Source organism: Pelodiscus sinensis, chromosome 7 (genome assembly GCF_052426305.1).
Source record: "Pelodiscus sinensis isolate ZL-2025 chromosome 7, ASM5242630v1, whole genome shotgun sequence".
Classification (NCBI taxonomy): Eukaryota; Metazoa; Chordata; order Testudines; family Trionychidae; genus Pelodiscus; species Pelodiscus sinensis.
In genome coordinates, this window is record NC_143058.1 from 57873560 (window position 1) to 58137405 (window position 263846).

The window sequence follows — 263846 nt, forward strand, 5'->3', positions numbered from 1 at the left end:
AGATACGTTGCAGAATGCAGAAGTTAATCTCTTACCATGAAAGAATGTCCAACACAATAGGCATGTGTTCCATACAAGGCCAATGTTCTGCTTTTAAGAGCCTACTAGATAGCAGGTACAACACACAGGTCTTAAGGGAACAGCTGATCTCGGTTTGGTGGCAGGTATGGTAAGGAAAAGTTGGGCTCTATTGCTTCCCCTTTGAAAGCATGTGCAACACAATGGCTGCCAAGTGCAACTACTGCTGCTGGACAAGTATCTGCGTTAGCAAAGGGGGCCCTGGTCACGAGGAGCTGTGCTGGGGTATGGTGGCTGTGGCAGGGGCTCACATGGTCACTGTGCATTCTGCACACCCCACAGTGCAAATGTCCCTTCCCCAAGGTGCCTGCTGGGAGGAGAGGGGCCAGTGTGGTGGCAGGGCAGGGGCTCTCATGGTCAATAAGCCATGCTTTATTGTGGAGGAGCAAATGAAGGTGTATTGACATGGTATCAGTTACACAGCTTCCCCTGCTTTATCCAGGTTGCCATGTGTGATATCAGTCTTCTCTGAATCACAAAAATGATAGGGTTGCTGACTGAATGTGGCCAGAAACCTAAACCTCTTGCTGCAGTGATACCAGATTGCTTATTGCTGGTATGGCATGGCAAGGTGTCCTACCACAGAGGACAGAATGTGGCCTGGTGTACACTAGGAGTTTAGGACAAATTTAGCTGCATAAGGTCAATTTTCTAAACAATTAATCCATACCACCGTCGACTTTAAGGGCCACTGAAGTCAATTTCAATATTCCTGCTTTTCAGGAGGAGTAACACAAAATTCAACCTTGTATGTGCAGGAGATCTTGGACCTCATTGAGGTGTGGGAAGAGGAATCCATTCTCTGAGCTCCAAAACTGCAAAGAAACACTGATACCTATGTGAAGATAACAAAGTGAAGTGCGGAGAAAGGATACTCCAGAGTCTCCCAGCAGTGCTGTGTTAAAATAAAGGAGCTGAGCCAGTCCCATCACAAAACAAAGGAGGCAAATGGACAGTCTGGTGCATCTCCACAAACATATTGCTTCTACGACCAGCTGCATGTGGTTCTGGGAGCTGGGGGGACATGACCAGCTTTCCAAGCCAGACTGTGGAATTCTCCCAACGCACTCAGGGCAGCGAGGTGGTGGAAGGGGAGGGGAGAACCAATGAGATTGTCTCATTCTGGAGACAATCCCCTCCTCCCAGGATGTCTCACAGTCAGGCACTGATCCCAGGGAGGGCATTTCTGGTGAGTACACGATTTTTTTCTTGCCTCAAGCCTGTTATGGCAATTGGGTGTGATGTGCGGCTTGCTCTGTGCCTGCAAGTGTGGAGGGCCTGAAACAGCTTGTTAATGTGTCTAGAGATGGAACAGGAATCCTCTCCGCACGGTTCCATGAAGCTATCACACAGGAATGCTTCTCCCTGCATATCTCCATGAAGCACTCATCTAGGAATGCTTTGATCCTTTGATTCCGTCCTCCACAGTAGGACACCTTTCCACGCCAAGCCAGCAGTAAGTGGCCTGGCCTCATTGCAGGTTTCTGGCCACATTCATCAGCATCTGCTCCCTATCACTCTGTGTCATTCAAAGTAGACTGATAGCTCACAACCTGGATGAAGGGGGAGAGGAAACTATGAGCTGTTGCCTGTGCTACTAGCATGGCTTCAGCCTCTGGCACCTCCTCCCCTCCCTACGTGCAGGCTTCCACAGGATGGGAAAGTAGCACTCTCCCAGGAAGCAGGATGTGGTGCACACAGATGAGGGAAGCCACATGAGCCACCGCCTTGCCTCTGCTGTCCCACCTCCTGCCCACAGGATCGTGCCCCGGCAGGCCCCTTACCATTCCTACCTCCAAAATGTGCGAGTCCAGCTGTGCCCTTGAGAACTTGTGTACCTACTGGACAGTGGCTACTTTAAAGCATAACTTTGGCCTTACACAGAACACATCTCCATTGTCTTTAGAGAGACCTTCGCTGTATGTTAACCAATTTAGGCTTTAGGCTCCACAATCTAGCTCCTGTTGTATGCTCTTGTAACTTTTTGTTGCAGTGGGAATAGCAGGGAGGTTGCTGCATGCTCCAACAATTGTCCAGCGTGCACAAATCTGTAGGCGAATCGGACAAGGGGAGACATGTTTAAGAGCAAATGGAATGGAGGAATATGTTCCCGGAGCAGCATGAGAGGATAGCGGAGCGGCACAAGAGGAGAGCATGGAGGGAATTGCAAGCGAAGTAACTGGAGAATGTTTTTTTTTTTTTTTTTTATCCCTAATGGCTGTAATGGAGAGCCTGGCAGGGACCCTGGAGCGTAACCCCGCTCACACTCCATGCAAAATAATTTTCCCTCCTCACCCAGTTCCATAATCTCCACCCGCAGAGATCCCAGGACACTGAAGGGAAGAACTCAAGGGCAGCTTCACACTCGACCTCCAGGACCTTGGGAGGCAAAAGGCTGCCCTTCTAATTTTTCTCATCCCCGCCCTTTGGGTCCCACCATGAAGTTCTTTTCTGTCCCTGCTATCTTCCCTAAATACAAATACATGATCTCAGAACAAGAGTCTCTTTATTGCTTGTATTGCAGAGGTGAGTTGGGGGATTACAGGCAAACATACGGAATGCAGGGGCTCAAGAGCTACGTGAATGACTCTTAAAACTGGCCATTCATAAAACTTTCTTTCAAAACCTCTCTGATTTGCACTGTGCTCTGCTTATCACCCCATGTCCTTGTCACCAGTGTATGTGCTTTTTGGCAAGGTGGTCAGGTGCCAAGCTAGGACTGTGCATTCCATCTATTGCCACATCACAGTTAGGGAATGCTATTGTGGCAAAGCCCTCCAACTATGTCCTACACATTTCCTAGACCTAGCGTCACTATCCTTCGTAGCAGAAGGGTACTGATTGCCTTGGCTACTTGCATCACAAGCAGCTCCCCACTGTAGATTTATTCACTTCAAATTGATTCCCAACTGACTGGTAGCGCTCTGGCATTTCAAGCTTCCACAGGGCTATTGCCACTCGCCTCTGAACTGTCAGAGTGGGTCTCCATTCTGGTATTGCCGTGCTTCATGGTGGGGGAAAGCAATTCACAATGTTCCATGAAAATGACCTTACACAGGCCGAAGTTTTGCAGCCACTGCTGATCATCCCACAGGTGCATCACGATGAAGTCCCACCACTCTGTGTGTCCCCCCGACACCACCAGAACCTATGTTCCACTGTGTCAAGAGGATCAACTGCCGCCAGCATCTGCCATCTGCTCCATTAAAGTGTTTCATACATGTCTGTGTTCACAGACACCTCGTATTCTTCCTCGCTCTCATGGCTTCTAGCTAGGCTCTGGACATACCACAGAATAATGTGCGAGGTGTTTGCCCACAGCACTTTGCAGGTCCATGCTTCTCGGTGTCTGCACAGATAACCAGGGAAAAAGGGTGCAAAAAGATTGTTTTCCACTTGCTTTCAAGTAGCGGGGGTGGCTGATGACATCTACCCAGAACCACCTACTGCACCATTTTTGCAAAGGGGCAACAGGAACTGTGGGATAGCCACAGTGCGTCACTGTCAAAGTTGATGGTAGCTACCTTACTGGGGATCCACTACGTTGAATTCTTGTGCACAGCAGGCATATCCACTTTTGACTTCAAAACGTTGGGTGTTCAAATCAACCTTAATAAATTCAACTTAATCTCATAGGGTACGTCTACACTACAGTGCTAATTCGAACTAACTTAGTTCGAATTAGTTAATTCGAACTAAGCTAATTCGAACTAATGCATCTAGAACTAAAAACTAGTTCGAATTAGCGTTTTGCTAATTCGAACTAGCGCGTCCACACTGATTGGACGCAGGGGCGCATTTAAGGGCAGCTGAAACCGGTTCTGGCAGGGCATCAGGTCAGTAGTTGCGTTGTGTGGCTTCTGTCTGAGGCTATCTGAGGCTCGTGCTTAAAGGGACCCACCCGGACAGCCGGTTCTCAGCTTTTCCTGCTTGCTTGCTAACCTCGCTGAGGGACAGCAAAGCGTTGGTCTCTGTGCCCGTCTGTGTCGGTGCTTCCCTTCGGGGCCGCCGCCGCAGGTGGCAACATGGAGCCAGAGCTCGCCCTGCACCTTCTGGTGCACTTTCTGGACTTGCTGCTGCAAGCCTGCCAGCAATGGCTCGAGGCTGCCTGGCACCACCTGGTGCACGTCAGCCCCCTGCCTCTCCACCTGGCCGCCCTGGGGGCCGTGGAGGAGCCGTGGCGGCGCCCCGGCACCAGCGTGCCCCGCCACATCTGGCGTCTGGACACCAGCAGCAACTGGTGGGACCGCATCATCCTGGAGCGCTGGGAAGACCGACAGTGGACCCAGAACTTCAGGATGAGGAGGGACACCTTCCTGGAGCTCTGCGAGTGGTTCACCCCTGCCCTGCGCAGAAGGGACACTCGCATGAGGCCCGCCATCCCCCTCCAGAAGCAGGTGGCCATCGCCCTCTGGAAGCTCTCCACGCCGGACAGCTACCGATCAGCTACCAGTTCTGCGTGGGGAGATCCACCGTCGGAGCGGTGCTCATGCAGGTATGGCACTCGTCGGCCACTGCGCCGGGGGGGAAGGGGAGATGCGAGGAGGGGATGGGCCGCCCCAGGGACAAAGGGGGGGGCGGGAGGAGGCGAAAGCGCCCTGCACCGGAGGGGTCGGTCTGTCCAGGCCGTACTACACGCCGCCAGGGGGGTTGCGTCCGGGAGTGGGGCGCGGGGCACTGCCAGGGCACGAATGCTCCCAGCCACCCGGGCGCCCCACTGATTGGCGCTTTGCTGTGTCTCTCTCCGCAGGTCGTCAAGGCCATCAACTGGGTGCTGCTCTGCAGGGTGGTCCGCCTTGCCGACCCGGAAACCGTCATCCGGGGATTCGGCGCCCTTGGCTTCCCCAACTGCGGGGGGGGGGGGGCCATCGACGGGACGCACATCCCCATCCGTGCCCCGGAACACCAGGTGTCCCGGTACATCAACCGCAAGGGGTACTTCTCCGTGATCCTGCAGGCCGTGTGTGACCACCGGGGACAGTTCACGGACATTAATGTGGGCTGGTCCGGCAAAGCACACGACGCCCGGGTGTACCGCAACTCCTCCGTGTGCCAGCGGCTGCAGGCCGGGACCTTCTTCCCCGACCGCCACATCAGGGTCGGGGACGTGGACATGCCCATGTGCCTGGTGGGGGATGCCGCCTACCCACTGCAGCCATGGCTGATGAAGCCCTACACGGAGCACCTCAATCCCTCCCGCCAGGCCTTCAATGCCAGGCTGACCAGGGTCCACATCGTGGTGGAGGGGGCCTTCGGGCGACTGAAAGCCCGCTTTCGATGCCTCCTCACCCGTCTGGACCTGGCCGAGCACAACATCCCTCCCGTGGTGGCAGCATGTTGTGTGCTCCACAATTTATGTGAGCGAAAGGGGGAGGCTTTCCTGCCAGCCTGGATGGCTGAGGCTGACTGCATGGCTGAGGCTGACCAGCGGGGGGCCGTCCGGATCCGGGAAGCCCTGCAGGAGAGCTTCCTGGTGGAGGAGGAGGACTGACCTCTTCCTTGCATGCCCCACTGGGGCCTTCTTCCACCCAACCCCCCTTCCCCTTTCCCCTCCCTACCTACTGTCAAATAAAGACACCTGTTTTTCAAACAAAAACTTCTTTTTATTTAACATAACTGGGGGGGGGGGAGGAAAAAGGGTGGGAGAGGGGAGGGGAGGGGGAAACCTGGGACGAGGGAGCAGGAAGGGGAGGGAAGGGAGGAAGGGAAAGGAAAGCTCAGGGGTGGGGGTCCGGCTGCCTCTCCCGTCTCGCCACACTGCGGGTCTGGGGGCGTTGGTGGGGAATGGTTGTGGAGGGTGGGGCAGGAGGGACGGGGGGTGTGGAGGAAGCAGGAGCGGGAGCAGGAGGGGGAGCTGGGGGGGTCAGGGGGAGCAGCAGGAGGAGGAGGAGCAGGGGGAGCAGGAGGAATTGGGAAGCAGTCCAGCAGGCTCTGGAGGTGGTCTCGCAGGGCACGGCCCTGCTCCTCCAGGGCCTCCAAACTCCTCCGGCGCAGCCTCAGGTCCTCCTGGACCCAGTGCTCCTGGGCGCGGGCAGCTGCTGCAGGCAGGGTGGTGCACCCTGAAGTCCCAGGTGCTGCAGCTGTGGTGCAACAAGAACAGCGGTCAATTACCCCAGGGGCAATTGTGAAACCCAGCTCCCTTCTGCAAGGCCAGGGCCCCTGCAGGATCCCCAGCTGCTGCTCCGTGGTGGGCAAGGCCCAGGCGCACGGTCCCGGGGCTCCCTCTCGCCCCAGCCCCCCGTACACATAAGGGGAACACGATGGTACTCACAAGTGGACGCCTCCCCGGCCTCGGATGACACAGGCGAGCGGCTCTGTGGGGTGCCTCGGTGGTCCCGGGTCCTGGGCAGGCTGCCGGCAGGCTCCTGGCTCTCGGAGCCCTTCTCCTCCTCCTCCTCCTCGGTCTCTTGCAGCGGTCCCTCTGCCCCGGGGTCTATCACGTCCCGGGGGGCACGGACGGCATGAGCCCCCAGGAGGCGGTCCAGGGCGTGAAAGTGGGGGCACGCCTCCGGGTTAGCCCCTGGCAGGCAGTCCCGGGCGTAGGACTGCCGCAGGTCCTTGATTTTCCAGCGCACCTGCTCCCGGCTGCGCTGGTGGCCCCTGGCGGCCAGGCTGGCAGCCATGCGGCCATAGACTGCCGCGTTCCTGTGGCTAGTGTGGAGATCGTGGACATTGGAGGCTTCCCCCCAAACCTCGATGAGGTCCACGATCTCCGCACTAGACCACGCGGGCACCCGCCTCTTGCGGCCCCGGGCAGGCTCCTGGGAGCCGCCAGCCTGGTCCCGGGAAGAGGGGGAGGGCTGGGTGGCAGGCTCATGGGTGTCAGGTGCAGGGTGTGCTGGCATGGGTGTGTAGCCAGCCAGCTGTGTAGCCAGCCCGTGGCCCTTTAAGGGCTCCGGGGCCGGGAGGGGGGCAGACAAGTTTGCCTGGTGTTGGCCAGAGTAGCCACCAGGGCAAGCTGGGAAGGACTAGCCTCCCACTAGTTCGAATTAAGGGTCTACACAGCTCTTAATTCGAACTAGGCTTAATCCTCGTGGAGTGAGGATTACCTAGTACGAACTAAGCGCTCCGTTAGTTCGAATTAAGTTCGAACTAATGGAGCGCTAGTGTAGCGCCTATGAAAGTTAGTTTGAACTAACTTTGTAGTGTAGACATACCCATAGTGTAGACATGGTTTGAGTGACTTTATCATCAACATCTACCTGGGGAATAACTCAAGTCTGATTTTGATAATCAGGAACAACCAAAGAATAGAATATACCCCAGAAAATCCAGCTTTGATTTTATGCATTGTCCTCAGCAATGTCCACTGCCTGTCTGTGGTGTAAATATCAGGGAGATGTTCAGTGCTTATAAACCAGGCCTGCACAACTCGGAAAGTGGCGAAGGCCATATTACTCCAAAGAAAACAGCTGCAGGCTGCAAGTAAGGATGTTCTCCCAAAAAATACTGAACATGCGGGCTAAAAATTTTTGTCGAGAAAAAAACAAAACAAAAACAAACAAACCACCATGCATGTCTCCGCTTGGCCCTCTGGCATTTGTCTCTCCTGCACCCTGCCTCTTGGTGCCTTCCCCTTTCTCCTGACCTGCCCCCCTCCTCTCAGCACAAGCCCCTTCCTCTCCCCTACCTGGCTGCTGGAGCCTTCCAGGTTGTGGGGCTGCTGGAGCCTTTTTGAATCCGGCGGTCGCCGGCCGTGACATCATGACGCCACATCACACCAGTGTCCTGGCGTCTGCCAGCAGGGGCAGATGAGGATTTTGTGGGGCCCAGGGCAGCACAATTTTGCGGGCCCCCCCCCCCTTTGACAAGGCGCATGCGCAGTGGCACCACGTGCATGCGTGGGGCTTCTTGAAGCCCGGGGCCCGGGGCACCCGCCCCGCTCGCCCTGCCCTATATCCGCCCGTCTGCCGGCGTCCCACCCTCTGGCTTGCGCCCCGCCTCCTTGCGCTGGAGCTGCATGCAGGCAGCCCGGCAGCAAGAATTGCCACACTTCCCCTTCCCCAAAGGTGCTTAGCTCCTCCGGCCGGCAGGCGAATCGGATGGGGCCGCACCACCTGTAGCTGGCACAGGCCGCACAGTGAGCCCCTGCAGGCCACATGCGGCCGTCAGGCCGTATGTTGTTCAAGCCTGTTATAAACGTAAGGCGTGTCCCTACTTTTCCATAGGCAAAGAGCACAGCACAACAACTGTGCCCTTTCTCCTTCATGGAGAATCTGACTCCTGCTTTGATTTTAATTTTGACTGTGAAATAGGGATGTAATAGTGTAGTCGATTAACTGCTAAGCAAAAGCTTATAGGTTAATGCTATAGACTACATGCATTCCCTCCCCCCCAAAAGTACATTTTTTAGCAGACTGGCCTGTAGCTTGTCTCTATCCTGGCTCATGCCAGGTCCAGGACCTACCCCAGCTGCAGCTCTGCCTTTAAAGTGTATTAGAAGCCAAGCAGGCAGGCAGCTCACGCTGAGTCTGGAAGCTCAGCCTCCCCACGGACAGGGACTGCTGCCACCCTATGGTTTTGCCTCTGTATCAGCCAGTCTGTGATGGGAGCTGGCTTTTAAACTGGCTCCCCTCGCAGACCAGTTCCCATCTGGCACAGAGGCAGCAGTGCAGAATGGCAGGGGACTCCCTTGGGAGTGGGCTGGAGTGCACTGGCTGCAAGTCCTATGCATGAGGACTACAGAATAGTCAAGTAACCAATAAGAATTCACAAGGTTAATCAGCTATTCAATTAACTGATATTTAACATCCCTACTCTTTAGAATAAAAGTGCCTTTTTTAAAAATGTATTTTTATTTCAGGGTAGAAAAGAGAACAAAGTACAGAACTGTAGAGAAGCAAATATGAAATAAAAGTAAATAATTTGCATACATACAGACCAAAACAAAATTGGTAACAGTCCCTCCTTAACATGAGGAAAGCAAATCAGATTTTGTTGTTTCAACGTGTAGCTCAAAGTAATAAAAGCACGGAAACAAGATAACATAATTTGTTTTATGCTTCATGGCAGTGAGTCAGAAGTAGGTTTCCAGACTTCTCCCAGATCAGGAATGATTTTAGCAACCAGCTTGCCATTTTCTATGTTCCTTTTTTGAGAAGGATCCTGAGGCTTCAGAAAGAATTGTACATATTGTTGCACTTCCTCAGACCTGTTGAGGAACAAACCTGGACAAAGGGTAGGGCTTGAGCAGTATTACTTTTGGGGTTGTTTATTGGTACAGATTCTTAAGAGTGAACTGATAACTCACACACATACATCACATTCATGCTGGCAGTTTGGAGGCAGGCTGCAAGTGCGGTGTAAATTACTTTTCATTTTGCTGGTGGCTAGAGTGCTAGCCAGGCATCAGCTTCCTGGAGACTCAACCATGGTGTTCCTTGGGAGATCCCATCAGATCTGCAGGAGGCTTTACTTTCTCTGGGCCGGTCCCAGGTTTCTTCTGGGATGTTATATTTCGTCAGAGAGAGAGATTTTCTGGCCACTTCTCAGTTAATTTATTTGCTTGCTGGGTCTTTCTCTTAAAAGGTCACAGATCCCAAACTGCCTTTTCGTTGGGTATTTCTCATTCATATCTCACATTCACTCCACAGGTTACATACACATTTATAAGCAATATGGTTTCTAGGCAAAGTTGGGCCTCATGGCCTTGAGTAACAAGAAATTGCATTGTACTAAAGATAACATACCAAAGGCATGATAAAAAGCTTAACATAAATTATAACTAATAAAGCCAAGGTCAGGGAAGAAGGGAAAGTCAGAGGAGTATGTCTAGTGAGCTAGATGCCAGTGGGAGGAGGGAGGGGGTCATGTCCAACTGATTACACATGTGAATTAGAGGAATAGCAAAAGTTATACTTGGCAGCATTAATAAACTAAAGCAGAACTTCAGAAGGTGTTCAACCTTTAAACTTCAGGCACAAAGTGATTTCTTCTGGAAGTTGGGAGCAAATTTTTCCCCCTGGGTACAGGCTGTTTCGCAACTCCTCATTCCAGTAGGTCCTTCCTCTGAAGCAGCAGTTACAAGCCCCTATTGGACACGGGATATGGCACTAGATGAACTGCCCTACCTGGCAGCAGCTGTGAACTTCTCGAAGTAATGTGTTTGCAGTCCTTCCTTTGGGTTCTCATATTTGGGTTTTGGCAGATTAAGAGATTTATGCAACTCCCTGAGAGTGTGCATGGAATGGAATTCAATGTGTGCTGCTTAGAGAATTGTGTTTGGCTCCTATGCAGAAGTGTTGTGGTCTGAGAAGGGATTACAGCTGTGCTTTCTACTGTAACCTACTCCTGCAAAGGCAGCCACACCAATTTCTTTATATTGGAAATCATGACACTCTCTCTATTTTAGGTACATATATGACCTTCATTATAATCTATTTTAGCACCTCATAGTCTTTAATGTGTTTACTTACCAGGGATATTAAACTTGTTTTGCAAACGGGGGACTTAAGGACAAGTTATTTGTCCAAGGTCATACAGGAAATCTGTGGTAGAGCAGGGACTTGAGCCCAGGTGTCAGAAGTCCTATACTAGTGCCCTAATCACTGGACCATTCTTACCTCCCTCTAAAAAAATTTAGTTGCATCTGCTACAGTGAACCCTCGTTTATCGCGGTAGATAGGTTCCAAACCCGACCGCGATAGCTGAAAATCCGCGAAGTAGGGACACCATATTTACGTATTTATTTACAGTGAGCCCTCGCTACTTCGCGGTTCGACCATCGCGGATCCACGTATATAAATACGTAATGAAAAAAGTCCGCGAAGTCGTGAATCCGCGATGGTCGAACCGCGAAGTAGCGAGGGCTCACTGTATAGGATAAACTTCCAACTACAACTGATTTTGCTTTGATGGTAGAATTTGGAGCTCAAAGACTGGATTCGTGCTCTCAGTCCAACATAAGAGAGTGTAAAACTCAGGGACAAATCCAACTAATAAATGATGAACACCCCATTCATGGGTGATGGGAAAAGATTAAATCATGTGAATGTTTTGTTCATTTTTGTTTGGTTAGTGCCGTGGTCCCCAACACGGTGCCCGCGGGCGCCATGGCGCCCACGGGGGCATTTGCACGTGCCCGCCAGGTGCTGGCCTGGCCCCGGGCACATGGCGCACGGTGAGCGCTGGCCCTGGGTGCATGGCGCTTGCGAGGGGGGGAGGAGCGCTGGCCCCGGGCGCGCGGCGCTTGCGGGAGGAGGGAGGAGCGCTGGCCCTGGGCGCGCGGCGCTTGCGGGGGGGGGGGGGCTAGCGCCGGCCCTGGGTGCGCAGCGCTTGCGGGGGGAGCGCCGGCCCCGGGCGCGCAGCCCTTGGAGGGGGCACCGCCCCGGGCACGTGGCTATGGGGGGGTCCCGTCTCCGGGCATGTGGCTATGGGGAGGGCCGCCCCCTGGCGCCCGGCGGGCGAACGGCCACACCCCCCTGGCGCCCGATAACCTCAAAAGGTTGGGGACCACTGGGTTAGTGCTTATCAGGGGCAGACTGGCCAGGCGGGATATCGGGAAGTTCCCGGTGGGCCATCGTCCGAAGGGCCAACTGGTGGCTGCTGGAGGAGGAGGGGGATAAACCCGGCAAGTTGCTCCTGGGAGTGGCTGCCGGAGTCCTGGCAGAGACAGCGCAGAGCCCGGCTAGAGCGCTACATAGCGGGGAATGTTCGGGCTCTGCCGGCGCACCCTCTGCACGGCCCTTTCTTCCCCTTCGCGGCCCCTTCCCACTCCTCTGGGGGAGCGGCAGTGCACGGACCTGCTTACACAGCTGTGCTCTGCATGGTGGGTCTGCGGGAGTGGGGGCTCCTCCCATCCCCCGTTCCTGCCAATGGGAGCCAAAGCTGGTGCAGGGACTTCAGTAAAATTAGCACTGCACGGCCCAGCTCCAGGCCCGGCAAGTGGTCTGGAGCCCTGGAAGCAGCTGGGGCCAGGGCTGCAGGGACTTCTGGGGCCTGATCACAGACTCCAGCTCTGCAAGCTGGAAGGCAGAAGGTGAGGGAGGGAAAAGGGGAAAACTAGGGAGAAGGGAGTGGGAGAGGAAGGGGCATGTGCTGAGGGGAGAGGGCAGCACAGAAGAAGAAAGGGGAAGGCACCAAGGGACAGGATGGAGGAGAGAGAAATGCCAGGGGGCCAAGTGCAGACAACAAGGAAAAGGGCAGGAGGGGAGGTGTCAGTGGGAGGGAGGAGGGTGTTGCTGGGAGGGGAGAGGGTAAGGGCATTGGGGGCAAGAGGGGGGAAGGGAAGGTGCTGGGAGAAAACTTGAAAGGAGGAGTGGGCATGTGGAAGGCCAGGATGGAGCAAGTCATGTGTGAGGGCACAGAGGGGCATGAGGGGGTGGGCATCAGGGAAAAAGAGGGCAAGGGGGGGCAGGGGCAGTGAGGGAAGGGGGAGGCACCAGGAGGGTGCAGGGGTAAGGGAAGGTGCAGGTGCCAGGGGATTCTGGGGGTGAAGCAGAAGGGCAGACACCTGCAGGGGAGGGACCACCATCAGACTATGGAGGTCAGGCAGGTGTGTAAAGGGAGGTGTTGGAAGAGGGGATGAGGAGGGGTAGCTCACATGATCAGAGTGAGGCTACCGGAGGAGCGGGCACAGGGGGGAGATAAGGGCTAGTGCAGGGGATAGGTCTCAGGTGGGCTGAGGGCAGTGAGAAGGGCAGGAGTCAGGACAGAGGAGGGTGAGGGGTAAGGGGCAGCAGACACCAGGGGAGCTGATGGAGCAAGGGGAGGAGACATGGCAGCAGAGGGAAAAGGTAGAGGTTTATAAGATATTTATTAAAAAACGGACTAGAATACAGAAAAAGTTACCTGGGGAATTTGGTTCGAATGAAACGGTACAAAATGCAAAAGAAACTTATCAGAGTAGTCAGCAGTTTCAATATGAGGTATCTAAAACATCACAATCTTTATCCAGAATTTTCTGATTTGGATCCAAAGAATTTTGAAAATATTCTAAATAATCTCCCTGAAAATGCATTTGAAAAATTAAGTGAGTTGTTAAAAAAAAATTAGCAACACTATCTCAAAAGAAATATTGCATGCAGAGATGATGGATTTCGCAAGGAAAATGAGCAAATTCAGGTCAACTTACCGAAGATGTCTTAAATGACAGTATTGATAATAGTGACGATTGTGATGAAGCTGCTCTCGAAAAATGTAAATCCTGCAAAAACTGTATGGAATGTTGTTACCATGTTTTGGCCAAATTTAATTTGAACACGCTGGTGTATAGGCATGTCTTTCTAGCGTACAAATATATATTAACCTTGTCTGCAACCCAGGTATCCTGTGAGAGGTCTTTTTCAAAGCTGAAGTATTTTCTGAACAAATTGCTAAATTGTCTTACACAGTCACATCTTGAATCCTTCATGTTAATGTCATGTGAGAAGGACCTACTGTCCAAAATAAATAATGAGGACGTTATGAACGACTTAGCATCGAAGAGTAAATTTTAAAAAATTCTTTGATGTGAAAAAGTGGGCCATTCTCAACCCATTTCCTGGGCCTGTTTTGATTAACAGTCTGCCGCTGGTGCTTATACATGCAGCACTGCACATTTCCTCTGGGCAGGATATCAAGGCCAAAATGGCTACAAAGGTACAAAAGTACAATTTTGCCTAACTCCCCCTCCACTGTAGTGGCCTTACTCTTATACCTAAGAAGAGCTTATTCTGATCAGAGTTATTGGCACATTCAAACTCACTAAACTTTTTGTCATGAATATGATCTTTAATAAATGGAATAATGCACCATTTTACAGCAAGCCTTTTCTTTTAAACCTAAGGATTATCTTTAAGTGTTCTTATCCAATGTGTCTATATCAATACAATCTCTTTATTTAGGTTCATGTGTAACAAAGCATTTTCTTACAAGTATTCATAGAAAACTGTGTAGTGGCTTCACAATATCAGCTTTCATAGTGGCATCAACAGATGATAAAACAGGAAAAGTAACTTTTAAATTTCATACGCACACTGTTCCATAAAACACAACTTATACAGCATAGCGAGTATTGGTCAGTTTATACAAAAGGAAAATAACTGAAAGTACTATTTATAAGTTTATACATGATACTTTATCTGTAATTTGAGAGAAGAAAACCCAACAATATCGGTTAGCAAAAAGATTCGGATGAGACTCAAATTATTTTAGTCTTTTTTCCCCCCAGAGAAGGTAATGCTCTCTAGGTTATAGTTTTCCTTTCTTTCATAAGGAGAACAGCTGTTTCATATCTCCACATTTCAGCTTATGCAAAACACCAAATGGTGTAATCAGTGTTTGACCATTGTTCTTGCATATTGGGGGGAAAGGTAATTAACAAGAATTGAAAGGTATGATTCCAGCATATATAAATGTGAATACAGCATATCTCCTTTAGGGACCAGGACAAGAAAAATTCATACACAAATATTTTAAAATGTATTTCAATATTGTGAAAGAGTGATAAAAGCCACAAACCAGGAAAATCAAAGTGACAAATGAAGTCAGTATTAACTTGGCCATACCTGCTTTCATGAAAACCTTAATGTTACTTAATCTCATGAACTATTTCCTTTCCTTTCAGTGGTGAACAAAGCAGGTGTATAGTAGTCTGAGACATTTTACGATTAGGCTGAGACTGCATCATCATCAAGTTCTGAACACACAAGATTGAATCAAGCGCTCCAGAAAGAAATCTTGCAAATTATTACTCTGCCTGAAAAATGAATAAATCATTTGACCGTGAAAACTTTTAGACGCCTACTGGGCTACTAAACTATAAAGAAAGGAACTAGTTTCAATCTTTAACAAAATGGCAGATGGATGGAAAGGAGCTTATCTAAACCGAAGCCAATTACTGAATTTGTTGAAATATGGATTATGTATTGAAATTAACTAGCATGGCACCTTTGGAATTATTGAACTTGAGATAATTACAGGTCAAAGCAGTTCACAGGGTTCTATCTTATTTTGCAACGATGTAAATTAAGCCACTTAGAGCCCAGCGTACTATAAAAGAACCTTAGCGTTAATGAGAAACAGGCACTTTATCTTAAAATTTCCTGCCAGCACTACTATTGGTACAGCTCCACTGTCATGGTTGGACTATTGTAGACTTGCTGCTGCAGCTTTAGTTATATCATCTAACCCTCTCAAAATGCCAGCACCCAGAATAGGACTGTGTAGATTAGCATTCCCACTATTGGAAACACCACCAGTGGAAACAATGGTGAGAAATTATAGAAGGGGAAAAACCTAATGTAAAGAAACTAAAGGGTCTTGATCTTGCTTCCACTGAAATCAGTGGCAAGATTCTCATTGATTTTAATGAAAATTAGATGAAATCCTAACTGCTTTTTTTAGACAAAGTTATACCAAGTAGAATTCACATTTTGATTTCCAGGAGATCCAAAAGCTTGATCCTGCCAAAAGTCATTGTAAGTTTTATCATTGACTTCAGTGAGAGCAGAAGAAAGCCCAAAATGTTACATCTGTTTACTATTTTGCAATAAACTAAACTACACTTTAATACAACACAAAACCAAACAGATATATTATGACTTGAAGCTTTGTATAACCTTTCAGTCCAGAAGGGATTTTTTCTCCCAGTAGATCTAGGGCCCTGTGAAAAGTTGGGTTTATACTGGAATTGTACACATAACCTTAGCTAGAACATCACAAAGATTTTGTAAAAGAAAATGTCAAATATTCTTTAAATATCTTAGATTTATTTCAGACTTAACTTCAACTTAACTTTTAAGTTGAGTACAACTTAAAAAAACCCGAACAATTTTTAATTATTTACAGCTTCAAATGCATTTCATATTGACTGCATTCCCCATTTATTACTTCTCTTCAAAGTAAATCAATATAGCCCAGACACAGTCAATTGACCAGGTTCCATTCTGAGGGCTATTAAGAATTTAGGGGGAATTGTATGAGTTTCATAGTTGTAGTCCAATTTCTACTGCAACACAGAGAAGATATAACTAAAAAAAATGAAAACTATGTATTTAATTATATGTGCCTATTTAATACCAAACTCATAGTTTTTAAAAATGGAATTACTGTATAACCAGGGTCGACAATGACTTGGAGGGAGAGGAGAAGGGCAGCTGCCCTGGGCCCTTTAAATCACTGCTGGAACCCTGGGTGGCAGGAGTTGGGCAGTGCTAAAGGTCTAGCGGGGGAGCCTAACCTCCAGCCCCACCCCTTCCACCCAAGGCCCTGCCCTTCCAGGGGCCTGGAATGGGGATCCCCCCACGTTGCCCAGCAGCCCTGCAGTTCTGTTTTTGTACAGGAACACATATATATTTCCATACATATCCATTTTAAAGACAAGGATGTGTTATGACAGCGGTTCTCAAGCTTTTTGGGCTCCAGAGCCATTTACATGCGTAACAATTTATGCGGAGCCCCAGCGGAGTGTGTTAATTGCGTCAGTTCAAGGCGATTCTCAATTATGCTTCTGAAGGCTTTCCAGTTTGTCAACATCGCGGAACCGCTGGGGCTCCGCGGAGCACAGTTTGGGAAACGCTGTTATGATATTCCATTGCAATATGTATCGCTTTTGCAGTAAGAAAGGGTTAAAAGTAAGGAGTACAAAACGTGATGAGCAACTGAGAAATACAAATCTACCCCAATGATATGCTGGGCACTTGAGTGCAAATTCCACAATCTAAATTTACAGAAAGTGTTGAATGATCTACAGACCACTTTTCATATGCTAATCACTATTCCTGTATTGACTTATGTGTATGAATTTTACTCATCACAAATAGTAGGCAACCCTATTCATGTCACAACTTCTGTGTATATAGCTGGTCCATGATTTAACAACTTTTTATATATATGTAAACCTCTCTAGTCTGGCACCTTTGGGACATGACCGGTGCTGAACCAGAGAATTTCCCAAATCACAGGAGGTCAATATTGTCTAGCAGCATTACCAACACATCCACTGTTTACTGGGCTCTTAGAAGACCTTTAGAGATAAATTAGAGCTAAACAGCAGCACAGAACACTGAGAGCCCGGAATGGTGGCTGTAAACAGACTATAGGACCACAGGGAATTTGGCCACAGCCATGATAATTAAATGATAATTTGGCCACAGCCAGCTAACTAAAATCATTCCAGACCACGGATGTTGCCAGACCAGTGTGTGCCAGAGTAGAGAGGTTCAACCTGTATCAAAAAAGGTGGGAAGCAAATTTCATTATGGGCAGTGGGTCAAATCCTGAGAGGTGCTAAGCACCAGTAACTACAGACTTTATAGTTGAAAGTCAGGATCTGGAAGCTGTGAATGCACGTCTATATTAAAAAAAAATCAAAGCATGTAAAAGATTACATGTAAAATATGTTGTTCTGACATGTTTTGGCAATAAAACACACAGCATATATATTATTTCCACAAAGCCTATGATATATAGATAATGTTTAAAAGACAATGTAACTGTGATATTTTCATGTAACAATTACATTAGAAAATGACTACGAATATACTTCCATAAGTGTAACGCTAGTTGAATATGGGGGGGGGGGGGCGCGCAAGGGGAGGTGAGGGTTTCCTCTCTGAAAAAATCTTTAGTGTTCTCATTAGAAAACATGGAGGGGTTCAGGAAATGGTATGGGTTTGAAACTATGCAACATATATTACATACATCAGATGAATTTGCTGAGTAAGAATATATTGCTTATCGAATTTTGTTTGATAATCTCTTACATACATATCTATTTCCATGTCTTTTTAAAAATATTATGTATCTTTTCCTGTAGCATTCAGGATTAAAGAGCTTTTATGGAATAAATTGTTGGGTGGGAGGATGTTTACTTTCTAAACAACTCCATATCAAACATTTTTCAGTTTATCTATGAAACCTGCAGGAATCCCTCTCACTTTTGTTTTTGCCACATTAGTCTTTGAAAAAATAACTGTGTTGCTACTGAAACAAGGTAATTTTCTAGATATGAACAAATGGCAGAAAAGACTATGAATTGGACTATTATGTTAACAAAACATAATAAAGAAAAAAATTGTTTTTCTACAATGAAGTGTTTCTGGGTTTGGATGATAATATAATCATATCGCATCTTTTTTTAAAATTAAATATCTCTTTACTTTTAGATCTACAATTCAAATACACCTAGGACTAGCAAGATTGGGATTTATATTTTAATTATTTAGCTTGTGTGTATTTGAAGGGGCATTATCGGGAACATTTCACCTGAATTTGCTCATAATCTACTCATAAATCTCTATTTTGTTAAAAAGAAAATAATTTATCACCAAAAAGACACGTCTAAACATATGGCTAGAATTCCTATTCTTAAAACTAATTGTGTAATGTTGATAAATAACTGTATAGGAAACGTAGGAACAGACAACATATCTGCCTGGACAAATCTTTTACATTTAACATGTGATTCTCTAAAAGCAATAAGATTTCTGAATGGCCTATAAAAGATAGGCCACTTATGTTTGTTGTAACATTTTACTTGAATTCCGTATTAGAAGTGAACATATAAAATATTCTACCATAGCTTATTTGGCACAATCCATTACTATTTACATTATCACGTTTTGACATACTTATCTTGTCTATATTATGCATTTAGAAAAATTCTAATTTATCAACTGTTATCCTTACCCACTGATGTGTTTTTTTTTTTTAAGAACAAAGAAATGAACTGGACTTTCCAAAACTGAATTACTGTATATTAGTTAGCCAACAGGTTTGATTTGTAGAATTCTCTCTCTTGTATTTGACTCCCCAGGGTACTTTTATGAACTAAAATTCAATGTAATTTAATTACAAGGGTTGTGTTACTGTCAAAAAGATAAGATTACCTACTGTGAGCAAAACAAGGGCATTGCAAATTATACATCAGAATTAAGTCATATTTAGCCTCACCTCATCTAACTCTGCACAATTCAAACATTTTAAAACACACCTACCATTTGTCTGGGTTGATCTTACAAGTAATGCAGTTACTCCTTTTGAACTATAATTCATATTGGGATAAAGTGTATATATTTCTACTTTGTTACAAATTATATGTATTCATGATAAATTATACTACTTACTTTCTAACTATTATTATTTACCCCAAAGGTTTTCAAAAAAATGTTAGAGACAGGAGAAATGTGAGCAAATTAAACACTTGCTTTTAGGATACTTAGGGAAAACTGAAAAATGTCAAAAAGACTTTTTCCATCTGGTGCAGTAATTTTATTAAACCTTTTGATTGCATCAAGCATAAAAATGTTGGAATTCTTATAAAGCATTGGCTTAAAACATAGACTGGTTAATCAGCCTTGTCAGAAAGCAGCAGTATTTAGAGCAAATAATTTTTCCCTTCCTAGCTTGTTTCAAGTGAGGCCACATCTAGGTGTACAGTGCTGCAGTGGCATAGCTATATACCTATAGCTGCACTGCAGCAGTGTGTCTGGTGAAGACGCTCTATGTCAGCAGGAGAGAGCTGTCCCACAGGCATAATAAACCACCTGGCATAATAAACCATTTTGAGAATGGCAAAAGCCGTGTCAGCATTAAAAGCTCTCCCACTGACATACTGATGTGTGCACAAGTACTTACGTGGATGTAACTTACGTTTCTCACAGGGGTGGCATGTTTACATTCCTGAACAACGTACATTTTACCGGCATAAACTGTAGTGTAGATAAGAGTATTAGATAAGAGGGAAAGCATGTGGTACAGAGACTCCTTAGCAAAGAGCCCCTGTTCTTTGCAAACATCCCTCACCTCAGACTTGACAAATTCACTGCACCAAATACATCTTACAGGATATTTATCCATACAAAGTAACATGAAAGGTATTACAGAATAGCTCCTTCCCTGTGAGATGTATGTAAGGATATTTAAGAAATAATGTATTTATATGGACGTGGAGTAAAAATTCATCACTGTTTCAATGGTATCATTTAAGCAAGATGGAGCTGTCCTCCCTCCTCATCAGCCCCTGAAGCAATGCAAGGCTCTATCATCTAACCTGGCCATATTTCAGAACCATGAATGGAAAAACCATCAAAGACAATTGCCAATGACTGAAACCACTGACAGGAGATCACCAGAGCTATGAATAAAGACAAAAGTGTGAAAGGCTCTCTAGATCCATTCACTGAGGAAAATCACTTAAGGAGCATGGGGTTTTCATTAACATTTAGGATCCTGATTCTTGTGACACCAGCCACCTTTGCTGCTGGCTAAACCCTGGGGAGTGGGGGGGAAGACTATCTTATTATAGAGGATAGAAAACCATTGGTTAGCGTAGACCTAGGTTTGCATTGTCCCAGTTGTTTCTCACTTCTAGTTAAATCTTTATTCTTAAATAAACCTATTTTTGTTTTAGTATAAGTGCTCAGAAGTGCAGTGATTTAAGGTAAAACTGGTAAAAAGGATGTGTGTAGAATTTCTGAGTAGCTAGTGTCAGGGACTGGTATCAACAGGGAATAAATCCAAAGGGCTCGGAAATTGGGGGTGCACCTATTAATAACATGCAAGTTGCAATTAGAGATGGCATAGCTCAGAGAAAAGTACTCAAGTGGCAGAATGGCTCATGGTGTCACGGAGCTAACAGCGAGCTATTGCCAAGGAGGACTCTATCTCGTTGGAGGCGGGGGGTGAAGAGGGAGAGGGAATCAAGGTGACTCAAAATACTGGGTGCCCTGAGAACTGTCAGAGTGTTTTACACATTTTTAAAACCAACACTCTGAAATGATGATAAAGGTTATACTTAAGGCAAAGCAAAAATAACTGTGAGCCATCTTCATTATGCACGATACGATTGTTGCAAAAACCAAAATGTTGTACTCTAGAAAGTCGCACATAAATGAAAAGAAGTGTGAAGAATTTCAAGTTAAGGTAAACCATAAAAGAAACAAAAAGCCTAGGCAATATTATGACCATAGTGCCAATAATTCAGAACAGTGTGTAATGTAAGTCAGCTGAAAAGTGGCAAGTTTTCAATATCTAGGATTTGCAATAGCAGCAGATGGCAAGCAGGAGAAAGAACTGAAAATAAAATGGAGAAATAGCAACATAAAGAAAAGAGACTGCACATGTATACGTTAGGTTAACAAAGTTGTGCCTAAGGGTACGTCTAAACTACATGGCTCCATTGACGGAGCTATGTAGATTAGTGTACTCGAAAAAGGGAAATGAAGCGGCGATTATTTAAATTCATTTACATCAAAATGGCTGCCGCGCTGTGCTGATCAGCTGTTTGGCGGCACAGCACAGTAGTCTGGACACTCCTCATTCCACGAGGCATAATGGGGCGGTCAACAAGGGAAGCCCTTGTCGACCGCGGAGCGTCCAGACTACCGCGCTGTGCCGCCAAACAGCTGATCAGCATAGTGCGGTAGCCATTTTGATGTAAATGAAGCGGCAGTTATTTAAATTGCTGCTTCATTTCTCTATGTCTAGAAACCTAATTTACATGGCTCCGTCGATGGAGCCATGTAGTCTAGACATACCCTAAGAGAAGAGCAGGGGCCTTTATTTGGGTGGTACTTAAAAGGCAAAGTTGGGAGATCATGTTCTATCCCGATTTGTACTCCAGCAACTACTCTGCACCAGAGTCTGATCTCAATTACACCAGTATAATTGCAGAATAACTTCTCTGAAGTCAATGAAACAAGCAACTCTGGGTTTATACAAGAGAATCTGCCCTACAGCATTTAAGAAGCATGGTAAGATGCCACAGAGAGATAAGAATGCAAGCAAGGAAACTTGGGAAATAGAGTCAGATGTGGAAGGCCATATATATTAGAAAAAGTTATGGGAAAGATTGTACAAGAACAAGATCAAGGAAATGAATGGACAGAAAATCAGATTCAATCAGTTGAAAAAGGCAAGTTTGGTGGCAAATCTTGACTGTCAGCACCTTGCCATAGGAACATGGAATGCTGACTGAATACTTTTTTCCACAGTTTTTTTGGTGTTGGGACATAAGCAATTTTTAAATACAGCTACAAAACTTTGCTCAATTCCCCATCATGCTAGATACAGTTTTTTAGCTAATTAAATTTATTTAATCAGGATAAACAAAGACCTCATGTGGGGCAAAAGTAATTACTTCTTTTTATATAGGCAGTAAGTATTAATATCCTGGAAGAAGTTGTGGTCACTTACAAGGGATAATGGTCAAAAATACATATGTAATATTACATATATTCTGAATGTTTTCAGTATAAAAAATTGAAAATTCTCCCCTATGGCCATATATTTTAAAAGTGTGTGTTTAAAATTCTAATAGCAAGATGAATGAAGAAGGCTAGAAAAAACTCTGAAAACTAGTTTTCACTTCACTCAGCTGCAGCCAGTTAGGATAAACATACTTGCATATGTAACCTGATGGACATAGCTACAGACCTCAGTATTTACCACTACAGCGGTATTTTATTTAATAGACACTTAGCTGCTCATCATATGACTGTTTTGTGTTAATTATAAATCAGGTTTTTTCTCTTGTAAATAAAAAAGTCTTAGAACATCTTACTTATACTCAAGATCTTAGTAGGATAGTTCATTAGGATTTTCTGATAAATACACATTAATAGAGCAATCAATAACAAAATCTTCATAAATACAAACTGTGAAACTGCAGGAAAAATGGCGGACTTACTTTGTTTCCTAATATTTTGTTCAACACTATCTTGCTTAGAGCTTCTCCTTTCAATTTCATAACTCCTATAAAGGAAACTGGTTAAGATATGGAAGGCTGAAAAGAAAGGCAACTGAAATCATACTTTGCTTGTTTCTTTTAAAAGTCCATTCAAGGTGGGGAAAATTCATGCATTTTCCTTTATAATCGTAGAGCTCAGTGATATATATATATATATATATATATATATATATATATATATATATATATATATATATATATATATATATATAGTTAGGCAGCTGCTTCAAGCTGGCTATGGTGTGCAAAGTTCACTGTCATGAATGACCAACTGCCAAATTGTCAGGAAAAAAATTAACAAATACTCACAAAGAGGAGAATGTGTGGCAGTTTTATAAACACACTTTCCAATAAAGCGTACTGTGAACTATAGACTATTGCACATTTCAACATAACACAAGAAAAGTAGGGCATTCAAAAGATAATACACTCTGTAACATAGAAACATACCAAGTAATTTGTGCACAGAAATCAAAACATGGATACAAGACACCACTGCAGTCAAACCTGTCTTAGAGTCTGCTTATGTTTTAGTGACCTTTAGGAACTGGTCCAAACTGATTATCAGCAATACTTTTTTTTGTAATTTTTTTAAAAAAATATTTTGAGACCACATTTTTGATACACATATATATAATTCTGTGGTCAAAAACAGACAGACTTAACTTTAGCGATACTAAATAAAAGTGCAAAAACATTCAAAAAATGAAACAAAATTAAAAAATATGGAAGCATAAGCTAAAAAATTTCTGCATAGCTGAAATCTATTTAAAGCGAGTTCTTGACAGGGGATGCTGACAGGAGGTGAAAACAGTTTTTTTTTAAATGTCTTCTGCACGTTTGTTTCAAATAATGCAAAAGTGTCATTGTCGGCTTTTTAAAATATTTCACAGGCAGTTCACTCCTGCATCCTTAGACACCATTGTTGTGGCTGTTCCTCCTTCTGCAAGGTAAACAGCAGTGTTGGATTTAGCGTGGACTGCCCTGTCACTGCCATTGTTATTGACTTCGCAGTCAAGTGGTTCAGTGGAGATGACCCATGTTGAAGGTCGCCACCGCTTCAGTGAATATGGAGTTTTCACACGTTTCTTGATTTTTTCTCCGGAGCCTGGTTTGCCATCTTGTGATGAGTCACCTACTGAAAATAAAGGTAGAAAATAAAATGTTAGAAGAAGAGCATGCTTAAGGAGTTCAAGGTAGTTACATGTACATGAAAGATGAAAAACAAATCAAAACTAGCTACAGTGACAAAAGGGATGACTATGATTTATGTACAGTAGGTAACATTAAAACAAAGGGCCTGATACTGGTCTCCGTTACTAGTATGAATGTGTAACTCCAGTGTAGTCATTTCAGTTACTTTATGTATACAGTGGTGTCAGAGACTAGAATCTAGTCAGCATTTACATTAATGTGACTTTTGTAACCATGCTATTTTTCTGTACTTGGAATGGGAGACATAGCTGCACTGCAATATTACGGGACAGTAAGTGCTGAGTTTTTAAATGGTATCATTATATCATTTACCTTTTAAATTCCATTTTCCTGACAAATATGTTCTTACATATGTGACCCCAGACGAAACCTAGCCTTTCATTTTGAAGCCAAATGTTCTATTCTCTGATTTTCCTGAATCAGGACTGGAGTCTGGGATGGTGAAACCTACAAAACAGCTGTCTGACACCTTTTTTATGTTTAAATATCAACAATTAAGATTGGATTGTAAAAAAAAATCCCACAAAACAAAAATCCCCTATACCTTCTTTATTTAACCTGTAAAAGGATGAAGTGAGAGAAAAGTACTGCAATAAAAAATAAAAACCAAACTTAACTTAATTCATTTTACTAAATTAGAAGAAATGGAAGTGAGAAAAACATTCCAGGAGCGAATATTTAACTGTATTTCCTGGGTGCAGTTGCTGAGCTGCATACTTCTTTTACAAAAAGAATCAGTGTGTTTTAGATTGCTAACTTAAACGTGTTTCCCCAGTTTCTGCTGGGAAAGAATGTGGTTGCTTTCACTCCCCAAATCCAATCAGTTCTACATCTCTTCTTCTTTGCAGAGCTCCTCTGCTGCTGCTGTCCCTTGGGTATACTGAAGACCTAAAGCCTCCCATTTTCTCCTCTGGCATCTGGGCCCTCTGCTCCTCTTCCTTTCTCCTCTAAAAAAGCAGTGGCTTTGAGGCCACTGCCCCTTTCCTTCCTCAAAAAGAGCTAGTGTACTTTGGCCATTCTGCTCCTTTCCTGCTCATCCCCCCAGAGCAGCCTGCAGTTCTCCACCCAGGCAGTATTTCCACTGAGTCTGAGCAAGCAGTGGATAGGCTTTTCAAGCTAGGAATGCAGCATTGTCTGATATATCAGGGATGTTAAAATAAAGTATTACAATAACTAGTTACATATTCCATTATTTTTAAATGACTGGCTATATTATGTTAGCAGGTTCTCAGAATAAGAACATCTAATTTTACTGTGGCAAACAACAATTAGTTATATAAGTTACTGTTCTTAAAACTATTCTAATCCTGTGAGCTGATGTCTTGGTACCAATACTGGTATGCAGCTCTCACATATGATTAGCATTAGGGATGTAAAGGGTTCACTGGTTAACTGGTAAGCATCGGCCTTATCAGCAAGCTTACTGGGGTAACCTGTTAACCAGTGGCCCAGCCAGGCTGGAGCATGCCTGGCCCACGCAGGCCCGGCCTGCAGCATGGCAGGCTTGGTCTGACCTGGCTGGAGTAGCCCATGGCACAATGGACCCAGTTGGGCCCACCATGCCATGGGCAGGGGGATGGTCTAGCCTGGCCCTCTACTACGGGATCCCGGTTAACCATAATGTTTAATCAGTTAAATTTTTAAACGTGATTTTACATCCCTAATTAACATTAGGTACCAGGGCCGAGACCTGAAAGTGTCATTATGGGGTTCAGAGTAAACAGAAAAATTACAAAAAAAGCAGTCATATAGCACTTTAAAGACTAACAAGATAGTTTATTAGGTGATGAGCTTTCATGAGGCAGACTCACTTCTGCCCCACAAAAACTCATCACCTAATAAACTATCTTGTTAGTCTTTAAAGTGCTACATGACTGCTTTTTTTGTTTTACAAAGATCAGACTAACATGGCTACCTCTCATAAAAATTACCGACTTCTCCAAATGTTTTTTTGGAATCCCAGTATACTATGTATTTCATCCACATAATGTGTATGTATGAGAAATTAATCAAGAGTAGTATAAAGCAACATATATTTAGATATAAATAATTTTAAAAATTACAGAATAAGTATGAACCCTTTGGGCTTCCACAGCAAAGGACACAAGAAGCCACAATGAGCTTTTTGTCTTTTACCTGAAAGGCAAAAGCAATCACAAGGTTACAGGTAAACTTCTCCATTTGTTACAGCTTCTGCTGATTCCCTGTTCTGTTCCGTTTCAAAGGCTTTCTTATGGTGTTGGTTTTTTTTAAAGACATTTCCTGAATATCCCACCTTTCCGAAAAGAGGCAAGGTAACTGTGATTGGAAGCCTTTGAATGTGCTTAGGTAGCTAAGGAATATCATATAATAGCAAAGTTATTTGGAGTAGCAGCAGAGGAGCTCTGCAAAGAGGAAAAGGTATAGAACTGATTGGATCTGAGTAGTAAAAGCAGAATTGATTAGAAAGAGAACCAACTTATTCCAGGGTTGGGAATAAATACACATTTTTGGGCCAAGAAGCACAAAATTAATTTAATGAGAGGAATGAAATTATGCCAATAGAAGTTAAATATGCATGCAATTGGGGAAGGGGAAAAGAGGGAGATGGATATAGGTATTTTTCATCCTGACAGGTATGCTTAAGTTTCAGATAAGAACATGTTTGGGCATTTTTTTTTAGTCCTGCCAGCACTTACATTGCAAGCTACTGCTGTCCAAAGTATTGGTGGCTGACAGATCTAGTGAATTAGGCCTCTGTGCTCTTCTATTCTGGGTCTGCCCAGGATTTGTCGTCATTCTCTGGATGCCAAGTGTAGTAATGTCTTGCACTGGACATGGATTACTGTTGTTGTTATTGGTGTTTGTTCGGCCATTATCCAGTGGTCGCTCTCTCCTGTCCACTAGACGATCCAGAACACCTTCATCTTGGCCAACTTGCTGCTCCCGTCTCAGTAATGGTTCATGCTCATCGGGGCTTGAATTAATATTCAGTCGACTGTCTTCTCCACTGAACTGGTTCTGCAGCATTTCCTGGGCCCTGTGTGCCACTGAACTGGTTGTCTGGCCAGATGGCACTGAACCATTGGCATACTGAGTTGTTACACCATGTGAGTTTATGCTATGGCTTCTCCCAGCCACTCCATTCATGGTAACTGTTACCACATGAGGTTCTGCAGTATTGATAGTGTTCATCTTGGCAACTCCAGTTTCAACTTGCTTCAAGTTTGATTTGTGCTTGCCACCAAATTTCAGTCGTGGCTCCTTAGTTGAGTTTTTGGTGTTTAAAGGTAGACTAGTAGGCCTCTTGGGAAGGTTCTGCTGCTTGGGTAGAGGGTAGACCTGAGTAGATGGGACATCTGGAATCAAACATGCTTGACCATTCCCAGCTTGTGTGAAGTCCTGCTGTCCTGTCACCTCTGCTGCAAGTTTTATCAGTGGGTAAAGCAAGCTGGAGCCAGTGCTGCTCAGTGGATCTGGTCCACTGAACTGTTTAAGGGAATGCTCCATCAGATTCTCATCAGAGCTCTCCTTTAAGTTCTTGTCTACCTCTTTTGGATCCAGCTTGTTGGTTTCTAAGTCCTCCTCTGTTAGCTGCAGACAAACAGGAGTTGGTCCAATAGGCTGCATGACATTTGTAGCATGTAGGTTTGTTTCATCTGAGTAAGGCATTTCAGATATGGTAGTCATGCCAGTGCTAGGAGTGAGGCCAGTTGTGTTGGTAGTAGTTGTGTTGGTGGACAAGCTGGTGACACTAGTCTCAGGGCTAGGGATGCGAGCCTGTGCTTGCTGTCGTTCATAGTTAATAGAGTTTCTGTTCTTCTCCCCTGAAGTCAATGGTGTAGTGGACAATGAATGCTCAGAAGAAATGTTCTTTACAATGCTGTCGGTGTGGTGGATTGTGTCTTCAATATAGGAGGAAGAAGAGTAATCTGGATATGGCCTGATCTTTGGCACGCGCCTATGGTGCGATAAATTGCTTTAAAAAAAAGAAAAGGTCTGACATTAAGACTTAATAATAAACAAACCGTCTCTCACCAATGAAGAGCTCTATTTTCCCCTTCATGTGTAATCCAAAGACTAATTAATTACTTAAGGAGTTCTGATAACACACTTTAGCTAACATAAAAAATTCTGGCTGCCATGAAACTGTACTAGTTTAACAGATTTTATCATGGATGTTATTTATGTAACAAAGCCTCTTAACTGTTTTTAAAACCAAGAGTAAGGAATTATGTCAACCCATTTGATGATTGCCCAATTCACTGCGGAGGCTCTGCTCTAAGTGTGGTGAAGAGGGTCCTGCTGATGGAGGAAATGACACAGGAAAAATCATGGAGGTGCAAATTACAATAAATTTCCATGATCTTAACAGGATTATTATAAACAATATACATTTTTAAATACAAGCTTAACATGACAGGACACACAAACATCAAGAGTATCGCCAAACTGGATCTTTAGCATACACAAAGAATTAATGCCACTGACTCTCAGCTGACTCTCCTTCCCTTGGGATCATTTATGGTCAGAAAAGGGAAACACATAGTCAGTCTCTCTGCAGGTCAGAATATTGCCGACCTTGTGGTTCCTTAATTGAAAACTACAGGACTGAGACTTGGAATGATTTCCTGAACTCATGTCTCTCAGCTGGCAGTGAACACACAAACCTTTTAGTAGAAACATTTTAAACAGCAATTTCATGAATCATTTAGCAAGAGTTCTTAAAGACACTTCATAATCACTTTATCTTGACTGGGAAAGTATAAGTCTATTTTTTAGATTGCTATATAACTCAGTCAGAAAGTCTGACCTCTCTCCAAAATACATCATAGGTATATTGAATTTGTGGGTTTTGGGGAATTTGGGGATCCATATAGGAAGTCAGTGAACAACTTACACACAATTGTACAAAGTCCTTATAAAAGTTCATATAAATATGCCAGTTCCCAAGAATACTTAGCTACTATTAACTTTCTAACCTCACTCCCAGGATCACCTGTATACAAACTACTTTGCTTCTTACCGTTCATTCTGCATGGCAGTAGACATAGGGTTGACTGTTGGGCTGACTGATTTGTTCCTTTCCCAAATCATCATGAGTTCAGCCATTCTCTCCTCAGCACACTGGGCTGTCAGTCGAGCTTCAGCATCTTGGTCCCAACAGTCTTCGATTGTCTCTTTCAGTGACCTCACAGCCTGCAAGAGAAACTGTGTGTCAATGTATTCCGTTTTTATGTTGTGTGTCTAATCTACTTTCTTATAATTTATAGTAATTGGAATAAAGTGAAATACTAACTTTAGTCATAAGCTGGTGTATGTTTTAATGAGAGAATAAAGAGAAAAATGCACAAACCTGCTCATTTAAAGATAACTTACACAAGAGTGAGAATTTACACGAAGCTATAATCCTAATATATAATCCTTTATAATATATATTTCCTTAAAAACATATGGTCAAACATTCAAAAGCCAAGAAATGCCAACATTATGGTTTCATTCTGGCTCTGGTGGGTATGCATTATGCTAGCCTTTTATTACACAATCACATACTTATTTTTCAACTGGGGCCCTGCCTCCTTCAGTGTACAGAATGGATAATACTCAGGAATACTATAATTTTTATCCTCATTCATTCATTGGTGGTACCTGCCTTACTTTACTGGACATACACAATGCAAGATCACTTATCCCTCACTGTCTCTCTCAGACTGCTAATCACTGTAGGCTCTATGGAACTCACAAACATGAATGGATTTCTCCAGACTAAGGGTACGTCTAGACTACATGCCTCTGTTGCCAGAGACATGTAGATTAGGCTACCAGACATAGTAAAATGAAGTGGTGATTTAAATAATCGCCGCTTCATTTAAATTTACATGGCTGCCATGCTGAGCCGACAAACAGCTAATCAGCTGTTTGTCGGCTCAGCGCGATAGTCTGGACGCGCAGGTGTCAACATCAAAGGTGTTTGTTGACCACCCAGGTAATCCTCCTGGGATGAGGTTTACCTGGGTGGTCGACAAATACCTTTGATGTTGACACCCACGCGTCCAGACTATCGCGCTGAGCTGACAAACAGCTGATCAGCTGTTTGTCGGCTTAGCGCGGCAGCCATGTAAATTTAAATGAAGCGGCGATTATTTAAATCGCCGCTTCATTTTCCTATGTCTGGTAGCCTAATCTACATGCCTCTGGTGACAGAGGCATGTAGTCTAGATGTACCCTAAGAGAGCAGAGTGGTATTGTCCCTGTTTTACAGTTGGGGAATTACAGACACACTTGCCTGACCCAATCTCCTAAGTCAGTGGCAGAGGCACATGACATTCTGTGAACATTCTGCCATGCTCCACGCACAGAAGCATGGAGAATGTATAGCTGCACTTCTGAGTCGTCCACACTTCTACTTCCCCAGGTGTGTTAAGTGGGGCACAGAGAAAATGAGAACACAGTTAATTGGCTACCTGATAATATTTTGATAAATTTTCAGAAGAGGCTATGATTTTTAGGGGTCTAGGACCCGTTTTCAAAACCAGCCTCGATATTTCAGATCTTCTTTTGAAAATGAGATTTACATGTTTTTGAAAAATTTAATCTAAATGTCTTGGTCAGTGTCATACATAGACCTGAGGTCTCCTGTGACAGAGACCTGCTTTAACCACAAGAACTAGAGCCAGTACACATCTTCCAACTTCTAGAGTAAATGAAACAATCTACAAATCGTTGGAAAAAATAGTATGTGATCATATAATTAGAGATTGCATCATAATTCAAGTTCAGAAAAATAATTCCAGAAAATAGTAAATGTACCAAAAATACATTATATGTAACAGTAACTGTTACTCATCATTGGCAGGGTTTGAACCCTGAAACTTTTGCACAGAACATAAGGCTGTTATTCTCATGGGGTTGGGTGATAAAGATGGATCAAGTATGTCCCCAAGGAGTAGTCAAGAGAAGCCCATTTCTCTCGTCCCACTAATCCCAGGAAGTAGGAAGAACTCTTTCCCCAACTGGTGCCCCTAAAGTTGAAAATGGGCCACTAGGATCATTGTCTAGGGTCTGGAGGAGGTAGGGGGAATTACTAGAAAAAGCCTAGACCAGCTCTCTGCTCCAGCCCTCAGAGATGTTGTCTGTTCCTAGTGCTCCTACTGAAATATGTGTATGGCTACTGAATATTCTTTGTATGAAGCATAGGCCCAGCCTTAGATTAGAATGTCAATTTCAGTCAAAATTTTGGGGACAACACAAGAAAAATTATAGTCACCTAAATATAGGGGTCACTACCAGGCTACTTTATAATCATTCAAATAGTTTTATAGTTCAACATAATTTAGCATTGAAAATGAAAATCTGTAAAATAAACATTACACAACCTAAGTATCACAATACTGCTGTAGTGAGAACAATTGCAGCATGGTTTCCTTGAACAACATGGAAGAAACTAGTCTGTGAGGGGTAGCTGTGTTAGTCTGTAACTTTAAAAACAATGAGTAAACCTGAGGCACCTTAGACTAAAAAAATATTTCGAATCTTGAGCTTTTGTGGATAGTGCCAGAAATGCCCCTCTGCCATGTATACTGGCCAGATCAGACAAACTTTACATCAAAGGATAAATGGACACAAATCAGACATCAGAAATGGTTAACACACATAAGCCTGTAGGGGAACATTCATGGATTACAAAATTGCCATTCTTCTACAAAGGAATTTCACTAATCAATTAGGCTATGTCTAGACTGCAAGCCTCTTTCGAAAGATACTTTCGAAAGAGCCTCTTTCGAAAGAGAGCGTCTAGACTGCACGCGGAATTTCGAAAAAGCAAGCCGCTTTTTCGAAAGAAAGCACCCAGTGAGTCTGGATGCTCTCTTTCTAAAAAGCCTGTTTGCTTTCAAGAACGCCTTCTTTCGAAAGAGCACTTTCGAAAGAAGGCGTTCTTCCTCGTGGAATTAGGTTTACCACCGTCGAAAGAAAAGCCGCATTCTTTCGATTTCATTTCGAAAGAACGCGGCTGCAGTCTAGACGCAGGTGAAGTTTTTTCAAAAAAAGGCTACTTTTTTTGAAAAAACCCCTGAGTCTGGACACAGCCTTACAGAGGGAGAGACTGGAGAACTGGCATTCATCCACAGGTTTGACACAGTTACCCTGGGCTCTGAATAAAGATATTAACTGGTTGGCGCATTATAAAGCCAATTTCTCTTGTCTTTGACATTCACGTGTTCACATCAAAAGCTATGAATGGACAAATCCAGCCCACTTAATTAGCCTTATTAACACGGGTCCTACAATTGACAGGTACATCTTTTACTGTTTATATATGTAATATTTAAGTGGAAATAACAGAAACCAAGAAAACGTATATATTCTTGGTTTCTGTTATTTCCACTTCAACTCCTCTGATAAAGTGGGTATTACCATGAAAGCTCATGATTCTATACACTTTTGTTAGTCTCTAGTGTGTCACAGAACTCCTCATTGTTTTTACGGATGAAACTGTGCAACAGTTTCTAGGTAGTTTCACTTTTTAAAAAATGTCACAATGTCTTGCAATAACATGACTGATATAGACTGTGCCCATATGTGAAATGGTTTAAGACATGTTTTCACACACTAGAACAGATATGGCCTTACGTTCCCTATCGCCTGCAGGGCACAGATTGTTACACATTGACTACCAAAATTTGTGATGGTTCAAGAAGACAATTTCAGCCACTGAAACAATACAAATAGAAAATCAATTTTATTACAGGTCAATAATTTATTCCATTTTTTTTACCCACAATTTCTCTCTATTCTTTGACTATTTTTATATTGGTTGAGAAATAAACACAAAAATCAGCATACTTTCCATTTGCTAATTTACGTAAACAGCCTAAATATCACTCACTATTTACAGAGATTGTTTTAAGTCAATTAACCGTGGAATAGTGTGAAACAGAGACTATCAGTGATATACAGACTTAGTAGAAGAGACAGAAATTGGGGAATTTGTCTAATCTGCTAATTTGTCTTAACTGTATTTTTGAGAGTAAAAATTTTCAAATGGATAGCAAATTAATAATAAGCATGATATTTCTAAAATTTAATATTATTACATGCTCAGTGAAAGCTGTAGGGTCTTCAAATGCTGAGGAATACATATCTTGTTAAAAGAAGCTATAATTTAAGAAAGTACTCAGCTTTACAATCTTTAATGTTGCTTAGTTTCAATAGCAAATACAATGTAATTTTTGCTAGCTAATATTCTGGAGCATTCTTAGTTTATAACATTTCTAGATATGGAACGTCTTGATATTTCTGCCTTGTTTATGTTGAGGAAATTTGGGCACTTAGCATACTGTAAAATTAATATGAATACGTATTATGTGCTTTTACACCTATGCCACCTAAAAATCCAGTGATAATTATGACAGTTCCCTTTTTAAATCCCTAGTTTTAATCTAAATGGTTTGATAATAATTAATTATTTTAATCTGAATTCTGTATTTTAAAAAAATCTAGCCTAGAGCAGCTCTAGAATTTTAAATATTAAATGTCAAGTAGAAAAAAAAATGTATTTAACATTTGACTTTGACAAGTGAGAGCATGCCTTAAGTGAATGCTTCTTTTTAAATTTCTATCTCACCAGGCTGTTTTCTTTCCAAGCTTCTGGGAATTTTGGTCGTTGCTTCTCCCTAGATACGAGGACTTGCATATCTTCAAAAGTAGGATGGTTTCCAACTTCTGTCTGGAATGCCATCTGGTACTCTGGCACTGACTCCCCTGTTGGGAAAGGAAAACAAACACATACCCCATAATGAAATCACAGCTGTTTAAAAAAAAAAAAAAAAAAAAAAAAAAAAAAAAAGGAACAGTAAATCAAACGTGTTTATATGGGAGATTGTGGAATGGAGGTTGCTCACTATCCCCTAAAACAGAAAATTAAAGCTAAAATTAAAATTAACAAAATGTAGTTGAGTTTGTTCAGAACTGCCTTGGGAGGCACCCAAACTTTGCTCAATTGATGGGTGCATTGGCTAGCTACTTGTCAGGAACCTGTAGGACACATCTAATTTGTATGAAACAAAAACAGACTGTATTTAATATGGGAGGGCGGTCCAATAAACCATCCTGCAATGTATAGATTTTTGGCTACAGATGGAATACTGCATGCCAGCACCTGTAAACTCCATTGGCTGTACTACAATAATAAATGCAGCTAAGGGCTGCATTCCCATGGGTTACAATTTATCTGTCCATTTCCCCTGCCACCATATTACAGGCACTGAATGAGTTTTCAGGGGATACTGGTATTTAAAAAAAAAAAAGTTGCACACAAAATGCTATAAGAAGTAGCTGTGAAAATCTACATTGCATCCTGGCAACTTCTCATGCACGCATCCATTAGAAAAGGCTGTTTGAGAGAAACATGGGATGCTGAATGTACTGATTACACAGTCTTCCTAACCCAAAATGGTTCTAAAATTCATGGCAGTGTTCGACTCCATCCAGATTGCATTACCACCAGGCTTGTATGACGATTAGCAGGACAAATGAACCCTATGTACATGTGTTTCATCCACATCCATTGTATTACGAGTACATTGTACTAATATCAATAAAATTGTTAACACTAGATGGCACTGAGAAAATGGTGTAAAACATAAAAAATCTATTCTGTGATGTAAACGTAATGGACTGTATTTTTAAAATATGGAGAGAACACAAATTTGGTTTTTGATCCATTATTTGTTATTAAACTTAGTTATTTCAGTCAATCTTTAGTTACCTGGGAAGAGGTCTGTGCATCTCATGAAGATCTCCCAGTAGATAAGGCCTAGTGCATACATATCTACTTGTTTCAGAGCAGATTCACAGTCCCTCAAGTTCACTGCTCCTTCTAGCACTTCAGGGGCCATATAGCGGATTGTACCAACCTGCAGGACCAAACAGTTGCACTTGTAACTCACAAGGTAAAGCCTAGATTTGATTCAGTTTATTATAGGCCCTATTTATTATACTTGCCCTACTATGTATTTTCTATCATTCAGCAGAAAAAGCAATTACTTCCATATCCTTGGACTCACCACCAGGCTAATCATAATAAAACCTTCCCTGCACTATGTTGCTTCTACTGTTGTACTTATCAAATACAGGTCCAATGACAAGGGAGGCAAAGAGGGCAGTTGCCCAGGAGCCCATCAATTCAAGGGGCCCAGGGCTCCTGTCTGCCACCACTGCTACTATAGCAGTGGAGGGGGCCAGAGCCCCAGGCCCTTTAAATCGCCACCATGGCACCACCCCACGTGTTCCAGTGGATCTGAAGAATGAAGGGGGGATGCACTGCAGTCTGTGAAGCATTGAAGGCTGGCTGACTCCAGCCCCACCCCTCCCGTGAGTGCGGAGCTGGCTCCCCCATACATTTTGCCCAAGGACCTGCATAAACTCTTGGCTCCCCTGATCAAGAAACTGCAAAATAAATGATTATGTCCCTTGTATTGTGCTCTCATATTCAGCGGCATGTAGTGGAAAGCTTTTGATAGAGATGTGACGAGTTAGGTCACAGAGGTCCCCTTGAGACTGTCCTGATCATACCACTGAGCCCACCTACCTACCCCTCGAGGGTGCCCCATTACCTGGCCCTGCTGAGCCAAGAAGAGAGGGTTATTCATCTTGTGCAGTAACTGAGGTTCTTCAAGCTGACTGTCCCTGTCGGTTCTCCACATTGTGTTTCAGTGACCTGTGCTTATAGTTGAAGATTTTCAGCAGCAGTACTCTGGGTGGTGGCACATACGTGGAAGTGTCTCATACCAATGCAAGCAATTAGCTCCTGCCCACTGTCAACTGGCCCTCAGTTCCTTCTCTACCCTGGACAGATTGATCTGAAGCAGAGAGGGTCGTGGAGCACCCACAGAGAAAACCATCTTGAAGAATCTCAGTTACTGCACAAGGGGAGTAATCCTCTCTTCTTTTTTGAGAAGTGTCCATGTGGGTGTTCCACATTATGTGACTATGGAGCAGTGCCTTGTTGTGGAAAGTGGGACTTCATGATATGCTTGTGTGCTATGGTTAATATGGATTGTCCAAAATTTGTGTCTGCAGAGGAATGTTGTTCCATTGTGTAGCGCTTAGTGAATGTACGAACTGATGTCCATATTACTACTCTGCAGATGTGCTCGATGAGGATGCCTTTGAGGAAAAGCCCATGATGTGGAAATGAGTAGAGTGTGTGCAGATCATAAGAGAAGGAGGAATATTGTTTTTTTTGTAGCATAGTTATATGTATTGCAAATAGTCTTTGTTTGGATATTAGTTCTCCTTTGGAACGTTCAATGGTAGAGAGAAATATAGTCATGAGTATTTCATGAATGTCTTTGTTCTCTCTAGGTTAAAAGTGAGTGCTCATCGAATGGAGTATTGCCTGTCTGGTATCCCGTGTGCAGTTTGGGAAACATACAGATGAATTCAATAGACTGATTTAAGAGGAAGGATGATACAATCTTAGGGAGAAATTTGGGATGAGGTCTTAATATTACTTTATCTTTCTGAAATACTGCATGGGGTGAGGACTGCACTTTGAGAGCAGTCAGCTCCCCTACTCTTTTGGCTGTAATAATTGCAATGAGAAAAGATACCTTCACTGACAGATGCAATAGGGAGCATGAGGCTAGAGGCTTGAATGGTTTGCCTGTAAGCATGCGAAGTACCAAGTTAAAGTTCCACATTGGGGTAGGTTGTATTACTGGTGGGAATGTACTCTTCAGTCCTTTCATGAAATGCTATCTGGTTGGATGGGAAAATGCAGTGTATGCTTCAATTTTTTTATAACTTATGGCTGCTAAGTGTATCATTACTGAACTATTAGAAAGACCTTGTTGTTTTGAGGGTCAGTATATAGTCAAACAATCTAGTAATGGAGCTAAGCACAGTAACAGGGCCTTATTCGTACATCAGATGTAAAAACAGTGCCATCTGGTCATAAGTTATTCAAGTACTAGGTTTGCGACTATTGATTAAGATGGATTGTACTGCTTTCAAACACTGCAATTCAAATCTTGCTAACCCTATAGGAGCCATGCTCTGAGATGGAAAACTGTGACTTATGCATGAAGAAGTCTGTTTTTGTCCTGTGTGAGGAGATGAAAGTTGTGGCAGAAAAGGGGGGGGGAGGCGCTATTGACTGCTGGTCCAGATATGGGAACCAATTTCTCTGGGCCACATGGGTGCTATAAGAGGACTTGTGCACTGCCCTGTTAGATATTGTAGATCACCCAATGAATGAGAGGTATGGGGTGGGGGAATGCATAGAGAAGGAGAGTGTCCCATTTGATGGAAAAGGTGTCTCCCCACTGGCGTCTGTGCCCAGGCCTGCCCAGGAGCATTGTATTGAGCATTTGATGTTGTTGGCAGTTGCAAAGAAGTCTGGATGTGGGAATTCCCATTGTTGAAATAGGATATTCAATACATGCGAGTCCAGCTCCCACTAGTGGTTCTGGTGGAAGTGCCTGCTGTGACTTTGTGGTGGTATTCTGCTTCCCTGAAAGATATATTGCAGAGATATCTATTTGGTTTAGATATACACTATTTCTATAAATATGTAGCTTCTATGCATAGTGGGTATAAATGTGCTCCACCTTGTGGTGGTTTATATAGTACATGCATACCCCCTTCATAGGAATTGTGCAGCCTCTGCATTTACCGTATGACTTGAGGAACAAGTATTTCAAGATTGTTTCAAAAATTCATCTCTCTTGCCACTTACAAATGCCCAAAACTGTGTTTTCTTAATTCATGCTCACCTCACTAATGGCTGCATTGTCCTCTTCGCCTGGACGTACCAGTCGATTTCCAGTTAATCTCATGGATAATCCAAAATCACTAATTACACATGTTCCATCATTTTTCACCAGTACATTACGGCTGTTCAAGTCACGATGGGAAATTGCAGGTTTGTAATGGTCTATGTGAATAGAAGGAAGTGTTCTTTATTATTTGAGTAGCTCTACTGCTTGGTAAAGGGGGACCAAATTGTGTCATTTATTATAGCACTTTTTAAGATTGCTAACAATTTCCCCTGCTTACAATGATCACTACAACATGCTCTATAAACTACTGAAACACTGACAGGTGTTCATAATATTTTGCTATTTATATGCAACACATTGTTATATAATTGCTGTACACAGACCTTATAATAGTCAAAAGCTTTTTTTTATTCCAATGGACAGTTCAACATTTTTCAGTAGCTCTAGTGTATTCAAGTATGGATTAGAGATGTAAAATCCTGTGTAATTTGTTAATCAATTAAACAAAAAGTAATCTTCACATTTAATTGGTTAACCACCTGCTGTGGTCAGGCTGGAGCAGCCCAAACCTGGGCTCACTGAGGACAGGAGCTGCTCCAGACGCCTTGTGCAGCCCACCTGCAGGATGCCCTGTAAGGCTGGAATAGTCCCCTCCCACCAGGGAGCTGCTCCAGCCCCCAGTGGTTAATGTAAGGGGACTGTTACCCCTTACTAAAACTCTGTGGGAGTTTTTTGGTTTATCAGCTTCAGAAGGGGAAGGGTTCATGAGACTGACGACCCCAGAGACAATGGAAAGCAGTCAACACTCCAGCTCAGCCTGACAGGTTGTAAGTGGGGGTTGTTCTGGCTCTCTCTGAGCAAACAGGGAGCTGAAAGAGCAGAACAAGCTGTGTGCAGAAGAGGTCCTGCAAAAGACAGAGAGCTGAAAAGAGCAGTGCAAGCTGTATGAAGAAGTCCTGCAAAAGGAACAGAGAGCTGAGACACTGCTAAGAGGAGTGCAAGCTGTGCTGAGGGGCAGTTTTTGCAGCAGCAGAGCCAGGCATACACAACTCAAGGAGCACAGACCCTGTGTTGAGCAGCAGACTGGCTGGGCTCAGAGAGCAAAAAGGAACAGAGAAGCAACACAATGAGCTGGAACTGGCCAAGCAGCACAGCCTGCAGCTGGATGTGGTGAGCACCTGGGACCAGCAAAGTGTGGGGAAAGGCTCTGGACTGGGAGAGGGGTCTGGCCACTTCGAGCTTGAGACTATGTGGTCACTACCAGAGCTAGTGTGTCCAGCCTGTAGCCCCCCCTGCAGCATATCCAGGGCCTCTAAGAAAGAGACTGTGGACTGTCCTTATACTCTGCAGGCTGCTGTTTTGATGTCCCTGTGCTACAGAGCAGAGCTGTGTGTTCTCATTTAACCATTCTCATTTTTTTCTTATTCTTTTCTCTTTAATCCATTGTTGTTTAATAAATTGTATTTGCTTTGAACCTTATGAAGTGGTCACTGGGCCAAGAAGGCCTGCAGTGTAAAGAGAGCACCTCGGAGTGGGGACACCCTAACTCCTGCCCCTAGTGACTACAAGGTCAGGGATTAAGCCCCAGGAAACCTGGGCCCAGCCTTGTTGGGGTTTCAAGGGCTCTGCTACTCAGGAGAGTGGAGGGGGAGCCCTCAGGATCAGGGAGCCGTGGGGTAAAGGAACTGGGAGCGGGGACTCAGATCCTTTCGCTGGTTCATTTCACCGGGGTGTATAGAAGCCAGGAAAGTTCCCCACAATAGCGGGACCATTCCCCCGCTTACATTAACCAGAACCAGCAAGCATCACCCATTAAGGGTGATTATTACCAGTTAACTATTCACATCCTTAGTTTGGATCCACTGTTGCTGATCTAAGGATCAGTCCAAATGAAATCAAAGTATTCATAGAGTCCTCATTTAAAAGAAAGCATCAATTCACTATAATTAGTTTAGTGTCTATACAGAAATTGGACAGGCGAGGGTACTTATATCAGTATACATCTCACACTTATTCCAATGGTTGAATGCACTAGTCCTGCAGTGGATCTCAGTCACCCCACAGAAGAACCTCAGATTCCTCTTAGATTTATCACTCCATCTGGACAACTGAATACATATTGGGTAAGCATATACTGCAATTAGGCACCCACATTCGTCCTGTGCCAGCTGACTTGGGCTCATAGAGCTTAAGCTACTGAGCTATTTAATTGCAGTTAAAGGTTTGAGCTTGGTCTGTAATTCAAAACCCTCCCACTTTGCAGGTTCCTAGAGCCTGGGCTACTGCAAAAGCCTGTACTCTAGCAAAAGTCTGAACATCTACCTTACAATTAAACGGCCCCTTAGTCCCAGGCCCACGAGCCCAAATTAGCTGGCACGGGTCAGCTGGGGTTTTCAGTTGGAGTGCAGACACACTCACTGTTCCTAACTGCTTAGCCTCCGTCTTAAAAACAGATTTCTTAATGACCTGCATGAGTGAACTTGAACAGGTGATATTTGCTTAGTCACAGCTTGGCTCCAGAAATGAACTGTGGACCTACACAAGTAACTGGCTTTAAATTAGGTCTCAAAATATCAAAAAGGTGTATTAGAGTAGAACAGTGTTTCTCAACCTTTTTTTTTTAAATAAAGTACCCCTTTAAAAAAATTATAAGTACCCCCAGTACCTACAGTTTTCAGACACACAATTTTTTTTCTACCATTGCAACACATTTGTTAAAACATCTTAATGATAGCTGGGCAGGCAATGAAATTTTTGGGTGTAAAAAGTACAAAAATAATAAAGGCTGTAAAACTTAAAACAAAAATTCAGTTTTCTCCAAATTTCAGCTGTGTTGATGTACCCAGCAGACTTCTCTTGAGTACCCCTAAGGGTACTCATACCACTGGTTGAGAAACAGTGGAGTAGAACACTCAAATATTGTTGGCTGCTTTACCCATTTTTAGCAATTTTGTGTGGATTTGACTATAATTTGTGGAATATGGCTGAACAAATTAAATGTAAACCTTTCTGGAAAGGTTTATTGCAGAGGCTTGGCAATGTTCTTATCTTAAAATATTGTGAATATAAACTTAACAAGAATTCTGAAGTTACTCCTGCCAGACAGTAAAACAGTTTATATCCATTATTTGAATCGAGACTTTGTTTATTACAAAAGCCAAGACTTTTGAAGTGGTTTTGATATGATATTATGATGTTCCTAGAACCATTGGAGTTTCTTATATACTGTGAGCTCCCCATGGGCTTTTACAAATCAGTCTATAGCTCTAGCTCTATGGATATACCTGGATATACATTTCAAAATGATTAAATTATGGTGGTGGTCGCAGTTTCACTAGCATAACATGAATTCAAAGTATGCTAACACCAGCCTTAAGTTTCATACAGCTACTTTCATTGATTTTTCACTCTCTTGGCAAATATCAGTGCTTATTTTTATGTAATCTAGTTTTAATCTAAACTTTAGCACCCACACAAATTCTCTTAATTACTGGTGAACTAATCTTTCCACAGCTTTTTATCTTTTCCTTTGTAATCAAAAGGGTAATATCTCACTGACTGACAACACTCTGTAATATTTTACACCATATACCTCCAGTATATAAACACAACACTTTAGCTCCCAAAATGTTAAATGAAGAATGGAGAAGAAAAAAGCTTATATCAGTATGTTATCCCATCTAGTGCAGTAATAAAGCATTAAAATATGTAGGTAATTATATCTATATATCAAAAGATATGGTCTTTGTCCTGAAATTAAAAAAGAATGGGTGTTACGTGTATGGAAGAAAAAGAAATCTTCCATTCTATTGTTTTATTTTTCATGCCATTTCATTTTTTTAACCACGGACATTGCTTCAGTGAGCCACCTCAGAACTACACAACACATCAGAACACTATTTCCTTTCATTTAGATACTTGTACGTTAAATTCTTTAGGTCTGTAGTAACCTGATGCTATGATACAGCAGCATTGTACAACTCTGCTTCTTGCAAGCCTATTTACAGGATTCTGTAATCTCTCATTCCACATAAAAGTGCCTATCATTCTACATAATGGCTCTACACCATTTAGGAGATCAGAATGTATTACAGAAAGTTTGGTGCAGTCTGTATTTTGAGTCATGTGTTCACATTAGTTTCTCAAATCATACATTTTTTCTTCACTACTAACATTAAAAATAAAGCAACAGAACCCTTCAACTACTACTTGATACCATCCCCAATTACTGTGGTATAAACACGTCCTTCTCAACCATACCTCCTCGAGGTAATTCTGTGTGAAGGTATGCCAGGCCCCTGGTTACCGAATGTGCCAAACGACAGGAGCTCACCCAATCACTGTTGTGGAGACTCAAATACTTGCACAAAGAACCCTAGAGGAAGAATACAAACAGTGGATTGAAATTATATAAGTCGAATAATCAAGTCAAAACCTTTTCAAGGGTCCACATCATAGTCAGTGCTCCCTGAGAGCTTGTTCCCTGAGAACCCGATACTGAAATTGCTCATTAGTCTACCAAGTTTACCTTTATCAGTGTTTGTTACTGCTACTGGGTTTTGGATTTAATCAGAAAATGAAAGTAAACTGCATTTATTTTTGTGGGTGTTATAACATTCTGAAATTCCTGGTGAACAGTGGCAGAATAACAGTAACTGAAGAAATTGTGTGAAGTACAAAATGGTGGACTTTGAACAATATCAGGATTTTAGCCATAATAAAAAGGTTTACTAACCTACTTCCCTATAATTTTTTCAGTACCAGAACATTTAGGTTTGGTCTACACTATCAATTTATGTTAGCATAACTGTTTCTCGGGGCGTGCACTACTCACACCCCTGAACAATGCATTTATACCAACCAAACTTGCAGAGTGGAATACTATATAGCCAGGAAGGCTTCTCTTGTTGACATAGTTACCTGGGAGGTAGCCTTCTAGAAAAAGGGGAGAAGAGCAAGTATCACCCTGTCTATTTATACAGAACTTTGTTGTCATGTTGTCTGTTAGTACTGAGACACACTTTCCTAGTAGTTTGGGGAAAAAGAGTTGGTAAGTAAGGCAAACTGCCTTGAGCTATCTGACATTGATGTGCAGCAATAGTTCTGATTGTAATCAGAGTCTCTGAGTTCGGAAGTCAGCAGATTCACCCCTGTCTCTGATGTGGCCATACTTAGAGCAAGAGAGGGTTAGAGGTTGGCAAAGGGCACTTCTGCTCAAGACTTCCTGAGGTTAAAGCCACCAGCTGAAGGATTTGAGAACTGAGTTTGGGAGGGTGACTAGACTGTCAAGTGGGTCCCTATGGGTCTTGTACACCCTGGCATGCCAGGCCTGTAGGGGGGAAAAGATGCAGCCCGGCATTCTGAACAACAAACACGTGGGCCGTGATGAGCCTGAGAAGCCTTACGTAATTCCTTGCTGTGGTGAGGAACTTCTGGAAACTGACGAGGAGATCCAGGAGCATGTGAAAACAGGACTCAGGTAGGTAGGCTCTCGCTCATGTAGAGTCCTGGAGGGCCCTAATGAACTCTATCTTATGCATCCGGACAAGCGGGGATGTGGGTGCATTCAGAGTGAGCCCCAAGTTCAGTGAATGGGGCTTGTGTCAGTGCCACATGGCTGAAAACTTGTCCCACAATTGGCCGTTGACGAGCCAGTTGTCCAGGTACGGAAAAATTGTATCCAACATTTGAGCAGGAAGGCTGCCACCATTCCTATACACTTTGTGAATACTCATGGGGCCTTGGAGAGACCAAATGGGAGTATGGTGAATTGATAATGCCAACCATCAATGACAAATATCAGGAACCTCCTATATGCAAAGATGTATGGTAGTATGCATCCTTCAAATCCAGGGCAGCATAGCAGTCCTCCAGATCTAGGGAGGGGATGAGAGAGACCAGAGAGCACATACAAAACTTGAGACTTCTTATGAAAGCATTGAAGTTTCAAAGGTCTAGAATGGGCCTGAGTCTGCCTTTGGCCTTGCAGATAAGGCAGTATCGGGAGTAGAAAGCCCTGCCCCAGTATTCTTGAGGAACCTCCTCTATTGCCCCCAGTGGGAGAAGTGATTGCACCTCCTGAATGAGGAATTGCTTGTGAGAAGGGTCCCCAAGAGGGATGGGGAAGGTGGGATGGGAGAGGAGAGAACTGTATAGAATATCCCACTGCTACCATTCTCAGGACCCAGCGATCTGAGGTAACTTGGGCCTAGGCACGGTAGAAGCGAGATAGATGGGGGGTAAAGATCTGGGATTTGGGCTGGTGCTCTGTCCCTGGGTGTACCTTCAGAAGTTTGTCATCAGCACAGAGGGCTATTTCAAATGGCCCGGACATTGGCCAGAGGATAATTGCGAGGGTCACCTCCTAAGATTGTTTCCGCCTTGTCTGTGATTATAGTCCTGCCTAGGAGGAGCACGGCAAAAACATGCAAGGGGCTGTTTTTTGAAAGACTTTCTCTGAGGTGCTGGCATGTGAATGCCAAGTGACTTGAGAGTAGCCTAAGAATCCCTTAGACTGTGAAGACTGGAGTCTGATTGTGCAGGACTGTTTTTTGAAAAGCCAAACAGAATATCCTGGATTGTGTTCTGAACTTCTGTCGGGAACCCAGATAACTACAGCCAGGGGCTGCAATGCATTGTGATGTCTGTGGCCATAGTTCTCGCTGCCGGACAGGCCAAGTCTAGTGCTGCCTGGAGGGAGGTTCAAGCCACAATTTTCCCTCTTCCAAGACCATGGCAAACACCTGTCGAGAGTCAGCCAGGAGGTGCTCCTGGAATATGGATAGTGTATTCCAGGAGTTGTACACATTGGCTTCTTTGTCCAGCTTCTTCAGGTCTATCTTATTTTTCAGGACTATCCCTGGCTACCCCGTCTTTCCTTGTGGTTGACAGTGTTGACCATAAGGAATGCATGCTAAGGATGAGTAAACAAATGTGTGCCCCTGTTGTGAGAAGTAGACTCTCTCACCCGCCCCCCCCCCGCCCCTTAGCTGTTGTTAGTATGGAAGCTGGGGTTTGTTCTGGCAAACCTTGATGGTGGACAGAACCGTCTTGGTAAGTGGCAGACACACTCTGGATGGACCTTTGGGGGCCAGTATATGTCCACCTTGGGGTCCAATTTTTCCACCACCTCTTCTGTCGACACATTAAGACTGCAAGCAATATGTGTCAGGAGGTCCTGATGTGCCTTAGAGTTCAGGACTGGAAGGGACAACGAAGTGCCTGCTACTGCCTCATCCAGCAAGGAACAGGAGGCAGCTAAGGAAACAAGATCTTCTTGGCCCTCAGGCTCTCTGGTGTTCCCAGAGGTGCTGGGTGGAAGAGTTGCCTTAATGGGAAGCCCAAGATGTCTAGTAGGGCCATTGCACTGGATCCTGCCATTGTTGAGGTCAGGGCATATGTGGTGCTCCCCACTGTTGGAACTTCGACTGGTGCCAGGATCAGGAGCAGTACTAGGAACTACGAGATACCTGAGCTGTTATGAGATACCAGCTCTGAGGTGTTGCTGGAGCCCAACCAAGCTAGGGCAGTTTCTGATTGTGCTGATGATCGGTGCCTCAACATGGCAAGGTTTGCCGCGGTGCTGAATGGGGGCCTGTACCAGCTCCATCAGCGTTGGTGCTGCTAAAAAAAGGGCAGTCTGTCTGGAAGACCAGGATTGGGCAGCCGACAAGTGCATCATCATGGCGATTAAGTTCTGAGTTGCCTCGAATACAGGTTGGAGGAAAGATCCAGATCATCCTCCAACACCCCACAAATGGGACAAAGATAACAAGGGAAGGACCCCGCTCCCCAAACAACACTTATTATCTGAGCTAAGGACTAATTATAATCTAAATAAGTACAGCCAGTCCCCAACTTGCAGCCACCTCAACTTACGACCATTCGCACTTACGACCAAAGCGGTCGTAAATGCGGGCTCCAAGTTACGAAAGTGATCCGCGCTTACGAACAGCGAGGTCGCAATGTAACTCAGTGGGTTCCAAGTTATGACCATTCCAAGTTACGGCCAAGCGTTTGGTCTGTAATGCGTTTGTAACTCGGGGACTGGCTGTAATACAAAGATGAACTATATACAAGAACAGACAGGGATATCTTGCAAAGCAAGAGAATAAGCACTCCAACAACTATCACAGGTAGTAAGAATAAACAGAATGGATCTTGAATTGTAGAAAAATAAAATAGGTTAAACACAAAAATGTTTAGTCAAGATAATATTTTGATCTGCCTAAAAGAGTAGCATCATGAATTTATTTGGCAAAATATTTTAATTAGGCTTCAATAAAATTTCATAATTAAAATTATTTCAGACACTTAGACCATGAAATAACTGTATATATGTGTATGCCCTAGCTTCTAAAAAAGAACTGTGCCCCAACTAACAGCACAGCATTTCTCCCAAGATCTACAAATGCAGTTTAACGAAATGCAATTTAACGACTATACATAGTAAAATCACCTGGAAAAAAAATCTAATAATATAGCACACGGTATTATGGTTTATGAAAATACTGATTCCTATGGAGCATTTTTACATTAGGCTAGGTTTGGTAGCTTATTACTCAAGAAAAACTAATGAAAAACATTGGTAATATATTAAAATATATTCGCTCTATTTTACTATTCTTAGGTGTACAAAACAAACCAATTTATCTTCTATGAAGTACTTACATTGGGATAATATTCCATCACCAATAAATATTCCATACGTCCATCTGCAGTGACTCGCTCATCTCCCACAATGAAACGGGCAATATTGTCATGCTCCATCAGCGGGACTCTGTAAATGTTCCTCTCATTGATAAAGTTCTGGCGGTTCGTGAAGGAAAATACTTTTACGGCCACTGGACGCTCATCTAGAGAACCTTTATACACGGCTCCATATCGCCCTCGACCAATCAGCTGTAAAGAGTTTTAAGCAGACATTACATTAATTAAAATACTAATGATCAAAAAAGGTTATCATGCTGCAAGTAGCATGGATATATACAGATATATTTTAAATTTCATTATCAAATACTCAACATACATTACCAGAGAGTGTCAATATTCAAGAAATAAACTTTCATAAAATTGAAATTCAGATGTACAAAGAAAAGTTTCATATGCATGCTAAAATTGATAATGGCATGACATTATACTTCCACAAGGAATTACCCATTATGTACAATCAAAGAAATATACATGTGTATACAAAGTTTGTTTTTAAATCTATTGCCAACTTCACTCAATTTGGTTCTCAGAGAAGACAAATCCTACAGCTGCATTTATGTAACCCTAGATGTGTCCTAAACCTAGAAAGCAAGGGACTCCCTGGTATCTAACACTGAATTTCAGCTGGCTTGACTGGCCCAGCATCCCAACTTACTGTTGTCATAATCTGTACCTATAAGGTATTGTGTATTGCATTAGATGTAAACAGATGACACCCTGGTTGATTAATATCACTGTGAAATGTAAGCATTAACACTATATGTAAAATTACAGTACACTCTCATATTATGTTTTGGCAAAACATTTTTTTTTCTTCCCGAAGGAATGTAGTTCTGCCGGCTTAAGTGTGTCTCCCATGTTATTCAAGCTAGCTACGGACAAAACACAACGGGTATGGGAGACTCCAGGAAGATCATTTGTATTGTAACAAAATAATAATAATAATAATATAAATGTGGGAGAAGCCAGCATAGCACCTATACCAGACAGTTTGAGATTTACAACCAGGAACTTTATTAGGGAATACTCTTCAGAAAAATGCATTTCAAAGGTTGATTGGACTATAAAGAGGGAAGGAGCAAACCCCTAAATCATTCTTCACCTGAGGAGCAAAGGAAACCAGGTGCTTTGAGCACTGAATAAAGAACAGATTTGCCATGCTGAAAGAATGATGGTGGTGAAAAACACCATCTTCAAGTCTTCCTTGAGCAAAAGACTAATTTTAAGTTGTGTTTTAGTCTTAGAAACATCCTTTTACTTTTATTCATAACCATTGCTATCCTTATTCCCGTTACTTGGTATCACTTAAACATATGTCCTTTTGTAAATAAATTAGTATTACTTTTACCATAAACCAACTCAGTGCTCTGATGGAAGGGAAGGGTGTATTAACGCTCTAGTTAAGTTAGTAAGTTGCTATGCTCTGTGTCTTTAAAGGAACAATGAAATCGGTAAGAGTGCCTACAATCAGAAGCTGTGCACGCAGAAAAAGATGGTCTTGTGAACATGGCAACTAGAATTCACTGATTATAACTTGATAAACAAGACTAGATTGGGAAAGTCTCAAAGTGAATTTGCTGTCAAGTCAGACAATCTGGCATGTCAGGGAGCTAATACATAGGGTTTATGTATTGCTCTAGCACAGTGTCACGATTTACACCTCTGGATCTACTTTAAGTAGTTTTATTGTAAGAATGGCATTGTAGAATTCCATGTTTATTATGTGTCACTTATTTTCACAGACACCTTGCTAAGTTTCGAAATTAATAATAAAAAATACCAGCTGCAAAGTCAGCGTGAGTCAAGCTGGGTTCCCTCCTTTCCTCACATCATCACCAGTGATGATGTTCCAGCATAAATTATGCACGCAGTTATATCTAGGCATCACATTATCTTCAAATGATGCTAACCATGCAGTCTCATAAACTTACAATCAGGGTTGCACAGGTGTAATTGAGGGTATAATTAGCACTGCCATGTATTTATTAAGATGCATAAGAAGAAAAGCAGCAAGGCTGGGTCTGAAAGCCCAAAGAGAGTTTGCATTTAGCAGTTAAAACATCCATTTTTTTATTTCTAAATTGAACAATCTTGATATGAAACTAGACAATAATAGGGTACTACTAAAATAGAGATTCACCTTCTAGGGTAAAACAATATTTTAAAAATGCTGTGTAAAATTTTGTTTTAAAAACAAGCAATTGAAATCATTTCTATGTTTGAACTGTTTTTTTTTAAATGCCATGTAGGACTTTTAAAGCAGCCACTGGGAAGTAGACCTTCAAAAGGAATAAATAAAAAATAGTGGCTAGAAGACAGTCAGCTGGTATTTCATAATTTTTGTAGAGAAGGCCCAAAGGAGCTGCAGACTTGCACTGCAATGCATCATGAAAACGTCACTATTGCAACAAGGTCACTGAAATACCTTAGTATTAGTGAATATTTTGTTCTGTAAAACAATAATGGAATGTTTAAGTTTAATAATGGGGGATCCAGTAGATATAGTATACTTGGATTTTCAGAAAGCCTTTGACAAGGTCCCTCACCAAAGGCTCTTGTGTAAATTACATGGCCATGGGATAAGAGGGATGGTCCTTTCTTGGATTGAGAACTGGCTAAAAGACAGGAAACAAAGGGTAGGAATAAATGGTAAATTTTCAGATTGGAGAGGGGTAACTAGTGGTGTACCCCAAGGGTCAGTCCTGGGACCAATCCTTTTCAACTTATTCATAAATGATCTGGAGAAAGGGGTAAGCAGTGAGGTAGTAAAGTTTGCAGATGATACCAAACTGTTTAGGATAGTCAAGACAGAAGCAGACTGTGAGGGACTCCAAGAAGATCTCACCAAACTGAGTGATTGGGCAACAAAATGGCAAATGAAATTTAATGTGGATAAGTGTAAAGTAATGCACATCGGGAAAAATAACCCCAACTATACGTACAGTATGATGGGGGCTAATTTGGCTACGACAAATCAGGAAAGAGATCTTGGAGTTATCGTGGACAGTTCTCTGAAAACTTCCACACAGTGTGCAGCGGCGGTCAAAAAGGCAAATAGGATGCTAGGAATTATTAGGAAAGGGATAGAAAATAAGACCCAGAACATCTTACTGCCCCTGTATAAAACTATGGTACGCCCACATCTTGAATACTGTGTACAGATGTGGTCTCCTCACCTCAAAAAAGATATTTTGGCCTTGGAAAGGGTTCAGAAAAGGGCAACTAAAATGATTAGGGGTTTGGAACGGGTCCCATATGAGGAGAGGCTAAAGAGACTGGGACTTTTCAGTTTAGAAAAGAGGAGACTGAGGGGGGATATGATAGAGGTCTATAAAATCATGAGTGGTGTGGAGAAGGCTGATAAAGAAAAGTTATTTATTAGTTCCCATAACAGAAGAACTAGAGGACACCAAATGAAATTAATGGGTAGCAGGTTTAAAACTAATAAAAGGAAGTTCTTCTTCACACAGCGTGTTGTCAACCTGTGGAACTCCTTGCCAGAGGAGGCGGTGAAGGCTAGGACTATAATAGAGTTTAAAGAGAAGCTGGATAAATTCATGGAGGTTAGGTCCATAAAAGGCTATTAGCCAGGGGATAAAATGGTGTCCTTGGCCTCTGTTTGTCAGAGGCTGGAGAGGGATGGCAGGAGACAAATCGCTTGATCATTGTCTTCGGTCAACCCTCTCTGGGGTACCTGGTGCTGGCCACTGTCGGTAGGCAGGATACTGGGCTAGATGGACCTTTGGTCTGACCCAGTACGGCCGTTCTTATGTTCTCCAAAAGTCAATATGACATTCCAACAACCATAGGCAAACAGACCATATTCCACTTCTCTATGCTTCAAATGTATCAACTAAGGATCTGAACGGGATACGAATACAGATATTAACTGGTTACCCAGTTAACACCAGATGCTTACTGGGTAATGGTTAACTGTTACCTAGGAGCAGCTCGACACGGGCTTGCAATACTGTCCCAAGAAAGGACTTTTCCCACTGCAGATAAAAAATTGAGAAAACCGACAAACAGAATGAAAATCTAGCTTGATAGCCAAGATAACCACTGAGACCCAAGTAAAATTAGTAAAATAAATAAAAAAACCCAGCTTTGTCACACCTACTGAAACAAGGAAACAGATATGGCTCCTAGAAAAGAAGACTAGGAAACCTTATTGTAGAGTCATAAATAAGAACTTCAACAAGCAACCCTAGGAACTCCAGAGCCATTTCTGCAGCCTCATCTTTAAAAATTCCAATCATCATAAATCTTTGATTAAAAAATGGGTAACACCTCAAAACCAAGGCATCCAAGTTTCATTAAAAAAATCCCAGTGAAAGCCTAAATACTCTACTTGCTAAAGAAAAGCAAAAGACAATTGCTTCCAAGGAACACGCTCATCCAAACAACAGCTGCTGCAAAGAATGTAACTCAAAAGTACCAACTGCCTAAAAGATCAACGAGATCTTGACTCCCTTCAACAATGAACAGATACAAAATACTCTCATTCAGCCAATGATGGCGTCCCACAAAAAGTCTAAGAGAGTCTTCCAAAAAGAATGGAAGAGGATACAAAGCAATATATTTAGGCCACTTTGTAAAGAGAATTAAATGATTAATAATTAACACCCACCCTCAGAAGGTGTGTTAAGGCAAACACCACTTTCCACCTTAGCAACCTCCACTTTTCCATAACTCCTTTCAAGTTCTGATCCAAAATATCATCCAGTCCCTGAACAATTTCCAGTGCCTTAAACCAATCTGACTCCACGATAACCCTCTAGCAAAGTCAGGGGCAAGAGATTATCGAAGTCCCAGCAGGACTGCATCACTCTTCCCTAAATATATGAGAACTGATGATGCCTGATCAAAAGAGTGCTGACATTCAATCAGAACCTAAACATCACAATCATGAGTAATAAACAGAGGCACATCATCAAACATATGTGGACACTTTCACTGGGGTACAAGCTTAAACAGTGAGGGTATGTCTACACTACCCTCCTAATTCGAACTAGGAGGGTAATGTAGGCATACCGCACTTGCAAATGAAGCCCGGGATTTGAATTTCCCGGGCTTCATTTGCATAAGCCGGGCGTCGCCATTTAAAAATCCCGGCTAGTTTGAACCCCGTGCCGCGTGGCTATACGTGGCACGGAGTAGCTAGTTCGGATTAGGCTTCTAATTCGAACTAGCTGTACTCCTCGTGGAATGAGGTGTACAGCTAGTTCGGATTAGGAAGCCTAATCCGAACTAGCTACTCCGTGCCGCGTGTAGCCGCGCGGCACGGGGTTCGAACTAGCCGGGATTTAAAAATGGCAGCGCCCGGCTTATGCAAATGAAGCCCGGGAAATTCAAATCCCGGGCTTCATTTGCAAGTGCAGTATGCCTACATTACCCCGCTAGTTTGAACTAACGGGGTAGTGTAGACATACCCTAAGAGAAAGGCCGGAAAGGTGCTTTCACAACATACATAACAGAGACTTGATAGAAAGAGCATACAATAACTCAGACATGGAACTACCCTGTCTAATTCCCTTATAGACTGGAAAAAGGACACTCAAAACACTATTCACTTTAAGATGACTACATATATATGTCATTATATAGTAACTGAATACAGAAGACAAACTTTGGTTCAAAACCAAAAGTATAAAGTATGCAAAACAAATTCCTATGATCTACATAATCAAAAGCCTTCTGTTGCTCACGGGAATCAACCCAATAAGCAAATCAAAGATTTCTGAGGCTTAATTACATCCAACAATAGATTATCAAAAATGGACCACTAGGAATGCAATAGATCTGATCAGGGTACATAATATTCAGGACAAAGCAGGGACAAAGGTCTCCAATTCTTCGCCTCCCCTAGATCTCCCTTCCCAAGAAACAGGAAGAACCACTCAATGACAACTGAGTGGCTGTTCTTTTTGATGTCCCCCTAAAAAACCTAAAGCAAATCTGGCCCAAGGGTCCAAAATTCCTTATAAAACTTAATAGGCAAATCATCAATACCAGGTGTCTTCCTTGGAGCAATAATTAGAAGTCAATTCTGAGAGTGTCAGATCCTGTTCAAGCACCTGCATCCAACGCTGAGATTCCAGAAATATCCTGAAGGAGCCATGAAGTCTCAGATGGACACACAGGCTCTATGGTGTACAGATATGAGAAAAAATTCACAGCAAAGCTCCTAATTCCATCCTTCATCTTCTGCTGCTATGAAGTGTCTTGCTGATAGTATTGGTTTATTATTTTTTGAGGAAAGGAAAAGCTCCCTGGTACAAATAGTGAGTTCTATTGAGTAACTTTCCCAGATTATCTCAAGCACTCATTTTCTGAGATGATTCGTTCCCAGATGAAGGCACTTTTCATGACAGCTGAAGCCTTGCAGGTAAAACAACTTGTGAGAAGGGGGGGATCTTGTGTAGCCTTTTCAACCACCTTAGCTTTGATGGACACATAATGGCTCAGAATTTCTTCCCCAGGATTCCCACCAACCGTGCCTTCCCTGGAGATTCTGGAGGCTCAAGTGAAACCTTTCTGTTTGCTCTGCAAACTGTAGGAACAGGAGTCACATGACTAAGGGAGAAACTATAGGCACTTCATAACATGGCACTGATTCTGGCTTGGTCTTAGAGAAGGGAGGATCCATAAAGTCAGCTCAATTCTCTTGGCACAGATCTTGCACAAACTAAGGATTTTAAAAAGCAGTTAATTAGGTAGCCACTGTGAAAAATCTTAGTGGTTACAGTTACATGCTGGTTCCTGGCTGCTACCCCACTCCCAGGAAGCTGGCTGCTCTGAGGGCTCTGCTGCATAAGCTTTATGCTGCAGAGCCTGCAGTGTGGGGGAGCAGCTGGCTCCCCAGGAGCCGGTGAGAGTGGGTTTTAAGCCCACTTCTGGTGCACACCATCTCCCACCTGCTGCCTCATTCCCAGGAAGCCAGCTGCCACCCAGCGCTGCTGCCTCTATCCCAGGGAGTCGGTGCATGCTGGGAGCTGGCTTAAAAGCTGGCTCCTACTACATAACTGTTACAGTAACCGTTAAGCTGATGCTTACCAATTAACCATTTAATCGGTTACACTATTACATCCTAGGACAAACACCAAATTGGAGCTGGTTTCACTGTGGTTCATCCATCTGTCTTAGAAATGACTGTGCCTTCATGCCATCAGAAGCCAGACTTCCCTGCAGTCTCAACAGGGCCATGGAAGCTGAGTTCCTGTAGCCTGCTATCATTCTCTGCCATTTCTGGAGCATGGGGAAGAGGCACAGTGACGTTGTCCTTCAAACTTTGCTCAGTGCCACATGTTCAACAATGTGGAAGCAGACACAAACCACAGTAAATTCTATACTTACAGTAGTGTTACTACAGCGTTTCAGACTTCTACTGTAAGATATTGTACTTTTAAATATTTTTAACATGGTCATCTAATAGAAAAAAGCATTTTGTTGTGCTTGAAATACAACATGTACAAATCTCTCTCACTGTTCTTCAGTGGTTAATCACCTTCTAAAATAAAAAGCACATTCTGACTAATATGAGCGATTCTGTTGAGTAAAAAGAGAAAATAAAATACTGTCTTTGGTTTCTGGCATCGCCCGGGTAACCTCTACTTATTTTATGGTTTTCACAAGAGTTTACAGACAAATAGAACTAGGACAATATAAAAATGGGAAATAGAGGTGTTAAATTTAGATTAATTGGCTCATCAAATAGTCAATGCAATTTCAAATAGTCGATTAGGGTGCCTCCGCCTTTGAAGTGTCACAGCAGCCTCAAGGCTGTTGCTACATTTCAAAGATGAAAGTGCTGTGGGGAGCACAGGGCCAGTGGAGTACTCAAGCAGTCCCCCGCTGGCCCCAGGCTGCACGTGGCGTTTCAAAGCAGCTGCACCACGTGGAGCCCAGGATCTGGCCTTGGGCTCCATGCAGCACTGCCTCTTTGAAGCACCCCCTCCACTCCCCTCCCCCCCCGCTGCCTCTTTCTGATAGAGGCAACAAGGGGGGAGGGAAATGACTAATCAACTAGTATGTTGACTATCCGATAAGCATTTGCTTATCAAACAGTCGACTAGTCTTTCACATCCCTAGTGGGAAAATATAGCATATTTATTACACATATCTGTTCATTAAATATTACAATATCGGACAGGTGGTGCAAACAATGAAGAGTAAATAAAGATGCAGAAATTCCTAGTTGCATATTTACCTCTAACAATTTTAGATTATCCAAGTCTAGAGAAGGCTCTGATGCTGCTGCTTCCATCATGTTCATACTGTGTAGACCTTGTTTACGGTCACCTACAAATATAGGAATCAAAAGTTGCAATAGTTAAGGTTTTATGCAAAAAATGCACATGACAATGATTACAGAACTATCTTGGGACTTGGCAGCAACAGTGGCTGTTATGGTGAAGTACAGGCCAAGCCAGGAGTAATAATGCATACAGTTCTCCCACAAGCTAGTAAAACAAAGGTGGAAAGAGTAGGAGGTTGGGAAGGTACACAATTACTTGCTACACAACTATTATTTTGTGTGTGACTCAGAATCCCAATGGTATTGGCCTTAGAGAAGACTGATGGGTCCACTTAACGTATTTGTTAAGCACAGGATTCCTGAAAGAAAAATGGAACCCAGTCTGAAAACATGTGGGAGTCTTTAGAAATTTGTATAGGTTATTAAGAAATAGATGAAAAGGGAGGGAAGAGAGGAAGGTAGGGGAATTATAATTGTGAAAAACAGTCAAAATAATAATATGAAAAAAGAACATATCAAATTCTACCTGCAAACATCCTATATCCAAAGAATATAGCGGCAATCAAAACAGCTAATACAGAGACTGAGGCCAAGACAATAACAATAGTCTCATCTCGGTGAAAAGAATTGGATGAATCTAAAAGGAAGAAGAAAGAGTATATGTCACTTTTTTAAAGATACATTAAAATAATTCAGGATTATAAAACAAAGTAACAGAAATGAGAAACAAATCATGCAGCATGGATTACACTATGGCTACGTCTAGACTGGCATGATTTTCTGCAAATGCTTTTAACGGAGAAGTTTTTCCGTTAAAAGCATTTGCAGAAAAGAGCGTCTAGATTGGTACGGACGCTTTTCCGCAAAAGCACTTTTTGCGGAAAAGCGTCCGTGACAATCTAGATGCAGTTTTGCACAAGAAAGCCCCGATCGCCATTTTCACCATCGGGGCTTTTTTGCACAAAACAGTTTTCAGCTGTTTACACTGGCCCTTTTGAGCAAAAACATTTCTGGGAAAGGGCTTTTGCCCGAATGGGAGCAGCATAGCATTTCCGCAAGAACATTGACAATCTTACATGAGATCGTCAGTGTTCTTGCGGAATTTCAAGCGGCCAGTGTAGACAGCTGGCAAGTTTTTCCACAAAAGCAGCTGCTTTTGAGGAAAAACTTGCCAGTCTAGATGCAGCCTATGGGTACGTCTACACAGCGGTGATATTTCGGGATATTGAGGTATCCCAAAATAGCTACTCTGAGACTTAGAAACATGCCCATTATTTCAAAATAGTTTTTGAAATAATGGTTGCACTATTTCGCCATTCCTGTAAACCTTGTTGCATGAAGGTTAAGGGATGGCTCGTAACAGTGCGTTATTTTGAAATTTGGTGCTGTGTAGTCAGCGCCAAATTTCTAAATAGCCTATTTTGAAATAGACTCAAAATAAACTATGCAATTTACATAATGCAAATTGCGTATCTTATTTCGAGTATCGGGTGCTGTGTAGATGCACCCAGTATGTCCCTAATTTATTTTTATCTTTAAAATTTAAGGAGCTGATAACAACTGAATAGCTAATACCTCTGCAACATCTTAGGTCTTTTCTTGCTGATATGGAGAATGACACCAAAACGGAATCACTGTCTTCCATATGGCAACATTCAAAACAACTACACAAGATTGACTGGCCCAACCCTTCAATTTGTATTTTAGCAGTGTTATGAATTACAGAAGCTGAAACAAGTTCATTATATTACTAAAAAATGCTAGCACATTGTAATGTTCCCGACTTTTTCTAGAAGAGTCTTTCGATTATGTGATAATTGTGCAAATGATTAAGGAATTCATTTACAAACATCTAGAAAATAATAAGATAAGTAAAAGTCAGCATAGATTTGTAAAGAACAAATAACGTCAAACCAACCTCATAGATTTCTTTGATGGGATAACAAGCCTTGTGGATAAGGGGGAAGCAGTAGATGTGGTATACCTAGAATTCAGTAAAGCATTTCATACCGTCCTGCATGACCTTCTCATTAATAAACTACAGAAATAAAAACCTAGATGGGGCTACTATAAGGTGGGTGCATAAGTGTTTGGATAAACATTCCCAGAGAGAAGTTATCAATAGTTCACAGTCATGCTGGAGGGGCATAACAAGTGGTGTTTCATAGGGTATGTCTACACTACCCCCCTAGTTCGAAGTACCTAGGGGGGGGTAATGTAGTCATACAGAGTTGCAAATGAAGCCTGGGATTTGAATTTCCCGGGCTTCATTTGCATGAAGCCGGCTGGCGCCATTTTTAAATGCCGGCTAGTTTGGACTGCGTGCCGCGTGGCTACACGCGGCACGAACTAGCTAGTTCGGATTAGGCTTCCTAATCCGAACTAGCTGTACACCTCGTTCCACGAGGCAACTCCGTATGACTACATTACCCCCCCTAGTTCGAACTAGGGGGGTAGTGTAGACATACCCATAGGGATTAATTTTGGGACTAATTCTATTCAATATTTTCATCAATAATTTAGATGTGGATCTAAGTTGTGACATAACTTAGAAATGTTTCTTTCAATGAGTGGTAGTCTGGCCATCCATGTACCATATGCTTTACAACAGTACGGATATTTGCATGCTAAACCAGGTGCTGATTGAAAGATTGCCAAAATTTACGAGAAAAGAATTCTGGCAGTGTCCAGTTTATGAATAAAGACAAAAAGATCTGGATGCTATATGTTGGAGTTCAAGAAGACATACCAGATCCCTCACACATACGGCAAACTGACAAGCGTGCTTGTCTCATGAAAGGAGGGCCATAGCTAACTATGTAAGGAACTGCAAATATTTTGGGTGAGCAATATTTGGTTAGATATGACAGTATTTTGTTAATTAAGTCTAGGCTCTAGAATGAATGTTAAAATGTTATTTTATACATAACTTCCAATACTTCTGTTTTCTACTACCTGAATCACTATGTTTTGGTAAATACATTTGATTTCACTATAAATATATAAGTGATATATATTAAGCAGAGCACTGATATGAGTGGAAGCAAAGGGCTACTGTTTCCTTGCAAGCAGCAAAACTATGAAAATTGCGAGTGTTCAGTGGACATGGGAATGGAAACTTTTGGAGACTGAAGAGCACTGTACCTCAAGACAGCTCCCTGTAAACCTGATACTCAATACTTATACGCGGTTATAATATTTCCACATACAATGCCTTCTAAGTGAAAACAATGAAGAGTCCTGTGGCACCTTAAAGACTAGCAGATTTATTTGGGCATAAGCTTTCTTAGGTAAAATCCACTTTAACACATCTGATGAAGTGGTTTTACCCATGAAAGCTTATGCCCAAATAAATCTGCTAGTTTTTAAGATGTTACAGGGCTCCTCATTGTTTTTGTGGATGGCTACCCTCTGAGACGTTTAAGTCAAATCTCTGAAACACATTGTTCTGTCAATATGCACATAATCATCTTACATGGAGTGAGGAGATTTTACTATATGATTTTTGTTTAAATATATTAGAGTCTGGGACACACCCACTGCTAACTCTCCAGTGGCAACAGAAGAAATGACCAATACCCAGATGGATGTTAAGAGACCATCACCAGCCATTAACCATCAGGGGAACTGTAAATAAAAGATTTACAATTCAATAAGAGACAGTTGCTTGAGCTACCATAACTCAGCAAGGCATCCAGGACATTAGTCCATGTTTGAGCCAGTATTTTTCCAAGCACAAAAGTATAAAATAAGGGCTAGTGTAACCATGAGATCACCTCTCTCTCTTCCCCCCCACCAACTATGAAGGCAACAAGAATGTCTGGCAGAAAAGACAATGAACTGGGGAGACCTGTCCCAGTTAAACAGGTGGGTGGTGAGGAAGGAATGATAAAGATTTGTGCAAGAAAGGAGACAGTTGTCTGCAACGTCCTTGCTTCATTTGTTAGTATGTGAATAGTGAGGCTATGTCTATATTACGCAGCTTTTAGTGACAAGGGGTGTCAACCCAGCACTGTCGCTAAAAATCAGTGTGTGAATTCTGTGTGTCAGCAATTTTGCCGACAAGATATTTCTGCCCGCAACGAGCAGATTTCACTTTGCCAGGTCCTGCCAAAAAAACAGCAATCACATGTGTACTGCTGTGGCTAAACTTTGTCATTCACCAGGGGGAACGGAAGGGGTAGTGTGGTGTACAAGCACCCATGCATGACCAATGTTTTGTCAAGCAAGGGCAAGTGTAGAGAAAGCCTTAGGCAGGGCATTACAGGAAAAGAATGGATGATTTCATAGTTATGGTACTTGAACACTGCTGTGAAGAACTGGATTCTATTTTTGCCCCTCGCAGAATCCATGTCTGATGCTAGGCAAGTCACTTAAACCAAACTTTCACAGATGGCCACTGTGTGTTCCTCATTTTCTAGGTGCCTATCTGGAGTTTGATATGCAGAAGTCCAGATCAATCCCAATTGCAAGTGAAGCCTATGAAGGCTGTGCTCTAAAAAAAATAAAATGAAAAATCAGGCCTACAGGAATCTCAACTAAAATTAGAGTACACTTTTGACACTAATTTCTCTGTACCTCAGCTCTCTCTATATAAACAGGAATAATATGTTGCTTCATAGAGGTACTGTGTAAAGGCAAATTCATTAATGTTTGTGAAACAGATGTTATAGTGTTAAGTTTTGGGGTTTTTTTGTAATGTTTCTCATGAGGAAGTGAAAAATTATTTTTTTAGAGCTGGATGTGAATAGTATCCAAGGCCCAAGGATTTATGCCGAATAACAATGGAGCAATAAAATAAAATGGAACACTAAAAAGCTGCTCATTTAGTGAGCATCATCCATGCTATATATTGAACAAGATAAGGTTTGCATACTGAAAAAATAGTTTGCATACTGAAAAATAGACTATTAATGCATACACAGAAAGAGGCTAAATAGGCCACCTTAAAAGTGGCATTTCCTTATTCTGAGCGCTTGACTTTGCAATCTTAACATTCATTTAATATAGGGTGTGTGTGTGTGTGTGTGTGTGTGTGTGTGTGTGTGTGTGTGTGTGTGTAAACAAGTAGACAATATAGAAGAGTTGTGCAGATTTGAATGTTATCATACCAGTATATTTTAGTAGTAATACATGATCCAATAATTAAAAGCTGTGTGGTAATGCATACATTTAACAACTTTCCACTAGTCTTCTATGCTGCCCATTAAAGCTCAGTTGCTCTTATGCATGTATGGTCTATTGTGTACTGTATACAATAAATGATTAACTGATTATGTTTTTCTGGCACTTTAGGTTGTAGAGAAACACTTTAAAATGCAATTATTTAAATAAAGACTGCACTGCAATGAATAAACACAAGGGGGCAGGAGTTTACATAAGGTTGTATATGCAGTCTTAAACACTGTAGTCAGTGATTTTTTTTTGTCTTCCATATTAGGTGAAATTAACTTCTTGTCATATAATTATACCCCAAATGTAAGCTCTCATTTAAAATACTAATTAAGTTTCCAAATGTTAAATATGTAAGAAAAACAGTAAAATGTGAACTATTATAGTAAGACAAAATATACAAACAGGATAGAGTTCTCTCCTATTTCTTTAGACACCTGACAATTGTTCAGGAAGAGGTGTACAGCTCAATGAGCTGTTAACACCAAACATGAAACAAATGTAAGAAGGCCATGACACTATACAGTAAGCATACAGTAACTCTGTACAGTAAGTCCACGGAATTATCCAACATTTACTCACAATATAGAAAGTTAAACAAGCATGTAAGTTTTTGCTTAATCAAGACAAAGTAAATAACACAAAGGATATTATACTGATATTCATTTTAACATTTATTTGTTTTACTATAGTACCAAGAAGTCCTTGTCATGGACTAGGACTATTGTGCTGGACATACAACAAAATGACAGTCATGCATCTTAATGTTATTGTATTTACTTCTGAATTCTTAACAGTGCCAGCCTAAGGCCAGATTCTTCAAAATACAGTAGATTTCCAATAATCCGGCACCTTTGAGACCTAGGTGGTGCCGGATTATCGGATATGCCAGAGTATTGGGAGGTACTCCGGCAGGGGGCTGTGGACTGGTCTGCTGGGACCCACACTGCGTCCGGGGGGTGGGCGGGGAACAGCGCAATGAGGGGCGAACCCTCCACCGTTTTGCAGGAAGGCGGGGGAAGCCCAGCGCCACCACCGAGAGTTTCTGGGAGGGGAGCGGGCTTCCCCATCCCCCAGACTGCAGTAGTTATTGCCGAGCAGAGGGGTGAGGGGCAGCGCTGCGGGACCAACCCGGCAGCACCCCAGCTGCTCTGCTCCACCGCTTCCCCAAGTCCGCCGCTGTCGCTGCTGAAACTGACAAGTGGCGGACTTGGGGAAACGGCGGAGCAGAGCAGCTGGGATGCTGCCGGGTGTACCTTTCACAAGTAGGCAAAAAGGACATTGCAAGTATAAATAAATATAGCTGCTTCTAAAATTATTTCCTGTCACAGTGGCCCAGAAGGGTTCTTATGACACAGTGCTGGGTTTCTAGTCCTCTAAACAGATACATAATATTACCAACTGTTTCTAAGAGCTCAAGTATTTCAGATATCATTCTAAATTTTAATCTCACGCTGATTGGTTTATCACAAAATAGTCTGTAAGCTCTAATTCCCACTATCAGCCGCCTCACTAAAAATGGCAATTCAAACATTTATTATTTGTACTTTAAAATATTTGAAGCTATTTTGATCCTTTTCGCCCCTAAGAAAATCACATTAAAGTTAAACAAACAAACAAGCATTATAGAATCACAGAAATGCAGGGCTTGAAGGGACCTCGACGGCTCAACTAGCCCACTCCCATGCACGAAGGCAGGACCAATTACACCATTCTTGACAGATGTTTGTATAACTGTTCTTAAAATCATTTGGTGATGTGGATTCCCCAATATCCCTTGGTAAGCTATTTTACAGTTTAACTATCCTTACAGTTACAAAGAGTGGTTTTGTTCCCCTAATATTTAATCTAAATCTTCCGTGCTAGAGATTAAGCATTACTTCTAGTTCTATCTTAATTGCAGTCATTTTGATCTAATTGCTGGGAAGCTCCCAGCTGGCATTGAAATCATCTACAGAATGAAAGCTGTTTAGGCTTAGCAGGCTAAAAGCTAAGAGTAAGATTTCCACCACATCTATTGTGGAACTTCAGTATGCAGATGAAAATACAGTTTTTGCCCACTCTGAGAAAGATCTTCAGGCTATCTTGAATGTGTTTGCTGATGCTTATGCATGTCTTGGTCTCGCCCTCAACATCAAGAAAACCAAAGTGCTACATCAGCCCTCTCCAAATGAAATACCACATACCCCATCTATTAAAATCAATGGAGAGGCACTGGAGAACGTCGATCATTTTCTGTACCTTGAAAGTTATCTTTCATTCAAGGCAGGAACTGACACAGAAATCGAACACAATTTGAGCTGCGCCAGTGCAGCTTTTGCTTATTTACAGCACAGGGTTTTTGAAGATCATGACATTTGAACAGACACCAAACTTCTTGTCTATCAAGCCATCACTCTTCTAACACTATTTTATGGGTCTGAAACCTGGACAACCTATAGACATCACTTGAAAGTCCTTGAGAGGTATCACCAATGCTGCCTTCACAACATCTTGAAGATCAAATGGGAAGACAGGTGCATTAACATCAGCGTTCTGGAAGAGGCAAAGACCACCAGTATTGAAACAACGATCATCTGTCAGCAACTTTGCTGGTCATGTAGTTTGGATGCCAAACCATCGTCTCCCAAAACAGGTCCTATTTTCTCAGCTGACAGAAGGACACTGGAACATGGGAAGACAACGGAAGCATTATAAAGACTTGCTAAAGGAAAACTTGAAGTGCAACACTGATGTTGACACTTAGGAGACCCTCACCCTGGATCACTTAAAATGGAGACGAGTCCTATGCAATGGCTCCCTGCATTTTGAATTTGCCCACAGACATGCTGAAGAGAAGAGGTGCATGAGGAAGGAGAGACCAGCTTCTAGTCATGGTCAACAGCTTTCTGCTGTGTCTGGAAACATCTGTCTTCACTGTAAGGGTGCATCTACATAGCACCCGAAACTCAAAATAAGAGATGCAATTTGCTTATTTTGAAATTTGGCACATCTATACTGTGCAAAATGAAAAATATTTTGAAATAGCGGGTGGCTTGTGTAGATGCAGAGTAGCTATTTAAAGATACTTACAGTATCCCAAAATAGCTATGCAGTGTAGACGTACTTTAACAGAACGTGTGGTTCAAGGACTGGCGTTATCAGCCACCTGAGGGTCCATAAGTTCCATGGAAGATTATCATACTCAGCAATGAGTGATCGCCCACCAATATTTGACCAAAATCTTCCTTGCTACAGAGTAAGCATTACTTCTAGTTCTATCTTCGGTGGACAAAGAGCTCAACTTATCAATGTCCTCTTCATAGACTGTCCTTAACATGAGTAAAGACAGTTGTTAGGTGCCCCCTCAATCTTCTTTTCTCAAGACTGAACATGCATCACAGATCAGGTTTTCTTAACTTTAACCTCTTCAATTTGTCCACATCTTTCTTGAAGTGTGGATCCCAAACCTAATACATACTCCAGCTAAGTCCTCTCCAGTGACAAGTGCAGCGGAATAAATTCATCTTGTCTCTCATATAAGATGCTCCTGTTAATGCATCCCACAACATTAGCCTTATGTGTAACAATCAAGTGAGGAGTAGACCAAAATTGCTTTACCACCAACTTAGTGAGCAAGAAACTTACAAGTCTTATCTACAAAATATCAGTGAGGGTCACCTAGAACTTACAGGATGCCCAGAGCAAAATCCAAAAGCCTCCCTTCTTTAAAAAAAAAAAAAAAAAAACGCTACTGAGGGAATACCAGGTGGGAGCAAAGGGAGTGTTGGAGGAAGAACCTGGAGGCTCCTGTCCAGTGTTCCCTATGAGCTGTGAGCTTGTGTGACCACTCAGGAGAAGTTCAAATGACTCCTAGCTGATTAGCAGAGTGCCCACAGCTAGGTTTGGTGTTTCTATTGATGGTGCACATTCACACATACCTCAGTGTGCATAAAAATGTATTCTGCACATGCATGTAAAAATCTGCATATGGATGGAAAAGATTAGAGGGAACATTGCTTGTGTCCCATGTAGCTTCCCGCTCTAGGCATCACTATCTGGAGCATAGGGTCGCAGTGCCATTCAGGTTTGGAGGTCCTCTCAAATGGCAACTTGGGGCAAACTTCCTGTTCCTGACCATACTCACTGGGCAGCCCTGATAACCATACATTTTTTATTATATCCTGTATGTTACATTGTAATAAAGCAGATTGAATCTTAGAATTTCCATCTTGTGGCCAATTATGACATTGTGAAAAAAGATTGGTTGTAATTCAGAATGAGAAGGTAGAGATTTCAAAAACTGTCCACAAAAAGAAAATTCTGAAAATTTGTTTCAAAGAAATCAATCTGTTTCTATTCAAAATTGCCATCTGTCCTGACTCCCAGAGCAGTATTTCTCAGAAAGCACTGTGGAAAGATAGAGGAGTTGTCTTGCATAATACATTTCCAGTATTTATGCTACTGTGATGGAATTTACTTTATATAAAATATCCTTCATAAAAAGTATCAAAAACTGCTCTAATGGTAAGACATAAAGAGGCCATTTCCTTAATCTTTAGGTTAAAAGTAACTGAAAACTCTTTCAAACACTAATCACCGTTGGATGAAAGAGACTTGTAATGTGCTATTTCTTTCCAGAGAGGCATTTGGAGCCATGGAGTCAAGGCGTTGGAAGTAAAAACACCATCAGTTTCAATTGTTTCCTGCTCATTGTACGGTGCACAAGGAATGGAAGATCAAGGTTTAGCACATTTTACCCTGAAATGAATGGATCTTCAGTAATCTGTAATCTGAATCTCAATAATTCATTATTTCACAAGCAACATTCTTGGATATCTCTCAAAGATCAGAGAACACTAGAAACTGCAGAAAAACTGCTAGGAAAAATATTTACACAGACTCCTATATGTTAAGGCCAGAAGAGACTATCATGATCATCTAGTCTGAACTTGTGCATGTCGCAGGTCACAGAATGTCACCCATCAAAGCAGCAGCACCCCACGGAGCCTGAGGAGTCCCCAGCTGTCCCGAGCTTCAGCACTTTCACCTTCAAAGGTGGAAGTGCCCTAGCGACTATTCAATTAGTCAATTGCCCGATACTTACCATCCTTAGCCTCTATATAAAACCATCATGTGCCCACATCTGGAATACTGTGTACAGATGTGGTTGCCTCATCTCAAAAAAGATATATCAGCATTTGAAAAGGTTCAGAAAAGGGCAACAAAAATGATTAGGGGTTTGGAATGGCTCCCATATGAAAAGAGATTAAAAAGACTGGAACTTTCCGTCTTAGAAAACAGGAGACTAAGAGGAGATACGATAGCGGTCTATAAAATCATGTCTGGTGTGGAAAAAGTGAATAAGGAAAAGTTATTTACTTGTTCCCATAACATGAAAACTAGGGGTCACCAAATTAAATTAACAGGTTTAAAACAAACAAAAAGAAGTTGTTCTTCACACAGTGCACAGTCAACCTGTGCAACTCCTTGCCAGAGGAGATTGTGAAGACCAGGACTTTAACAGGGTTCAAGAAAGAACTAGATAAATTGATGGAGGTTAGAGGTCCATCAATGGCTATTAGTCAGAATGGGTAGGAATGGTGTCCCTAGCCTCTGTCAGAGACTGGGAATGGGTGATGATAGGAGGATTGCTTGATGATTCCCTGTTCTGTTCACTCCCTCTGGGGCATCTGGCATTAGCCACTGTTGGCAGACAGGCTACTGGGCTAGATGGACCTTTGGGCTGATCCAGTATGGACATTCTTATGTTATGTTCCCTGTGGCTTTCTGCTCTGGGCACGTTGGGAGGGAGGGGGCTTTGCATGCTGCTCCTGTCCCCAATACAATCTCTCAGCTCCTACAGGCTGTTTTCAGGCCAATAGGAACTGAGAAATTGTGCTGGGGGAGGAGGCGGCAGTGCACAAAGCCTCCTCCTTTCCTCCAGTACCCAGAGTGCCAGAGAGAGCAGCCAGCTACTTAGAGGGGTGTTAGGGTATTCTGTGCCTGAGGGTCTTGGTGGGGTGGCCCACAGGCCAGATCCGGTGGCTTGGCAGTCCAGATCTGGCCTGCAGGCTGCATCTTGTCTGCTCCTGGGTTAGGCTCTTTGACTCTCCTCTCGTAAGGTAGGTTTTCCATACCTCTGATCATCCTTGTAGCCCTTCTCTGCACCTGTTCCAGTTTGAATTCATCTTTCTTAAACATGGGAGACTAGATTTGTACAGAGTATTCCAGATGAGATTTCATCAGAGCTTTGTATAGTGATTTCCTATCTCTACTGGAAATATCTTGTCCGATGCATCCTAGGACAGTATAAGCCTATTTCATGGCCACATCACTGTGGAGAATCATTGCCATGCTGCGATCAACCAATTACACCCAAATTTTTATCCTCTTCTGTCATTTCCAATTTATATGTATCCAGCTTATAGCAAAAATTATTGTCAGCCTTGAAGTCTTTGAGCTTTCACTTTGCATTATTAAACTTCATTCATTTTTACAACTCCAGTTTTCAATGTCATAGAAATCTTCTTGGATTATATTCCGGTCTTCCTCTGTAATGGCAATACATCCCAACTTTGTATCATCTGCAAATGTATATTTACACAGGAGTGAACAGTCTAGAAATCAGGTCTTTAAATAGAAAGCACTCTGTGATTTTAATATTACTTTTCTTTTTCAAAACATCTTTTTTGCTATTACAAAACTTAGGAAAACTGTCTATAAAACTGTCATGTTCTCCTATCTTGGAAAACCCACATTCCCTCCTCTCTACAATAATTTTCATAGTAAGAAGGTTCAGCCAAACCCCATTGAGTTATATGTGCTTATGTGCAATAGCTGGGCTCGTGCAAGCAGGCACTTCCTGCATGCAGATCAGGAGAGCCATTGTCTCCCTTTTTGGAGCCTAGGATGTTTCTGTTTACAAATCCTGGAGCCAGGCAGGGGCACTGACTGGAGGAGGCGTCATCATGCTGTCTGCTTCCTTGCTACACTCAGCCTTTGTCTGGGTCTGCGTCACGAAATGAACATTGCTGTGCTCGCAGCAAAACACGGTTTAAATGCAGTGCACCAGTCCAGATTTCCTAACCCTTTCACAATCCTATTCAGAAAGATAAACTAAGGATTAATGTACTTTTACAGAGATGTATGCCATCTGGTTCAGAATCCAGTTGAGTTTTTAAGTCATAGCTTACCAATATGTATAGATGACTGAACTGATCTAGTGGACACACTGTACTGTGTGATATTTATTTCAGTATCTTTATCTTAAACATTTGACAACAGCATTTGACACCACCAGAAAATTTAGACAACTAATTTGTTCAGTAAATCATGTCAGTATATAGAAATACAATGTGAATAGGTTTATGACAACCTTTATTGTGTTTCTGTTTGACAGTATGTGGTTGATTCTAGTAGGATGTATCAACTCCCTTTGTTATAGCAAATATTCCAGTATTAAAATGTATTGACATTCAACATAATATTGTACAACACACAAACACAACATTCCTGTACTTTCTGATTTGAAGGAGTAAGTTATAGAGCTGCAGATTAAACACTTGTGTGACATTTCAGAAATGATAAAGTTTGTCTGAAGGGTGTTATTCGGACAACCAGTGCTCTTTTCCTATTAGTACTTTGTGGTTAATACACTGATTCCAGTCAATATGCCTGCATTACACAGAGTAAGATTTTTGATCCCACCTTCAATGATAATATATACTAATCAGAAGTCACTAGAGGAACTATCAGTATGATTTGAAGAAAATCTAATGCTAGAATACAGGGGGCCTAGTTTAGAGGGAAAGAAACAGGACTATATAGAGATACAAAGTTGACTTGCTTGCACATAAAGGTGTTAAAGCGGGGGTGTCCAACACACTAGCCTGTTTGGCTGGTTGAGTGTGGCTAGTTCACTATAGTGGCTACTGCTTCAGAACTGGTTGGACACCATGGTGTTAAAGTTTCATTATTTATCCCTCCAGCCAAGTGTGCAAGCTTCAATTGTTTCATATGAAACATGTCCTACATTTAAATAAATCAAAACAAAAAAAGCTCTCTCTGTTGGTCTGTAATGAATGGGAAAATGGTGTTTGTGTTTTTCCAGACCATAACTACATGTTTATTACATGCCCAGAAAGGTTTTAAAATATCCAACCACTTCATAAATGCTCTAGTTTTATAGACCACTGTCTGGAATCAGAAGGACCAGGCCAAAAGCTAAATTTGAACCCCATTTTTCCCACTAGTCCTCCCACTCATTCGTCTGTTCTCCCCATCTGCTTTCTCTCCAACAACCTGACATTTTTATCTTTAACCAGCTTGCTTAATTAGGGCTTTTCCAGTTATGTTTACCAGAATTAATTATACTTGTTTATTCATCTGCGTAGCAGTTTATCTTACCAGATGATTCTGAGGGTCAGGTAACTGTTGGTCAGACCAGTACTGTGGTCAGTTGAGTGGGTAACTGAGGCAAACACAGAAGGCAATTCATTCTGCATTCTGTTCACGGAGGAAAATGGTGTGCAATACCTCCCTATTTCATTTACCTTCCCAGCTAGCACTGAAGAACTCCCCCTTTTTCTCATTCCCAGCTCTGCTAGCTCTCTCCCCACCCCCACCCCCAATTCTCTATTATCCTCTTTCCTTGTTCTCCTTCCTGCCCCAGTTAGCACCCAATGTCATTGCAGAGTCCTTTCTCCACTACCAAGGATCTTGTGTGTGTCTTCCCACATTACATCAGGTTGACCTGTGGTGGTTGGGTCTTTTTGTTTGAACACTGCTGATTAAGAGGACAGACTCCTCTTGTATCTTGCAGGCTCTGGGAAGGGCTGTTCTTTTTCTATCCTTGCTAAAGGGAGGGTTCACTTTTCTTCTGGATATAAAACACTGGCTCCTGCAGGTGTCTGTCTATCTGTTTATCTCTCTCCCCTGCCCCCGCCCATACACCAGTCCAGGAGTATGTGGGTGTACAGGAAGGAAGTTGCAGAAATAGAGAAAAATCTTAGTGATCCTTGCTTCATTCTAACCACTGGATATAATTAATAAAAATAAAATCAATATAAAAATGGAGGAAAATATTCCTAAGAGGAATTGGGGATGGTAAAACAGAAGATAAATAGAAAAGAAGAGGACAAAGAGAAAATGAAGAGTAGACAGAGAAATGGCAGCCACATAAGGGCATATCCTGAGGAAATAGACTGAAAGAGAAAAATGTCTATCCAACAATCCATCACACGGGGGAAGGGAGGAAGGTTTTTGTTAATTACCAGTTCTTGAAGAGACTCAGATACAGTAGAACCTCAGAATTAAGAACACTAGATTTACTAACTGATTGGTCAACCCCACACCTCATTTGGAACTGGAAATATGTAATCAGGCAATGACAGCAGCAGAGACCAAAAAGAAAGAAAGAAAAAAAAGGGGGGGAGGGGACACGCAAATACAGTGCAGTACCATGTTAAACAAACTACTAAAAATAAAGGAAACGTTTTTAAAAGATTTGACAATACAAAAACTCTTTCAGTTTTTATTTAATTTAAATTAAGATGATTTAAAGCAACACTTTTCTTCTGCACAGTAAAGTTTCAAATGTTTAAGTCAATACTCAGTTGTAAACTTTTGAAAGAGCAACCATAACATTTCAGAGTTACAAATAACCTTCCATTACTAAGGTTTTTATAGCTCTAAGGTTCTACTGAACTACAAAAGAATCACAATGCCATAGAGGGTAGTGACTTCCTAGACTGGATACACATGCCAGAATTCACCATCAGAGGGTCATTATCCGAGGAAAGCAGCAACCTCTGTTCATGTACTGTTCAGTAGCAGTCTCAGTATTCATTAGCCACTTGGCCTGTAAAACCTATTTGGCATCTCAGTGGGCTATCACTTAATCCTCATAGTCCAAACTATCTTAATCACTTTCTCTTAAAGGAATTCCAGCATCCTTGCTGTTATTCATGTTATTACATGAATATCACATTATTATGAACTAAAGGCTTTGCTATTGTCTCCTAAAAAGTTTCATCTGACATTGAAATGTAGCCAATATTTTATTTTCAGGGGATCTGAGCTTTGAGGATGCATTACATATAATTATATACAAATTTGTGACTGAGAAATAATTTTCAAGAAAGTATTTCTTGTCACAAAACTTTGCTTAAAAATATGCTGTAGTAGAATATAGAAGAATTTGACTAAGTTTAGGAGAGGCTGAGAGAAGGTCAGCATGGGCGGTGGGTATAAGAGGCAAGAGGAGGTAATGCCTTGCCTGGGTCTTAGTGCTCAATCTCTCTCCTCCTCCTATCCCAGGGGTTGGCAACCTATAGCTCACTATTCCCCTGCTTACCCCAGAGTCCATCATACACCTGAACCCCTTGACCTAAGCCCCTTATATACCCCAAACCAGATCTCTGCACTCCCACTGCCCCAACCCTCTGCCATAAGATTAACAAAAGACACCCTGAATGCATGCATGAAGCTGGATTTGACCAATTATGATGTAAACTTCAAAGAAATGTGTGAAAATAATTAGCAGCAGACGTCTCATTAAATAAAGGCTGTGAGTACAACATTTCATGTATGCTATTATTAATCGTTATGTCAATTACCAATAATATTACGTATATTTTCAGTCATGCAAATGGGCATTCTTTTACGGCTCTTTGTTGACCACTTGTTCTGAATTTTTATGTAGTTTGGCTCTCTGGTTTGAAAAGGTTGTGGACCTCTATCCTATCTTTAGTCTGATGGTTCCTGAAGACTCCCACAGCAAGCTGTTGCAGACTGATGACTCTTCTTCTGAATGAAGTTGACCTGTTAACTTAAAAGTGAAAAGTCTTCTGGCTTGCCAGACCTATTAGCATAACATTGAACCTGTGAAAGAGCTATTAAGTGGTATCATCTTATTACATATACCTACAAAAAAGTTTTTCCTGTGGGATGACACAGTGATGTCATCACATCACTCTGCATTCCAGAGAAACATGCCCCACCCACTCCCAGCCTGGCCTTTTCCAGGGCCCACTGAGGGGGCACAGCCCTCTAGAAACCATTTAATAGGCATGTGCCAACCCTATTTATTGACAAAAACAGCTGTGCATTGCACTTTGAATTTTGCTGAAAGAGGTAATGCAAATGATGTGCAGATTAGCATTTTCTCATGCTTCATTTGCATAATCTCTTTCGGTCCGTTTTTGCACAAGAGGTTTTTGCGCAGAAACAAGCAGTGTGGATGTTTCCTTTTTGCACAAAAACCCCTTTTTGTGCAAGATCCTTATGCCTTCTGGGGAGAAGGGGGCCTTGGCTGGCAGAGGGGGTGCAAGAGGAGGAAGGGGAAAGGACTGGTGCAGCAGGGGGAGGGAGAAGGAGCACTGGGCTGGCAAGGCAGGGAGAGGGACAAAGGGTGTCAGGGCTGGTTTGGCTATAGCCCAGCCCTCTCTGGTGGCTGGGGGGAAAGCAGGGGTTGCCTACCCCCCAAGACAGGGGGCAGCGCAGCGAACGGGGGCACAGCCCCCTAGTAACCATTTAACAGGCATGTGCCAACCCTATTTATTGACAAAAACAGTTGTGGCATTACTGTCTACAGGACCTTAGTTTAAAATTTGTTTTAAATAGCTCAGTTTGTGGCTAAAGATTATTAAAAAAAAATCACATCTCTAAAAAAAATCCAAGCATAGATATTTAAATGCACAATCTGAGTGTTTGGCTTTAGTCTTAAATGCTTGAATCTTCAGATATATAATTTTAAAATAAATTCTTCAAACGCCCACCCTTATCTAATAAGCATTTTAATTTTAATTACTATAGTACAAAAACTTGCTTCCAAAGTGTTCCTGTCTTTTCTATCCATCCCTACTCTCCATTTGTCCTCTCTGCCTTCCCCTCCTTTCGTCCCTCCCCTGCCACTGAACAGAGCCCTTAAAGGGACAACATTCCTTTTCTGCCAAATAGTAGGCCAAATGAGTTTCCTTTTTACTTCAGCCCACAAACTGAACCTCTCTAGTCAGGCAACATCCATGGTCCAGCATGATTTTAGTTAGGCAGATACCCACTTATCAAGGGTATGGTCAAGTTTTCCATGGTCCCATAAAGTTTGTTTACAGCCACCACTCCTGGCTTTCAGTGTTCTGTGATATCATTTAACTCTAATTTACCCCACATGTCTTCTAAAAGCCCAGGAAACAGTGGAAGTGTTGATAATGCTGCTGGACAATACTGACCTCCCTGGGCTCAGGACATTCTCTGGTTTGGCAACAGTAAGGTCCCGAGAGCGCCAGAGTAGAGAGGTTCAATCTATTTGATTAACTAGTTTTTAAGAGACTCCTCAATCAAATAAGGCTATGTCTAAACTACAAGGATTTTTTTCAGAAGAGGATATGCATAGTCCACGGGAATTTACAAATTCCATGGGAATTTGCATATTTTCTTCTGATTGCATTTTCAAAAGGGGATCTTTTGAAAGTGAAAGTAATCTGGACACGATTTTCCCGGAAAAAAACGTTTCCCCCTAAACTTACAACATTTCTGGACAGAAATAAGTGATTTTTATAGAAATGTCTAAGAAAAAAGGAAAGATAAATTCCCTTGAGGGATTTTTAAACTAATAATTCTGCATTCTGCATAAATAGGGTTATTCATACTTAATACAGTGATCTAAAACAGATCTAGTCTAGATCACTGGCATTCAGTTTTGTGTCCAAGACAGCTTAGATTTTCTGTCTGCTTCTTGTTATTGAAAACTTTCCTCATGCTAAGACCTGTCTCATAACTACATTCAGCTAAAGGAATAAAATGCCAATCATATTAGCAGATAGAAACTAAGAATGCTTTATAAGTTACAGGTTATCCTCATCCCTTTCAATCCTAATGACTCAATTCAACCAAACAATTGTAATGAAAAACAAATATGGTAAGCACATATCAGTGACAAAATCACATAAGACAAATGGTAACTGCAAATCAGAATAGGAAAAGATGGATTCATAAAATTCTCAGACCATGTCTACGCTACATGGAAGAGTGATGCTGCCACATGGGGTTTCTAATAAGCGGGTCCAGTGAAGACCCATTAATTCAAACTGAGAGGGCGTCCCCCTCAACGTTCCTCATGAGGAGTAAGGAAAACCGATGGGAGCATTTTCTCCCATCGACCTCCCACTCTGTGGGCAGTGATTTAAGATATGCAACTCCAGCTACATTCATTACATAGCTGGAGTCAACGTATTTTAAGCTGACTTTTCCCTTTAATGTGAACACACCCTCAGGAAGGCTACCATCTCCAGATTATGAAAATTGGAGAATGGGCTTGATATCAGTAAGATTAAATTCAATAAAGTACTACACTTAAAAATAAAAAATTAAACACAGAGATGCAAAATGGGATATAACTGACTAGGCAATGGCACTACTGAGAAGGAGCTGGAATTATAATGGATTGAAAATTAAACAAATCTAAAATGTGAGGTGTCATTAAAAAAGACAAATATCACTCTTGGATGTGTTAACAGAAATGTTATATGCAAGACAGGGGAGAACTATGACCAGTTTTGGGCCCTGAGCTTTAAAAAAAACTTGAACAAATTGGAGAGAGTCCAAAAGTGAGCAACAAACATGAGAAGATTAAAAAACATGACCTAAGAGGAAAGGTTAAAAGAACTGTGCATGCTTAATATAGAAAACAGAGAAGATAGGTGAAGGGTAGATAACAGTATTCAAATATATGAAAGCTTGCTATAAATAGGATGGTGATCAAATATTCTCCATGTCCACCAATGATTGGACAAGTAATCAGTTTAGTATGCAGCAAGGAAGATTTATGGTAGATAGTAGGAAAAACTAACTATATAATGAAAACACTGGAACATCTTACCTAGAAAGGCTGTGAAATTGCCATTCGTTTCTCAAGTTTTTAAGAAAGGGTTAAAGAAATACCTACCAGGAGCAGATTAGGTGTATTTGGTCTGCCTCAGTGTAGGAGAATAGTATAGCTGACCCCCTGAAATCCCTTCCAGCCCTTGATTGTGATTCTAAATTTGATCAGCTTCTGGAAGAAAAGCAACACCCTTCCCACAAGATTTGTGCTTCATAGAAGAGTGCTTCACTAGTAGAGTGAGCTGAGAGAGATGTTGGTATTGGCCTATTTCGTAAAGTATAGCACTTTGTGATACATTTCACTATCAATCTGGAAATGCGCTGTGATGATAGCGCTTGACCTTTGGTCCTTAAATCAGAGCACAGTAGGAGTCTTTGCAATTGATGGAAAGAACGAGTTCTTTCTAGGTAGAACGCCAGTGCCCATGTCCAGTGTATGCAACCTGGCCTCATGTGTCGAGGTATGCGGTTTAGGATAGAATGTAGGTAGTATTGTAGGCTCGTTGATGTGAAATTCTGAGTTTACCTTTGGTAAGAAATTAGGGTGAGATCGAAGTTATTACTCCTTGATTCGTAAACAGAGTATATGGTGGGTTGGCCGAGAGGGACGCTAGCTCCCCCACCCTTCGGGCTGACATTATGGCAAAGAGGAAGGCCAGCTTCATGGTAAGAATGGATATGTCACAGGTGGCTGATGGTTCGAAGGGAGGGTAGGTGAGGGGGTCCAGGACTAGTTCTAGATCCCATAAAGTAGAGGGCTTTCTAAGTGGAGGATAAAGGTTTGTAAGACCTTTGAGAAAGCGTTTCGTCATAGAGTGAGCCATTAACGAAGATCCTTCGATTGGTTGTTTAAATACAGATATCGCCAAAAGGTGCACCTTAACTGAGGATATAGCTAAACCCGCCTTGTGCAAATGGAGCACGTAGTCAAGGATACGGTGGAACAGTACAGACATTATATTGTAGTGGTCATCTAAGCACCAGGAGTGAAAACGACGCCATTTATAAAGGTAAGCCTTGCGTGTGGAGTTGCGTCTGCTATAAAGAAGGACATGTTTCACCTCTTGGGAGCAAAGGGTTTCCATGCTGTGGAATTAGTTAGGAGCCAAGCTGTAAGGTGCAATCTCTCGATCTGGGGTTGTGGCATAGAGAAATCTGGTTGCATGAGGAGATCATGTTGCCTCGGCAGCTGGTAAGGAGGTTGGATAGACATTTGTAGAAGTAGGGGAAGCCACGTCTGTCTGGGCCAGAACGGAGCTATAAGAATCATTGGAGCTCCGTCGTTTATTTTTTTTCCTAATACCCTCGGTAGAAGCAGAATCGGAGGGAACGCATAGAGGAGATGGAGAGACTAGTTGACCAGGAAAGCATCTCTGCAAGATTTCGGTCCCAGTCCGCATCTGGAACAGTATTCCGGGCATTTCGTATCGTGATGTGTCGCAAAAAGATCTATGATAGGGTACTCCCACGTGCGGAATGCTGAAAGAATTATCTTGTGGTTGATTTCCCATTCGTGTTGGGGGAAAAAACATCTGCTCAGTGCATCGGCAACTGTACTGTGTCTGCCTGGGAGGTATGTGCCCACAATGATAATTCTGTGAGCTATGCACCAATTCCATAATTTCGTGGCTTCCGCGCACAGGGATTTGGATCGTGCTCCACCCTGGCACTTGATGTAATAGACCGCAGTGGTATTGTCGGTGAGTATTTGTATGGTCTGGCCATGAATCATTGGCAGGAATGTCTTGCACACATTGAATACTGCCCTGAGCTCCAGGAAATTGGTGTGTTGGAGCACTTTTTGCGCGCTCCACTGACCTTGAGCGAATTCGGCGTTGCAATGAGCTCCCCATCCCAGAAGAGATGCATCCAAGGTGACTTGAATGGTTGGTTGCAGACGGTGGAATGGAACACCAGAGAGCATGTTGGCAGGTGAGGTCCACCATCGTAGTGATTGTTTTACCGTAAGCAGCACCCGTACCAGTCTGTGCACATCATGGTTGCCTGGATGGTATACTGACGCCAGCCAATGTTGCAAACACCTGAGGTGTAATCTTGTGTGCTGGACAACGTACGTTGTGGTGGCCATATGACCCAGCAGTTGTAGACAGGTGAGTATTGACACCTTGGGACTGACTGTAAGCGTCTGTGTGAGGCTTTGTATTTTTTGGTATCTTTTCACAGGAAGATAGGCCTTGGCCATTGTAGAATCTAATCGTGCCCCAATGAAGATGAGGGATTTTGGTGGAGTGAATTCTGATTTTTGCGCATACAGTACAAGGCCTAGGTCCCTGAAGGGTGTCTCTGAAAGTTCTGTAGCATTCAGTGCTTGATTATATGAGTATGCTTTGACGAGATAGTCATCCAAGTACGGAAAAATCATGATGCCTTGACGATGCAGATACGTGGCGACAACTGATAGTGTCTTGGAGAAGACTCTTCGTGCCATTGATAGCCCGAATGGGAGGACTTTGTATGTGTGCCTATAACAAATCTCAGGAAGCGCCTGTGAGCTGGATGGATTGTATCGTGGAAATAGGTGTCCTGCAAATCAAGGGACGTGAACCAATCTCCGGCGTTCAGGACCGGAAGTATAGAGGCTAAGGTTACCATCTTGAATTTGTGTTTCTTTAGATATCTGTTGAGATTTCAAAGATCCAGGATTGGCGTCCATCTCCCTGATTTCTTCTTGGTGAGAAAGTACCGGGAATAAAATCCTTTGCCCTGAAATTGATCGGGCACTCTCTCCACCGCTCCTATCTCAATGACTCGGATGACTTCTTGCATTAAAAGCGCGTTGTGAGATGGGTCCCTGAAAAGGGACAGGGATTGAGGGGAAGTGCTACCTTTCTAAAAAGGTCGTGGAACTGACAGATGTCGTTGGTGGGTGAAGAATCTCCAGGGAACACTGCATCGTCCGGAGAGGATGATGATTGGTCCATTGGTGATTTGACTCGAGGCTGGGATTGCTCTGGTACTGAAGCCTGTGGTTCTGGTTGTCGCCTGATGGCATAGGAGGTTGAATAGGAACGATAGATGGAGTTGGTCGTCTAGATTCGCTACGAGATTGTGAATGATGGCAATGTGGGGACCTCGACAAGGAATGCCCAGAGGAGTATCGATGGTGGTGACGATATTCAAGCCATTGATAATATCGGTCATGATGATGCCGTCCTGGGGAATAAGTGGGTGAGTACAGTCTTCTATAATCATACCGGTATCTGGAATATGATGATCTTGTAGGGGATCTGAGAGAACGGGACCTATGACCCCTATATGATGGTGAGCGTGAATATCTATGGTATCGTTGAGGTGAAGGAGAGAACCGTGGAGATCGCCCATGATGAGATACAAGAGGTGCGTGGACCTCTTTGCGCAGTGGTACCGAAAATACTGACGCAGGTGACTGCGGTTAGGGAGAGAATCCTGCTGGATCCGGGCTCGGGGATGGTGTTCTTATCCTCCTGGTTCTGCATCTTGCTCTACCAAAGGATTGACTGTCCTCAGAATGTGATCTATTCCTCGTCTGGATTTCAGCCACATTGTCATGCGTTATGCTTGATGATGTTGTTATGCTGGGCACCGATAGCGGCGTTGATGATCCCGTTTGGGACGGTGCCGGTGAGAGTGCTGTCGTCCGTTCCCCTGGAACTGGGGTGATTGTGACTAGTGCCGTCGCTGTTGGAATCAAGACCGCTGATGGGGTCGGAGCAGATGTTGCCAGCGCGGTCTGTAGAGTCGGTGCCCTGGGTGCCGGCATAGTTAAAGGAGTCAGTACCGACATGCTCAGTGGTTGAGCGGTATGCACTGGAGCACTCAGTGCCGGGGCACTCAGTACCGGAGGTTGCACGTTCATCAGCTCAAAAGGTGCATTTTTAGCCGTTTTGTGCTTTGCTGTTGCCAGGGTCGACTCTGGTCTAAGAGATGCGGCCGCTGCTACCTCCCTATGGTGGGAAGGACTTGGCTCCGATAGACTGTGGCTTGACTTGTGGTGCTCCCCATAGCGAGGTAACCCTGTTCCGGAGGTACCTGGCCTATCTCCCACACTCCGATGTGATTCAGAGGAGTGAGGAGGTAATATTTTTGACAAGGTTGGGGCAGCAGATGTAGATGGTCTGGGCGACCCTGACTTGGAGGGTTGAAGTGCATTACTAAACAGCAGCATTTTTAGCCACAATTCGTGGTCACATCTGGCCAGGGCCATGAGATTAATACAGTGCGGGCATTTTTGGGGTATGAGACCCTCACCCAAGCACTTTATGCACATTGAGTGCCCATCGGACGCTGGCATTGCGTCACAACATTGTGAGCATTTCTTGAAGCTGGGAGACCCTGGCATCCTGACAGAGAAAAAAAAATCTTTTTTTTAATGAACTATTAAAACTAACTAACTAACTTACTACACCAATTAACAGCAACTAACTCACTCTAAGAAAAATGCAACAATTTTTGTCTCTGACAGAAAGAGAGGGAGTTCGCTCCGCCTGTGACTGTGGACGGTTAGGAGGAACTGGCAGGAGCCGGATCGCATGCAAGCTCACAAGCAGCTCGAACAGCACACGCTACCGCGCACGCATGGTCTGGCTGAACTACAGCTGACAATTCTCCGACCTGCGGTGCCGGGATGAGCCCGAAATGTGAAGTGGAGCACTATGGGGACGCTACCCGAAGAAGAATATATATTTGCTAAATTCTATCTCTAGAAATTCTTAATACACAGTGAAATATCTTGATGACATCTAGACTTGTCATATAGTTCAATTACTATACAACACTTCTGCCTTTAATAATGTAATGGAATAGTAGAACAAATTCTATGATTAAAATTCATATATTTTCTTGTTTGATATTCAAACTACAGTAATAGCTCCATCATCTAAATTTCTAGCAGCAAAGGTCACAGAACATGAGTATTATACCTCAGTCTACACTAACTGCAACTGACTAAAGTAAAATCATATAATACAGGAGTAATCCAGATTCTTGGAATTCCAGTGAAATTACACAAATAAAGTTAGCACAACAACTCTAGATGCAATTAACAAAAATAAAATAAGTTTGTGTGTTTTATATAACACAAATATGCAAAAACTAAATTCAGCCTTGAACTATTCAGTCATGAGCAGTGCATCCATAATTATGGATTGAAGGTTTTTACTCCCTAGATAACAATGTAGCTAAACCTGATTAACATCCATCCCTAAATTCCTTAAAACAAATCCAATCTGAGAGTAATTTTCCATATACGGTCTTCAGTTCTCATAGAAATAATATGCTAAATTTGAAGTGAATTGGATAAATGTTTTAGAGTTATAGCAGCTAAAATTTCAGAAGGTTTCTCACTTTTTGAAACCATTCCCCCCTTTTTTTTAAAAAAAATGGCATTGCTGAGAAACCTGACTGTCTGATTCATCTATCTTCAATGGGAATTAGTGTGCGAGAATTTTTGAGTGGCTGGTATTTCATTCTGGAGCTATTTCCTATGAACCTTTGAACCTTCTAATGTCTGTAAACATTCATGTGGACTTCCTATGGTATCCAGCCTTAACAACTTCTTCAATACCTATCTCTATAGATTTCACTGCCTTCTTCAGAGAGTTTTTACAATGCAGTAAGGGCTGGTCTAAACCCAGTTTTGTATAGTAAAATCTGTGTAACTACCCAGCATGGTGGTGACAGCTGAACCAGTCTAAGAGAGCTTATTTGTGTATATTTCATTTCAGTGATAGAACTTAAATAAGCTATGGTGATGTCATTAAAATGGAGGCCACACTCAGGAATTACAAAAATTAACTGTTTTGACTACAAAAACTGTGTTGAATTGCCACTTCCCTACTCCTTAGAAGCAGAATAAAATGTTCTCAGAAGATTCCCAAGGCCTGCCAGCTCCAGAGGGAAGAGCAAGTGAACGTTTGGAATTCGGCTTTTAACTACATGAAAGTATAATACAGGCAGTCCCCAGGTTACGTACAAGATAGGGACTGTAGGTTTGTTCTTAAGTTGAATTTGTATGTAAGCCGGAACTGGTACATATTGTAGGGGATACTCTAGCCAAACATTTCTCCAGAGCTCAGTTTTATTCTCCCACACCTCACTTCCCTCAGTCCTTTATTCTCAAGCTGAGGTGTCTGCTGAGAAAAGCTGCTCCGCGTCTCCTTGGTTTGCTACGGGGGGGCGCTAGCTTCGCGTCTCCCTGGTCTGCTGGGGGGAAGCAGCTAGTGCGGGGTTGCCTCACCCCGTTTGTAAGTAGGGATCCGATGTAAGTCGGATCCATTTAACCCGGGGACTGCCTGTACATGATTGTTACATAGGCAGCCTTTCTCTCCCTTATTTTAATATTTGTTGTTATAGAGGTGACGAAGGGAGAATTTTCTGTAAATTTGTGTGTGTAAAATTTTGTGTTTTCCTTTGTGTGCCCCAGTTTCCTTGGCATTTTGCATCATTACCTGAGGGGGGAGACCTTTTTGCTCTAAGAGACATAGGTATGAATGACATCTAGCTATCTAAGCCTGAAGTGAAGGGCAGGCCCCATATCAGTGGAGAATCTGAGACAATAATGGCACATTCAAATCACTAGAAAATTGAAATCAGCAGCCAATAATCCAGAGGAAGATGCATTTTCCCACCTCACAGTAGAGAAGCTGAGCAAAGTTCCCCAACTCAGAAACAAACTACTGGGAAGGTGGACATGGGGACGAGAACTGACTACTGCAAAGAGTCTGGGCTCTCACCTCAGAAGGGATCAAGAAGGCCAGAAAGGGGGAGAGAGAGTTGAAAAATGGGGTTCAATTGGCTGGCCTACAGGCTAACCAAAATGGTCTATACATTAACCTTCAGTTCCCTATACTAACCTATGGATTTCCTACGCTGTGTTCCCATTGACTAACAAACCTAATTGTTTAACAATACTGTTTGTGTCCCTGCAAATGCTTGGTGAGATGCATAGCCCCTGAAGAGAGTACACTAACAGAAGTCCATGTGAATTGTACTCACTGAATAGAGCTCACGATGTGAAACAGGAATGCTGGAACCATGGTGAGGCCACATGGCCTACCCCATGCAGGAAGAGGGAAACCCTTTGGGGATCTGAGCACACTAAAAGGGCTCTGCGTACAGAATTTCTAAACCTAGAGGTATAACACCAATCTGGTGGATTCATAGAACTTGTGTATTGCCAAGCAGCAACCAAGTATCCTGAGCAGAATTAACCAACTACAGACATAATGGGATTTTATTGGATTGATTTCCAATAAACAATATTACCTAACCAACCCATCTTGTCTCTAACGTCTTGGGACCAATACGACTATAACATATCAATCAAGAGCATCATATTTATGACAAGTCTCAGAGGGGACGCTGTGTTGGTCTGCATCTGTAAAAACAATGAGGAGTCATGTGGTACCTTAAAGACTAACAGATTTGGGCATAATACAATATGCCACCTTCAACTCCTGCCCTCGCCTTTGGATTTATACTCCAATTTTCCACTAAAACATCTAAGAATTTTCATTCTCATACTCCATATTTGCCATTGACTTTGTTTCAAGGAGGCATTCACATCAAAGATACAGTATACTTCTGATGATTATTATATTTTATTCAGATTGTTTGCAGCGTTGTTGTAGCCATATGGGTTTTAGGATTTGAGAGCGACAAGGTAGGTGAGGGAATATCTTTATTGGACCAACTTTTACTGCTGGAAAGTACAAGCTTTCGGGCTTCACAGAGATCTTCTTCAAGTCTGGAAAAGGAAATCAGAACAGCTGAGCTAAATAAAGGTTCAGACAGACTGCTAAGGAAAGGGGGTAACATTGTGGGAGACCATTTAAAATGAAGTGGGCAATTAAAAGTTATCAGGCAGTGTGATATTACAAATTATTATGAGCCATAAATCCAGTATACTTACTGAATTAATGTTCTTAGTATGTAGCACAGTAATGAATTTAAGTTCTAAGGCTTGCCCTTTGAAGATTCTGTGCAACTGGTTTGGCTATAGATTATACAGCATTTTTGTCTCATCACTTTTCTGCATAAGCTCATTTGAAAACATAGTGATTTCCTAGTTTCACTCACATAATTGTTGTTGGGATATTTGATGTACTAGATGAGGTACACTATATGTTGTGATAGCCATGTATTGGGCCCAAGAATCTCAAAATTTTTGGATCACCGTAGCAAAGAGAGAGATCTGTTCAGGATTAGAGGAATGTGTAGCACTTTAGAGACACACAAGATGACTTGGTCCCTGCCCCAATCTAACACAGTGATGTCAAAGAGACTACTTATGTGCTTTTAAATATGTGTACTTGCAGGATCCAGGACACTTTAAAAACAAATCTGACTTCACTTCTATGATCAGACACACATAAATCAAGGTTATAACCAGGCAAATCAAGGCACGTTACATCACCAAAGCTCTCTTTCAGTTTCCAATACATTTTCTGAAGAGCACTGGTAAGGTTCATTTTTCTCTGAATTCAGGATAATACCATACTACTGATTTTTGTTGATACGGTCCTGATTAAATAGCCATATTATGCTGTTCACATGTATGAAAACGCAATCAAAACTGCCAACTGACAAAGCAAAAATAGGGAATTTATTCACAAACCTTTAGGAAAAAGTTCTTTGAAATGTTCCCACTTCACAAACAAAACTGAGATTCATATATTGTGTCAGGAATCTGTAACAACTTTCCTCTACACAGACGTACGTTTGTCTTTCTATAGGAAGTTTTGTCTTCACATTTTATACCATTTCAATTTTTCAGACTACAGTTATACACAAAACTTGTTTTAAATTCAGTAAAGATATATTTGATGTTGAGAGACTGATGTTCTTATATGGTTAAAACATCAAATGCTGATGAAGTCAATCTCCGAGAGATATTCAGTTTTGATAGAGCCACTTCTAAATGAAATCGATCATTAACTGAAATTACCCTAGTCATCAAACCTGATATCCTGGTTCTGAGAGACTGCCTGAAATGTTTCTGCTGGTTCTGCAGAAGTTGGGTTTTTGTTCCAAATCTCGATACACTTGAACCTCTTTAATCTGGCAACCTTGGGAAATAATCTATGCAAAATTATGGAATTTTTCTGGACCATGGGTGTCCATGTTTACTTTTTGTTTTGAAGGTGAAAATAAAAACATTTTGCTAAGTACTGAATTTGTATTTCACATGTAACTCAGACAGCAATACATATGAGGTCAGGAAGGGGGGGAGGGTACAGGAGTGCATTGAGAGTGGGAGGTGGGATGTCTGAGGGGGATGGGAGTACAAGGTGTAGGTGTGAGGAAGATGGAGATGGAGCGCTTACATACAATTGTTGCTAGCAGGGTTCTAGAATGGTTTCTCCAGTCAGAATGGACAGTGTTTGTTTTTGACAAAGAACCCAGTGACAAACAACCCAAAGAAATAGTCTAAGATCATTTGGCTAGCATAAACCTTAGGGAAAATAACCCCAGTCCACAAGAGGCAGAAAAATTGTGTTAGAATTCTTCTAGTAATAGCCATATTTGAACTTCGTAATAGATCTTGTATAGTTACAATCTGAACATAGACAGGACCTAAAGTATACTGTACTCTCAAATCATTTAACTACCAAAAAACATAGTATGACTTTAGGATTCTATCAGTATTCCATAGTAGAATGAAAGAGAGATCTTTCTGAAATTAGTTTGACTTACTGAAAAGTGTTGTATCGGTTGGGTCCGGAGGAGGAAAGTTTTCAGTGAAGTTGACATTACACAAGTCAGAGCTGCAGCAGCAGAAGCGATACGTTCCATTCTGAATCAGGGAAGGGGTGGTTGTTACTATACACTCCGCATAGTAACACTCCTGAGGATCTCCTATATGAGACCAGCATCCTGAAAAAGGAAGGAAGTGAAATGGTACAAAAAATACATCAAAATTGATTTTGTACCAATGTTTACATTTTTATACACTAAATAAAATTAGTAAATATAATTAACTATATTTTCTCCTTAACCTCTCACTCTCATCAGGCTTTCCTTGTTCCATCATAAGCCTACTTTAGTTTCCTCCATTTTAAAATAAAAAACCTTGGCCTCCCTCTCTCAAAATTAATCACCTAACATCTTTTTCTACCTTCATCTCCAAAAGCCTCCTATGTGCCATCTACAGCTGTGCAATCTGGGGTTCCTTTTCTCCGGTTCCATCTTAGACACTACCCAATACAATTTGAGTTAGGTTTGTACTTGGATCCCAGTGATAGTAAATAAATTCAATAAACTATGACAGTGTGGTTATCTGATGTAATTATCAGTCTTTGCTGAAAACTGACTAAGAAATGCCACCCAAATTAAATAGCATTTCATCAGAGAACATGTAACTTTTACTGTAGCTATGAATCTCTCAGTATCTTTGATAACTAAGTAACAATTCTGAAGTGAGCAAAATTAGTTCTTTTGTGGAAGTATTTTTGAAAATTATAATTATGTAGAAGATTTATTATATTCATTTATAGTCTCTCATAATGAACACGTACAATGTAAAATGAAGATCTTTAATTAATGAGAAGTTTGCTCTTTATCAGGCATATTGCCAAGTTAGTAAATGTACCACAATGCACACAGGAAAGCAGATTTCCTCTTGACATGCAGGGTTGCAAGAAATTTTGTTCCTAACTTTCTTTTAAACTATGGATTGAAAAGGTACCTATCAGCCTTTCAAATCACCTTTTTTTCCAAAGGAACTTCTTGGTCTCACCTAATCAACTGCTATAGAGCAAGTTTCAGATAAGAAAAACAAAGATTTATCTAACTGTTTAACAAACAACAACAACAACAAAAAGGGCCATGCAACTTAAAAACTTCATAACAGGTTAATTCTACACAAAGGGTACATCTACACAGCAGGGCTAAAGTCGAATTAAGCTATGCAATTTCAGCTATGTCAACTGCGTAGTTGAAGTCAAAATAGCTTAACTCTGCTTTAGGTACTGTCTACACAGCAGGAAGTTGAAAGAAGAACACTCTTCCTTCAACTTCCCTTACTCCTTGTAGAACGAGGGTTACAAGAGTTCAAGTATGAAGATCTCCAGCTAGGGATGTTAAATTTAGATTAATTGGCTAATTGAATAGTCAATGCAATTTGCATCCACTATTCGATTAGTCGATAAGGGCGCCTCCACCTTTCAAGTGTAGCAACAGCCATAGGGCTGTTGCTATACTTCCAAGGGAAAGCGCTGCAGGAAGCATGGGACCAGCAGGGGACTCAAGCAATCCCCTGCTGGCCCCATGTTCCCTGCAGCATTTCAAAGCAGCAGTACCGCATAGAGCCCGAAGTCAGGTAGGGACTCTAAGTCCACACGGGGCTCAGCCTGGGGCTAGCTGATGGCCCTGGGCTGCACACGATGTTTCAAAGCGGCAACGCCGTGTGGAGCCCGGGCCTGGCCCCAGGCTCCACGCAGCACTGTTGCTTTGAAGCAGCCCCTCCTGTTCCCCTACCTTGTTGCCTCTTTCTGATAGAGGCAGCAAGTGGGGGAAGCGAATAGTTGACTAGTGTGTGTTGACTACCCGATAAGCATTTGTTTATCGGACAGTCAACTCGTCGTTCACATCCCTACCTCTAGCTCGACATTATTTCGAAACAGAGGTTTGTAGTTTATTATGTTATTTCGGAATATGAGTTATTCTGAAATAACGCCACTGTGTAGATATACCCAAAAGGATTAGCAAAGCTAAACTGTTACCTTGTTTTACAAGATGTATGTCTCCTTCCCGTGTTTTTTCCCAAAGTCCATAGCAGGTGCTTCCTTTCATACACAAAATTGTGCCATTCTCCTGAGAGATTTGACTCTCACTGGCTCCACTGTCCTGTTGATTTGGGTCATTAAATGCACACAACCGCTCCTCATTCTGAGTAGCTTGAGAAGAAAAAGCAAGAAATCAATTTCTAGAGACTGTAAGCAATTGTCATAAAAATGTTTGTATATTTCATAATCAGTCCACGAGGTGTTGATCTCAAACTGGCATGAAATACTGTATGCAGCACACCTTCCTTTGAAAGCATTCTCGCCTGCCACCTTTGGAGTGCTGCCACTGGAAACTCCTGAGAAGTGGGACGGTCCACCAGCACCCAGACCATGGTCCTGTCTTCACTTTGCCCCCAGGTGCCCCCTTTGCTTTACCTCCCCCACAGGCCCCTGTGCCCACTGCTTGCTCCTTTCCACATTGGATTAGGGTGAAAAGAGGAGCAAGTGGTGGGTGGGGGGCTCTTAGGTTATGTCTACACTACAAGGTTATTGTGAAATAACTTATTTCAAAGAAATAACTTCCAAAATAACTATTTCGAAATACTGTGCTCACACTACAGGGAAGCCTTGAAATTAGTCCAAGGCAGGCTCCCTTAATGTGGATGTGCTACCTTGACTTAGAGCCCCAGGAAACACTGGGGAGTAATTACTCTGAATGACTCTGGGAAGTTGTTATTTCAAAATAGCAGCAGCTGAGCATCCACACTAACCCTATTTCAAAATAGCAATTTTTAAAAAGGCATTATTCCTCATAAATTCAGGAGTTATTATTTCAAAATATTTTGCATGAGCTAAAAATAAAAAAAGAAGTCATATAAAAATGGAAACTTGGACAAATTCACACATACAGAATAGGAAGCGACTGTCTATGAAGGAGTACGGCAGAAAGGGATCTAGGGGTTATAGTGGACCACAAGCTAAACATGAGTCAACAGTGTGACAACTGTTGCAAAAAAAGTGAACATGATTCTGGGATGCATTAACAGGTGTGTTGTGAGCAAGACACGAGAAGTCATTCTTCCGCTCTACTCTGGACTGGTTAGGCCTCAGTCAGAGTATTGTGTCCAGTTCTCGGCACTGCATTTCAAGAAAGATGTGGAGAAATTGGAAAGGGTCCAGAGAAGAGCAACAAGGATGATTAAAGGTCTAGAGAACATGACCTATGGAAAAAGACTGAAAGAACTGGGTTTGTTTACTTTAGAAAAGAGAAGATTGAGAGGGGACAGGACAGCAGTTTTCAGGTATCTAAAAGGGTGTCACAGGGAGGAGGGGAAAAAATTGTTCTTCCTGGCCTCTGAGGATAGGACAAGAAGCAACGGGCTTAAACTGCAGCAAGGGAAGTTTAGGTTGGATGTTAGGAAAAAGTTCCTAACTGTCAGGGTGGTTAAACACTGGAAAAAATTGCCTAGGGAGGTTGTGGAATCTCCATCTCTGGAGATATTTAAGAGCAGGTTAGATAAATGTCCATCAGGGATGGTCTAGACAGTACTTGGTCCTGCCATGAGGGCAGGGGACTTGACTTGACCTTTCGAGGTCCCTTCCAGTCCTAGTATTCTATAATTCTATGAAAATAACAAGTCTGTTATTTTGAAATAATTTCTAAGCAACGAGCTTGCTGTATGGACTCTCACTTTGTATTTTGAAATAACTTGGTATCGTAGACATGCCCTTGGGGGAGGAGGAAGAGAAGGAGCAAAAAGAGGCAGAGTGGAAAATGGGCCTCAAGGGATGAGGCCAAGCAGGAACACAGCCTTGGGCTTGAGCAGGAATAGAGTGCGGGAGGGTTTTGGGAGGAGGAGGCTGAGGCTAAGCAGGAGTGAGGCTGTGGTCCGGGTGCAGGGGTATCCTCCCATTTCTAGGGAGTTTCTGGGAGCTTCTTGTGCCCTGCCACTCCAAATGAAAGAGTTGCACACCACTTATGACATCATCCACTCCATTTTCTTTTTGTCTCTACTCTCTCATAAATCTATTCAATTGGGACATCTCTTTTCCCCTAGCATCATACCTATTGCAACCTCTGCACACCAGATTTAGAAAAGAGTGCCAAAAAGAGCATTAGCAAAAGAGTGAAAATGCTACTATCTTGCTCAGTGCTTTTGGGAAAACAAACACTGATAGGAACAGGAGCACATGCAGAATCCTCCCCTATAGGATTCACAAAAGGAAAATTTTAAAAATTCAGTAAAAAAGGATGAAGATGAAATCCTGTGAACCCGCGCCAAGTTACATCTTACTCTTAGATAATTATCATTAACCTTCTCTCAGTGTGAGAGTGTATATATGTTACACACATACACACATATATTCCCTTTAAGTTTTTTGACCATCTAGGATTTTAAAGGTTTTATTCACAAGATTTTTGTACTTCTTTCAATTTATACAATCATGACTTTCATAAAGACATAGTCCATGATACTTAGCCTACATCATACTTTCATCAATAACAGAACAAATATCTTTAAGAAGGACCTTAGCTGAAAGTCAGTACAGGCAGTCCCCAGGTTACGTACAAGATAGGGACTATAGGTTTGTTCTTAAGTTGAATTTGTATGTAAGTCGGAACTGGCTCCAGATTCAGCTGCTGCCACTGAAACTGACCAGGGGCTGACTACAGGAAGCCGGAGGCAGAGTTGCTCTGCCCCCAGCTTCCTGGAATCAGCCTGATCAGTTTCAACAGCTGCTGAATCTGGAGCCTGGGACAGAACAGCTCCAGATTCACGCTGCCCGGTAGGTACCCACAGGACCAACCCGGCAGCACCCAAGCTGCTCTACCCGAGGCGTCCCGCAACAAAAGCCTGGTCTGCTGGGGGCGGGGGGGCGCACTAGCTGCGCCCCCTCCACCCCCAGCAGACCAGGGGGACAGGAGCAAAGCCGCCCAGGCGGCGGCTTTGCTCAGGTGTCCCTGGTCTGCTGGGGGGGGGGGGGTCCAGCGGCTTTGCTGGACCCCCCCCCCCCAGCAGACCAGGGAGACAGGGAGAAGCTTTTCTCGCCTCGGAGGACACGGGTGGCGACCCGCCGCCCGTGAGCTCTGGGGCGAGAAAAGCCCCGTTTGTAAGTGCGGATCCGACATAAGTCGGATCCGCGTAAGTCGGGGACTGCCTGTAAGTATAAAGTTTCTAAATTAGCTTCACTTTTCACAACACCAACATGTTTTTCTTTGAAAGCAATTTTGTGAAAAGGATACATTGAAGTTGAGGCATGGAAATGATAAGGCACGAATTCAAGCACACTAAACCTATGTCTATACTGCGGAGCTATTTCGGGATATCAGAGATATCCCGAAATAGCTATCCCATGTCTTAACAGCGCACCCGTTATTTTGAAATATAATAGGTTCACTATTCTGATGTCCCTGTAAACCTCATTCCACAAGGGTTAAGGGATGTTTCAGAATAGCGGATTATTTTGAAATTTAGCACTGTGTAGACATGAAGTTGACTCAAAATAAGCTATGCAATTTGAATAGCTCAAGTTGCATAGCTTATTTCAAGCTACAAGTACGGTGCTGATGCATCCTAAGATGACAACAGTATACACCAGCTGTCCCCAATGCGGTGCCCGTGGGCGCCATAGCGCCCACCGGGCCATTTATATGTGCCCGCGAAACAATCTGGGCTGGTCCCACCCCATGGGCATGTGGCATATGCCGGTGCCAGCCCCAGGCACACGGGCAGCCCCTGCGCGGGGTCGCGGCACATGCCGGTGGGCGGCCCCTGCGCGGGGTCATGGCACATGTCGGTGCCGGTCCCTGCGCGGGGTTGCGGCAGATGCCGGTGCCAGCCTAGGCACATGGGCGGCCCCTGCCCGGGATTGCGGCACATACCAGTGCCGGGCCCGGGTGTCCCCTGCCCGGGGTCACGGCCCATGCTGGTGGTGACCCCTGCGCGGGGTCGCAGCACATGCCCGTGCTGGCCCAGGGCATGCGGCGCATGCGTGGCCCTGCCCCTCGGCATGTGGCCCGTGAGCGGCCCTGCCCCCGGACACATGGCGCATGAGCGGCCGGCAGCCCCAAAAGGTTGGGGACCACTGGTATACACCGTGGGTAATAATTTTTGATGGGGGCCACTCCAAGATTTTGGAAAGTGGTCATGGGTCACACTTTTCTATGGAGGAGGTGCAGGGTCTGGACTGAGGTTGGGTGCACAAAAGATCTCAGAGTAGAGGCTGGGGTGCAGGATAGAGATGTAAAAGTGTAACCATTTAAACAGCTAACCGATTAGTATTACCTTATCTGTTTCCTCTACAGTTACATGCCAGCTCCTCTGGAATGAGGCCAGCAGATAAAGTCCTGCTCCTGGGGTATTGGCTTTGCTGCAGGCTCTGCAGTATTACTTTTATACTGCAGAACCAGCAGTGAAGCTGCCTCTCTGGGAGCAGAACCTGCACTATCTGGCTCTGAAGGATACCTATGGGCAAGGAATTGACGTGCAGGGAGGGGATGGGGAGTACCAGAAGCAAGCTCTGGGTGGGAGGCGCTGACCTAGGCAACTCCCAGCCAACAGCCCTGCAGGACCCTGAGGCAGGCTCACTGCCTGCCAGCAGCTCCAGACCACTCAAAGTGGCTGACTGCTCCCTGTGGTTCTCTGGACCAGGTATAGGGAGGAAAGTGGGAGGGGAGCCAATCGCTTAAAGCTTCATGGGGTTGTTCAGTGCCTGGAGGTTGTGGTGGGGCAGCTGGCCCACATCTTGCTCACCCCTGGTATACACTATACTACATAGCAAAGAGAATTTGTACTACACGTCTATATGTAAACAGCTGCAATTCTCATTTCTTCATATCTAAGAAATGATTACTTGTAACATAATGCACTGTTTAATAAAGTGACATTTATGATAATGAACTCTGAACTTCAAAAAAATCATTAGATTACAATATTTATATTCTACAATTATTAAAATAATTTATTTTGCTCACCCACGAAGATATATGTCTTTATGAAGCAGTTGATGAATACTACAATAACATTCCTATATTATAACCAACCAAAAAGTGTTTACAGCTGTTTGGTAGCAATAAGACTAAATACATTTTCTAGAACTAGAAGTAGACTGCTCTTAATTATAAAACCATAAATTGGCACTAAGATCAAAAACTCACAATATTCCTAATCCTGAGAACCCCATATAAGTAGACTACTAAGCAAACTAGCCTATAAATAATACTCTGAGCAGCACTGTTATATATATACATATTACAGTAAATACAAAAACTACATTAAAGTTGCAATTTCAACAGTAAGATTGCAAAATCAAGCATTCAAAGGTTAGTAAATGTCTGTATTAGGGTTATCTGCGCAACTTTATATTAGCCCTATTCTGTGTATGTTATCATACATTCTTTAATTACAAAACAGCATACAACTATTTAAACCGAACCACTGCCTCATTCGGAGCTCCAGATGGATGATGCTCACTCTTGGGTTTTTTGCTTATTCTTCACTGTGTGACCCCAGATTTTATTTACTGTACCTTGAAGCAGACTATAAAGAATTGTCATTTTCTTATAGGCTGTCTTCTGGTACTCACTAGGGATGTTAGCATGTACTGTTTACATGATTAACTGATATTCCTGGGCTTTTTTGGTTAATCCTAATGGTTACATGCATACACACCCCGGGGGTGGGGAGAGGAGAGGAGACAGGTCCCCCATGGGGAGCCAGTTCTCATGGAACCGCTTCTCCCCACCCCCTGCCTCCCACAGAGGCAGAAGTGTGGGGAGGGTGCAGGCAGGAATCAGTATATGTGGGGAACCGCCTTCCCTCACCCGATGCTGCTGCCTCTGTATCAGAGGCAACATCATGGGGAGGAGGGGGCCAGCTCCCTACAAGCACCAACATCCGCTGAGTCATCTGCCCTCCAGTGCTGCTACCCCTGTATCAGAGGCAGCAGCAGGGAGGGGAGCGGGGCAGGCAGAACCTGGTACTCACCTGTCCCCCTGCGTGACTGCTAACAAATTCAGCAGTTACACAATTTACAAAAATAAACATTTGTTAACATCTCGGGTACTCATCATCATAGATTTCTGAGTGCTTCATAAACCTTAATTTATTTCAACAGACCCCCATGAGGCGAGGTATTATCCCCATTTTACAGATGGGGAAATGAAGCACAGAGAGATTAGGGTTGAAAGGGCACACTAATTTGGATATTTAATTTGAGATGCCTTCGACGAGATTTTCAGAGGACTTAGCATTATATAGCACTTTCTATGTTCAAAGTACAGTTCCCATTGATGTCAGCTGCATCTGGGACTGCTCCACACTTCTGCAGATCAGACCCTGGATCTTAATTTAAGTGTGATGCTGTATATATGAAAGATGACTTGTTGTATCATTGTTGCTATCACTGTTATACAATTGCAACAAGTCCTGTACAAAATATGCAATGTAAAGTGAGAATGAAAAAGTTATGATTTGCTAAGTATGATTACCTTGTTTAGATGCATGATTTTTCTTTATATCTGATGTTATGAATATAGGCTCGATACCTGTACCTAAAATATATGTTGCATTCCTGGGTGACAGCTGTAAGAATTTACAAGAGGGCTAGATAGCTATGTACTGATGGCTTACCAAGGACATTTGCTCCTACAATAAGCCAAGGGTCGGCAACTTAGGAGCACCTGGCCAGACACCTACCCCCAGCCTGCTCCTAGCTCCCACCCAGACCTCCCACCCTCCTGCCCAGATCCTGCAAACCCATCCCTACTCCATTCACTCTGTCCCGCATACTGGATTCCTCATTTCTGGCCCTACCCCAGAGCCTAGGAGGGCCCAAAAAACTCATTAACCCTGGAACCCCAGAAAAGTGCATCTGGCCTGAGGCCTTGAACCTAAGTCCTCCCAGGAGTGCCAGAGGAGTGAGGTGTCTCAGTTGGGGGCCCCATCAGTGAAGCTTAGGGATTTTTGAAGGGCTTGGTTTTTTTGCTTCTTACTTGGGTGGTCCCCGACTGATTTTTCTGTGTGTCAGTGTTCCCTGACCCCAAGAAGGTTCCCCATGCCGGACATAAATAAAGACAATGTTGAAACTTTTTGTGCTGAACATATTTTACTTGAAAAATGAAATCTGGCCAACAAGCCCCCAATTGGGACCCAGCCCCTATCTGGCTGCAGCATCATAACACTCCTGCACCCCTCCCCCCCACTCCTCATCCCTGAGCCCATCATACACCCAAGCCCCAATTCCTGCAACGTCACATCCCAAACACCCTGCTATAACACTCCTGCACCCCCACAAACCCCAATCTTATGCCCTGAGTCCATCATACACCCAAGCCCCCTTCCCTGAGCCCCTCATGCATCCAATCCAGACTCCAGCACCCCTACATCCCCAAACCCCTGCTATAAGATTGACAGACAACAGCCTGAAAGAACAAATGAAGCTGGAGCTGACCAGTTGCAATGTAAACTTCAAAGAAATGCGCAAAAAGATGCAGCGGCAGAAATCACATTAAATAAAGTCTGTGAGTACAATGTTTCATTTGTGCTATTAATCATTGTAGCAGTTATCAATAATATTAAGCTGTATATTTTCAGTTATGCAAATGGGCATTCTTATACAGCTTTTTTTTAATCTTTTGTGAATTTTGATGCTCTTTCATTTGAAAAGATTGCCGACCCTGTGATAGGCCATTGAAGAAACTCATCCCATTCAAACAGCTATTCCCAAGGATGCCGTACACACCTAAGAGCCAATGTCCACCTCCTATGATTCAGTAAAACATGTAGGAGACAGCACTATGCCCATGTGACTTTGGACTCCATGTTTGGTCAGAGGATGTATATACACCCAAAACATCTCCATGTTGCCTCTTCCCTGCTCTAATTCTCTGCACTTTGGATTTACAATTAAAAGAGCATCTTGAATTATGGACTGAGGCCCTTCCAATCTTTTGGAAGTTACCCAAGAGATTTTACAAGCCAGCAGACTATCCCATCACTGCTAAAACCTTATATAAGGATTTTGCAATCATGTGTATGCAGATGATCTATTAAATGTTTATAACTCTTCCTCTATTGAGTTTTAAGGATTGGTTGGCAGTATGACATTTGGGTAAGAGCTGAGATTCATACAAACCTAGGGACATGTGTCTGATCTTTTACGATCAGAAAGAACTTCACATACATTGAAATGAGTTTTCAATAACCTTTCACTATATTGGATTTGGTTGCCTGGAAAATCCACCATATTGTATTGTACTGTCAACCATATGGGCCATTAGCAAGGTGAGAACCTTTAGCTCCACAAAGCATACTTAAGCTGAGTAACTAATAGCAATACTAGGCTGTCATCCCCTATATAAACCACCAGTAGAGGGAGATATATCTGTGAATCCTACTAGCAAAAGTATCTGCTGACAACAGCAAAATGAGGCGATTCCAGAATCTGTAGAGGAGTATGTACACTGGCAACAGTCTCTTCTGCCCATTTCTCCCCAAACTCAACCCCCTTCTGCCTCATCTTTCAGACTGTTCCTGTCTCAGTCCCACATCTTCCTCAACCTAACTTCTCATCCCAGTCCCAATCTCCACATCTAGTCTGTCCTGATCTTCACTTCTCATCCCAATTCTAGGGTCCATGCGCATCAATTTTAGTTTTACCTCTCTAAACTACTCATCAGAACCTTAAGCTCACCCCTTCAGACTCTCCATATCAGTCTTCTTGTTCAGCCAGCTTCAATTGCCCTGCCCCTGGCTCCCGACTCCCCATGATTCTCACCTCCAACTGTTCCACCCTTACACATATTCGCTCTACCCACTCCCTCTCCAGGCTCACCAGCCAATCTCCATGATTTCTCTATGCCCCGTGGCCTATGGCTCCTTGATCCAATCCTCCCACCTTGCTCCAGCTCCCAGTCAGATTTGTCTCTCCCATTTCCCACCTCACCTCTATCCCTCTATTCTTAGGGTACGTCTAGACTACAGGGTTTTGTCGACAGAAGTTTTGTCGACAGAATCTGTCGACAAAACTTCTGTAAACAAAGCGTGTCTAGACTACTGAAGCAATAGACAAAACTATAGACAAAACTTTTTGCTTTGTCGACAGAGAGTGTCCAGACTGCAGGACGCTCTGTCGACAGAAGAAAGTACCCGGAACTGCTTGGCCAGGTCACAGGGGCAGCATGTACTTCCTGGTGCTGCTGCCTGCACTTTGCAGAGACACATGCTAAAAGGGGCACCCCCCCCCCCGACTAGCCCTTGCTCTGCTGCTGCAGCTGCCTAGAGGGATAGCAAAGGTTCTGCAGTGCCTGTGTGGACTGCCCTGCTTCCTGGCACAGCACAGCAGTGGGGGGGGGGGGGGGGGGGGTTTGAAGGTTTTTCCAAACCTTTGTTTACCATGGAGCGAGAGCTTCCCCTGGCCAGGCGCTGGTCCTGCTCCACGGTGCTTCAAATGCTGCTGCAACTGCATGAGACTATCATGCTGTTAATGCCTGGTCCGGAACCAGAGCCCAGACTGGAGCTGCTCCTTCAGGATGCAGCAGCACTGTTCCTGCCTCCGAACTTTTTCCCGGACAGGCGATGTTGGAGGAGGGAAACAAGTACAGACTGGTGGGACCGGCTCGTAATGGAGCAGTGGGATGATCAGGCTTGGCTCCAAAACTTTAGGATACGGAAGTCCACCTTCCTGGAGCTTTGCAACTGGCTTGCCCCCACGCTGCAACGAGAGGACACCCACCTGCGCCCTGCCATCCCGCTGGAGAAGAGGGTAGCTATTGCCCTCTGGAAGCTGGCCACTCCTGATAGCTACCGGTCGGTGGGACAACAGTTTGGTGTGGGGAGATCAACCGTTGGTGCTGTGTTGATGGAGGTAAGTCCCTTGGGGATGGGGGGAGGGCAGTCCGTAAGGGGACTGTAACCAAAAAGGGTGGGTGGGGGGCAATGGAGGGGAGGTGGTGGAGGGCTCCTGTGCCTTACACCATCATACTACTGGGAGCAATCACGGGGGGGGGGGGGGTCGCCAAAGGACTTAGGCAACCCCTCTTACAAACACACACAGATTATGAAGTATGTGTCTATTTTTGCAGGTGATGAGGGCCATCAACTCAGAGCTGCTGAATCGGATTGGCCACCTCGGAGACCTAGACACAATCATGGCTGGTTTTGCAGGGCTGGGATTCCCAAACTGCGGAGGAGCGCTCGATGGAACGCACATTCCCATCCGTGCACCACCCCATCGAGCCGCCCGGTATATCAACAGGAAAGGGTACTTTTCCATTGTGCTGCAGGCCCTGGTTGACCACCTTGGACTATTTACGGACCTGTGTGTGGGGTGGTCGGGCCGGGCACATGATGCTCGGATCTTCCGCAATTCACACCTGTACGAAAGGCTGCAGACAGGAACCTTCTTCCCCCAGCAAACCTCTGCTATTGGGGACGTAGAGATGCCGGTCTGCATTGTGGCCGATGTGGCGTACCCCCTCATGCCCTGGCTTATGAAGCCATACACAGGGCATCTGACCCAGAGCAAGGAAGTGTTTAATGCGCACCTGACACGTGCCCGTTTACAGGTAGAATGCGCATTTGGCCGGTTGAAGGGAAGGTTTAGGTGTCTGCTAACTCGCCTTGACATGGGGGAACACAATATCCCAGAGGTGGTGGCAGCATGTTGCATCCTCCACAACCTGGTGGAGAGCAAAGGGGAGGTCTTCCTCCCAGGTTGGGGGCCAATGGCTGAAGTGGAGGGCAGGCGGTCTGCGCAGCCTCGGACAGCTGCCGTTCGCCAAGCCCATCAGGCGGGGGTTCGCATCCGGGAGGCTCTGCGTGAGCGCTTCTCAGCTGGAGCCCTATGACTCCCCAAGGTATCCCCAATGGGGTCTGTGGGCCTTCCCCCCCCATCCCAAAACCTTCCCTCCCACAATCCATCCCTGCATCAGCCTCTGAACAGTTAAGGCGCACATACCATGTTAAACTTCAAAAATATGTTTATAAAGGAGTAACGTAAGAAATTAGATCTGTTATACAGAATAGAATTGTTCAACAACAGTGAAAAATAAAGTTTTTTTTTAACTAATAACATGTGTTTATAACTGAGGTAGTAGGGGGGATTTCAACCTGGAGGGAGGGAGGGAGGGATTTCCAACACAGAGTGAGGGAGGGAAGGAGGGAGGAGGGATTTCCAACATGGAGTGAGGGAGGGAGGGAGGGAAGGAGGGCAGACACCTTAAGGGTAATGGCGGCCTCGCCTGGGCCGCAAGGCTTTGCCACCCCTGGTCCGTGGACCCAGCCGTCCTCGGGCTCGAGTAGGGGCTGACAATGATTCTGCCCTAGCAGTGGGGGGGGGAGGGGCAGGACTGGAGGGGTGGCAGGGGCTGAGGGAGAGGAAGGGGTGGCAGGGGTGGAGGGAGAAGAAGGGGGGGGCTAGAGGGGGCTGGAGCTGGATGGGCAGGAGAAGTCCCCAGGGGGAGAGGACCTGGCACAGCCAGGGACTCCCGGACGGTGGCACACATACTACTCCACTCTGGGAGGAAGTCCTGCAGCAGGCGAGTATGCCACCGAGCCTCCTCCCTCGCTCTTTCAGCCATGGTCTCTTGCATGTTGGCCATGGTCCTCTCCATTTTCTCCATGGCCTCCACATGACGCTTTAGGAGGTCATTATAGGTCCTCCAATGCCTGCGGGTGCTGTGGGACCGGGTGGGTGGTGGCACAGGGGTTGCGCGGTTGACAGCAGCACCAGGTCCGGCTGTGGAGAAGAAGAGGAAGAACCGATCAATGTTAGCAATTCACACACAAGTACATACAACAGGGGATGGGAATGTTGTTACTGGTAGGCCACGTCTGGCCTTGCCAGCCGCCTCGGCTGCACAGGGGACCCGTTGTGGCTAGGACAATGTCCACCTCCACCCCCTAGATCCTCCCGCCCTCCACTTTGGCTGTCCAGGCCAGATAAGTGTGCAGCCACAGTAGGACAGGGGCCTACTGCACCTTGGGTCTCCCATGCCCCCCACCCACATACCCACCACCTGCCCGCCTGCTTGTACATGCACAGAGAGATGCAAGCTGTCCAGGAGGGAGGACCAAGATGTGAACACTGCTCTGCATCCTCTCTGCTCCCACCTCCCCTGTTCTGTGTCTGTGACCCTGCCTGCACTCACCTGATGTTCCTTCTTCAACGTCGGACGGTGCCTGCGAGGCTTCCTCTGTCTCTGGGACAGGCTGCAGACTCAGGGTCAGGGTGTCCTCCGTCTGCTCCTGTGCCGCCTCCTCCTCCTCCTCCTCTTCCTCGACATCTTCCCTGGGGACCTCCTGCCGGCTATGCTGCACCGTTGTGTGCAAGCCTGTCTGCACAAGCACCGATGCAGACATTGGTTCCTGGCCTCCCAGGATGCGGTCCAGTTCCTCATAATAGGTGCAGTGCACTGGGGCTGTACCGGAAGCCGAGCTCTGCTCTCGGGCCTTCATATACCCCTGGCGAAGTTCTTTTACTTTTGCCCGGACTTACTGGAGTGTCCTGGGATGGTGCCCTTTATCAGCCAGCCCCTGAGCCATGCGGCGATAGATTTTTGCATTCCTGCGCCGGGTGTGCAGGGCCTGGACTGCTTCCTCCTCCCCCCACAGTTCTAACAGTGTCAGGACCTCTGTCCCTGACCAAGCTGGGGCTCTCTTTTTTTCAGCAGAGGGCACCCGAGATGGCTCCCTCGAAGGTCCTTGGGGGGCCTCGTGGCGCTGGAGCTGCACACATGGCCACGTGCAGGTTACGCTGGGAGAGCTCTGGGCTGACAGGATCTCTCTGTAGCCAGCTTCCTGCCACAATGCCTGCCAGGGATGTCTGTGCCTTTAAAACATGGCTACAGACAGGACCAAGAAGAGGTTTTTCCTAAAGAAGGACTCTCCAGCAGGGGGCTTCCCTGGAGGTCTCCTTCTGTCGACAAAAGGAACCCCTGCGTCCAGACTACCCTTTTTGTCGACAGAGACGTTATGCCTCGTAAAATGAGGTTTACCAGCGTCGACAAAACTGCTGAGTTCTGTCGACGTTATGTCGACAGAACTCAGTGGTAGTGTAGACGCTGGTATAGTTTTGTCGACAAAAGTCCACTTTTGTCAACAAAACTCAGTAGTCTAGACACACCCTTAGTCTGGTTCTTAGTCCCAGTCTTTTTAGCCAGCTCTCTTCTTCTCTCATCCAATCTCAATCCCTCCCACTAAACAACTCCCAGTTCCAATCTCTTTGCCCAGCCAATTCCAGTTTTTTCTCTTAGGTGCCAATCGCCTAGCTCATCTAGTCCCAATCTCATCCTCTGCCTTTCAGTTTCCATGCCCAACCAATTCCAGCCTCTGTCCCTGGCTCTCAGTCCCAAAAGTCTTGCTCAACCAGCCCTTGGCTCCTCATCCAACCTTGGTCTCTCTGACATACTGGCTCTCCTTCTTTAAGATCCCAAGTATATCCCCTTGCCTAGTCAGTTCTGATGCCACTTTTCAGCTCCTTGTCTCATTCTACTCGTCCCTCTCTCTGCAGATGTGACTCTTGTCCCATCTTCATTAAAATTAGACAGTTTCCTCCTTCATGATGTTTTGACAAGTGGGGGAAGGGTCTTCATTAATAGCTCAGGAAAGATGGGGCCTCTGCCTTCAGTACTGGGGCCTGGACTACTCACAGCAGACCACAGCTACAATTTCAGGAAAAGTCTTGCTCAGACCTGGACTGGAGCATACACAGCATGGACAGGAACATCAGAGAACTGAGCTGCTAATGTTTTTTTAGAACAGCAATTTTTCAAAAGTTCAGAAGTTAGCCAAGTTTGAGCAGATTTTCATAGGGAAAGCAAATGTTATATCCCTTACTCAAAAGCCACTACTCCCTGCCAAATTTAAAGTGCCTGCTCTGAAGAATGTGGCTGTTAAAATTTCTCAATTTTTTTAATCTGGGGGAAAACAACATATTTTCACTAACCTAAGTTCTTGGAAACAGCTGAACTGTTCGATTTTTTTTTAATCCAGCCCCAGGCAGACAACGATAATGGAAAATTTCAGCCCAAATGGTTAAAAGTTTGGCAAAGTTATAGGCAACTAGAAGTAAGGTCCTATAATAGGAAATACTGGAAAACCTGAATAACTGACAGTCCTACCAGCCTCACCTATCATACAGTGTTCAGCTACAGTACAAGTTCTTAATTAGAGTTTACCCATAATTCAGTTGGCTATCTAATATTTCATATATATCCTTTTCAAATGAGGATAGTCAGTCACATTGCTGAGGACAAAAAGGTCCTATATTATCAACTACCATATGCTGCCCTGAGATGTTCTTGCCAATCACTTGCAGTAGTTTTATTCACATGAACAGATGCTTCAAGCCTGGAATACTCAGCTGTCCTGCATTCTATGCTCTGTGACATAGGATTGACCAAGAAAAAAAATGTATGAAAAGATGGCATAACACTATCATATTGAAACTGGAGCGAATTACCATTTTGAAACTAAAATCAGAGAATTATCACATAAACACTGAAATGTATGACTTTCTATAGGGAAGGGGAAGGAATCTTTAAGAAATGTTATCTGTTCCTAGGGAAACCCTGCGCTTCAAACTTAGTTACATGTGGTAGCTGAATATAGCAAGGTTCACATGCTCTCCACTCCAGTGGCCCCAGCTCCTCAGGAGCCAGCATGATTGGCTGCTCTGGCCCAAGAAAGTGAAGCTGGAAGTTCTTCCCAGAGTGGTCACGAGTCTTCCGTCAACACAGTTTACTGCATATAGAGTACTGAACTTGATGGAAGACTGTTTTGCCATCAACTAATCGCATTTTTACAAGACCCACTAAATTAATGATCATTGCACCAGCACCAATTTAGCTGGTAGTGAAGACAAGCCCTAAGAAACCTGTGGAAGAGAAATGGAGTAAAAAAAAATACAGGTTGAACCTCCCTAGCCTGGCAGGGATATGCTGGACCAGGGGAGGTCAATAATGGTCCCTCTGCTCTTCATTGCTGGCTCCCCACTTTCCTGACCACCTGCAGCCTGGATCTACTGGCCTGCCAGGATGCCATTCCCTGCCCCCAGGGCACCAGAGCTCTGTAGCTCTACTCCACAGGCCCACCAAGGCTATTCAAGAACTTTGCTGCTGGCCCTCCACTCTCCCGGCCTGCTGGCGCTGTTTTTCCCTAGTGTTGCCAGACTAGGGAAATCAATGTTACAGAGGTTCATCCTGTATTAAATAAGCAGGAGATATCAAAGGGTCAAAGCAGTTAAGAAGAAAATGTTTACAAAGTGATAAACCTTAACACAAAGGAAGAAACAAATATGAAAGTCATTTGAGTTCTGATTTACATTTTACTTCTTTATGCATTCATATGGCATGCATATTGCAATATACCAGAAATGTGAGAGCTCGTATTTAATGTGATGGTAACCGGGAATATTTCATTCACATTCACATGCCCAAATACTACATATTTATATTAAATAAAGTTATTTGGATTTATTCTGCTTTCACTTTGTAAAGTAGCAGCTTAAAATACTAGTCAATTGTACAAAGTCATCTTGTGAATCCGAGCCAGTGCCAAAATTCCAATGATTAGCAATACTAAATCTCTATTGCAAAATGATCAAGCGACTGAGAATGCAGACAGCTTTAAATCCTTTTTCTTCAGTACAAGATGCTGCCGAACTAAAATAGCATAAAACGATAGAAGATACAAGACTCTGTTGTTCTCTAAATCTGAATACTGAAGTTTTAGTCTTTCCTACTCGCATATCCATTTTTAAGAACGTGATTAGTAGGAGTTTCTCAGCGCAGTGTGCAGATTGCATTATCAGCATGAATAAAAATTGTAAGTACAATTATTCAAGTTATTCAACAATTCTGCAAATAGCAACTAGACATAGCTTAAAAGTACAGCTAAAAGATAGATGTGTGTTCATTATGATGAACATTAGCATCTACAGCAGGGATGGGAAACCTAAGGCCCATGGGCCGGATCTAATCTGGCCAGCGGGCTCTGCTTGACAGTGGGGAGAAGTGGCTCTGCGCAATGCTGTTCCCACTACCCCGACTGAAGGAATGGCAGTGCAGGAAAGCTAGTACAGGGAAGCTCTGTCCCTGTGCTCTCTTGCAGGCTCCATCCCCATCAGTCCCACTGTCTGGAAATCGTGGCCAAAGGAAGCAGTGGGGGATAACGCCTGCAAGCGCAGGGCAGTGTGGAGCCACCTGAGTCCCCCCCGGGAGCTGTGCCAGGTAGGCACCCGAATCTTCTGCTCCTTCCTGCACCCCCTCCTACATAGACCCAACATCCCCATTCAGCTCCTGCACCCTACCTCTTGCCCACCCAACCCCCAGCCCTAGCCTGCTCTTGCACCCTACTAGGGATGTAATAGTCTACTCGATTAACCGGTAAGCAAAAACTTATAGGTTAATGCTATAAACTACACACATTTTCCCCCTTCTCCTCATCAGGAAATTTTTTAGCAGGCTGGCCGACAGCCTGTCTCAGTCCTGGCGTGCGACAGGCCCAGGACCTAGTCCCACTGCGGTTCTGCATTTAAAGTGTTATTAGGAGGTAGGCGGGCAGCCTGGCTCACGCCGGGTCCAGGAGCTCAGACCATTCCACCCCCCAACAGGGACTGGGGCCACTCCTGTACCAGAGGCAGCAGCATGGGGCAATAGGAAGCCATTCCATGAGGGGAGAGCCGATTTTTAAACTGGCTCCTCTAGCGGACCAGCTCCTGCCTGGTACCCCACGCTGCTGCCTGCAGCAGCACGGAATGGCAGGAGGCTCTTTGGAAATGAAGCCAGAGCACAGTGATTGTCGGACCCACCCCAAAGGACTATAAAATAGTCGAGTAACCAATAAGAATTCATGATGTTACTCAAACATTCAATTAACCGGTATTTAACATCCCTACACCCTACCTCTTGCATAGACCCTGCACCACGGTTCTGCTTTTGCACCCTACCTCCTGCTCAGACCCCCCCATTCCCAAGCCCATTCGGTTGCCTCTCATTCCTCTGTACTTTTCTCCACTCCAATTTATAGTCAGAGACCTTTTCAAGTTAGGGATGTTACATTTTGATTAATCAGCTAATTGAGTAGTCAGTGGAATTTCCATTGACTACTCAATTATAGCTGGTAAAGCAAAGGGAGGGCGCTCGCTACCCCAACTGTGCCTCAGCCTTTTGAACGTAGCAAGAGCCGCCAGCAGCTTTTACTACATTTAAAAGGCAGAAGAGAAGCAGTGATCATTGCACCACAGTGAGCTCCTAGCACCACAGATCACTTCTGGATATAGCTACCCCTGGAGGTCCATGAAGTATTTTACTTTTTCATGACTGTACATAGCCATGCAACCTAGCTTAAGGTCAGAATTTCACAAGCTTGCACAAACAGCTCAACTCTGGAAGGGGGAGGCTTGTTCATCTAATAAACCATCTTGTTAGTCTTTAAAGTGCTACATTGTCCTGCATTTTGCTTCAGCAGAAGAAAGTTGAGAGTTGAAGAGATTACTAGTAATGCAGTAACTTTACGCGCAGCTTTCAATCCTTCATACACCTATGTCCCCACGTATACTTGCCAAGACTTTACAAATAAACCTTTCTGAAACCTCTTGGGAAAAGCGAAGATAGCATGGAGCAAAAAAGCATTAGATTAATTTTAAAACAGTTTTAAAAGTCTACTATACTTTAATCAGCTTCTTCAAATAAATTTGTTTAAAAAAACCACACCCTAATGTATACTATGTCTACTATATATTTGAGAGTCTGCCGCTGTTTGTTTATTCAAAAACTCCTCCTAAACAGGACGTTAGGACCACCAAATTTGGTATACAGCTTCCTCTTACCATAACTTAAAGCAAGGTAAGCGTTTGGTTGTACCAGGAAAATGGAATGTTCCTGAAATGAGATTTCTGTATTGTTTTATGAGACGCAAAGAGACAAAATCATCAGGCAGGTGAAAGGGGTTCCATTCAGGACTGCCTCACCCCTGAGCCTCCTATCCCCTAGGTGCCCTTTAGAGAGGATGTGGGGCACCATAGCTGGAGCCCCCACAATTTAAAAGGGAATATTACTTGCTGTTCCCCTTCATCAGGGATTGAGGGGAAAGTACAAAGTTTGCTGCATTCCTCGGTCTGGCTGGGGATTGCAGGGGGCAGATGAACCTGGACCTGCCCTAAACAGGGAGCATACACCTCCTCCCTGGCTGTGCAGTGACCATGGAGAGATGCTTGTTACCTGTCCCCAACCTGCTGCAATAAGAGAAGGCTAAGGTAGGTCTCTCTCCCGGAGGCAGCCTGCAGGCTGAACCCCTGATGTCCCAGCCCCAGCACAGAGCAATGATTTAAATGAAGAAAAACAAAAATTGAGGTAAGGACCCAAGCAACACCAGGTAAATCTTCTAGTGAAACTAGGGATGTAATATGTTTATTGGGTACTTGAGTAGTGACACAACTAGTCACTCCTGCCTCCTACCCTCCACTGCTGCCACTACTAAGAGCCCAGCAGTTTTTATTACATTTTAAAAAGCAGACACACAGCAGGGGGGACTGGAAGCAAGCTGGTACAGCTGATTTCTGGTTCACACCTGGTCCCCTGCTACACCTGGCCGCTCTTAATGCCTTTAAAATGCAGAGCAGCAGTGGGGTTAGCTTCCTAACCCTAACCACATCTCAGCAGTTTCCCCCCCTTATCGACTAACTGAGTAGTCAATGGAAATTCCATCGACTACTCAATTAGCTGATTACCCACAATATAACATTCCAAAGTGAAACATAAAATAGATGGTAATTACAATAGAAATAATGAGTTGAGGCTATGGCTCCAATATTTGTGTGTCATAAAAAGTTTAAATTAACATACTTAGACATGTCTCATTTAATAATTAAGGTCTGAGACACTGTGATTTTATTTGCTGCTTACAGACAAAACAATCAATGTACGTCTAAAGCTCTGAAATCATAACGTTTATTATTAAAGATGTGGTATAATGTGCCATTCAGTTTTCCAATTTAGAGGGCCATTCAAACCACAGCTTGAAAATCAGATTTTATTTCCACATGTGGAACCTGTTATACATGACAAACTGCTTGTGGAAAAATTCAGTTTGCCTCTTTCTCCATCTCATACAATACAGGCAGTCCCCGAGTTACGCGGATCCGACTTACGTCGGATGCGTACTTACGAATGGGGCTTTTCTTGCCCGGAGGACGCGGGTGGCGGGACCGCCCAGACGTGCCGCGGTCCCGCCGCCCGCGTCCTCCGGGGCGAGAAAAGCTGAGCAAAGCAGCTGGACCCCCAGCAGACCAGGGAGACGCAGAGCAAAGCCGCGGAGGACCCGGGCGGCGGGAGCACCCAGACACACCGCGGTCCCGCCGCTCAGGTCCTCCGCGGCTTTGTTCCGCGTCTCCCTGGTCTACAGACCAGGGAGACACGGAGCAAAGCCGCGGAGGACCCGGGCGGCGGGACTGCCCAGACGCGCCGCAGAGGACAGCGGGACCATGGCGCATCTGGGCAGTGGGACCACAGTGCATCTGGGCGGTCCCGCTGCCCGGGTCTTCCACGGCTTTGCTCCGCGTTTCCCTGGTCTGCTCTCCCAGCAGACCAAGGCGACACGGAGCAAAGCCGCGGAGGATCCAGGCGGCGGCACCGCGGTGCGTCTCGGTCCCGCCGCCCGCGTCTCCATGGTCTGCTGGTGGGGGGGGGAGCGGCGCAGCTAGTGCGCGCGCCCGCTCCCCCCCCCCCCCCCAGCAGACCAGGCTTTTCTCGTGGACGCCTGTGGTAGAGCAGCTGGGGCGCTGACGGTTGGTCCCGCAGCACCGCTCCTCGGCGCTACTGAACCAACCTGGCAGCACTCCAGCTGCTCTGCCCCAGGCGTCCTGATTCAGCCGCTGCTGATCAGTTTCAGCAGCAGCTGAATCAGGACGCCTGGGGCAGAGCAGCTGGGGTGCTGCTGGGTTGGTCCGCGCAGCTCTGAGGTGCAGCGCTGCGGAGACCTACCCGGCAGTGCCCCAGCTGTTCTGTCCCAAGCGTCCAGATTCAGCTGTTGTTGAAACTGATCAGCGGCTGATTCCAGGAAGCCTGGGGCAGAGAAACTCTGCCTCGGGCTTCCTATAGTCAGCCGCTGGTCAGTTTCAGCAGCGGCTGAATCTGGACGCCAGTTCCGACTTAAGTACAAATTTGACTTAAGTACAAACCTACAGTCCCTATCTTGTACGTAACCCGGGGACTGCCTGTATAACAAATACAGCAAAGCATTCCCAACACTTTCCATAAAGCCATGCTATATTCTTGAACAGTATATGGTCCCAAATAAATAAAAGACGACAATTATATTTGAGACATTCTAGGAGTGAGAGATATTACATTGCCTATAAGCTCTGGAAATAAATAGCCCTTTCTTTTTTCTGTTTAGTAGGAGAAAAGAACCATTTTACTAAATCAAACATTGAATATAATTTCATGTGCACATAACTAAAATGATGCAAGTATAATTCATCCTTTTGAGTTTTAAATTTATTTTACACTAAAAATTGCTCAGATCATTAACCCAATTTTTGTTTTTCTTCATTTAAATCATTGCTCTGGGGTAGGGTGTTTTCCTTGATCTCTGATGATAGGACACAAGCAGCCATGGGCTTAAATTGCAACAAGGAATTTTAGGTTAGACATTAGGCAAAACTTCCTATAAGGGTGGTTAAACACTGGAAAAAATTGCCTAGGGAGCTTCTGGAATCTCCATCATTGGAGATATTTAAGAGGAGGTTAGATAAACATCAGGGATGATCTAGAATGGTACTTGGTCCTTCTGTGAGGGCAGGGGACTGTACTTGATGACCTCTTGAGGTCCCTTCCAGTTGTATTTTGAATCACAGAATCATAAAATAATTAAAAAATATTTAAATAATAAAAAATAAAAACAGAGGAAAGGAAGACTGGGTAGGATAAAATGGGAAAAGGAGCTATCTAAACATTGCCAGGGAGTGAAATTCAAGGAGCTGCTGATGTTCCAACCTAAGCCAAGGCAATAACGAAGGAACTGGGGGACAGCTGATGGAGCTCAATGGTTAACAACTCACACAGGTGCGAGACATGTAGCGCTTATGGTGGTAACCTGGGATAATGCTGCTGAAAATCTCCAGCTATAAGCATAGGATAACATACCTAGCATGGAGCACCCATAGGGACACTGCTCGAAGAAGAATCTATTCCTAAGCCTGGAGCAGGTGAGTGCAGTATTTCCAATCAGGGGATCAAATCCTTCACTCACTCAAAAATTTACATTTACTTCAATGGGAGTTTTGTCTGAATTAAGCCAAGACTGCAAAATTTCTCCCAGTGAGTGCCATACTTTCAGTGGATTTCCAGAATGACAAGAATCAAGGCAACTCCTGTTTATCCTTAGTAAAGATTATGGCAATTCCAAAACAATCTTAAAATAAAGTCAAATTCTGTAAGGCAGAACACTTCCATGATTGCCAAGTAAAAATGATTATTAACTGAGAACAATACAGTTCCAGAAGAAACATCTCCTATATTCTATTTTTTTCATAATTCCAGGTATAACATAGAACACAGAAGTGTTGATTCTAAACAAGTACTCTTAGCTAATCTTTTGATTTAAAATGTATTTCAGTCAAGCTGACACCAAAGGAGTCTCCAATCTTTGCCCTTTAAGAATGTGAACGTGTATATGCACAGACACTTATATTAGCCTTGCAAAACTAAAATGTATCAGTTCAAACACAAAATCTACTCACACATTCCTTACTATTATGTTTGATAATAAAGCAAAAAATTATTAAAAGTTTACATACCTGGGCAGATTTAAAAAAATTTTTTTTTTCAAGTTCTACAAAATTCTTTGACAAAACATGTTTCAACAAGAGTTCTAATATATACACAATCGGTTTTACACAACTATTACCGGAAAACAACATGCTTAATGCACCTGAAGATGAAGTTTCCAGAAGAATTGAAGGGAGTTAGGGCCCGATTTCCATGATCTTTCAATAGGATTTGGAGAATTAACTTTTCTTAAGAATTAGAATTAACCCTTTGAAAATCCTAGCCTAAATTTAGTCCCTGGGAGTCATTAAACAATACTTCTGCATGAGTTAAACCAAGATGGTATTTATCAACATTTTTAAAATGTATACACATGCACATACATACTACTGTTCAATAGATATGACAAACCAGAAGTAAATTAAAATCTGAGCCACACAAACTTTTTCCGGTAGCTGCTGTACATTCATCAGCACTTGAAAAGACTGATTTTTCCTGAAAGCCTTTTTCCTGAAAGCCTCTTCATACCTTTAAATTAGTCAAAGGCAGTGTACATATACACACACTCTATATATAATATATATTATGCATGTATTTTACAATGTATTCCAAAGAATTCGCTTTCTGTAGAATCTTTTTAGGAAGAAAGAGATCCACTGAGGGAAGTCAGAGATCTCAGTAACTTCTGAAACCTATATAGTGACAAATATATTCTACCACTATGACTAGGGATATGAAAGTGTAACTGTGTACATTATTATTAGACTGGGCTCACTGATTAATCTCCATGGTTACACACAGGCTCCCAGTATGCGTAGGGAGCCGGCTTAAAAGCCGGCTCCCAGACTGACGACTGCTCTCCCATATGTAATCGAAGTTTTCAGCAGTTACACGGTTACTTAAACACATTTTAACAGCCCTAATTATGACTAATGAGGAATTTTCATCCCATCCTAGTGGACTATGTCCTAGTTTCAACAGTGTACACTGTTTTTTATTCTCATGGGTAAGACTATAGCAATGTTATCTTGAAACCCTCAGGCCTGAGAGAACAATAACTGGAGCACACTCAGTAACGGAAGATACTACAAGCACATCAAACCTTCCTCTCATAGCTACCCAGAGAATACCTAGGTATTCTCAAGTTCGAGGTAGTTATCTTCAATGCATTTAACAATTTTTTCTCGTAATCAGGGATCAAGACCATGGTCTATCAACTTTACTCTGTTGTCACAACAAAATTATCCACTGCAATATGAAAGCTCATTATACAGGGGACAGTAAGTCACCAGGGACATTGGTGCAGGAACTTAGAACTTCATCAGCCTGTCTACAGAATGATGAAGACAACAGTATTATTTGAACTCTGTACAGATTTTCTTTATATCCATAACCACAATCCTGGTACAAGGACTTATTTCCTCACAGATTCTACACCTGCATTATCAGAGTATGTGGGCCCAAGGTGTAATCTATCCCTTGGCAATAAAAATGATCTGGGAAGCATAACCAGTAATTCATTTTACAAAAAGGGGAAAACTACATTACTCAAGAAAATCTGGTTCTTGCAGTCTTGATCTACTAGTAAGGAAGTATTACATCTTTACATTGTACAGGTATGGAAGAATAATCATAAAGAAAGGAGTGATTCCACCTACAAAGGTTCCCTCACAATGGGTTGTGATCCAGTAGGGGTTGAAGTCATTTGCATCCCTTTAAGCTCCAGTACACTGTCAAGGCTGTTCCCCACTCCGGCAATTTGAGTAAAGAAGGTGGGGGCCTGCAAGAGACTTTAAAATACTCTGCCACTAAAAGGCTTCTGTGTAAAAATTCCCTGAGGTCACAGATTTCCTGACCTACAATGGTACTGCTGCAACCATCTAAAGGCAAAACCTCTTTGAGAACCCAAGAAAACACATTTGAGAATTTCTTCCTGTGGGGTACCCTCAAGTTCCTTAACCCTCTCACTGGAGAGAGCTTTAATTAAAACAAAACAAAAAACAAAAAGAGCCTGTAATTTTCTTAATAGCTGAACTTGCAGTCTTGGGCATATACACATACACAACTTCCTGCCTTCTAGGACACAAGAAACAGATCATGATCTTTAAAAGGTGATTTCATTAACAAAACAAAGGAAACGCACCTGGTAAAACATTACCTGGTTGCTAGGTATTACAGAGTAACTGAAATAAAGAAAGAAATAGAGCATCCACACTACAGGGAAGGCTCAAAATTAGTTTGAGGCAGGCTCCACTACTGTGGCCACTCTTTCTCGATTTAGAGCCCCAGGAAGCACTGGGGAGAAATTACTCAGAATGACTCTGGTGTGGAGCAATTTTGAAATAGCAGCAGTGGAGCATCCACACTGCAGCTATTTCGAAATACTATTTCAGAGGAGGAGTTATTCCTCAGGGAATTAGGTTTGCAGAAGTTGAAATAAGCCTCCTGCTATTTCAATATTATTTCGAAATAACGGAATTGCTGTGTAGAGGCTCGCATTGTTATTTCAGAATTAACGCTAGTTATTCTGAAATAACGGTGCAGTGTAGATACACTCTTAGTTAACTGAATGGCTGAAATGTCCAGAAAAGAGTAGTACCCCTCCTTTTCATCACATATACATAAAAGCAGTATACACACCAGTATGACAAACTAACAACAGAACTGAAGTTAAGGTATAGGCAACACCATGTATTAGCAAGAGTGGTTGAAAGAAAGAAGTAATTCTTCCATTCTATTTCACGTTGTGTAGGCCTCAACTGGAGTACTCTGTCCAGTTCTGAGCACCACATTTCAGGAAATATATGGACAAATTAGAAAGAGAGAGAGAGAGAGAGAGATTTACTCTAGAAAACAGTCAACTAAGTAGGGACAATGACAACAATTTTCAAGCATCTAAAAGGCTGTTACAAGGAGGAGGGAGACAAATTATTCTTCTTAACCTGGGCTTAAATTGCAGCAAGAGAGGTTTAGGTTGAACATTAGGAAAATCATCTTAATGATCAGGGTAGTTAAGCACTAGAATAATTTGTCTAGAGAAGTTGTGGACTCTCCATCATTGGATATTTTTAAGAGCAGGTAAGACAAACACCTGTTAGGGGCCTACATAATGCTTGGTCCTACCAGGAGTGCAGGGAAGTGTACTTGATAACCTCTCATGATATGTCTATACAACAATGTTATTTCAGAATAACTGACGCTATTCCAAAATCACATAGTCCACGTCTATACTACAAGCAATTATTTCAACAATTTCAAAATCATGTTGAGCTGAAGGACTTCTTATGCTGACTCCTGTAACCCTCATTTTATAAGCAGTAAGGGAAGTCAGAGGAAGAGTGTTCTTTTTTGGACTTCCTGCTGTATAGACAGCGCCAAGAGTCGAAATACAGGCAGTCCCCGACTTACGCGGATCCGACTTATGTCGGATCCGCACTTACGAACGGGGCTTTCTCGCCCCGGAGGTCGAGGTAGCGGATTGCTACCTGCGAGCTCCGGGGTGAGAAAGCCCCGTTCGTAAGCTGCTCCGGTGCCCCTGGTCTGCTGGAGACCGTCTCCAGCAGACCAGGGGCACCGGGCGGGTTCCCGCGCTTCTGAGGCTTTGCCAGAGCAAAGCCTCAGAAGCGCGGGAACCGCCGCTGCTGCCGCTTGAGACCTGGTGCCTGTGGTCTGCTGGGGACGGTCCCCAGCAGACCACAGGCACCGGGACTGAAGCCGCAGCCGCGGGGAGGAGGGGTCCCGCGCCTCTGAGACTTTGCCAGAGCAAAGCCTCAGAGGCGCAGCACCCCGCTGCTGCTGCTGCTGCTGCTCTGCTCCCCGTGTCCCTGGTCTGCTGGGGGGGCAGGGCGCGGATAGTGTGCCCCCCCCCCCCCCCAGCAGACCAGGCTTTTGTTTTGGACCCTGTAGCAGAGCAGCTGGGGCGTTGTGGATTGGTCCTGCAGCACCCGCTCTGGGCACTACTGGACCAACCCGGCAGCATCCCAGCTGCTCTGGCCCAGGTCCTGATTCAGCCGCTGCTGGTCAGTTTCAGCAGTGGCTGAATCAGGACACCTGGGGCAGAGCAGCTGGGGTGCTGCTGGGTTGGTCCAGTAGCGCCGAGGGGTGCTACTGGAGCAACCCAGCAGCACCCCAGTTGCTCTGCTCCAGGCGTCCCCAAGTCAGCCGCTGCTGAAACTGACCAGCGCTGACTACAGGAAGCCCGAGGCAGAGTTGCTCTGCCCCGGGCTTCCTGGAATCAGCGCTCATTAGTTTCAGCAGCAGCTGACTTGGGGAAGCTTGGGGTTCTTAAGTTGAATCTGTATGTAAGTCAGAACTGGCGGTCAGTTTCAGCAGCGGCTGAATCTGGACGCCAGTTCCGACTTACATACAGATTCAACTTAAGAACAAACCTACAGTCCCTATCTTGTACGTAACCTGGGGACTGCCTGTAACTTATTTCGGCTTAAGCTATGCAATCGATGTAGCTTTCAAGTTGCGTAGCTTATTTTGGCTTTCGCTCTGCTGTGTAGACATGCCCTCAAAGTCCCTTCTAGTGTTTGACTCTATGATTTAATAACTGCCCATTTCAACTACCTGATATTAAGTATTATGAGAAAAAATTAAAGATTTAATGAAGAAATCTCTCAGTAAGAGCTTTTTGCTCTTAACTCTTCTATCTTTGCTTAACCCTCCAAAAGCACAAAATAAGGCTGTGGACTGACTAATGAACCAATATTACAGAAAATAAATCTGAGACAGAATGTATTTTGCTACATAAATAGTAAACAGTTAATATCTAGTTTCAGATATCACTATAACATGGACTCTTGTTCATTGTTTTTCCAGTGAAATAGCTACAACTTTTCAAGATTTAATCATAATTTACTATACTACTTTAATCAATATGCACAGTTTTTAAAGAGAAGGCATAATATTTTCAAGGTTTCCTAAAGATGTGGTATTTACAGTAACATTTTATTGCTTTCAAATTATCAGGTTAAAAGAAAAATTACTAATTTAAAGCCACAGAATACTGAGATTAGTCTTTTTTAAATGAATTCATTTTTCTCTTTTTCTAGTAAACTAGTTCAAAATATATTTCTAAAATTCTTATTTATGCAAACACACAATAACCTAGCAAAGACATATAATGCACATATATTTTTAAATTGCTTCTATGTCAACACTATTGCAATACTGAATATGCTGCTATAAATATACATTACACCGCATATTCTAAACAAATTTTATATGTAAACATAAGAGAGTTCTTTATTGTTTTTGACAAACTTGCATAGTAAAAATCTGGATTGTGGTAAATCTCTTAATGAAATATCCTATTCTGAAACTGAATTACTAGACATGGTGATAAACCTGACTAGTAAAAGTTCTAGGGACTAAATTCATCCAGTGCCAAGACAATTTAGGCTTGTTTTTTAAACAAAATAAATTTTGGCCTCTTGCACGTGAGGGTTTTTGGCTACAATTATAGTCAAACAATTTATTAGCAGAGACAAAACACACTACTATCCTAAACTCGATGAGCACTTTATAGTATGTTACTTTAACTGTGCCAGTTTATACTACAATATTCAACACACTAATTTACAGGCTCAGACAGAAGACCTCTGAGACAAACTAATACTTCAATCAAAGGATCAGGAAACCAGATGCTTGGATGCCATTACAAATTATTATTGTCCACTCTAGATGGCTGGTTTAGTTGGAAAGTATTTTCAGGAGTTCTGTTTTTCAAATTGAGGCTAGAACAGAATAATCTAATAGTAATTTTAAAATGTATTTAACACAGAAATGGAATAAAATAATTTTCTTATACATCTTCTAGTAATTTATTTTAAATTATAAAGTAAAGAAGTAAAATGATTCAAAACGAACAAGTGATGTGAATAGAAATGCAGTACATTGCAATATATATTATGATGGGATGCTGGATCCAACATAACTCACTTTAAAGCTACTTTCCACATTATTAATCTGACTTTTCAAACCTTTCACTTAACATCATTAAAACTACATGCCACATCATGCCACATCAGGTTCTGGGGTAAAATCCTGGAAAGATTGGGACACAAACAAGTAATTTGAAAGAATAGGTTTGTTTAAAATGTTCTGTCATTCACTTATCAAAAATGTTATAATGTGTTTTGAGCTCATCCTGTCTCTGAAATTAAAAGTAATTTCAAACTTCACTTATTCTGTATTGCTTAATAAATAACTGTCCCTTGAATGTTTAGGTTCAGTTAAAAAGTCTTTAGATATGTAAGACTTGTCATAAACACCAAAAAATAGAGGCAGCAGCATGCATCAGGTACTCCAGTGGAGCTGGTTACTTCCCTGCGTATATCCGTTGAATTTTTCAGCGGTTACACAGTTAGCCAGCTACATACATTTTAACACTCCTACACAACTAGCAGACAGACTCTTTACCTTAAGTTTCTTTTCTTCTGATATTGCTTATCCTTTTTGTCTGTCAAACGTACAACATATACCACATATGCATAAAGCAAGGTAGGTATTTCTCACAAGTGCTTACTAAGAATGTGAATAGTTAACCAGTGAGCCTCACCCTTAGGATATGTCTACACCAGCCCCTTAGTTCGAACTAGGGAGGCTAATGTAGGCATTCGAAGTTGCAAATCAAGCCCGGGATTTAAATATCCCGTGCTTGATTTGCATCTACCCGGCCGGTCGCCATTTTTTAAATTTACAAATCCGGACTAACTGCCCACGTCTACATGCGGCAGGGACCCAGTAGTTCGAATTAAAGCCCTAGTTTGAACTACCTGTTAAACCTCATTCCAGCCCCAGAGCATCCCCAGAGGAGAAGAGGGATTGTAACAAGGCGCCCGCAGCCCCACTGTGACAAAGCGCAGGGGCTCTGCCACTGAGCAGACGCCTTGGCAAGCTGTTGCGGCAGGCCGCTCCCACCCCCTTGCGGCGCATGTGCACACGGCGCACCGGACAGGGGTGACGAGATGTGGAGGCCTCGCCCCTGGGCAGACACTACAGCGAGCGGGTGCAGCGGGCCAACCCCATCCCGCCCCTTTGCGGCGCATGCTCACACCACGTGCCGGATATCTTAAATGCTGGCGGCGTGGAAGACAAGGGGGAGGGAGTCCCCCTGGAACCCTGGCCCGGGTGCGGGGTAGAGAAGTGAGCTTGGGAAAGCACCCAACATCCTACAGCAGCCGGGACCGGCAGTCAACCCTGCGGGGCAGACGCTCAGACTCCGCAGCCCCAGAAGGAACGGGCAGAAGACACCAGAGTGGCCTATACCCCCCTCGATGGACAGCGGGGCGGCAGGGCTTGATCGCAGACTCCAGCCTCGCTTCCCTGCAAACTGGAAGGCAGAAGGTGGGGTAAGGATTGGGAGAGGAAGGGGCTTGTGCTGAGGGGACAGGGGCAGGTCAGGAGAAGAAAGGGAAGGCACCAAGAGCCAGGGTGCAGGAGAGACAAATGCTAGGGGGCCAAGTGCAGAAAATGAGGAAAAGGGCAGGAGGGGAGATGTCAGTGGGAGAGGGGACAAGGTGATGCTGGGAGAGGAGAGAGTCAGGGCATTGGGGGCTAGAGGGAGGAGGGGGAGGTGCTGGGAAAAGTCTTGAAAGAAGGGGTGGGCATGAGGAAGGCAGGGATGGAGCAAGTCATGTGTGAGGGCACAGGGGCATGAGAGGAATGGGGGCAGAGGGTGGTGAGGGGTGGGCATCAGGGAAAAAGAGGGCAAAGGGGGCAAGGGCAGCGAACGAAGGGGGAGGCACCAGGAGAGTGCAGGGGTAAGGGAAGGTGCAGGTGTCAGGTTTTTCAGAGGGTGAAGCAGAAGGGCAGACACCTGCAGGGGAGGGACCAGTATCAGAGGAGAGAGGCAGGGCAGGTGTATAGAGGGAGGTGTTGGAAGAAGGGATGAGGAGGGGTAGCTCACATGATCAGAGTGGGGCTACTGGAGGAGTGGTTACAAGGGGGAGAGAAGGGTTGGTGGAGGGGGGCAGGTTACAGGAGGGCTGAGGGCAGTGAGAAGGGCAGGAGTCAGGACAGCAGAGGAGGGTGAGTAGTTGGGGGGTAGCAGGCACCAGGGGAGCTGATGGAACAAGGGGAGGAGACATGGCAGCAGAGAGAAAAGGTAAAGGTTTAAAAATATGTATTAATAACTTGGATGCCACAGTGGCACATCCAAACAATCCACATGAACTCAGTACTGGTGCACAACACAAAATTCATTCTGCTCATGGGAGGAAACTCTTAGGCTATGTCTACACTGGCGGTTTCTTGCACAAGAACATTTTGCACAAGGGTTCTTGTGCAAGAAGTCTTGCACAAGAACACGTCCACCCTACCATGTGCAAGCTGTGCTTTTGCACAAGAGCGTCCCTGGCATTGTGAATGCTCTCTTGCACAAGAAAGCTCCGATGGCCATTTTAGCCATAGGGGTTTCTTGTGCAAGACATCCCTGCCGAGCATCCACACTGCTCTCTTGCGCAAGAGAGCTTAGAACTTCTAGAAAAGAGCGTAGCTCTTGCACAAGACGCCCTCTCTTACCACGTCGTACTGTAAATTTCCTTGCGCAAGGGCAGGTGGGCAGTGTGGATGCTCTGTGGGTTCTTGCACAAGAACGGCTGTACCTACGCAAAAAGCCACAAGTGTAGACATAGCCTTAGAGGGGACACTTCCCCCAGCCTCTCTGCCCCCGAGTTAATGTCACACACACTGTGTTAATGCAACTGCAGGATAGTTGCATGTGGGGGGGTTGGTGGGGGCCAAACTAATGCCTGTTGGTAGGAGGATGGTGGGAAAAGCCCTTTGAGAGGAGTGACATGACACCTTTTACTTCTGGGCATGTGTCCACCTTGCCTGGAGCATGTTACCTCCAGAGGCGTGGCTAATGGGGGGCGGCTCAGGGGGTGTGGCTAATGGGGCACCACCAAAAATTATGCAGACCTGCCACCCATGCTTCTAACATCCTAGTGGAGTGCGCTCTCTCTCTCATCTGCATGTGGTTTCGGATAAAAAAACTGGTAAGAAAATCTCCTGGCACGTGTAGAATAGTGAGACTACCTTAGGGAGAAAAGCCGGGTGAGGGCACAGCATCACCTTATCCTGAGAAATCACCATATATGGTGGCTCTGAGGAGAGGGCCCATAGCTCGGATACCCTTCTGGCCGAGGTGATGGCTACTAGAAACTCCACCTTCCAGGAGAGGTGGGAGAGGGAAAACGTGGCCAGCGGCTCGAACGGTGGGTGTGTAAGCCCTCGGAGCACCAGGTTCAAATCCCACTGAGGTATTGGCTGTCTAACGTGGGGGTACAACCTATTCAACCCCTTCAGAAAGTGCTTCACCATATTATGCACAAAAACAGATCTCCCACCCTCTCCCTGGTAGAAGGCTGTGATGGCTGCCAGGTGCATCCTAATCAATGAGATGGATAGCCCCCGACTCCGGAGGTCAAAGAGGTAGTCCAAGATCACGGGAATAGGGGCTTGTTCTGGGTCTCTCCCTGTTTGTCTGACCCAAATTGAAAACCTCTTCCATTTAGCCAGAGAGGATGACTGGGTGGAGGGTTTCCTGCTCTCCATGAGCACCTGCTTCACAGGGTCTAAGCAAAGGAGTTCCCCACCCCACAGCCACTGATCATCCAGGCCTTGAGATAGAGGGATTGAAAGTTCGGGTGGCACAGAAGACCCTGGTCAAACTCCTGCATAAGAAGGTCTGGGACCATCGGGAGAATGACATGTTCCTCCACCAATAGAAGCACCAGAGTGGTGTACCAATGCTGTCGGGGCCAATCCGGGGCTATGAGAATGAGCTGCACCCCATACCTCTTGACCCTCATGATCACCTCGTGAATTAAGGGGAAGGCGTACAGAAGGCCCGCTGGCCACCTTTCCACGAGGGCATCCCCCATGAAACCCCTGCCCTGACCCCTGAACGAAAAGAACGTGAGGCATTGCCTGTTGGCCTGAGAAGCAAAAAGGTCTACTAGGGGAGTGCCCCACTTGTGGAAGAGAGCATACCACATCCTTCTTGATAGACCATTCATGAGCCGAGAAGGCCCAGCTGAGGCGGTCTGCCAGGGTGTTGCAGGAACCCGGCAGGTAGGTAGCCTGCAGGTGTCTCCTGAGCAATATACAGATCCCAGAGAGCTAGTGCCTCCTGGCCCAGGGGAGAAGAACGAACACCACCCTGACAGTTGATGTAATACATTGCTGTGAGAACCGAGACACACTTCCCCTTTAGTTGGGGCATAAATACCTGACAAGCCAGTTGAACTGCCCTCAGCTCCCTAACATTGATGTGCAGGTTTTTCTCCGACTCTGACCACATCCCTTGTGTGTGGAGATCCGCCAGGTGGGCACCACATCCAGTGTCTGACACATTGGTTACCAGCTGGATCATGGGGGAGGGTTGTTGGAACGGGACCCCCTTGCACATTTCGGCTTCCCCCAGCCACCAGTTCAGGGTCAACAGTATCGCTGGGGGGATCGTGACCACCATGTCGATATGGTCATGAGCTGGTCTGTAAACAGATGCCAGGCAGTTCTGGAGGGGTCTGAGGTATAGCCTGGTATACCGCACCACGTATGTGCACACTGCCATATAACCTAATAGTCTCATGCAGTTTCGTGCCGTGGTCATGGGAACAGCATGGAGGCTTCGTATGATGTCCCCCAGGGTCAGGAACCTTGGACGTAGAAGGGACGCCCTCCCGAACGTCGCATCCAAACGTGCTCCCACAAATTCTATCACTTGAGTGGGAGTAAAGGTAGACTTCTTTGTTCAATATTAGTCCCAGCTCTGAGAACATCTCCCTGGTCAGCCTGATATGGGACAGTAGCTGGTCCATGGACTGGCCTCTAAGCAGCTAGTCATCTAGGTAGGGATAGACATGCAGACCTCTCCTTCGAAGGAATGCTGCCACTACCGCCATGCACTTGGTGAACACCCTGGGGGCTGTGGAGAGGCCAAACGGTAGTACTGTCAACTGGATGGTCCATCCCTACCATGAACCTAAGGTATTTCCTGTGGGGGGGAGAGGCGATTGAGATGTGGAAATATGCGTCCTTTAAATCGAGGGCAGCGTACCAGTCTCCTAGATCGAGGGAGGGGATGATGGAGGCTAGCATCACCATCCTGAACTTTGACTTCCTTATGAAGGCGTTGAGCCCTCTGAGGTCTAGGATGGGACAAAGACCCCCTTTGGATTTCGGGATAAGGAAGTACCGGGAATAGAACCCCTCTCCCCTGAATATCAGCAAGACATCCTGTACCGCCCCTGAAGGACAGCAGCGAGACCACCTCCTGCCTGAGCAGGGTCTCATGAAAGGGGTCCCTAAAGAGGGATGTGGAAGGAGAATGGGGGAGCAGGAGGGTAAGGAATGGGACAGAATATACCCTTTGCACCGTGTCTAGCACCCAAAGGTCCGTGGTAATGGAGCACCAGGCACGATAAAAGGGGGACAGTCTGTGAAAGAAGGGTCAATCTAGAGAAGCGACTGGTATTCCGTCCTCGAGCATATCTTCAAAACCCTGACTTGGGGCCCTGGGACTTGCTGGGGGGTTCCTGGTTTTGCTCAGGGGTCCCTTGTGACCTCCTCCTAGCCCCTCAGGTGGTGGTAGCCCTAGACCTCCTCCTACTGTCGAACCTTGGGCCTTGCTGATAACCAAAGGCCACAGAGGGATTGAGGGGATCATGTTGCGGGTTTGGGGTATGGATACTGAGGGACTTTAACGTTGCCCTGGAGTTTTTAAGGCTCTGCAGTTTGCTGTCCATTTGCTCCGAGAATAGTCTGGAGCCCTCAAAGGGAAGGTCCTGCACTCTCTATGGCGGTACTGGCGGACGTGGCATACCTTGGCGTTCTGGTGCCAGGTGAAACAGTGCTGGCAAATGTGGTACCGGGTTCATGGAGAGAGTCGACCTCCCCCACATTGTCTCCTGCACCGGACGTGCCAGCGCTAGCAGTGCTGTAACTAGCGGTGCAGCTGCACCAGGCTATTGCCTGGGTGACAGCCTCAGTGGTGCCAGCTGTCGTGCTGGGGCTCGCCTAGCCACCAACCTCTCGCGGCACGCATTCCTCTGTGCCGCGCGGTGCCAGGCCCAGTGAGGCTCTGAGCTCTATCAGCTCCCAGGCAGCTCACAGAATCGTAGAACCATAGAGCTGGAAAAGACCTCAGAAGGTCATCAAGTCCAGCCCCCAGCTCTAGGCAGGACCAATCCCAACTAAATCGCCCCAGCCAGGGCTTTGTCAAGCCGAGACTTAAACACCTCTAGAGATGGAGACTCCACTACTTCCCTAGGTAACCCATTCCAGTGCTTCACTACCCTCTTAGTAAAATAGTTTTTCCTAATAGCCAACCTGGACCTCTCCCACCTCAGCTTGAGACCATTGCTCCTTGTTCTCCCGGCTGTTCACAGTAGTGACAGATTTTCTCCATCCTCTTTCGAACCTCCCTTCAGGAAATTGAAGGCTGCTATCAAATCCCCCCTCACTCTTCGCTTCTGCAGACTAAACAGACCCAACTCCCTCAGCCTCTCCTCATAGGTCATATGCTCCACCCCCTAAACATTTTGGTTGCCCTCCGCTGGACCCTCTCCAATGCGTCCACATCCTTTTTGTAGTATGGGGCCCAGAACTGGACACAATACTCCAGATGTGGCCTCACCACAGCTGAATAAAGGGGAATAATGACATCTCTGGATCTGCTGCCAACGCTCCTCTTAATGCAACCTAATATGCCATTGCAAAATGCAGGACAATGTAGCACTTTAAAGACTAACAAGATGGTTTATTAGATGATGAGCTTTCGTGGGCCAGACCCACTTCCTCAGATCAAATAGTGGAAGAAAATAGTCACAACCATATATACCAAAGGATACAATTAAAAAAAAATGAACACATGAAAAGGACAAATCACATTTCATAACAGGAGGGGGATGCGGGGGGGGGGAGGAAGGAAGGTAAGTGTCTGTGAATTGATGATATTAGAGGTGGAGAGAGTGGGATGTTTGTGAGTTAATGGTATTAGAGGTGATAATTGGGGAAGCTATCTTGATAATGGATATTCCCCAATTATCACCTCTAATACCATTAACTCACAAACATCCCACTCTCCCCACCTCTAATATCATCAATTCACAGACACTTACCTTCCTTCCTCCCCCCCCCCCCCCGTGCATCCCCCTCCTGTTCTGAAATGTGATTTTGTCCTTTTCATATGTATTCTTTTTTTTAATTGTATCCTTTGGTATATATGGTTGTGACTATTTTCTTCCACTATTTGATCTGAGGAAGTGGGTCTGGCCCACGAAAGCTCATCATCTAATAAACCATCTTGTTAGTCTTTAAAGTGCTACATTGTCCTGCATTTTGCTTCAGCTACCCCAGACTAACACGGCTACATTTCTATCACTAATATGCCATTAGCCTTTTTGGCTACAAGGGCACACTGTTGATTCATATCCAGTTTCTCATCCACTGTAACTCCCAGGTCCTTTTCTGCAGAACTACTACTTAGCTGGTTGGTCCCCAGCCTGTAACAATCTTTGGGATTCTTCCGTCTCAAGTGCAGGACTCTGCACTTGTCCTTGTTGAACCTCATCAGATTTCTTGTGGCCCAATCCTCCAATTTGTCTAAGTCACTCTGGACCCTAACTCTGCCCTCAAGCATATCTACCGCTCCCCCTAGCTTAGTGTCATCTGCAAACTTGCTGAGGGTGCAATTCATCCCGTTATCCAGGTCATTAATAAAGATATTGAACAAAACCGGTCCTACAACCAAACCTTGGGGCACTCCGTTAAAAACCGACTGCCATCCTGACATCGAGCCGTTGATCACTGCCCACTGGGCCCGGCCTTCTTTCCATCTCTCTATCCATTTTATTGTCCATTTATCCAATCCACATTCCCTTAACTTGCTGGCAAGAATATTGTGGGAGACCGTATCAAAAGCCTTGCTAAAGTCAAGGTATATCACATCCACTGACTTTCCCATGTCCACAGAGCCAGTTACCTCATCATAGAGGCTAATCAGATTGGTCAGGCACGACTTGCCCTTTGTTGAATCCATGCTGACTATTCCTGATCACTTACCTCTCTTCCAACTGCCTCAAAATGGATTCCTTGAGGATCCCTTCCATGATTTTTCCAGGAACAGAGGATAAGACTGACTGGCCTATAGTTCCGTGGATCGTCCTCTTTCCCTTTTTTGAAGATGGGCAGTACATTTGCCTTTTTCCAATCATCCAGGATTTCTCCCAATCTCCACGACTTTTCAAAGACAATGGTCAAAGGCTCCTCAATGACATTTGCCAACTCCCTCAGTACTCTCGGATGCATTATGTCCGGCCCCATGGATTTGTGTACGTTTAGCTTTTCTAAATAGTTCCTAGCCTGTTCTTTACTCATCAAAGGCTGTCCATCTTCATCCCATCTTGCGTCACTTAGCGCATTAGTCTCATAGACTTTAAGGTCAGAAGGGACCATAATGATCATCTAGTCTGACCCCTTGCACAGTGCAGGCCACAGAATCTCACCCACCCCTCCCAGAATAATCCTCTCACCTATATCTCAGATATTGAAGCCTTCAAATACTTTGAAAACCCCAAGATGCAGAGAATCCTCCAACTGTGATCTGTACCCCATGCTACAGAGGAAGGCGAAAAACCTCCAGAGCCTCTGCCAATCTGCCCTGGAGGAAAATTCCTTCCCGACCCCAAATATGGTGATCAGCTAAACCCTGAGCATGTGGGCAAGACTCATCAGCCAGACACCCAGAAAGTTCTCTATAGTAACTCCTATCATCCCTCCATTGACCTATTTCCCACTGATAATGGTCAATTAGTTACCAAGATCATGTTATCTCATCAAACCATCCCCTTCATAAACCCATCTAGTTTAATCTTGAAACCAGATAGATCTTTTGCCCCCACTACTTCCCTTGGAAGGCCGTTCCAGAACCTCACTCCTCTAATGGTTAGAAACCTTCATCTAATCTCAAGTCTAAACTTCCTACTAGCCAGCTTATATCCATTTGTTCTTGTGTCCACATTGGTATTAAGCTTAAATAATTCCTCTTCCTCCCTGGCATTTATCTCTCTAATATATTTAAAGAGTTCAATCATGTCCCCCCTCAGCCTTCTTTTGGTTAAGGTAAACAAGCCAAGCTCCTTGAGTCTCCTTTCATAAGACAGGTTTTCCATTCCTCGGATCATCCTAGTGGCCCTTCTTTGTACCTGTTCCAGTTTGAATTCATCCTTCTTAAACATGGGAGACCAGAACTGCACACAGTATTCCAAATGGGGTCTCACCAATGCCTTGTATAATGGCACTAACACCTCCTTATCCCTACTGGAAGTACCTCGCCTAATACATCCCAAGACCGTATTAGCCATTTTCACCGCCATGTCACAATGGCGGCTCATAGTCATCCTATAATCAACCAGGATTCCAAGGCCCTTCTCCTCCTCCGTTACTTCCAACTGATGTGTCCTCAGCTTATAAAATTCTTGTTATTAATCCCTAAATGCATAACCTTACACTTCTCACTATTAAATTTCATCCTATTGCTATCACTCCAATTTACAAGATCATCCAGATCTTCCTGTATGATATCCCGATCCTTTTCTGAATTGGCAATAGCTCCCAACTTTGTGTCATCCGCAAATTTTATCAGGACACTTCCACTTTTGGTGCCAAGGTCAACGATAAAAAGAGTAAATAAAATTGGCCCCAAAACTGATCCCTGAGGAACTCCGCTAGTAACCTTCCTCCAACCTGACAGTTCACCTTTCAATATGAGCCGCTGTAGTCTCCCCTTTAACCAGTTGCTTATCCACCTCTCAACTTTCATATTAATCCCTATCTTTTCCAATTTAATCAATAATTCCCTGGGGAGAAGTCCGGGAGCCCACCTTGTCCCTTGTGAACAAAGAGGCAAAGAAAGCATTGAGTACTTCAGCTTTCCCCACATCATCTGTCACTAAGTTACCTCCCTCCATCCAGTAGTGGCTGCACACCCTCTCCGATCACCTTCTTGTTAACATGCCTGTAGAAACCTTTCTTGTTATCCTTCACATCCTTAGCCAGTCACAATTCCATTTGCGCTTTCGCCTTCCTGATAATCCCCCGGCATTCTTGAGCTATACATTTAAACCTCTCCCTGGTCATTTTTCCAAGTTTCCACTTTTTGTAAGCTTTCTTTTTGTGCTTAAGTTCACCAAGGATTTCCCCTGTAAGCCAATCCGGTCTCCTACCATATTTGCCTCTCTTGCTACGCATCAGGATGGTTTCTTTCTGTGCCTTCAATAAGGCTTCTTTAAAATACTGCCAGCTGTCCTGGACTCCTTTCCCCTTCATGTTAACATCCCAGGGGATTCTGCCCATCAGATCGCTGAGGGAGTCAAAATCTGCTTTTCTGAAGTCCAAGCTGTGAAAGTTTTGGGCGTGGACGGCCTCCAGACCTCCTCTAAGGACAAGTCCCGGCTCCCTGGGGATCCCGATCTCCCTGGGCTTCTTCTGTGGCACGCTGGCTCCCACGGACCTCCCATCTCTCGCCCTCTTGGTGGCTGATGGCACTGGAGAGTGAGATCGATGCCCTGATGCCGCCGCGTGCTTAGGCACATGTTCCGCATCCCTGGTTGACGCCAGTGTGCTCCTTACTGATGGTACCAACTCCGGCATGGGAGACTGAAGTGCTGACTCTATGAGAAGGAGTTTAAGTCTGGAGTGTCTCTCTTTGCGTGTGTGGTTTAAAAGACCTGCAGATCTTGCACATGTCTGTTAAGTGGCATTCACCCAGGCACTTTAAGCAGTCTTTGTGCATAGGTTTGGAGCACTGCCCACAGGGTTTGAAATCCCCCCCCCCCCCCCACACACACATGCCCTCCTCAGGGAGGGAAGTGAGGAAACAACTATTAACACTCCTAACACTATCAATCTAAACTATCAACTCCTAACTACTTCTAATCAGTGAACTATTTCCATAAAGAAGGCTAAGGGTGCACTTGCAAAGGCAAACAGAGTATTCCAGCAATCCTCACTGGCAGAAAGAAGGAACTGAGGGGGTGGAGGGCCAGCAGGGGATTATATGCAGGGATATACCTGTGCCACTTCAGGGGGCTCTCCTGTTGGCCCAATGGGTACTGCTAAGGGCAAAAAAGCTTCAAGAACTCGTACACGGGGCACACACACACCTAGATAGAATGGACATAAGCAAGCACTTGAAGAAGTATTTATAACTGTCTACATTCAATGACATCAAAAAAGTAAAACCACTCGGAGGAAAACATTTCAGGCATAAAAAAAATAAAAACATAAAAACGGCCATACTGGGTCACACCAAAGGTCCCTCTAGCACGGTATCCTGTCTGCCGACAGTGACCAATGCCAGATGCCCAGGCCCAGAGGGAGGGGCCACAACAGGCGCCTCACTTGACCCCTCCCCTGTCACCCACTTCCAGAGAAACAGAAGCTAGAGATACCATTCCTACCCATCCTGGCTAATAGCCATTGATGGACCTAACCTCCATGAACCTATATAGATCTTTTTTGAACCCTGTTAAAGTTCTAGTCTTCACTGCATCCTCTGGAGAGAAGTTCCACAGGTTGACTGTGCACCGAGTGAAGAAAAACTGTCTTTTGTTTGTTTTAAACCTGCTGCCTATTAAATTTCCTTTTGTTTGTTTTAAACCTGCTTCTTATTACATAAATAAAGCATTTATTCATGCACGACTAAGATCTCTGTAAACAGAAAATGCTAACTTAAATTAAAAAAAAAAGACCATCCTGACAAAGCCACCAACAGCCCATTTTCAAATTAGCCACAGAGCCATAAGTAAAGGTAAAAAAGACAACACAAATTGTAAACAGAAAGATATACATTTGAGATATTCTTCAGGAAATGTTTTTAGTATTACAGGAGAACTTTAACCAAAAAATAAACCCACAAAGATCCTATGGCTTCTGAAATTCTTGTTTAAAAAATGTATAAGGAACTAAGTGAAAAGGAATCTGAGAATTGTACATGAAGTATGGCCATTTGCAGCCATCTTTAGCCACATTAAGTAATATTTAATCAGAAAAGTAGTGTCAAAGTAAAAAGGATTACAGTTGTAAAAGTCACTGAAAGCGTGATTGAAAGAAGTTGGCCAAGAAATTCAAGACAAAAACAGGATTTAGTAGCCAGTAAAGTGAAGAGAGTCTTACCCCAATGTACAAGTTACCTCATACCTTCTTTTCATTCACCTCTTCCAGGTTGTTCAAAAAGTTGCCACAAAATTTCCAAAAATATATAGAAGAAAAGTATTAGGAAAGGATAATTTCTGTGATGTTGGGGAGATGACAAAGTGGGGGATCTTTATAAATAAAGACAAGAGCTCCTAAAGAACAGAGACGGATTAAAAACTTCATGCATTGGAAGGCAGACAAATCTACTACATCTAAAAAAGTGTATAAGAAAATAACTGAGGTCAGAGGGAAAATTAACCTTTTATAAATAGGCAAGGCTAAACAAACCGTTATATCTAACAAAAATATTATGAGAAGGGCAATAAAGCTCATAGGCTTTCGGTCAGAAAGTTACAAAAAAACCTAAACCCACCACCACACAGGATAAATAAGCCATCCCACTGATGAGAAATGAAGAGAGAAATTAAGTAACTGGCATCATAGAGATCGCTTAAAATTTGCTAAATATTTTCCAGCAATGCTTTAGTGACCTTCAAACTAAGATAGTCTTGTTGTACCAGAACCATGAAATGGTTTAGTGATCAATGTTACCATTAAAATCTCTTCGAAAGGCAAAAAAGATGACACCGCTGTATTGCCTTGCTTTTCAGCTGGTGCTAAGAGCCAGAAAAGCCATTTGCTATGTGTGAGATAGCCTGTAAGGCCTCTTCTTCGTGCCAAGCTACACATTTCAGCCTTGCTGAATGAGTGAGGCAATGTAGTAAATACATGCTTTACAAACAGTGTAGCAAAGGACACACCCAACAGTACTAAATAAATTTGATCATCTATACTCGCATTAACGGGAGATAAAATCAATAAAATCCCGCCATTCGTACAAGGTATGCAGAGAGTGGCAACAGGACTATCTGCTTCACAATATTTTTTCAAATGAAATAAAGGGATTTGTGGGGGGGGGGGGGGGTTCAGTAGAAAGGTTTACTTTAGTAATTCTCTCCCCAAAATACCAGATCTAATTGCCACATCCACAAGAGACTTGGCTAATGCATGGGGTCAGAATCTGAGAATACCACAAATCTGTTAGATCAGCAGCTCCGATTCACTTGGTAACCCTCTAGTGTACGTATTTTAATATTTTTACATGAATTGTTCTAGAATATTATCACTCAAGTTTCAAACACTGATATGCAATTCAAAATTATAAATCAGAAAAAAACTGTAAATCTCATACAATCAAACTAAACATTGATACAGACTCTTCCTTTTCAACAAACTATCTTGAATTTACCATCAAGTGAATTAAAAATAGAACAGAAGATGAAGTGGAAGAAATAAGACACTAAATGTCTTACTGTGTTATAATTTACATTAGATTTAAGCTTATTGTGGGAACCAATCTGGAAAGCATCTCAAACATCAGAATCCCACAGGATCTATGCACCCGACAATCACCTTCCGTTGAGAAACACACTAATCCTATCCAGCCCACAACAGAAAATCACAAAAATTCAGTGCTGACTGCAAAAGCCTTAGAAGAAATTTATTATTGACACTAGTATGGAGTCAGAAAGACAACTAAGTTGCCTCATATGCATAAAAAAGCTAATTAAGAAAACCTTCCTGACCAGCTACATTGTAAAGATCTCAACCAATCTGAATCTGTTCATCTCTACCTCTGCACGTTTCACGTTTTTGGTCTTATATATGCTGGTTCTATACATAGTTTTTAGAAAAAAAATAAAACAGTGGAAAGCTCTGCTGCAGCACTACTACAACTTACCTCTGAAGTTTCAGTAACGTAACACTCACTGGCACCCTCCCCCCCCCCAAAAAAAAAATCCACAACAAAACAAAACAAAACAATATTTATCCAGGTTTTTAGGATGGGCTTTGGAATCAATTTTTACCTTTTCCATCATCCCTCAAAAATCCAATCTTCCCAAAGGATCAGCTACAAATGAACATTTGGCAAAAAACCTTCAGTTTTCAGTCACAGGGTAAGTGCACCCCAGCAGGTTATGCCAGACATAGGTGCTAATATTTACATGAGTTTTGCAAGGGTCAACTGTCCAAATAACTTTGCAGCAGAAAGCCTGAAAATTCACCCCCTTCTCCTCTTCATTTCATATAAATGACATCAGTTAAATTTTCAGGTGCCTCAACAAATCCTCTCTCTAATAATCCTAAAAATATTCAGTTGTAACAGACGCTCATGGGTGGCTAGGAGTCTTATTTGTTATGGGTGGGTGTGACAGACCCAGGGCAGCTGGCTACAGTAGCTTGGCGGAGGATAAATATACAGAAAACTCAAGTGAATAGTTTTTTGTTCCTGGAGTGAACTGGCCAAGCACTGCTACCACATAATCAAGGCAGGAAGGCATCTGGGGCCAATTAAGGCCTGTTGGGCCCAGTTTAAAAAACTTCCCCTCGGGAAAGGCAGGGAGGAGGCCATGGTTTGAGAATGAAGTGGTGCACCCAAAGAGCTAGAAACTGGGGCTGTGTCTAGACTGCATCCCTCTGCCGACAGAGGGATGCAAATCAAGCATTTAGGAAGTGCAAATGAGCCCGGGATTTAAATATCCCGGGTTTCATTTGCATACTCACGTTCTGACGCTGTGCCAATCAGGCTCAGTGTCGAAAGTGAAAGTAAAGTGTAGCCGCGGCTCTGCGAACAGCTCCTGTACTCGTTTTAAATCCCGGGCTCATTTGCACTTCCGAAGTGCTTGATTTGCATCCCTCTGTCAGCAAAGGGATGCAGTCTAGACATAGCCTGGGAGTGTGGAAGAGGGCAGTGGACCAGCAAGGTTTGCTCAGATATTAGGAAGAAGGTACCTGGAGGGACATTTGGGGAAGTGGCCCCAGGGAAAGGCTGAAAGACTGGGAGTGGAGGAAACACTGCTAGCTGCCACTGCCTTAGGGTCCCTGAGCCAGAACCCAGAGTAGTGAGGGGGCCTGGGTTCCCCCCCAATCCTTCCCACATCACTACAGAGTCTGTCTGAGGGGGGGGACCAGCACTATGAAAGGGCTTCACCCCAAACTATGGACTTATTGTTAGATGGAGGGCTGTGGTACTAAGAAAGCCACAGGCGCGTGCCTGTAAGGATGCAGGAATTTGGGTTGGGGTATGTGAGGGGCTCTGGGCAGGGGGTTTCAGTGTATGATAGGCTCAGATCTAGGGTCTGACGGGTGCAGGAGTGTTATAGTGCTGTAGCCAGATGGTGGCTTGGCCCCAACTGGGTTTTTTTTGGCCAGGCTTCATTTTTAAATAAAATACTATGTTAAACACAAAAAGTTTCTGAATTGTCTTTATTTATGAGAAGGGCAGAGAACCTGTTTTGAGTCAGGGGGTCACTGACCTACAGAAAAAAGTCAGATGGGACCACACAAAGAGATGGAAAAAAAACTCCTCCCAAAAAAATCCCAAGCCTCACTAATGTGGCCCCAACTGTGCTGGTGGGAGCAGGAGACATGGTACTGGGGAAGGGTGCTAGTGGGTGCTGGGGCAGGGGACAGAGTGCTGGGGTGGGAGCAGGGTTCTGCATCAGGGGACAGAGGAGAGGGGACAGGGTTCTGCAGAAAGGGACAGAGTGCCAGTTAGGAAGAGGCAGGTATAATAGGTAGTGGGTGATTCGATCGTTAGAAACAGATAGTCGGGTTTGTGATGACTAGGAGAACCGTATTGTCACTTGCCTGCCTGGTGCGAAGGTTGCGGATCTCTCGAGGCATCTAAATAGACTTGTGTGTAGTGCTGGGGAGGAGCTGGTGGTCGTGGTACATGTAGGTACCAATGATGTAGGAAAGGGTAGGAGAGATGTCCTGGAGGCCAAATTTAGGTTGCTAGGAAAGAAACTGAAATCCAGGACCTCTATGGTGGCATTCTCGGAAATGCTTCCATTTCTGATGTCTGATTTGTGTCCAGTTTGGCCAGTATACATGACGGGCATTGCTAGCACTTAATGGCACCTATCGCATTAGTGGAGTGCAGTTATATGAATCCCTGATGTTGTGGCTTATGTGGATACCTCTGAGGGGAAGGGAATGCCAGTTAGGAAGAGGCAGGTGTTACCAGTGGGTGATTCGATGGTTAGAAACATAGATAGTTGGGTTTGTGATGACTGGGAGAACTGTATGGTTACTTGCCTGCCTGGTGGGAAGGTTGCGGATCTCTTGAGGCATCTAGATAGACTTGTGTAGTGCTGGGGAGGAGCTGGTGGTCATGGTACATGTAGGTACCAATGACATAGGGAAGGGTAGGAGAGATGTCCTGGAGGCCAAATTTAGGCTGCTAGGAAAGAGACTGAAATCCAGGACCTCTATGGTGGCATTCTCAGAAATGCTTCCAGTTCCACGCACAGGGCCAGGTAGGCAGGCAGAGCTTCAGAGTCTCAATGCGTGGATGAGACGATGGTGTAGGGAAGAGGAGTTTAGATTTATTAGGAACTGGAGATACTTTTGGGAGAGGGGGAGCCTATACAGGAAGGATGGGCTCCACCTAATCTAGGGTGGAAACAGACTGCTGGCACTAAACATTAAAAAGGCTGTAGAGCAGTTTTTAAACTAAGAGAAGGGGGGAAAGCCAATTGATGAGGAGATGCACGTAAATCGGAGGGAGACTTCTCTTAGGGGAGAATCCGTTGATAGAGATTCTCTAAGCTGTAGTCGGAAAGAGAGGAGGGGAGAGGGCAAACCATGGGCCAGAGCAGACAAACAACCGCATACAAAGGAATCCAATGCATCAGGGAAGGGCAGACAAATAAGCAGTGGCAAATTTTTAAAGTGCTTCTACACAAATGCTAGGAGTCTGACTAATAAGATGGGTGAACTAGAGTACCTCGTATTAAATGAGGAGATTGACATAATAGGCATCACTGAAACCTGGTGGAATAAGGAAAATCTGTGGGACACAATCGTACCGGGATATAAAATATATCAAAAGGATAGATCAGGCTGGATGCGTGGTGGAGTGGCACTGTGTGTGAAAGATAATGTAGAAGCAAATGAAATAAAAATATTAAGTGAATCAACATGTTCAATAGAATCGCTATGGATAGTAATTCCATGCTCCAATAATAAGAAATTAGAAGTAGGGATAGATTATCGACCACTTGACCAGGACAGCGATACTGACATTGAAATGCTGAGGGAGATTAGAGAGGCTACCAAAATAAAGAACTCTATAATAATGGGGGATTTTAATTACCCCCATATTGACTGGATACATGTCACCTCAGGAAGAGAAGCGGAGATAAAATTTCTCAATGGCTTAAATGACTGCTTCTTGGAGCAGCTGGTGCAGAAACCCACAAGGGGAGAGGCAATTCTCGATTTAGTCCTGAGTGGAGCGCAGGATCAGGTCCAGGAAAGAATCGTTACAGGACTGCTTGGGAATAGTGACTATAATATAATAACATTCAACATTCTTGTGGTGGGAAGAACACCTCAGCAGTCCAGCACCCTGGCATTTAATTTCAAAAAGGGGAATTACACAAAAATGAGGAGGTTAGTTAAACAGAAATTAAAAGGCACAGTGACTAGAGCCAAATCCCTGAAAGCTGCATGGAAACTTTTTAAAGACACCAACATAAATGTATACCCCAATTAAAAAACATAGCAAGAGACCTAAAAAAAAGAGTCACTGTGGCTTAACCACCATGTAAAAGAAACAGTGAGGGACAAAAAGGTATATTTTAAGAAGTGGAAGTCCAATCCTAGTGAGATAAATAGAAAGGAACATAAACACTGTCAAATCAAGTGTAAAAATGTAATAAGAAAAGCAAAACAAGATTTTGAGGAACAGCTAGCCAAAAACTCAAAAACAAATAAAATGTTTTTTAAGTATATTAGAAGCAGGAAGCCTGCTAAAAAACCTGTGGGTCCCCTAGATGATCGAGCTATAAAAGAAGCAATCAAGGACAATAAAGCCATTGCGGAGAAACTAAATGATTTCTTTGCTTCAGTCTTCACGGCTGAGGACGTTGGGGAGATTCCCCAATCTGCACCATCCTTTATGGGTGATGAATCTGAGGAACTGTCCCGGATTGAAGTGTCATTAGAGGAGGTTTTGGAACAAATAGAAAAACTTAATGTTAACAAATCTCCGGGACTGGATGGCATTCATCCAAGGGTTCTAAAAGAACACAAATGGGAAATTGCTGAGCTATTATCTGTGGTTTGTAACCTATCCCTTAAATCGGCTTCCGTACCTAATGAATGGAAGGTAGCCAACGTGACACCAATATTTAAAAAGGGCTCTAGAGGCGATCCTGGCAATTACAGACCGGTAAGTCTAACTTCAGTACCGGGCAAATTAGTCGAAACAATAGTAAAGAATAAAATTGTAAAGCATGTAGAAGAACATAATTTGTTGGACAAAAGTCAACATGGTTTCTGTAAAGGGAAATCCTGTCTTACTAATCTGTTAGAGTTCTTTGAAGGGGTTAACAAACATGCGGACAAGGGGGATCCAGTAGATATAGTATACTTGGATTTTCAGAAAGCCTTTGACAAGGTCCCTCACCAAAGGCTCTTGTGTAAATTACATGGTCATGGGATAAGAGGGAAGGTCCTTTCTTGGATTGAGAACTGGTTAAAAGACAGGAAACAAAGAGTAGGAATAAATAGTAAATTTTCAGAATAGAGAGGGGTAACTAGTGGTGTCTCCCAGGGGTCAGTCCTGGGACCAATCCTTTTCAACTTATTCATAAATGATCTGGAGAAAGGGGTAAGCAGTGAGGTAGTAAAGTTTGCAGATGATACCAAACTGTTTAGGATAGTCAAGACAGAAGCAGACTGTGAGGGACTCCAAGAAGATCTCACCAAACTGAGTGACTGGGCAACAAAATGGCAAATGAAATTTAATGTGGATAAGTGTAAAGTAATGCACATCAGGAAAATAACCCCAACTATACGTACAGTATGATGGGCGCTAATTTGGCTACAACAAATCAGGAAAGAGATCTTGGAGTTATCGTGGACAGTTCTCTGAAAACTTCCACACAGTGTGCAGCAGCGGTCAAAAAGGCAACTAGGATGCTAGGAATTATTAAGAAAGGGATAGAAAATAACACCCAGAATATCTTACTGCCCCTGTATAAAACTATGGTACGCCCACATCTTGAATACTGTGTACAGATATTCAAAAAAGAATACCTCAATACTGTGTACACCTCAAAAAAGATATTTTGGCCTTGGAAAGGGTTCAGAAAAGGGCAACTAAAATGATTAGGGGTTTGGAATGGGTCCCTAATAAAAGAAAGTTCTTTACACAGCGTGTAGTCAACCTGTGGAACTCCTTGCCAGAGGAGGCTGTGAAGGGTAGGACTATAATAGAGTTTAAAAAGAAGCTAGATAATTTCATGGAGGTTAGGTCCATAAAAGGCTATTAGCCAGGGGATAAAATAGTGTCCTTGGCCTCTGTTTGTCAGAGGCTGGAGAGGGATGGCAGGAGACAAATCGCATGATCATTGTCCTCGGTCCACCCTCTCTGGGGCACCTGGTGCTGGCCACTGTCAGCAGACAGGATAATGGGCTAGAAGGACCTTTGGTCTGACCCAGTACGGCCGTTCTTATGTTTTGCAGCGGGGGAGAGGGTGCCAGTGGGAGCGGGGGAGAGGGTGCTGGGGTGGGGGGCAGGATTCTGCAGCAGGGGACAGGGTGCCAGTTGGAGCAGAGGATACCAGTGGGGTAGGGCTGGATTACCCAATAGGCAGATTAAGGATGTGCTTAGGGCACCTGCAAAGCAGGGGGAAAAAAAAAAAAAAAGATTTTACGATATAGTATTGTTTTTATTTTGAATTACATATGGGGGGCACCATAACCTTTTCAGTGCTTAGGGCCTCTAAAGGTCTTAATCTGGCCCTGCAGTGGGGGCAGGGAGTCCCTTCCCCAGCCTCACAGAGGAAGGAAGCCACTGCGCGTGCCTGCTCCGGGGCCAACTCCCCCTCCCACAGCGCAGGGAAGCCCCCCGTGTGCGACTCCTCTGGGGCCAGCTTCCTCCTCCCGTGGAGCAGGGAAGCCCCCGTGCATACCTCCTCCGGGGCCGACGCCTCCTCCCGCAGCACAGGGAAGCCCCTGTGTGTCTCCTCTAGGGACTCCCCCCAGGCAAGTTCCCGGCACGCCAAAAAAACTTAGAGAGGGGGGCAGCCAACGCACTTCCAGAACACCCAGAAATGGCACGAAGCTGCAGGACTTCCGTCCACCCCGCAGGAAGTTGGCACTACCTCCATTTTCGCTGGAGATAGGTAGTGGGGCTTCTTGGGGGGGGGAGGAAATGAGGGGGCTCAAATTCCTCATGATCGACCGGTTAGTGACCACAGCTCTACAGTATCTCTCTCCTCTGATTAGCCCTCTCCATGTTACAGAAAACAACTGAATTCCAGGCACATCCCATTTTGCTGCCCTGACCTTGTTTTAAGTTAGGATAAAAGGAGGCTGCATACCGAATTTGGTGGTCCTATCTGTCACCGTTTAGGAGGCGTTCTTGGACAAAGGGACAGACGTGAATGTTTCTAAAGTATATAGATTAGGGGTGGGGAACCTCAGGCTCAGATGCGGCCTCCAGCTTGCCTGCATCCGGCCCCTGAAGCTCACAGTTCCCCCTGCATTGGGGAATCTGCTGGCACTCCAGCCCCCACACTGCTCCACCACTGTGCTGGAGTACACAAACTCTACTAGGCTGAGGTCCTGGTGTGCAAGGGAAAAGTTAGGAGTGTCTTTCTTCTTCTCAGCTGGGAAGGGTTGCCAGGTGTCCGGTATTGACCCGGACAGTCCGGTATTTTTGCCTCCTGTCTGGTAAAAAAATTCAGAAAATACCAGACACCTAAAATGTCCAGTATTTTCTGATTTCTTCCTGGCCAGGAAGCGAAAATCCCAGGTGCTTCCCTGGTTCAGCAGGGGAGCTGCCTGGCCTGGAGCATGGAGACAAGATGGCGGATGGCCACCAGCAGCCTGTTAGGGCCAAAAAGCCTGAAAAGCATTTCTTAAAAGGGCCACACTGGTGGGTTTTGGTTTTTTATGGCTTTTGCTTAACTCTCAGGGTCCTTTCCCTCTCTCCGCCACAACTTTGGTGTCCCCTCCCTTTCCCCCCACCCCTCAACAGAATTTTTTCCCCGGTGTTTTGATGGGGGGGGGGGAGGGAGGTTCAGTAGTTTTGGTTAAACCATCTGGCAACCCTACAGCTGGGTGCCACATCAGTGAGGGTTTTTTGTGTGTAGCCTTCAATTGATTTTTCTGTGGGTCAGTAGCCCCCAACCCAAAAAAGGTTCCACACCCATGGAATAGAAAAATCTCTTAAATAGTAGTATTTTTAAAATATATTCAGGATGCCTGTTCGTGTGGATTTTGAACAACATGTTGAGTGAGTTTTTAAACAATTAAAGGTTAGAATAACCATAACTATGAATGCTATGAAGAACAATTTTCACACATTTCTGAAATATTAAAATGAATTTGCTTAAGTCTTGCTTGTAGACTTTGTGTTCGCTTTCCATGAACAACTGAGCAATTAAATTTCACTCACAAAAATGTTTGCAAAAAACATTTCAAAATCTCACACAAATATTTGAGGAAACCAAAGTTTAAATCTGCACATGTAAAATTGGATGAGTATATAAGCACTTCTAGTACACGAGTAAGAAATAGAAAAAATGTAATACAATGAGGCTAACCAGCTGCAAGTAAGAAAATTCAGATTTTGAATAAGAATAAAATATTTGAATAACTTCAAGGAAATCAGCCTATTGTGGAAAATTATGACCACATGAGTAATTCAATTGATACAATTATTAATTTTCAATGGCTTGCTAGAGTCCAGGCCTATTATTTCTAAGAGCAAAAAAGAATGGAGAGATACACAGGTAAAGGACACAGAAGGCTGGCTGGATAGGGTTGCAATCTAATTTTAAGCATTCCACTGGACACCACAATCAAAATGTTGACTCCAATTATTGCAGAAGTGAAGGTGTATCATATAGTTTTTTAAAAATCCAGAACAGTAGGCATGTTAACAAGTAATCGACTAGTGTATTAACTGATAAGCCTAGGCGGTGAGGATGGGGAGGAAGCAGTAGCCGGTGCTGGGGAGAGCCGGCTTAAAAACTGGTTCCCCCACAGCACCAGCTACACAGTGCTGCCCACCCCCCACCCTCCCACATATTCGCCTCTATCAGAGGCAGCGTGGGTGGGAGGGGGGCAGAGGAGGCTGCCACAAAGCAGCCTCTGCCCATGGAGGGCCTTGCTTTATCATAGAGCTGGAAAAGACTACAGAGGGTCATCAAGTCCAGCCCCCTGCTCTAGGCAGGACCAATCCCAACTAAATCAACCCAGCCAGGGCTTTGTCAAGCCGAGACTTAAACACCTCTAGGGATGGAGACTCCACTACTTCCCTAGCTAACCCATTCCAGTGCTTCACCACTCTCCTAGTGAAACAGTTTTTCCTAATATCCAACCTGGTCCTCTCCCACCTCAACTTGAGACCATTGTTCCTTGTTCTGCCATCTGTCACCACTTAGAACAGCCTCTCTCCAACCTCTTTGGAAGCTCCCTTCAGGAAGTTGAAGGCTGCTATCAAATCCCCCCTCACTCTTTGCTTCTGCAGACTAAACAGACCCAACTCCCTCAGCCTCTCCTCATAGGTCATATGCTCCAGCCCCCTAATTATTTTGGTTGCCCTCCGCTGGACCCTCTCCAAAGCGTCCACATCCTTTTTGTAGTATGGGGCCCAGAACTGGACACAATAGTCCAGATGTGGCCTCACCAGAGCCGAATAAAGGGGAATAATGACATCTCTGGATCTGCTGGCAATGCTCCTCCTAATGCAACCTAATATGCCATTAGCCTTCTTGGCTACAAGGGCACACTGTTGACTCATATCCAGCTTCTCATCCACTGTAACCTCCAGGTCCTTTTCTGCAGAACTACTACTTAGCTGGTTGGTCCCCAGACTGTAACAATGCTTGGGATTCTTCTGTTCCAAGTGCAGGACTCTGCACTTGTCCTTGTTGAACCTTATCAGATTTCTTGTGGCCCATTCCTCCAATTTGTCTTGCCGTGGGCAGAGGCTGCTTCATAGCAGCAGCCCCTGTCCGTGGGGGATCCGAGCTCCCCATGGATGGACCAGGCCACTGTGGACAGAGGCTGCTTTACAGCAGCCTCCCCCAATCTCCAGCAGCCTCTGTCCACAGGGAGCTCAAACCTCCACATACAAGGGCTGCTCACTGCACTGCTGCCTGATACAGAGGCAGCAGCGTGGGATGGCAGGGGGCATCCCAGAAATGAGGCCAGAGTGCACTGGCTGCCGGCCCTGCCCCAGGGACTATAAAATAGTCAACTAACCACTAAGAATTCATGCAGTTAGTCGACTAGTCTATTACCCGCTAACATCCCTAATCAATAGTCCAAAAATCCAACTGGCTAAATTTTGTTTTAAGTACTTTACACGTTTACAATGGGATAAGAAGATAGTTGAAATAGAACTTAAATATAGTTTTCCTTAGATGAGTCTTCCTAAGTCTTTTGTTATATAACAGAAACAGTCCTTTGGTCAGATGTTTGTGTAGTAGAAATGACACAAACTATTTTGCATGTTAATTTGACTAACTGGTCGTTCTTTATAAAATTAATGATGTCTAGAGGAAATACCTCATCATTTTTTTAAGCCAAATGTTTCCACACTTCTTCTAGGTAGCTAATTCCTGTTCTTTCCTTAAATGAGTGCTGAAGTGCTCAAAATCATTTTCCCCCTTACCGTTATCAGCAACCAGGCATATTTTTCTATGTGGCTGAAACAGATATATGAAAAACTGAGGGCTTTCAGAAAAAACCTGATAAATTACAGTTAGATTTGAAATTCTGGTGATTTCTTGCCAGCCCACGTATTATATTTAGTTGTTCAATGGACTCCCTTGCTTGGACTTATGTTTATATCAGTTTTTTAAGAAGTCTTATTTTAAGAGCGGTGGTAAAATTCAGTGTTTTAATATTAAATCAGGGCTGAAGAACTTAAGGCCTAGAGGCCAGATGCAGCACCTGGCTTGCCTGAATGTGGCCCCCGAGGCTCAGGGCACCCCCAAGCACTGGGAAGTCAGTGCTGGAGCACACAAAATCTAGTAGCCTGGGCCCCGCTATGAGAGGGGAATGTGGGGGAATGGGAGGAGGAGTGTCTTTCTGCTTCTCAGTTGAGGATCACATCAGTGAGATTTGGGGTGGGGGAGGTTTTTTCCTCTCTTCTTACTTGTGTGCGGCTCCCAACTCATTTTTTCTGTTGGTCATCGGTTTCCCACTCCTGTATTAAGTGATCAAGCAACCTTTTTCAAGAATCCTACCAGCAACAAAAAATCCCCAAAACGACAAAGAGTGTCACTGTTAAAGAGAGAAAAATCAAGACAGTAAGTTTTCCTTATAGACACTCCAGAATGGTTTTACACAGATTCAATGCTTCTTCTTAAAAGCATTTTAGTCACTCATCAATATTGCAACTTGCACTATCAAAACAAAAGTAGTACAACAAAAACAAATAACCCAACAACTATAGGTTGGCTAACTGTCCTGAGAGAGAGAGATCCCAACTAACTATGACTATCCCAGAACAGGAGGCCCACTGTTCCTGTGTATGTTGGCCTGGCTCCTTTGCAGCAGCCTGAATCTATTAACCAATCTGCTGCTATACAAAGAGCAACAGTGTTTATGCAGTGTCCAATTTCTCTGACTATAGTTCATCTCAATTTAAAGCATTTTCATAAGCTTAAATAAACTATGAGAATAAAATAATTCCCATACCTTAAACAGTGATGTCAATTAAATACTTACAATACATATTTATTGTACAAAATTCTTATACAAAATAAGTATGGAACATATAATGGGCAAAGCTGTCCACAATAATTGCTTGTATTCACAGAAAAGCTTTGGTGTACTCACATCGATGGAAAATTATTCTGAGAGCTCAGATACGAACTGATTAGTTTGAAGGCATCTGTGAGCACTAAAAAGTTATTTCTCCATGTACTTTGCAGTCCAGTGTCATAGATAACTAACTGGCACCTTTTTAGGTTCCATTTCCACAGAGCACAACAAAAACTGCTATATGGAAGTTTATCATATACATACTTCAATCAACAAAAAATCCACAACTCCTTAGGGAAAAATGATCTCCATCGGGCCCAGCTGTGCTGACCAAATTGCTGTTTTCCTAGATATGCTATCAGATCTCCCAGTATTCATTTACCACTCAGGTATTTGCAAAAGAAACACAATTTTAAAAGCCAAGAAGAGATTTATACTGCTAATTTACATAACAAATAAGATAACATGAACAAGCAGTACTTTTCATAGCTGACAGTGCTGGATAGTTATATCAGTGCAGTTAATTTTCATGTCTTTTTTCAACCAGTACTGGGATTTTTGTGGGAAGGGGTGTGAGGAAGACAGAGAACAGACTGATCCAGGCGTATCCAAGTAACACACTCTTCCCAAGCCATTCAGTGAGATCAATTCACATTATAATCACATAACTACTCAACAATAAAGTATTCTGGGTTGCCTTCACGCTGAGATGGATTGAAAATTGTACACCAAGAGAGTGAATTGTTCAAAACATTTGATAAGGCAGTACTTTTTACCCTGTCTTTTTATGGCCAGCACTACTGAAAGCTACACAAGCACCAAAAATATGTACTTTTTAAACAGTTTGCTCACAGTAGTTGCTTTCTACTTTTTCCTTCAGCACTAGAAAAACTGTGTTTCGAAAAGGTATGAACTTTCATTTGACCTCAAAAGGACAGAGTTGCTTTAGGTCTCAAATATTTAAAGATCCAGCCTCTTGCAATCATTAAAATATTATATACTTCACTTATGCACCTGGGGAAAAAATATTTAACTGAGTGCATGTATTATATACCTTAAAGACACCTTATGGATGTGTGTTAAGGAAAACTGTGCACAAACGCATGTACACTAGCATTTCTGTTTGCTGTTACAGTGAGCATTTTAAAGACATAAGGATCAACTGACATATTTCCTTTTCAATATTATGTACAACTTTAAAGATATGGAAAATTTGAAGCCTAAACAACTTCATAAAAAAATCTTTTAAACTGTCTTATTTTGCTATACTGGTTATGTTTAAAGAGACTGCCAAACAACTGTTTACTTCATTCTCATCTGGGTCATAAAACAGCAAGAGAAAAAGTCACTTTTATCAACAATATTGAATGCTCTATTCTAATTATTGTGTCTCATTAAAACGGGGGGGAGGCAGGAGGGGGCCAAAGGATACTGTATTCAGCTTTACAAAAGCTTGTAGAAGTTATAGGCTAAATTTAATTTCAAGAGTTAAGATAAACCCATTTAACACAATAAAACACAGTAATTCATAGGTGAAGCAGTCTTTTTGTCCTTTCCCCTCCCGTTTTGCTTCTCAGAGAAAATGCTGAGACTCCACTGCACTGAATGTCTGGCTGTGATCCAAAGTGCACTTAATGAGGTCCTGGCAACTCCCCCACATTACAGATGCCTCTCCAACACCACAAACAGCCTCAGCTGAATAGACAGGAATCATAGGCAAATCTGTTCCTGACAGCACAGCTGTTACTTCCAAAGAGACTCAGAGAAACAAGGATTCTAGAAAATAATGTATTCTAGAAAGTACTGAATTAATACAGTGTAATTTCAATCGTTTTTCCTCCATCAGAACCATGAGCTGCTATTATTAACTCACAGTTTAACTGAAGTATTACACAGATTTAAAAGTTTACCACAGTATTACAACTGTACAAGGGGGTAAAAAGTACATGATGCCATTTTGCAGATTTTAAAAATATGACATTAGAACAGACATGTTTTTACAGTATAGAAATATATTACCATAATCAAAGTTTTGATGCTTTGAACTAATGAAATAAAGCAGTAATTGAATGAGTTCAAATCAACTTGCTAGATGGTGCAGTATCAGCTCATACCTCATTAAAAAGAAAAATTAAAACAAAATAATGCACAGTAAGAATACAAACTATCATTATATAAAACAGATGCCATTTAATTTCATTATATCTACAATACAATAGATACTCATTATTAGAGACACATACTTCTGCCCTTTTGCTATGTTGCTCCTAAGTGGATAGTTTACAATTCATAGTAGGGAAAGTGTTCCCATGCAAAATGCTGCTTGTAAGCGGTAGTTGCTCTTACAAGGTGTTGCTGAAAACAAGCATCTTCTGTACTAGTTTTGTTTGTATTCTTTTCCAGGATTAAAAGTGTTCCTCCTATCTTAAAATGTGCACAGAAAATGCAATTTGTTATTTGACCATTAGTTTTTTTTCCTGGCCTGACCATAGGTTTATTTTTTAAAAGCACTTATATTTATCTATGTCCATTTATAAAACCTGTTTAATTAACACTTCAGTTTAGCAGTTCCTGATACAGTGCCCATTAGATTCCCAACAAAAATAACTTAAATTCCCAACAAAAATAACAAACTGAATTGAATAAAACAGTTACCTATCTTTTGTACCTGTTGTTCTTCAAGATGTGTTGCTCATGTTCATTCCACTCTAGGTGTGTATGCACCCACATATACGGTTTTCAGATTTTTGCTTTAGCAGTCTCCATAGGGTCGGTTGTGGCACATTCTTGAGTGCCACACTCATGAGCTGTATACAGGTAACACCAACCCTACATCCTTTGCAGTTCCTTCTTGCCAGTAATTTTGACATAAGGGTAGAAGGGCGAGTAGTGGAATTGAAATGAGCAATACATCTTGAAAAACAACAGTATGAAAGGTAGGTAACCATATTTTTCTTCAAGAGCTTGCTCATGTCACAAGCAGCATCAATGGTGGGTTTAGAGTTCAGTTTACCCGGCTTACAGCTCTCCCAAAGCCATCATCATCCTGTGCTTGCTGGGTAAGTACATAATGGAATGTGAACATATGTATGGACAACTATGTGATGTCCTGGATAGGCACTTGAGCTAGGAAAGCTGTGGAAGAAGCTAATGCCCTGGGTGAGTAGGCAGTGACAATTGCAGAAGCTGGCATCTGTGCCCAACTGTAACAGCAGTGAATTCGGGCAGTGATCCAAGAAAAAATGATTTAGGAGGACACTGGACGTTTCAACCTGTCAAACACCGCAAGAAAAAACTGCATCAACTTGCAAAATAGCTTGGTCTTATCAATGTAGAAAGCAAGCTCCATCCTGACATCTAGGAAATGCAACCTACTCTCCTGCTCTGACTTTGGAAAAAGGATAAATAAATGTCCCGGCCCACATGAAACTGTAAAGCCACCTTTGTCAGCAAAGCTGCAGCTGGACCTTGTGTTTGTAAAATACCATGTAGGTTAGTTCTGAGGTAAGCACCTAACTACAGAGGCCCACTGGACAGATGTTATTGCTACCAAGAATGTGATCTTCAAAGAAAGGAGAAGGAAAGAGAAAGAAGCCAGAGGCTTGAAAGAAGAGTCCTGTGAACCACGACAGCACAAGATTCAGATTTTCCTGATGTGCAGGTATGAGCACTTGAGGCTCTTAACAAATCTGGAAGTCATGTCCTGGGCGAAAACCAACCTAGCCTCAAGCAGCAGATAGAAGGTCAAAAGATTGGCCAAGTGGCCTAAGCTTAACGGTTAATCATATAGTCCACTACACTTTGATATCCCTAGAATCAACAGGAGCAAACATTTGAAGAAAAAAAAATATAGATTACTGTATCCCCTGCTTCTTCCAAGTTCATCACCTTCCTTCAAAAATATGGAGAGGACCACACTCTTCATAAACACAATTCCCATTGGTTATGAAGCTCCAGCTGAACAGTCTAGCAGTAACTACAGTTAACTATCAACAAGAAATCAAAGAACAATCTAACCATCTCAGTTTAACTGTCCAGGATGTATAGTGACAAATATATTTAAAGAAACCATATTAACATTTAAGAAGTTACCCTTCCTTAGCATAATGCCAGATCAGGCTCTAAGGGCTCGTCTTCACTCATTGTGCCAGAGACAGACCCACTAAATTGAACATCAGAATATCTAGTATAGACCTGTATATAGAACACTGAGGGCAGCTCTGGATGATGTCTGTACTCCTCGCAGTCACAAAGAGTAAGGGAAACTGCTCCCTTCAGCTTCCCACAACGGTGACAGCGCCAAACTTGGCTTAAGGTGCACTGACTCCAGCTATGCAGAATAGTAGCTAGTGTACATAGCTAGTGTAGACCTGTCTTAAGACTAGAACTAGGTAGGAAAGGCAGCCTGCAGCCCCTACTGTTCAAATGCTGCATCACAAGATGTACTACATAGTATTTGTAATCTAAAATAAAAGTACAGGGAATTAATCTCAGGACCAAAATGTCCGCAGTTCAAATGGATATTCCCTGAGAACAACAAGGAATGTGATGCATAATGACTAAGGATGAGCATCTAGCACAGAGGTGAGCAACCTATGGCTTTTTTGGAGCTCCAGCTCAGTCCCCCCAATCCTCCCTTGCTACCTGCATAGCAGGGAGCCCGTGCTGGTGCTATGGCCTCGCTGCCCCTCCCCGCCCAGCATGATTAGAATGCCAGCGCTAGCTTCCTGAGGGTGGAGAAAGCCTCAAGCCCCCACTCCGGATCCAGCGTGCAGGGAACAAGCAGAGCTAAAAATGGCTTGGCGCAATACTGTTTTCCTTCCCCCAGGATGGGGGAAACAAGAAGCCAAAAATGGCTCCCCACGCATTGCCATGTTCCTTCCCTCGGGACACTTCCTGGCGGCTTCTTTCTGGGGAATACGAACAGTAGGGGGCTGTGTTACATAGTGCCTGCCACGCAGCGTGAAAACAAGTACCCTCCTAACTCATACCCTCCGTCCAGACAGCCTGCTCCTACTTCCCACCCACATCTCTTCCTAAACCCCACCTCCTGCCCAGATCCTGTATTACCATACCTATCCCATTCACTAACAGCCCTGTCCCACACACTAAACCCCTAATTTTTGGCTCCACCCCAAAGCCTAGAGAGGGCCACAAAATCAACTAACCCTGAAACCCCAGAAGAGTAAATCAGGCCTGAGGCCTTGAACCTCATTCCTCCATGCCCTTCCTCCCACTACGGGTCTGGAGCTCCAGGGAGTGAGGTGTTTCAGTTGGGGGTCACATCAGTAAGGGGCTTTTTTTGTTTTGTTTTGTTTTTTGCTTGTGTGGGCCCCGACTTGATTTTTCTGTGGGTCAATGGCCCCCAACGCAAAAAGTGTTTCCCACTCCTGCCATCAATAAAGACAGGGTTAAAGCCTTTTGTGCTGGACATATTTTACTTTATTTAAAAATGAAGCCTGGCCAACAAGCCCCAAATTGGGGCCCATCCCCATCTGGCTGCCGCATCATCACACACACACTCACTCTCACTCCTTGAATCCATGATCCACCTGAGCGCACACTCACACGCACCACTCCTGAATCCATGATCCTCCTGAGCACCCTGCCCTGAACCCCTCATATTCCCAGACTCCTGCACCCCCACATCCCCAGCCCCTACCATAAGGCTGACAAGACCACCTGAATAGGTGCATGAAGCTGGATTTGATCAGTTATGATGTAAACGTCAAAGAAATGTGTGGAAAGATGCATCAGAAATCCCATTAAAAGAAGTCTGTGAGTACATTGTTTCATTTATGCTTTTATTAATCATTATTGTCAATTATCAATAATATTAAAGTTGCATATTTTCAGTCATGCAAATGGACATTCTTATACAGCCTTTGTTGACTGTTTGTTCTAAATTTTGATGTACAGTGGTTTGGTTCTTTGATTTGAAAAGGTTGCCAACCCCTGCTCTAGCAAGTAGGAACTTGATGCATAATAAATTCTCACAAAACAAAGAGCTAACAATCTTTTGTGACTTCTTATGAAAAGGAAAAGATGTCTATGATTGATATATGACATTAAGGTTTTTCTTCCTATATAGTACAGTCCCAAACGCAATATTATTCTGATATTCTGCTGATCTTTAAGGCAGTAGTGTTGTGGTAGCAAAACTGAAGTAGCCACATGCCAGATTCTTTGTACATGAAGACATAAAAGGAAATGGAAAAGAAATGAGAAAAAAAAAATCACAAACCAGAAGCCTAAATGGCAAGCCCACATTATACAAAGATTGTGATAAAGCACATTTTGGATTGACACAGAACAATGTTATAGAAACCAGATTATGTAGAAACAGGATTATCACAGTGATAACTACTAATTAAATTGGAATTTGTATATAATATTACTGTCAATGGAAAGAGAAGACCATGTTTACAAGTGAATAATGACTACACAATGGCTACTGCTCAATTAAATGTAATTAATATTTCATATTGATATTGAAGGCTTTCCAATAGAAGCACCAACTAATTTGATTCATTTCAAATATAAAGTATAAAAATTACACTTTAAAAAAAATAAGAATTTATATTGGAATCTTTGTGTAGAAGCACTTATTTCTGCCATAATTATTAACTACAACAAGCAGCAAATATTTGCTATTCTTACTTGCTTCCAGAGGCCCATAATTTAGCAGTCCATTACTGTGAATAACCTGTTGTTCTATCTATCAACTACTCACCAAAGAATTTGAACTTCAGTCAGGATTTTATTTAAGCCTGTCATTGTACCATTGTAGCTGAATTTAATTCTGTAATCATACTAGTGAATATTTGCTAAATTGGTTGAATATTTTTGTGGGTCTGGAGGGATTTTCTTTGATTCTGGTAAAGTAGCCTTTGAACTTGTCTAAAAGACTGGGACTGAAAAGGTACTAACAATGCTCCTATTAGGGTAATGAAGCAGAAAAAACAGCAGGATCAGAAGTACCAGAATGAAAGAACTGTGTGTAAACTGGACCTCCCCCATTGCAGTCAAAATGGCACACAGTGCCTATATGACAGCACAGAGCAAAAAAAATCACCCACCTAGAGATTTTTAGTTCTGTGGATTGACTGTCCACCTCTCTTTCCCCACATAACACTGAATTGTACTCTTTATATTATCTGTCTTCCATCTTCCGTAACATGAAAATAAATAGCTTAAAACACACATTGAATGCATATCAGGCATGGAAAACTGATGCAGTGGAGCACTGAGCATTCTTAATTTGTCAGGAAAGCATACCGATAGTCTCTTATTTCAATATGCAGCAAAAGGCTAGAACTTTTCCAGCACGGAAGACTATTATTCCACTAATGAAAGAATCATCTCAAAGACAGAAAGGTGTGTGGTTTTTTTTTTTTTTTTTTTTTTTTTGAAGTTTTGGAATGTTACACTAACTCTCTTTTGGAATGTTACACTAACTCTGCCAACATTTCTTTGATGGCAATAAAAATGAACAGTGAATATAAAACTCCACATAACTTTAGTTGTATTTTAGACACTTTCCACAATAGGACCCTATTTCCACATACTAATACCTTTAGGCAGCATTTCTCAAACTGGGGTGGTCCTGACACTAAAGTGGGTCAACAAAGCTCTTGTAGATGGGTCAAGAGATCACAAAATATACTGCAATAGCCGTTACACCCTTTGCTAGAATTACCATATTTCAGGTTCCTAAATTGAGGACAAGGGGATATAGCAGCTGTAGCTCTGTGGCACATCTACCAGCAGCAGCATAGAAATAAGGATGGCAATACCATACTGTTGCTCTACACTTTTTGAAAGGCTTCAGCATCTTTGACTGAAGAAATAATTTATTATATATTTGAGTTTACCTGTAAGCAAGCAAGTCAGTGTCTCTTCAAGAATGCCTCCTAACAGTAAGAGCTACGACCACCAAAGTTGGTAGGCAGTTTCCTCTTATTACAGCTTAAAGCAAGGTGAGGGTTTGCATGGCGGGGGAGAGGGCACTGAAACACACATCCTCATGCATACAGGGATGCATAAAACTATACAGAAAAGAGACAATCACAAGACAGGTGAAAGGAGCAGGTTGGTTGGGCCCCCCAGCCCCCATCCTGGAACTGCCCCAGCCCCAAACCTCCAAGCCCCTCACCTCTAGGCACTCTTTAAGGAGTGGAGGAGGGGATGAAGCTCCCCGTACCTGTGATTCATAAAAGGACACTGCTGGCTGTTCCCCTTCTTCAGGGAGCGAGGGGAAATACAATTTGCTGCATTCCTAAATGTAGTTGGGAGTACAGGGGACAGACTAGTTGTGCACTTTACTTTTGCTCACTGACAGGGGCAGGAAAGGGAAGAGCAAGCAGCCCTGGTACGAAACTCTGGGAAATTCTCTGCAAACCCTCCTACGTACACACAGACATCCCCCTGCCAAGAGCCCCTCCTCACCGCTAACCCTGATTCTTGAACCCCATACATCCCCAACCCTCTACCCTGCACCCTTTTTCACCTTCCAACTCTGACTCCTACACCTACACATCTCCTGCCGTGCCCCTCCTCAGCCCCCAATCCACTCCAGCACCCCACCCTCCTGCCCCTGCCTTTAACCCCCTTCTTACTCCCCAGTCCTGACTCCTATACCCCCAGACCTTCAGCCCTCTGCCTTAAGCCCCTCCTCACACCCACCCAGCACACTGTCAGCCTCTTGCTCAGCCCTCTATTCTGAGTCTCTCCTCACCCCATCAACTCTTGACTCTTGCACCCCCACATCTCCGCTCCCTGTCCAAGTCCCCCACCCCAACACTCCCCAACCTGCCCTGAGCCCCCAACATTCCACCCCACACTTAAATTTCTTACAGATACTGTTGTATTACAACACCCCCACCCCCTACTCCCTAAGAAATGTAAGTTACTTTCACCCCGCAGACTAAACCAAGATGAGTTTAAAAAACAGGATAAACCTGCAATAGGACTGCTTCTCAATAAAGCTTACAGAAAAGAGATAAAATGGAGAAATTTAGACTAGTGCTTTGCTTTGGCACAGCTAAATCAACGATTAAGAATTGAGAACTAGAAGAAAATGTTATTGCAAACCACTTTGACTATAGCTCCTTTTTGTTAAAACATAGAAAATGAGAAGACTTTATAGAGATGCAGAAAAATTACACTTGATGGAATTCCCATTTAAAAATATTTACCAAAAATCAAATGGAAAAATTTTAACAATCCTTTTTTTAATGCAAAATAAAATTTTACTTCATAAAAATAACACTGCATTTTTGAAGAATACAATCATTTAAATAAAGTATGTACATTTTCCTTTTATTTAAAAAAACTGAGTTAAGGATAATGTGCTAGTAATAATATATCATCTAGTGCTCTTATGAATATGTATACTAATTTACTATCACAAGTTTCAGAGGGGTAGCCGTGTTAGTCTGTAACAACGAACAGTCCTGCAACACCTTAGAGACTAACAAAAGATGTAGATGGCATCATGAGCTTTCTTGGGCACAACCTACTTCTGTTGAAGGACTATTCGTTGTTTTTAAAGTTTTTTGAATTTACTATCACTTTCTTCTTGGGAGAGGGGTCATCACAGCCTTAAATATTTTCAAAGGAGGGTCAAGCAAAAAATGTTGAGAAGCCCTGCTTTAAGGCTTCTTATAATTTTTTCCAATTGTATAGTCATATTCATACATTATGTCCAGAAATCACTATTCTGATCACCTAGTCTGACACCTCCTATATAGCACAGGCCATAACATTTCCCAAAGTGATGCTCAGAAAATATATTTTATAAGAGCAACCAATCTTGTTATAAAAACAGTCAGTGATAGAGAATCCACCACAACTCTTGGTAAATTATTTCAATGACAAGCTGTCAAAAATTTACACTGTACAGGCAGTCCCCAACTTACGCGGATCTGACTTATGTCGGATCCGCACTTACGAACGGGGCTTTTCTCGCCCCGGAGCTCACAGGCGGCGGGTCGCCGCCCGTGTCCTCCGGGGCGAGAAAAGCTTCTCCCGGTCCCCTGGTCTGCTGGGGGGGTCCAACAAAGCCGCTGGACCCCCCCAGCAGACCAGGGACACCCGAGCAAAGCCGCCGCCTGGGCGGCTTTGCTCCTGTCCCCCTGGTCTGCTGGGGGGGGGGTCCAGTGGCTTCGCTGGACCCTCCCCCCCCCAGCAGACCAGGGGGACAGGAGCAAAGCCGCCCAGGCGGCGAGGGTCCCGCTGCCTGGGTGGCTTTGCTCCCGGGCAAACGAGCAAAGCCACCCAGGCGGCTTTGCTCGGGTGTCCCTGGTCTGCTGGGGGGGTCCAGCGGCTTTGCTGGACCCCCCCAGCAGACCAGGGAGACAGGAGCAAAGCCACACGGGCGGCGGGGTCCCTCTGCCTGTGCGGCTTTGCTCGGGTCTCCCTGGTCTGCTGGGGGAAGAGGGGGTGCAGCTAGTGCGCCCTCCCCCCCAGCAGACCAGGCTTTTATTGCGGGACGCCTCGGGTAGAGCAGCTGGGGTGCTGCCAGATTGGTCCTGTGGGAACCTACCAGGCAGCACCCCAGCTGTTCTGTCCCAGGCTCCAGATTCAGCAGCTGTTGAAACTGATCAGGCTGATTCCAGGAAGCTGGGGGCAGAGCAACTCTGCCTCCGGCTTCCTGTAGTCAGCCCCTGGTCAGTTTCAGTGGCAGCAGCTGAATCTGGAGCCAGTTCCGACTTACATACAAATTCAACTTAAGAACAAACCTATAGTCCCTATCTTGTACGTAACCCAGGGACTGCCTGTATTTCCAATCTGAAATTATCTAGCTTCAATTTCTAGCCGCTAGATAGTGTTATACCTTTGTTTGCCAAATTCCAGGACCCATTAGTAAATATTTGTTCTCCACATAGGTTCTTGTACACTGTAATCAAATCTGTCCTTGACCTTCTCTTTATTAAACTGCATAGATTGAGCTCCTTGATCCTGTCATTACAAGGAAGGTTTTCTAATCCTTTCATCATTGTCCTGGCTCTTCTTTGAACCTTCTGCAATTCTTCAATATCCTCTGGGATGAGGGACACCAGAAATGGACACAGTATTACAGCAGTTACATCAGTGCTGAATTTAGAGGTAAAATAAACCTCTCTACTCCTATTTATATTTCCCTTGTGTATGTATCCAAGAGCTCTAGCTCTTTTGGCCTCAGCATCACACTGCAAGCTCATGTTCAGTTTATTATCCACGCCAACCACTAAATCTTTTTCAGATTCACTTCTTCCCAGGATATCGTCCCCAGACATGTAAGCATGGCCTATGTTCTTTGTTCCAAATTAAAATGCATACTGCTTATCTGCACTGAGTTTACTAATCAAATCAGATCACTCTGAATCCACTTTTCCAATTCCAACTTTATCGATGATGAATGTTATCTTCTTCCGGGTCATTAATAAAAATGTTAAACAGCATAGAGACAAGAACCAATCCCTTCAGGACCCCACTAGAAACACACACCTTTTCAACAATGATTCCTCATTTACAGTAGGGATGTCAAAGTATAGACAACTACACAATTAACTGATAAGCCTAGGTTTATCGGTTAATCCTGTCAGCTACACACATTCCCCTCCCCTTGCTGCCTCTGTATCAGAGGCAGCAAGGGAGATGAAGCAGAAGCCGGCTTTAAGCAAAATCCACATGAGTACTGGATCCGCCTGCCCCCTCCAGCCCTGCACTGCTGCCTCTGATAGAGAGACAGCAGCGCAGAGGGTGGGGAGGAAGGAGGGGAGAGGCAGGAGCCAATAAGAGTGGGGATCTGACTTTTAAGGCTGCTCTCCTCACATGCTGCTTCCTCCCACTTTGCTGCCTCCTACAAAGGCAGTGGAGAGGGGGCAGGCAGGAACCAGTGCTGGGGGGAAAGAGGCAGCAGTGCGGGGGGAGATGCTACCACAAAGCAGCCTCTGTCCACAGTGGGCTGGGCAAGATGCAGACAGAGGCTGCTCCACAGCAGCAGCCCCTGTCCTGGCTGTGGAGAAGGTCCGCAGGGAGCTCAGAACATCCTCCCCAACGCTGGACAGGGGCTGCTGCCACAGAGCAACCTCTGTCTGAGGGAGCTCAGATCCCCTGCAGATAGGGGCTGTTGCCATTCTGCACAGATTTGATTCCCACCTGCCACCCCGTGCTGCTGACCCTGATAGACATGTGGCAGCACAGGATTGTAGGGGCTCCCCAGGAGTGGGGCCAGAGAGAACTGGCTGACAGCCCTGTCCCTGGAGATTATCGAATAGTCGTGTAACCAATACTATTCTGTGCTGTCACATGACTATTCAATTACACACTAACTGAAGTGTAGGAGCATAAGCTTTCGTGGGCAAAGACCCACTTCGTCAGATGCATGTCAAAGTGGGTCTTTGCCCACGAAAGCTTATGCTCCTACACTTCAGTTAGTCTATAAGGTGCCACAGGATTCCTCGTCGCTTTTGCAGATTCAGACTAACACGGCTACCCCTCTGATAATTACACACTAACATCCCTAATTAATATTTGAGAGCTATTAACCATCATTTAAGCAATTTAATGTACACAGTGTGAATTTTATATTTTTCTATTTTTTAATCAAAGTGTCATAAAATACCAGATCAAATATCTTACACAAGTATATTTTATCAATACTATTATCTTTATCAACCAAACTTGTACTCTCATAAAAAAAAGATATCAACTTTGTTTGGCAGGATCTACATTCTATAAGCCCATGTTGATTGGCCTGAATTATATTACCTTCCTTTAATTCTTTATTAATCAGGTCACATAACCATTCCAGTACCTTCCTGAGAACAATATCAGACTGACATGCCTGTAATTAGGCCAGTCATCCAGTTTACCATTCTGAAATATTAGCATAATATTAACTTCCCTCCAGTTTTCTGCAACTTCCCTAATATTTCAAGACTTATTGAGAAGCAACAGTAATGGCATAGTGAGCTTATCAAACAGCTTTCAAAACTCTTGGATACAAAAAATACAACAAATCTCCGGGACCGGATGGCATTCATCCAAGGGTTCTAAAAGAACACAAATGGGAAATTGCTGAGCTATTATCTGTGGTTTGTAACCTATCCCTTAAATCGGCTTCCGTACCTGATGACTGGAAGGTAGCCAACATGACACCAATATTTTAAAAGGGCTCTAGAGGAGACCCTGGCAATTACAGACCGGTACGTCTAACTTCAGTACCGGGCAAATTAGTCAAAACAATAGTAAAGAATAAAATTGTGAAGCATGTAGAAGAACATAATTTATTGGACAAAAGTCAACATGGTTTCTGTAAAGGGAAATCCTGTCTTACTAATCTGTTAGAGTTCTTTGAAGGGGTTAACAAACATGCGGACAAGGGGGATCCAGTAGATATAGTATACTTGGATTTTCAGAAAGCCTTTGACAAGGTCCCTCACCAAAGGCTCTTGTGTAAATTACATGGCCATGGGATAAGAGGGAAGGTCCTTTCTTGGATTGAGAACTGGTTAAAAGACTGGAAACAAAGGATAGGAATAAATGGTAAATTTTCAGATTGGAGAGGGGTAACTAGTGGTGTACCCCAAGGGTCAGTCCTGGGACCAATCCTTTTCAACTTATTCATAAATGATCTGGAGAAAGGTGTAAGCAGTGAGGTGGTAAAGTTTGCAGATGATACCAAACTGTTTAGGATAGTCAAGACAGAAGCAGACTGTGAGGGACTCCAAGAAGATCTCACCAAACTGAGTGATTGGGCAACAAAATGGCAAATGAAATTTAATGTGGATAAGTGTAAAGTAATGTACATCGGGAAAAATAACCCCAACTATACGTACAGTATGATGGGGGCTAATTTGGCTACGACAAATCAGGAAAGAAGATCTTGGAGTTATCGTGGACAGTTCTCTGAAAACTTCCACACAGTGTGCAGCGGCGGTCAAAAAGGCAACTAGGATGCTAGGAATTATTAAGAAAGGGATAGAAAATAACACCCAGAACATCTTACTGCCCCTGTATAAAACTATGGTATGCCCACATCTTGAATACTGTGTACAGATGTGGTCTCCTCACCTCAAAAAAGATATTTTGGCCTTGGAAAGGGTTCAGAAAAGGGCAACTAAAATTATTAGGGGTTTGGAACGGGTCCCGTATGAGGAGAGGTTAAAGCGACTGGGACTTTTCAGTTTAGAAAAGAGGAGACTGAGGGGGGATATGATAGAGGTATATAAAATCATGAGTGGTGTGGAGAGGGCCGATAAAGAAAAGTTATTTATTAGTTCCCTAAATAGAAGAACTAGAGGACACCAAATGAAATTAATGGGTAGCAGGTTTAAAACTAATAAAAGAAAGTTCTTCTTCACACAGCGTGTAGTCAACCTGTGGAACTCCTTGCCAGGGGAGGCTGTGAAGGCTAGGACTATAATAGAGTTTAAAGAGAAGCTAGATAATTTCATGGAGGTTAGGTCCATAAAAGGCTATTAGCCAGGGGATAAAATGGTGTCCTTGGCCTCTGTTTGTCAGAGGCTGGAGAGGGATGGCAGGAGACAAATCGCTTGATCATTGTCTTCGGTCCACCCCCTCTGGGGCACTTGGTGTTGGCCACTATCGGTAGACAGGATACTGGGCTAGATAGACCTTTGGTCTGACCCAGTACGGCTGTTCTTATATTCTTAAATAGTTTAGCAGCACTGTAAAGATTAACAAAACATGTAGATGGTTTAATGAGCTTTCATGGATACCACCCAAGTGGGATCAAAAACTGGAAGGGATCAAAAATGGGAAGGGATCAAAAACTTCCTGTTAATACCTGTGCCTGGCTGTCACATCCATCAGTCTTTCACTTTCTCAGGCACTATTCACAAAGACATTTCTAGTAAGTTAAAAAGACAAAAGTCCATACCAATGCTCTTCCATCCTGATAAGTTATAGTGCAGAAAATATGAAAAAAAATAGAGAACAATTTTATGGGGTAAATTTTCAAGCACAAAATAGAGAACCATTTTATGGGGTAAATTTTCAAGCACTTCTTTCTTAAATCTGTGTAAAATTGAAAGACAGTCAGACTACAAAGAAGGTCATTTGATATTAGATTTATCTCCCACAAATGTAAAGAAATCCCAAACTTCCTCTTTAGGGATACACAGTAGACTTCTGATAATCTGGAACTTTTGGGACCTAGGTGGTGCCGGATTATCGGCTATGCCGGACTATCAGGAGGTACTGTAAGATGGTTTTTTATTGTGTGTGTGTATATATATATATATATATATATATATATATATACATACACACACACACACACACACACACACACACACACACACACACAGAGTATATACTGTATATAAAGTGTTTTTACCCTTTTTATTATACATACTGTAATGCATACATTTAGTCACAGAATGAAAGAATAAATGTACAGTACAGTATTCACCATTATTGTTGTGAAGCCTTTGAATACAGAAAGCACAGGATACTATGTACAGTAGTATGCAGCACTGGGCTAATCACTTAAACTATTAATCACTTAAACCAGGGGTTCTCAAACTGTGATACTGCGACCCCCCTCTAAGTTGCTCGCAACCCCCCAGGGGGTCAAGACCCACAGTTTGAGAAACGCAGATTTAAATTATTAATACAGTAACCGCTGCTGCCTTGTGACTCGTTTTTTGCCAAAGCTCATTCACTAGGCTCTTGCCACTTTGATGCCCGACTATCGGGAATGTCATACAATTGGATGCTGGATTATTGGAGTTTTACTGTACAAACAGTACAATGGAACAGATCCAACTTGATTCAGTATCAATTATTGACAGCGCATCTTTACCTTTTTCAGTTGTTGTAAGTTTTCTAACACATGCCTTTTATACTTTACTGCAAAGACTCATGGGAGAAGTCAATCTGTATATGCTTTTATACAAAGAATATGCAAACTACCTCTCTCAGGATCTAAAACTGCATGTTGCAAAAGCTCATTTTAGTAGCTATGACAAATAGAACTGCCCCCCCCCCCAAAAAAGAGATACCAAGTATGTTTTCTGCTTTAAAAAATTAATATTTAGTAAAAAATGAAATGTACATGGCCCTATATGAAAATGGCTTTATGTACCCCTCTGTGTTAACTTCAGGAAGCTAAGTAAAAAACAATTACATCTACCATGGTCAAGTATTTGAAAATGAATAACAGGACACCTTTCTTAACATTGTCTTGGGCAGGAGAAAGAAGGTAAACAGATTTGAACAGTGCTTTGAGAACAGGGAAGCAAAATGTCTGGAGATCCTAACAATATCTCTTTTGCAACTGTTTGCATTTATGAACTTTTCCCCTCCTTTTTAGCCTTCCAATTACCACACCACTTCCCATGCCACAATCAGCCCTTTCATACATTTCTTAGTGCTGCCTCTTTCCCTAATAAAGATAAACAAACGGCCTCTGAGCTGAGTCCCAGCATGATTTCCCCTCAATGAATCAGACAAGTACTAGTGAACACTGGAGTTTGAAGTGCTCTAAGTCTTAGCCATGCTTGATCTGATGCATAAAAGTGTTCCCACAATTTAGTGAGATTCTGCGCACAAGACAAACATAACTAAGTTTCAAATTCTATTTTAATATAGGAAGGAAGATGCTGCAGGGAAAGGGCGTCACAAGTGACTACCAGGCAAAGGGACCATAAATTGATTTTAATAAAATCAACTTAGAATGAAACATCAGATACATCATTTGGTCACTCAGGCGTGGTCTACAGTAAAAGTTTATACTGAAATTAGCCACTTACGGTAAATTTCTAAACAGAGTCCACGCTACCAAGGCCATTCTGTCAACTAAGGCCAGCTGAAGTTGATTTCAGTACTCCTGTTTTTCCTGAGGCATAATGCAGAATTCAACCTGGAATGGTCAAACTCATGGTAGTGTAGAACCAGCATAGAGAAAGTCGAGGTTCTTGGCTTCCAGGAAGCATCCTACAGTTCCCCGCTCTGATCACTCTGGCCAGAAAGTGAGCCATTCCTCGGAACAGGAAAAGCCTGGGAAAATCTGAATTTCATCTCCCGTGTGTCCAGAACTGAGAGCACACCTAGGAACAGGCAGCATACATGGCCATGACTTCAAGTCCCATTAACTCTGGTTTCCAGGGGCACAAGAGAGCACCTGCATTGAGTGTGTAGGCGATGCTGGACCTCATCGAAGCATGTGGAGAGGAATTCATTTCTCTCTGGGCACTGAAACTGCAAAAGAAATTCCAATATCTATGTTCTACGTGAAGATAGCAAAACACCTGGTGGAGAAAGGATACTTCAGGGAGACTCAGCAGTGCTGATTTAAAATAAAGGAGAAGAGGCAATCCTACCATAAGACAAAGAAGGCAAAGAGATGGGCAGGTGCATTGCTGCAAACATGCCACCTTTATGACCAGCTGCATACGATTCTAGGGGGCAATTCTGCCAGCTAGCCAAGCCAAACTGTGGAGTCTGCCCAAGACACTCCTAGAAGCAGCATGGAGGACAGAGTGGTGGCGGAGGGGAGGAGGAGGACATGGTGAATGGCCAGCATTTGAGAACCAAGAACCAAGAACTTTTCATCATGATAGAGCAGGGGTGGGGAACCTAAGGCCCAAGGACCAGATGCAATCCCCTGGTTTGCCTGGATCTGGCTCCTGAAGCTTAGGGAGCATTGGGGAGCTCATGCTGGCACTCCAGCCCCTTACTGCCTCCCTGCAGTGACCAACTGATTTTTCTATGGGTCAGCAGCCTCTGACCCAAAAAAGGCTCCCCACCCTTGCCCATCCCCTCCTTCTTGGACATCTCCTAGTCAGGCAGTGATCCTGAGGAGGACACTTCTGGTGAGTTCACAATTCTTTTCTTGCTGCAAGTGGGTTAAAGTAATTGGGTGTGATGTGTGGCATACTCTGTGCCTACACAGTATGGGGGCCCAGAACAGCTTGTTAACGTGTCTGGAGAGGGAGTGCGAATCCTCCCTGCATATCTCCATGAAGCTCTCAGATAGGAAGCGGAGTAGTAATAGAGAGGTAGCAGAGGTTACTCGCCTGTGTAGTAACTGGAGTTCTTCAAAATGACATCCCCATGGATGCTCCATGCTGGGTCTTGGTGCCATCCCGGTGCCTGGATTGGAGATTTTGAAGCAGTCCTGTGGGGACCACGCATTTGCAGCACCAACTGGCGTGTGCTTTTGTGACCGCGCGTTGGGATTTTCATGTCTCCTGCACCCCCGTAATGGCACGGAGAGACTCCACCAGCCAGTAGAATAGAGGGTGTTTATTGCTTCTCCAGGATACAGCATAGCACAGATGTGATCTGGTTACACGGCAGGCATAGGATGCCTCAGCCCCCCTTGAAATGGGGGAGACTGGGCCCCTAAATTCCAGCCCCTTTCCCTAGGCTGTCTCCTCCATGCTCCTAGACAGCAACTAAACACCCGTCCCTTCCAGCCCTGCCCCCCAGCCAGGGGCGGCATTCCACCTTCCTTTGTTTCTCTCCCTGGGGGGTAATTGGTAGAACAGGTTACCTCCTGTCCCATCAGCTACTCGGCTAGGCCGTGGTACAGACAGCAGCCAGTGGGAGTCACCCACAGCCCAAGCCTAACAACCAGCAAGGTACCCATACTACGTCACAGCTGTCCACTAGGCACTGTGCATGTGCAGCCCGTTTCCTCCACTTCCTTTTCTACCTCACAGGCCTTTTAGGTCCAAAGCAGATGGAAGGAGGGCAGGTCATGGAGCATCCATGGGGATACCATCTTGAAGAACTCCAGTTACTCACAAGGTGAGCAACCTCCACTTCTTCTTCACAAGGTCCCTGTAGATGCTCCGCACTGGGTTATTAGCAAGCAGTATCGGCATGTAGGGGCTTTGAAATGTTGCAGAAGGCCACTGATAGATACTGAAGGAGATTGTACCAAAAATATTAACAAACTTTGAAGCAGACAATAAATGCTTCAGTTTGAAAGTTAGCTGAGTCAATTTGCTAAAGGAAACAAGATTTAACAATCATTAACCAATCAAAGAAATATATGCAAAGACAACTAGTTGCACTAAGACATCTATTTTTCTATCGACTTTAAGTTCATAAAGCATCTAGATGACAAAATGTTAATATCTAGAATGATCAAAATAGAACTTCTCACTATCATTTAAACAGATTTCTTGAATGTGTCTGCATTATATATACTTCATTTACCAAACGCTGCAACCTTTTATTATTTACATTCAAAAAGATTAACGATAACATTATAACACTTATCTTGTAAAAAACACCCCTCATCTTCTTTTGAAAAGAATCACATTTTCAAAAGCAATCACACTGTGCCCATCAAGCTGGCATTTCTGCACACAAACTAGTAGACACACAATATCGACTAACAAATTTTGTAGGTAGGAGATGGGCAGCTGGCTTTGAAATACCACTCAAGAGGAAAAAAGGAGGGAAGCCCAATATTGCTAACATTTCATTTCTCTGGAGACTAGGGTTACCAGGTAGACCCCCCCCCCCCCCGCAAATACCAGACACACTTGATCGTGGGCGGGGGGGAAGGAGAGAGAGCGACCAGCTGGGGGGGGGGCGGGGAGGGCCCGCAGGGCTGGCCAGGAGGAAGGGGGGGGGGCGGGAAGCAGAGCTACGGGAGGATTAGGAGACGGGGAGGGTCTGGACAGGAGGAGGGGGGGTCTGGAGGAAGGGAGACAGAAAGCAGAGCTGGCGGGGGGGTGGGGGTGCAGCCACTGGCAGCAGCCAAAGTCCAACAGGCCGCGCCCCTGGCAGGCACTCCCGCTAGTTGATAGTAGAAGCTGGGCAGAGATGGGGTGGAGTGGCTGGGAGCCACTCCCCCCGCCCGGCTTCTGCGCACAACAGAGGTTCCCAGCTGGGAGACAGGGCCGCGATTGAGTGCAGAAGCCCAGCGGGGGGAGAGGCTGGGAGTCCCAGCTACTGCCCCTGCCCTGCCCCGCTTTTGTACGCGACCACAGGGCTCCCAGTGCCAATCACGGCCCCGCCTCCCAGCTGTCCCCCCGCCCTTGCCAAGCTTCCGTCTGGCTCCCAGCCGGAAATTCAGAAAATACCGGACATTGCACATGTCCGGTATTTTCTGAATTTTTCTACCTGACAGAGGGCGCAAATACCGGACTGTCCGGTAGAAAACAAGACACCTGGCAACCCTACTGGAGACCAACTGCCATATGTAAACTGCTCTGGTTTTCCATTTACAAGTTAGTTTCTCAACTAACCATTTCACTGCTTGCAGCATTGTGTTGTACATTTATGGACAGTTATGGCCTCTAATCATCTTAGTAAATCCCAAAACAAACTTCAGCATAAACTAGCAGGGCTGAATTTATTATTAGAAATAACAATCAGTAATTTTCATTGTAAGAGCTCTAAGCGCTTTACAAAAGTTGGTATTGTGCCTAGTTCTTCCATAGAAACAGCATATTTACTAATAGCCTGCTTGTAAATGAATAGCTAATGAAGTTCTGGTTTTATGAGAAACAGTAGCAAATACTTTGTCTCTTTTTATTGAAAACCAGCATTTACACAAGCAGTCTGAAATTGGTCCCCCTCAATAATCCATCCAAAAGAAAAACTAGTTTTGTTTACATAGCCCTAACAATATTTGTTGAAATAGCACTAGCTGCTAATGAGTAAATTTTTTCCATGGCTAATGCTTTTCATTCAACAATGAATTTATCTTACTCTTAATCTCTGATGTTGACTGAACTCCTGATTGAGAACAACAAAATGTCTCAAATTCTGCTCATACTAAATGCACATTTGGACCCCAGAGGCTAATACAGTATTCTAATTCATTAATAGATTTTGATAGCTGATTTGTTCCTGCTAATGAGTCACTTTTTGTGTTTATATTACTACTACTACTACTACTAAACTGTGCCAAGAGGGATTATTTTAACCAATTTCTAAGTGAGATATGTTGAGATGAACTAAAGTGACCTTGCCTTGGCCAACAACATTCCAACAGGATTTGTAAACCTCTCATCTGCAGTCATCCACAAAAAAGACCATCACAAATGCCTAGTTTTAGGGGACATTGCAGTTCTCATGCATTTTAGTCATCTAGACAAGCAACATTGCAGTTACAGATTATTAAAATAGACCCAGCCATTATTTCAGAATACTAGGTCTTTATTTTGTTTAAATGCCATTCTAATTTTACCCTCAATTGTTCCATTGCTTTACAGAACTATCACTTGACAATAAGGGAAGCTCTGCCAATCTAACCCTGCCTGTGTAAATAGTTTACTTCATTAGTTAGAGTCCTTTCTTCAGGATGAACTACAGAATTCACACGATTAGCCTTTACTCTGGGACCTAAATGTGAGACCCAAAAAGGACCAAGTTTTATCAGAGGGTAATTTCATACGAGAATGAGCCTTACTGGTGTTTCTAGCAAGGGCAACCTGGCAGAATTGGAGCAACTTTATATCTGCTAATTCTACAATAGACAGACAAAAATCCTCAATGGCTGGAGATGGGACACTAGATGTGGTGGAATCTGAGTTACTACAGAGAATTCTTTCCTGGGTATCTGTCTGATAGGTCTTGTATACATGCTCAGGGTCTGACTGCCATATTTGGGTTGGGAAGTAATTTCTGTCCTCTCCACCACACCCTCAACATATTGGCAGAGACTATGAGGTTTTCACCTTCCTCTGCAGTATGGGGCACAGGTCACTTAAAGGTTTAAACTAGTTTAAATGGTGAATTCTCTATTACAAACTGTTTAAACCAGTTGTCAAAATTCAAAATGATCTGGACAAACTGGAGAAATGGTCTGAGGTAAACAGGATGAAGTTTAATAAAAACAAATGAAAAGTACTCCGCCTAGGAAGGACTAATCAGTTTCACACATACAGAATGGGAAGCGATTGTCTAGGAAGGAATACTGCTGAAAGGGATTTAGGAGTCATAGTGGACCACAAGTTAAACATGAGTCAACAGTGTGACACTGTTGCAAAAAAAGCAAACATGATTCTGGATGCATTAACAGGAGTGTTGTGAGCAAGACACAAGGGCTACGTCTACATTGGCATGATCTTGCGCAAATACTCTTTAACGCAAGAACGCTTGCGTTAAAGTATTTGCACAAGAGAGCATCTACACTGGCATGTTCCTTTATGCAAGAGATGTGCTTTTGCACAAGAGCATCCGTGCTAGTATAGACTCTCTCTTGCGCAAGAAAGCTCCGATAGCCATTTTAGCCAACGGGCTTTCTTGCGCAAGAAATTTATGTTGCCTGTCTACACTGGCCTCTTGTGCAAGAACAGTTGCGCAAGAGGGCTTATTCCTGAGCGGAAGCATCATAGTTCTTGCGCAAGAAGCACTGATTTCATACATGAGAACGTCAGTGTTCTTGCGCAAGAACTCCCCACCAGTGTAGACAGGCATGTTTTTGTGCAAAAGCGGCCGCTTTTGTGCAAAATCATGCCAATGTAGACACAGCCAAGAAGTCATTCTTCCGCTCTACTCTGCACTGATTAGGCTTCAGCTGGAGTAGTGTGTCCAGTTCTGGGCACCACGATGTGGAGAAATTAGAGACGGTCCAAAGAAGAGCAACGAAAATGATTAAAGTTCTAGAAAACATGACCTACGAAGGAAGGCTGAAAGAATTGGGCTTGTTTAAGTTTAGAAAAGAGAAGACAGAGAGGGGCCATGATAGCAATTTTCAAGTATCTAAAAGGGTGTTACAAGGAGGAGGGAGAAAAATTGTTTTCCTTGGCCTCTGATGATAGGACAAGAAGCAATAGGCTTAAATTGTAGGAAGGGTGGTTTAGATTATACATTAAGAAAAACTTCCCAACTGTCAGGATGGTTAAAAACTGGAATAAATTGCCTAGAGGGGTTGTGGAATCTCCATCACTGGAGATACTTAAGAGTAAGTTAGACAGACACTCGTTAGGGATGATCTAGACTAGGAATACTCAACTTTGGAAGCCCTGGGGGCCACAATGATACTCACAGCACATGCCAAGGACCACACTTTAAATGTGGTTGCATATACATGCAAATATATATGCAAATCTTTGTAAATAGCTTCTCTCACACTGACAGGCACGAATACAAAGATTAAGGCAAGACTACACAACACACAGGCCCCATTTAAGTTAGCTCTGCTAGTATTAATAAAATGCAATAGTTACCTGATTTCCATCTATATGACAGCACTTTTAATGTGCAATAACAGTCCAGGAATTTAACTATCAAAATGCATATCAACAGAAGACAATTATATTAACTACTTTTTTTTGGCTCCTGCCCGTGCACTGCACGTTAAGCCCCACATAAACCAAAATCGCACAGTAGGCCGCAAACAAACGGGCCACAGGCCGCATGTGGCCCACGGGCTGCGTGTTGAGTAGCCTTGATCTAGATAGTGCTAGGTCCTGCTGTGAGGGCAGGGGACTGGACTCAAGGGAGGGACCCTCTTGAGGTCCCTTCCAAGTCTATGATTCTCAAAGTGTGGGACATGTGGCCTGCAGGCTCATGGTTTCCCACTGTAGCAGGGAGCCTGCACTGGCACTCCAGCCCCACTCTCCCCACCCACAAGACTGGAGAACCAGCGTTGGCTTCCCACTGCAGGGAGGGAGCCTCACAGACCGGCTCTGGCTTGCAGGGAAAGGAAGCGGCTCCATGCACTACTGCACCCCCTTCCCCACCTAGGAGCTCGCAGGAAACCACTCACCTGTAAGCTTTCCTACTGTTCCCATTGACCAGAATCATGGTGCCAGGGAGCAGCAGGAGATATGGAGCCAGGTAGGTACCTCCATCCCCCCTCATATGCCCCCTTCCCTTCACCCCACTCCTGCACCCACCCTCCCACCCCACTCTTGCACCCAACCTCCCAGCCAGATACCCCTCACCCTCAGCTCACTCCTGCACCTTATCTCCCAAACAGACCCCGCAGTCCCATCCCACTCCTTTACCCATTTTTGTCATCATGGGTGGTTGTCTGGTGGGCTGTGGAAAGGTATGAGTTGAGTGGGGTGGGCTGCATGCCAAAAAGTTTGAAATCCACTGATTTAAACCATGATTTGAGGACTTCAGTAACTGAGACAAATGTTAGGGGTGGGTGAAGTTCTGTGAACTGCAATATGCAGGAGGTAAGATGCTCCAAGGGAGACCATGACAGTTCCTTGTGACCTACAAGTCTATGATAACTCAATGTAAAGCCATAAATTAAACTTAAAACTTAACATTTTCCTTGATTAAAAAAAAGTGTAAACATCTTTTTTACAAGCAGAATGTAGTGTACTATAAACACATTTACTTCTGTGACTCTCAGCTTGATTATGGGGAATGGGAAGAAATCAGGGTGGACAAATGTTCATAAAAAAGATGTTTATTTAAATCAGTTTTTTAATTAAAATTAAATCTTTAAAATAAACGTTTAAAATGATGTTTGAAACTGGCAACCTATGAAAGCCTTAAGCTTACTATTATCTACTAAAATAATTTACATTAAATACAAATATTCAACAGTACATGTTTGGTGCCAAGTTTTAAAAGCCTGTCACTGAACAGGTGGAAGTCATTAGCTAAGCACTTGGAACCAAAACATGTTGAAGTGTTAAACCCCTTTTGATGCCAGTAGCCTCCTCTGCAGGTGCAGTGATAATATCACCTTCCTTTCAGTTTATTCATCTAATTCAGTTCGATTATTAGCTCACTGCGTGATAAACACAGGAAGTGATGAGGGGCCCCCAACCACTGCTGCTGCACCATGCCAGGCCCCCCAGTAATTCCCTAGGTCACATCCCTCAGGAACAGGATGCCATGGCAGTGGCAGGGCTTGGGGGATGGGACTGATAGGCCTCTCCCTCCTCCTGGCCCAATGGAACTCCTGAGCCAGATTGTGCAATTGCTTTGAGTTTGAGACCCCTGTTCTAGTTCCTCCAGCTTTACAACAGCAGCTCCAAATTTGGTATGTGGAAGAGAGAGGAGAGCAGCCCTGGTGTCACGAATAGGCTTTTTGCCATCCCTGTGAAAACCTTCCCAAATTATAAACATTGGGAAAGCCTTCTCTCAAACATACTTTGCAGAAACTTGTTACCGCTCAGCAGCTAATTTCTCCAAAGATTTCGTCTGCACTGTGCCTGCTCCAGCTCCTACATGGCCATTAAACTATGTATACACTATCATCACAGAGCAACTGAGTATGCTCCTAACCCAGGGAAAAAGTGCTACGAATGACTACTTCTCCCAACTGTTGCAAGACTGTTAGCCCACACAACACAGGAACTGAGAAATAAGAAGAATCTTTCTCCTATGCTCTCCAAGCAACCCCTGGTGCTGTGCAGGCAGGAAGAAAAAAAGAGGAAACAGTATAATTCCAATGAAGACAGGTAAGAAAATAGGAATAGAGTTACAGGAGCCATTGCACTGTAAGCACCAGGGAGGAAGAGGGACCACCTGTGGATTAGTTAGGCTAATTAAGCAAAACTGTTGCTGAATATATACACCTTTTAGGTCTGCTGAAGATTTTTAGTGACAAGTCACTGAACAGGATCTTTTAAAAAAAATCTATAGCCATTCTGGCGATTTCTGCCAGGATGCCTTTATTATAGTACTAGTTTAATGTGTCATCAAAACATGAACAAAAGGGAATTGGTGGATGTAGTTTATTTGGTCTTGCATAATGGCATTTAACTAAGGGAATGTCTATACTACTAAGTTTTGTTGAGGAAACTAAAGTTGACACAGAAATCAACAATGGCAGGAGTAGTCAATGCATGTTCACATTTGCCCCGTCGACAGATTGTGTTCACATTGGGAGCTCCTCCGTTGACAATGGCAACAGAGCACTGTGGATATGTAACCCACAGTGCCTAGCAAGAACATCTGTCCCTAGGTCAGGGGTGGGCAATAATTTTTTACATGGGGCCACTTCACAAATTTCTGAAGTGGTAGCAGGCCTCCCCGAAAGGGGTGGGGCCTCAGGTGGAAAGGATGGAGCTGCAGGCAGAAGAAGTGGAGCCAGAAGGCTTCCAGTGCTTCCCCACCCACAGACCCTGATTGGTGTTCACACCTCCACATGAACTGCTAGAAATGGGCCACATCCTCCCTGACTAAATTCTTTTCATGTGCCTGTATATTTATACTTGTCTCTGGAATTTCCACTACATGCATCTGATGAAGTGGGTCTTTGCCCACAAAAGCTTATGCTCCAATAAATCTGTTAGTCTATAAGGTTGTTTTGTTCATGGGCTTCAAGCATCTTTTCGCACCTTTTTTTCCAACTGCCATTCTCTGCTGTGCATTCTGGCATCTGCAGCAAAAAAGAATGGATCATACAATTCTCTCACATGCTCTGTTAACTGTGGTGAGGACCTTGCACATGGTAACAAAAGAGATCATCTTGAAATTACTGACAGAGGAGGAAGACTCAGAGGAACCTGACATTGTGTGTGATATGGACAGCAGCAACCTGTCATTGCATTTGGTGGTCAAAGAGCAGCTGTACAAAATAAGAGCTTCATTCTCAGTTGAATAGCATGTGGCAATTGCTGTGTGGAAGTTGGTGACTCCCGATTGCTACTGGTCAGCTGCTAATCAGTTTGGAATAGGGAAGTTTACCGTTGGTGCTGTACTGCTTCAAGTGTGTAGGCTAATAAATTGCCTTCTGCTACGGCAAATCATGATTCACAACAATATGCCCCAGGGTGCTTACTTGCAATCTCCCCCTTCAGCATAAGAAATAAAGAGATTGTTGTTCAAACATCATGTATTTTTATTTAGGGAACACAGCAGGGACAGAGAAAGAGTCCAGAACAGAAACTTTGGAGAAAATAGGGTTGCCAGATGGTTTCAACAAAAATACTGGACACACTTGTAATGTAGATTGTGATGTGATGTGATCTTATTTAGAAAATACTGGACATTTATATTTTGTCAATTTGTTTCCTGAACAAAAAGCTCAAATACTGGACAGTCCAGTTCAAAACCGGACACCTGACAATCCTAGGAGAGAAGGGTGATCACAACTGTGAGAAGGACAATCTTTTCCTTCATGGCACATCCCTGGCATTTGAATGTGAGACTGTCCTTGAACACTTCCCCTCTCCTACCCTCCATTTTCCCTGTGTTCTAGGACTCCTGGGAGAGAAGGCAATTGAATTCGGTAAGGTGGGAATGTGGGTCCACGAGGGCTGGGGGGGATGCCTGTGCATGTAGGCATCCTGGAAAGCCATCATGTGGTCCATCACAGCCGCTATGGACAACAAAGCTCTATCCTGGTGCTTCACTTTCAGTTCCTTGCATGCTCTCCTTTCCTCACGCTCCATTCTCATCTCCTCCATCAGTGTATTCCTCCACTCCCTTATGTACACCTGTCCAAGTTGGTGGTTTGCATTTGCTTCTTGAACATCTCATCCCTAGTCCATTTTCACATGCAGATTTGGACAGGTGGACAGCTGGCGAGGCCAGTAGAGCGCACAGCCTGCTCACTACTGTTCCCATTGTAACAAAAAGTGAAGGGCAGACTTTACAGGAGATACACTGTAGAGTGTAAAACTTAATAGGTGCGTCTAGACTGGCAAGTGCTTTTGCGCAAAAACTTGCCAGCTGTCTACACTGGCCGCTTGAATTTGCACAAGAGCACTGATGTTCTAATGTAAGAATTCAGTGTTTCTTGCGCAAATACTTTGACGCTCCCGCTCAGGGATAAGCCCTCTTGCGCAAGAGGGCCAGTGTAGACGGGCACCTTAATTTTTTGCTCAAGAAAGCCCGATGGCTAAAATGGCCATCGATGTTTTCTTGCGCAAAAACGCGTCTATACTGGGCACGGATGCTTTTGTGCAAAAGCACTTTTTTGCGCAAAAGCATCTCTGCCAATCTAGATGCTCTTTTGCGGAAATACTTAACGGGAAAACTTTTCCGTTAAAAGTATTTCCGCAAAATCATGCCAGTCTAGACGCAGCCAATCTGTTAGAATAAAATGAAGGCCTGTCTAAAGACAACAAAGATGTGTCATGTACAAGGCCACAGTTATGCTTTTAAGCAGCCACTATACAGCAGGTACACCTCAGAGTTCTTAGAGGAGCAGCTGGTCTCTGTTTGGTGGCAGGCATGGTAAGGGACAAGCCAGGGCACAAGTCTGTGGGTGTGAGGGGGTCCAGGTGTGGAGCTCCTGCCCTGCGTGCCACATGTGGCACTCGTGTGTTCAGTATCCCCCTCCCCATTTGCAGGGAGTGTGCAACTTTTCTCTCTCACAGGAGTAGACAGGTGGGCAGGAGGGAGTCCAGGCATGGCTGCAAGCAGGGCACCCATGTGTTCAGCACCCCTCATTAGCTGGGAGAGTGCAACTTCACTTCCCATAGGTGGGTGGGGGTCTGGGCATGGCAGCCAGGTAGCGCAGGGACTCAATCCATGCTTCATTGGGGATGAGCAAACGGAGGTTTACTGCAGAGGTATCAGCTAACAGCTTCCCCTGCTTCATACAGGTTGCCATGTGAGATATTAGTTTTCTCCAATTCACACAGTGATAGGGAGTAGATGCTGACTGAATGTGGCCAGAAACCTGGACCTTATGCTGTAATGCTTTGTGCTGCAATGATACCAGACCGCTTACACTCGCTTGGCGTGAGAAAGTGTCCTGCCATGGAGGATAGACTAAGGCAGGCCTCCCTAGAAACCTTGTGAGAAGGATTAAAGAGTTTTTGTGTGAGCGCTTTATGGACAGGTGCAGGGAGGATTCCCGTTCCATCTACAGACACGTTTAAAAGCTGTTCTGGGGATTCTCCATTGTGTAGGCACAGTGGCCACCACAAATCACACCCAATTACTGTAAACCACTTCTGGCAAGATTTAAAAAAAAAAAAAGTGAATTCACCAGTAGTACCCTCCCTAGGATTGGTGCCCAACTGTGAAATGTTCTGGGAGGAGGGGATTGTCTCCAAGGTTATAAAAAGTTCTTTGGTCTTGATGACATCAGTTGACCCACTTGCCTACTAACCGTTCTCCTCCTCCTCCTGCACACTACTGCTGAAGTCTCTTGGGAGGAATCCACAGTTGGATGGTTGGTTCTCCCCCTCCCAAGCTGCTCATAGAAGCGACATGTTTGCAGTGATGTTCCAGACTGTCAGTTTGACTCCTTTGTCTCTTGGTACGACTACCTCACTCCTTTATTTTCACTTGCTACTGCTGGGTGTTCCTGGCATATCCTTTTTCCTTCATGCCCTTAGTGTTCTTGGCAAAAACATCTGTGTTTCTTTTGTTGGTATCTGCGAGAACAGACTCCTTTCCCCACACAACAATGAGGTCCAGGATCTCTTGCATGCTCCATGTTGGTGCTCATGGAGCTCACAGTACTCATAGTCATGTGTAATGCTCAGATATGCTGCCTGCTCTGAGGCCTGCTCACTGTGCTGGCAACACAGGAAATGAAATTCAAATTTTCCTGGGGCTTTTCCTGTTCACCTGGAGAGCAGTAGAGTTGAAAGTCTTGGCCAGAGTAGTCACTGCGGGACACCTCCTAGAGAGGCCAAAAACGTCAACTTTTAAAGCACTACATCTGCATTACCGCAAAGTTCAACCTTGCAAAGTCAAATTTAGTGGTTATTCCTCATGAAAGCAGGAGTACAGAAATAGATTTTAACAGCACTTAAAATCAATAGATCAGGATTAGTGGTGTGGACTCATTGTTCAGAAAAATCATCCTAATGTGGCTAAGTTACACTGAAACTCACTGCATAGACCAGTACTTTGTTCTCACAGTGTCTTATCACAAGAAAAACAGGCTTTATGAAATTGAAGAGTGGGACATTGAAAACCAGTAAAAGGAAATCCTTACTTATACAATGTGAGATTAAACCATGGAACTTCTTGTGGCCAAAGATATAAACAATATTAATAAAAGGATTGGATAGGTCAATAAACTTGTCATTATTTATAACTTTGGAAATTCTTCATAACAAACTTTGAAATATATATATTAAAATGTGCTTCAGAACTTAAGTCAATCTAAGGCCATGCCTACACTAGCAAGCTCACCGCAGCAAAGTTGTACCGATGCAACTGCACCGAAAAGATCATTTGTGTTACTGCTCTATGCCAACAGGAGAGAGCTATCCCATCAACATAATAAAACTACTTGAGAAGTGGAGATATCTATGTTGGTGAGAGAAGCTGGTAGCATAGATATGGCATAAGAGGCCAGGGTGAGACCTATGTGCAGGGCAAACTACACCCAGTTCTGCCTAATGCAAGCTTCTTACACCTTTCTCTGCTGGCTACGATCAAAGAAAAGATACTAGGACTAGATCGATGTTCCCAGAATATCACTATGTTCAATCATCTCTGGAATTTGAGGTCTGTTTTTATCCAACTGTTAATTTCCATCCAATTTCCCAGCCATTTTCAGCTTTTTTACATGCACAGCTTTACCACTCTCACACACCCCTTCAACAGCACAGCTTTCACCTCTAGTAAATACATTAAAGATTGTGAGGCACTCAGGTACTATGGTAATGCATTCCCAGACAGATATGGCAAATAAGCAAACAAAGATTTTGCTTGTTCAAGGAGTGGCTAAATATGTTTTGCTTTAAAGAAAAAAAAAACCCACAAACTGGTAGCACATTTTTTAGGGGGAAAAATCCTAACTCCAGCAATACTTTGTCTTTTGAACAGTGTCCACTGTATTTGAACAGAGCTTTATATACTTCAAGTATTGGTCCTTAAATGCCTTAGTTCAACTGACAGTACACTTACAGAATTATACTATATTGTTAGAAAGATTTGAGAATTTAAGAGAAAGTTAAGCATCAAAACCATTCAACACTAAAATACATAATATATTTATGGGGGAGTTACAAGTAAAAGAACACATCAGCTATGCACAGGTTACTCTATCCTAGGCTTAACTTTAGAAAAAAATCTGTCTCTCAGGGAAATGTGTGAGAACTATATACCCTTAAGCAGTGTTTAAACATGAACCTTGTGTGTCATTGACTTTTATATAGCTTTACTCAAAGAACCCAGAAAAGACTGCAGAACACAATATTCCTTCAGAAATTATTTTTTGGCATTTTCAATGCTTATTTTTTGTTTTGTAATTTTTAATCTTTAAATCATCTTTTGTGAAACACTCATCCAGAAAATTCATTCTTCACACCAATCTGAAGTCTTGAGTTTCATTCACTCAGCAGCAGATGGTAATTAGCAAAAGTTATCTTCAACTATGTCAGCTCTCTTCCACCTTTCTAGTGTTGTTCTTGTTTCCAAGTAGAAAAATTATTATAATAGAAATTTCTGACATTTCTCTCAGAAAGCATGTTCATTTTTGCTGGTAGTACAGTAAACTAAACAGCTATTTTCATCCAGTCTTCTGTCCCACTAGGAATGAAGAACTTTTTTATTTTACTGAATTTCTCGTGACGGTATCACATGAATTAATTTTAAAATCTGTACTTATTACATAAGTCTCGTGGTATGCTCTTCATACAAACAAACTGTACCATGGTGCCCCCAGACCAAGTGATAATGGTTTTAGGACAGCTCTCCCACATGCTTTTGCAGATTACTGTCAAAATCCTATATTAAATAAATCAAGTTAAGTCCCATGTCCTGATTAGGGCTGTTAGCGAGAAGTTGACTAGTCAACTACCCGATAAACATAAGCTTATCAGGTAGTTGACTGGAGTATCAACTACAGGCAGTCCCCGGGGTTACCTACAAGATAGGGACTGTAGGTTTGTTCTTAAGTTGAATTTGTATGTAAGTCGGAACTGGTACATATTTTTTTTTGGGGGGGGGGGAGCTGGAGTTAGGTGGAAAGACCCTGATTCTCATACAACTTCCTTATTTTAAGAAAAACACATACTGTTTTGATATGGAGGTGTTTTTGGTTGATATTTTAATTAAAAATTGATCATAAGTTTCAGTGTTTCATTTTATATCCAAATCTTCCTTTTGGGGTACGTGAAAGATCCCAGTTATTCATTTAATAGTCAGAATCTTTGTTTTTTATAACTAAAAAAAGTTTATTCAATGCATATTACTGTTCCAAATAGAATTTGCTACAGATGGTTCAGTGAAATGGGTATTAAGTGTAATCAATAGTCATTGGAGAGCACAGTGAAATATTGATACAATCAAAGCTGATGATGTATTCTGCTGAGCAGAAAATGGAAATCCCTTCCTGTGAAGTGTGTGTGTGAATTTATCCACAGGATTAATTTTAAAGAAAAATTCTGTGTTGGGAACAGGAGTTTAGCCACAGGTGGGTCCTCATTGTCCACTCACCCACTTTGCAACCAGACCCATCCCCTCGGGGCTTACCCTGGCTGGAGCAGAGCAGGGTGTGGGGTTGGGGCTTATCCCCTCTTCCCTTCTGTCCTGCTCCTCCCCATTCTTGCCCACCCACACCACTGGGTAATTTTTCAGCTTCACCTCTGCCAGGCTGGAAGGGACTTGTTAATTTCACGTGACGCTAACAAGATACTTGCAGCTCTAGTGCTGAAGAGTGAAAGAGCTGTTGCTCCCAAGGTGGGGACTGTAACACAATGGGTCTCACTGCCTGCTGCTCCTGCTGTTCCCTAGGAAATTAATTTTTCCGCTCTGGAGTGCCCCCTTTTGGCTGGTGTCTTGTTCCCCCCCAGCGAGAAAAGCCGCTCCGCGTCTCCCTGGTCTGCTGGGGGAGGGGGGGGCACTAGCTCCGTGTCTCCCTGGTCTGCTGGGGGGAAGCGCCCCCCGTGCCGCCAGAGGCGGCGACAGTGGGGGAGGCACCCCGCACTAGCTGCGTCCCCCCTAGTTTGTAACTAGGGATCTGACGTAAGTCCGATTGATGTAACCTGGGGACTGCCTGTACTTGCCCCCCCCCTTTGCCCTCCCCCACTACCTCTATGAAATGCAGCGGGAGAGAGGGGGACAGGAGCCAGTGCTGGGGAGGAGCCATCTTAAAAGCTGGTTCCCCCCAGCACCATCTCCGCATTGCCACCTGCCCTCTCCCCCATCTCTCCCCCCCCCCCCCCCGCTGCCTCTATCAGAGGCAGCCAGGGGGAGGGAGAGATAAGGGAGGCTGCTACGAACAGGGGTTACTGGACTCAGCGTGAGCTGGGACCAATCAGTCCTGGCTCAGGCTGGTCTTGGACGCTGTGCCTCTGCATTTTAATGTAATAAGAGTCCGGCAGCTCTTACAATCTTTAAAATGCAGAGTTGCAGGGCGGGTGTCTCCCAGAGCTGGCAGGAGCTGGGACTGCTCAGTCCCAGTCTGCTCCTGGAGCTACCCCCACTGCAGCTCTGTACAGCGATCCTTATGGACTAAATGGTGTAGTTGATACAATTTGTATCAACTACACAATTAGTCAGCTAAGCACAATTTAACATCCCTAGTCCTTGCTGATAATTCCTTGGTATGCAAATTACACAGATATCCTGACCAGGAAAACTGATAAGCTGATGGGGCCAGTGGAGGAATCAGAGCCCGGGATTAGCTATGTGGTGCTGCCTCTGAAGTACATCCTCTTCCCCACCACTTTGCTGCCGGGCTCTTATTACATTTAAAATGTAGAGGCACAGCGTCCAACTGCCACCACAGTTCCAGCAGGCACAGCCAAGGAAGGGGCATGCATCCCCCCCTTGGGGATATGGATATGAGTCAATGGATACAGGCAGCATGGCGATCTAAAGTAGGTATCGTGTCCCTCCACAGGGAACACTTCTTAAATCCTGGCGAACCAGACATAATGGGGCCAGGTATAAAGGGGACCCGATTAATTAAACTAAGAAGCTAACTAACTAACTAACACTAACTAAATTTTTTTTAAACTAAGCAGAACGCTATAACAAGAACTAACTAACTAACTAAGGCAAAAAACAGGGATATGTCTACACCACAAACTTAATTCGTAATAACAGCTGTTATTTCAAATTAACTTTAATAGCGTCTATACATGCAAACCGCTATTTTGAATTTAATTCGAAATAGCGGAGCCCTTAATTCGAATTTGGTAAACCTCATTCTACAAGGAGTAACACCAAATTTGAAATAGCTATTTCGAATTAAGTGCGGTGTAGACACTTAATTCGAAATAGGGGGCCTCCAGCCCTTCCTAGGGAGCCCTGGTGGCCCCTCTGGGCACAATTAGGAAAACTTACTCTCCTCTCCCCCAGCCCAAGAGCCATTAAAGGGATAGACCCTGGCCACAGTGCCTGTGCCAGCTCCAAGCCTGCCAGCTCAGAGCCAGCAGTAGCCACCGGGGCCCCTGACCCAGTGGCCCCAAAACATGAGCCAGCAAGACACTGGCAGCCAGCCCTCCACCGCTCCCAGGAGCGGTCTGCCAGCTCCCAGGAGCCTGCCAAGGGCCGGAGAAGGCGGGCGCCTTCCTGGTCCAGGGTGGAGATCATGGACCTTATTCAGGTTTGGGGGGGATGCCCCCAACGTCCATGATCTCCACCCTAGACAGAGGAACGTGACCGTCTATGGCAGGATAGCTGCCAGCCTGGCCACCAAAGGCCACATGCGAACCCAGGAGCAGGTGAGCATGGAAGTCAAGTTGGTCTGGCGAGACCCCCCCCCCCAAACTCTGAGCCCTAAGCTTCCCCTCCCCCTTCTTCCCCTTGCTTCCTCCTTCCAGCTCCCTCCTCCCAGGTTTCCTCCTCCTGTCTCCCTTCCCGTCTCCCACCTCCTTTTTCTAGTCTCCCCAGAGGTTCATCACCCCCACACCCTGTTTTGTTCAATAAACCCAGTTTCTATTTTTTAACATACGTGTCTTTTGTTTGACATCAGGAAGGGGGGCTGGGGATGGGTAAGTGGAAGGACGTGAGGGAGGAATGGGGCACAAGCCCCCAGTGGGGAGGACCGGGGAGGCTCTGAGGGCTCCTCAGGGTGGATGCTCTCCCTCAGGGCCTCCTGAATCCTGACAGCCCCCCAATGGACCCCCCAGATGGCAGCCTGCAGCAAGTGCAGCCAGGCTGATGGCAACGACCCCACGAGAAGCACCGGGGTGCCCAGGGGCAGCTCTGGCTCCATGTGGCCGAGTGCTGTGGTGTCCTGAGTGAGGGCACTCCAAAACAGGACTGCTTTGCTGTCCCTCATTGACGTAGAGAAGCAAGCGGGGAACCCTGAGAACTGTGTGTCCGGAGTGAGGGGGTAGGGTCCCTTCAAGCACGGAGCTCAATTAGCCTCAGGCAGCAGCCCCACGCACTAAGTCCTGACCTGATGCCTTGGCAGCACTGGTTCCAGCCAGCCTTAACTTTGGTTCAGGGTCCACTCAGTGTGGACATGCTATTTCAAAATGGTTTTTGTGTATAGATGTGTTATTTCGAATTACCTTAATTCGAATTAATTATTTCGAATTAAGTTAATTCAAAATAGTGCTGTAGTGTAGACATACCCTAACTGACTAACTATGAGAGTATACAACCTAATTGACAACTTTTTCTCCAGAAAACAGCCTTCCTTCTGAGGAGAAAAAGGGAGCTCCGCGAGCAACCAAGGAGGGTTGAGAGGAAGTTGCGGGGGCCGGACCACATGATGTTGGAAAGGGCGCGAACAACGCATGAGCCAACCGCGCATGAGCGGTCCAGCTGACTACGGCTGTAAAAACCTCTGACCAGCCCGACACCCAGAGTGGAGAACCCAAGGGGACCATTCGAAGAAAAATAATTCTTACCTAATTTGATTAGCATGTTTTAGAACATACTTGCTCCTATACAGTAACAAGAAGCCAGAAAGAAACAAAGGACCAATCACCATTCTGGGAAAGAAAAGGGGAGGTTGTACAGAGACGCCTCCTACGGATTATTTCTTTTTGGGGATTGGGTTGATGTATACCTGTACTTTAATGTTGTAAATTGTAGCAACAGATAAAAAAATACTACAGTAAAAGCTGTATTATCTGGCCCTTACCAACAGAAAGCTCTATATACCAACACTTCTAATTAGAGTTGACAGGTGTCCAGTATTGACCTGGACAGTCCGGTATTTTTGCCTCCTGTCCGAAAAAAAAATATCAGAAAATATCGGACATCAGAAGGCGAAGATACCAGGTGCTTAACTGGTTCCGCAGGGGAGCTGTCTGACCCAGATCAGAGACAAGATGGCAGAGGGCTGCCGGCAGCCTGTTAGGGCCCAAAAGCCTCAAAAGCATTTCTTACAGGGGCCACACTGTTTTTTTAAATTTTTATTTTTATTTTTTTGCTTATTAACTCTTGGGGGTCCTTCCTCCCCCCCAACAACTTTGGTCTCCCCCTTTTTTCCCCTCAACAGAATTTTTTCCCCAGTGTTTTTCTTTGGGGGGGGGTAGGAAGGTGGGGGTTCGGTATTTTTGGTTAAAGCATCTGGCAACCCTATTTCTAATCTTCATTGAAATCTAGTTTATAATTCAGTTGGTGTGGAGTTGACCAGCTGCCTACCTGGCTCCCAGACACAGTGACATGTCCCTGCTGCTCCTAAGCAGAGGAATGGTCACCACAGGGGCTCCATGAGCTGCACCTACCCTGCACCACTGGCCCCACAGCTCCCATTTGCCAGGAACTACAGCCAATAGGAGCAGCAGGAGTGGCCCCTGCATGCATAGGAAACACACAGAACCGCCTTGCTGTGCCTCTACCAGAAGCAGCAGGGACAGATCACTGCTTGTAGGAAGCCACCCAATGTGGGCACTCCCCCTCCAATCCAGCACCTCATCATTCCTCCCATGCCCCAACCTCAAGACCCATCCTGCACCCAATTTCCCTCCCAGAGACTTCATACCCTCATCACCACCAGCATCCAAAATCCCTTCCTTCTTAATTAACCTGAATTTTTCACTTACCAGCACCCCCATTTCCCCAGCATGCTAGATAAAGCTTTTACCATACATACAGTTTGGTTCTGGAAATTCGTTTATATATGCTGCAGGAAGGATGAACTGAATAATTTCAGTACAAAAACCAGTTTGAGATTTTATCTTGAATAATTAAAATATCTTCATATACTTGAGTAGTTAATTGCCAGTGATATCAAAAACAACTTGGGCAGTTGCTCAATTGTCTTTGCTTTTTAATGGAAATGTACATTAAAATGGTCATTCAAGAAGACTAAAGAGGGTATGGATTATATAATCAGAACCATCAATAGAGCTTACTTGTAGGAAGTTCTCTGTGGAGAGATTGGTGTAGTATTACAACAAGAGAATAGACAAGCATTGATAGGATGTCACAATTAAACATAGCTTAGAAAACAGAGCAGTGTGCATTTTTAAATTAAACCTTTTAAATTACTTCTTACTGAGTACATTTGTACTTTTTTGGATTATTTATATGAACATTAGCCTGCATATTGGGAAAAATTGATAGCTAAAACTATTTAAGCAATGCAGTCCACAACAGGTTGGTTGTCAGATAAAATTCACTACTCATTTTCCTTTTAGGCTTAACAAGTTTAATCAGATCAAAAGTAATAACTTTGCAACAAACTTTAGATTTTGAGATTTCATAGAGATTGACATTTTGGAATGATAACAGAAAGACCATACACCAGTGGTCCCCAACCTTTTGAGGTTGTCGGGCACCAGAGGGCGTGGCCGTTTGCCCGCCGGGCGCCAGGGGGCGGGGACACTTGCGCACCTGGGGGCGCCCCCCCATAGCCGCTTGCCTGGGGCCGGGGCCCCCCCATAGCCACGCGCCCGGGGCCGGGCCCCCACCCCTGCAAGCGCCACGCGCCCTCCCCCCCCCCCGCAAGCACCGCGCACCCGGGGCCGGCGCTCCCCCCGCCCCCCCGCCGCACACCCGGCGCTCCCCTCCCCGCAAGCGCCGCGCGCCCGGCGCTCCCCTCCCCACAAGTGCCGCGCTATGTGCCCGGGGCCAGGCCAGCCCCGAGCAGCTGGCGGGCGCATGCAAATGCCCCCGCGGGCGCCATGGCGCCCGCGGGCACCGTGTTGGGGACCACGGCCATACACTCTAACAGATAGGGCACTGGACTAAGTGTCAGAAAATCAGAGTTCTAGACTCAATTCTTGCAGCTGACTGCTATGTGAACCAGAGCCAATCTCTCTCTCTCTCTCCTCCCACTCTTTTCAGACTTCCTCAGTTTGAGGACGATTCTGTTTTTATTCCACGTTCGTAATGAAACCCTAACCTTGTTCAGGGCCTTAATGCAATACTATAAATACAAATAAAATAAAATAAAATAAAATAAAATAGAAATAACTCAATAGAGCTGAGGTTCTCTCACTTTTTTCAAGTGTGAACCAGAACTTAATTCAAAACGTCTAGGGAATTTCTCCCCTTCGATTCATGACTGAGCAACAGACCAGTGGCAACCTAAACAATTACTTAAAATCGAAAAGTAGCTATTTTTAACCATTCTGTATAGTGGTTCCTATCTAAGGGAGGCTCCCATTTCCTCTCCATCTTGTGTAGCAGCAGCTAATTTGGCTCTTCCTTATTCTACAGGTGCTTTTATAAGCATCTAGGCTTCTCTTTACTGCCATGTTAGGGTTAAGGCATAACTTGAATGTTGTCCCAACCAGACTCCCATCCACACAAAAAGCTTTACTTCAAGTCAGGTGGCACTTTAGTCTGGAAAGATTGAGAGCCACTGGTTAATGTACTCCTTTCAGGAGTCTGATTTGTCTTGTGTTTCACCTCACTTAAAAACTTTGCTTACAAAATCAGATAAAAATACAAAAGTGTCACTGCATACTATTACTGAAAAATATCTTACTCTCTCATTTTTACCATATAATATAAAATAAATTGGAATATAAATATTATACTTCCATTTCAGTGTATAGTAGGGGGTAGTTTGTTTTCCTTTCTCTGTTTACATATTATGTATTTTTTTACAAAAACAGTCCATTTGTCATTTATTAAAAATACATTCGAAATGTCTCTGTAATCATGATTCTGCATCTAGAAAATAGCTGTTTACATGAACTGTCCAGCATGTGGAATCCTTAGATATACTGTGTTATGACTTGTAACATAGCATACTAGAACCTCCATGTGTGTTTCAATGAAGAAAGCTCTGCCCATTGTTCACCAGCATGAATTCATGTGCAGTAATCGTGATTTAAGCAAACGTATACATTGCTCACAAAGTGGCCCTTAGCCTCAGAACACAAGCTTAAGGCATCCCTGACGCTATGCTGCTGTATGTCATGGATCCGTGATGTCCAACCAGTTCTGAAGCAGTAGCCACGAATGGCTACTGCTATAGCGAACTAGCCACATTCAACCAGCCAAATAATTCAAGCCAAATAGCCACAATCAACTGGCCAAATAGCCACATGTGGCTAGCAGGTAGCATATGGACACCATGGTCATAGACGCATCTTCTGTCTGTTAAATATGTTCAGTAAGTCTCCGAACCTCTTCCTCACATTCATCTGCATGGCTCGCTCTCTCTCTCTCTCGTTCTTTCAAAAGCTGTGAAAAATACAACAAGCAACTATCACAATAAGTAGATATTTCTCAACATCCTGATCGGTCTCCAAAATGCACATTCCAGTCATTCTGCAGCCACTGAAGGTAAAATTAAACAGTTTATCTGGCCCACCCAATTGCCCAGTAAAAAGCTTCAGAAATAACAGAAGCAAAGGGTATGCAGGGTCTCTCAAAGACTGGAAAAATGGGATACTGATGGCATTATATCAACACCACTGCAAAAGAAGTCCCATTTCTCACTGCAGGGAAAGAACCAACACAGAATTTCTGAAGACCCTGATGTCATGGACTTTTCCAAATCATTAAAGCCCTGCACAGATACAAAAGTGGAATACACCTCCACATCTGCAAAAATGATCTGTGAATATACGCATCCACATCTGCAGATATGGATACCCACGGATATCAAGTGGATACTGGCAAATTTTCAGGGTTCTAGATAGGGATGCTAGCGTGCACAGGTGTACACGGTTAACCAATAAGCCTGGTTACAAGTGTCCCTCCCCCAGGCTTATCAGTTAACCAGCATGGTTATACACACTCCCCTGGTGCCTCTGTATCGGGAGGAGGGAGGAAGGGGGGAGCCAGTACACATGGGGAGATAGCCCGTGCAAGCTGGCTCCTACAGAGCTGCCTTCCCCTTCCAATGTTGCCTCGTACAGAAGCAGCAGGGGGGTCAGGCAGGAGCCCTTGCTCTCCCCGCATGACACTGCCTCTGTGTCAGAGAGAGAAGCATGAGGAGTCAAGAGGGAGCTGGTAAGCATAGGGATATGGCTTTTAAGCCAGCTCTCTGCGCGTGCCAGCTCTGTGGAGCTGCCTACCCCTAACCCCCATCTCCCACAGAGGCAGTAGCACAGGGGGCAGCCGAGAGCTGGTCCTTGTGGGCAGCCAGCTTAGGAATTTCAGCAGTTACACAAATACATGTATTTTAACATCTCTCATTCTAGGTTAAAAAAAAAAAAAAGTGTATTCACATGTGCAAAAATGAGCCATGGATATCCTCATCTATATTTGAAGATGTGGATAACCGTGGGTATAAAGTAGATATCCATGGATTTATAAATATTGGTAAGCCATCTATGGTGATCAAGCAGACCTTGCAGCTGCACCGTTGAAAAAATATACCATTCCATTGATGAACTCCAAAGCACAAACAAGGACAAATTATGCAGGTGAGTCCCCTAAGTGGCTGCAGTGCCACCCAGAAAACTCATCTGTGAAAATCTGTTAATCTTCTGTGCACTGCCCTTCCTTTTTATCAGAGGGATGTGGATGGAAGCTAGGTATGTCAACGTGTAGATGACTAGATGATTAACTAGGCTTATCACTTAATCATGTCAACTACACTAATTCCCCTCCCCTTGCTGCAGCAGAGGCAGAAGCCAGTGCTACACAGGCAGTGGGAAAGGGGAACAGGCAGAAGCTGGTGCTGGGGGAGCCAACTTAAAAGCCAGTTCCCCCTAGCACCAGCTCCATGATACTGCCTACCCCCTCCCATGCTGTTGCCTCTATCAGGGCAGCAGCACAGGGTGGGAGGAGGCTGCCACAAAGCAGCCTCTGTCTGCAGTGAGCCCAGGCTTGTCATGGACAGAGGCTGCTCCACAGCAGTAGCCCCTGTCTGCAGGGGTCCAAGATCCCTGTAGACAGGGGCAGCTCTGGCATCTCACAGAGCAATCTCTGTCCACTGCGAGCCTGGTCTCAAAGCAGACAGAGGCTACTCCGTGGTCGCAGACTCTATCCATGAGGGTTACAAGCTTCTGCGGATCCCCTGTCCACGGGAGCTGATCTCCCGTGGACAGGGGCTGCTGTCACCTCAAGTGCTGCCTCTCTATCAGAGGCAGTAGCGCGGGACAGCAGGCGGAAGCCTGACTGTGCGGGAAGCCGGCCCACTCCTGCCTGCCACCTCTGATAGCGAGACAGCAGTGCGTGGTAGCAGAAGGCTCCCCAGGGGTGGAGCCACGAGCGAACTAGCTGCCAGCCACACTTCTGGGAACTAATGAATAGTCGTGTAACCTCTATAATTTAATGCAGTTACTCAGCTATTCAATTGCATTCTATCTAACATCCCTAATGGAAGCACCTTTCGAATATCAGCACACATTTCTATCGCAGTTACCCCTGTGGTTGATCTATTGACACTGAACTGGCTAGCTACTGACCAGAAGCAGTTAAATTATTTGGGGTTTTGGTCCCTTTTAAGGGTGGTGCTCCTGTATGCTGTGAAAGACCTACAGATGAGCCCTCCCAGAGCTGAGTTGATTCAGCATCTGTGTTGCTCTGCTGGTGGGCTGTTACCCAAACTGTGTGTGTTGCTTAGAAGAGAACAGAGCTTCTAGCCCATTAAGATAGGGTGGTGGGGCACCCCAGAAGGCAAACAGGAGGACTCAGTGGCAGGATCTGCAGACTGAGTGGCAGCCTCAAAAGAAACTCTGATCAAACCTGTCCCAATAGAATTGTTTTATTGTCTGCATTTTATTTTCTGCTTTTAAGCTTTTTGAAATAAGACAAAGTCTAGTGTTGGGGAGAGGATGAGGATAGAGAATAACAGTTACTTCACCCGGCCTCTGTAAATGGCACTAATATTATTTATAATAGAAATACTGACACTACCTTTAATTATATCAATGTTCCTATAGTAACCAGATTAACTTTTTTGTAACTAAAACCTGTGTGTGTTCATATTTTGATTGAACTGTGTGGTATTTTATGTACTTCACTAACTCTTCTCTAAGCTCTGGAGAAATGTTACATTAATTATGCTCTAACTAGCTTTAGGCACCAATGCCAGAAACAGAATAAAAATACAGTCTATGATTACCATGGGAATAGCTTATGATAGGGCAAAAGTCCACTAGGAAAAGGTTTGGATTTTTTTTTTAAATGTCATGTATGCAGTGAAGTTATCTCAAGCCCATAAAAGAGCTACTTACCAAATGTCTGAACTAAGCTAAAACAATGAAAACACATTACCACGAGAGCAGATGAGGTGATTGGGAATGGGGAAGGAAGCTGTAGATATAATCAGAATTTTCATTATCAGTTGATCCAAATATTTTGCTGGATTGGATATTACATTTTAGCATAATTTAAGCCTTAGACACGAATAGAGTTCAAGAGTCAAAGTTAAGATATTACCTTTTTCTGCAGAGACAGTAATAAAGATTCAAACACCAGTTTGCAATAATGTTAATACATTGGAAAAATAGAGTTCATGGAAAACCAAGACTTTTAAAAAAAAAAACCTCACATCTTCAGTTATTTGCTTAATCATTCAGCTTTGGGCTAGATTTTCCAGATATAGATCACATGTTCAGTACTATCTAAAATCTGTCCTCACAGCATTGGGAAAAATGGAGAATTCCCAAACAATTTGATAGAAAACACACACAGATAATGATAAATGTCTGGTTTAACAGTAGGGACGTGAAAGGTTAACTGGAAAGCATCACCCTAAACAGGTAATGCTTACTAGTTCTAGTTAACCAGTAACTGGTGAGGGCCAGAGCAGCTCCCCGCCTGCCACGGGCAGGGGACTGTTCCAGCCCTTCAGGAAGGCCTGACATGGATAGTAGGGATGTTAGCGTGTACATGGTAAACTGATATGCCTGGGCTTATCAGTTAACCAGCACAACTACACGCACACGCACGCGCGCACACACACACACACACACACACACACACACACACACACACCCACACACCCTCTGCCGCCTCCATATTCGCATGGTATCACTACAAAATGCTTGATCATCCATAGTTGTATTAACTTGATAATACTAACAGTAATAAAATAAGCTTCAGGGGGTAGCCGAGTTAGTCTGTTACAGAAAAAAGCAACAACAAATGGTCTGGTAGCACTTTATAGACTAACAAAACATGTAGATGGTATCATGAGCTTTCATGGGCACAGCCCACTTCTTCAGATGACCGGAGTTATGAGCTTGGAATGTGTACACTTGAAATAAATAGGAGAGGGGAAGGGGTGGGGGAAGGGAAGAAAAAGTGAAGGGGGTGGGAGACAGTGCATCAGTAAGTATCTGGAATATGGGTACTTAAACCGAAGCAGATAAAAATGAAAGTCAACAGATAGAGTCCCATGTCAGGAAGATTCTCGTGTCAGGAAGGATACTATACAGAGAGCTGTTAGCACCTTCAATGGTTGTTAAATTGGTAGTGTCCCAACCAACTTTCATCATGATTGAGTCCATTAGCATGTGAATTGAATCTGTGGATGAACTGTAATTCCAATGTTTCCCTGTGGATCTGTCTTGTAGAGCTGGTTCGTGACAAGACAGCTACTTGGATATCTGCATTAAATATTGAAATGTTCCTCAATAGGTTTCTGTACATTTCCTTTACTTATATCTAATTTGTGTCCATTGATTCTTTTCCGCGGAGACTGTCCAGTTTGTCCAATACATATAGCAGTGGGGCACTGCTGGCATAGATCAAATTACTGGATGTGCAGTCAAATGACCTTTTGATTTGGTGGCCTATGTTGTTTGCTCCAGTGATGAATTCACCAGTATAGATATGTGGGCAGAGTTGGCATCTTTTTTGGTTGCAGGGCTGGGTTCCTGGAGGCTTATGATGTGGTTTTGTGGCATGGTTACCAGAAAGGATTTGTTTTAGGTTAGGGAGTTGTCTGTAAGCAAGAACAGGTTTTTCTCCCAAGGCCTCAGAGTGAGGGATCATTTTCCAAGATGGGTTGTAGATTGTGTATAATGCGTTGGAGGGGTCTGAGTTGTGGACTGTAGGTAACAACAAGAGGAGTTCTGTTATTTTCTCTTTTGGGTCTGTCTTGAAGTAGTTCGTGTCTGGGTACTTTTTTGGCTCGGTCAATTTGTTTTTTTTCCCACTTCTACAGGTGGGTATTTCAGTTTTAGGAATGCTCTGTGAAGATCCAGTAGGTGATTGTCTCGGTCTGTGGGGTCGGAGCAAATCTGGCTGTATCTTAGGGCTTGGCTGTATACAATCGACTGAGAAGTGTGTCTGGGATGGAAGCTGGAGGCATGAAAGTAAGTGTAGCAGTTGGTGGGTTTCCGATATAGGGTGGTGGAAATCTGTCCATTATTTAACTGTACTATGGTGTCCAGGAAGTGGATTTCTCATGTGGACTGGTCCAGGCTGAGATTTATAGTGGGGTGGAAGTTGTTGGAATCCTTGTGGAATTCTTCAAAAGTCTCTTTTCCGTGGGTCCATATGATGAAGATGTCATTGATGAAATGTAAATAAAGTAGAGGTGTTAGGGGGCGACAGCTGAGGAAACATTGTTCAAGGTCAGCCATAAAGATGTTGGCATATCGTGGCACCATGCAAGTGCCCATGGCTGTGCCGCTGACTTGGAGATAGAAATTGTCTCTGAATTGGAAGTAGTTGTGGGAGAGGACAAAATTGCAGAGCTCTGTAATCAGATGTGCAGTGCTGTCATCTGGGATGGTGTTCTTGATGATCTGTAATCCGTCTTCGTGTGGAATATTGGTATAAAGGGCTTCTACATCTATGGTGGCTAGGATAGTTATTTCAGGAAGATTACTGATGTTTCGAAGTTTCCTCAGGAAGTTAGGTAATATGGTGGAGGTAGCTAGGAGTGCTGGTAGCATAGGGTCTGAGAAGGGAATCGATATATCCAGATAATCCTGTGGTGAGTGTGCCAATGCTGTTTTTAAAATAGTGTTTTTAAATCCAGAAGGTGTACTGATGTGATCCAAAGACACACAGAAAATAGGTATGTTGAAAAAAGCAAACGTTATTTTATATTGGAGTCCTGGTCACAAAAAGCATTTGAAAACAAAACAACTGTTGTGTCAAATAAATTTTGATTAATGTTATAGAAAAGGTAATCTAGGCTACACGTTTTCAGTTCAACCCTAATCAAAATATGGTCCCATTATAGTAATGCTAACAGAATGGTCTTAACTGAGATGGTATAAGTTGGCTTCCCTGTAATGGAGAAACACTTGAATTATTTAAAAGTTTTCTTGCAGTTTCCTTCTGAATCAGCACAACCAGTAATTCAGACCAACCAACTGATCTAGCAAAAAATGATTTGGCTGTTTGCCATTCTCTGTCCAGGTTTAATATGATATTGATTAAAGCTTGAATAATGTGCGCTGCTAAGAACCTTTTTTAAAGCTTATTTATGCACAGACGTTTTTATAAAAGGATTGAGTGGTTATATGAAGAGAAAAATGTTCATAAACTTTCGTGCTGAATACACACATTTCCTAGTGGGTCTTTATGAATGAAAGCTATAGCTCTAAGGTATATTTTTAAATTTTGTGGCAGGGTAACCCCACTCCTGGGTCCCAGTACCCTGCTCAGTCCTTCATCAGGCAGTCTCAGTACTGCACTATTACCCCTTGGCAGGGTTTAAGCTCTGGTCCCTCAGCCACAAAGGGCATTGGGGCTAGTGCCCCGGGGGAGTCAGCCTGGGCTGCCAAAATAGTCTTTTCCAGCTGGGCTCCCAGGCTTCCAGGAAAAGGGGGGCCTAAAACCCCTGTTTGGAGCACCTCACCCCCACTTTGCTATCTCTGGCAATGTTGCTGTTACCTTTCTTAGTCTGCTCTGGTCTGGTCTCCTCTCACTCCACTTCCTCCCTCCCTCTCCCTACAAGGAGGGCTTCCTTTTAAAAGGCTCCATGGCAGCCTCAGGTGAGATCAGCTGGCCCTAATTAATTTACAGCAGCCCTATCTACAGGCAGTCCCCGAATTACGCGGATCCGACTTACGTCGGATCCGCAGTAACGAACGGGGCCCGTCTCCAGCAGACCAAGGAGAGGAAGCAAAACGGCTCATACAGTTACCTACATGCATCCAGCTCCCATCCAGAACACACCACACGATCCATCGTCTATAGCCAAGCCCTTCGATACAACCGCATCTGCTCTAATCCCACTGACAGAGACCAGAAGCTTCAGGATCTCTACCAAGCATTTATAAATCTCAACTACCCACCCAGAGAAATAAAAAAGCAAATTGAAAGAGCCAGACGAATACCTAGAAACCATCTACTTCAAGACAGACCCAAGAAAACCAACAATAGAACACCACTTGTCATCAGCTACAACCCCCAACTTAAACCTGTCCAACACATTATCAATAAACTACAGCCTATATTGGAACAGGATACCATACTCAAAGAGGCTCTGGGAGACAGACCCATAGTCTCCTATAGACAACCACCTAACCTCAAGATGATTCTTACCAACCACCACAGGACATACCACACTAATACCAACCCTGGTACCTTCCCTTGCAACAAACCCCGTTGCCAGCTTTGTCCACATATTCATTCTGCTGATACCATTATTGGACCTAACCAAGTGAGTTATAAGATCAAGAACACATATTCCTGCGCATCCAGAAATATAATCTATGCTATCATGTGCCGAAAGTGTCCGTCTGCTATGTACATTGGACAAACATCTCAGACACTTCGCCAAAGGATTAATGCCCACAAAACAGATATCAGACAAGATCACAAAGAGAAAACAGTTTCTTGCCACTTTAACCAGAAAGAACACTCTCTAAATGACTTAGCCACCTGCATTCTGCTACAAAGACCTTTTACATCTGCACTTGAAAGGGAATCCTCTGAACTGTCATTCATGTTAAAATTCGACACTTGCCAACAAGGACAGTTCAAATTCTTGTTAAATCTCACCCATTACCAAGACAGTTTCCCCAATTATCACCTGTAATACCATTAACTCACAAACATCCCACTCTCCCTACCTTTAATATCATCAATTCACAGACACTTACCTTCCTTCCTCCCCCCCCCCCCCCGCATCCCCCTTCTGTTCTGCAATGTGATTTGTCCTTTTCATATTTGTTCATTTTTTTAATTGTATCCTTTGGTATATATGGTTGTGACTACTTTCTTCCACTATTTGATCTGAGGAAGTGGGTCTGGCCCACGAAAGCTCATCATCTAATAAACCATCTTGTTAGTCTTTAAAGTGCTACATGGTCCTGCATTTTGCTTCAAAGACAACAAGTAAGTCAAAACAAGTATACCTTGGAGAAGGGTCAGAAAATGGGAGGAGCGTGGGCTATAATAGCAAGGACTAAGGAGAGACTAGACAGAGCCGGGGGGGGGGGTATCAAAATCAGTACCTTATATGTCTTTATACGAATGTGATAAATATGGGGAACAAGCAGGAAGAACTCAAAATGAAAGCAAACAATCACAACTATGACCTAGTATGCACCACAGAGACTTGGTAGAATAATACACATGACTGGAATATTAGTACAGAAGAGTACAGCGTGCTCAGGAAGGATGAACAGGGAAAAAAGGGAGGAGGAGTTGCTTTATATATTAAAAATATATACATTTGCACTGAGGTTGAGATGGAAATGGGACACAGATTGTTGAGCACCTCTGGGTAATCATAAAAGGGATAAACACAAAGGTGATGTCTGAGTGAGGATCTACAACAGACTACTTAACCAAGAAGGAGAGGTAGAAGAGGATTTTTTAAAAGAACTAATAAAATTATCCAAAGCACAGGAGTTGGTAGTGATGGGAGACTTCAGCTGTGGGGAAACACCACAGCAGGGCACAAACTGCCAAACAAGTTCTTGGAATATACTGGAGACTCTTTTTATTACAGAAGATTTAGAGCTTCTAGAGGGGAGGAGGCTGTTCAAGATACGATTTTGGGAAAAAAAAAAAAAGGGAAGAACTGGTTGAGAATTTGAAAGTGGAAGGCAGCCTGGGTGAAAGTGATCATAAAATGATAGAGTTTGTGAGTAAGAAATGGTAGGAAATAGAACAGCAGAACAAAAACAAAGACAACAGATTTCAAAAAGACAGATTTAACCAACTCAAGCTTGGTCTACACTAAAAGTTTAGATCAAATTTCACCTCATAAGGTCAATTTTCTAAATGATGTGTTCACACTATCAATCCCATTTTGTTGACCTTAAGCACGGCTGAAGTTGATTTCAGTACTCCTGCTTTTCACAAAGAGTAACACAATTTCCAGCTTTGCCTGGTCAAATTTATGGTAATGAAGAAGCTGTGTTGCAAAAGTCAAGGTTCTTGGCCTACGGACTGCATCCCACAGTCTCCTGCTCTGACCAGTCTGGTCAGAATGTGAGCCTCCTACTGCTCTCCAGGTGAACAGGTAAAGCCCCAGGAAAGTTTGAATTTCATTTCCCAAAACTATCTCACTGCACAGTAAAGATATGGGAAGACAAGAGCTAGGAAGTATGGCTTAACAAGGAGATCTTCAAAGATCTAAGATTAATTAAAAAAAAAAGAGTCCTACAAAAAGTAGAAACAAGATCAAATTACAAAGGATGAATATAAATTAACACAGGTGTGCAGGCACAGAAATAAAAAAGTTTAGACACAAAAGATCAAACTAGCTTTAGACATAAAAAGTAACAAGACAGCATTCTACAAATACATTAGAAGCAAGAGGACTACCAAAGGCCAGGGTAGGAGCATTAGTCAATGAGTGGGGGAGGAATAACAGAAAATGGGGAAATTGCAGCAGTGCTTTCTAACTTCTTTGTTTCTGTTTTCACCAAGAAGCTTGGTAAAGATTGGATGTCTAACTTAGTGAGTGCTAGTGAAAATGACAGGCTAAAATAGGGAAAGAACAAGTTAAGAATTACCTAGGCAAGTTAGATGTCTTCATGTCATCAGGGCCTGATGAAATACTTCGTAGAATACTTAAGGAGCAGACTGATGATACCTCAGCCATTAATTGATTATCTCTGAAAAGTCATGGAATATGGGGAAGATTCCAGAAGATGAGAAAAAGGCAAATATAGTGCCCATCTATATAAAAGAAATGAAGGACAACCCAGGGAATTACAGACAAGTCAGCTTAACTTCTATACCAGAAAGATAATGGAGCAAATGATTAAGCAATCAATTTGCAATCATCTAGAAGTTATTAAGGTAATAAGAAATAGTTGTGTGTCAAGAACAAATAGTGTAAATCCAACCTGATACCTCTGACAGGATGACAAGCCTTGTGTATGGGGGGAAGCAGTAGTCATGGCATATCTTCAATTTAGTAAAGCATTTGATCCGGTCTCGTCTGACCTTCTAATTAACAAAGTAGGAAAATCATAGAATCCTATGGTTGGCCAGCCAGGGCTTTATCAAGCCAAGACTTAAAAACCTCTAGGGATGGAGATCCCACTAACTCCCTAGGTAACCCATTCCCATGCTTCACCATCTTCCTAGTAAGCTAATTTTTCCTAATATCCAACCTAAATCTCCCCCGTTGCAATGTGAGACCATTGTTCCTCATTTTGTCATCTGTAACCACTAAGAACAGCCTCTCTCCATCCTCTTTGGAACCCCCTTTCAGGTAGTTAAAGGCTGCTATCAAATCCAGATGCATAGCGAAGGGGGGGCAGAGAAGGGCAGTTGCCCCCGGGTGCCACACTAGGGAGGTGCCAGGCTGGGGTGGGAGCAGAGCGCATGCTGTGCACTCCCACCTGATGCTAGATCAGTGAGCCGGCAACCGGGCCATGTGCTGCCACCAGAAACACACTGCAAGCAGAGGCAGCCGGCAGGAGCAACCTCTTTTAAAAGTAAGATGAACTTACCTGACAGGTTCCTCTGGTCCCTGGCTCTGCTGGAGGAAGACTAGGAGGGGAGGGGGAGATGGCTCTGGCATCAGTTGGTAGAAAATCTGCCACTCTCCAGCAGCAGCCCCTGGTCAGGCAAGCGAGGGGGGGCCAGAAATGTAGGGCCAGATTAAGGCATGGGCTAGCTGGGCAGCTGCCCAGGACGCCAACCTATGGGGGGGCGCCTGATGGCAGCTGTAGGGGCATGCAGCGCCCCTTACAGCTGCCATCAGGCGTCCAGTTCCCGGATCGCGGGCTGCAGCAGCTCCCAGCGGCCACCCTCCAGCAATCGCCCAGAGCGGGGGCCGCGTTAACCCCCACAACACCGGCCAGCAGCGCACTTCCCCCCACAGCCGCAGGACCCTGTACGGCCAGGCTAGGCTCAGCCCGCCCCAGGCAGCTCCGGGCTGCGCGCCAGTGGCGGTAGTCAGGTTGGGCTGGGCCGAGCACATGCGTCCTGCCACCGCCAGCTCTGCGTGCCCTCCCCCCACGCCAGGCGGGGGCGGGGCTGCGTATGTGCCCTCCCCCAACCCGGGGCATAATTAAACTTCTGCCAGGAGTGCTGGAATGGCTCAGTCCGGTCCTGCAGAGGTGTGTAAGGGCAGGCAATGGCAGGGGAAGAGTGCAAGTGGGGGCGGGTCTTGGGAGGAAGAGCTAGTTCAGGAGCATTTTGCGGGGGAGGAACCCCCCAAGTGTGTGGGTGGAGGCCTTGGGGCAAGAACAACAGGATAGAGGATCACAGGTGGGGTGCTTGTGCCCCCCAAACTCTCCTTTTTGGGCACTTCTGTCATTCTGGGCTAGGAGAGCTGGGCCTGCCCCAGAGCAGTGCCCAGCCAAAGCAAGATACAGCACATGTTAAGGACCCACAGTAAAGTCATGGCTTGGCTGGCAGGGAAGTGAGAAGAGCATTGTAATTTGTGAATTCCGCCTGCAAGTGCTGGGAACTGAGGTGTGGGGAGCCGTGTTCCCCGTATGCTGAATTTGCCAGTGATGTTCCCTGCCTACTGACTTTCAGCCACTGACCCGCCTGTCACTGGACTACCTCACTTGATTTCATACGGACACAAAGCGCTGTCAAACCACTGATGGCACCATCCGCCCACATGACCAAGGCAAGGCTAATCCTCAGCAGCCCTCACTCTGCCCATTGGTAGCACTCAGAGGGCTTTCCCAAGGAGGCCAGCATTGTTCCCAATTTATAGCTGGGGAAACTGAGGCACGGAGGGGACTGCAACATGCTTGAGGTCATACACCAGGCCAAACTAGAAGCTCAGTTTCCAGTGGTTCAGGGGCTGTCTACATGGGTAGTGAAGATGTGACTGCAGCACAGGCCAGCATAACCCAGCTCGCTGTAATCTGGCTAATGTGGGGAACTACCACGTGTTGGAGGGGCCCTTGCTAGCTCATGCTGCAATCAAGCTGCCCCTGCTCAAAGGAGACAATTCTGGGAGCTGCCCGCCGGCTCACGGCAATGAGGGGTAGAGACTGATAGCTGGCAGCCACCTCCTGCCCCCCGCTTCTCTCATCCGCTCAGCCCCGCTCCCAGGCTTGCTGAGCCCTGTGGGGGGAATGCTTCGGACCTAGCCAATTCACTCCCCTTGTGCTGCGACACCTGCCTAGAGGCACCACAGGAACCAGCCCCTGGAACCCCACCATGTGGGAGAGAACAGTGTCTGACCTGACCCCCAGTTCAAGGGATCCACTTGAGGGAGGGGCCTGGCACCAAAATCCCACTGGTGCTCAGGAGGCTACAGGACTCCTCTACGGGGAGGAGGCACAGGCTGGCTCACAGAGGTATGGATGGGCTCTGGGGACTTGTCTCTTCTAGGGGGCACTAGCCCCTATCTAACCCCATGCGGGCAGTATAGAGTCACAGAACACTAGAGCTGGAAGGGGCCTTGAAAGGTTAAAGAGTCCAGTCCCCTGCCCTCACAGCAGGGCCAACCATCCAGGGCTCCTCAACACATGGCCGTGGGCAGCGCGGTGCGGTTTGGGTTTATGTGGGGGGAATAAACACGTGGCCGGTGGGTGGGAGCCAAAACAAAAAAATAGTCAATGTAATGGTCTTCTGTTGAGATGTGTAGTTAAATTCTTAGACTGCCATTGCTCGTGAAAAGTACTGTGATATGGGAGGAAATCAGGTAACTATTGCATTTTATGAATATCAGCAGAACTGACTTAAATGGGGCCTGTGTGTTGTGTAGTCTTGCTTTAATCTTTGTATTCAAGCCTGTCAGTGTGAAAGAAGGTATTTGCATATATATTTGCTTGTATATGCAACCACACTTAAGTTGAGGCCCTCAGCATGTGCTGTGAGTATCAGTGAGGCCCCCAGGGCTTCCAAAGTTGAGTTGCCTTAGCTCAGTGGCCACCAACCAGTAGATCAGGATCTACTGGTAGATCTTGGAGCTTCTGACAGGTGATCCTGACTGGTTTGGCCAAGAGGCTACCAAGTTCCAGCGGGGCCCCCCCCCATAGCCGCATTCCAGGGCCCCCCCATAGCTGCATTCCAGGGGCCTGCGCTCTCCCCTCAAGCGCCGCGCAGCCGGAGCCGGCGTTCTCTTCCCCCCCACCACCCAAGCGCCGCGCGCCGGGGGCTAGCGCTGGCGCTCTTTCCCCCCTCCCTCCCCCAAGCGCCGCGCGCCCCGAGCCGGCGCTAGCGCTTCCGCCCCCCCCCCAAGCGCCGCGTGCCCGGGGCCAGCGCTCTCTCCCCCCCATGCACCGTGGGGGGTGAATCCGCAGCGCCCCCGGGGCCGGCGCTCACTGTGTGCCACGCGCCCGGGGCGGCTCCGGCACCGCGCATGCGCCACGTGCCCGGGGCCAGGCCAGCCCTGAGCACTTGGGGGCAGACAAATGCCCCCACGGGCGCCATGGCGCCCGCAGGCACCGTGTTGGGGACCACGGCTTTAGATACTTGAAAGTTGCTTTCATGTCCCTTTTCGGTCTTCTCTTTTCCAAGCTATACAAGGCCAATTCCTTCAGCCTTGCCTCATAAGCTCATGTTCTCTAGATGTTTCATCATTTGTGTTGTTCTTCTCTGGACTTTCTCCTGTTTCTCCACATCTTTCCTGAAATGTGGCGCCTAGAACTGGACATGATACTCCAGCTGGGGTCTAATGTGGATGACTCATTCCCTGCCTAGGGGAAGTAAGACTGGATGGATTAATTTCCAGTCCTCCGGTTTATTCTTTTCCTAGCCAAGAGGGCACAGTGGTTCTGACGGGGGCAGGAAGGCAGTCCGCACTACCCCCTACCTGAAACCCCTTGTGCAGGTCTTAAACAGCTCTCCAGCCCCACCCCAGAGGTGACTGCATTTCAGCGTGTCTGAAGCAACACAGCACCAGCAAAGGACAGGGAAATGGCTCCCGGGCATGGCTTGCTCATGACTGCTTCACTCCTGTTAGATGGGCCTCAGCTTCTCCTCCCCCGCTTTGTGACGGGGCTGTAGACTTTGGGGGAGAGGGGTGGAGGCAGGCAGAGGTGTCTCCCTGCAGCCAATGTAGACATGTTTCTGTATTCTCTCATTGAACTTTTTAGCTTTGTATCAAGTCCTTTTACGTGAAAACTTTGTATTACATCTTGGTAGAATAGTCCCTAAAACAAGTGAGGCTGAGACTGTCCCTGTGGGGTGAATGAGGTGGGAATGGATAAGGCAGTTGCAAGGGTTGGAGAGGGGATGGAAGCTAGATTCAAGACCAATGAGCCCTGGGAAGTGGGCCCACTGAAAGGAGACTGGACCTGTGGATGCCTTGGGAGTCTGCAGCAAGGACCTGCTTTGGGAAGCCCCCTCTTTGGAGGTGAATGTGGCAGCATTGAGACACCCCCACAGAAGCAGGTGCCACAGACACTAACTGCAGATGCATGGGATGGCTCTCACAGATTTTGCACATGAATAAGATGATAGATCTGCGGGGAGGCGGGGGGCAGTGGCATAGTGTGGGGGCTGGGGTCAGTTGCCCCTGGGCACCATGCTAGGGAGGCACCAATTTAATCCCATTCTGCTCCCCCTGTCATCCCTCAGCTCACCTGCTCCTACTCCGCCTCCCACCGGCAGCTGGAGCCTCCTCTCCGCCTCTCTGCTCCTAGCCCAACCCTCCTCCATCTCCGTCGGTGGGTTAGTGCATGCAGGAGCCTGGCCCCAAACTGGAGGGGGTGGGAGAAGATGCGGTACGAGTTCCCCTCCCCCCCAACCCAGGGTCAGACTCAGCTATGCACCAGGTTCAAGGCCCCGCCACATGGCGGCGGAGGCGGTGGGTGCACACATTTTTCCTTTGCCCCCAGGCGCATAACACCCTCGCTACTCCTCTGATCAAATCCCCCCAATCTTCTCTTTTGTAGACTAAATAAGTCCAAATCCTTCAGCCTCTCCTTGTAAGTTATATGCTCTATCCCCTAATAATTTTTGCTGCCCTCTGCTGGACCTTCTCCAATGCATCCACATCCTTTCTGTAATGGGGAGGCCCAAAATTGAACATAATACTCCAGATGTGGCCTCACCAGTGCCGAATAAAGGAGAATAATCAGTTCTATAGATCTTCTTGGCTACAAGGACACACTATTGACTTATATCCAGCTTCTCATCCGCTGTAATCCCCAGGTCTTTTTCTGCCAAACTGCTGCTTAGCCAATCAGTCCCCAGCCTGTGTAATAATGTTTGGGATTCTTCCGTCCCAAGTGCAGGACTCTGCACTTTTCCTTGTTGAACCTCATCACATTTATTTTTGGCCCAATCCTCCAATTTGTCTAGGTCACTCTGGACCCTATCACTGCCCTCCAGCATATCTACTTCTCCCCCTATCTTAGTATCCTCTGCAAACTTGCTGAGGGTGAAATCCATCCCCTCATCCAGGCCATTAATAAAGATGTTGAACAACCCCTGGGGCACTCTGCTTGATACTGACGGCTGAACAGACATCGAGCCACTGATCTCACTTCCCACTAAGCCCAACAATCTAGCTAGCTTTCTATCCGCCTTACAGTTCTTTTATCCAATCCATACTTCCTTAATTTGCTGGCAAGAATACCGTGGTCCCATATGAAGAGAGATTTAAAAAAATTGGATTTTTCAACTTAGTCTCCTCTTTTCTAAAGGGGGATATGACAGAAGTCTTTAAAATCATGACTGGCATGGAAAAGGTGAAGAAAGAAAAGTTATGTACTTATTCCCACAATATAAAAACTAGGGGTCACCAAATGAAATTAATAGGGAGCAGGTTTAAAACAAACAAAAGGAAGTTTTTCTTCACTCATCGTACAGTCAACCTGTGGAACTCCTTACAGAGGATGTGGTGAAGGCTAGGACTTTAACAGGGTTCAAAAAAGAGCTAGATAGATTCATGGAGGTTAGGTCCATCAATGGCTATTAGCCAGGATAGGTAGGAATGGTGTCCCTAGCCTCTGTTTCTCTGGAGATGGATGACAGGGGAGGGTTCGTGTGAGGATTACCTGTTGTGTTCCCTCCCTCTAGGGCACCTGGTATTGGCCACTGTCGGCAGACAGGATACTGAGCTAGATGGACCTTTGGTCTGACCCACTATGGACGTTCTTATGCATAACAAATGGGGTTCCACAGAGATCAGTTCTGGGTCTGTTCAATGTCTTCATCGGTGATTTACATAATAGCATAAAAAGTACACTTATGTTTGCAGTTCATACCAAGCTGTGAAAGGTTACAAGTGCTTTGGAGGATAGGATTAAATTTCAGAATGATTTAGATAGACTGGAGAAAAGGTCTGAAGTAAATAGGATCAAGTTCAATATGGACAAATACAAAGTACTCAATTTATGAAGGAACAATCAATTGCACTCATAGAAAATGGAAAATAACTGCCTAGAGATCACTGTGGCAAGGGAGTCATAGCGGACCATAAGCAAAATATGAGTCAACAATGTAACATCTTTGAAAATGAAAAAAAAATTCTGGGATACATTAACAAAAGTGGAATAAACAAGATGTAAGAGGTAATTTTTCCATTCTACTTGGTGCTGATTAGGCCTCAACTGGAGTATTGTATCTAGTTCTGGGCACCAAACTTCAGGAAAGACGTGGTCAAACTGTATAAAGCAACAGGGAAGAAGCAACAAAAATTACTGAAGGGCTAGAAAACATGACCTATGAAGCAAGACTGAAAAAACTGGGTTTGTTTAGTCTAGAAAAGAGAAGACTGAGAGGGAACATGATAACCATTTTCAGGTGCCATCCTAAAAGGCTGTTACAAGAAGAAAGGAGAAAAAAATATTCTCCTTAACTTCTGAGGATAGGACAAGAAGCAATGGGCTTAAATTTCAACAAGAGAGGTTTAGGCTGGACATGAGGAAGAAAAACTTCCTTACTGTCAGGGTGCTTAACCACTGGAATAAATTGTATAGGGCAGCTGTAGAAACTATCACTGTCTAACCTACTCTTAAACATCTCCAAACACTTGTCAGCAATTGTCTAGATAATACTTAATCCTCCCATGAATGCAGGGGACTGAACTAGATGACTTCGAGGCTCCTTCCAGTCCTATGATTCCATGAGATAACATATGCTTGGAATTCACTTGAATCCATTTGCTATCCCTATTTCTCTTTTTATTACAAATATATTTTAATTTTTAATTGTGGAACTAATGGTTCCTTACTGATTAATTGCATAATCTTATTATTGTCACCATTCTCCTTCCCCAGACTTCTACTGTTAAGTTTCTGAAATTCTCTTGCTGTCACATCATACTTATTCTGCTATACATCTTCTATGTATTTATTTTTGAGAAGACATACATTTTAATGGATTTCAGAAATAATCAAAAGTTAATTTTGTTTGTTTTGCACACAAAACATGCTGCATTATTTCACTGGTCTAACCTTAAAATGAAGGAAACTATAGCTTCTGACAAGATCCTTGGCAATATGTGGATAATAACTTCTGAGGGGAAACCATGGAAGCAATAAAAATAGCTTTTTAACCTCTGTAAAGTTACCTTAAAATAAAATATACAGTAAAATATTTACCAAAAGATTTTAAATAATTACGCAAGACCGACATTTTTAAAAGGAGGATAGTTGAATAGTTGCCCTTTGTTACAATAGTATGAATTTGACTAACTACATTTCAGTTAAGCCAGATGTCCCCATTGTAACCACAAGTTAAATTTGACCTACAGAAGTTAAATAATTGTCTTTTAATGAATATATATTAGATGAACTATTTGAAGAAAGTGGTACTAATGATTCAATGTATCAGCATATTTGCTAACATTAAAATTATAATTTATCAGTTACAGAGATTAATGTGTATGTCTATGTCTCTACAGTATCTAGAATGTTTAACAGAGTCAGGGACTTTCCTACATGTGCTTTACAGAGAAAGTGTATAAGGAAAACAAAACAGCAAGCACGGTGTTGGAAATAATGTCAGCCTCCAAATCCCTACTTCATACTACTGTAGAAAATAAGCCAGTCACTTCTCACTGATTCTTTGGTACTAGTTCATAAACCACAATATGAATGAACAGAGTATTATGAGTAAGTTTTTAATTCAAGTCCTATTAATATATCATTAACAAGCTAGTCCCAGAATACCCATCAACAGTGTATATACTATAAACTTTAAATTTCTCTGTCAACTGAAATAGGAGACATGAAGTATACATATCTACTTCAATCATGGCAGCTGCTCTAGCTGCAGTTCCTTTCCTGAGTGATTATATTAAGAAAGTTATGTCTACATTGCAACAGAAAGACACTCACCACGGCCATGGCTAGCCCAGGACAGCTGACTTGGGCTTCCCTGGCTCAGCCTGCAGGCCTATAAATTGTAGTGTAGCTGTTCCATCTTGGGCTGAAGTCCAGGCTCTGAGAGCTGGGGGGGGGGGGGAGGGGGGGGGGAGAGAGAAGGGCACAGGAGCAGGGAGGTGTCTCAGAGCCCAGGCTCCAGCCCAAGCTGGAACATATACATTGCTATTTTTAACCACACAACCCACCCATCCTTCCACCCTAAGCCTTAATCAACTGACTCAGACTCAAACTCAGTGCCACAGGTTTTTTTATTCCAATTCAGATCTAAGAGAAGAGCTTTAAAAACATGCATACATAAGAAACTGACTCTGTGATAGAGTGTTTACTAACTTAATTAAACCACTGCTTTTGTTCGTAATCTGATTGCCAATTAAAATATTATTTTCATACAGAAGGCCTGCTCTTTATCAGAGTGTTTACTTTGTACTGGTGGTTCCAATATTCTCACCAGTTCACTAGGAGATTCCATACAGGAAGAGTATGCCTGCTACAATTTGCAGTTTTATATAATTATTAATGTATTGCCACTATGTTTCAATCTCAAAGGAGTGAATAAAAATTAAGAGCTAAATTAGACAATGACGAAAAGATTAATTCTTCAACAAGCAACATTCTTGTCTTCAAACAAAAAGAGAAAAGATTCTTAGTGATATATTCAAAACAAGTTTTTTTACATTTAAAGGAAAATCATATATATAGTAGCCCAAAGTCTATGACTCTGTAACACTGAAACACTGGCTGTTGTCTTAGGCAGCATGGTTTCCTCCCGCTGTGGCGCTCGGCTGACTTCTGCGCCACTCAGCCAGGCCACCGCGAGGGAGCAAGCGGCGCAAGCGGCCATTTGGTGTCTGCGCTCCCCATGCAGCACGAGGGTGCTCACCCACGGCGGCCTGGCTAAGTGGTGCAGAAGTCAGCCGAGCGCCACAGTGGGAGGAGAAGGGGGGCGGGGCGCTGACGTGCGGGGTGACAGCGGCTCCAGGTCCCGCCCCATGGCCAGGAACATCACCGCCCCGCCCCCCTTCGCCTCCCGCAGTGGCGCTCAGCTGACTTATGCGCCACTCAGCCGGGCCACTGCGCGGGAGCAAGTGGCGCAAGCGACCGTTTGGGCTCCGTGGTCCCCCGAGTGAGAGGCAGGAGGGAGAGAAGAAGAGAAAGAGAGTGAGAGGCAGGAAGGGGAGGAGAGCTGGGGGGGAGGCAGGAGGAGGAGGAGAAGAGAGAGAGACGGAGAAAGAGACCGGAGGCTCAGGAGTGAAGACCGACATGGAGGAGAGACCTGAAAATCCCGTCTTATGACGGGCTAATTGGCTAGTATTTGTAATATTTGGTCTTGAATACAGATTGTACATTCATAAATAAGATCACTGAAAAAGCATAATAGATGAATCTGTGATAATATATTCAGTAAGTGTTTTACAACTAGAGACTAGATATGCTGCAGTCCTAAGAAACACAAAAAATAAAAAGCAAAGATTGCTAAAAATCTTAAAAGAACTAATCAGACTCAAAAATAAGAGCTTCTGGAATCTGTGCCTGCAAAACAACAAATAAAAAGTTGGGATTGGTCCTGCCTAGAGCAGGGGGCTGGACTTGATGACCTTCTGAGGTCTCTTCCAGTTCTATGGTTCTATGAAAACCACCATACATATTAACTCCCAGAAATGCAGAGCAGGCTTTTCTTAAGTCAGAAGAGCCTACTTTGCCCTGAATGGGACCTGCTAGTGCTACCAAAAACCAATGATCTAGTTTTGGTGTACTTTATTTAAGGAACTGTTGCAGAAATGGGGATTCCGGGGCTCTTGTACATTTCAAAAGCAGAATCACAGCAGAACCAGCAGAAGTGGAGACTGCTTCAGTCCCCACTTACGCTGTTTCCCGCTGTGCCTCCACCTCACCTACCCCCCGCGGAGACAATGCTGGGAGGACCCAGCTTTTAAGATAGAGGCAGCAAGGAGGGCAAGCGACCAGTCACACCACTAGTCGACTATCTGATAAGCTTATGCTTGCATCCCTAGCCACAAGCTCAGCAGGATTCATAGAAAGATTTGATGTTTATATGAATGGACCATACTAAAGATGTTACGTAACAGTTGATGGAAATTCCATCAACTACTTGACTAGTCGATAGGCACGTCCGCATTCCTCCTTTGAAATGTACAAGAGCCCTTGCATTCAAAGGAGGAATGCGGAACTCCGTGTGCAGCCCAGGGCTAGCGGGAAGTCCTGCTGACTCTGGGCTGCACGTGGCATGCCAGCTTTGAAATGTACAAGAGTCCCCAGTGGGGGCTCTTGTGCATTTCAAAGCAGCAGCACAGCATGGAGCCTGGGATCAGTAGGGGATTCAGAGTCCCCCACTGACCCTGGGCTCCATGCTGCGTTGCCGATTTGAAATGCCACGTGGAGCCGGGGTCAGCGGTTCCACGCAGCATTTCCCCAGAACCTGGGGTCAGCCAGGGACTCCTCAGCTGATCTTGAGCTCCATGCACAGCAGCACCGCACAGCTGATCCCAGGCTCAGTTGTGCAGCACTGCCACTTTGAAACACCAAGGCAGCGTTTGAAAGAGACAGCGCCACACAGCTGAGCTAGGGATCAGCTATGCGGCGCTGCCCCTTTGAAGTACCCCTTCTTCCCCCCCCTTTGCTGCCTCTATCTGGGGGGAAATGGACTAGTTAACTAACTATCTGATAAACATTTGCTTATCGGATAACTGACTAGTCCTTAACATCCCTAGACCATACCACATTCAGATTTGTGTGTTAGGATTTGTCTTCACTATATTGGCAGTCAATTTATCACATTACTTAAATCAACCTCCAAGCACTCTTCCATTGATTCCGGTACTCCACTAGTATGAGAAGAGGTCGCAGCAGCGGCACCTCTGGCCTCCAGGGCTGGCCCCAGGCTGCGTGGCTGCAGCAGCACCACCTCCGAGCCAGCCCCGGACTATGTGGCCACGGAAGCAGTGTCTCCAGCCTTCGCAGCATGCCCAGGGCCATGAGGCCACAGCAGCGGTACCTCTAGGGCTGCCCTGGGCCGCGTGGCTGTGCAGTGGCACCTCTGGCCTCTGGGGCCAGCCCTGGACTGCATGGCTGCCACAGCAACAGGGCATCCCTCTGGGGCGGCCAGGACAGCATGGCTGCAGCCGTTGCTACAAGGGGGCACAAAGCCAGGTAAGGTTCCCCTCATGCCCAGATCCCCACACACACACACACACGCCAATCCCCTCATTTCCCTCCCCTCCCACCAAGACCCAGCACCCCCAGTTTGCTCTGACACTCTCCCTTGTTCTTACAACCTCTCTTTTGGCCACACACTGCATCTTCTCTTGTTCCTGCTCCCTTCACTTGGCCAGACCATACTCCCATCCTGCTTCTGCACCCAAGCTCCCTCCCAGATCCTGTACCCCATCCGTATCCTACTAGCTGGCAGCCCTGTCTTGCACACTGTGCCCCTCATTTTTGTCCCTACCCCAGAGCCTAAGGAGGTCCATAAAATCCACTAACTCCAGAATCCCAGAAAAGTAAATCTGGTCTATGGGAAGCCCCTCAGTTCCCCCCTCCCTTCCCTTCCCCCCGTAAGGCTGGGGCACCAGAGGAGAGAGGTGTCTTAGCTGAGGCCACATCAGTGAGCACTGGGGGGGGATCTGGAGGAGTTTTTTGTTTCTCACTTGTGTGGTCCCCAACTGATTTTTTTGTGGGTCAGTGACCCTGACCCAAAAAGGGTTCCCCGCCATAAATAAAGAAAACATTTAAACCTTTTGTGTTGGATATAATATTTTACTTTATTTAAAATGAAGTTTGATAAACTGAGAATGTTAAAACGCTTAATCTGTTTCATAATGTAAAATAAACCCGTTCTCACTAGCTGCAGCTGGTTCAGAAAGTAAGGTCCCCATACCCAGCAGAGTAGTTCTCAACCCCATCCCTTCCACTCGAGGCCCCCGCCCCTCAAGTCAGCCCACAGCCACTTCCGAAATTTGTGAAGTGGCCCCCTTTTCAGAATTATTGCCCACACTGGTGTCAGTCTCTAAAGTGCTACAGGGCTACTTGTCGTTTCTTTCTAGTAGAGTAGTAAGGCATGATTTCCCTTTACAGAAACCATGTTGACTTTTCCCCAACAAATTATGTTAATCTATGTGTCTGACAATTCTATTCTTTACTATAGTTTCAACAAATTTGCCCGGAACTGACATTAGACTTACTAGTCTGTAGTTGCCAGGAACACCTCTAGAGCCCTTTTTAAAGACCGGAGTCATAATAGCTATCTTCCAGTCATTTGGTACAGGAGCTGTGAAATGCCTACCACAAGGCATGAGAAGCATCCTGCCCCTCCTATTGCTGCGCCCACGACTTGCAAGTACTAAAAAGAGTTGGAGACACTCAGGGGTGACCCCATCTCCACTCCTAAAACACCCATGGATAGCTCAGAGTCTCAAGGAGCATCTAGCAGTAGACCAAGCCAGGAGGAGGAAATTGTGTGTCTAATTGTGCTTAGGGGCAGAGGGACCCAGATATAGAGGAGGACCCAGAGATAGAGGAGGACTCAGCATCTGTAGAGGCTTGCAGATAAGTAGCTGCTTTGTACCCCCAAAGAGGCTGCAGATAATGCGAACATGGATGGGATTGTGTTTTCATTTAAATGGTTAACTAATGAGCTTGGGCTCATCAGTTAGCCTTCACTGTTACATGCAAGGCCACTCCGCTGCCTCTGTATCAGCAGCGGGGAGGATGGGGGGGGCGAGGGAGAACAGATGGGAGCCAGTGCTCCCAGGGAACCAGCTTTTAAGTCGGCTCCCTATGCATACCAGATCCCCTAGAGCTACCTTCCCCCCCCCCTTGCTGCTGCCTCTGGTACAAACACCCCTCACTTTTTAACATCCCTAGATGCAACTGGTAAGTGATCTAGGAAAGCACTCAAGCAACTGCCTGTATTGGGAGGATAATAGAAAGGAGGCTAGGTTTGGTGTGATGCTACCAGTAGAGGGTCTGTCAGATGGCAAACAGACCACTGATGCACTCTCTTACATCTTGGTAATCTGCCTCATGGACCTCATCGAAAATTTCATGCAGCCGCTGTGGTACCCTTCTCCTCAGATTAGCTGGCAGATTGGCAAACATGGTACTTGACTTCTTAAGGCTGACATTCCCTCACTATTTTGCTGTCACTGGAGAGGGTGAGGAGGAGAGACCATCACTGCACAGAGACAATCCATGTATAGTCCCAGACAGAACCCGCAGTTGAATAAAAGACACTCCTTTGCTTCCCTACTCACCTTAAGCAGTGAAATGTCTTCCAGTGTGAACACAGCCTGTGGAAATGAGTGGCCATTACTAAAACTTTTGCACTCCCACCCTCCATATTCTCCCCAATACACTCCTGCCCACAGCACAGTATGGCCATGCACGAACGATAACCCTTGCTCCCCGGCACCCTGCCCGGCTGCACCAAGGGATTCTGCTGCCCTTTCCTGTGGCCAACTGCATGAAGGGATCCCTCCATCCATGCTGCCTCAGCAAGGGTTTTCCCAGCCCTTTCCCTTGCCACTACATTTAGGGTTTTCCTAGGATGTCCTTAGTGATGACTCACCATTGTGGGAAGGGTTCCAGTATGTTATGTACACTCTCTCTGGTAGAACAGGAAGTTCTAACTCCTACAGACCGTCTGAGATGGACACAGAAGCATCTCAGGAAAACTAGAGAGGAATTTTTGCAAGACATCCTGGGCCATGCAGATGCAGAACACAAATAATTGCAGAAGCGACAGGAGGGAGAGGAAGAAGAGCACAAAATGCTCCTAAGCATTATGGACTGGCAAGCAAATACACTGGAAGTGCTGCTAGCACAGCAGACAGAACAGCTGCATGACTGGCCCTCTGCACAGTGGGTGTTCCAAAACTTTTTCCAATATGCACTCCTCTGCACCATCCCTTTCAATGTAATTTGAGCACTGCTCTGTCCCCAGGGGCCACCTGCATCAGTCCATGCCTGCCTGCTCACCCTCCATGCATGCAGACTCCCGCAGGCTGATGCTACACTCAACACCAATCCGCACGCAGCTTGGCGCTGATAAATACCAGCTACCTTCCACAGCACATCAGACGGTGGGTTTACATATGAACTGTGGACATATACAAACCTGTGACATTCTCAAGCCATACCTCATCTCCTGCCTCCCCCACTCTCTCTCCCTCCCTGTCTCTCTCAGTGCAAATATTTGTTTCATGCTTCACAGATGTCCTATGTTTACTTTGCATTTAATAAATGAAATTCATGAATTTAAAAGAAATATTTCATTACATGAAAGCAAGCAAGCGTACCCCAGCAACGCTAAGGTGAGTGTAGTGCTAAGTCCAGCACATGGATCAATCAGAGTAAACCTTAGCAATGAAGCCACTGCACTCCCATGCATAGCAACCAGTTTTAATGACTTTCAGCATCAGATTGCTGCCTCAAAGCATCCCTGATCCTTAAAGCCCCAGGACGTGCTTCCCTAAAGGTATGTTTACACAGCAGTATTATTTCAAAATAACGTCGTTACTCCGAAATAACATAGTGTACATCTATGCAACAAGCCCATTACTTCGAAAAGAATTCAAAATAATGGGCTTACTCCAATTCCTATAAACCTGAGAAGTAAGGGAAGTTGGGGAAAAGTGTTCAATTTTTATATAACTGATGTGTAGACAGCACCAAAAGTCAAAATAAGCTATTTCAACTTAAGGTACACAATTAGAATAGCTCAAGAGTTTGTTTCCCGAGCCAAATGTAACATTCCGCTGTGGTCAGCACCTCTGTGAATGCCACAAGAAATCCTGTATTGTACAAATGCTGCTCAGACGCCTCATCGTCACTTTGCAGCTTCAGGAATAACAACTGCCATGCATGACGTGGTAGTGAGACCTATCAACACTTGCATAAACAGCTGGGGATCCATTCCTACACACACAGCACACAGCACAGAAGCCATTGAAAGTAGGGATGTAAAATCCCATTTAATTAGTTAACCAGTTAAACTCTGTTTAACCAGTTAACTGATTAAACAGGAGCAGGCGGACTGGAGCAGACCCCCTACCCGCTATGGCCAGGGGCTGCTCTGACCAGGCTGCAGCGAGCCTGCTTGCAGCATACTTGGACTAAGCTTGCCATAGATGGGAGTTGCTCTGGCCAGGCTGCTCAGGAAGGGGCTGCTCCAGCCAAACCGGAGTGTGCCCCGCCAATGGCGGGCCCCACGGGGCTGCTCCAGCCCCCACTGGTTAACTCTAACCAGTAAGCCTCACCCATTAAGGGTGGGACTTATTGGTTAACTGGCTAACCATTCACATCCCTAGTTGAAAGTAAGGGTGTTAAGATGTGGAAAATTCACTAATCGTGTAGTCAGTCAAATTTTTATCAACTACACGATTAGGGATGGGGGATTATCAAGGGAAGGCCTCCTCATTCCCAGTTCATGCTGGATCCAGGAGCTACCCCTGCTGCAGCTCTGCAGCTTAAATGTAGTTAGAGGCGGGCACTCAGGCAGCCCAGTTCCTACATTTAAACTGCAGACCCCCTGCAGACAGGGGCTACTGCCAGAGGCAGTAATGTGGAAGGGGGGCAGGCAGCTTCATAGAAATGGTGCTGGGGGAACCGGCTTTTAAGCCAGCTTCCAACCCCTCCCCCCCCCACTGCCTCTAATACAGAGGCAAAAGGGGGGGGAGCGAGTAGCTGTGTAGTCGACTCAACTACCCGATAAGACTAGAATTATTTGGCAGTCAACTACTCGCTTACATCCCTAGTTGAAAGATAGTACCAAATGTAAACAGAAGCACAATGGTTGGTGGGATGCAAAGCAATGCCCCACGGAGCATCGGGACAGGACCCAGGACACCCCACGCCTCTGCACAAACCTCTGCGGGAGAAGAAGAAGAGGGGCCCAGCGGGATTGCCCAAAATGTGCCGCTCTAAAGGCACTGCAAGTGCCGTGAGTGTGGTCATGCTGATGGCTGACAGTATGGACACCCAATAGAGTTTTCACAGTGAGCAGCACTGTAACTGCCAACACTTTACATCTGCCAGTGGAGATATGGCCTTCAATAGAGACTGCTATATTCAAACAGATTTTTGGTTGTTGTTAGTTAAGAACAGATTATCTTCACTTCTTCCTTTTTTAGATGTTATAAAGGTAAATAAAACTGACAAATCTGAACAAAAGAAAAATGTGCATAGTTTCAATGAATCCATAGAACTAGATAAAATGCTTATTAAGACAGTCTTAAAGCTGCATTTAAACTGTGCTCCTATTCCTATAAAACAGAGAAATGTTACCCAGAATAACTGTTGTTTCTCTCTCATTCTAGGTTAATTGTTTTTTTCTAAATGCAATTTATGAAGTCATTCAGGTAAGGGCCTTTCCCACTCTCCAGAGAAAATGTATTAACCCTTCGAAGAAGATCTATGTTTAAGGAACACCCATCAACTCTAACTTATCCTTTAAAATTGACAAGACCTCCTGCTATACAACACATGCATTACACGGAGTACCTCTCTAATTTCTGTGGCTCAAAATTATATATTCACATTTTAAAATGTTCTCTCTCCTGTTTCTGCATGAAATGCACATAAAAAGGACACTAGCTTCCTTACAATATAAAGGAAACCGTGAAACTGACTATATGTGGTGCTGAAAAAAACACAAAGGAAAAAAAAATGAGAAAAATATTATTGTCCAGTCCATTTCACTTATACTAAATAATGCTGTTTAACACTTTTTAAAAATCCATTATAATGAGGGGGGGTTAAGCTGAAGTCCCTTTCAGGCAATATGTGCTAGAAAAGTAACAAGGAAAGTCGGTAGGTAGGTAGGTAGAAAGATAGGTAGGATAAACACAGAGGGTCATCTCCAATGAAAAGGAAAACTCAGCTAAAGTATCCTGATCTCTCAGTCCATAGCGAAGTAGTGAAGTTTGTGCCACAGCAGAAAAAGCAGGAGAGCTAGCTATCCTGAATCTCTAGGAAAGAAGAGCCTTTCATACAGAAACCCTGTGCACTGGTTCAGAGACGCCCTACTCTATTCTCTGGCTCCTTGGCAACACGACTTTTAAAACTACAGTTAACACACATATATCTCCATTAAAGGTGGGGCTAGTATCACAGAACCATAGAGCTGGAAAAGACACCAGAAGGTCATCAAGTCCAGCTCTAGGCAGGACCAATCCCAACTAAATCAACCCGGCCAGGGCTTTGTCAAGCCGAGACTTAAACACCTCTAGGGATGGAGACTCCACTACTTCCCTAGGTAACCCATTCCAGTGCTTCACTACCCTCCTAGTGAAATAGTTTTTCCTAATATCCAACCTGGACCTCTCCCACAACTTGAGACCATTGTTCTACCATCTGTCACTACTGAGAACAGCCTCTTTCAATCCTCTTTGGAACCTCCCTTCAGGAAATTGAAGGCTGCTATCAAATCCCCCTTCACTCTTCGCTTCTGCAGACTAAACAGACCCAACTCCCTCAGCCTGTCCTCAGCCTCTCCTCATAAGTCTCATGCTCCAGCCCCCTAATCATTTTGGTTGCCCTCTGCTGGATCCTCTCCAATGCATCCACATCCTTTTTGTAGTGGGGGACCCAGAACTGGACACAATACTTCAGATGTGGCCTCACCAAAGCCGAATAAAGGGGAATAATGACATCTCTGGATCTGCTGGCAATGCTCCTCTTAATGCAACCTAGTAGCCAATAAGGCTAATGGCATATAAGGGCACACTGTTGACTCATATCCAGCTTCCACTGTAACCCCCAAGTCCTTTTCTGCAGAACTACTACTTAACTGGTTGGTCCCCAGCTTGTAACAATGCTTGGGATTCTTCCATCCCAAGGGCAGGACTCTGCACTTGTCCTTGTTGAACCTCATCAGATTTCTTGTGGCCCAATCCTCCAATTTGTCTAAGTCACTCTGGACCCTACCTCTCCCCCTAGCTTAGTGTCATCCGCTAACTTGCTGAGGGTGCAATCCATCCCCTCATCCAGGTCATTAATAAAGATATTGAACAAAACCAGTCCTAGAACCGAACCTTTGGGCACTCCAATAGAAAACGACTGCCAACCTGACATCAAGCTGTTGATCACTACCCGCTGGGCCCAGCCTTCTAGCCATCTTTCTATCCATCTTACCGTCCATTTATCCAATCCACATTCCCTTAACTTGCTGGCAAGAATATTGTGGGAGACAGTATCAAAAGCCTTGCTAAAGTCAAGGTATATCACATCCACTGACTTTCCTACGTCCACAGAGCCAGTTACCGCATCATAGAAGCTAATCAGATTGGTCAGGCACGACTTTCCCTTTGTGAATCCATGCTGACTATTCCTAATCACTTTCCTCTCTTCCAAGTGCCTCAAAATGGATTCCTTAAGGATCCCTTTCATGATTTTTCCAGGAACCGAGGTAAGACTGACTGGCCTATAGTTCCCTGGATCATCCTTCTTCCCTTTTTTGAAGATGGGCACTACATTTGCCTTTTTCCAATAGTACATTCAGAATAAGGCCTCAAAAGTTAAAGAATGCCTACCATAATGTGGGGGGAAGGATTTATACACCTATTAACTGTGCCCTTCAACCAAGCAGTATGAGTGGTTGCGTCTGCCATTTTAAGCCCCCCTGAACAAGTTCCCATCACCTAACCATCATAAATCAGATTTCCTGACTCCTACTCAAATGGGAAAAATCCAATGGCCATAGTCAATGGCAACAGGCACATCTGTGGCAAAGCAGCAGAGACTTGGAATAGAGATCATTTCAGGCATTTACTTTGGCATACGAGCTCAAAAGTCCACATAAGAGGACATTGTCATCTTAGATGAAGTCAGAAATACTGTTCACTAGAGAAATTGAATTTAAAGGGTCAATCTGACCTACATTTCATAAATTTCTCATTTAGAATAAAATTTGAAACACTGAGAAAACCAACTTTCTGGACAGAAAAGGAATTCATTTTAAAATTTAAAAACATTATTTTCATTTATTTTAAAAAGTATTCAACCATTACATATTTCCATCTATTGTAAAAGTACTTTAGCTTTTTAATATTGAGACAAATAACTGTGCAGGAAAAGACCAACAGATTTTTTAAAGATATCCTGAAATACTTTTTTTCTTTTCTTCTAATATCTGCTGTATTGTATAATGTAAAAAATATCATATGAAATGCAGGTCTTTGAGGATTACACATTGCAGATACCAAGGAAGTGAAACTGACTGATTTAGAGGGGAAGTAATTTTTATTCAGACTATTAAATAAATGTTAACAAAAACAAAACAAAACCTTTAACAAAAGCCATACAAGAAATGGTCTCAAGGATTCAATCCCACTCCTCTTAAATTAAGGTCCTAGGATAAAAGTAACCAAGAAATCCTCCAACAAGGAAAAAAAGGAAGATTCACTATGATAATATGATTGATATTTCTAAAGAAAAAGAAGTGCAAGGAATAATGTCAGCCTTCTTTATACAAAATAAACACTAAATTTAAATGGCATAAGCGCCCATTTTTCCCTTTTCTTTTTAGGTCATCTTTGAAGGCCCTTTCAACCCTTTGTTGACACTTTTTCCCCTCACAGTAACATTACTCCTTAGAGCAGTGATCACCAGTCACTAGATCAAGATCTACTAGCAGATCCTGGAGCCTCTGACAGGTGATCTTGACTGGTTTGGCCAAGAGGCTATCAAGTGCCAGCACTTTAGCTGCCCCTCCCACCACTGCTGTGCAGCTCCTGCCCCTTGCCTTAGAGCTTTCCTCTCAGGAGCCTCCTCCTTGCTGTGCAGGGCAGAGGTGCGAGAGGACCGGGGCTGATGTCAAGGTACTCCCTCCCACTCCGTATCATTTCTCCACAGAGCAGAGAGGGGGCAAAACAAGATTTGAGTTTGCGGGCTGCTTTTGGGAGTGTGCCAGAGCCAGGGCAGGGGTGAGCCTACTTTAGCCCCCCTGCACCACCACCCAGGAGCCACCTGAGGTTAGTAGAGCCCAGCGGGAGCCCATATCCTAAAACCCTATGCCAGTCATGAACTCTCCTCCTGCACCCCAAGCACCCTGCATCCAAATGTCATCCCAGGGTCTGCACCTGGAACCCCCTCCTAAATCCCCATTGCCTGACCCAAGCTCAGATCAGAGCCGCTCTCACACTCCAGATCCTTTAATCTAGCATTTCTCGAACTGTGGGTCGCGACCCGAGCAACTTAGAGGGGAGTCGTAGCTGGAGTTGATTTTTCACTTGCGACACCTCTCCCCCGGGCCGCAAAGAGCAGCAGGGCAGCAGAAGGCAGCTGCCGGCAAGCCGCGCAGCGTGGCTGGGGCCACGGGAGTCCAGGAGAGCGGCTCAGCTGCAGGAGGAGGCAAGGTGGCGGAAGAGTGAGGCCGGTGCCGGCGCAGGAGCAGACGTGCGAGCGGCCGGCCGGGGCACGGTTGCTGGGAGACCGAACGCTTCCCCAGCTAGGAAAGGGGAGGTCCCTCAGGCAGCAGGCTGGGGGATTGGGTCGGTGCAGAGGACCTGGAAGTAAATAAGGGCACATGGGGGTCAGAGGAGGCGGCAGAGGAGACACGAGAGAGGAGTGGAGGACGGAGGAGAGGAGAGAGAGAAGGAAGGAACCAACCAAAGGGATGGGGAGCGGAAAAGAGACAGAGAGGAGAAAGAGATGGGGGGAGGGAGGGGGAAGGAGCCTGCAAGGGGGAAGGGCGTTGAGGTCCGCAAACGCCTTGAAGGAACCCCAGGAGGGCAAAGAATCTGGTGAGAAGGGGGGAGGAAGAGGTCACACAAATTCATTTAGCATTTTAAGGGGTTGTGGTGTCACAAAGTTTGAGAACCTCTGCCTTAATCCAAGACCAGAGTCTGCACCTCAACCCTCTGTTCCAGCCTGATGAGAGTGAGTGAGAGAGAGAATGGGCAAGAGAGGGAGAATGGAGTGAACAGGGGCACGGCCTAGGAAAAAGGGAAGGAAGGAGGTGGGGCAAGGGTACTTATATTTGAGGTGGATCCTGGATTACACTTACATTCAAAAAGTGATCTCATGCTTAAAAAGGATGGAGACCACTGCCTTAGAGGTATGGCAATGCAAGTTGAATAAAAGAATACTGGACACTTCTTATGACCCGTGGAGATTTTATATAGGAAGATGATAGAGTTCCTCAGAGAGCCAGGACAGGAAAAATTCTGAGTCTGCAGTTAGTTATACATGTTTATTAGGCTTAGGAGTGTTATTTCAGAAGAAAATATATCCAGGGGAAGGAGGAAATGTGTCATCAAACAAAGCATTATATGTATACCTCTCTAATACAGGTTGTACCTCTCTAATACGGCAACATCCTTGGCCCAGTATGATTTTAGTTACTCAAATGTCCACTTAGCAGTGTCCTGCAGATTCATAAAGCTTGTTTACAGCCACCAGTCCTGGCTCTCAGAGTTCTGTGCTGTTATTTAGCTCCAATTTACCCTTGAATATCTTCTAAGAGCTCAGTAGGGGTATGTCTACACTTGCACCCTATTTCAAAATAGGGATGCAAATGAAGACATTTGAAATTGTAAATTAAGCCAAGATTTAAATATCCCATACTTCATTTGCATAATCGCGTTATGGCGCTATTTCAAAATAGCGCTATTTGAAAATAAAACACGCTGTGTAGACGCGTTATTTCAAGAGAAAATCCTTCTCTCGAAATACAGGCAGTCCCCGGGTTACGTACAAGATAGGGACTGTAGGTTTGTTCTTAAGTTGAATCTGTATGTAAGTCGGAACTGGCGTCCAGATTCAGCCGCTGCTGAAACTGATCAGTTTCAACAGTGGCTGAATCTGGACGCCAGTTCTGACTTACATACAGATTCAACTTAAGAACCCCAGGCATCCCCAAGTCAGCTGCTGCTGAAACTGATCAGCGGCTGATTCCAGGAAGCCCGGGGCAGGGGCTTCCTGTAGTTAGCCACTGGTCATTTTCAGCAGCTGCTGACTAGGGGACACCTGGGGCAGAGCAGCTGGGGTGCTGCTGGGTTGGTCCAGTGGCACCCAGAGCGGCGCTACGGGACCAACCGGCAGCGCCCCAGCTGCTGTACCACAGGCGTCCGGAGCAAAGCCGCGGAGCACGGGGGCAGCGGGACAGCCCAGACGCGCCGTGGCTATCCTGCTGCCCTCGGGCTCCGTGGCTTTGCTCTGCTTTGCTCCCCGTCCCCCTGGTCTGCAGACCAGGGGGACGGGGAGCAAAGCGGTGGAACACGCAGGCAGCGGGACAGCCCAGATGCGCCGTGGCTATCCTGCTGCCCTCGGGCTCCGCGGCTTTGCTCTGCTCTGCTCCCCGTCCCCCAGGTCTGCAGACCAGGGGGAGGGGGAGCAGAGTAGAGCAGAGCGGCGGAACGCGCGGCCAGCTGACAGCCCAGACGCGTCTGGGCTGTCAGCTGGCCGCGTGCTCCGCTCTGCTTCCCCTCCCCCTCCCCCATGGTTTGCAGACCAGGGGGAGGGGGAGCAGAGCGGAGCAGAGCAGAGCGGCAGAACGCGCGGCCAGCTGACAGCCCAGACGCGTCTGGGCTGTCAGCTGGCCGCGTGCTCCGCTCTGCTTCCCCCTCCTCCCCCATGGTTTGCAGACCAGGGGAGGGGGAGCAGAGCGGAGCAGAGCAGAGCGGCAGAACGCGCGGCCAGCTGACAGCCCAGACGCATCTGGGCTGTCAGCTGGCCGCGTGCTCCGCTCTGCTCCCCCTCCCCCTGGTCTGCAGACCACGGGGAGGGGGAGCAGAGCAGAGTGGAGCAGAGCAGAGCAGAGCAGAGCAGAGAGGCAGAACGCGCGGCCAGCTGACAGCCCAGAAGCGTCTGGGCTGTCAGCTGGCTGCGCGTTCCGCCGCTCTGCTCTGCTCCGCTCTGCTCCCCCTCCCCCTGGTCTGCAGGGGGGGGGGGAGCAGAGCGGAGCGCGCGGCCAGCTGACAGCCCAGAAGCGTCTGGGCTGTCAGCTGGCCGCGCATTCCGCCGCCGCTTTGCTTCCTCTCCCTGGTCTGCTCGAGACCAGGGAGAGGAAGTGCCCCGTTCGTAACTGCGGATCCGACGTAAGTCGGATCCGCGTAACTCGGGGACTGCCTGTAACTGTTAAACCTCATTTGATGAAGAATAAGGGTTATTTCGAGAGAAGGGTTTTCTCTTGAAATAATGCGTCTACACAGCATGTTTTATTTCCAAATAGCGCCATAACGCGATTATGCAAATGAAGCGTGAGATATTTAAATCCCGGCTTCATTTGCAATTTCAAATGTCTTCATTTGCATCCCTATTTCAAAATAGGGTGCAAGTGTAGACATTCGAAGTGTTAGTAATGCTGATAGCCAATACTGACCTCCTAGGGTTCAGCAAATTCTCTTGTTCAGCACCAGTCAGGTCCTGAGAGTGCCAGACTAGAGAGGTTTAATCTGTATTATACCCTACAAAGTCCAGTAGGGAGAGGGCAAGATGTGGAAGGCCCTATGAAAAGTTGGGGGAGGGGAATGGAGCTTTATTCCAAAACAAATTAAGCCCCTGATTAGGTCCTCAAGTGTTAAATGGACAGAAAGAACCCTATCTACTATCTCCTTTTCAGTACTGAGTATCCTATATAAAGGTGAACCATATATTTTTATTGCCATTGTTTTATGTTCCACCTTGTTTCTTATGCTCCCCACATCTCTCCTTGTTTAAATTACAGCTACGTGTTGAGCAAAGGTCTTAACTAAGATGTCCTCCAATGATGCCCAGATATATTTCCTGAGTCAATTCTCATGTAACTTATAATGTTCTAATTAAATTTTTCCCTCTGCTGTGTAAATTATTTCACATTTAGCAGATGAAATGTATTGCTGATATTATCTTATCCATTCACTAGATCAGACATACTGTCTTTTAGCAAATATACCCCGCGGTTTTTGCTTTTTGAGTTAAAAAAAATCTTGTATATCCCGCGCACGAGTATAACTCACAGGGTATACAAGGCTGTGCCGGGGTATATTTATGGTGCGGGGGGAGAGGGGAAGAGGGAAATTAGCCAGCCACTCACCACCCAGTTCCAGCCTCCAGGCAGGGGAGCCCTCACCATCCAGTTCCTGTGCAGCTGGATGAGCGCTTCCCCGCCCCTTCCCACGGCTGCGGAGGAATCAGGCGGTAAGCACTCCCCCGCCTGGAGGCTGCGCAGGAACCAGGCAGGGGAGTGCTCACCGTCCGGAGGCTGCGCAGCAACCGGGCAGGGGAGTGCTCCTCCTGCCCCTCCCTACGGCTGTGGAGGAACTGGGAGGTGAGCTGGTGTGTAAAAAAAATGTTGTATACCCCGCACCCGAGTATACCCCGCGGGAGGGTGGGGGTGTGTGTGCAGGGTTTGTAAAAACAAATATAACCCGTGGGTTATATTAGCTAAAATACGGTAGCTTGGTGTTAATAAAGGATTTCAAAGCTGCACAGGGCCAAAATTAAGCACTTAGATGTAAAATGCACAGATTTTACTTTTGGGCAAGTGCATGGGGTCATTCACATACATATAAGGCAGGGGCGGGGAACCTCAGGTCCGGGGCCAGATGCGGCCCCTGGCTTGCTTGGATCCAGCCCCTGAGGTTCAGAGCCCTCCCCCAGCACTGGGGAGCTCACGCTGGTGCTCCAGTTCCCTACTGTCCGACCATGGAGCTGGAGCACACAAAATCTACTAGGCTGAACCCCCGTAGGCTCTAGTGTGCGAGGTGAATGTGGAGAGTGTCTTTCTCCTTCTCAGTCGAGGAGGGCCACATCAATGAGGATTTGTTTGGGGTTTTTTGCATCTCACTTGTGTGCAACCCAAAAAAGGTTCCCCACTCCTATGAGGGCAGACGTTCTCCATTTTGTGGGCAGAAGGGGGGGGGTTAGCTAAATCTCAAACCATTAGAATATTCTTAGTAGGAATATACAATCCCATTTAATTAGTTAATCTATTAGACATTAAGTTTAACCGTTTAACCAATTAACCAGGGGCAGGTGCTGTGGCCAGCCAGAGCAGCCCCTGCCTGCAGCAGCGTGGCCCAAGGAGGCCCACTACAGACATGCACTGCTCTGACCAGAGGGATGGAGGCAGGCAGGCAGCTGCTTCAGCCCATACTGATTAACTGGAACCAGTAAGCTGAGGCTTATGGGTTTACCATTCACATCTCTAATTCTTACGCACAGTTGACCAATGTTCTCTGTAAGATGTGTGCTTGGGTGGCCACCCAGGAGAGATTCAGGCATCACCCAGCTGATTAGCAAAGCACCAAAAGCTACCCACAGCTGGCAGCATGTGTTTCTACTGGTGCTGTACACCTGGCCATGCCTCAGGGAACACAAAATTTTATTCCACATGTGGGTGGGGGGTGGGGGAAAAGAGGGAGAACATTTGTTGTCAGCCCAACTTTTTAAGCTGCATAGAACTTTTGTATTGTACATAATAACAGAAAAAGTATTATATAGCCACAATGTGAAAATTAGTTCCTATTCATGCATTTCACAAGAACATGACATGATGACCAGTCTCTGTACTAGACAAACCCAGGACAAAAGTAGCAGTGATCAGAATTGAGGTGAAATTGGCAAAATTCACTAAGCAGACTAGCAGGCACCTGCCCATCCCCTGCCTGGCTCAGATCAGTGCTATTAAATCTTTTTCATCAGCACAAAAAAAAAATTAACCCTCAGAAGTTTAACAAAGTGAATGAGAAAGAAAACTATTTTTCAACTCTCACATTTAAGGGAAAAGGTTAGATAATGGAATATTTTAAATGCATAAAGGTTTTAATATCAAAGCTTTTGACCTTGAAAGGTTTTATTCTTCAAAGAAATCCTCTTATCAAATTATCACAGAGAAACATGGTAAAAGTCAATCTAAAATATCAAGGTCAGGCAAAAGTCAGGCAGATGCAGGAAAGTGCTCCATCTCAATTGTTTCAGTTCAATATTTCCCTAAAGAAGGCCTTTTATAAAATGGAAGACTGTCCATTCTTAGTAAATCAATGAAGAAACTGCCTAAACACATCCAATTCACAGTATTATTCTACTATGAAAGACACTATTTTGACCACTGACCAAAATGCATTACAAGATAATTAAAATAAAGATTTGTGCCAACTATCAATCTTCTTATGCTCGCTTCACAAGAAACTTCACATTTATCTATTATCCTACACCTGAGACTTACTCAGTACATTATAAAATAATGCTGGAAAAGACTGAGGATTCTATACACTGGCTTCTGAGTGGAAAGAAAGCTACCAAAGATCTTCTACAAACTGTTAAAAGCATATAAAAGGGAGGAATAAGTATTAGCACCTAATAAACCTGGGTAACACTTCAGAGAGCTCCTTCATGCTAATCTGCCACTATGATCAAAAGCCAAAGGATGCAAGGGCTACATAGGGTTCTAGTCTCACGGCTAATTGCTCTGTGCATGTAATACTGAGCTCTAAAAAGTTTAAAATAGAGCAATTTTCCAAAAATATTATACTTTAACTTACTGTAAGTAAATAAAACGCTTAGCATTATGTATGCTCAGATCTTGCAGTATTCCTCATCACCATCTTATTTTACTATTCTATAAATCTCATGAAGATGAAAAATTTTCATTTTTGTTTCAAGCTCCAAGAAGAAATATGCATTATATAATTACCCTAAAAGATATAGCAAATGTTATAGCTATAATTACCCAATAACACTGATGTTAGTAAAATAAAAAATGGCTGTGCCCAAAGACCCCCCATTAGCAAGCAGACATAGCTCTGCTTGTGATTACAATGTATTTTTAAAATTCCAGCATTACCTCACAAAGATGTTAAACATTTCATGGAAAAAACCCACCATACCAAATTATTCTTCCTCACCCCGAAAAAATGAACACATTCCATTTATCACCATGAACAGACCAAGAGAAAATAAACCTTCACTGCAAATTGGGCTTTCTACAAAGAAACAGGTGAATGAGAAAGTCTCGAAGATGATAGGTCCTCACTTAAAAACATTATCATACTTCACTGTGACACACAGGCACTCTACTTTTTAATGGGTCACAGATATATCAAAGTACCGATGGACCCCACCCCCTTTCGAATGCCAGAATGGCTAGTATATTACACCCGGTGGCTACTTACCAGACGCAGTGCTGAGCAGCAGGGTGGCACTGGAGAGCATGAGCACCAGCATAAGGTGCTGCAGAGAGGCACTCATACCTGAGGAAGCGAAAGGAGGAGGCAGAAGAAAAAGAAAAAAAATACAGAAAAGGGAGGAAATTCCTCCTTTCGAAACAATCTTTAAAACGCTCTTGGATCACAATCCAGTCTGGAAGGGCAAACGGCAGATGACAGGAGCTGTCTGAGCTCTTACTCCTTTACACGTATCTGTCCTCATGCCTCAGGACTGGCTCCTCTTCTTTCTAGCGATCATAAGAAAAGGGGGGTTTGGTTTCCAAGCCAGGCTGCATTTCCCTTCCCCTGGGTAAGCAGTCACTCTTGCGGTCACACCGGAAACCCAGATTATTTCCCACGCAACTTGACGATATCAAAGAAGCATCCAGGTTTCGCATGAAACATATCCAGGGAGGGGGATAAGGAGAAAAATCGGCAGCAACTGTCACCTCTCCTGCCCCGGGTCCGCAGAGCCAGTGCTGAGGGCTGCGGTCAGAGGGACACCCCCATGCCGCGGACCGACGCCGTCGTCCTTCGGCCCTTTCCGCGTCGCTTAACTAGGCGAGGTCCCTCCCCGCCACTGCCATGTACAGGCGGCGCCGTGGCCCGGCCCGTCTCTGCAGGCACCCTGCTCGAGGGCGCAGCCCCGGCCCCTCGGGACTGGAGGGCGCCCAGCCGGGTGCTTCCAGCTCAGCAACGGCTCAGGCTGCAGCTCGCGACAGAGGCCCCCTCGCTCCGCCGGCGGGCAGCTCTCCAGCGCCTCGAGCAGCCACCGCGCGGAGGGAGGCGTCCCCGGACTTCAGCCGGCGGCTATGGGGTGCCGCGGAGCCCCGCGCCTTGCCACAGGCTGGCTCCCTCACGCGGCGGCGCCTGCTCCCGTCCTCGCCCCCCCGCACAGCGGCGCGGCTAGCAGGAGCGCGCGGAGGGGAGGAGAAGATCCACGCGCGTCGCCTCCCAGACCAGACACAAAGGGGAGTCGCCGCTAACTGCCAGTCTGAGCTCGCGGCCCCCTCCCCCTCCAGCAGCCCGCCTGGCCCCGCCCCGTTTGTCTCCTGCCTGCCCGCTCAACTGCCGCGCTGGTCTCCTCGCGCGAGCCAGGCCCCTCTTCTCCCCACCCTCTCGCAGAGGCCCCTGATCATAGAGGTGGGCCTCCAGGTAGCTAGAGAGGGGCTGCGGCGCCACCCTGTCAGTCTGCCTATGGTGGGGGGAGGGAGAAGGGTGTTGACAAGGGAGTTTGGCGCGCCCCGCCCGCACCGCCATATTTGTGGAGAATTGTGCGTTTGCCAGATTGCGGCCTTGAGAAAATGTGCGTGGGCGGGTGCGCTGGTCAAGGAGCTGGCCGGGTGCCTCCGCGCACAGTAGCTGCAGCAGCGCTGTTTGCAAGCCGTGAGCTCGCACTCGCCAGTGTGGCTGCCCCACCAGGCTCCTCCAGCGGCGGGGGCGGGGACACACACCCGACCGAGGCAGTCATCCTTAGGAGCTTGCTCCTGCCCATCCATGGCTGCCGGTGCAGGGCGTTCTCCGTGCGGGCTCCCCGCCTACACACGGGCAGGGCCGGGAGCTGCTGGCCCTGGCCCTGTAGCAAAGCTCCTCTTTCCTCCCTGCGGATTGGAGAGAGAGCAGCGAGGCCCCTTTCGCTCTGCTATTCCTTCATCCTCCCAACCCACCCGCATTTGCCCCCGCTCCTGCATCCACCAGCTGCCTTGTTTGTAAACTCTTCGGGGCAGAGACTGTCTCTGTTACTGTACGAACAAGTGCAGTACCCAGAGAATCCCCACTCTGCACTGGAGTGCCAAGGTGCTTCTGTCACACAAACAGCAACAGTATTTATAGTAATAGTAATAAATAATGATTGTTTGAAAAACTAAGGAGATTGTTTTTACAACTTCAGCCTACCCTTCACCTCATAAGAAACATCTAAGAGACACATGGACAAAAACAAATAACACAGTCATCCAGCAAACTCAGGAAAGACCAGATCTCATATTTCTAAATTTAAAAAAATCACAAAATTAGTTTATTTTACATTATTTGTAAATGTTACAGTATTTTTAAATTAGATATCAGACGTGACAGGAAACTCATCTGAGGCACGGTATCCAATTTTCAGTGAAATGCTGGTATTTTTAAAAACCATTTCCCCCCTCCCCCTTAGATTTTACTAACTCATAAGATTGAGTAATCCAAAGGGGAAGCCAGTGGCACAGATGGATTTGACACACTTCAAAACATTGTTAACACTCAGGGTAGGGTTTGCATGTACACATTAAAGCCTACTGACCTCTGATTCTGATTGGAAATTATGAACACCACTGTTGCCATTAGCATCATCAAAATAATATAGCGCTAGATAGTTAAAAAGTGAGCATATCCTCAGACTTCTGAATTAGATGTATATCTTCATGTAATACATTGTATAGAACTTGTGCTGTCTCAAATAAAATTTGTTTTTCTTTGTCCTCTTATTATTATTTTTGATTTAGTGACCTCCATCGGAGACTTTGAAAGCATTTTAAAACATTAATAAAATTAGCCTCAAAACTGCCAGAAATCTTGTACAATATTTTCTCATTTTTCAGCTGAAGAAACCAAGGCTATGTCTATGCCAAGATTTTTGTGATGTTCTCCCACTGTTGCTCCAGCTCTAATGTAGTTTACACCAGTTCCTCCGTTGCTGCTAGCAACTGTGGAATTATACAGGTGGTAGGAAAAACAGCCAAATATTTTCACACACAAAAATCAATGTAGGCCAGAGGGATTATATTACTTGCCCAAGATCACACACTGGGCTGGATATTCTATCATATACAACTGAAAGGATGATTGAGACTCACGGCTATGTCTACACCACAGGGTTTTTCTGGGATACCAGAAGTATCCCAGAAAAACTCTGCCGCATCCAGGGAACACGTCTGCTCTTCTGCTTTTTTTTGCAGAAGAGCAGATGCGCTCTTTCAGAAGCCCTGTCTTCCTCCTCCCACAAGGAAGAAGGACTCTTCCAAAGGAAGAGGCTTTTCTGAAATTTTGCCCAGTGTAGAGGGGCCAAATTTCGGAAAAGCCCCTTCTGAAAAAACACAATTTGCGTACCTTTTTCCGATAGATCATTGTAGTGTAGGCATAGCCTCAGAAGTATGTGATAAAACTGGGATTAGAATCTGATTAGGGCCTTATTCTCTGTCACCCTAAGATCTCTTTATATTGATCTAAAGGAGCTTTACATGGGATGGAAAAGGCCTCTTAAAAATACATTCTGTAAACCAGGGGTTTCCCCCTAGGGCTGTGGTTCTCAACTGGTGGTTCATGGACCACTGGTGGTCCATGGTGACTTTTTCAGTGGTCCACAGGAACATTGTCCACAGTCACACGGCATGAGCAGACGCCACTGTTAGGCTGTTTTACGCCATGTTCACAAGCACGCAGCACGTCATCCATAGCGTCACCTAGGACGCAACCACATTGTATTGCCAGTAACTTCCGTCTGAGGCTCTGAGTGTCAGTGTAGCTGCCACCGTCATGCTGAGCGGTTGCTGTGTCGTTCGTCCTATGCTACATGTGCTGTTTTACAGGTGTGGTGTAGTTTGTTTATAATGGCAACGACAGGAAGAAATGTCAAGTGCAAGTACTTGGAGGACTACATCAAATTCGACTTCACTTGTCAAGAAAAAGGCGGCACGGATTTGCCACAATGTGTTATTTGTTTCAAAGTCTTGGGGAATGACTCAATGAAGCCGGCTAAGCTGAAACTCCATCTCGAAAAGTGTCACCCCACCTTGTTGCAAAAGAATGAAGATTATTTTGAGCGGCAGTTATCAGGTCTGAAATGGCAGTGCCTCAGCTCAACAAGTGCATTCTACAATAAGACAAGCAATGCAGTGCGCGCTTTCTACATTGTTGCATACAAAGTTGCACAGGCCAAGAAGCCTCATGCCATCGTAGAGCAACTTGTGCTCTCCTGTGCAAAAGAGATGGTGCAGCTTCCCCTTGGTGAGGAAGCAGCAAGGAAGCTGAATGATATATCTGTCTCTGAGGACACAGTATCGAGATGGATAAATGAGATATCACAGAACATCAGTGAACAAGTTGTAGATGAAATGAAGTCTCCATTGTTTGCCATACAATTGGATGAATCAACTGATGTCACATTGTGCTCTCAGCTATTGGTGTTCGCACGATACATGGTTGAGGGAGACTTCAAAGACGAGTTCCTTTTTTGTAAGGCACTTGATACCACCACAAAGGCTCAGGATGTGATGGAAATTGTTAATAATTTCTTTGAAGTACATAGTCTGGATTGGGTAAATCTTGTGTGTGTCACCACTGATGGTGTACCTGCCACGCTAGGCTCAAGATCGGGCTTCCAAATGCTGGTGAAACAGCGTGCTCCAATGGTAACCAGAGTTCATTGCTTCATTCATAGGGAAGCTTTGGCATCAAAAACATTGCCTGATAACTGAATGCCATTTTCAAAGGGTTGGTGAAAGTGGTGAATCACATCAAATCATCGTCTCTGAACACCAGGCTGTTCAAAAGATTTTGCCTGGACACTGGTTCCGACTTTGATGTGTTGATGCTCTACACTTCTGTACGGTGGTTGTCATCAGGGAACGTACTCAACAGAGTTTTTCAACTGAGAGAGGAGTTGGATTTATTTCTCCAGGCTCACAGAAAAGAGGAATTCCAAAATGTGCTGATGCAGTCAAATTTAGAACTTGCGTATCTTGTCGATATTTTTGGAATCTTGAACAAACTGAATCTTCAGCTGCAAGCGAAAGGTGCAGATCTGTTCTCTCACCAAAGCGTCATCAAGGCTTTTCTTGACAAATTGGAACTCTGGATCGTAAAAGTGGAAGGCAATAATTTAGTTCAATTTCTATATGTGGATGCCATGCTCGGGGAAAAGGAAACCATTCAAACGCAAATTGTCGATCATTTACAGAAGCTACGAGACGAATTCCAATGATACTTTCCAGAGGTGGACAGAACAAGGGATGGATTATCTTTCATCAGGAATCCATTTACAACAGATGTTGTTAGTGTTCCAGAGGATCTACAGGAGGAATTCTTGGATCTGAGAAATGATTTTGCAGCTCAAGACGTGTACCAGCAATCTACCATGGAGAAATTTTGGGCCAGCATGTCCAGGAGTTACCCAAATCTGTCAGCACACGCAGTCAGATTTCTTTTGCCATTTGCATCAACTTATATGTGTGAGACTGGATTTTTGTCTTTGTTGCACGTTAAGTCCAAACAAAGGCTTGCAGTGGAAAGCGATATTCGTTGTGCATTATCAAGTACCACTCTAAACATTGAAAAGCTTGTCAGTGAGAAGAGAATCCCAAAATCTCTTAGTAAGAAATAAATTTCAAACCAAAATGTTCATTGTCTGCTCTTTTTTATCATGTCTCAAAAGAGAGGTGGTCCATCAAAATTTTTTGATTGGCCTGGTGGTCCGTGGACTGAAACGAGTTGAGAACCACTTCTCTAGTGGCTCTCAACCTATCAAACTTTAAAATTTCCGTAACTTATGCTGGGCCCCAGAATACAAGGAATAAAAAAATGGCTTAAAGCTACTTTTGTCCTCCCATTTCTCTCCTAAACTCAAGAATGGATGAACCAAGTATCAGGCTGCCAGGTCTGTAGATTCCCAGCCCAGTACCTTGAAATGGTATCAGCAAAAGTATTATGTACACATGGTGCTCCTTTATTCAACAAATCTGTTGCTTATATGAACTGAATGTCAAATTTGTTGATTTTGATGACAATAATAAGCTTTTAACTTTTTTTTTGCACTACTCATCCTTGAAAGGGCCAGCACAGATAAGAATGAATCATCATCATCATCACCATCAACAACCATGGGTTCAGCGCCTGTTGGTGTCTGATGCCTCCCTCACTATTTCTTTCCATCTTTCCCTGTCCAGTGTGGAGTGTCTTAGTTTCTATAGACTTGCTCCACACCAATCTACTATATCATCTACTCTCTGTAGGGTCTGCCTCTCCTATTTGGACCAACCATTATGCCGAATACCAGGGTCTTAACTTTTCGCTCATTGTTCATTCTGCAGATATGCCCAAATAGCTGTAACGTCCGTTGTATAACCTTCTGCAGTAGGTTCTCTTTCGGCCGTATCTTCCTATATAATTCCTTGTTGGTGATCTTCTGCATCCATCCTATTCTCAGGATCTTTCTGTAACAACTCCTCTCGAACGTCAATATCCTTCTCTTAGAATCTTTTGTTATCACCCATGTCTCACATCCGTACAACATGCTGCTAAATACACACGTTAACGTCAACACATCCGAAATTTGGAGAAAACTGAATTTTTATTTGAAGTTTTATAGTGCTTTATTATTTTTGTACTTTTTACACCCAAAAATTTCATCGCCTGCCTAGCTACAATTAAGTTGTTTAAACAAATGTGTTGCAATGGTAGAAAAAAAATTGCGTGTCTGCAAACTGTAGATACTGGGGTCACTTACAACTTTTTTCTTTTGAAAAAGGTGGTACTTATAATTTTTTAAAGGGGTACTTTATTTAAAAAAAGGTTGAGCAACACTGTTTTATACCATTTTAATATTTTGTCCTTTAGTTATGTATAAATTTGGGCCTCAATTCTGAAAATATTTTATACTGGCAGAGTCCTATATCCTCAGAAAGCCACTGAAGTTAGGATTCTCCCCACATACAACTCATTTCAGAGCCAGAGCCTTAGTAGGTTCTCCTGGAGATGAACTCGCAATGAGTGTTGGATGTGTGGAAATATTTAGATTCCTACACAAGCAATATTCAGTTCTGCAAAATGGGTAAGTTTTAAGGACAAGATTGTTATTTGTCCAGAATGCTTGGTTCCCCTGCACAGCCTACCTATATCACTGGTCATAGCGCTGGGGTAGAGCAGGAACTGCAGAACCGCTGCTTCCTCATTTTGCCTGGGTGTGGAACAGGTGGGCAGGGTCAGGCCAGGTCAAGTCAGGGAATGGGCTGATCCTGGAATCTATATGCATCTGATGAAGTGATTTTAATCTACAAAAGCTTATGCCCAAATAAATCTGTTGGTCTTTAAAGTGCCACAGGACTCCTCGCTTTTGCATTAAATGGGAAGTTTGCCAGAGGCTATTCATCATGTGAAATATCATTTTCTTCTTAAGTCCAACAATGACCTCGTCAGAAATAGATATAATGACTCATGCCAGAATTCACTCTCTCAATCTGAACAAACTGGGTATGTCATTGTCACAATCACCTTTCAGATTTTCATTGTTGTCAACAATCATATTTTTTTTATTCACTGTGGACTGTTAGAACTAAGCTTATAATTAATAGAATCCTGCTATTGTTATGTTCCTGTTTAAAAAAAAAATCACTCTCCACACCAGCTAGTTCCCATTGAAAAGACAAGATGATTTTCCAAAGCTACCTTTTCTTTTTGTTTTGTAATTGTGCTTGGACAATTAGACATAATACTGATATAATCAACATATGAGATGTAGAAGAAAGCTAATTGAATGGCGCAGGAAAAAAATTACACTTTGAGAACAGATCAATGATATTATCAACCTTTCTAGACTTGCATTTGATTTGAGGCTGCTGAGAAAGTAGGTCAGCAAGAAGAAATGTGCATGCATGAGCTGTCATGCTGTGCTTTCAACTTCACATGGAGTTCAGGGATTGCCAAATGCCAATTACATGCCTATAGGAGCTGTTTCCCATGGGAGGTATGGGGGTCATGCAGAGCTGGCCTTACCATGAGGCGAACTGAGGCAGCCGCCTCAGGTGACAAATTGTGTAAGGGTGCCACTAGGACCCAGAGTGTAGAAAATTCAAAGTTTTGGCCTGAGCAAGGGGGCATGTGGGCATCATTTGAGCTCCCCGCCTCAGGTGCCAAAATGTTGTGGGTCGGCCCTGGGGTCATGAGTCTGCCACTGCAGACTCTTTAGCAATATTCGAAAAAAATGCAATGGTTAGTTACCATTATAAATAGCTTCTTACTTTGCATAAACTAAAGTAAACTAAACTAGTAGGCTACGTCTACACTGGCCCCTTTTCCGAAAGGGGCATGCTAATTTTCCAGGTCGTAATAGGGAAATCCGCGGGGGATTTAAATATCCCCCGCGGCATTTAAATAAAAATGTCCACCGCTTTTTTCCGGCTTTTAGAAAAGCCGGAAAAGAGCGTCTACACTGGCCCCAATCCTCTGGAAAAAAGCCCTTTTCCAGAGGATCTCTTATTCCTACTTTGAAGTAGGAATAAGCTTATAATTAATAGAAGTAGGAATAAGAGATCCTCCGGAAAAGGGCTTTTTTCCAGAGGATCGGGGCCAGTGTAGACGCTCTTTTCCGGCTTTTCTAAAAGCCGGAAAAAAGTGGCGGACATTTTTATTTAAATGCCGCGGGGGATATTTAAATCCCCCGTGGATTTCCCTATTACGACCTGGAAAATTAGCATGCCCCTTTCGGAAAAGGGGCCAGTGTAGACGTAGCCGTACAGTAATTCCTTAAAACATGTATCAAGATTTCCTCAGTGTTGTTAGGTTCTGTGGACTTCAGCTACCTATCCTACTCCAAAATCACTGAATTCCTAGAATAGAAGCACCAGGTTTAGGGTCAGAAAGTGTCCTACATAGGTGTATCTTATGGAAATGTTTTAGAGTCTGACATAATCAGGAAAATATGGTAAATATAATTTCCCTTAATGCAAGTCTCAAAGCCTTCATTGTTAGATGCATCAAAAAAATCACATTTCACTGCTGAAGCCTCTCCAGTCACCAGTGCTCTAGAATCCTCAGTGACTGGGTTCAACAGACCTGATCTCACAAGAGCTATTGTGCCTTAGATACAGCCTGTGGAAGGGAGTGGTGTAGGGCTGCGCTGCTTCTGAGGGAGCACCAAGAGGCATTCTGCCCCAGCCAGAGTCATACTGGTGGGGTATGCATTTGACTAAGTAGGCTCCAGCCCACGAAAACTTATGCCCAAATAAATGTTAGTCTTTAAAGTGGCACAAGACTCCTCATTGTTTTTACTGAAGCAAACTAACATGGCTAACCCTCTGAGACTGGTAGGGGAGTAAATTTGCTCTACTCTTTTAAGCGTGCAGCATACTATGATTTGTATTGCCAGCCAGTCCTGCAGGTTGGAAAATAGTGGGGTCAGAGCAGTGATTCTGCTACTCCAGACCACTTGCCACCTTCTTTCAGGCAATTAACCCCTCAGGAAAGCAATCCAACAGCAGCCCTGCACTCCCTCAAGTGAAGAGCCTTTTATTGTGGCCAATCAGCTGTGTCTTTATTCCATCCCCACACTGAATGGCCACTTACACTCCTTTAGTTTTTCCTTCTATAGAAACTTAATTGTTATTTGGACCATCAGTTTTTAAAAGAGATAAGACCTGTCTTCAGTGACTAAGTTTTGCTCAAACTTTTCACAGTACTTCACCATTGAACTGAGAAAATGTGTGTGCAGATTCAGACTCAAAGCAAAATTTTTCAAAAAGCCAAGAGCAAATGAAAATAGTTTAGAATGGAAGTGTCTTTTAACTATAGGGTTCATTGCCATCACAACACTATAATAAAGGACAGACCTTAGTTGGAGACATTCCTTTCAAAGGAAAGATGTCTACTCAGTATTTCTTTCTTGGGTATAATAATCACTGAGGCCTTTAACACCTGTCAAAGTAAAGTAAGTTAAATTATCAGTTTTGTAATGTAAAAAGCAAATTAGATTATCTATTCTAAATAACACAAGAACAAAACTATAACTTTTGTGATTAGGAGGAAACAGTTTTATGTTTATTCCTAAATTCCTTTCTTTCAAAACAATTATACATTTATTCCTAAATTCCATGCAACTCTCAGCACATATAGAAGTCATTATCAAAACTGATTTTTTGCTATGAGTTCCTACTAATAGTTTTTTCTCCTGCATCAGAGCCTCCTATCCTAGCAAAATACCTTAATGCTCTTTTAATGAGAAATAGAAGTTCACTATATACCCAGGGTTTGTCTGGATTTTATATAAATATTTAAAAATAATTTTTAACCCCAAACAAATATTTCCTTCCACCAAATACCTCTTAATAAACCTTTCTGATGAAGTAATATATTAGAACAGAGACGTTATTTTTCCACTTAAATTAGTGGTTGGTTTCCCAGGCACATAGCCAGTTTAGTTGGCACAATAACTTCCTTTACTCCCACATTCCCTTAGGACATCCTGCATAATTTCTTGAGGCCTATAAACTTTGGTTCACAAAAGAGACACACTTGTGTACAAAGGTCACTTTCAGATCAAAACTGATGTACAGTATTTAAATCTACTGATTGCATTTACTATATGCTGTTCTCTGACTCCCTGCAGTCACCTCCCCTACTTGCTATTTAAAATAAGCTTTTAAAAATGGACAGTTATTGGTAAAAAGACTGCAAGAAACCCATCTAGATTTTTCATGTAAACGAGATCATTACCTCTTTACATTGCTCCCACTCACGAGGCTATAAGCCAGGATCTATTCATGGCAACTTTGCAATAGACACACAATCATAGAATGTCTGGTAATAGATTTAGAAAACATGCCTCCTGATTTCTGTAGTACTTTTCAAAAAGTAAAAACAATCATGATCTTCCTACAGATTTTAAAAATACATAAACTCATGTCAAAAATTAAAAGATTTTTCAAAGACTATTTAGTGAAAAATATTAAAAATAAAAATGTGCTCCATTTCAAACCCTGTGAAATGGAAATAATTTCAAAAAGTTATGATATTTTTCTTTTATTTTTGACCAGCTTTAATCTGCAGGGAATAATAAACAATTACCGGTAATGAGATATAGATTTCTCCTCCCTACTATCACTTAATTTTTTTCTTTGACCATTCTGAACCTTTGCAAAATTTCCTCAATTTTGGAAAAGTTACAAAGTGAAAAAGGGAAAATGAAGCTGTGTAACACTGCCACTCTCACCGTTCCAAAGCTAAGGACATTTTTAAAAGTGACAAAATAAAAAGAGAAAAAAATGATTAAAAAATCTAGGCACCCTTTATTTTATTGCATTAAAAAGAAAAAAAAGGAGATAGAAAAAGGAGGCACAACAATTATAGATTTGAAATTCTGAAATTTTCAGCTGCGACAAAAACTGACAAATTAAAAAATATTAAGAAAACCTTTACACTTAAAATAGTCCACCTTTAGAATAAAATATTTTGATCAGTTCTACTACAGATACTCCACATTAGGACTGGGTTGCTTTCTTCTACTGGGGCAATCAGAAATTCTAATTATCATCCCGACATCCCTTCACAGGGGCTCTAGTTATAATATACAATATTTAGCCTTTCTGTGGATTAATTTTTTACTTTGAGACAGTTACACATTTGATGATAAAGTCTGATCTTACAGTAGCACAGCCTTACTGATGCAGCTGCAACACTGTGAGAAAGCTCTCCAGTTGACATATTTAAACCACACTGCTGAGTGACATGTTTTGCCAACTTAAGTGGTAGAGTAGACATAGCTTTGAAAAGCTCTGGTAATAACATTTTGCACTCTGTATTATCAACTAAAGCAGAAGAAGCAGTAATCTTTTAGTATTATGTTTGCATGTTCCAAACCAGGAGCTGTAGTTACTTTCAAACCACCTTTGTAATACTGATAATATCAGGAGAGGAACTCCTAAGTATTTTGTTCTGGAGTGTCATTCTGATTTGCTGTGTTCTAGAGCAGGGTTTCTGAAAGTGTACCTTCAGAAACACTTTAACTGGCTGCCCCGGTTTGTTGATGTACTGGCACCGCAGCTCCCATTGGCTTCATTTTGGCTGCAAAGGACAAAACGGAGCCAATGGGAGGCACAAGACTCCATGGCTGCAGCGCTGGTACATAAACAAACCAGAGCGGCCAGTTAAAGTGTTTCTGAAAGTGTTTCCACGGTACACATTCAGAAACACTGCTCTAGATGGTCAATTATTTCACAGTTGTATAAAGGCTGATTTTAAAAGGTGAGCTGCAAAAAAAGGGAAAAAAGGGACTTTTGCTCTGTTTGCTTCCTTAAGATGTACAAGAGAGTCTGAAAGTTGTGGGGGTTTGTGGCGGGGTACCACCCGCCTCCGTCCCCTTTCTCCTGGGAACAAAGCGTGAACCACTAGCCCAGAGGCCTAGTCCAGCACTCGCGGCAGGCCCAGAGGCCTAGTCCAGGACTGCGGGGTGGGGTAGAGGGGTCCGGGCCCTCCCTCTCCACCGGACCCCAACCCAGGGCCCTAATGGTGGTGGGTGGTTCCCACCACCGGCTCAGCGGGGGGTCCTCCCCCAAAACATGCCAAGCCCACTGGGGGGGGGGGTTTCCCGGCCCCTTGCCCTGGATTGCTTCCTACCCCCAATCTGGTAGCCGACGGAGGTCCCACCTGGCGATGCTGGGTTGCCGGCAGCGGCCTCGTCCGACGGTCTTGTCCCTGGGGCAGCTGCACAGGGGCGTCTTCTGCAGCGGGGCGGGCGGCCACCGGGCGTCGGTGTTGGGGGCGGGCTCGTCCCGGGGCTGGTGGTAGCAGCAGCAGCGCCTCCTCCGGCTCTGGATCTGGCGGCAAGTCCGGCGGCGGGCCTGCAGCTTGGGCTGGAGCTCCTGCCTCCCCAGCGGTCTGCCCCAACTGAGCAGCCCAGCAGTCTTTTATAGCGAGGCTGCATTTCGAGCATGCCAAGTAGGGCTGTGGGGGAGGGGCGTGTTCTGCCCAATAAATGGGCTCCCCTTCCTCCTGCTCAGTGTGTGGCAGGTTAGCCCCGTCACAGGGTTATCTTAAGGATTTTTATTTTTGTTTTGTTTTTTATTATAAATTAATGCTTTGTGTAGCCTGAGAAACTGCATAATGACTGGAAATGTATTGAAATGATATTACAAAAGAGAGTGAAATCAGATCAAATGAGAATATTGGGCATTTGAGGTCAGACTATTTTAAACTGTTTTTCCCCCTTTATACCTAATTACCTTCAAAAGTAATGTTTTAAGAAGGATTTCTTTGCTAAAGCAGGCTTGAAAGCATTAGACATATATCAGTAATTGCTGAGAAACATCAATGTTACCATACACACACACACACAAATAAAAAATATTTCCATTGATAACTAACACTTACAAATAGGCAAAGTAAAAAAATGCTGTTTGCGAACTTACTAGAGTGTAAGGATACGTACTTTGTATATTTTGACATGTGATGTTGACAAGTTGTATTTTAAAGCTTTAACTGTTTGCATCTCAATACCTATGTAATTAAATAAGTACTTCTGACACCCCATAGTTTCCCACAACTATGATAATTTAAATCAGTACAAATAAAAGCTTAATCCCTATAATTACGTGCAACTATGAACATTTCAATCCAAAAAAAAATGAGGAAAAAACCCCTTAAAAATAAACATTTATCTTACCTATCAAAATTATATAAAAGAATTAACTTCTACCAAGTCTAACTAAAGGTTAGCAATGCTTCCATAAGCAATATGAGCGCATGCCAGTGCAGTGTTGTGTGGGCTTTGTGATATTCAAGGCAAGTATCTTTAGCCAGTTTGGGAAAGCAGTGTATATGCACACTTAGGCTATATCTATACTGTAGCCTTCTTGCAGAAAAGCATATGCAAATGAAGTACGTCATGGAATATCACCGCATTTTATTTGCATAAGTAATGAACAGCCATTTTTGCGCAAGAGGCTTTTGTGCAAAAACAAGCAGTGTAGACGGCTCCGTTTTGCGTAAAACCCCCCTCTTGCGCAAGAGCCATTCTTCAAAAAACCCCTCTTGCACAAGAGCCGTTCTTCCTCAAAAAATGAGGAAGAATGGCTCTTGTGTAAGAGGAGTTTTTTGCGCAAAAAGGAGCCATCTACATGGCTCGTTTTTGCGCAAAAGCCTCTTGCACAAAAACAGCTGCTCATTACTTATACAAATGAACCGTGGCGATATTCCACGATGCGCTTCATTTGCATATGCTTTTCCGCAAGAACGCTACAGTATAGATGTAGCCTTACAGTTTAATTTTACTTGTGTAATTAGTGCAAAACCAAGAACTATGAAAAAGAATACCCAGACTCATAGATCAGGCTTAATTCCTTTAAATCCTGTGCTTTTCTAATCAGCCTATTGCATCAAACAACAGTTGGATTGAGCAGCATACACATCTGGTCTTGGCTTTGCTAAAGCCTTCATAATAATCTCTAATGGAAACCATTTCTAGAAGCAAATTATTACTGCTCTTTGGCCTGAATGAGAACTGAATAGGCTTGTCTCTTTAATTGCTTGTTGTATAATTAACAAAAGCTCAGTCAATAGTAGTATGACAGGCAGAAAGAAGAGGGAGGGTTTTATAGCTACAAATAAATTTATAAGATCCTCCTGTACTTCAGCTAATTTGAACAGAAAAGAAATTCAAGCATGGACTAATGATTAATTTTTGAACTAAACTGAAGAGAAGCTCTTCTGTGGTTACTTTTATTTTATTTTATTTTATTTTATTTTATTTTATTTTATTTGAAGGGAAAGCACAAGGTTTGTCAACAAGAATCTCTGTCAACATGTGACAGCAAGTACCAGTGCTGAAATGAAGGCCACATTTGTTGAGATGCATTTGACCGTGACAAATAGAAGTTAGAAAGGGAAACATTTAACAGTGTATCGGGGGTTAGTGGTTGAAAGAGTAGCCACTTCCATTAATTGCTTGTATCTCTGGAAGCTGCCAAAGAAGATAATACAGTAGCAGCAGCTGCTCCTGAAATTATTTGTGCACATGTTTGGTTTCAGAGATTCCAGTGAAGCTAGTTGGAGGTCATTGTAAGGGCTGATAAGAATTCAGACCAAATGCCAAAAAGAAGGGAGCACAAGGTCATAAGCCTTCCTGATGGAATAGTAGTGCGTATTTAGCAGACAATGCTATTTTAAAATTTGGGTAAGAGATTTGATTAGAAAAGAATACAGTGGAAGTATGAAGAGTGCAAAAGGGACTTGTTTAATTCTGGCTTTGCCTTTGCTTAGAGGGATGTGGATATTGCCCATTTAATTTCTAAGCTGGGAATAGTGTTTTGGATTCCCACCGAAGATTATGAATGCTAGATTTGTCTAATGTAAAGATTTTCAATTAAACGGTGCTAAATATTAGATAGTGAAAAACTTTTTTAAAAGATGTTTTTCAAATGACTCAAGTGCAGGCATAAGACTGATAGTTTTAAATTATCCACAGAGCATGCAGTGTAGTATAAGTTTCCACACTATTGCCTTGTTAACATGCATCTAGCAGGAGCAGCCTGGATGTCCCAGGCCAGCATTGTCACCCAATGGTGAGAGTCAAGGGCCTTGCTGACCAGTCCACAGAGTGTTGCCTCTAGCAAGAGTTATGGGCCCTGCTGCCTGGAGGTTATAATCCTGTGGGTGGAGATTAGGGAACCCAGGCTTTCCCTACACCACTAGGTTCAGACTCAAGACCCTACAAAGCAGTAGACCAGATACTTGGCATAGGGTCTGGTATTCCTACTCATGCTCCCTAGGTCACTTCCCAGCTCTGTTCACTGTACCTCCATTCATGTCATGGCTTAGTCTTGGGATCCCTTCTTCCTTCCTTCCAGATTCATCTCTGGAACTCTATTTTATCAATAAACTAGGGAAAAACAACGTTGATAGGACTACCATAAGGTGGGTTGGATAACCATTCTCAGAGTAATTATCAATGGTGAAAGGCCATAAAAAGTGGGGTTCCATGGGGATCAGTTTTGTGACCTGTTTTGTTCAATAGCTTCATCAAAAAATTAGATAATAGCATAAAGGATACACTTATTAAGTTTGATGATACCAAGCTGGGAGAGGTTGAAAGTGCTTTGGAGGAAATGTCAAAATTCAAAATGATCTGGAAAGACTGGAGAAATGATCTGAGGTAAATAGAATGAATTTCAATAAGGACAAATGCAAAGTACTCCACTTAGGAAGGAACAATCAGCTTCACACATACAAAATGGGAAGTGACAGTCTAAGAAAGAATACTACAGAAGGGATCTAAGGGTCATACTGGACCAAAAGCTAATGATGAGTCTACAGTGTGACACTGTTGCAAAAATAAATCAAACATCATTCTGGGATGCATTTACAGGATAAGAGACATAATTCTTCCTCTCTACTCTGCGCTGATTAGGCCTCAACTGAAGTATTATGTCCAGTTCTGGGCACACATTTCAGAGAAGATGTGGAGAAATTAGAGAAGGTCCAGAGAAGAGCAACAAAAATAATGAAATGTCTAGAAAACATGACCTATGAGAGAAGACAAAGAATTGGGTTTGTTTAGTTTGGAGAAGAGAAAACAGAGGGGACATGATAATAGCTTTCAAGTACTTAAAGGGTTGTTACACAAGGAAGAGGAAGAAAAATTATTCTCCTTAACCTTTGCTGCTAAGACAAGAAGCAAAGAGCTTAAACAGCAGCAAGGGAGGTTTAGGTTGGACATTAGAAAAAAATTCCTAATTGTCAGGGTGGTTAAACACTGGAATCAATTGCCTAGGGAGGCTGTGGAATTTCCATCACTGGAGATTTTTAAGAGCAGGTTAGACAGACACCTGTCAGGGATGGTCTAAATGATGCTTGGTTCTCCCATCAGTGCAGGGGGCTGGACTTGATGGCCTCCTGAGGTTCCCTCCAGTTATATTATTCTATGATCTAAGAGTTGATAGATTGGCAGTGACTGTTTCACCACCAGCAGGCACCGAAGAAAGATGAGCCACAAGTGTCATGTGAATAAGGGGGAACCTGTATTCCTGATGAGATATAATCAAGTCAACAGATCTCCTGTAAAGCTTTAATTCAAATCAATGCAACAGTTACAGCAGCCAGCAATGCTTACATTGAAAACCAACTACAGAATCCCACTGACACAGCTTCACACCGTGTGCTTGATCACAGAGACTGTCCATACTACAGTTGTTGGAAGAGACTGCTGATCAAAATATAGAAGAAGGCACTGAAAGATACCATAACAGGAGAGAATGAGGCCATGATCTTACTAAATTCTGCCCTGACCATCGTTCTTCTTGTGAAGATTTTTTTGTCAGCTTTGCAGGAGGAAACAATACAAATGCAGCTTGCCAGTTCCCCAAGAACCAAACTGGTGTCAGTATTACTAAAATGCCTCATACAAGGTGGGTGAGGTAATATCTTTTATTGGACAAACTTTTATTGGCAGAAGGAACAAGACTGAAAGCTGCCCAAAGCTCTTCCTCAAATCACAATAATACCTTACATTTATACAAAGCTTTCCCTCAAAGGATGAACAATAATGAGTTCAGCCTCACACCGTGTCATTCAGGTAAGCAAGGGATATTTAGAGATAAATTCAACAATCCCAGAAATGCAACCATCTCTGAGGGGAAATACTTACAGCAAGGGTGGGGAAAAAGAAGTTACTCACCCTGTGCAGTAACGATGATTCTTCGAGATGCGTGTCCCGTGGGTGCTCCACTATAGGTGTCGGGCTCGTCCCGGCGCCGCAGATTGGAGATTTTTCGTAGCCGTAGTCCGCCAGACCGCGCATGCGCGAAGCGCGGCTCGTGCTCTTTCGCGCCGTTTGTGTTCACGCGGTCCGGCTCCCGCCAGTTCCTCCTGATCCTCTTAGTCTGAAAGACAAAATCATAATTCCGAAGAGGGGAGGAGGGCGGGTCGTGGAGCACCCACGGGACACGCATCTCGAAGAATGATCGTTACTGCACAGGGTGAGTAACTTCTTTTTCTTCTTCGAGCAGTGTCCCGTGGGTGCTCCACTATAGGTGAATGTGCAGCAGTAGCCCCTACAAGGAGGGGGGTTCGGAGCTATCGTGCTGTGGCAGTGGACAGCACCGCTCTTGCCACTGCTCCTTCTGGAAGGCGGAGGTTAGGTATGGCATAGTGTTTGGCAAAGGTGAAGTTTGACGACCATGTAGCAGCCCTACAAATGTCTTTTAGAGGTACCCCTTTGAGGAATGCCGTTGATGCAGCGACTGCGCGCGTGGAATGCGCTGTCGGATTCTGTGGCAGCGGTCTGCTACGTAGGGTATAGCATTCCTTTATGCAGTTCACTATGATTGACGAGATGCGCTGTGCTGATAACGGTTGACCCTTGGAACGATCGGCTGTAGACACAAATAGATTGTCTGTCTTCCTGATGGACTTAGTTCTATCAATATAGAAAGCCAGGGTACGTCTGGCATCCAAAGTGTGTAGCCGAGCTTGTTCTGCCGATATGTGGGGCTTTGGGTGGAAAGTGAGGAGCACTATCGGTTCATTGATGTGAAATTTCGAATTCACTTTCAGAAGGAAAGTGGGTTGGGGACGTAAAATTACTCCTTGATCAGTAAACAGAGTATATGGGGGCAAAACTGATAAGGCAGCCAGCTCACCCACACGTCTTGCGGAGGTTATAGCTGTGAGAAAGATAACTTTCATTGTGAGAGTGCGGAAATCACATGTGGCCAAGGGTTTTTGAGTCAACGTGTTAAGAACTAGCTCTAGGTCCCATGGCTGTGCTGGTTGTGTTCGGTGTGGGAAGAGATTATCTAGGCCTTTCATGAAACGTCGCATCATCGGGTGAGAGAAAACTGAGTAACCCTCCACCGTGTTGTGTAACGCAGTAATTGCAGTGACATGGACTGTAATAGAGGCGCAGCTGAGAGAAGAGCTCTTGAGGTGCATGAGGTAATCTAGGATTCGGTGGATGGGTGCGGAGTAGGGATCCAGGGATGCTGACGCACACCATGCGGAAAACCGTGTCCATTTCTGAAGGTAGGTGGATCTCGTGGACAGTTTTCTGCTATGTAAAAGAATGTGCTTGACCTCTTGCGAACAGATCATTTCTGTCTGTTTGAACCAACTAGGAACCATGCTGTCAGTGCCAGGAGATCGATCTGGGGGTGAAACAGGCCCTGGCTGTTCTGGACGAGAAGGTCGTGTCTCTTGGGCAGAGGGAATGGACGACGCGCTGACATATGCTGGAGGTAAGGAAACCATGTTTGTCTTGGCCAAAAGGGAGCTATCAGGATTACAGTGGCTTTGTCCATCAGTATCTTCTCTAATACTCTGGGGATTAGAGGTGTGGGAGGGAACGCGTAGAGCAGTTGATGACTCCAATTGTACAGGAAGGCGTCTCCCTTGGAGTTCCGACCTATTCCTGCCCTTGAGCAGTATTGGGGGCATTTGGCATTCATGCGGGTCGCAAACAGGTCCACTGTTGGAAATCCCCAGGAGTGGAATATGGTTGAGAGAACTTCGGGGTGGAGCTCCCATTCGTGCTTCAGGGAAAAATACCTGCTTAGTGCATCTGCTATAGAGTTCTGCTGACCGGGTAAGTATTCTGCGATCAGGGAGATTTTGTGGCGGATGCACCAATTCCATAAAGCAATTGCTTCGGCGCAGAGTGACCGGGATCGGGCCCCGCCCTGCCTGTTTATATAGTACACTGTTGTCATGTTGTCGGTAAAAATTCGGATAGTTTGAGCACGAATCTTTGGGAGAAAATAATGACAGGCATTGCGCACTGCTCGTAATTCTAGGAGATTGATATGTAGCATCGACTCCTCCGGGGACCAAAGCCCTTGTACCTGATTGTGTTCCAAGTGTGCGCCCCAGCCTATTAAGGATGCATCGGTAGTCAGCTGTATTGTCAGGTGTCGGCGATGAAATGGCACACCCAACATCAGATTCTTGGGGACTGTCCACCAAGTTAGAGAATTTATGACGTGCACGGGGATTGATACCCGTTTTTGGACGTCTCGAACATTCGGAGTATAAACCGTCGCTATCCAGTGTTGAAGGCAACGGAAGCGTAGTCTTGCATGTTCGACGACGTATGTCGTGGCCGCCATGTGTCCCATAAGTCGGAGACATTGTAGGACCGAGGGTTTGGGACTGGTAGTGATGGTCTGTATAAGGTCTTGCATTGCTTGGAACCTGGTTATTGGCAATAGAGCGCGAGCAGCCGTTGAATCGAGTTGTGCTCCTATGAATTGTATTGATTGTTGTGGCGTCATGGTTGATTTTGGAATGTTGATGATCAGGCCCAAGGTTTCGAAAACTGTTTTCGTGAGGCGTGTCACGCGCAGAGCCTCCGCCACTGAAGGTGCCTTGATTAGGCAGTCGTCTAGGTAGGGGAATATTATCACGCCTAGCCAACGTAGGTACGCCGTTACTACTGCCAGCGTCTTTGAGAAAACCCTTGGAGCCGACGAGAGACCGAAGGGCAGGACCCTGTATTGGAAATGGCCTGCTCCTAATTGAAAGCATAGGAATCGTCTGTGAGCCGGGTGTATTGCTACATGAAAGTAGGCGTCCTGTAAATCGAGGGACATGAACCAGTCTCCGCTGTGAAGTGCTGGAATAATGGTGGCTAGGGTAACCATTCTGAAGCGGTACCTCCGCAGGTACCGGTTTAATCCTCTCAGGTCGAGGATCGGTCTCCATCCCCCTGATTTTTTCTCTGTTAAGAAGTATCGGGAATAGAACCCCCGTCCCCAGAACTGTTTTGGTACTATTTCTATTGCTCCGATGGTGAGGAGACGATCGACCTCCTGTTGCAAAAGAGGCTCGTGAGATGGGTCCCTGAAAAGGGACGGGGTGGGGGGATTGGGTGGGGGTAGAGCGATGAATGGAATGGTATGCCCTAGTGAGATTGTTTGCAGTACCCATCTGTCGGTGGTGATGTGACACCAACGGTGTTCGAAAGGTCTCAGGCGGTGGTGAAACAACGCTTGTGGAAGTTTGTGATGGGTGTTTAGCGGGATGGTGTCCAGTCCCTCGAGTGGGATGTCAAACTTGCTGTTTGGCGTTTAGACGGCCAGATGTTTTTGGCTGAGGCCTTCTCTTCTGCTGGCACTGTCGGTTCCGTTGCTGGTCCTGCTGTCTGTATTGGATGGGCTGAAAGGTGAATGGCCTCTGTCTCTGATAGGGAGTATACCGTTTTCGACGGAAAGGAGGAGTATACATGCCCAGAGTTTTAAGTGTGGATCTAGAATCTTTACCGGAATGAAGCACCTGATCAGTTTTGTCAGCAAAGAGGTTCTGTTTGTCAAAGGGCAGGTCTTGGACTTTGCTCAGCAGGTCTTTAGGAACTGCTGCCTGGTGTAGCAGCGAGGTCCTGCGCATGACCACTGATGTAGCTGTGGTACGTGCTGCGGTGTCAGCCATGTCCAGAGATATATGAAGAGCTGTTCTGGAAGCTGTATAGCCCTCCTGGACCACCGCTTTAAGGAGCTCCCTTTTGCTCTCAGGTAGATGCTCCAGTAGGGGCGCTAATTTGGCATAATTATCAAAGCTATGATTAGCTAATAGCGCTGCATAATTTGCCATCCGGAGCGAAAGGGTAGCAGAGGACTATACCTTGCAACCGAAGAGGTCTAGCTGCTTCATGTCCCTGTCTGGGCCACTTGTTCTTTGTTGCGGACCCCTTGTTCTTTGTTGGGCCGCATCGGCAACCAGAGAGTTCGGAGGAGGGTGGGAGAAAAGAAACTCCATCCCTTTCGCTGGAACGTAGTATTTTTTGTCTGCCTTTTTGTTGGTGGCTGGTGCAGAAGCTGGCAGCTGCCATATGTCATCAACAATCTCCAGGATGGCATCGTCCAGTGGGAGAGCTACCTTCACCTGCTGTGAAGGATGGAGGTTTCTAAGCAAGTGATGAGATTTCTGCTGAACTTCCGCAAGCTGTACTTTTTGTGACACCGCCACTCTTTTGAAAAGGTCTTGAAACTGACGAAGGTCGTCAGATGGAGATGTGTCTTCTTGAAAAACAGCATCATCAGGCGAAGAAGAGGTCTGGTCGGTAGGAGACTGATGTTGAGGCTCATCCCGCGCGGTATGTTGTAAGAGTGCCTGAGACTCAGGTGGTTGTGGCGACGGGATACCTGACGGAGTTGGTGGTCTGGCTGTTGTTGGAAGAGACTGACACTCTCTGTTGGGTGGTGTGCGCGAACGATGAGGATAGTAGGACATGGAGGAATGTCGAGACCGGGAGTAGTGTCTATAATAACGATGCTCTGGTGACCTATGATAATATGAGGAGCGGTATGGAGATCTGGAGTAGTGGCGGGATCTGTGAGAGGTATAATACCCATAGCGCCCGGAGCATGATGGAGACCGGGGGGATCGGGATCGTCCTCTGGATCTCGGGGTAGGTGGAGGTGACCGCTGATAACGACGTCTTGGTGAATGGTAAGCCCTCTGCCTGAAGGATTGGGGAGAGAGTCCTGATGCGGGAGAGGGCGGTTGAGGTGAGAATTGGATGTTATCTGTAGAGGGAGAAGGTGTAATGACTCTCCTTGATGTTCGGTGAGTGGGTAAAACAGCATGTCCCGCAGAAGGTCGCGCAGACTGCGTATCTCCCTCCGTAGGTGCCGGCAGTGCCGTGTCAGGAGGCGGGGAACGTTGCGGGGAAATTGACTCCGGAGTCGGAGTGAGTTCCCGCACCGAAGAGTCACTCAGCGCCGGCGAGTTACTCGGTGCCGGCGAATGGCGCTGTGCCCGAGCATCTGACGGTGCCGGGGGGCCGCGCGGTGCCGGCGACGCGTTCGGTGCCGAGGGGTCCCTCGGTGCCGAGGTATGGGTCGGTGCCGCAGTTGCTGGCGTCGCGGCGGGTGCTCTCGATGCCGCATGTGCCGTTGGTGCCGGGAACGGTTTTGGGGCCGCTGATGACTTAGGCGGTCGAATAGTTGCGGGCTGCGGCGCCGAGGTGCTGCGGCTGGGCTTTGCCTTAGAGCCCTGCATGCCCGAAGTCCTGGGTTTGTCCCCCACGCTAACACGCGTCGGGGGAAGGGAACGGGAAGGCGATGGTCTTTTCTTCGCCTTCTTTGGGGACGGCTTCGCTGAAGGAGCAGGGAGGGATCCCGGATTCGCTCCCTCTTGTGGCTGTAATGCCCTATCGAAGAGGAGCATTTTGAGCCTCATGTCCCTGTCCTTCCTCGCTCTCGCGGTCAGTTTGGAGCAGTGAGGGCACTTCTGGGGTATGTGCCCCTCACCTAAACAGTGGATGCAGAGAGCGTGACCATCGGAGGCAGGCATTGCCTCGCGGCATGAGTCGCACTTTTTGAACCCTAGAGATCCCGGCATGGTCACCTCTGTCGTCTTCTGACAGGAGAAAGCGAAACTATGTACAGTATGAATCCTAACAGATAACTCTTGAAGAAAAAAAATTTTTTTTTTTAAACTAACGACTACGACTAAAACTAATGAGTAGAACTGGAAAGAACTAACTAACTAAGTAAATACTAAAGGTTCCTTCTCTCTCAGCCTGACAGGGTCTGAGGAGAAAACAGTATTCCGACCGCGGCCGAGGACGGTCAGGAGGAACTGGCGGGAGCCGGACCGCGCGAACACAAACGGCGTGAAAGAGCATGAGCCGCGCTTCGCGCATGTGCGGTCCGGCGGACTATGGCTACGAAAAATCTCCGATCTGCGGCGCCGGGACGAGCCCGACACCTATAGTGGAGCACCCACGGGACACTGCTCGAAGAAGAACCTTAGACCTAGATGCGGCCTCTGACTTGCTTGGATCCGGCCCCCGAGGCTTAGGGCTCCTCCCCAGCATTTGGGAACCCACACTGGCACTCCAGCCCCAGGCCACCCCACTATGGGGCTGGAGCTGAAAATCTGAAATCCTGGGCCCTCCTAGGCTCTGGTATGTAAGGGGAACATGGGGAGTGTCTTTCTCCTCAGTCAGGGGCCACATGTCATTGAGAGGGGTTTTTTTGTTGTTGTTTTATTGCTCATTTGTGTGAAGCTTCCAACTGATTTTTCTGTGGGTCAGCAGCTCCCAACCCAAAAAAGGTTCCCCGCTCTGATTTGAAGCTTCTTAAAACCATGCATCTGACGAAGTGGGTCTTTGCCCACGAAAGCTTATGCTCCTACACTTCAGTTAGTCTATAAGGTGCCACAGGACTCCTCGCCGCTTTTGCAGATTCAGACTAACACAGCTACACCTCTGATACTTAAAACCATGTAGCAACAATACACATTCATTTAAAACCAGAAATTAGAATATTTATCCATTTGAAACTGCAAATGGCGTTGTGAAGAGGCAGCAATGGTTAGATTGAAATTTAGTCAGGACATCAAGATTAATACACGTATTCTTACTACTGATGCCATGGCAACTGTAATCACCACACCACAAGAAGACAGGAACGAATTTAAAGATACCATCTGAAAAATGGCTCTCCTAGCAACTTAATGCCCCCTAAAATCAAGCATCTCAACTTAATCAGAAATCAAATATCGCTTGCAATTACCTGTGAATCCTTCTTGTCTTCCTTAGAGGTTTTCCCTCCAGTTACTGAGCCTGCTTACCTAGTGATGTCTGATGGCACGAGGCAGTATGGCTAAAGACTGTTATGTATAAATATAATTTGATATTGAATAAATGGGAACTTGCATCTCACATAAAGCTTTAAAATATATCAAAAGATGCAGTGTGAAATCCAAGTGGGTGACATCTCAACGAGGACAAAGAAAGTAACATGTACGAGCAAGCGCTCATACACAAGTTGTAATGAGACGTGATAAAGAGACACGAAACACTGACTGGTAAGAGAAGTCCATCTGGATGTAGCAACTGGGAAACTTGATTTATTCAGTATTAGAGAGTTCAGAAAAGGATTCCATCTAAGCAGAGCTCTAATAAAGGACAGGAGAAGCAGAGAAAATTCAAAACAAATGAAAGGAAGAGTCTATTAAGCCTGTACGATAAGCTTGGAAGGGGCACCTGGTTACACAGTCTGGGAAGAAGTTACTACCAAACAGGAACTGCCATCTTTAAGATGTTGCCTAGAAACAAACATCTTACAAACCAGGTCAATAAAGAGAAAGTTCTAGTAATGTAAACAGAGAAGAGCTGGTCTCACTGAAGTGCTGGTGAGGGAAATATCAATTTCCTGTCAAATGAGAGAGCTTTTGAGACCCACATAGCCCCTGGTCAGGATGGAGACCCGATTTAATGAGGGAACTCAGATTTGCAGGATTTTCTAGAATGTAATATGGGACCATGGCAGGCTGTTGGTGAGTGAGCTGATATGTGCCCTGCTGGTCCTTTCTTGCTTGTACTGATGTGCTCTTAAAAAAACCAAACGCCAAATCCCTGACCACTAGTTGAGGGGAAGGATTCAACTAATCCTGGGGTGACTATCTTTCCCTATATGAACATGGAATTCTTTGTTTTTACCTTTGCTTTAAAACTTTAGGGTTCACCCAGGCAGGGAGGGATTAAGAAAGAGCCTTTAGGGCTGCAGTCCAGGGCCCTGGCTAAGAGTGGGGTGCTCCAAAAAAAGATCTCTGGGCCACTAAAAGTGCAGATCTGTTTGTGAGGCTCTCTGAGCCAGGACCCTGGGCTGCAGCCACTAAAGGCCCTCTGGCCCTGCCTAGGAGGGGAGGGGGATGCAGCTTCATGTGTGCCATCACCATCCCCCACAGCTGGGCTGGGGCTGCGTCCCTCAGATACAGAGTCCACCGCTGCAGCCCCCATCGGCTGGGAATCATGCCTGCACAGTCACCTGCCCCTCTCATCTCCAGGGACTGTGCTGTCAAAGGGGAGCTGCCCTAGGTAACTGCTATACACCCCAATACCCTCCCCTAGCCCTGTGCCTCCTCCCACACCCTAACTCCTGCACCCCACCTCATCTCCAGCCCTGTACCCCAAAGCCCCCATCCACAGAGCCCACCCTAAACTGGAGCTCTTATCCCCTCTCAGACCCCCAGCCTGGAATCCCCTCACACCCTCTGACCCCCTTATTTTTTGCCCCACCCTGGAGCCTCTGCTGGGGGTCAACAAAATCCAATAGCCTCTGGCTCACAGATGATTTAACAGGGCTCTGCAGGCAGGGAAAGGTGAACACCCACATTTACCCTTCCCCACACATATGGGGAGAGACCACAGACACTCACACCCTAATGCACCTCCATTACACATGCAGGGGCGACTGGCTGACACAACACTCCCTATCCAGCAGGCTCTACCCCCCATGCCTGGATGGGCCTCCAGGATGGTACCTCGCCTCTCCTGGTGTGTGGCCCTGCATCTTCTGGAGGCAAAGTGTGCAGGGTGCTCACAGGGTCACAGATGACCTGGCCCATATCTTTGCAGAGCTCCTCTCTGTTTTCCCTCTGTACTGCCCCTGTGCCACCATGTGGTTGAAAGCAGCTGGTCCCTTCTTTGCCCACACAGTGTTGAAAGGCAGCTACCACCACCAGGCTGCCGCTGGTCACCAACATAACCCCGTGGCCTCTGGCTGCAGCGTGACAAGGCAAAGGTTAAGCCCTCAGAATGCACATCAGGGCCTAGGGAACCTAACTGCAGGAGCGTCAGCCAACAGACAGAAAGGTAGCTCAGCAGAGGAGGTGCCTAGGCAATGAAACAGCCCTGAGCTCCCTGGGGGCAGGACCCAGGGTGTGGGTGGGGGACAGACCCAAGTGAAGTGGGTTTCAAGCCCCTCCCTTGGGCCTATTCAGAAGTCTGCAGCTTTGGGGCTAGGGTTGCCAGGAGGGTTGCTAGATGGTTGAAACAAAAATACAGACCCCCCCCCCGCCAAAAAAAAATCCCAGAAACAATTCTGTTGAAGGAAAACAAAAGGGGGGGGGGGGGAGACCAAAGTTGTTGAGCAAAAGAAAAAAAAAAAAAGACTCCAAGACCATTTTGTGCCGGCAGCCTTGCAGAACCAGGTAAGCATGGGGGCTGGGGTCAGGGGGCTGGGGGTGTTGGGATCCAGGGGAGGTTCGAGGGTGGGGGGAGGCAATTTGCTTCTCAGTTTAAATCTCTGTGGTAATCACAGGGATAGGATCACTGATAGGGTTACCAGGTAGTCATTAAAAAAAAATACCGGACATGCTTCATGGGGGGAGGGGGGAAAAGGACCGGTTGGGAGAGAAGTGGTGCTGGCCAGGAAGTGGGGGGGGGGGGGGGGCGGGAAACAGAGCTAATGGAGGGGGCAATGGGGCTGGCTGGGGGAGATGGGGGGCCAGATGGGAAGCAGGGCTGGTTGGTGGGGGGGGGTTGGGCGGAACAGGGCAGGCCGTAGGATATTGGGGGGGGGCAGGCGGGGGTGGAGCTGGCTGAGGGAGCTTAGGAGGAGGGGAGAACTGGCTGCCGGAAGCAGGGTTGCCAGGGGGTGCAGCGGGGCTGGCCGGGGAAGATCCGGAGCAGGAACCAGCTAGCGGGATGCAGAGCTGGCGACAGTCCAGTATTTGAGCATTCTGTTCAGGAAACAAACTGAGAAAATATAAATGAGAAATAGAAATGCCCGGTGTTTTCTAAATAAGCTGGAATGTCGATTGTGACGTAATGTCGAGTGTGTCCGGTATTTTTGTTGAAACCAGCTGGCAACCCTATTTGGGGCATGAACAGGCTGGCAATCGCTCCCCCACATCCCTGCTGGTACTCCACTCCATAGCTTAGCTGAGGGATGGAGAAGCTTCCTCATGCCAGCGCTTTGCAGGACTTTGGCAGGTGTAGGGCTTGGTTGCTCCTGGCCAGAGGTTGTAGGGGAATGAAGGAGCCTGCTAGCTCAGCACTCCAACCAGGGCTGGTTCTCACCCAGCACTGGCAGCAGGATGCCCTGCCAGGCAGGGCTGGATTAGCTCTTCTGGAGTTCAGGGTTATGAGATTTTGTGGGGCCAAAAACAAGGAGTTCCTACCGTGGGAAGGCCTGCACGTTGAGGTAGGGCATGGGGGGTGAGGGACTGGCCACCTGGGGGTATGGGCTGTAGCGTGGGGCTGGAGATGAGAAATGTGGGTTGCAGGAGGAAGCTCCAGGCAGAGGCCAAGCGGTATGGCTCAAGGTAGGAGGGTGTGGTTGGCCTGATTGGCCTGGGGGTGGGGAAGCTTGGGATGTCTCCTCCCAACCAGGGACATGGGCACCTAGGAGGGAGGAGAGGCAGGCAGGCAAAGGTCTGGGGGTGGGGAACCTGGAAGTATCCGGCCACACCCCTTCTGCTTGAGACCCCGCTCCTTCCGGTAAGGCCTACAGCCACTTTAGGCCCCAACCACTGAAGCAGCCTCCTGCCACCCAGCACACAGCTTGCAGCTCCTCCGTCCCCAGCCACTTGAGCAGCATCCTGCTGTCCACCACGTGGCTCCTCTGGCCTCAACTGCTGGAGCAGCTGCCTGCCGCCTGCCACGTAGCTGTGCAGCCCTGCATAGGAGGTGGGCAGGTTGGAAATGTTTTCTGTGCACTCACACAAGTGCGCAGCTTAGCGGGAACCCTGGTCCCAACCATGGGATCATTTCCCTCTGCTCCAGTTGGATGTTCTCCTTCCCTCAGACTTTCATCCTCCACAACAGCCCTGGGGCTGTCTGACTGGCAGGGGACCGCTCTACTTTCTGTGACCCTGAAAGTGGGAATTAAGAACTTCTCTGCCTCCCTTCCCAATTCAGCCACCCTGCTCTCCAAAGCTGGTATGGCCTCTGAGGGCCACAAGCTCCTTGCATGGAATGCACACGTATGCCCATAGGGCTGGTAATCGGACATACTCTGTTGGGAGCAATAAACAGGATAGCCCCACTCTGATAGGCTTCTGCCTGCATTCTCTTTTTACTCCAGGGCTTGGCCTTTTCTTGTTTTGTTTTAAACCAGGTTGTTTTGGTTTTCGTTTAATGAGTGTTAAGCGCATCCAGCCTCCGTCAAACTCTGCCTCAAACTCCCTAGCAAAACTCTCCTCTTAGCCCACCTTTTAGTTCTTATCTTTTTACTGGAGAACTGGACAATGCTTTTGAGACCATCTAAGGAACCTTAGTTCACTTTAACAACAACCTTTTGTTATCTTGATCACCCTGCCTCTGTTTATAAACAAGCTCCCTGCTGCAAAGGCTGTGTTGCTCCCAGCTTCCCAATTCAGTCTCACTCAGGCTGTGAAACAAGGAGAAGTCCTGTGGTACCTTGTAGACCAACAGATTTATTGGAGCACATCAGATGCACAAAGTGGGTCTTTGCCCATGAAAGCTTATGCTCCAATAAATCTGTTAGTCTATAAGGTGCCACAGGACTCCTCGTTGTTTTTGCAGATTCAGACTAACACAGCTACCCCTCTGATACTTGTCACTCAGGCTGGGTTGCAACTCATATTGCTGGAGCCAAATCTCCATCCCTGAATATTCACAGTGTCTGAGCACTTGGGGCCCATATATCTGGCTGCCAATGCATAGATCAGATTGCCCCAAAGAGGACACTGCCATAGTGGTGGTGGGGAGGTAATTTGCGGGGTATGTGTGTTGGGAGGAGTACCTAGGGAGGGGCTGGAGCAGGTACACAAGGCCTCACTCTCAAGGTTTTGCCCAGTCTCTCTCCATGTCACAGTGGCAGGGCGACTGGCTCAGGTCTGGGACACAGCTCTAGCCATAAGTCAGCGCCTTCCTGTGGGACACTCCCCCTCGGGACTGGGGGCTAGGCAGGAGGGATCTAGCAGCTGTGGACCAATCAGGTGTGGGTGCAGAGAAGGAACCAATTGGGGCATGCAAACAGCTCTTTCTGAATGGCAATGTCTGCTCTGCAAAACCCATCTGGACACAACCTCCTTTGAAAAACCCATCTGGACAGAGAGCAGAGCACCAGAAAAGGAGTCGTAGCCCAGATGTATGGTAAGCCTAGGTAGAAAGAAGATCAAAATGTCTAGTTATGGTGCTGGCCAGTTGGGAGAATAGTATATGGAGAGGAAAGGCAATCTCAAATCATGGAGGACAAAGAGTGGGATTTTTGGGGTGAGTGGAAAGAGTCTGGAATTAATGGGTCCTCCCAGAGCTAATCTCAGTTATGGGAGGGTGTGAAAATATTAAAATTCACCCCAGTGAGGTTCTCTCTAGAAACTGGCAGTGGCTGAGTAGTTGGTGTGAGATAGCAAGAATCAGCTCTGAAGGAGTGTGAGAATAACAATGAGATCAGTTATTTCTCACACAGCTAGAGTGCTGCCACTGGTCACGCCAAGCAACAAGGAGATTCTTTAAAATAGTGCCAGGAAAAACAGGTGATAGCCTGGGTCGAGGAACATGGGCTCCGGCTCCTTGTTTTCAGCCGTCTCGATGTGCACCCTGCTGCACATGCAGTGCCAGGAAAATCCAACACCCAGCATGAAAAAAATAACTGAAACATGATAATATGAGAAATGAGAACAATCAGAAACCATGATTGTGAATTAGTGATGTCATAAAAGCTTTTATCTCAAAATCATAAAACCAAACTTCTAAGTCCTTTCTTCATCAAATTCTCACCAACTTTCCCTATGAGTAAAGATGGCGTGATCTGGCCCTAAACCAGTAAAACTGGAAGGAAAAAAAAAAAGGTTTTCGTGTGCAGCTAACCCATCTACTGCAAAATTTCTGTATGGCTAACCAGGTGAGCCAACAGGGCCCCTTGGCCAGCGAAAGGAGGCCTGGCTCTGTGTGCCCAGAAGGGGAGGGGGACTGAGTTGGAAGGGGCAGGGCTAGACAGCTGGGACTGTGCTGCCCCTCCAAGCGCTGCTCCTCCAAGCACTCTACCCAAGGCTCTGCAGAACATTGTGTGGGGCTCTGGCAGCTATTTCAAAGCCCAAGGTTTCTGGCTGTTACAGTAGCAGCGGCAGCAGCCTGGAGCCCCACGTATCTTTGAATCGCCAGGTCCCAGAGCAGATGTCCCCTTAACTCCGCCCCCATCAGCAGGCCTGTGGCCAACAACCCAGATTTCCACATCAAACTCCCCCCTTGTGTATTATACGCAGCCATATAAAAAGTTTGTAACTTTTAAAGTCTGCTATGATTGCTTGTTCTGCTGTAGTGCTGTACAAATACAGAACAGATTATTGACAGTCTCTTGTAAGGAGCTTATGATTTAGGTATGAGACAAGAAACAGCATGGATACAGGTAGATGAAGGAGTAAGACATAATGAGATAATAGTGGCCAGGATGAAAGACACTGGCCCCTGCACACCAGAAACTTGACCGTTGTCAGGGTTTTTTGTAGACATCCCAGCAAAGGAGAGTTTGGAGGAGGAATCTGAAGGCTGATTAAGCAGTGGCTGTGCAGATGTTTATGGGGTGCTCCTCCCACCCTAAGGAGCAGTTTGGGAGAAGAGATGGAGGCTGACATCACAGGCTGATGGGAGGCAGACCTTGGTAGATCAACAGTGAGTCCAGGCAGGTATGGCAGAGAAAGACCGTGAAGAGCCTTTTAAGTGAAGACAAGCAGCTTATGTTTTGATGCAACAGAGAAGAGGGAACCAATGTAGGGCTTCAAAGAGAGGGTAATGGTCAAAACAACAAATTGGGAAAATGATCTCTACAGCGGCACTCAATGGATGAGGAGAGCAAGACTGTATTCATCAAGGCCAGAGAACAGGATGCTGCAGTACCTGAGATGGTCTCATATATTAGTTATATTATAACCTAAATACAATATTATAACTTGACAATTTGATCAATTGTATGGCTGATCTACGGTGAAGCAGGAATAGAGTATTGCAATTCTGAACACTCCAAGATTAATACACTTCTTATATTGAAATCAGGTACTAATTCATATTCTTTCTGCTGAGACCAATCTAATTGGATTAATAGTATACTCTTTTGTAATAGAAACCATAGGGCTATGTCTATACTCACGGCTTTTTGCGCGAGTAATATGCAAATGAGGCTAAACGTGGAATATCACTGAGCCTCATTTGCATATCTAATGAGCCACCATTTTTTTCAGAAGACGCTCTTGCGCAAGAAGGAGTGTCTACACTGCCCCTTCTTGCACAAGAAAAACCCTCTTGCGCAATGCCGTTCTTCCTGAAAAGTAATAGGTGTAACGGGATTGCACAAGACGGTTTTTCTTGTGCAAGAAGGGGCAGTGTAGACGCTCCTTCTTGCGCAAGAGCCTCTTCTGAAAAAAAAATGGTGTCTCAGATATGCAAATGAGGCTCAGCAATATTCCACGCTTAGCCTCATTTGCATATTACTCACGCAAGAAGCTGCGAGTGTAGACATAGCCCAAAAGTATAGAGTGCCACCGTAAACAAAGAAACATCAAATAGTGACTTAGTGCTTATGTAATACTTTACATGTTAAAGCACTTGAGATATAGCTGTCTCACTATCCCACGAGGTAAGGAAACTTATCTTATGCTCAGGATCATGTTTATACATGCAGTTAATACGCATGCCATTGAATTTAATGTCTCTGCTCACTTGACAAATTACTTGTGTGTGTGTGTAAGTCTTTGCAGAATCAGGATGTTATTTTGTAGGTTTTAGCTAAGCAGGCACAAAAGCACTAATGTATCTGGATTATAAGCAACCAGTGTCTAGACAAATATTGCAAATGCTGTCTCAAACAACTCTCCTGCCCATTAAGCACCTGGAAATTGCAGGACCCACTCAATCTTCATTAAATTTAGCTTTTGCCTACAAATGAATTCCATGCAGTAATGCTTTACCATTTTTCACTTCAAGAAGAACGCTTTTCTTTCTGTTTGAGGGCTATTAAGCACATCAGCATTCCTAGTCAAGGCTTTTGGTTTTGCATTACCAGTCGTGATATATTGCTAGCTGTAATGTTAAAGGGCTATCAAATTCAGCATGATAAAATAATTAATATTTGAACAGGAAGCATTTAATTGCTAAAGTCAAGGCACTGTACTGGTCATCCTAAAATAAAAAAAATTATACTCAAATACCTATAATAAAATATAAAACGAATGTTTTCCAGACAAAAACAACTTGTTTATGGAGTTTCTAAAGGAAAAAAAATTGGACGGGGTTTCAGGTGAAAACATATTTTACACCAGTGGGCAAAAGTAAAATAGATCTTTCACTTCCCTAGGGCTGTGCATATCATTGCCTCCAGGAGGCACAGAACACAATTTCCCCCTTAATATGTCAGCTCTATGAAATCCCACCAGAAAAATAGGGCATTCTAGATCCCACAATACCTGACGGCAAGAGCACTTAGCTTTCAATGGTCCACTATAAATCCAGGATAACTCCACGGAAGTTATTGGAGTTATTATTCTGAGAGAGCTGGCACTGGCCTAAACAGACTCAACAATTGCTTACAGCCCCAAGCAGCTCAACTTTTTGTGTGTTGGGGCAATATTTCTATTTAGGGCCCCCAATGAGTTAGCATTGTCACTGTATTCTGGATTTACTTGGGTATAACAGAGCAGAATTTTACCCTTAAATTGTGACTTTAAGCCCTTTCTGTTGTGGATCAGGTGCAGAATCCTGTACCAAAGTTCACGAGGGTTTGGTGTGGTAGGGGTATCTCTGTTGAGTCTTTGGGCAAAACAGTTTTGCTTAGTGTAGCCAATGGCACAGTTTAGTGACTAAAGCAATGTTCTAAATAAAGCACTAGAATCATGTCAATGCACACCACACTAGATGGGAAAAATCCATAACAGTCCCTTAGATTCTGGAATTGTATTCTATGTGTTTTGATGTAGAGCTACTTTAAGGAAGAGCCGGTACAAAGAAAATAAAGCAAAGAGCTTGCTGGATTTTTAGAGCAACAAAGTCGAAGTGTGAGATCATGGTTCTTGTTAATTATAATATCGGTGATCAAACTGCATTAAGTCAAATTAGGCTACATCAATACAAGAATTTGTGAATTCATCCTGGTTGATTTCCAAGGCTTATGTTGAAGACACTGTATTCGACCTGAATGTGGCCTATAGATTTTAAGAATTTCTTGTAATAATGCAGAAGTGGCAAAAACCAGAGGGTGAACTTCTGAGAACTGAGAAGCTCCATAGCTTCATCAAAATGCGGATTGACTTTTAAAAAAATATATCTCCTAGGGGGCTGTGCCCCCTGCTTCCTGTGCTCGCCAACCCCTCTGTTGTGGGGGGTAGGCAACCCCAGCTCTCCCTTGGCCACAGGAGAGGGCCCCCGCTCTGCTAGCCCAGGCCCCTTCTCTCCTCCTCTCACCCTCTGCCAACCCAGTACTTTCTATCCCTCCCCACCCCCCACCGCGTGGGTCCCACTGCTGGCACAATGGAGCAGCCGTTTTTAAAACGCCAGCAGCCGCCCATCATGTGGTGACTGCCAGAGCTTCAGCCAGCCACTGTGCAGTGGGTCAAGGGGCCAGGGTGCACCTCAGTCCTGACCCCCTGCCACGGGCCTCACTATTGCCTGCCCACTCGCCACATGGTCCTGTCCCCCTCGTCCTTCCCCCACAAGCCCAGCAGCAGCTTACCTTCAAGGTGCAAGGAAGGCGAGTGCTGCTGTTGACTAGGTCAAAGAGCCGTATTTAGATCGCTCGTGAACCATAGTTTGCTGACTCCATTATGGGGTTAGGAGCAGGCTGGGTAGCCGAGAGGGGAGGGGCTGTGAGACACAGAATGACATGATGATGTCGTCATTCTGGCGTCCAACAGGAAAAACTTTTTTATAGGTATAGTACAATATGTCTGCTATTGTTTGTAAATTTGTTACTGACTGTTTAGATTTCCTCTGGTGGCTATTCAAACAGGGTTTTATCAAGACACTAAGCCCCAAATTTTAACTATGGGTGCGTCTACACTGCACCCTTACCTTGAAATAGCACCAAATTTCAAAATAAAGTGCTATTCCAAAACATCCCTTAACCCATGCGGAATGAGGGTTACAGGGATGCTGGAATAAGCATACCCGTTATTTTGAAAGATATTTCGAAATAATGGGCTGCTTTAAAGCATATGTCAGGATACTTCTGGTGCTCCGAAATAGCACTGTCTAGTACCCTACCTGATCTCTGAAGAGAGCAACTTTTAAGAGCACCTTGCTGATAGGCACTGTGTGTGCGCCTTTCGTTTTAATGTTAATTAAAGCAGCTTGGCTTGGCAACAAGTTTGCAACGTGCACACAAAGCAGACTAATTCTTCTACAATGTCAGAGATCACACAACTCTGAACGCCTTCCAGCCAGCATTACTACATTCCCAACTGGCACATCTCAGCATGACGGACAGCATTTTGATCAGCAAACAGCATCATTCACACAGCAGGGCTTGCACATGCCACGCGTGGGAGGACATGATGTGCGGAGCATCCTATTTGCTGGTGGCTAAGGCCACAATTCCTTCATAGAGGTCACAGATTCCGTGACTTTCTTGGACGTCTATAACTTCCACAGCGACTGGTGTTCCCATCTGCTCAGGGGTCCCTTGGCTAGCCACTCCAGCCGCTGCTGGAGCAACCCAGGGCCAGCTGCTCCAACAGTCCCCGAGGATCACCAGACCAGTGATCCTGGGAGCCGCCCTGGAGCAAGCCAAACTGGCTGCTGCTTCAGTGACCCAGGGATCCCAGACAGCTGGCTCTGGGAACCATCAGAAGAATAACTGGTGTGGCTGGATCTGAGCAGTGATTCTGGAGATGCCCTGGGGACTGCCTGAACAGCAGCAGTCTCAGGGGAGCTGGAGCAGCAGCCCAAGAGGTGCCCAGAGAGTGGGAGCAGGGGCTGGAGGGCAGTTAACCCCCCCCACCACACACACTGGAGCAAGGTGCCCCCTCCAGAGCAGTGGGACCCCAGAAGTAGATTTAGGCAGGGGTATTTTTGGTAAAAGTTACAGGTAGGGCACCGGTCTTGAATTTTTATTCATTGCCCATAACTTGCCCATGACTTTTACCAAAAATACCTGAGACTAAATCTTCCTTACTAATGGCACAACCATCTCGGGGCCACAACCCAGTTTGGGAACCGCTGCCTCAGTGCTCTGGGGTGTATTTGACATAGAGAGCAGTTCACATGAACAGGCCTAGGACGGGAGATTTACAGGTCAATTGTCCAAACCTGAGACATTTGAAACTGGAGTTTCTGTCTCTGAACTGCTTGCTAAGACTGATACCTGCCCGCCCCCCCGCTCTGGCAAGACTTACTTCCCTTGATAGCCTCACCCTGGGGCCTAAGTGGCATTTTGTAGTGATAGCTGCCCACCCCTCCCAGCTTGCTGAGCGATGTCACCAGTGGATTATTGAATATTTGCAACTGTCATACATATGTCGTGGTTGTTCCTAGGGATGTTGCTAAGGGGGTTGGTCACATCTACTCATCCCTAGGATGGGAAAGTAAGAAGAATGCACCAAACATAGACCCAAGTGCCAAGTCAGCAAAATAATTAACCTTGTGACTAATCCCAATAAAGTCTATGGGAGTACTTGTGCTTAAAAGTTAAGTACTCATTTAAATACTTTGCTGGATGGGAGTTATACAAAGGTAGAAGGGTAAGCAAGCTGTAAACCTAACGGGATGGTAGCAATCCAAGGAAGATAAATTGTCTTGATATCATAAACGATATTGGCCCTATAGAGATATTAACGCTGCTGCACAGGACTTCAAAAAAATGAATTGTTCAAGTATCTGCTCAAGTTAAATGACAATCTACCACTCTGTTTGCAATCTACAGTTTTCAATTAGGCTGTGTCTACACTGGCGGCTCCTTTCACAAGAACAGCTTTCTTGCGCAAAAACTTGCTGGGTGTCTACACTGCACATGCGTTCTTGCGCAAGTAAATTTACAGTCTAGCGTCGGAAAACAGGGCTTCTTCCGGAAGAGTTATTCCTTTCCCCACAAGGAATAAGCCCTTGTGCAAGAGCTCTTGTGCAAGAGGGCAGTGTAGACAGGCAACATGAATTTTTCACAAGAAACCCGTGACTAAAATGGCCATCAGCGCTTTCTTGTGCAAGAGAGCGTCCACACTGCCATAGACGCTCTTGTGCAAAAGCACATGCCAGTGAAGATGCGCTCTCGTGGAAGACTTTTTGTGCAAGAACTCTTCTGCAAAACAGTTCTTGCGCAAGAAGCTGCCAGTGCAGACGTAGCCTTAAAGTCTTTGAAGCTAACACCCCCAAACAGGTATTCAGTGAGGGAACTACTGAGAAAACAAATTAGCGTAAGCTACCACTGTGCGTTGGTGTTTACTAACTATGCAACAATATTTGATTCAGCAGATACTCCACAGTGCCAGGAGGGAATAAAAAAACCAACTAAATGGCACCTTCTGAAAGAGGAATGTTAAAATGAAAGAACACAGGGCTCTGTAGTACTACAGCAAGCTTCTGGGCTGCCATTTCAGAAAGAGGTGCAGTGAATCTGAGCACTGCTACTGAACACAAAGCAGTGTTAGTTTACTTAGTTGTCCTCATGTTTCCTTTACTGCTCTTTTTAAACCCAAGCTTGGTTTGAAATCCTGCCGTCACAGTTTTAGCGCAGTATGAGAATCCACGCACACAGAGATGCTGTTCAGTCTTGCAAGAGCCAGTGAGAATGAATAAAAGCTTTGGGGCATTGTCGACATGACAAAAACTTGCAGTGCTTTAACATCAACTGGCTTTTAAGTGGATTGAGTTAAATCGATGCAAACCCTTATTTGGACACTTATTTCAGTTTAGCTTAAAACCTGTTTTTGTACCACTCTAGCCGTGCCAGAGTGATTTAATTACCTAATTTGCATATCCTGGAGTTAGGGTTATGGTCCTCACAACCTGCCCTGGGCAATGGTAGAGGTTAGACATGATGCTGCACAAAACCTGGCAGCTGTAGCAAATGGTGTTACATACACATTAGGTTGCAAGGCTGCTACTAGCAGATCAGGCTTCTGTACCAGATCTAGACTGACCACAGAGCCTCCTTCTCAGAGAGCTACATTAGCATCTTCCATAAGATCCCAGCTTAACCCATTGCCAGGTGTACCTGCTGTCTGCTCAAATACAGGATGTTACATGCTGCACCACCTAGTGGCGGATCGTAACAGCGTAGCATCCCATTACACTGGAGGCTGTCTGGGGCACAGGTGGCTAGAGTCTGAGTGGGGTGCTAGAGGGAGCTGGGTGGGTTGGCTGCTGGGGTCTCCAGTGGGGTGGCTAGTGCTGTGGCTGATGAGGAACAGAAGGTGCTGTGGCACAATATTAAAGTAGCTCAAAGAGCTGGTGTCAGACCACTTGTGCTGGGCCCTTCACCTCACGCTACTGCTGCTGCCCCTGCCTCATTCTGAGAGCTCCTTCCTCGCTGCCTGGCACCCAGCAGAGGCAAAAAAACGCCCCTCCACTCCCAGAGCAAACCCACCCAGCTTCCCACTCTGAACCCTCCACCCCGCTGTGCGTGGCTGCCTCCTCCACAGCACAAGACAGTGGCTCTGCTGCCATGAGGCCGAACTGTCACACAAGCCTCCCCACTGCTGTCACATGCACAGCACGTGAGACACGTGACAACTGGGTGCCCTGCCTGTTCCCAAGGGCCTTCCAACAAAAGAGGAGGCTGAAGCAAGTGTCCACACAGCCTCCTGCACCCATTTAATTACATTTAAGATAACACTTGTGTCACACACTCCTCCCGCTCCCAGGTTTTGATTGGCCTGGGGGCAGGGGAATGGCTGGGCGGCCATGGGCCAGATCTGGCCCACAGAGGCTGTCTTGCCCACCCCTGCTTTAAGCAGAATTTTCCATTGAAAACACTGAGGGGTTCTGGTTAAAAAATGACGGTAGAATATGGGCGGTTTGCCTGAAACAAAGAGAGAATCCCCGGTCATGAGGATTGTTGCTGTTAGCAAAAGCAGCAATCATCACCACCGAGTAACTCCAGCGGAATTAAGGGATGCGCAGAGGTGACGGAGTCAGAAGGCAGGCAACAGTACCCTCAGTTTCATGGCGGGTCTCACCAAATCTTCTGGCTACTGATTTGATTGAAGATCCTATAGACCCATAGAATGCTACTGCAGAATCCCCAGCTGAAGCCAGTCCTTAGCCAGCAAGGCTGAAGACAACGTGACCATGCCCTTTGTGACTCTCAGGATGAGGATACAATAGGCCTATGGGGACTGCTAAAAGATAAAAATCATGTTGCTTGGAAGAGTGCCAAGCTGGTTTCTCCCCTCCAAATTAGTCTTGAACTGGTAGGGCTCCAAAAGGATTTCCTCCAGGAAAGAACATAATGACGGCAACTCTCTAGCCAGCCAGCCAGTCTCCAGAGTGGTACAAGGGGAAACAACCTCTAGCTTTTCGGTAGGACACACATGACAAAGTGGAAAAAATGAGATGCTATCAAATATTTGAACATGGATTTCTATTTTTAATCTCCTTTCTGCCAGTGGCAAGTTCATTTATCTGACATTTGATGTTGATTAGATTTGTTCAGTTTATTATACCCTTAAGAAATAGATTTTTATATATTGATGCTAAAACGGTTCGATATTCTTACTTGCACAAACACAGTGTGACCCCAACAGCAGCAATAATGCTTCTGGAAGAAAGGATTCTTGGATCCTATTTGTGGTCCTCTTGGACTTTTTGTAATTAAAACTGACTCGTTACACTGGGGCCCATCAGAATGCACATGCGCTATTTAAGGTTTGCTTTAGCTCTCTTTTGAGACTGATGTTGGATTTAAACCAGAGATGGGGAACCTCAGGCCTGGGTGCTGCTCCTGGCTTGCTTGGCTCTGGCTCCGTGAGTCTCAGCCCCTACCCCAGCATTGAGGATCCTGTGCTGGCACTCCAGCCCTCCCTGCTGCCCCACTGTGGGGCAGGAGCACACAAAATCTACTAGGCTGGACCCTTGGAGGCTCTGGTGTGGGAGGGGAATGTGGGGATCATCTTTCTTCTTAGTTGGGGACCAAGTCAGTGAGGTTTGATTTTTTTTTGCTTCACTTATGTGCAGCCCTCAAGTGATTTTTCTGTGGGGCAATGGCCCCCCGACCCAAAAGAGGTTCCCCACCTCTGATTTAAACAGTACACAAGTCTTGTGCTGGCTTTCTACATAGGCCATTTTCACATTATGTGACTTTGGGCAAGACATTTAACCTTACTCACTCTTCTTCGGAATCAGGCTAATCCCTTGCTGAGCTGCTGAGAGTTGACTGATCCCTGTAATACCTGTTAATATCATGGCAGAAGTACCTCTATGTTACCTGACACTCTGTTTGATAAGGTAGATTTCGCTGCTGGTTGGTGGGTTTGGCTGGCTGGCACCAATCTAATGACATTTCAGAGAATAGTAATAAAAGCCATGTATTGTTTGTAATGTTCTTATTATTCCCCACCCCAGTACTGATAGGCGGAATTCAAGACTAACTTGCCATTGCCACACTATTGTCCATTATTGCTTCAGTATGTTGCAATACACTTTCTGGGTAACTGGTAACTTTTTTCTCTTATCACTGTAATGTTATGGTGCTGCCCTCACAGCTGTATAAATAGTCTCCCATTCTTTGTGGCTTCAGTTTGTTATGAGCTTGCAATCCCATAACAGAGCAAGAACATGTATAGAATGAGAACTCAGATCTCAGCAAGTCTGCTCCACCAGATAAATGCAGGGATGTTCATTTTAAGTTAAAATGCTGGGGTGATAGACCAATAGTAGGTCATTTTGTTAAAGCTATTACGCAATATAAAATGAAACAAGGAACTTTAAAGATTCTGAAGTATTTTTAATTTGCCTTTTAGCAGGAAGGAATTGAAGGTGGCTACTATGACAGAGCCCTTGGCCACAGTGTGAAGAGATTTCATTTTGGTTTCAAACAGCCTTACTGCACTGTGGCCCCAGAGACTCCTCCCCTCCCCTCCCCTAGTACAGCACACTGCTATAGCACAGCTTACCTGAGGCTCTCCCAGTGCTTCACAGATACTGAATTCAATCGTATAAACTCCAAGGTGTTGGAAAGAATCTTCTTACTTCAAAAGATGAGGAATGAGAGAGATAAAGTGCCTTATGTCTGGGGGCACAGATGAAGTGTGGCAAAACCAAGGGGGAGTGGCCTGATCCCGTCTTGAGATGGGTGAGCGGAATGCAACGGAGGTACTGGCCGCGTGCTGCGTGCTCCACGCTCCACAACTTTCTGGAATGGAGTGGGGAGGCCTTCCTCCCCGCATGGATGGCAGCTGAGGTACAGACTTATGAACAGCCCTCCACAGCTGCCATCCGTCAGGTGCACCAGGATGGGGTGCGCATCTGAGAGGCCCTGACGGGCATGTTCGCACAGGCCCCATAGTAGGGTCACCTCAGTTTCCCCCTACAACTCCCTCCCATCCTCTACCCTTCTCCTTCCCCTCCCCCCCCAATTGTAAATTTACTGCATTGAACAAACCAACCTTGGTTATACTTGTTTGGGTACGAAGACTCCTGGTAGTCTTGTCTGTCAGGTCAAGCGGAAGGCTTGCACCTACCAATTTAAATTGCGTCCAGAGTTAGGTTTAGTTAAATTAGCTATCGTTGTCATGACTGTTCGTCAGGCAGCGTCAGTTCGAAGCATATCAGCCATCATCGTGCATGTTTGTCGGGTGCGTCGGATGTAGCTAGGGTTTTTCTTTTAGTTTAGGCTAGGTTTTAGGCCTGTTTGAGCTGTCCCAAAGAACAGGAAGAGGATCTGTGGTTCATGTGGAAGGCTCGAGTCAGCGTACCCGATTCCAGTCGTCTTCGAGGGATCTCCTGGCAGTTCCTCGTCTGAGGCCCAGAAGGACCAAAGGATTGAGGTCGCCAGCTTTGGCGTCTTCCGTTGAGGACTCCTGGCTGTTGTTCTTCCGAGGCCTGGAAGGACCAAAGGATTGAGGTCGCCAGCAACACTACAATCGTCCCTGCGTCTAGACTATGTTACATATTCTTTGTGTTCTAACCTTTCGTTTGTTATCTATGTTAATATAGTCTTGGGGTTTAAATTTTACTTAGTGTCAGTATTTATTTATGCGCCACAAACCAATGACCAATTAAGGGAACGACCGGTGATAAATACAGTATTTGGTGTCTGCATTTTGTAATCTTCTTAAATTTACTTGGCTAATTGGCATCTCAAATCAATTATTTAAGTTACCTTGAGTAACATCATAAACAACACAGTTTGGTTTTCAACAGAAAAACTTGTATGTTTTTATTTACAAGGGGAATGGGGGAGGAGACCTTGAACTGGGAGGGGAAGGAGACCTTCAACAGGGAGGGGGAGGAGCTACTCCTGAGAGGGGTGGCCCCTGCGACCGCTCCTGCGGGGGCAGACCTGGACATGGGGGGCAGGCCGCATTGGGGCAGGCTGCATGGGGAGGTGGGCAGGAGGAGCAGGAGGGGCCATTGCAGGAGATGGCAGGAGCAGTGCTAGGGGAGGGATGGCAGGGGGCGTGGGGCAAGGCCATGCCATACTGTATGGCATGGCCAATGTGGGCGGTGAGGGTGGCGATGGAGTCGGCCATCCTCACGCACTGGGCCTAGAAGGCAGCCCAGGCCTCCTGACACCACTGCAGGTCCGCATCCACGCGCTGAGGGATGGCAGTCTCGACATGCTCGACGGCCTGCACGTAGCGCCGAAGGAGTTGGTCCCAGTGGCGGAGCCTCTGCCTCGGTTGTTGGGCAGCTGGGGGTGCCGCTGCTGCCGGACTGGAGGGTCCCCGGCTTGTGCTTGGTCCCGCTGCAGGGAAGAGAAGAAAGGATGGGTCAGTCAGGCAGGCCAGCCACTGTCCCCACATCTCATGCCCTTCACCCGAGCCCAGGTGACACCACAGTAGTGTGGCTTGGGCCCACTCGGTTTCCCCCTTGCCCCCCATGTTGTATGTTTGCAAAGAGGACCGCCCCTGGAGTAGGGTCCTCCTCCATGTATTGTAATCACCAGTCTGTGTCCTGGCCCCGTGGAGGGTGGGAGGGCGCTTGTGTTGCGTTAACCTGTGGAACTCCCTGCCAGTGGAGGCTGAGAGGCTTTGGGCTAATCACTGGTGTTTGACAGGAAGCGAGATGCATCCCCACACAGTGCCTGGGAGCACATCTGGCAGACGTGGTCTGGGCTCTCAGATCCCCATCGCGTGGGATATCTCCTGGACGGAACTAGGAGAGTGACTGGGGAGTGTCCCATCCTTGCAGCAAAACTCAGGCGGCCCTAGGGGCGGCCCGAGCACTTCCCCCCCTTCCTCCCTCCCACTATCCCTCGCACATGTAGCCCAGGGACATGTGGCCGCAATGGGGACTTCCCTCGGGGAGCCAACCAAGGCACTGGGAGCAGGCAAGGGGCTCGGTGGGGGCCATGTTCACAGGGCTGTGACGCTGTTTTTCCCAGGAGCAGCTGGCTGTGCCTCACAGCCAGGCATGGGACAGTGTGCTGTTCTGTGTGCCGCACCCTTGCAGAGATGTGGGCTCTGGCCTGAGTCCCTGGCTGGTTCCAGCCGGCATCCACCCTTCCCCCTGATCCTGCTGGATGTGTGAGAGCAGCACAGTCCCAGGCATGCCCTGGAGCTGCCTGCCGCGGCCACATGCCGCTCGGTCACCAGGCTGCACATGCTGCTTCCTGCCTAATGCTACACAGTGTGCAGCTCATGTGGCTTGAGTGACATGCTCCCCCTCCCCCCTGGCCCTTGTGAGTGCAAAGTGCAACACTCACCGGTGGATCCTTCCCCGGCCTCCGAGGATGCGCGGGAGATATTGGAGCTGCCGGAGGGGGCCTGCAGGGTGGCAGTGCTGGCCTCATCCTCCAACGCACTGTCGTCGTCTCTTCCCCCGCCTCAGTGGTCCTGGTGATGGGGGGGGGGGGGGCGCACGCTGCTGTTGACAGGGACCTCCGGGGATAGTGGGGCTGGCTGGCCCAGGATGGCGTGGAGCCGGTCGTAGTGGGGGCAGGTGTCTGCTCCTGCCACCTGGCCTTCGCTGGCCCGCACGTAGCCCAGGTGCAGCTCCTTGACTTTAGCCCGGACGGCCCTGCTGGGAGAGCGCCTGGGCCATGTGGGCAAAGATGTCTGTGTTCTGGCGCCGGGAGCGGGTCTTGTGGAGGGCCGCCTCCTCCTCCTGCCAGAGATCGAGCAGGCTGTCCAGCTCCCCCGACGACCAGGATGGGGCCCTTCGTTTGCGGCCCCTGGAGGCCTCCTGAGCTGGGGAGAGGGTGGCTCATACCCAATGTGGACCTGCCTTCGTGCTTGGGGGGGTGTCTGCCGGACAGCAGGGGCCACGTGGCAGAGCTCTGGCCAGAGGGCTCCTGCCTGGTGACCTCAGCAGCCTGCGTCTGCTTTAAGGAGGCTCGGGTTACCAGGAAGTCCAAGAGCTGATCCTGGCTACAGAGCCTCAGAGCGCCCATAGGGCTTTTTTTCGTTTAGCCTGCTTCTGCGCAAAACATCTTAGCTGCCTGTCTACACTGTCCCTTTTGCGCAAAAGCCTTTCCAGAAAAGGGCTTTTGCCCGAATGGGAACGTCAAAGCATTTGCGCAAGAAGCACTGATTTCGGACAGTAGATCGTCAGTGTTTTTGCACAAAAACAAACGGCCAGTGTAGACAGCTTGCAAGTTTTTGCGCAAAAGCACATGCTTTTGCGGAAAAACTTGCCAGTCTAGACGCAGCCAAAACGTCTAGATTATTAAAATTACTGAATTTTCTGCTGCTTATATAAAGACTTGCTTTATTTTGCAATGACATTTTTTAAGTCTCTCTACATGCAAAATTAACTTAAATAATCAAATCCAGGTGGTGGTGAGAAGCTGAATCTGGACATTTTTCATTGTACAAATGAGGCACAACTTTGGTATGGGGCTGGATACAATTATATCTGAAGAATTACAATCATTCTAAGACCTGTTCCAGTTCTCTCCCATAGGAGATGACAGAAGGAAATGTTTTTCCATCTTAAGGCATGCCTGCCATTCTAAATTCTGTCTTCTAAGTAAGATCAGAATAAAGTCTAGACAAAAGGTTGCACTGGGATGCATAACTGCTCTGAATCAGGCAGAATACAGACTTCCGTCTGGGATTTCCATGTCAGCCCAACACCTAAATGACCAGACTGCAGAGAGTGGTTAATGCATACATGCATTTTTTGTGTGAAAACTTTGGAAAGGTTTTATTGTCATTCCAAGGCAAAAGAACAGATTTGTAAACTTTGACAGTTGCTGCAAAACAAGAGTTTTCATCCTCCAGGGTACTCCAATATTTATTCTCTCAACAGCATCCAGATCAAGCTACCTTGTGGTCTTTCCTCTTCATGCATCATAGAAAGTAACAGAAGTTACAAAATGAGAACTTCATGGACAATTGCCCATTAAGAGAATCCAGCTCACACTTCCCCAAACCATAGTAGAGCTACAGTGCTAATAGCAATCCAATTTTATTTCCAACAATGCAACTCTCTCAGGAAAAATATGGCGTCATTTTTAGTGTCACATTTTTGTGACTCCCACTGACTTAATAGGGAGAAGTTTCAACTTAGTTTAATTATAATGTAAAGAAAAAAAATTACTAAATTTTGAACAAATGTGAGTGCTCATGAAAGTTGCCAGAATTTAAGAGGCCCAGAAGAGGGGCCTGTACTGGCTACTAGAAAAGGAGATAATAAGTTAGGTAAACACAGTCCAATAGACAACAAAAGGTAATAAGAATATGCTATAGGACCCCACAGGTTGGCTAAAGCTTCTCTACCAGAACTAGAGGGAGAATACAGAGATTCCTAGAAGGTGGGAGATGAGAGTAGAAAATGCCATAAAGTCCACTACAGACACTGTCCTGCACTTGGATCCTACAATGTAGAGCTATACAAAATCCTAAACTAGATTACTTTCTTTCATTGCTAGTCTAGATCAAATGCAAACCCAGGGAAAAGTTTTTGTATCCTATTTCTTAGTCCCAGAACCACCCAAGCGCCATAATATAATTTTAAAGGGTAAAATCTCTCAGGCTAAGAGAAAAAAGGGTGTTATAAGAGGCAGTTGGGGGAGGGGGGAGGGAGGAGCAGGAGCCAGAGCTGGAGGAGCCAGGGGAATAGCAGGGAAATAGCAGGGACCAGGTGCGAGCCAGGACAGCTGTTTCCTGGCTTGCACCTGGTTCCCCTTGCTGCGCTTCAGCCTTTTAAATGTATGAAGAGCCAGCCAGGAATCAGCTGTCCCAGCTCACACCAGGCCTCTCCCACTGCTCTTCAGCCTTTTAAATGTATTAAGAGCCTGCTGGTTCTTAATACATTTAAAAGGCAGAGCCACAGTGGGGTTAGCTCCCGGGACTTGGAGTTAACCCCCATTGCGGATGTGCAGTTTTCCCCCACTTGTCGACTAGTTGATGGAAATTCCATTGACGAGTTGATTAAATGCAATTTAACATCCCTAGCTGCTGGTCCACACCCAAGATATTGCTGACTCCTCTATAAACACTTGTTAGTGCCTCAAAATATATTAGCACAATTTAATTTCCCTTCTCATTTTCTATGGATGTGTTCCCATAGAAAAGCTACCCAAGAGTGGGCCTAACAATTTGGTTTGAATGCTGGTATCAAGCCTTTTGGGAATACTAAAGTCACATGTCTTCAACAGATCCCTCCTGCCACTGACGATGACTTTCCCCTTATCACTATCAGAGGGAGAAGTGGTTCTTGAGATAAGGGCTGCCCAAGACAGGACTCTGAACAGGTCATCAGGACCTTGAACATAATCTGCTCCTTTCACAGGGAATTAGCACAGTGATTGGCACAGTCTAGTGAAGCCTTCACTGTATACCAAACAGTCTTCAGTCCAAGTGGAGCTACCATAAAGCACTGAGGTCATTACTGACCATTGCAGCCAGTCATCCTTTGTCAGGATGATACAAAGTCGCTTCAACAGCTGCATATAAAGCAGACAGCAATACCTGCATCTATATATTTTAGTATATCCACTAGCTGAGAGTAGTGAAGCACGATGCAGAGACTGCGCTTTCCAGCAGGCACAAGAAACATTTTTGAGCTTTAAATATTAAAAAAAAGATTTTGCCTCAGGTTATTTTAAATCCTGAAATGAGACCGTGGATGTGCAGTTACCACACCTCCACATAGAACAAAACTCTGGTCAGTCTTATTAGATCACAAGTACTTTAGAATATAAAATCAGTTACCCTAAACTGGACTAGAAAAGGCTTCCAAGGTCATCAACAGCCTCACTGAAGACCCTACCCCCTTTTCCTGGGCCTGACCCAGCGGTCAGTGTGCAACTTTTAGTCATAAAAACTCTTCAAAGACAGTAAGGAGCAGCAGCTCAAATATTTCAGGTAATAAAAGCCTTTCGTACAATTCTAGTTTCACTTTGGTCATTGAATTTCCTTCCTTTCATGGGGCAGCACAAATGGCAGTTGTAACTCTATGGATCCCACTGTCCTGGCTGAACTGCCAATTTCATCCAGGTCTACACGTTTCTGCACCCTTGTCACCTGAAACTGTTATATTTAATCCATTTTATTAGTTTTGTTTTGCACACAACCAAGTTTGAAATAACACCCTCTGCTAAAAGCAGCATGGCTCAAATTCTTTTCTAAAGCCATTAGCAGCAAAAATTACTTTCAAAAGAGGAACTCAGTATAACCAACTCAGTGTTAAATGCCTATAGCAGCAGACAGATTCAGATGAGTTAACCCTGGAGCAGGATGACCATTTTAGTGTTGTCATATTGTTTGTGTTTACAGACCATTTTGGCAGAACGTTGGCTTATCCAAATATTGCAGTCAGGCAACTAGTTGCTCTCAGGCAGTTCAACCTGGAACCAGATTTCAAAGTAATCTCCAGCATTGCTCAAAAGAGGAAAGATGTGATGCCTCACCTATCCAGGATCCAAAACTCAACTGTCTACCTCCCATGTTCCTGGTCCAAAAAGACCCATCACCGTCAACAAGCACCGAAAACCTTCAGCACCACCCCATTGTCAGAGTGGGTTTGTTCTGAAATACAAGAACCTGCAGCACTTACAAAAAACCATAGAAACGTGAACAATTTAAAAAATCCTAATCTGACTGATAACTTTTGTTTAGCTAATAAAAGGTTCATGCACATTTTCTGATTTGGTAAATGACATAGGACAGTATCTGAGTACTGAATAATTTAAGACTTTTTGGAAAGCGACTTCAATAATAAAGATGATATTGAAATTCCTCATCCGTAATTACTTGTAGTTGAGAAGACATTTATAATACAAAAGCTAAAGCATTCTAGCAAATATTTCTTTCTTTCATGGATAACTGTACATGCTTTTTCCTTCTGTTACTTAGCCAACAAAATCAGAACGCACTCAAATTCTGGAGATATCCACAGACCTCTGCAGAGCTGCACTGCATCATGCTCCAAGTAGGGAGAGATCACCTCACGCAGGGACTGCAACAGCACAAAGGACCAGCAACCCAGGCTTTGTCAAGGATAATCCATGGGTACAGAACAGTAGTATGTGTCAGAGATAGGTGCCTGACATGTGGATTCATAGCATCCCGAGAAGCCTCCCTCTGCTAGTTACAGCTGTTCTCCTTTGAAAACCTAGGGAAGGCAGTGGCCAAGCATTCACACTGGCAGAGAAGCAGGATGCATTTTGCATCTTCTACACACCAAGAGGGGTGAATAAAGCAAATAGATTAACTTTTCCATTAGTCAACATGTTTGTGCAATCACAAAGCAAACCCGGGCACACAGTTAAATGTGAAATTCTGGCCAATAAATAATCCACCACAGAAAATCAGCAACTGTGATGACCTAAAGCAGATATCAAACATCTTCCAGCCAGAGAGAGAATCCCAATTGCATTAGAAAGAAGATAAGATGCCTTGTTAAAAAAAAAAAAAAAAAGATAAGAAAAAGGACTGCAGCAGAGCTTTGCCGCAAGGGTAATCTACACTAAATGTTGGGCTAAGGTTGATTATCTAATAAAGGTTGAATTTGATTTTCCATAGCAAACCTTATAATCAGGGTCTAATAAGTCTTTCGAAGGCTCAACAGGGCAGTATACCGTTTCCTACCCAGAAGCAATACAAACACTTAGCAATAGTTAAAATGAGTCATGTATATTTTGAAAGCAAAATAAAAGCTTTCCTTTTCAGTTTAGTCACTAAGCAACTGATGAA

At 44.7% G+C, this 263846-nt stretch overlaps 1 protein-coding gene and 1 pseudogene across 2 annotated transcripts; both read right to left on the bottom strand.

Annotated features, from left to right (window-relative positions):
* Window positions 1–13767: 13767 nt before the first annotated feature.
* BMPR2 (bone morphogenetic protein receptor type 2) lies at window positions 13768–216302 on the bottom strand. 2 transcript variants are annotated; one of them, XM_006130743.5, is made up of 13 exons: window positions 215103–216302; window positions 85447–85620; window positions 83420–83599; window positions 55221–55331; window positions 54647–54738; window positions 46396–46626; window positions 41986–42100; window positions 37720–37880; window positions 34710–34857; window positions 33567–33703; window positions 28968–29140; window positions 26641–27920; window positions 13768–23882 (listed from the first exon to the last, which is right to left on the bottom strand). In XM_006130743.5, exons 1-13 carry the CDS (start codon window positions 215176–215178, stop codon window positions 23635–23637), a joined length of 3126 nt encoding a protein of 1041 aa, XP_006130805.1. In that variant the 5' UTR covers window positions 215179–216302; the 3' UTR covers window positions 13768–23634. The 2 variants fall into 2 exon arrangements, with proteins under 2 accessions (XP_006130805.1, XP_006130804.1); XM_006130742.5 differs by having other exon boundaries at window positions 13768–23885; window positions 215103–216296.
* LOC149524079 (uncharacterized) lies at window positions 112398–161965 on the bottom strand (annotated as a pseudogene).
* Window positions 216303–263846: the final 47544 nt, after the last annotated feature.

Excerpts from the sequence above, each read along its gene's own strand:
- BMPR2 (XM_006130742.5), bottom strand. The coding sequence starts at position 215,178 with ATGAGTGCCTCTCTGCAGCACCTTATGCTGGTGCTCATGCTCTCCAGT. Across the intron at positions 83,600-85,446 it reads CATACATCTTGTAAAACAAG|GATGCTGGTCTCATATAGGA; the intron begins GTAACAGTTTAG and ends TTCCTTTTTCAG. Across the intron at positions 27,921-28,967 it reads ACTGCCATGCAGAATGAACG|CAATTTATCGCACCATAGGC; the intron begins GTAAGAAGCAAA and ends TTTTTTTTAAAG.